Consider the following 237,530-nt stretch of genomic DNA (forward strand, 5'->3'; position numbering starts at 1 on the left):
AAAACAAACCTGGCGTCTGAGAGGGCATGTGCCAGCTGGTGTGTGTTGCGATGTTTTAAAAATTTTTTTTTTACCATGACCAGTCAACACTTGCCCCCAATCTAACCGGCAAAGAACGGCGTGTGAGAGATCCGCTCTACACATGAGATAATGCAGGCCCTTATCCATCCATGAGGCTGTTAGCCACAAAGATGGTGTTGACATTTCCCTGCCCAGCCCATGTGAACACACAGTGCCATGCAGGCTGCTCTTAGGCTGTCTGTATCCATGACCGATAAAGGGGTGAGTCAGCCGGTCGTTTATCCTCGTCTCCTCCTCCTTTTCCTCCTCTGCCTGGCAATACACCCCCGTACGCCCCCGTCATCCTCGTTCGCAATGCCTTATGTGTACATTCAGCACATGGTGGATTGTATAAATAGCAGCGACCGCGTGGCTCGTCGCTGACACCTGACATTTTCATGCCCCAGCAAGCCTCTGATGCATTTGGCGCTTGGCATGCATTCTTCTCCCGGGTTTATCCATCTGTTGGTGCAGAGCCCAACCCCCTAAGCCAATACTATGTTCCTGTAACGTAACACGAGGCTCGCCTTTCCCTCTATTCATCTCAACATGCAAGCCGCATGGCACAGACTTTACCCCTCCCTCCTCCGTGTTTTCCCCCCTGCTCTCTCTCTCTCTCCCTCTTCCCAACAAATCTACCCCCACTCCGTGCAACAAACACACTTACTCTTTAGCTTCACCATTCAGCCGGCCTGGAGAGCAATAACAACAACAAGAAAAAAGCGAGATGGGAATTGTACGAAGCCGGGGTGATAGAGCTGGCAAGCGACAGAATGTGAGATTGTGTGCAGACTGAGATCTTCCTGGCCGCCTGCCAGGTTCCTCCAGCAGAAGCAGCAGCAACGGCGGCGGCACTGCAGCATGTCAATATGGCCGTTGCCAGGGAAACAGGAAGAGCACACACACCAACGCAGTCCAGAGAAAGCCACTATGAACCCTCTCGCCCTTGTATTTCCCATTTGAAAACACTCGGTTGGAACTGTAGGGCTCTCCAGATCTTCACCAAGAAACCAAAAACTGACTTCAAACCCACGAGCACGGCCATTCGTGATCTGAATTTGACGACATTCATGAAACATCTCCATTAGTTTTCAGAAGATTTTCCGAAAACTAATGGCTGCAACACGAGAAGGCTCGGCAGCACCATTACAACAAATTACTGCACATATATCAAGCTAATCTTTTAAAAGCTTATATAATCTTTGAGAGATGTAATTCTGTTTGGATTAAATATGTCCTCGTTGTTGTAAATTTGCTCTTTACACACTTTATTGAGCTGGAAACGGCTCCCTGCGGCAAATGGCTGTGAATTATTACAGGCAGGCCTGAGCTCCTCCGTCAGGCGTTGTGAAAGAATGACCTCTGGTACATCAGGCTGCACTGTGACTCCACAGCAGAGTCACAGCTTGCAACACAAATGACGTTTTCTACAGAACTGAGCCACAATGTATCACAGCAACAACCAGCCAGCCTTGTGCTGCTACAGTGGATGAAAGGCTATTTTATCAGTCTACAACTGGACACTCTTTATCAGACAAAAATAAACTGTAAATATATTTATCTCTCTTGTTTCGTTGCACTTTTTAGCTTGTGTTATTTGAACAGTCTGCTTTGTACTCTTTTTCAAAGGTATTCCTTCATGTCGAACCTTCAGCATCATGTTACAACCAAAAAATGTTAAAGTATTTTATTGCTATTGCATGTGAAACTATATATTGTTCCCACAATCATGTTGAGACGTGGTGCAAAGCTAACATTTATTACCCCCCTAAGCAAACCTTTACAACAGTAAAACAGGATGGTCACCATAAACATACAGCGATACAAGTTAACGGTTTAGATCAGAGCATTTCAATGTTTTGTAATGGGATGGAGTGGAACTGGCTGGCAAGACTTCAATGCTCACTGCCTAAAATAACTGAGCTTGAGCTCTTTTGAAGAGGAAAGGGGAAAACATTTTGGGCTCTTGACGTGCAAAGCTAGTAGAGACATTCTCCAAATGTCTTGCAGCCATAATTACAGCAAAGGGGGATTCTTAAATCACTTAAGGGTGCATCCACACCAGCCATGTTCACTTTAGTCAAACTCCAGTTCATTTGCCTAGAAAGTCCGGTTTGTTTGGGGGGGTGTGAATGTGCAATCGACCAAAAAAGCAAACTCTGGTCCATCTGGTGACTCTGGTTCGGTTTGAAAGCATACGTGGATGCAAGCAGACCAGAGACCATTCCAGAAGTAGGAAGTGGACTATTCTGTGTAAATACAACCAAAACAAACATGAGAGTTATGCGCTAGTGGGAGAAATGACTTGAAGTTTTTTACTAAAGGCAATGAAGAAATCCTACAACTGCAAAAATCTGATGCTACTCCATTTTGGTTTACATTTTGTGAAGAAGGAAGTTGCGCTCATGTCTTCTTCAGAGGTTTGTGTGTCACAGGTTCTTGGTGCAGTGCCATCACAGGCGAGGAGGGTGAACAGGTTTTTGAAAGTGTTTGGCTCAGTTGACACAGAACAGTGTTGAAAATGTAACAAATGTTGCAATCTTGATCCTCAATTGAGCCAAGTCTGCTGGACTATCAGCTGTGAAAACACTGAAATCTGTGGTTTTAACGACGTTGTACAGTGTGCACAGCTCAATTTTTCTTCTCTTTACATCCATTATTTCCAAAAAATTGATAAAATATCTTTCATATTTGTCTAATTCTTTAAAAATACAACATATTTGATTTTGCACTCTTCCTTTTTCCATTCAGGCGGGGCTTTTTGTTCTGAAGGACAACTGAAGGACAGCTCTGTCAGTCAGCCACACCTAGCTGGCACTCTTATCCAAGTTTGGCTCCGTCTGTGCTCGTCTCACTGGAGGGGGAAGGGGTTGTGCCAACTATAGCGCCTCAGTTCTTTTCAGAAGTCTATCTGCGCCTGTGAGAGGTCTAACAGCTGCTGCTGCAGTGTCTGAGCTTGCTCGGGGATGCAGATGAAAGTGCTGATGTGTCCTGTTATTTTAGGTTGCGTGGTGCCCTCGGGGGGCGAGGGGGCCGAGGAATTTTTTTTTTGGAGGAGACTGGGCAAGATTGTTTTTGAGGGTGGGATGAGGGTGTGGGGGAGGAGGAGGGTGCATGTTTGCCCACAGGGGATCTTAGCAGAGAGCTTCTCCCAAAATGCAACGCGACACTCGTTGGCACATGGTGCGTTGGGAATCCTGAAGGACGAGGGAAAGAGGGAGGGAGGGAAGGAGAGAAGGAGGGGTGGAGTTGCTGACAGGGCCACGCTGAGCGACGGGCACAGACACGAGCGCAAAGATGAGACGGTCTCTGATGGTTGGCAGTATTTTTGGCTGCAGAGGGGGGCTGCTGACGGCCTGTCATCCTTAAAGTGCTGCTCAACGATCCACCCTTCACTTTATCTTGAGTTTCAAAGCTCATTCTTGATTCTGAAACCAAATCCAGCCGGCTCGTATCGTTTGTTTAGCACATTGTCTTCATCAATAGATAGGGTTTGAACTTTAAAGCTGATGTTTTCTGCAGCCATGCAGCCTTCAGAAATCCATGATAGCTCCATTTGTATTGGTACAGTAACAGAAGGAAAACTTAAATTCAGTTCAATTATATTGTTAAGCTTTTTAAGATGGTTTTGCAGTGCTAATTATTGAATTAGTTGTTGTTATTGATTAAAACAAAAAAGTAAATATGATGTTGTTTTCTGAGTCGGTTAGATGCTTTTTTGTAACTACTAGATGTTTTATGTAAGTTATTCAAAACTATCTGAAAAATCTTACTTATTCTTCTTCCTTATAGAATACAAGTTAAAAATAACACTAATGCATTTCTAGAATACAGAAAATCTCCACTACTAAAAGCTAGAATCCATAAATCCTAGAGTCCCTTTCTAAAAACGTGTCTAACTATTCATTTTAATAGTTCAGATGCCAAATGTACCTTAATATGTGTTAATACACACACTGAAAATTGTCAACCACAGAAACTAATACCTTTTGAAATTGTGCTTCACCATAACTCCTTGACCGAAGCAAAGCCATGTTTTACTGTTTTTGTCTTCCCCATTGCTAAACATGAAGATTTTTTTCTTCCTGCTTTCTTCTTTAACCAAAAAGTGACCTCAACTTCCATTCTTCCACTGACTTGTTCCTCCGGTTTAAAAACATGATGAAAAACAAAGAAAAAAAAAAGAAATAGACTCATTACCTCACAGTATAGTACTGACTTTCAGCACTGTGCATGTGTCAGCAGCACTGCTGCATATCAGCAGCTGTTCTGTGCTTGTAATGGTCATGTCAGCAATCACATTACCATTAACTCTGCTGGCTGCAAATGCTACCATGGATCTCAGAACAGATGCAACACTTTCATTCCCATTCAGCTCACTGGTGGCTGTAATGTTACAGCCACCTGTTTTGCAAGGTGTATTAGAGAAATGTGCTAAGTCATTTTCTTAATTGCAAATACGTTGGAAACTGCTTGATATTTCTTAGATTGAATGCATTTTTAGATAACCTGACTGAATACAGAAAGCAGTTTTGTAGCAATTGTGAAAGGAAGTATAAAAATGGGTTATACTTCCTTTGGCAAAAGGAAACGACATCGATCGTCTGTGATAATTGTTCCACTCTTCTTAGCAGAATGCAAAATAAAAGCACTTCCTGTTTGACTTGCACAAAAATTTGACCTCAATTTATTAAATTCTATATTCTCTAAAAAGTTAAAAAGGTTTTAGATGATTAAATTAAGGGGTAATGATTTGTGTTTTTTAAAAAAATCATTAATACACTGTTATAGGCAGAAAATTAGCAGTGGACAGAGAGCTGTGTGTTGTTGGCAGCTCTACTTCTGAGTTCTGCATCTTGTTTTATTTTACTCGTCTAAGTGAGAGGAAAAGAGACGGTGGATTCTCACTGATACACCTGCTGTCCACAAAAAGGTAACAATCACCATGGCAACCACGGAGCCTGCATCTCCTGAAATGGGACTTCTACAGTAAAGCGTAAGGATGCTCTTCAAAATAAGAGTCATTTAAGTGACGTAAATAAATAATAAAACAATTCCAATATTTAAAGTGGTTTTTCAAAAATAAAGTTTATAGAGACTTTCATTAGATCTGTTATTTTGACAGATCAACATTTACATTTATTAAATGTTGATCTGTCAAAAATAAAGCATAAAGACACTCAAAATAAAAACCTCAATATTTTAAAGAACAGAGTAGTGTACAAGCAGGTTTCAGATTGCGGTGGAGCTAACCCAGTGAAGGAAATGGAATATGTTAAGCTTTCAAAGTAAAGTTTATTCCTGCTCTTCAAAATAAAAATCCTCCTGTTCTGAAAAATAGTTGTAAATATAAAGAAGGATCTAAATTACTAATTAGCTTGAACACCAAGGAAGAAAATGAATCAATGTGTCTTCCAAAATAAAATGTGTAAAAAATACTTTTCAGGATACCAGTTGGATCATAACTTTTAAAGACAGGCTTCAAAATAAAAGCCTCAGTATAACGGTTTCCACATGTCGTTTGATAAATGGGAAAAGAAAACAGTGATGAAAATGATTTAATAATTTTATGTTCAAAGTTATGCTCTTTAAAATAGAAGCATACAATTTTTATACTTTAGACTATTTAAAGTATAAACAATTTTCAGATTTAAAATAAAAAAGGCACAGTTTTTTAAAAATAAAAATATCAGTACGGCAGATTATTGCAAATAGTCTACATAGATGTCAGCCGGATATAAAGTAATTCTGTTTATCTTTCAAAAAAATCCTCTTACACACTTCAAAGTAATAAAAGTTATATTTTTTATGTTTCAGAAAACCTTTTTCATGATTCTGAGAAACACATGTCAAATGGCATCACCGTTAAGCTCACATTACTTTCATTTCTCATAGTTTTGGCTGGAGCCACATAAGTTTGTGAATAACATGTTTGTTGAGTCAGATGACAAAGCGTGCGATGCCGCATTTATCCTCACAATATTAATCCTTATTTTAATGCATTAAAAATGGCTTAGTTTAGGAGATCTGAATCGCATGACTGTGTGTAAACAAAGAGCCAAATCAGAGCACTTTGTTATTTTAGCCGCTCATGTGATCAGTGCTGCACACCAAAGGTCCGCTGACCGCCTCCCCCGCCCCCATTCGTCGGCAGACTGACAGAGATAGTCTGTTAGCAGAGAAACAAAGGTCAGATTTCCAGCTCAAAGGACGAATCTTAACCACAGGGAAAAAAATAGGGCTGGAAACAAGCATGCTTTGTTTTCATTTTAACAATCCAGCACTTGTTGTACTGTGAACTGTGATGTCATCATCATGCTTCAACCTCTCTGCGAACCCTGGGGCAACAACTCAGAAATAGTTCTCAGCAGAAGGTGTGCAGTAATTAAAGCGCAGATTTTGATTTTTCGTTGTCACACCCACGCAAGTGTCGCTCGCTAAGACGCAGACATATGTGCAAGAAAAACAGAGGTTACTGTTCGCCGGGCTGGTTTTCCCAGAGGGAAGCTACTGGAGCTCCACAAATCCGCACCATAAGCGTTGTGCTTCCAGAGCATCTGCATGCTTTAAGGCAGCGCCTGAGAGACAAACAGCAAGAAAAGACATAAACGACCCACAGTTAAGTCTGGAAATCAGTGCAGCCTTGAAAGCTGCAATGATTCATTCTCACCAGAAACCGTGAACACCTAATGTGACGGATCTTTGATGGTGTAAGTGATGTAATGCTCATGATAAATGCGTCAGGCTTTGGCCTTAGGCTGCTCTGAATGCTCTAGTCCCTGAAGGCTTCATAGGCCAAACGGTCCAGAGCAACCCCATCAATACTCGACCGAGCAAAGCTCCAGATCACCTCAACTGCAGTAATTAATCTTAGTCTCTGAAGCAGGTGACAAGCCTTTATCCAAACAACAAACAATGACACTCATAGGTGGGGGGCAGATGGTTATTTGGCTTCGCCTCTCTCCGTCTTTACCTGAGATTAAAAATTCAAACAAGCGGGGATCAAAGTGGAATTACCTCGCTAAGCCTGTTGTAACAAAAGAAGAGGTGGGAGATGAAAAGTGGAAAAATTATCTATCTTCTCCCCCTTTGGCAATGCTCGTTAATGTGATTTACACAGAAAAACATGTTGTTTTGGTGACCTTGTTACCATGCGAGTCAGTTTTAATTTACATCACATTTATGGTGGAAGCTGAGGAAAGATGCTGGCAACATCACACGCTCGGTATGAAACTGCAACATCTCCCTGCAGAAGGATTAGCGAAATTATTTTGGGAAACATGATTACTTCCTTCAAAGAAGATGGATGAGAAGATCCAGATTCTCCTGTCCCTTTGTTGCAGTGAAGCTACTGCTGAAAAATGACTAACGTCCTATTGCATGTGAAGCAACCTCAGAAACCTTTGGAAACCTTAATCTGTGATCCAGAAACCAGTGGTGATTGAATTTTTCCAGAACCAGTCTCAAAAGCAAAGGTGTCGGCCATTTTGAATTTCACCCGCTTTTAATTTTAGTTGAACAGGGGATCTTGATTATTTTATTTTATTTACCAAAATAAAGGTAAATAAGATACCTTATTTTGGTAAGCAATTAAGCAATATTTTTACTTTAATTACTGTAAAGGACTTTGGGATTGTAGGCCTGATTATAGTGCTGAAGTGGGACTTTGAGAGAGCAACGCAGAAAAGAATGAGGTCAAATAGCAATAAGCGGAATCAATGCTGTAGCAGACAGTGGATCTAAGTCTCTCTGCACTAATGTGAGAGACTCATAAGTTTTTGTTTAAAACGACTGTTTCCACTCATCGCTGCAAAAGGCGACTCCACAAGTTGCTGAATCATGGGATGTCCTTAAATTTTCCACACAAAGCTTTTCCATTTTGGCTCCATTTTTGCATGATAAATAAAAAACAGAACAGAATCAGATGATTTCTGAACCTTTTATTATCCCAATACATAAAAATACGCCTGTTTTTGATGTTATTGAGTAATTTGTGTCATTAGGCTATTATGTATGATGTAATTATGTTCTCATTAAGCAGCTTTTTGCCTCATGTTTGAATTGATACACGCATAATTATTGTACTTTAACCATCAGCTGAAATGCATTAAGCGGAGCACTTCTTTTCTTTCTGAAAAAGCATGAATATGATTTAAAATGAGGTGCACTGATGACTTTTCCTGCTCCTGATACATTCAAGTACCAAATCTGAGCTGTGTCATGTCAAACGAAGAATGATGTGACTTTGAAAAGCTGCATATCAAGGTAGGCTCTGGGATTTGGAGCTTTATGTGAACTGAATTATGTCCTGGGATGAGTAGCCGCCTGACCGGAGGACACCCATAACCCTCTCTGAATAAAAGTGCAGTGGAGCAGAGGTGAAGAATTGCATAACCCGGCGCTGTTTTCTAGATTCTTACCATTTGACCCCATTAAAATGTGATTTGCCGCAACGCATGCAGTGTCTGGAGAAAAATCGTTGCAGTGCAGAGTTTCATAAGCTCTGCTTTTCATGAGACTTCTCTGCTCTTACCTCATTCTCTTTTGTGTTTACATAAGCCTGATGCGCAACACTGAATCAGCAAACGGTGAAAGGAATTAGCCGGAGGCAGAGGTCAGATTGTGCAAAAACAATGACTGAAAGAGTCATCTCCTGACTGTGTCCTGATAACTCCTTCCTGAACAAGTTCCAGTAAGCTTTATCATGACCAAAACTTTTAATTGGCTCCGTCGGCAGCAGCTTTGATCTATCGTCACAAGGGATACGGTTGATTTACTACGTTTGACCACGGCCGCTGTTGATGAACTTTTAACAGACAGGAAACTGTGGCTGTAATGAAAACACTCCTTCATCACTATCAGATGACTGTTTCCCTGCCACTATAAATGGGTTTGTTCCTTATAAAATCTCAAAACTATGCAGCACTGATTCTATTTGCGCCAGATGAAGTAACTCAAACCAAGAGAAGACAAAACCACAGTGTACTTCTGCACTTTAAAGCTCCTGCAATAAAACACGGCATTAAAGACAAGTTGTAAATAAAAATCTGAAAAGTGTGGCATGCTGTTGTATTCCTCCAGTATGATACAGTGTTGTATAGTAACGAAGTAAAAATACTTCACTACTTTACTTAAGTACATTTTGGAGTACTTCATACTTTCCTGGAGTATGAAAATGTTTGATGACTTTCACTTTTACTTCACTATATTTCCGAACTCAATTGCGTACTTTTACTCCGATACATTTTCAATGTGTGGTTTAGTTACTCGTTACAAAAAAGCGAGAGAGAGAAACGAAGTGTTTTGACCCCACCTACTGATTAGCAAGCAGGCTACCGAACAAAGTCGTAGCCTGCTTGCCTGGCTTGTTCATCACCTCCAATAGGATACACCTGTTTCGCTTCTCCCATTGTTGGGGAAATCAGAAATCGGAACACCTTGCATCGGGTGGGAGGGGGGGTCGAACAGAGAAGAGTGCTGCCCGCACTGACGCGGCTCAGGGATTACGTGACACGCAGCGCCGTGCCCTATAATCCACTGTAAGCTATGTAATGTGTTTTGAGGCAATTGACCAAAATCCCGGACAATTTTTAAATTCCCCCCGGACATCTTTTTAGGTCTGAAAAGTAGGACATGTCCGGGAAAAAGAGGACGTCTGGTCACCCTAGTTCAATGGGGGACAGAAGCCATAGCGATAGCAATTTAGACTAAATTTAACGAATATAGGAAAGGCATGCAAGTTCAAAACCACAAACCATTAACATGTGCTACTCTTTAAAACTGGAACAATTTATTAGCAGGTTTCATTTTGCCTGCACTTGGTTGGGTACATTATTTTAAGTTTATTTGACAAGTTTACCAAGATATAAGAAATGTCATTCAAACTTGCCTTGTTTTACTTTTTACTTGTACTTTTCATTACATTACTTGAGTACATCCATTTTTACAGTAATTTCCATACTTAAGTACAAGAAGTTTCAGATACTTTAAGACTTTTACTCAAGTAACATTTCAGTCAGTGACTTCGACTTTTACCAAAGTCGTATTTTGGAGAGGTACTTGTACTTTTACTTGACTCTGAGATTCCAGTACTTTATACAACACTGGTATGATATATCTGAATAAACTCCAGAACAAGTAATTGCATTCAGAAGTAATCTAAGCGGGTGTTATTCATTGTTGGCATGAGTGCAACTGTTTTGTCACTATTAGTCATGTTAACCTTTGCCACTGGCCATGCAAACAGATGGAGGTGATAAGATGACAGGAAAATGCAACATTTATCCTTCACTGGAAAACACTTTTGCTGGAAAGCAAAGCACCATGCTTTGGGGACCCTTTTCTTCCACAAGATCAGGGAATATGGTTTGAAAAACTTTATTTATTTATTTTTTTGCTTTGAAGAAACAAATAAAGGCCTAATCACAAAGCAGTGGTGCAAACGTTTACACACAACCAGAAAAAAAACAACTGTTTCCATCTTTGATGTGCATTTCTACCAAAAATGCTAACATATCTATCAAAGGGAAGTCTGTTTAACTAATACTTTTTTCACGCTTCCTTTGACTTTTTTTTAAATTTTTTTATTTCCTGTAGACAGAAAGCTGCCTTTTTTCAACCCTCCTTTCTAATCCAAAGATATAATAAAGAAGACATAACTAGTACTGAACACTGCAGTTCTCAGGGCTAATGCTGCTCTAATGGTGGCCTCTCACAAAGGTTTCTGCCATGTCTGCATTAGTTTTGAAAAATATTACAATGTATAGAAAACAGATTTTTTGGTACCCTTATCCTGACGTTTGTATAATGACATCCTTAAGTTGCCCATCATCCTTAAGCTCTCTCAAAATATTTTGCCAAAGTTTGCAAATAAGCAAATGCTATTGAAATCCTAATAAAACAGCTGAACATTAGGCTAAATTTTATTTACTATAACCCATATAGGTGTGTAGCTTAGTGGGGTAAATGCAGAATTCTTTTTACAGAATTTTAACAGGTTTGTAGTGTTTTGAGTGTCACCAAATCCTACAAACCTGGTATTAGGAAACAACTGAAATGTTATGTTTTTAACCTGCCTTTAAAATCTGAAAAATCCTTTGAACCAGCAACAAAATCTGTAAGATTTTTGTCTCAGAAAACCAAATTTTTATGATCTCAAATCACAGCAGGGACGTCCAGGACACAGTGAAAGATATCGTCCTTGGAAGGTGTCATAACAACCAGGGGATGGAGCTACAGGGGGGCCGCAGACACACTATCTTTCTACCATGAACATGACAAAATACTGTTATGTCAGCGCTCAGAGAAAATAGCAGTATAGCGGGAAATAGAGAGGTGAAACACTGTGTGTGGGTGTGTGTGTGTGGGAAGGGGGATTCTGAGATTCTGGCTGCACCTGAGGCATGAAGGAGAATATCATTATTCAGAGCACCACTTTGATGTTGAAGCTGGGTGGATCTCAGGGAGCAGGCAATAAGCAGATTTAATTAAAACGGCAACAATTCAGCTCAAGTTGCCCCACAGAAAACAAGAGCTCTGAAGAGCCAGTGAATGCCCCATTTAGAGCCGACTGTCCGGAGATAACACCAGATATAATATGCAAGAGCACACTCCGGCCTCTGTCGCAATTTGTGTATTTTTGAAGTGTGTGAGTGTGCACCATGAGGTCTCTGTGTCCTACTTTCCGGGCTCCGTGGTGTCACTGTGGGCTGGACAGGAGTGACAGATAGAGATGCTCAGAGGCCGGACAAAGACAGGAAAGCCTTGGGGGATCTTATGACAGGTAGACAGAGGAGAGACAAAACTTCATTACAGCTGCAGCAGAAAAAAAGTGCTCTAAATCTAAAATTAGCACCACAAATCGGCACATCAAACAACGTGTGCTTTTATGTTTTTGCTCTACAGCATGTCCGCTGTTACAGAGAAATAATACAAAGAAGCACCTTGATTTTTTTTATTTCTGCCTTGTCCGTCAAGCACGTTTGTGCCTGTTCCCGTATCTACTAAAAGGCAGGAGCGAGGCTCAGAGAGAGACAGAGAGAGGAGTGATTCTCTAAGACAGTAGCAGTTCAAAGAGACTGTCTGCATAGAGAGAAGCTTCTAATTTTAACTCTGAGACAGAGAGGCTCATGAAACAGCTCTCTGCCTGGCTACAGCTCAATTATTCATCAACACAAGTCTCTCAGCTAAAAAGCCCTCCACGTTATTCATTTTTCCCTACCACTTCTCACATGCTATTTCATTCAGACACAAAGCCAGCCACCTTCGCACAAACCCAACCTATAGTCTATTTAACCTTGAGTTGAGCCGTTCCGTGCTTTTCAGAAATCCATTAGTGGTCTGGTGAAGATGTGTCGGAAATAAACGTAATGTGTTGCGAATGAGGATCAGGACTTTTAGAAAATAGTCTGAAGGCAGAAGTTCATGATTGTGAATTTTTATTTTGAAACTACTTCATGAAAACGCCTCCTCACTCCTACTTCCAAAGGAAAAATAAAACGTTAAGTGCACTGCCTTGAAAAAGTATTGAACTTCGTATAATTTTGTCACATTGCAACAACAATCAAAGGCTAATTTACTTTGATAATGGTAAATAAAATTCAGTACACCCAACTAAATTCAGAAGTAAATAATCTAGCTGTTCTGTGAAAAAATCTCAGGGGTTTGTTAGAGAACATCTATTTTATTTACTCCTCCCATTAACTATTTCTTACGTAGATTTAAGTTAATGTTGAATGTTGTAAGCTATTGAAATAAATGTTTCTTTGTTCTACGTGCTGTTTTTTGTAAGTTAGCTTTAAGCTAATGACAATGTTAATTAGCTGACATTGTGCTAATGTCAGCTAATTAACGCAATCCTAGATCTTGTTTATTGCACAGTAGAGTTTAATGCTGACATTTAACATGTCTGTACTGTAAAGCGTTTAAGGGGTAAACTATGTGATTTATAATTTCTTGTTTAAATCAAGCATAAGAGGTGATAAATATGCAAATACCAGATCATGAATAGGCAGGGGTTCACCGTAAAACTATAAATACTTTTGCAAGAGGTATGTTTGAATGCTGTTTAGTTGACAACTTCAAATAAATTGTTTTCACAGTCTCTCAGGACAGACATCCACACTTCCAGATTAGGACTTTCGTCTATTTGTCCATAGCACTCAATTTGTGATTTGATCAAGCTGCAGGAGTCATCTCAAACAGACCCATGTGACCCGAGCTGACTCCACTGTACAAGTTTCACAATGATATATAGTGCAGCAACACTTGGGAGGATACAGCTGATCAGCATTTTCTGGACTTAGTGACAGGAAGTCAGCAGATATACCACAAAATATTTCATTATCACAATTTTTCAAGCTCAGAAAGCAGCTACGCTTCAAATGTAATTTTCCCTTGCTTTCCTGTTAACTTGACTCAAGCCATGAAGAAACGATAAAGCTAATTCTAATTATCTAACACAACTCACATGGCGGTGACACTCAGAGCAGATGAACAGTGACAGATTCCCGGTCATTAATCTTGATGCACCATCCTTTGAGTGATGTCTTGATGCAACTCTGGGAAACTTTACAACTTTATAGCTTTGAAAGTCACTGGAAGAATTAACTAAGGACTCAACAGCAGGGATTCAAGAGGATGATTGTTCCTGTAATGACACCACTTTAAAACTCACCCAGACAGCCTCGCAAACTGATGCTGAGCTTGCGTTTTCTTCTTGTTGATTAGAGGCTAGAGAGTGAACACGGATGTACCTGTACCTGCCTGTCTGCTGGACAGTGACGGTGAAGTGAATTTGGAGGAAGTTTCACTGAGACTTTGCTTGAATGCCTTTCATGCTCACCCTGCCAGGAGCCTTTCATTTGTTTTAGCAACAGACAACAAATCAAAGAAAGGGGGTGCATAAATCTGCAGGATCAATAGAGAAAATACAATAACACATCCTCAGTGTTATTGCTCTGCATTAGCCACTTCCCTGAGCATTTGTCATTATGAAAAGTAAGATTTATTATCGATTTTCCTGCCAGAAAAGACGCTGCAGCTGAACTTTGTGTTGCGCTTGCTTCAGCGTCGACATCCTGGTCAGATGTAGTCAGGGCTTTGTCTATCTGTGACAGACAGCGGGGGCTGTATATCACGTATAAAGGGAGATAGCGCTGACTAAAGTCAGCCAGGTGTGGTGCTGTTTGTAGATAAGGCTAAAGAGGATAACTATAGCATCTGCCACGCTGTATGCAGAGATGGAAGTGATTCCCAAAGTCCATCCTGACTGGATATATGTCGGATTTAGACATGAAATAAAACAGACAAACATCAGGCTATTTTCTGAAAGTCTGCTTTAAACAGTGTTTGTCACAGCTTATCAGCTTAACAGCTGTTGGCTGTAACCCTGTCAAGATTTTGGTATCTTAATTTGCTAAGAACCGTAACATCCAAATGTGTAAGAAACTGATAAAATACTAGATGTAAGTAAATAGTCTGGTTTTATTTCATATACATGGAAACAACCATGACCATGCTGAATTATTTCAATACTTTTTAAAAATATAATCTTAAAGGAAGAGTAAAAACAAAATGTGAAACAACTTGATTACATAAGAGTCCATATCCTTAAATTTGTACATTGTTTGAGCAGTGTACCATTAAATTCCAGCATTTTATCAGAGCTTATCAACATGACATGACTAGGTAATACTGTATTTGCAAAAGTTCTTCAGATCTGTTAGATTCTGAGAACATTTCTTGTCCGGATGTGACTCTACAGGTCAGATTTAATTGTAAATTCCAAATATTTTCTTGTCTTCAAGTCATTATTCTGCAGATTTGGATGGATGTTTAGACTCACGATGATGCTAGAAATTAAATTTGTCCTCATTTTCAGCTTTTGACCAAACAGCTCAAGTATTTTGGCAAAACTGACTACGATGGAGAACAATTCATAATTTCATCTACCTTAACACAAAGTCTTTTTCATTTTGAAGAAAATTTATTTTGGGTATGCTGTTCTTTTGGTGATGTGCTGTGATTTTTCTGTGCCAAACTTTGAATTGTCAGACCAAGACACGCTCTCCCTCACGTTTTCGTGATTTTTTTTCAAGATCTGAATGTTTTCTTTGTAAGGTTTCTGTTTTTCAATCCTTCTTTTAGGCTCAACTTTGGCAAAGTATAAGTTTGTTGTTGCATTTGGAACATAACCAGTCCTTGTTGAAAATTTCTGGAAATTTGTTGAAAACATAACATGTTTTCCTCAAGACCTCAGTCAGGAAGTTAAAGACTGGTTGCAAATGAGTCTTCAAATGGACAGTGATCCTAATCTTACAGCCAAATTAGTTGCAAAGTGTCTTAAGTACAAGAAAGTCAATGTTACCATCCGACTGAGAAGTTATAGTGAGAACTGAATAGGTGTGTGAGTTTGATGCGGCCTACAAACTCACTCAATCACATCAGTTCAATCAGGAGGATTGGGCCACAATTCCAGCAAACTGTTGTGAGAAGCTTGTGAAGGGATACCCAAAACATTTGACCCAAGCCATACAATTTAAAAAGCAATTCTAGCAATTACCTTTTATGCAAGCACTACTTATATAAAAAGTGTCACGAAGGTGCCTTGGAAATGGCTTCTTAACCTTTTTCTGAACAAGATATTGTACACACTTCTCATCTGCCTATAATTTTCTTTGCAGTGACATGATATGTTATGCTTTGAGAACTTTCAGCCTATGTTTTGTTCTTGTCTGATGGATGATCAATGCCTGAATCAAAGCATGTTAATCAAATCTAGTTTAAGATTTAACAAGGGGAGTTGTTGCGTTTTCACACAGGGCCAACTTGTTTTTGAAAAGCTAAACTATCGGTTGAAAACTGCATCTGTATTTCCTCTAATTATCTCTGCATTTGTGGTTTATGATTAGGAACATTTAAGTGAGAAAAAAATATGAAATTTGTAAGAAGGCAAGTGTTTTTTCACAGCATTATACATATTTAATTATGGTAAAATATGTTTTTGCTTGCATTTTGATGAAGATTCTAAATAAATTTTAAAGAACCAGCTTATAGCTGTAACATTTCCACCGTCAAACAGGATGTGGTGATGGGGGTGCAGTAAGATGGTGTCTGTGAACAGGGCCCTTTTTTTCCACAGTAGGAGTAGACTGCAGGACAAAGACAGGGACAGACCACAGGACTGCTTCTCTGGCTGCACGGAAACAAACATGGTTCCCCCGCTTTTCTCAGCTCTTAGCTGTTATCCGCAGTCGTTGGTCTCAAAGTGCTCTGCCAACACCCTTCAGATTCACACATCCATGTCCACCCACTAATTTCTGTTCTCTGACAAGAATATGTAATCTCTCAGACCGCTGACATCATTCGGGCTTGCAGACATCGATGTGTTTTCATGCCTCTCCCTGTTTGCAGTGTTTTAGTTGCTTATCTTGAGTTCTTAAACCTGCATGAATAAGTTTTTTCCTGTAATTCAATGTGAGGGTTTGACAGACACAAAGAAAAGATATCCGAGCAGTGCATCATCCCTTCAGCAGAAGAACGCAGTTTCTGGCAAATTAAGTGTTTGGCTGCAGGCGATGGGGGCAAGAAAACTTCTTTTCTAAAGCCCAAAGACAGTATTAATTATTCACCCTTCTTTGCGCTTGTCTGACATGCTGATCATGACTGGAGGTGTTTACGGAGTGTCTGTAGGGCTGCAGAGTAGGCATGACAGGGTTTTTAAAGTCTAATATGTTTGCTGCCAAGAAATGCAAGCCAGCGTGATGCATAAGCTGCCCCCAGGGCTTCCCAACAAATGGGAATAACTCATCTGAAGAAAATGCTCTCTATATATTCAACCACTCCCATGTGAGGAAAGACAAGGAGATTATCAGGTTCTCTGAAATGGCATCAATGAACATGTCCTCTTAAAATAGGCAGTCCGTACTTGGTATTAGGTAACATTTGAAATGGGTAACAGACAAAGTGTCTTAAACTGAAACCTGTAAAGAGGGTGTTGGCTGTTTTCCTTTGATTACAGGTGGCTCTCTGCCAAAAAAAGCAACCTGAAACTCCCTAGGGCAAGACTTTGAGAGCTCAGTGACTCTGTTGCAATTCCAGTGAAGTGGATTTTAGGCCAACTCAAAACAGTCTTCTTTGTTTTGGCGGTGCGTAACCTAGAATACCATTGTTTGGTCTTAGCATTAGTAGCGCTTACAACAGCTGTTTGTCAGTGAGTAATGGAGTAAATGATGATTTCATCTACTTGAAAGCACCCATGTCCTTCCTGTTCAGCAGGCCTTTCTGTGGAGTTGAAGTCGAGTCTCAGTGTCAGTGGTCTTGGCGACCAGACGCAGGGAGGGGCGCATCGTGAAAACTGGCATCTTGGCGCTTTCCGTACTATTTGATTCTAATTATTCCACAGTGAAAAACATGATTTACAAGTAGGAAACATTTAGCAATGTCGCCAATTAGTACAATAAAAGATGCCTCCAAAAATATGCCCAGTGGTCAAACTGTGCAATCGTCAGAAAAATAGCCAATAGCTTCAAAACATTTACTTGCATGATTGTTTCATAACCACAAGATATAGATACGTTGAAGTCATTAAGCTGATCATGAATTCTTTTGTATACCAACCGCATCACCTAAAACTATTGGAATAGATGACATTACATTAAATAATGTGAAAATGCAATGAATGCCAAAGTTGAAAAATGTGTCTCAGTAACACCCCTATTGATGCCTACATGTGGTTCAGAGGTGGTTGAGGTTAATAGTCTTGGCTAACCAAGACTGACTTTTAAAGTGTTTGTTTGGGTCAAATTTGGAACTTTAAGCCAAATTCAAGCTATTTTGGTGGGTTAATTAAAGACAAATACTGGACAGCCTTATAAACCCATAACATATATAACCAGATGACCAGCAAATGTACAACAGAATATTTCTAATAGGAAGAAATGAAACTGTTGCAATGACCCTGTCAAAGCTCACACCTCAACCTCTCTGAACTGCTGTGGTGGGACTTTGAGAGAGATAGATAAAAACAAATCTCTGAAAGCCTCAACGAACGGAAGTAGTAATGTTACTTCAACGGGTCTCTGAAAGTCTTCCACAACAATATGAAAGATTGATAAAGTTGAACAAAACATGACTACTAAGAGTTAGGACGGGACAATAAATCAATAACATTATACAGTATATCATGATGGACATGTGATCAATATCAATAAATAATATGTCTGATTGAATATTTAATCATTTCACTGAACTCTAATCCAGAACTGAATAGCATTCTGGGAGATGTATGCAGAGGAAAGGCTTTAGTTGCTCAACTTCTCTGACCAGCATGGTTGGTGGCATTAACTCACTCACTCACTCTTTGGTTACCTAGCAACAACCTGTTGAGTAACTTATGGATCCACAGTTTCAGGTTTCGTGTCATAACTGCTTAAAAATAAACAGTGGCGTGCAGTGAAAACTGTGGATAAAACAAGAAGGGTGACGCCACCATTTTGGTAGTATTTCAAATATTTAAATCAAGAACTAATCAATACTTATCGATATTGACCAGTATAAATTGCTTATATCACCATGCGTGTTTCAGCCATGTTGACCAGCTCACCTCAGAGTTACTGCTAATAAAAATGGTTCCACACGCTACTAAATCATGGGGTGTACTAAGTTTTTCCCATGACTTGCAGCCCAGGCTGATGTGGCAGTATTAGTGGTTCAACATTTGTCATGTTGTGGTTGCCTAACTTTCCCCCTCCTGCTCCACTGTCTTCTAACGGTCTCTGAAGCTGTCAAGAAAGCACCACACGGCGTGCTGCACACAGCACATGGTGTCAGTTACAACCAGACAGCACTATCGTTTTCAGCTAACCCGGCTTCTTCTGGGCCAAATCATCAGCATAATGAGAGGGGGGGAAAGCATGCAAAAATGTTGTTGAATTTTATAGCCGTGTTGCAGGGAGTCACATGTTTGCAGATTCTGTGTGATTCTAGGTGCTGCTTATGCACATGTGACAGTGGCTGTGTGAGTCAGAGGAAGTGGTTAAAACGTGAGAGCTTGTGCCACAGGCTTTAATTACAACACTTTAAGTATTTCTAGAGTTCAGTTTGTTGGTAAGATACCAGCTAAATGAAAACAAAACTAATGGAAACGTGCGGTAATTTCATGCTACAGCACATACTGTATCTAAGACACAGCACAGTGGATTTCATGAGACGTTGTGCAATTTCTTACAAACATATTCAAATTTTTTGACAATGCAACAAAATTAAATGTATTTTATTTGAATTTTAAGTGAAACACAAATACAAAGTGGCAGATAATTGTTATTAAACGATAAGATACATTGTGTTTTGAAGAAGAAATTTGATTAGCATCATGCAAATAATTCACAAATCTATCATCACACACCTTTACGTCCTTTGAAAATCTTGTTTCACTTTGTCAGTTGGACTTGGCTCTGGGTTTAGAATGGGTTGCTCAAAATGCTTTGACCTGAAGCATTTAGAATTGTATATCCTGTTATCGCTGCTCACACTGAAGAACAGCCTCCGCACAGCATGATGCGGTTACCGCCGTGTTTCATTCAGCCTGATGAGCATTTCTTGTTTTTGCATTCTGCACATAAGTCAAAATGTCCAATTGTGGGTTAATGTGACCAAAGCATCCCTAAATGACTTGTTATTCTGTCAACAATGACTTTCTTTAGATTCTTTCAGATTTATCTAATACATGATTGATAGTAATCCATCCACCCGAGCTACAGATCTCCGTTTTCTAACAAACTTTGTATTTATTTTGGGCTGCCATTACAGATTACACTACAGATATTTTGTGGAAAATGTGAAAAGCCACAATCTGTCATATGAGATCCAAACAGAAAACATTGAAGTTTGTGGTTGTAACAAAATGTGGAAGTATTTAAGGGTTGTAAATACTTTGTAAGAAGCTGAGGTGAGTTTCGTGAGCTCATCTAAGGACAAGGAACGAATGAAAGAAATTTTTTTGACTCTTGCTAACTATAAACTCCAGAGATGAGAGTTTGGCGCACACACAGGGCCTTATTGCAATCAGGACTTGAAAGGCAGGCGCTCAGAGGCGACTGCTGAATACATGATGCGTTGCGTGCGTAAATCAAAGCTAGAAAAAAATGCATAATGCATAGTTTGGATAAGATGGACATCATTTGTCTGTGTTCATTTTAAGTCCAAGCACTCAGGGCAATTTAAGCGCTGTGTTTCTCTTCAAAGGAGATCCATTACTTATTGGCAGAAAAGCTCAGAGCCAATAAAACGCACTGATGTCCACCTTTATATCCTATTTCCTGTCTAGGCCTCTTTCATGGTTTATACTCTCCTATTACATTTCAGATCATATTTCCACGCAAGGAACCTCTTCTGTGGAGGTTTGGGGGTACCTTTAAAAAAAATCATTAACATGATTTGGGGCTATAGCAAGAATGTTGTGTTGCTTTTAGAGGATAAAAAAAATAAAATAATAGTAACTTGATGTGTCACCTTGGAGATGGCAGCTGACAGCTGTTCCCTGCACAAGCCGCGTTTAATTGGCGGGGAAATTAGCCTGACCTTGTCTGCAGCGGCGCGGCGGACGAGCTGCCGCTCTCTGCCACTTCAAATGACATTGTTGTAATTTTCGACAGCAGCAAGCAAACACTCCGAGCATTAATTATATGCTGGAATGTGCTGTGGTGCAGCAGACGAGCACACGCGGTGAATACTTATGTAAGCTGTCGCTCCAGTCTCCATGGCAACGGTGCCTCTTCCGATCTGCCTGGCTCTGAAGTGGGCTGTTTCCATGGAAACGGGGCAGCTGCCTCAGATGACGGCTCTCCTGAAATGACACCCGCTGATAGTAGCGATGGCTCCTCGGAGAGGGAATATGGATGGATGGATGGATGGATGGATGGATGGATGGATGGATGGATGGATGGATTGATTAGCAGACCAACAGATCACAGGTGTCAAATTCCAGTCCTTGAGGGCCGCTGTCCTGCAACTTTTAGATGTGCCTCTGCTGCACCACACCTGAATAAAATAATTAGGCCATTAAGGCTCTGGAGAACTGATCTACACAAGAAGGAGGTAATTAAGCCATTTCATTCCAGTGTTTTGTACCTTTGGTACATCTAAAAACTGCAGGACAGCGGCCCTCGAGGACTGGAGTTTGACACCCCTGCAATAAATGGATGAATGGGTGTATGGACAAAAAAAATGACAAATTAATGGGTGAGTTAAATTGACAAGTAGACCAATGGATGGATGGATGGATGGATGGATGGTTGGATGGAAAAAGTAGAAGCTAAGTCAACGGCGCAGTTGCCCTGCGGCTGCAGTGGTTTCCCAGCACCATGTTGGGAACATTTTGGACCTGATGGGGCGTAGCTCCCCCAGCTCTGAGCCACATCAGTGCTGCAATGATTCATCCGCCTCATGTTGATTCATGTGTCCTAAAAAAAACACACTGTGACTGTGCTTTCCATCCACCACCATCTGCTGCAGCCCTTTCATTAAAGAAAAATAAAAACGACAAGTCAGAGCGACATTGATTCCTGCTTTTGTTTACATAATCATTTAGCGAAGGAATATTTTTCTTTCTAACTCTGCAGCCTATTTGCCCTCCTTTTATTTTAGCACACCTATAATCTCTCAGATCCTGTTGCTAAAGCAGCAAACAGTTTTGCGGTTACAAGTGGCTGTTATTCATCATTGTTGTGCAACATCTTCGTTTAACCAGATACCCTTCTTGGCGGTCCTAACTGACATTGGCTCGAACCGCGCTTCCCATAAGCAGTAAAACGGTACCTTTTTCGGGTTTCGTGGGCGCAGTCTGGAAGTTAGAGAGCGGTTTTAACCCCACCGAGTGTCTCCTGTCTGTAGGCTAACGCAGCCTGCACACAGATTTGCTGGTCGGAGAAAATAGCTCTGGCAGTGGCAAGCAGATCAAAGTGATCAGACGAGTAATCCCCTGTGAGTCAGATGAGAACCAGCTGGGGGTGGGGCGAGGCGAGACGTCCCTGCGTGTGCGTACGGGGAAGGCCGGAGCATTTATACACATAATATTTTTCCTTTTTGTGCATAATCACAGTTTAGAAGTGTATGATCTTATGATTGTGTTTGTGAGTGTTCAGACAGACAAAATCCTCCTCCAGTGGTTCAATTTCAGCTTCCTGTAAGGTAACTTTGAAGTTAAAGAGTATGTTTTGCTTTGACTGAATCAGAAAATTACCCATTGAGGACTGTAATTTCCCCTCAGCAAGGAGTGCCAGCTGTTGCATATTTAGCAGCCACACATTTGCCTCAGACACATTACTAATTGCTGGATGGCCTTATGTTTTTGAAACTGTAGCTTTATCACTCTCACAAGTAGAGTTATCAAACCGCCTTGACACAGACGTTACTGGTTTGTGGTAATGTGTCATGATGTGGAGTCCCAGGGCTTGGAACGAAAATAAAAAAGAAACAAAAAGTACAAAACCAACAGAAACAAAACATGTGCTTCAAGTATGAATTTCTGTTCATAGCGGCTTTCCATATTTTGCCAACCCCAAAGATAAACATTTTTTATTTGGATTTTATATTGTAGACCAGCAAAGTGGTGCATAATTACGAAACAAAAGGAAATAGTTGACATAGTTTACTTTTTATTTCACAAATCAACATGCTGCCACCACCATGTTGTCCAGAGTGATGAGCTTCTTGCATATGTAGGTAAAGTTGCGAATGTAGGACAAATGTCATTTTAGAATCATCTAACCAGAGCATCTTCTTCCACATTTGTTGTCATGACAACGTGATGATGACTCCATGATGGCTGTTGTTTTATTATGGCCTGTTTTAAGTTAATTTTAGAATTAATGTTATGTTTGACATTTTATCTTGCTATGTTGTTTTATTGTTAATTATTGTCTTTTAAATTGTTTTATATTGTTAAAGGCCCATTTGGGAATGTGGACTGCAAACTAGCTTAGGTTATAAATGTTGTTTCGTTGAGTACTTGTTTATACTTAACACGTGTCCCCATGCAACAAGAAAAAAAGTAAAACATTTCCAGGATGAACTGACTCATTTGCCATCGTAAAATGTGGGAAGACAATCCATTTGTCCCCCTGGGTTAATTAAATATAAATCTATTGTTAAAGTTAGGTGGTGCGTATTTCTACCGGTCCACAATCAGAGGTCTCACTTTTGTAAATCAAATAATATTTATCAAACAACACTGAAACACAACTAAAAAACCATCACCACTAAAGGTACCTGTGCATAAATGTGTTTTTAAAAGATAATAATGACATTCACAGGCATCCCGATCTAAATAATTTAGAACGAATCATCTTCTATAAATGCTAAATTTGTAGAGCACATAATATCTGAGACTAAATTAGACACAGAGGGATTCTATTTATCAAGTAGGTAACACCTAAAAGCAATGCAGTGGATTTTATTTAGAGGTATCGAGGTTAAAAGGGCCTAAATACAAGTGCATGATCCACAAATTTTTTTTACCATTTTCTTGGTGTTAACTGTGAAAAGTTCAAAGGGTGTACATACGTTTGCACGGCATTACTGCATGCATTCTGGGGCTTTACATGTTACAGAAATAGTTTTGCTATTTTAAAGTTAACAGTAACACAGATATTGTAATTTCTCAAGCCTTTGTTCTTTGGTTTGTTGGTAATGCAGAAATGTCATCAGACTTTCAACTCACTGGAAATTTCACCCAGTGTGCGTGTGTGTGAATGTTTGACCTCAGCTCTGAGCATTTTGAGGGAAATGTTTTGGTATGACTCACATTTCCCTCAGTATATTGCGCTCCGTGGGTGTATTTGCCTGCACTCAGCAAATGCTTGTCAGACACCGAGGGCGTTTTAAAGCACAGGTGCAAGTGAAAGTATTATCCATCCATGCAGCAGCGGTAGAACCGGTCTGAGTAGGATGAGGTGGTTTTTTCTTCTCCGGGGCTTTCTGCCAAAGAGGAAGTTTTTGTTTTTTTCTGCCCTCAGAGGCGTAGCTGTAAAAATACAGTACAGTTGCACAGATGGCCATGATGAGTCACGTCACGAGGCTTCCTCCTTTTCTGCTGGATAATCCTCATCAATTAGCTCCATTGTCAGCTGGCTTTTCACACTCATAAAAATTATGCCTGAATGCTCTGCGGCGGTGAATCTAAGCCTGGCTCTTTTGAGTAGCAACTCAGTCATCGGGGAAAGAAAAGTAGAGGGGTTTTTTTTTGGCATCGCTTTTTACTCCTCAGCGACTTTGGATGATTTATTTACGAAGCTTGGAGGCATTCGAAGCCGTACCCTCCCACCGTGTGCTGTCATGAATAAAGACGCAGTTGCATCATAGTGGTTTTCAGTTCTCTCCAAAGACACACCCAAAAAAGGAGCGTGGGAAAAAAAAAAAACTGTGCAAGTGGGAAAGGCGGCGAGCAGGCTCTTACCTGTCCTCGTCCTCTTCATCGAAAAACTTTAAGTATTTCAATGAGGTTTTGTGATCTCTGCTGCTGTTTTCATGGTATCAGTGACAGGAACTGGATACAGCCTCATGAGATTTTCTGAGGCGCATTTGCAGGAAACACCATCCCACGCTTGAACAAATACAGACACACGAACTATTAACATGAAAAAAGAAATGTCCGAGTTCAGTGAAGAATAACCGAGCCGTGACAGTTTATCGGTTCCTGTATTAAACTTGACCTTTGAGCCTTTTGTGTGCAGAGTGATGTCAAGCACAGCAACGGAACAGCAGCAGTAGAAAGCTCTGTGAATCTAGTTCAGCTTTAGGAGAAAGTCGACTATATTTGAACCAAATATAAATTGGCTTGGATGAAAAATTATGGTTTCAAGTGAAAATGGATAAAGACAGGATTTATGGCTCTTTGAAGACATCTTGTGTGTGGATCAAAGGGCTGGTTTTCATATTTTTTTCTGCTGTGTGTTGGGTATGCATGTGAAGACACTGTGGACAACTCTGATGATATTTTGGTACGTTGGCATAACAAATGAGAAATACACACATAAAATTTCAAAATTCCCAACAGTGTTTTAAAGAATCTGTTCAGTATTGTGTAATCCACGTCACAACTCTAAATATTTTAAGTGTTAAATTACGGATAATCAAATGAAGTCCAGATTCCATTAAATGGGAATAAGTGAATCAGATTCCAACTCCAGACTGATCTCCCTAGTCTGAAGTGTGTGTTTGGATTTCATTTCACGGATACCTTTTTCTCGGGGTGCTCCTGCCACCCTCTCTCAGAATTGTGCCCTGGGCACGAACCATGTCAAGAACCAGCTCTGCAAACACTCCAAGTCAGGTCAAAATAAGTTTCAGTGCTGATACGACTAAAACTTTGTTGACTTTTGAATTCGTCTCAACTTCTCTGAGGTAGCTGGAATAAAGTTTAAGAAGCTGAGGCCAAATACCAAAAGAACAAGCCTACAGCAGTTTCTTTTCTCTTAGCTCCTACTTAGAGCTCAGAGTATTAGTGAGTCTTGTTGGAGGGAGGGAGTGCGTAATGCAGTGTGACTTATAGTCTGTCTCGATGTGACGTTGCAGTGGAATCTGTGAATGGTGTGAGCGCATGTGTTGTTGTGGTATGATTAACACTTACATCATGAGGTAAGTGTGTGACAGAGAAACGCTTCGCTCGACAAGAAATGAGGACACTGCTTCTGTTTGCTACTGAAAGTGGGGCTGCTTCAAAAAACTTACCACATAAGTAAAGGGGGGGTGGATGAACGACATGTTTTTGTCTATTCCTCCTCTAGCATTAAACAAGATTTCAATTTAAAGAAACTTCTCGATTGCTGCTGCACTTTCTAAAACAGGCCTTGAAAATAATTTGCAGAACAGTGGCACCGTAGCAGAAATTTTGAGGGCTGTTTCTGTTGATTCAGGGGAAAATCCATTTTACAAGACGCGCAGCCAGCCAAGTGCTCAATTAGTGCTGTAAAAAGAGGGGGGAAAAATCTTGTTGAAGCAGAGTTGAAATTAAATTTTGTGAATCCTGCCAACTTCTGACACAAGGCAATCAATGACTTCACCGACATATCAAGCTGTGTCATAAATTAAAGTGTTTCGTTACCTACAACCTTGATCCGCCAGAGTGAGGCAATTTCCCCGTCTTTGCTGTTACAGACGAGCTGTGACGCTCCAGCTGTACTCCTGCGGATATTCAAATAATTGCCCTCTGTGCGGCGTGAGAGAATAAATTTGAATAATGTATTGCGACGGGAGTAAGGCCACTGAGGTCGTAAATTCTGCTGCTAAATCAGCTCAGCCCAGGGAGAGAAGGGAGGCACACAGGGTTGTTTATAAAATGCCCTTGGAAAAATGAGTCTAATCCCCAGCCAAACCGTAAGCCATGGGGAGAGCATTAGATAACCCGCAAGCTGCAGAGTAATGGGAGTAATGAGAGAGATGGAGAAGCAGCGCCAAGACAGAGAGAATGCATCCATTTGTTGGCTGGATGCTCTGATTGCTCAGACCATTTGAGACAAACTGGAGCCTGACACAGTGCTGGAGTCCATTTCGTCTGATCAGCAGCAATAAGCACTTTCCACAGCCAGTGAGTGCTCCAGACTGCCCATAGCCATACATTATGCACATGGTGTAAACACTTAAATTATCTCTGCTTGTCTGGCATCAAAATTAGGAACCAGAAATACTACATTTTAAGATCCAACGCAATCACAAAGGGGACCTATTGTGTAAAATTCACACAAATATTCATACGTTTTTGTATTTCCATTTGGGTCTCTGTTGATTCCAAAACACAGCCCGATTGAAAGGTATTTTTTGGCAATAAGTTCATGTCTTTGGTGTCTGGAAAATGAGATGTTTCAAAAACCTCGGGAACTGCTCCGTTACCTAGTAACCCCAGTCAAACCTAGCAACCCAAGCTGAACTCCAGCACATTTGGTCAGTTGGTTTAACTGCTGTATGTGCTGTACAATGGCCGCTGGAAAAGACAAGTGTTTTGTTGATGGCTTACCATTTATAAACCACTTGTTGCACTTTTACTGGTTCCGCTTCTGCATTTCAAAGATGTATGGTTGTATAATTGCGCGTGTGTTTGCAGCCATTTTTACGTGTGAGTGTAAACATTGAGTTGGGGGGCGTGGCCAACAGGAGCTTATTTGGATTTAAAGTGACAAGAGAAGACTAAAACCATTCATTCTGAAAGGAGATGAAAATAGGCAGCACAGACTAGACTAAAATCTCATTATCTAAGAATGATTTTGTGCAAAAATGTAATGAACATAGACCTACTTTAACCTGTTCAGGGAAGAATGATATGTCACCTTTAAATCTACTGTTCTGAACCAATGTTAAAGAAAAAAAATCTAAAATGTCTATAATCCAGGAAGAATGATTACTGACTGCATGGTTCAGGACAAAGACGCTCCACCCTTGTTTTCACACTGCAACCAGCGTTAACACCTCAGTGAGTGTCAGCAGTGATGTGGATGATTAATATCTTACACATCTAACTGTGTGGGAATGTGACTGAGGGTGGAGATGAATCCAGGTTTGGCTGCCGTCACTGTTTTGGTTGAAATTAAGTATTTCTTTCTGCTTTTATGCAACACAAATGCACTGGCTCCTCCAACACAAGACGGTGCATGCCGTCTCTTCAAACAGACAAACACACTGGTCTAGCAGGCTTAGGGCTCAGATTCCCCAGCTTCCCTTGATGTCTCATTAGCAGCAAAAACAGGCTTCCTCCTGTTAAGCCAGAAAAATGAGATGGGTTGGGGGTGTACGTGTGTGTGAGTGCTTTGTTAGGGTGGAGGTGGGGTTTCCTTAAGGGTACTTTAGCAGAGCGCAGGTGAGCCATGGAGCATGCTGTCTAGCATGCTGGCTTGGTGACCGCAGTGTTATTGCCTCCAGAAGTGTTCCTGTAAATGAGGGCTGCCTGCCTGCATTCCCCTCAGCCTTCCTCTGGCAGCCCATCCCATAAAGCTTGGGTGACAGAGCAGGTAATAAACGGATTGAACACAATGAGTCAGCACTTTAGCCTCCATTTAATTTCATCTGAATGCAGCGCTGACCCACTCCTCCCACTCGTCTTATCCCTTAAAGGGATAGGTCAGGATTTTTGTCGTGAGGTATACGTTAGAAGGTTCCAAGGAGTTAATATCTTACTTGTAGGAGCTAATGCTCCTAGACCAGGGGTCTCAAACTCCAGTCCTCAAGGGCCGCTGTCCTGTAGTTTTTAGGTATGCCACAGGTACAAAACACTGGAATGAAATGGCTTAATTACCTCCTCCTTGTGTAGATCAGTTCTCCAGAGCCTTAATGACCTAATTATTCTATTCAGGTGTGGTGCAGCAGAGGTACATCTAAAAGTTGCAGGACCTTGAGGACTGGAGTTTGACACCCCTGTCCTAGAGGCTGAAGTTAAGGGCAGGTGTTGGAGGGGCAAATACCAAATCAGACTTTTACCACAGTGAAACATTATATTAACGTTTAACATTGTATCACAGCTTCTTTATGTGGTTATTTATAAAGACAACGATGATTTGGAGGCTGTGCAGCACCTCTATTCTTCCCATGTGAAACACTGACTAGTAACCAAATATGTAAAACCTCAAAAAAGAACTATTCAAAACCTAAGAGATTACAACAGATAAGAGTTCACTTTGACTGTTGCAACATTTTTTTTACAACCAAGGTAATCCAGATTAATTGGTACTGAAATCCAAAACTAACAACTTATACAAAAGGGTTTGAGACCAAGGTGGATTTTTACCATCTTGAAACAACTCCAGTCAACAAAACAACTTGACTGCAAATGTTTATGCAAACATTGATGTCAGAACTTTTAACCCATCGCCCCATTTGCCTTGTTTGGTTATTTAAACAGAAATGCTTGATTAATCATGCAGGTAATGGAGGTTGGAGGCAGGACATAAATGTCATTTATGACATTTATGTCATTTGTTTGACATAAATGATGTTATGTCAAACATAATTTATGTTTGACATAAGTGATCTATGTCAAACACATCCAAAAATGTGTTTGAAACATTAAAAATGTGTTTGAATCATCAGCCTCAATCCACATACTGGCCAATTAAAATCTAAAGTTGTAAGAAAATCAACACTTCAAAATTGGTTAAGGCTGGAAAATAAACTATTATGCATGTTGATTTTGAAAAACAAACAACTTTTTTTTCTCAAATCTTCATTGTGGTAAAAATATGTTCGTTTTTCTTAATTCCAAGAAAACTCATCATTATGTAAGGCCATACTGGCCAATTGAAACATAAAGTCTTTCAGAAAGTCAACACTTCAAATTCTCAAAAGGCTTTTGATTAAACCGTTATGCATATTGATTTTGAAAAACATTAGAATATGAGTACTTTTCTCAAATCCTCACATTTCCTTATCCCCACCCAGTTTTTAATTAATTTAACTGAGACAATCAAGATTTGATGACTTGAGGGCAATTTAAGTCTCCGTTGATCCTTGAACATTGCAAAAATAATAAAACTACAGAGTAAAGCTACACATACAATGGCAAACACCTCAAAATGGCTGCATATTCAAAGCAAGACACAAATGCCAGAGCTGTGAAAACACCTAAAATGCATTACCGTTCATACATTTTCTTTCATAAGTGAAGGCACATGGCAAGAAAAGAAAAGTATGACAGCAGCTAAAATAATTATTGACTTCCTTCCAATGTTTTTGAGACTGGAGTTGTCTTAAGGTGGGAGTGCCATTGCCTTCTGAGACAAGCCAGTAACTTCAACCTATCCTGGATTCGCACTAAATAAAGACACAAAAAGAGTCATCTACTGCAAGTAATATATTAGGTTTAAGAATATAACAGAACCTCACTTCAAATTTACAGAACTATCCCTTTAAGCCTCCTCATTCCACCACTTTTCCCCATCCTTGCAGCAGACTAAACCTCTTTCCATCCCCTGAGTCAGAACGGGAGATTTTAAATCTGCGGAGATAAGTCTGCGTCACACCCATGCACAGCCAGTGTCTCCAGCTGGAAGTGAGCGGTAAATCAAAAGTGTGTGCTTCCACCGTATCCTTCCTTTATTATTTTTGGTGTGCAGCCTCCTAAACTTGGTCCTGCTGACAGTGAGTGTTGGTGTTGGAGAGGACAGGAGGAGGAGGAGGAGGAGGCGGGGGCTAAAGTGGGAATGTAGGCCACACATTCCTTTCCTAGGAGCTGTCTCAACACAAGCAAACATTGCTTGTGCCCAACCACACCGAGATTCCACGTAGTTTCTTTTGAGTTTTCTTCTTGCTTCACACAAATTTCCGGCTGTGCATGACTTGCTCCAAACACATATTTCTGAAACCGATTTGTTTCCTTCCGTTAAACAAACCCATATTTTCTCTTTGTGCTACATCAGAATAATGATATTTTTTCTATTTCTGTCATCCAGTAAAGTACATACTTAGATACAGGGGTTTACAATGTGTTATAACTCTACATAGCATAAGATTCTTTGTCATCTGTTGCCTCAAAATGGGTTATCCCTGCATACTTCCTCTTTCTTCTGTACTCTGTATGTGCAATGTCCTCCAAAGGACTTATGACAATATCCAGACCTTTTCTTTCCTTCATCTCATTCTGCTTTTCTCTCTCCTTCAATCGCCTTTCTCTCTCTCTCTCTCTTTCCTCTTTCTTCTTATTTTTATCTCCCTGCCTTTGTTTCTTATGCAGCTGCAGTACAATAACAGTGTTTGAGTGCAATATTCCAGACAGGACTTTGGTTTAAATAAGCACCCCCGAAGCCATGTAATAACCCAACAACCCCCTCCGTCCCGGTCTCCTTGTCAGTCCCTCAGCACTCAGGCCCGGTCCACAACACGATCCTCCTCGCACACGCACGCCCCCACGCACACCACCAGCCGCTCATTGAGCCAACCAGCCAGGCAGCCAAACCACCATAGGAAAAATACAGAGCATGGAACTGTGATTCACAGTCCTGATATAGAATATCACCTCCTCCCTTTTCCTTGCTCCAACAGCTGGTTTCCTGGAAGCTAGTTTTTGTGGTGTGAGTTCAGCGAGGGGAAAGGCGGGGGTAATCAAGGAGGCCCTGCCTCTGCTCCTTCACAAGCCTTTTTCTACCTCCCCAAAATGTCTGCTCCAGTCTTTACTGGCAGCTTTTGTTTATGTAAATGCAAGAACAAGAACGGTTGCTAAACATGGCTTGACATAATTTAGGTTATCTTCTAACGACATCAGTCAGGGTCATGGTTTTCACATGCCGAAGGTCCCCTCGTGTTTGGGGGGTGAAAAGGTTGAAGCGGGGGAGGGACTGCTTCTTCCCACTGCTGTCAAAGTTAGATTAAAGATTCCCTGGAGAAAGAACTAAACCTGCAGATGACTTTACAGTTGATGACTGAAGAGACTCTACTAAAAATGACCTAACCATAACACTAATCTTTACAAATAAAAACAGAATTAGACTGCTTTGCAGAGGAAATCATAACACTTCAAAATTTACCACATTCTGTCACGATATAGCAACAAACTTTAAAGTCTTTTGCTGGGATTCAGTGTAGTGGACCAAAACAAATTAGTGTATGCTGTAGATCATCAGACAAATGTTACAAGTTTTTTTAAATACTCCAACTTGTGTTAAGTCTCTTTTACTGTGATGCCTTTTACTGAAATAAAATCCAGTGCAACAATGTCTATTAGTAAGTGATGTTCAACTGGGTGAAGTTTAATCTCAGCCTTAATAAAGTTGGTCTGTAAAGGCCTCTGAGATTTGTTAGAAAACACTGGTGGAAAAACAGCATCATGAAGACCAAAATACACGAAAATGGGCCAGAAGCAGACAGAAAGCCCATGTTTACTCTGGAGGAGCTATAGAAAACCACATCTCAGTTCTCCTAACAGGCCAACTAATAACTGTGTACTGCACAAGGCTGTTTTTTGTGGAAAAGTGGCAAGAAGAAAGCAGTTCCCACAAGCCAGGATGGGCAGAAGATGCTCTGGTCAGTCGAGACCAAAGCTGAACTTATTGGCCTTTATGGAAAGCATAAACCAAGACTGCTCATCGCCCTCAGCTCTCTGTGGTTATGGTTTTGGTGTGTGTTCCTTCCATAGGGTTAGGGAAACTGGTCAGAGCTGGTGCTTAGATGGCTGTAACAAACTGGGAATTCAGGAAGAAAAGCTGTGAAAGACTTAAAAGGCCAGTATTATGAACTTCCCAGGAACAAAGTGCCATTTTATAGCACAATTAAGTAACTATTTTACCTTCAGTTGTTAGAAAAATGCTGTGTATATCAAACATGACTTAAAGTAATTTGGCTTTGTAAATCAACATCTTCAAATTGGGCCTCTGTCTCTTTAAGAAGCTCCTGCTCTTTCCGACACTCTGCCTTCAGGAAGTCATCACAACAATATGTCTCCATTAAACTGTTTACATCATTAGTAGGAGTGTTGCACTTAGAAGTAGTTTTCATAATGAGCTCAGCAGATACGCAGTTCTACCAGGCGTTTTCTAATTGCTGCTGTTGCTGGTCTGAAGGAGCCGAGGTTCTCCCTCCACCAATAAAAATAGAGCCAGAGTTACAACGGAAAAACATACTAATAGATCAGAATAGCCCAGTTTTCCATTTAATCTCACTGAGCTTGAGCTAGTTTTGCAAAGAAGACTTGCAGCTATATTGGTTGGTTCTACAAAGTAGTGACTCAGCGACAGAAATACTTTTAAAACCATGCATCACTTCCCAGTTGTCGACTACTTTGCTTTAGTCTATCATATGCAATCTCCATAATACACATTTAGGTTTGTGGCTCTGAAGTGAAGAAATGCAAAAAGGTTCAAGTTATTTGTAATACTTTTGCAACTCATTGTATCCACGGCATTACAAAATCACTTCTCCTCCTATGGCACAGTAAGAAAAAGCGTTTTCTCAGTTGCAAGTGGAGTGCCCTTAACCTACTTTGGAGAGCATATCAAGTCATATGTCTCCGTGGCCTTTCCTGTCTACACAATGACCCCAGAGTAGAAGAGAAGAATAGGAGCGGCGCTTACTTCCCTCCTGTGCATGAACAGCCTAATTTAGGAAAGCGTGTCAGTGTGAACCTTTGTCACATTGCTGGGCTCAGAATACCCATTGTTCCCTTGATAGAGTCATTCCACTTTGAAAAGGCTTTCAAGCGAGCAGAGAATATCCTGCATCCTGCACCCGTATGGACACATCTGCATTTGTATGCACATACTTCTCAATTCAGCACTCGCTTGCTCGCGCCTCCACACATATGCACAACATCGGGAAATTAAGAATGGAAGTGGGCTTAGATGAGATCATGAGTTCTTTGCGTCATTGTGTACATTTGATATGGTCTGCCTGAAAAGCCATCTGTTCCAGGTGGATGGTGCCAGGTACAGTCATCAGAAACAGAAAGCTTCCATACATTACCGTCATGGTGAAAATAATAAAAAAAGAGAGAGAGCGCTATGTAGATTTATCAGCTTGTAGAGCCACCTTTAACAGCAATAACTCGAAGTAGTTGCTTTCTCTCTGACTGTATCAGTTTCTCACGTCATTGTGGAGGAATATTCGCCAGATTGTCTTTATAAAATATTGCTTCAGCTCGCTGGGGTCTGGATCGGTTAGACTGGGCCAAACCAATTCAACGTGATTCTTTTCATTTTCTGTTCATTAGCTGATGTGTTTGAGATCATTGACCCATGGCTTCAGCTATTGGTCAGATACCCTAGAATGCATCTATATTTTGGCTTCGTCTGTCCAAAAGATGTTGGGGCAGAAGCTTGTTAGTTTCAGTTATAACTTTACAAATTGAGTTATGCTACTTTATGGTTTTTAGCCAACAAAAGCATCACAAACCTACTTTTTGTGATGCCATAACCTTTGACATTAAACATCCTAACTCAACCTTGTGATATGTTTTTCTGTGAATTATTACATTTTCTAAATTTCTACCATTGATAGAAAATGTTTTCTCTGGCACTATAGTAGGTGTTATTTTTTAGCAAATCAGACAGGAAATGGGCAAAGAGAGAAGGAGGGAAGACATGCAGCAAAGATCCCAGAGTTGGGAATTGAACCCTGGATGGTCGAGTACTAATAGCCTCCATATTTGGTTCAATCACTCTACCTCTACCCCACACCCTCCCTGATAGGACATTTACTAAGATTGATAGCTTTTAACACCTTTAGCACTCATCAAACAACTTCCAATACTGATATAATCTTTAAACCAAGTGACAGAACATTTTATACCCTTAATAAACTTTTTGGGCATAGATAGAACCTTTCCTGATGTTAATAAAACCTTTGCTAAAAGTGACCGAACCTTTTGTCAAATCGAAAGAAAGTGATGATATAACCATAGAACATCCTCTATCAACCTGTATAATGAAAAAACCTTTTTCAACATTCATAGAGCCCTTTCTACATGTTAATAGAACATTTGATAAACCACTTTTGGCATTTATAGAACCTTTCCTGGCGTTAAAAAAAAAAACATTTCCGAGCATAATAGAACTTTTTCTTGCATTGATGGAACCTTTTCTGACATTATTAGAGCCTTTAACCATAGAATATTTTCTATTGTTGATAGGATTAATATTGAAACCAACATTATAGAACCTTAGACAGAACCTTTTCCAGGGTTGATTCAACATTTTCTAACATTAATAATATTTTTTCTGAAGTTAATAAAGCTTTTCTTAAAACTCAACGACCGTTTTGTGACAGTGATAGAACATTTTCTAATGTAAATAAAACATTTTTAAGGAGTTACTGAACATTTTCTGACATTGATAAAAACATTTATATATTATAGAATCTTTCATTACTGTGATATACTTTTTTGTAACCATAGAAACAATATTTTCTGTCGTTTTAACGCTGATAGAACGTTTTCTGATGTTGATGGCTATTGTCAAGGCCAGATCATTTCAAACCGGAAGCTTAAGGTGATTTAGCTTTTGCTAAACTATGATGACTGTATGGGGACAAGAAAAGGTCAAATTTCTAACCTTAAAAGACGTTCACCTTACAAAGCCCCTCAAGTCATTGTTTATGTAATACATCGCTTATATGTTAAAGAATTTTTCAGTAAACACGAACATGGCCAGAATATTAGTTGGAGCACACCAGGCACTGTTGAATATCTGTAGGTCTGTTGTCCAGCTTTGCGTGCGTTTGACTCTGCAGCTGGATATGTGAGCTCTTACAGTTGAGTCTGCAGAGACAGAAAAGCCCCTGTGCCTGTCTGCGGTTGCAGCAGCCCCCACTCTTTCTTTTGTCTCAGGCTGGACAGGTTCGGTCGGGGGGATTAACTTTCCATTTCTCTGATCCACTTTTCCACTGAGTGAATTTGTTACGCAGGTCTAGAAATGTGTGTTATGAAGCTGTGTGAGACAAAAAGTTAAGGCCAGGTAGGGATCATTTGGAACCTCGTTTCCAAAGGTTGATGTGTTTGCGGGCCTATTTCTCTGTCTCCCAACATTTCTTCAATATAAATTATACTTCTGGATGTAATTTAAAATGGGGAAAAGTTTATTTTTGCATTGCTAATACAGGCATGTGATACATTTACAGGGTTTGAGCTGTTTCTATATAATTTTTTCCACACTGTTCAGAGCTCTGGTTCTTCTTTTTACCTCACCGTTTACGTTTTCCTCTAGATTTAGGTCTTTGTACCTTGAAGGCAGTTTAAGAAGGCTGATTTCCTGCCTGATAACATATGCATCGATTGCATCAGAAGATTTAGATCATTATTCATTATTATTTTTGAAGGCCATAAAAATTACCCATTTTCAATTTTCTGACCAGATTTTTATTTGAAAATGTCCTGAAATTTCAAACATTCACAATCCCACGCAATCCATGTTTCATGCCAGTACCACCTGGACTTTTTGCTCCAGAAAGCTCAAGACGAGTCTCAATTTACCAAAACAAGTAGTTCTAGAAAAACCATTTTAATGGCATCAGTAAAAAAAAAAAAAAAAACGTATACTTTTTAGATGTATACAGTACAGAACCTTAAAATGATCCAGAATTGCAGCAATTCTGGATAATGGAAAAAAAGAAACTGGTTATTTTCAGATTTTACTCCTTAATAATGATCTAAAATAAGCATTTTCTGAAAAACAAAAAGCTTTTATCTTGATATTTCTTTAGATAATGGCCAGTTTGTACAATTCTCTGTACCAACTCATGGATTTTTTTGGGCTTTAAGTTACAGACAGAACCTACAGATAAATTCATGCAACTTTTACTAAAAAAAACTAGCAAAAAAGGCCCACATTCATTCAGGATTTCAAAAGATTACTATACATTTTTGTGTACCAGTGTAAGTTTGTCCAAATACCAGAAAAAAGAAGTGAAATAGTCCTTTACCACACTACTAAATCCAAAGCCAACTTCTGAATTGTGTTGTTTTTTTGATCTGTACATAAAGATGAATAAATCAAAGTGTTTTATACTCTAATGTCAACAGTTGTGGGGAGAAATTGTAGAAAGTTAAACCTGGAAAAATATGAGACTTTGAAATGGAAACTTTATGGCAACCCTGTGTTTATTTCCTTTTCCTTTCAAATTCTCGTCATTTCAAATCACGGTAATTGTTTCCTCCTGCTCTTTTTATGCGCGCCGAGGTCATGCTCTGCAGCCGGACAATGTTTTGTTAATGGACGCAGGTTTAAGTGCACTACAGTTTAGTGCTGCGGTATATCTCTGATTTGCACGAGTTCAGCACAGCGTCATTCAAACCGCAGGGCAGCCATGCAAAATAGGTGAATCCTTCAGGAGACGGTGTTAAAAGCCTCCATCAAGGCAGCTGGAGAGGAGAGAGCTGAGGTATTCCTTTGATGTGGGTGGCTCAGATATTAAATAATTGAGTTTTAGGAGATTAAAGTTTCAGAAGCTAATTTGGTCCCCTCCACGGCCTGTCACTCTGGGGCTTGAAGAGTCTGCAGCCTGCAGACGGCTGGTGAATAAGTGTGACTCACTTCCTGCATGTGGCTCGGCTGGAGAAACCCTATATCTGAAACAGGAAGTTCAACCAGGGCACACTACATCTCTGACTCAGAGTGAGGGGTGACGCCATTTTTTTTTTCTTTTTTGTTGTTGTTGTACAAGTTTTCAGGAATTCAATCCTCTGCGAGTTCGAGCAACAAAGAGGCACACAGTGCAGCTTCGCTTCCCCTCCTGTTTCGCTCCATAAACATTAGCCACGGTTTGCTGACAGCTCCGCTGTTATATGGAAAGAAGTTCATCTGCTGATGCAAGAAGAATGCGTTGCTTGTGCAAGCCTGGATTTCAGAGCTATTAAATGGGAGGAGATTCAGGTTGAGCTGCTGCATCGTGACAGCGGAGGGGGGGAGGCTGAACAGCCCGGAGGTGAAAGCTGGGTTATTTTCGTCTGGAATGTGTCTCTCTGCTGACATTGAAACCTAATTTTCAGGCACCTTGAGGATGACACAAACCAAGTTGCAAGTAATTGATATGTATGAGGGCATATAAACGCAAGAAGACTGTCCTTCAGGACAAACAACAGGCTGTTTGAAGGCGATGTGAGGACACGGTGGTGAATTACATGTCCTGCCGTCTTCTCTGTCTCTTTGGGACCTATTCTGATGCAGCAACTCTGAATGTCTTCAGCAATGACTCAAAGTCCTGACACAGTAATGGGGAAATAATGGATTCTATCTTTCAAAAGGCTTCAGATTTGCTCGATAAGGCCTGCAGACTTGTTTGTCTCAGTCTTCCCCCTTGCTGTTGCCCCTATGAGGCTCAAACTGTCCCTGGAGCTTTGAAATTTTAAACTCAAACGTCTGGTTCAGCTGCTCTCCGTCAGCGAACCTAAACTAGCACCCAGAGCACTTTTGGTTAAGATTCCTCTCTGGAAAATTTGCCTTCGATGAGGCAAATGTGTGGCCCATGCTTATGATTATGTATTCAAATCTCCTCCAGTGACATCATGTTGATTTAGCAGCCAGAGTGACCCACCCCAGGTGTGTTCATCATGCCCAATGCAAAGCTGTTGTCACCTTGGCCAGCAGTGTGTTTTGACTGTCAAGAGTCAGGAGTTCGCTGAGGGCAGTGTTGCTATGTTGCAGGGGAAAACAGGACGCCTGTTGTCATGCGGGCCAGAGGGCTGCTGGGATGGTGAGCCAAAGCCCCGCGGTGAAATCAGTTTCTGGAGGAGGACTATGCTGAAGAACGGGCCCCTGTGGGCCGTTTACAGCGTGCTGAACCAGCATTTCTCTCATCTTGCCGGAGGAAAAACAAACACAAACTGAACAAAAACACACCCCTCTGCTGTTTCAATACTAATTTCTGTCTGTTGCATCACATAAAAAACAAGTTAGCAATGTTAGACAGCAAAGTATGCTTCAGAATGATAGCTTTGAACTTCTACGATGTTCTTTATTTGCTTGTGGATTGCAACACTTCAGCTCAGCCTACTGGAAAACAATCTCAAGAGCTAATATCATGCCTTGTAAAATATTCTGACATTATTTTTTCCCCACACATTTTGCGACCAATTTCAAAGTATTCTTTTGGTATTTATTATAACAGCTATTACATTGACCAGCACAAGTTTTGCATAAATGTGAAGTGAAAGGAAAATATGGAACAGCCTGCATAAGTCTAAACTTCATAAAAACCATATTTTGTTGCAGTTACATCTGCAGGTCAGTATGTCTAGAGACTGAAATATTTTCCCATTTTCCAGCTTTGATTTGACAGCATCTGCAAAAGTAACACATGGAAATGCTTTGATCTAAACTCTTAAAGGTTTTCTCTGGCGCACATGGCGTTTTGCATGAAGGCCAACAATTTAAACTTTGGCGTCATCTGACCAGAGCACCTTCTCTTATGTCCTCCACACGGCTTGTTGCAAACTTTGCACAGAACTTCTCAGGCTCTCTTTTTGCCACTCTTCCATAAAGGCTGGATCTGTGGAGAGCATGACTAATCGTTGTTCCATTAACAGATTTTCCCATCTGCAGTTCCTCTGAATCTGATTAATGCTCTCCTTATCCAGCCTGTCAGTTTAGGTGGGCTGCCAATATCTTGTTAAGTTCACTCTTTCCATTTTCATATGAAGGTTTCAACAGTGTGGTGTGATATGATGAAGGCCTGGGATATTTTTTTGCAACGTAACCTTGGTTTAGACTTCTCCAATATGTTCTCCCTGACTGGTCTCCTGTGTTTATTCTTTGATTCTCTTCTAGAAACCATTAAGGATTTTACAGAGCTGCTGGATTTCTACTGAGATTAAATTACACACATTAATTACCTATTTAAAGACTTCTAAAGTTGTGCTGGAGTTTCTTCAGGTGTGTCAGGGTAAAGAGGGGAGAATGCAAATGCATGTGTCCTTAAAAAGTCTCAAATTCTTGTATCTAAATTAAGGGCTTGAAAAGTCTTAAATTAACTATAAGTTAGCCCTCAATATGCTAATTTTATTTGACATTTTGTTTAGGCAGGACCATTTAATCTTGTATATTTTTTCACGCTGGACTTTTATGTCAACAAAAAGTTTAAGTTGCACTCGGATATCTTCGTTTCACCTATTTTAATTATAATCTGAAAAGAATAGGAAAGCATCCTACATGAATTTGTGTACGTGGTTGATCTAATCACGTTTTAACATTTTGAGATTTTTGTAAATTCAGAAGTTTGTGGTTTCCGTTCTGGTTCACACTCCGCTTCAGAAAGTGGTGTTACTGCACATTAAAAGCTCTTTGCCGGTAAAACCAAAGAAGAAGACTCAAGACCGTTGATGCTACCGCTAACTAGCTGTCTACATACCTTGCTAGCTAGCATTTTTGCTGTCATGGGTAAGTTCAGATTTATTTCTGTGGAGATATCGGTTTAAAATTTCATGGTCTTAAAGAAGTCTTAAATTTACGTTAATGAAACTTGCAGAAATCCTGTTTTTAATTAAGAAAATGTGAAAACCATGTGTCACTTTTTTTTATACGTAATTATCTATAAATCTATGTGGATAAAATCCCAATCCCTTGTTTGTGATAAAGAACTATTTCCAGAAAATGTATTCTACATCTTCTACATTTCATATTTTTGTCTCATAATATAATAAAACAACCAAAAATATTTGTCATTCATGTATTTCTTTTGTCAGAGACCTTTTAATATCCACTAAGAGCCTTCATGTCATATATCCATTAATACTGCAAAGTGTGTGGAATACAGATGTTTTCCGTTTTAATACTGTAGAATAAAATAGGATGAAATGACACACAGACACTAAATCTTACTAATTTATTCATAATATCAGACGAGCCACGGCACAGAGCATTTTAATAACAGTCACCAAGGGAATGTCATCATCATCTCCAGGTAAATACACAATATAATCATTAAAACAACAATCACAACAACTAGTACGGGGGTGTTCGTCAGCGAGTAGCCAGAGCTCCTCGGCTGAACCCCCTTTTTGTACACCATGCTCCAACCTCGAAAAGGTTCAGCTCTGTCGTTTTTACCTCTCCACTGAGTTAATGTCTTGGCTGCCTCGAGGAATGGTCTCCGGGCTGCACCCTACAGATGAAAGAAACCACTGATGACAGGTGGGGGGGAAAAGGAGAGCAAACACAACCTTGCGAGGCGCGTTTTTTTAGTGGTGGCAGCTACACAAAAGACCCACAGCTCCGTTGATCCCTCCCTCCCAGGATATGGTGGCCAGGCATGCTGGAGCTCTGTCTGCATCTGTGCTCCTGTGCAGACTAGCTCCACTTTAGCTGCAGGCTAGGGGGGGAGGAACCGCGGGCAGGGTGTGTCTGTTTCACCATGGAAGCAGGTGGGCAGATTGCTCTCAGAGGTAGGAGGGAAAGGAGATGGAGCAGGTGTTGTGGTGGCGCTGGCTCTCCCTCCCCGGCAACCATGGAGCTCTGCCAGTCACCTTTTATGTGGCAGACACAAAGGAAAGCCATGTAAATGCAAAAAACAGAGTAGCAGTTACTTTTATCACCGTGAACATCCATTTTACTGTGGGCTTTTCCTTTCAGTCGCTCCATATATTTTAACAAATCCTTCAGGTCATATGAGTTTACATAGACCAAACCAGGCAAACTGGATTAAACCGTTTCTGCAGATGTTAGCAGATGAGGCTGTTATGCTAAGCCTACTTGTACTTAACTGGCACAGTTCTGGCAGCTAACCGGAAACTAAATCTTGATGGAGAAGGTTTAAAAAAAAAAACAAAGAACAAAAAAAAATCATTTCATAGGAGACATTTTTCTTTTTTTTCCTCGTGCAACTAATGAGACAAGAAATAAGTAGAGGGAAAGTACAGGAGTACAGCAAAAAGTTTGAATCCTAGCCTAGGGTCTTTCTGCGTGCAGTTTGCTGTGTAGATTTTCTCCAGGCAGCCCAGCTTCCTCCCACAGTCTAAAAACATGACCCACAGTGTTATTGTTTGCTCTAGATTGCCTTTAGGTATGAGTGTGTGTGTGTGTATGAGTGCATGGTTGTCACGTTACAACCTCCTACCTCATTGTCTCACTGTGTTTATTTGAGGATTAAAAAAACACATCTTTCCAAGTACTTTTGGTCCAGTTTCTAGTCCAAATCTCTTAGTACATTTGAAATAAGACAAAACTAAGACATCAGAGCTTCTTTGAAGTCAATAATTCCTTAATATTGATTAAAAAAAAGGACTAGATCCAGAGTTTTTAAAACTTAAACGAGACATTTTCCACTTATTTTAAGTGAAATGATCTTCCTGTAGAACTAGTACTTTTTAAAAATCAATATTAAGGAATTATAAACTTAAAACAAGCTCCTATATCTTTCAGAAAATTTTTTTGTAAGATAATTTTGTCTTTTTTCAAGTGTGCTAAAATATTTAAAATATTCTGCTTAAAATAATATATTATTTTAAGCAGAAAGTATGTAAAATACATGGCAATATTTTGTTGTTTTACATTGAAAAACAATATGCCAAGTTTTGAACTTAAACTCTCCTTGATCACTGTTCAGTGCATCAGCTGAAAGGGGAAGGAGTGTGGAACAAATGCTAGACACCTATTATTTTTATGCTCCATAAATCTAACCTTTGTTGAAAATATAATGGAAGGTATGCATGGCAATGGTTTTATTTGCAGTTTACAACAAGTAGTTTGGTCAGATGAGACCAAAAATAAAATTTGTGGCCAATATGCGAAAAACCATTACCCTGAACACACCATCCACACACAGCTGACACATGGTGGTGGCTGCGTCATGCTGTGGGGACACTTTTATTCAACATGGACAAAGAAGCTGGCCAGAGTTGATAGAAAACCTCCAAGAGGCTGAAATAGACTGTATATAATACCATTGTTCAGATCAACACATATGCTCCCTGTCTCTATCCCTAGTTAAAGTTCAGACCAAAATATATTTAGAAAACTGCACCAAGATTTGAAAATTAATATTCACAGATACTCCAGATCCAATTGGACTGAGATTGATGTTTCACAAAGATGAATTGCAAAATTTCTATCTTTAAAGACGCAAAGCTGTTAGAGACGTTCCCCGAAAGATTTGAAGCTTAAAGAGCTTCGGACGGATACAAATGCAAATCAACAACACACTGTGGATTTTTATTTAATAGTTTTGTAAATCGTTATTTTTCTTCCACCTCACAAATATGCACTACTTTGTGTTTGTGTATCACATAAACACTGAAAACTTTTGCCAGGCACTTTAGATGAAAACAAGTTTATGTTATTTACAGCTGAGCTTTATATTCTGGTTTGAAGGTCATGTGTTACTGAAGAGGGCCTAAGACATAAAACTACAAATAATCAACCAAGTATGAGCCGGGAAAGCAGACAGGAAGAGTGTAGCCCGGTTTATTCTTTACACATTTATGAGCTCACACTCTGTTTCTGTAGTAAACCATTAAGAAAATATCTTGAAATTGAGGCTATAAATAGCGCCTGCGCAAATGTGCTTAGTTAATTGTAAGACTGAATGTACATGCGTGAGGTAGGGCTTGGCTTTTGGTCACTTTCACCAGACAGCAGAGCTTTTTTTTTTTTTTTTTTGCTTCTTTTTTTCGGCGGTTGTCCCAGATATCCGACAATGTTTAATCTAGGCCAGCTCCACAGCAGGGTAGCCAAGGGGAAACTAAGGAGCCAAGTTAACTAGTTCATGTCACTCATCAACTTATTTTAACAGATGTGGGATGCCTTTAGTGAGACGAAAATAAAGGCAGAAGCTCCCACGAAGCGTTTCCACTTTCAGATACTTTTGACCTGCTTATGGCTGCACGTTCCCATCCCTGGATAACTCCTCCGACTCTAAGCAGCTTACTTTTTTTTTTTTTTCATTTACATTCACTTCTCCATTGCAATGAAGGAAGAAAAAAAGGTGGTGGGGGTGATACTCAGGCTTGGGCTAAACAAAGCAGCTGCTGTCATAAGCTATCAGATTTTAATAAGGCATAACCTAGTCCTGGGTGGGCGAGGGAAGCCGCTGTTTTTCTATTTCCTTTTATAGACTGCACCAACATGCCCCCTGGGAGACTGCACGCCATGACTCATGTCTCCAGTGTTTCTGGTCCAGACTCCAACCCACACCCCCCCTCCCTGCTTCTATCCCTGAACATCACCGCTTTTCCTCCCCCGACTCTCTTTAAGTGGCTTCGTGTTTACCATTCCCCTCGATGCATTCGCTGTTCGCATTTATCTGCATATTATAATTTCATTCATGGACCTAAAGTTGTGTCTGATAGCATGCAAGAGATTGGAGGGTTTCAATGAGGCGAGGGATATCTGGTGATGAGTGTGATAAGCGAGCTGAATCAGTTCCATGTAAACAGTAGCTACAGTACAGACGGCGGCCATTTCCCAGAACTGTTGTGGTGAAACGGCAGCGTCAATATGGGGGGATGTCTTTCTCTCTCTCTGTTTCTCTCTCTCTTTTTCTATCTGTCTGCCTTTCCCAGCACAGCAGCCTGCAGGCTTTTCGCCGTCACGTGGTCGGCTTGTCCTTTCCCTTCCCCTTCCTGCCTCTCTGTTTGGTTATATTCCAGTCACGGCACCCCAGCCCAACCCAGCCCGCCCCTCGTTGCTCTGTTAGGTCACCCGCCTTGTTTGCTCAGATGGAACAGAAGAGGAAATGAAAGCTCTGAGTGCACCGTTAACCCATCCCTTACTCTCTGCTCCATTATTGTGTGCATGCCTTCTAATTTTCCCTGGGCTCTTTCATTGTTTTGATGAGGATTTGCTTCTATGGCAGGATGCTGTTTGTCCTTTTGAAGTGTGCTGCCAAGGAATAATACATTAAAAGGCTTGGCATAACATAAAGCAGCAATTCCAAATAGGATGGAGACAATTTTGTGTCTTGCAAAATTAATTATTACCCATTGAAGGTTTTCACGTTTGCCCTTTATGCAGCGTAAATGCATTTTAAGTGGATTTTGTGATAGATTATCCACGAAAGTAGTGCATAATTGTAAAACTGAAGGAAAATTCTACTTTCGTTGCTACTTTTTTTCCAAATAAAAAAATTAGAATAGCGTTGCACAGTTAATCACCTTTCTTCAGAAATGACTTAAATAGTGAAAATAATTTATGTCGCAATTAAAAGAAAAGAAAACATGAGTTAATATAATAATTGATGATTTAATTTATTAAGGGAAGCAAAACTACGCAAATCAACTTCATTAAAGTTTTGTGATAACTGGCACTAAGTCTTTAACATCCCTATAAAGGGATTTAGACCCACACTATGCCGTGTTGTTTAAATTCAGCCAGAGGATCCTTCAGCATGAACAGCCTGTTTAAGGTCACACCACACACACCAGGTTTAAGTTCACAGTTTAACGAGGCCACAATCATTTTACTCCCACATAATGTTCTTGAGCAAAAGGACAATTTCTCCTTCAAGTTTTTGAAATGGCTAATTTTCCAGAGACTTATAAACATTAACTTATTGACAAGAAGCAGTGGATTGTTTTTTTAAAGCAATTGTTTAGAAGCAGTAAAGACTGAAATGGAAGAACAAAAAAGTGCTAAAAGTAAACCTTGCATACTATGTCCAACTTTATGACTGAGGCAGAAAGTGTTGTTTTTTGAAGTCTTGTAGCCTACTTCGTTTTGTCAAACAGGTTACATTTAAATGATTTCTTGACTTTACTTCCCAAGTAGTAATTACCCCTCGGTGTCACCAGGGAAATTTAACTGCATCGTTGGATGGCTATTCCTGCTCTTGATCTTTTATTGGCATCGTCTTTTATTTTATTCCAGTTCTATCTTGTCAGGATAATTAGATGATTTTTCTAGTCTAAGTCAAATTTCTAGCTCTAGACTTGCAAAACTGAAAGAGACTTGCAACCTCTAAGTGAAATATAGATTTAAAAGGCTTCAACTCAGGGGAGGGTTAAATATAAATCCAAACCACACGTTGTATTTTTCCAGAGGTTTGTGGTTGTAATGTGAGGTAATGTGGCAAAATTAATGGGGTATGAAAACTTTTGCAGGGCAATAATGTATGACTTCAACACAAAAGTGCAGCGTCAGTGTTGAAATAACAGCTTTCCCCAAACATGTGACTGGCTTTGTGTTTGCACACTATCTAAACAACGTGTGCATGTGTGGGCGCACATGTTAGCTTTTTGCTCGTGCTTATCCTCGACTTGGCCAATCTCTTGGTTTCTACGCAACGAGGTCAGAACAACACGGACACCACAGTAGCTGAATGGCCATTTTGGGTAAAAGCTCTCCACAATAATAAACAGCTTCTGGCACGGAGAAGTTGTTTCCCAGCTGCAGCTCGGAGCCAAAGCACAGAATTAACTCCAATACCGCTGTGGAAAAACATCGCCCATCCAAACCCACATACCTTCTCAGAGGCTTTGAGCAGCTTGTAATCCTTCAGCGGCAAGAGGACTCTCAGAAACACACCAGCTCATGGCTGCCAGGCGAATTACTGCACAGTTAGTGTGTGGAATATACAGTTCTGTCTGCTCACCCAAATGGGTGAGGAGAAGCTTTTATTGGGGGGGACAGAATAAATATTTCCCTGATTTCCAATCTGCTGCTTTTTGCCTCCGCTTGGCCACAGCTGGTTGCTGTGTTTGCTGGAAGCTCAGAGATGCCTTTACAAGGGAAGATAAGCCTTGAAAGCACAAAACAGCTGCCTTGAATTTTTCCAGTGCTCCATGCTTATTTTGAAGGAGCTCCAAAAATATTTTGAGCGGTTTAAGAGGGGGGATAATGTGAACTTTATCCTCTCTCTGAGGAAGGGAAGGAAAACAAATATTCCACAATCTGCAAGGTCTGCATATGTGTTGGTTAAACAGTGAAGAAATGCACTAACGTCCTGTGAGTCACTCATTAATTCAAGTCTTTCATCTTGATCACGCAGTGTCGTTATCTCCAATCAGTCCGCACACATGTGAGGACGGCTTGTGCAAACTGTCAAGGCTGCAGTTTGTGCTGAGTTGTGACTACAAGAGCTGCGCTGTGTTAGCCTTGCACTGACATGTCATCATGCTGGCCTCGGTGACCAAATACACTCCGATTCGTGGAATAAACGAGAACACGGGCCACTTTAAACAAATCACTCACAGAGTCTGTTTTGTAATCGAGTCAAATAAACAGGATAAGCCGGATGGTAAACAGTGGGAGGAGGGCAGGGCGGCACTCAGGCCACTCAGGTGCTGCTCAGAGGGGTGGTGTTGGACGGCCACCCTGCTGTTGGAAACTTTCCAGCTCTCTAAGTTGGTGAGGAGGAAGGTGAAGGTGGACGACCCAAATGTAGAAAAACAAGCTGGGATGAAGCAAACAAGGAGGAAATGTTAACTTAAAGTGGATGAAGTATGCAAAATTCACATTTTGTACATTTTTGTACTTTCATTTGTGTTCTAAAAACAGCCCAGGCGCTTAAATAGGCTAATGTTTTTTGGTGTCTGGAAAATTAGTCGTTTCAAAAATCTTCAGCAGGCACTGCCCCTCACCTAGCAACCCCAGCAGAGCTCCAACTGTCACCTAGCAACTCAAGCTGAGCTCCAGCACGTTTGGTGAGATGCTTTTACTTCTGTATGTTCTGTACAATGGCTGCCGGAAAGGACAGGTGTTTTGTTGTTGACTTGCCATCCAGAAACCACTTGCTGCATTCTTGTTGGTTGTGCAGGAGGCTCCACTTCTGTTTTTCAAAGATGTACGTTTGTATGATTGCGCATCTGTTTGCATCCATCTTTATATACGAGTGGAAACGTTGAGTTTATGTGGCGTGGCCAGCAGCAGCTTATTTGGATTTAAAGTGACAACAGGCCCTAAAACAACTCATTCTGATATTAGCGTGACCAAACTGAAATCTCATTATCTAAGAATGATTTTGTGCAAAAAATGTAATGAGCAAGATTTCTATTGTCCATAAGCCTGTCCTGGTCAAGGAAGCATAATAGGTCACTTTTAAAAATGAAAAACGCAAGAGTGCACCGCATGTTGCTAGGTTTCAGTTATCGTGACAATAAAGTAATCTTGACAAATGTATTAAATTATGTGAAGCATCACAATTTTAATCACTCAGAAAGGGTTCGTGCCCTTTTTTAATAACTGCATCAGTGCTCTATATGATCAGTACAACAACACTAATTGTAAACATTCTATGAAGTATTTCCTGTTTGGCTCTCGTCCTCTTTATTCAACAGCAGCTGGAACAGAGGAAGGGCAGAGAGAGAAGAGAAAAACATGCAGCCAAGGGCCAGGAATCGATTCGAGGATGACGCCGTTGAGGACCGCAGCCTATGGAGCGCCTGCTCTACCACTGAGCCATGCGACGCCCTCCTTTCCTATTTGTTGTAATATGTGGCATCCTGTTGCATTCTGCTTTCTCTGCACTTCATGCAGGACATATTAATTTTTAACGTTTACTTGTGGATTTTAGAAGGATTATTTCCAATATGGTTTTGAGTCAGAAAGGCGCTGCTCCAAACCGAGGAGTTGAAGTCTCTTGAGGTTTTGTTCGAGAGGAGAAAAATACTTACACTTGATATTTTTTGTGAATTGGCTGTATTCACTACAGCCAACACTAAGCTGTATAGAAACTGAAATGAAACTGAATTGAACTTAAAAATCTAACTCGACTAAATCAAGCAACCTGTTTTAGAAGTCAAGAGAACTCAGAGGTGACTCAGATTGGTGGTCTTGATACAACATTTGGACACATATTTATTTTGCTGTCTTCTGGGTCGTATCTAGGGCGGTCTTCACTCTGCAGTCCTCTCACCCACTTTGTGATCAGTAGGCTGCTGTGACCCGACCAGTTTTACAGATAGACCATCTAGAAAGTGAAGGCTGAAAGCCAGGCTCTGAGAGAGCAGGGCCAGGCCTGGAATGACACAGGCCCCGGTAAACAGAGAGCGCTGTGGAGAGAGAGCCACGGCCCCCAGGGCCCCTTGGCCCCTCCTGCCCCTCCGAGCACTTCCTGCGTCTGTCATTCTACCAGCATATCCAATCCCTGATCAAAGGCCACGGAGAAAAAAGTGGGGAAAGAAGAGACAGTGAAGTGAAAAGGGCGCGGGAGGCTGACGTGTATGTTGGAGGGGAGAGGAGAGAAAACAACAAGCTGCTCTTTATCTGACGGAGAGGCAGCTGCTTGGGCCAGGGCACCTGTGTGCCTGCTGCCTCCCAGAACAGCGCCAAGCTCCGCCTCTGAACTCGCCGGTGCCAGAGCCATAAAACGTTGCCAAGGCAACACCCCCTATCCCGACGTCTGAAATAAACAATCTTTCGCCCTCGTCTGAGCAGAGCAACCTGTAGATGATCTGTGAGCAGGCCGAGGTTGGGTTGGCACCACCAACATGACTAATTAAAACCTCCTCCAGGTGGTGCAGCATGTTACTGTAAAAATTCTTCAAAGTGGATGTAAGCAGAAAAATCTGCATGGTCACCTGCCATGTTGTATGTTTTTCATATTTTCCATTAGGACGATGGCAATTTTTCAATATGGCTGACATTTTTGAACCTTTTAAGCCAATTATTTCCATAAGATGTTACACATTTTTATGACTTGGATGAACTTTATGTCAAATCATATGCTTTCACCAACTATACCCATCCTATTCATACAACTTTAAAGTAATATATGGAAAAATCAGATGTTTGTGAGTCTCACACCAGTCAGAGATGAAGATCTGTCTGACAGTCGTCTTAATGGGTAGCAATAGCTTCCACTAACAGCTCAGCATTAGTGGGGCTAAGATTGATAAGCAAATTAAAACCTAACTTTTCAGTTATCTTTGCACAAAACTGGCAGTAACTGCTGTCCTTTTTAGTGCAAGCATCCATTACTCCATTACAACCATGGCGGCCAGTTTGGAAAATGTCCACCAGAAAAAAAAACACAAAAAATGAAGAAAATATATCTGATATTTGATTCAAAATATGTAGACTATAATTTGACCTCAAAGACGTTTATCTAATTGGTAGTTTTAGTGCAAAGAATGTTTTCAGTGACAAAAAAAAATCAGTAAGTATGGGTTCTATGGGTCCAGTTATGTATGATTTGACACCAATAATATTGGTCTGCAAAAATACATTTTCCTTGATGACCAAAAAAGGTGGCCATGTCTAATTTTTCCATGGCTACTGTTTTTCTAAAAAAAAAAAAACCATCAAACCCCCCTGGGAACATCTGTGCTAAGTTAGGTTCTTCTATCCGGATGTGAAAAATCTTGCTGAAATATTTAACTATCTGCTCCACTGAGTTCTCATTTTTCAAATTGTTCTGTTTATGTAAGCCATGGGAGCAAATGCGACTGTTCGATCATTTGCCTGAGGCTCCACAAAGTTCTGCAGGACTCAGGAGGTACAACTGTTTCAGTGCTATTTCCCAGGCCGGATTGATAAAAAATACTATCACTGAACACATGCTCTGACTCCATGTCCCAGCAAGGAGGGGGAAACCTATTGCATTTCAGCAGGCGAGGTGAGGACTGCGAGAGCCTTTTCTTGGGATTGGATGTGTCCTTTCTGTTTAGACGCTGCACACTTACAGAGGGAATAACACAGCCTCACCGGCAGAGAGGACAAGCCTTGTGCTTTTAAGCAGAAGTGACATCCCATTCATTTAAGCAGGTCAGGGTCTGATGTCCCCCCCCACCATCTTATCTTACAAGGCTTAGCTCTGTGAAATGACATTGGCCCAAGTCCAGCACAGACCAAAGCCGAGGCAAGCTGGCCTGCTCTGCACCAAAACCACGTACTCAAATACTTTTAGCTGAAAGTGGTATTTCTGATTCACCCTTCAATATTATGCAATGTGGAAAAACAGCACTTGCAACTTTAATATATGTTCCTTGGAATTTGCTTAATTGACACGGTTTTCAACTTGTACAAAGTAAAATAAAATAAAAATCAAATACTTTTGGGATATATGTAATATTTTTTTCCTAATTTTCAAAAAGTTAGGTCTGGCCTTTGGCAAATAAATTCTCTCTATATGGCATCTGTCTTATAACTAATAACATAAATGAGACCAAGATTAAATCTATGTGGCAAAGATAAAAAAAAAATATAAGTAATAAAAAACAAAATTACAACTAAAACAAATACGATTCCATTCTAAACCAATACCAGTCTTCTTCCACTGGTTTTCCTCAGGGGGATCAGATTAAAAAAGATGGAAAATGTACATCACATATTTAAGATTTCTATCTAAAATAACAAAAACAAATATCAATTTCTTTCCACTTCTATTTTTTTTACTAGTCATGCACTCCTTTGTGTTTTTACTGCTTCCAGTCAAAGACATAGATGTTTGTGGCTTTAATATGACAAAAAGCAGGAGAGATATGAATACTTTCGCAAGTCACTGTAGAGCCAACGATGACGACGAGCGAACCCAGCACGTTTTTCTACAAACACAAATCCAATTTCCTTTCGACACATTCTCTTTGTTTTCTCAGCTTTTGTTGTTGGCAAGCAGTGATGCAGCAGGAAGAGGAGACGGTTGCCATGGCAATCACAGCCATAGGACTAAATATCCTTGGAGGGAAAGACTTGTAGCAGAGCTGCTCCAGTCAGTTTAATTGTTGGCATCAACGTGCCAATAAAAGCAGACAAAAGCACATGTGTAGAAAGCGTGCAAATGGCAAAGTAGATGAGTAGTGGGTATATGTGAACGGCAGAACATGACACAGTAGGAACAAATGACGCTGTGACAACATGTTGTGGGTTCAGTTGTCGCCGGCATCACTCTCTGCTGCCTGATGGGAGGCTACAAATTAAACCCTGTCAGCACAGCTGTATTCTTAGACCGCTATCCATGTCAGAAGTGTCATCTGTCCGGCTTGTCCGCGTCGCTCCCGTTTGAAGGCTTTACTCTTTCATACCCTCTCGTTTAATCTCGCCCCTGTTCCTGGGTTTTTCCGTGCAGAGCGGGTTCACAGGGATGAGTGCGGTGTGGGAGTGAGGATGATTGATACGGGAGAACATGTGGCAGGATGGAGCAGTGAGGACAAGGAAGAGCGAGGAGATGTAGGCGGCATGTGATGAATGGGTATGGGATGAAATAAGACTTTTGAAAAAGTAAACGCAATCTACCTTGAGGCTCAATTATTTGCTCATACGAATATTTTATATTTTTGCAGTAGAAGCCATGACAGATGTTGAACTGGAATGTTTCTAGTTCGAACACTGCTTGCAGCAGCGTTGGTCTTATTTGTGCTTTGCTTCATGATGACTAAAAAAAAATTAAAAATCTGCCCGGCCGAAGCTTGTGCTTCGCTCTGCGTAGTCCATTAATATTCTAGTCATCTCCTGCTTCAGATAAAGGGGAGAGACAGACTTCTTTTGCTCTCTAAAAACACCAGCTGTGCAGAGCCGTGAGACATCCACACATGCACATGAAGCTGTAAACACACCACTGCAGACGCAATAAGATTCGTGCACACAGGCAAACTTATATAATTGAAGAGTTTGCAAGCAGCTCCATCAATATTGCATGGTGTTCGTCCTGCATGATTTATCACACACACAGACTTATTTCTCAGAACTATTCGCCAGTTTCACATCGAACCACCTGGACACCATCAGAGAGGGGAGAAAAGTGGGGGAGGAAGTGAACTCCCGCATGAGCAGATATCACCTATTGTGCAGTCAGGTGGGTTCTGATATGCCGCTGGCGCACCAAACAGTCCTCCCTTTCATGTCCCACTCATCTTCCCTCACCCTGCCTGCCAAGTCTTCATCTCTGAGAGTCTCTCTGTCACTCATGAACCTCACTATCCCTCTGCCGCCAGCCGTTTCTGAAGATCACGTTGAACGAGCGGTTTTATCCACGACAGGGCCATGCAAAAGAATTCATGTCCCTTCAAATTTTCTGTATTTTACATGATAGACCAATAGGAAGTAGTGCATGATCAGAGAATGGTTAGGAAATAACAAACTCCCTTAGCGCATTGTAAAGAATATCCACACATCAACAAGATTCTGGAATAGTTCCGTCCAGGTGAGTTTCAGAGCAAAATTACTCCACTCAAATTGTTTGTTTTCTTGGTTTAACACTAGGACTACCAGGATTTTGAGAAATTCCTATCTCTACCAAGAGGGGCCAGATTGGGTATCTTCCTAGAGCTACCGAGAGGGGCCAAACTGGGTTATTAGCATCCAAATGTGGCCAAGCTGACGACTCTGAATGGTCTAATTAGCATCCCTGTAGATGAGCAGGGGGGAGGAGAGCCAAACTCACTACATCAACTTTCACGCTCAAAACACAGCAGTTAAAGTCACCTTCTCCCCACTCCCCAATTCAACATTTAGGCGTATGCTCACATTTTATACATATAAAAATGGCTGCAAACAGACGTGCAATTGCACTGTCTCTCTTAATTTTAAAAAATTTCAGTGGATAATTATGTAAATGGAATAGAAGATAATTTATTTTTAAGATTTTTTACTCAATTTTTACCATTTGCATGTGAAAAAGGCAGAATTTTGTGTTTCATAGACTCAAGTGTGCTCACCAAAGTGTTTAATGTAAACATTTTCATCAAATCCAAGGTTCTTTATTGCATTTACATTTTTATCAACCCTGATGGAATTGAGTTACAGAGACCAATACCTTTACCCAAGCAATTCAGAAATGTTCTTCTGACATTTTTACTGTACCAGCTTACATCTTATTCAGGCCCAAAAACTGGATACAGTTATCTGTCGATGATAGGCAGAATGTATCTAAAGGAGAATTTAAAGTTCAACACAGGGCTAACACAGAAACACACCAAGATGGCTACTTAGATGTACTAAATCAAGGTATTTTGAATATTATTAATATTTATGCTTTAGCACTGCTAGAGGAAGTCCAAACACTAGGGCACGAGAGAACGCAAACTCTACAGAATAAATCCAAGGCTACGATTCAAACTGGAGATCTTTTTTTCCAAGGAGACATTGGTAATTACCACACCGCTGTGCTGCTTCTGTGTAACTTTGTATTTATTGATATTGTACATGAAAAATGTTTGAAATGTATCTTTGTTCAATGCATTTGTGATTTTTTTTTCACAAGTGAATTGGATAAAATACACAGCAATCTTCAGCATAAGATAGCTCATCTTCTCCACAAGTTGAAAAAAATTGCATTTCCTTTCCCACTTATAACACATTGGCATGTGATGTACAAGATATTGAGAGTGGATTTGCACACATCTGCCACAGGTTCCCAAAATTTCAGGAGAATTGGGGTAAATTCACACCAGCCCTCTTTAGCCCACGTTAATACTCTTTTTCATTTGCCTAGAAAATTTGGTTGATTTAGGGAGGTGTGAATGTGTACTCAAACTCTAATGCGGACCAAAGAAGTGAACTCTGGTCCTCCTAAAAGCCTAGGTCTCGGTTCAGCTGAAGTGAACTGTAGTGCGGTTTGAATGTATACGTGAATGCCAAGTGGTCCCGAGACCGCTCCAAAAGCAGGAAACGCACTACAGCAGAGGGTACTTGTGTGAAAAACAACATTCTCCATAGTTTGATGCCTCATCCCCGACTCATGCTGAGCAGATTTTGTTGGATGTTTATTTTGTCTTTGGGTAAATGTGAAAAAACAAACACTGTTCAACAACAGCTAAAATCTGAGGCCACCCCACTTTTGCTTACATTTTACATTGAAAGGATGTAGATGACCTGCATGGAACAAGTACTCTTAGTTTTCCTGCTAATTACTCTCTGATTCCAACTGAACACACCTGGAAGATGGCAGCTAACATCCTTTCATCGACATCATTAAATTGACTTTTCACCATAGTGTGCTGTGAAACCCCAGTCCTCTATTGCAATTTCAGAGAAGAAATTATAGAAAAGACCATAACCATCCACCAGTCACTACAACAGCTTATTACTAAATAATTAATATAGGCTAGTGGACAGACATTTCTGCCTATAGTACACATTTAAAATCAATTAAATGGTGCAGTTGTTGTTGCTTGTTAGGTTAACAACTGACCTAACAAAACGTATGCAGTAGATCATGAACAGTTTATTAGCTGATAATTTAACCACTAAGAAAAGACATTTAATTTTGTTGTAAAGTTTGCAAAAAAAAAAAAGCCGTAAACAAAGGATGCAAAATATACAAAGTTTTAGAGCGCATCCGCTATTAAACTGGTTAACATGTTGTTTAAAAAAGAAAACTGAGAGTCAAGACAAGATACTAGAGCGACAAAACTTAGAAAACAACATCAGGATTTGTTGTAAGAATTACCATGCAAAGAGAAACTATGCATGGGACTTGAAATATACTGCATTTGGTGAGCAGGGGGGAGGAGAGCCAAACTCACTACATCAACTTTCACGCTGATTGTCCTTGGAACAGGATAGTAATGGCCGTATTTACATAACAAAGGCGCCTCTTCACACCCTCTCTTGGAGGGCCAAACTGGCCCCTCTTTGGTAGCTCTAGGGACAGGGCCAAACTGGCCCCTCTCTGGTACCTGGACGAAGATTCCCATTTTGGGAATCTTTGGTAGTTCTAGTGTTAAGCATAGTCCTCAAATTTTAATTACAAAACCAGTTTCTGATAAATGTTTGGGTTCATTGTTCTGCTGGAACATGTCTTGATGTTGGGTTGAAATGAAAGGCAAGAATGTGGAAATGGACTCCAGGTTTCATCATGGTGTGAGCCACAGCGCCAGCCGCGATGAAACCACAACCATACTTGACAATAAAGTGTTGTTTGAAACCAGCACCTTGAGCCCTTCAACTAGATCTTATCCTTGTCTCATCTGGATATTAAACTTTTCTCCAGAAGGCATTTAGATAGATTCTACATGTGCAAAGCTGGTAGAGAAATACCCGGAAATATACAGTATATAGGTCTAAATCTAGACAAGAAGCTATGCTGGCAATACTTGAACATTGATGCTCTTCAAGAAATTTCAGAGATTGGGCTATTTTACAAAGAAGAAATGTAATATTTTAGTCTCTAGATGTTGAAAGCTGGAAGAGACATACCCCAAAAGGACTGCAGCTTTGATTACAGCAAAAAGTGAATTTAAGTATTGTCTCAGCAGGATGGATACAAATACACAACTCTCTCTTCACTTTTTCCTTTCAGTTCACGTTTATGCAACTTTATGTTTGTCTGTCTCAAAGTTTTTGGACTTAGCATGACTAAATGTGGAAAAAGTTCAAGTGGTATAAAGACTTTTGCAGGGCACAGTCCCCTCTGGGTTTTGCTGGCTCCCTGTCCACCAAAGCGATTAGTCACTCAGTCATCGTGTGGACCAAGAGTCTGGAAGCTTCTGATAGAGGAGCACTCGCAGCCCAAGTGACAAGCTCAAGGACGTTTCTGTGTCGCTGCTGCCATTTGTGGTGGCTGCTGAGAGCGTCCGCCTCCTGTGGGCCGAACCGAGGCAGCGAGCCGTTGTAATTACACGCCACTTGTCGCACCGCTTTTTCTCTTTGCCCCGACCATCTTCGGCAAAAAGCTAACAGCTTGAGTGTTATCTTCGTAATGATTCACCCCTCAGTTCACATGGACGCAGCACTCCTCTTTCTCCCTGCAAACAAACACTCAGCCTCGCCGTTGCTCTGCTCCACCCACTACACACTCCTAAATTTAAATCTGTGGATTCAGCTTTGTGCTTGCAGCTCGGTGCAATGTTGAAATATCTTCTGTATTGTCCCGTTTGGTTATATTTAGGATCAGCTGTTTGGGTCTAAAAAAAAAAAGCCTCTGCACCATTAAAGTGTACATTAGTAAGGTTGCTGAGCAATACAGATGGCTACCTTGTTTCCCAGGAAACAAGAAAATTCAATTAAATAATCCCACGAACCATAGTAACATGTGGTAAACACACCATGGCAGTGCCGTGAGGTTGTTATTCAATCATCAGAAGTAAAACAAACAATTACTGAAGAATGACCCTAATGCAGGAACAAATGAGAATTTATGCATGGAGAAGCGTGGGCCGGGGATGGAAGTGATTCATCGCTGATACTCGTCGGCAAGAGGCTGCCCGAGATCCCTGTTCACAAGAATAATGATGATACTGATGAGCCAAGCATTGTGGGGAATTTATTATTTTGCTGTCTAAGTGTCTTTCATGTTTAGGACAAAGCATTTTCCAGGGGTTTTGCATTTCAAAGAGACGCGGGGGCATTGTTCTGATGAGGACTGATGCGAGAATGTTACCGATGCTAATTAACCGGTGCTAATTGTGCGCCTGAATAAATTATCACAAGGGCTGGTTTTCAGAATTGGTTAATATTTCATAAATTTTTCTTTGCTTTGTTTTGGATGTTTGCTGCGTCTTCTTAGCTGCTGACGAATTGAAGCTGCTCCAGTTACGTCTGTGGAAAGCTCAGAAGAAGTCACACATCCCCTCCTCGTATATCGCTCTCTCAATATAGATCACCAAAAAGACGGATGTGCATTCTTGTCATGTGCCGCAGTAGCGAAGAGGAGTGCATGTAAATGGGATTCATTTGTATTTCTTGTAGGACTTGCACGGAAAAGCAACAGTATGACTTAGCTGGCTTTTAAACGACTTGATGTATCACAACACGGGAACATTAACTGAATTACACCATCAAGCATAACATTACAACCGTTCACAGGTGAAGAACTCTGATTATTTATCCATCATATTTTCAGTGGCTATAGCTAACATTTAGTTTTTGAAGTTGATATGTCGGAACAAGGAAAACAAGGACACTTTTGTAGAATAGTGGTTAACAGAGTCACGGGCTCACTGGTTAACTAGAAGGAACTGGTCCATGTGGTCTGATCCAACAGATGAGCTACTGTAGCTGAAATTACTGGGTCTAAAGCACGTGTGTCAAACTGAAGGCCCGGGGGCCAAAATCTGGCCCACCATGGCTTTTTTATGTGACTCCAGACACCAAATTACATCAATCAGTCCCTCCAGTTCTTTCGTGATTCCACTTATTTTATTTTAATTTTTTTTGCACTAATGCGTAATTGTGAGTTTATTGCAAATATTCCAGGTTTAAGTGACTGCTCAGTCCACCTTCAGGTGGCCGTATTTCTTACTTGTGCTACACTGTTGCCTCAAGAGGTGATTTATCGCCATGATTAATAGGCCGACTAGCAGAAAAAGTCACGTTTAATGTCATACAAGGGTGCAAATATTTCAAAATTCCTTTCAAACATTTTTAAATTAGCGCCATAAAATCTGTGATTTTGATTGAAAAAAATATCACAAAAACAATTGCAAAATCCTGGAGGGACTGATCAAGGCGAAAAGACATTCAATATCATTTAATTTTAAGATGCGGACCTAGCTATTTCTTAATATTTCAAAAGCTTGTTAATACATTTTGGCACTTTGAGAACATTCATGATCTTGACATGGCCCAAAATGAAGAAGCTGTTTCTTTGAGAGTCACAAGTTAATTGTTGCATTTCCATTATTATTATCTCTGTTAATCAAATTCACTTTTTGAGAGCCTCTGAATGGATTAACGACACGGATGAGCCAATATTTGCTGCTCGATGCTGCATGATCATCATGTCTTGACGCCCAGCGCATATTTTCCCTTTTTGGCCGATAGCATCACCAGTGAGTTAGCAGCCAGATGGCCTGTGTACATGTACAGCTGACTCACAGTAACTGGTGGCTGAGTCTTTGCTCCTTGCTGCAGGCTGTTAATCATTCTATTCTGAGCTGCAGTCAGGCGCTTCTTCTTCTTCTTCATCTTCTTCTTCTTCTTCTTCTCCACTAATGCATTGTGTTTAGGAGCACAGCAGCAAAATGACTAAATCTTGTTGCAGAAACGTCGCGCGGAGAAAGAGATTGCCTCCTCGCCGCCCAGCTCAGGCTGGATATGATAGAGCTGTCCTTGTGATTGGGAGGCTTTCCTCCCCCTCCAACAGCACTCCCTGTCCTCTCACCCCCTATCTTGAGACTGGTGGTGGCTCGTAACCATGGCGACAGCTGGTCTTGTTACCTGCGTAGAGAGAGGGGGAGGGAAGCTCGTGACTTTGAAGCTTGGGTTACCAGCCGTGGCGGATGGAGGGAGGTCGGAGCTGGCGGAGGCGGGTGGGTGCTTCACACAAAGACCACACTGTTCTCCCTGCACATCCATTCACTGCTGGAGCGACCAGAGAAGGAAACAAGATCAATAGCATGAAGTAGTTGATTAGAGTAACTCAATATTACCAGTTAAGTTTCCAGAGATGCTTTTAGAACGACCATATCAGGCGTTCCCTGTTTCTGTCCCTCGTGGAAGCAGACAGAATAATTTGCCAAGCTCCTCGCGCCACGAATAAACTCTTAAACGTTAGTCTGACTGCATCACTCCCTGAAGTGACATATATTTACCTTAACCTCATTCTGCAATCACCGAGTTTACACTAAAAGTGAGCAGCAGAGTTTAATGGAGCCTACCCAGAGATGTGGGGCAGGTTACATTAATTGCATGGACAGAAGTGACTGCATGTCGCAGTCCTCCGACAAACTAACTTTGAACTGCGCTGAACTCCAAGTTTGTCTCATTAGCTGCTGTAATTTGTCACTCCACCTTCAGTGGATCTGCATACGCACCTTGCCCTTTACCGGTCTCACTTCAGGACTCCCCTTCGGTCTTTATTTACACAATGACTTATTATTGAGAGGCTGCTTTGCGCAGAGAAGTAATTAATTTTTGACTAATGATGTGCCAGTTGCTTGACAACAGCAATTACATCTTAATGAGTGAAAAGCTTAGTGTCAAATGATTGAGATGCAGCAGGATTGGTGCTAAATCGCTTTTAAGCCCACACAAAAGCCAAAATTACAACAACTGTGGGTTAAATACACATTTTCATTTTGAAAATTAACTTGGAGATCATGGTGTATGTGATGAGCTATGAATATTTTAGATTACCAAGAATTAGCACGGTGAAACATTTCAAAAGTGGGTTTCTAACCATGAAAAGTATGTTATTTAACTACATTTCTATTTTTCTAACTGACTCAGTTGGTTAGCATGTATTGATGATTAAGGGATAGAAACACTGACAAAGTGGACGGATATATGTTTAGACAATCTATATTGGGTCTTATCTGATGGGAAAAAGCAACAATCATCATGGGATTCCTCAAAGCTTCATTCTCGGGTCACTTTTATTCAGTATGACCCACCTTAATAAAATCATGGAGTATCTTCCACAGCCACCCGCAAATAGCTGAAATCCACAAATACTTTGAGACCGCCTCTAAAACCACTAAGAGTTGCCCATTTTATTACTTCAAGCACCGAATCTATCTTAATATGCATTGGTAGGCACAGTCTTCGAAGGACTGCAGAAGCTAACATCTAAATTATGAATGACATCCTGGAATATCCAAAATATCTATTATTTTTTATATTTTCTCTGAAATAGACAGAATATCTCTATTTCAGGGACAAATAGAGATAAAAATAGGTGAATCCATGAATACCGAACCAGAAATAGACTGGAGTCCACAGAATATCAAACAGTGGATGTTTGAATTTCCTCTAGTTTTATGCAGAACAGTCAGAAGACAGAACAACAAAAGGAATGTTAACATTAAGGAATCAAGTAGACTCAATGAGGGTAAAATCTACAGAGCATGCACGGAGCCAAGGCATCATAAAGACCAAAATATCAACATCCACATAAAATTTATAACTAAATCAGCCCATTACCTTTGAAATAAGATACAGTATACAGACAAAATAAACAAAACAGGAAAAAGTGGATTGGTTTATTGCAACAATCTCTTTACTAGTTTAGCTGCAGCTCCTACACAAACTGCTGCCGCTCCCTTCTCTGGCTCCTTGTTTCTAAAAGGAGAAACTACAAATATATTTTTACTAATAATCTGAGGCACTGAATGGCCTTCAACCTAAATCGTTTTAGAGTTGCTTGCCGGCTTGAAGCGTATTGACCCTAGGTCACTGAGTGTTGCTAAAACTGGATCTAGAAATTTTGTTTCTACATTTTCAGCTCTGGAAAAAAAAACCCCTGTAAAACAAGGATGAGCAGAAACATTCGGGTAATTTAAATCAGGACTGAAACATTACTGTTTACAGCAACCTTCAAAGAAAGGCCTATTTTTTACCAGTATTTTATCACCTTATCTAATTGCAAGTTTTTTAAATGTGTGTTTTACAGTTTGCCGTCTTTGACGCCTCGCTTCTTGTTTTTAATGTCAGCTGCTTCTTCTCAGTTCCTTTATTTCCCTGTAAAGCTCTTTGAATCGCCTCGTGTAACGGATGGTGCTCCGCAAATAAAGTTGCCCTGTTTTGTGTTTTCTGTCGGTAAAAACGACGACTGAAACCACATCCATCCTGGGAGCAGCTGAGCGAATGCTCTCCGCTCTCTCCCTCCTAGAAACGGGGCCGACGCATTCCAGAGATGCATGAATGGGATTTGTTGTTATGATGGAGAGCGGCGAGCAGGCCAGATATGGAAGGGCTGTTGCCATGGAGACCACTCCAAGAGGCCGAAAGCAGCTGTAGACAGTCAGCTGATGCCCCTTTGGGTGAACGCTTTCAAACACCATTTGCTTACTTCTTTATTTATTTATTTCACTTTCAGCACAGAAAAAGGGAAAGAGAGCGACAGAGAGAGAAAGAGCTTCCCAGGATGCAGAAAATGCCTCCGCCATTTTGTATCCAGCCACAGCATGATTGTGTAAAGCTGTGCTATCACGTTTAACCTGGCTTCATGTGTATTTCGGACACTCAAAAGAACAATGAGCCACTTTGAAGATAATAAAGCATCTATTTAGTTCAAGGATGCGTTCATTTTCAAACTAAATGATCAAATTGTTGCTTTTTGCAGCTCACTGGATTTCAGTTTTACAACACGAAACACCTTTCAATTTTATGGTATAAAATGTTGACTTAAAGATGTGATTATTTCTGAATTAAAGTGTATGTTATTAACTGATCATAATGTGAGGATCTCTATAGTATAGGACAGTTTGCTGGTCATTGCTAACACAATGCCAGGAAGGAAAGACATCAGCAATGACCTTAGTTAAGAAAGTGTTGCGGCCCATCAACATGTGAAGGGTTATAAGACTGATTTGCAAATAATTTGAAGCATTTCATTATTTTGTAAGAAACAAATCCTTCACAAGTGGAAAACTGAATGCGTCAATAATCCCAAATGCAGCAGTAAATCAGCAACGTCAAAGTACAGACGTCAACATGACACAAATATGTCAGTGGGCCTTAAAAGAACTGGATTATTGTTATAAATGTTTTAAAATCTCTCCTTTGTAATGTGAAAAACTGGTGAAGTCAGGAAAACAAAGCTTATTGCAGCAAAAGTTGGGTTCTGCAGTAATCTACCAAGCTTTGTCATACACACCTTTAATATTTCCTGAATATCTGATAGTGCAGAATCAGTTTTGTAAAATGAAAGTCAGGTTCTAATTTTAGAGTTTGGTGAGGATGAAATCTTTTTTATTTATCTTAAGGGGCATTCCGATCAGTCCGCTTTATCCAAACTCCAGTCCGTTTACCTAGAAAGTCTGGTTCGTTTGAGAAGATGTGAATGTGAGATTGAGCTCTGATGAAGACTAAAAAAACAAACTCTGGTCTGCCAACAAATCTAGGTCTTGGTTCCATTAAAGTGATATCCGGTGTGATTCAAATGCATATGTGAATGCCAAGCAGACCAGAGACTGTTCCAAAAGCAGTAAGTGGACTGTTGTGCAGGGCATTCTGGGTAAATACAACCAAAACAAATGCGCATGTCCAGCGTTTGATGGAGAAATGGCTTGTGTCTTTTATTAATAACAAAAGAGAAAACCTACTAAATCCTGCTAAAATCTGATCCCACTCTGTCTTTGTTTACTTTTCATGAAGAAGGAAGTTGAGCTCAGTGTCTTCTTCAGAAGTTTTTGTGTTGGTTCCTTCAGAAATTCTTGGTGCAGGGCCACCACTGGCGATGGGGGGAACAGATTTTTAATTGGTTTAGTTCATTTGAAAGCGAAAGCAGCTGAAAATGTAACAGATGTTGCATTTTTGGTCCCCAATCTAACCAAGTCTACTGGCCTATCAAGTGTAAAAACATCCTTAGATGCATATAATTAATATAATAATAAAAAGACTGGAGAGGTTGTACCTTTGTTTTCCCATCGTTCTTTCTGGCGTTGAACACATGTGACTGGATGTCTGTGTTGACTTTGCCTATTTTCCTCCCTTGGAAAAACCCCCTTTTCCTTCCTTCGTAATGTACAGTAACTCTCCACACTAATGTATTCAGCATGTCACCGTGTGAGTCACATGTTGCTTGTGTTAAGCGTCTATGTAGAAACAGGCCAGGGGCTGTGCAAGCAGCGGTGAATCGGACCTTTTTGGAGCAGATAATATGGCCCGTCACGTCAAAGAGGACAATGAGATCTTTTTCTGGTCCGGAAGAGAGAGCGTAACCCTATCTGTAGCTTAAATAGAGCGAGATAAAGAGTCAAGTATCAATACTGCTGCTGTCCCGCAAGAGAGACAACGATGGGCGTGGGTCGTCACTCAGTTTACAGTGGCCGTTTTGTGCAAGTCATGAATGATTTTCTTGCACCATGTGGCATGAGCTTCTGTTATTATCAGGATAAAGCATGCTGCAAGAAGCAGTGGAAGTGACATGTAGGCTGAAGTCCAGCAAAACAAGTTTTTATCTCTTAGAACATTTACATTTGCAACTGAGTGCATAAAATCGGCACAAAAGCCTGGTAACTTTAGAGGAGATATGATGTTTCAACGTCAGCAGTGAAAGGTTGGGGTGTGTGTGTGTGTGTGTGTGTGCGTGCACGACGTTATTTGTTTGTTCTGCAACTAATCCGGTTCGTCTTACCTTGCTGCAGCAGTAATCGTGGGAAAGAATGCGGCTCCTCCACTGTACTTGTTTTCTTTGTGTCGGAGGTGTGGCCAGGTCACCGTGTGAAGTGCTGCCACCGTGTCTCATGACAGATCATGCCTTCCAGGCGTCACCTTTCCAGATTGCGCTGTTTGTGTTGTAATAAGCCAAGACTCTAAACAAACTGGTACAAAGAGTGACTTCATTTGCCTCAGGAGGTTCACAGCATGCACACAGGTTTGACTTTACATTAGTCATTGTGTGCTTAAAGCACGTGAAAAAGTAAATGATAATGAATGAGATTCAAACAAAGGAAAACCTGTTGTTCTCTAAGTGTCAAATATGGAAGATCCCCATATTTTTCTGTGAAACATAACTACAAATTATTTGCATATTTTACCGTAGAGTAGGCCTAGATCTAAAATATTTGAAAGTAAATGCAGTTACTATGTCAAGGTATCTGTCTTATGTCTTTTACCAACAACTACTGTGGAATGGAACCAAGCTATTGACTGCACATTGTTACATTTTCAGTTGGTCTGGTTCTCTTTCACACTGCGCTGTGCCAAACGAACCAAACCCTTTGAAAAGATTATTTTCCCCCTCGCCTGTGGTGGTGCTGCACCAAGAACCACTGAAGGAAATGACATGAAAACCTCTGAAGGAGTGCAAACAATAAAAGAGTAGCCTCAGGTTTTAACTGTTGTATTTCTTTTTTGTCACTGGTAAAACACTGCCAGTCATGTTCTGTGTTTTTCCTGTGTATTTATTTCGAGTTTCTGTGTTTCTGAGTTTCCATGTTGTCCTGTCTTCCCCTTGATTGTCCCCAGGTGTTTCTCGTCCCCGTGATTACCTCCTGTGTATTTAGTGTCACCTGTGTGTCTGTGTCTTTGTCGAGTCCTTCGTGTTGTCCTTCGTGATACCAGTTGCTACCGAGGTTGAGCCCTGGCTTCCGCTCAGTCGTGCTGCCTGTGTTTTTGGACTGTTTTGGATTCTTATGTTCATTAAATCATCATCATTCATCTACCTGGTTCCATCTGCGTCTGCCTCACCACCTCAACAAAACCATTACATGACACTGCCAGCCATTTCTCCTTCTAGTGTTTGACTCTTGTGTTTGTTTTGGTTGAATTTCCCCAGAATGGCTTGTGCTATAGTCTGTTTCCTGCTTTTGGAGCGGTCTCCAATCCGCTTGGCATTCATATATCCAATCGAACTGAGACCTAGGTGTGTAGGCGGACCAGAGTTTGATTGTGCATTCCCTCCTCTCCAAATGAACCAGATTTTTTAGGCTAACAGACTAGATATATTTTCAAGCGGACTAAAGGCTGGTGTGAATGCACCCTAAATTACTCACAGTTGGACTATTTGCTAATTAGTGGAATAATAGGCTGTACTGAGTCTTATTTAGAGGCTGTGCATACAAATATGTGTTGTGTTGGTCTGTCAAGTTAATTATAATAAAATACATTGATGTTTGGAGTTGTAAAGTGACTAAATTGTGAAATTATGGTGTGAATACTTTTGCGAGGCGCTGCATAATCAAAACCCTTCTGAGGCTGAAGATCAAATCTGTTTTGCAGCCTTCCCCTCAGTTCTTATTTATGGAAAAATGCCCCAGAAGGGTAAAACCAGGCCACTTGGCTTAGATTCGGAGCAGCTCCGCCACATTTGGGCCCATTTAAAGCAATGTTTCCCCACCATCAGCAGCTGCTTTCCATCTACTTGCATTTTCCTTGTCCACCGCCCCCCGCCCGCCATCACCACACCCCTCAGCGCCTTCCACCACCACCACCACCGTCCTTTCTTTCTGCACGTCAAACTTGGCAGGCGAGTTTACACTCGGATTTTCAAAGCCGCCCTGTTCTCTGTCAAATGTTGCGTGGCAACATCAAACGCTCTGCCGGACAGAGCCTTCCTGGGATTCCAGCGTGGTGGGCGGATAATTGGAGGCAGGCCTCAGCGGATCTGGCAGATGTGTGATGAGTTTTTACTGGAGCGTTGTTTTTTTCTTCTTTTTTTAGAGGGGGGAGTAGTGAGTTTGTGAGAGGAGGGTGAGAAAGGGGATTTAGAGGGAAAACATAAGGGCTTTCTTTGTTGTCATCCTTGCTCCCTCTCTAAAAGCTGGCCACAGGGGCGTCATTTTGGCCAAGAGAGGGCTGATTGTGGCCGTAAACATTGCATACAGACACGATATCTGAACCCAGCATGTGGAATTTGATGCCTTAGGTCTGACTCAGAATCCTTTTCATGCCCCCCACAAAATTTTTTTTTCCACACGTCCCGTCTTTGTTTCACTTTTTTCTCCGAAAGCCATGTTTTTCTGTTTCTCTCCTGCAAGAAACACCCAGATAATTACTGGGCAGTCATCATTTGTGGTTCTGACTGCGGTTTTGGATGAAGGTCACTGCAGTTGCCGTTAAACTTATCGTTATTGCAGGGATGTGATGGAATGCCTTTCCCTCCCACCCTGGCTTCCCACTGTAAAAGCAGAAATTCAGAACTTGGGTTGTGAGTTTTCATGTCCATCCATCACTGAGCAAGCATAACAGAGAGGCCATCCAGTCCCCCCCTCCTCCCTCACCCCACTGTCTGAGACAAGGGTGGGCTCCCATTGAAAGTGCAAGAGGCCAGGGTTCTGTGGAGAGGAAAGACAGGAACAGGCGGGGGCAGAAGGGGGGTTGTGGAGCTTGGGAAATTGTTATAGAGGGATGGAAATGGACAAAGAGGGGGGGGAGAGAAAGACATGCAGACAAGTTCCAAGAAAAAAAGAATGAAACACAGTCCTCCCATGTTTTAGCAGGGTCCCCGGGGTTCATGCAGACAGTATTAGGTTTAATTTTTTTCTTTTTTATACAGGAACGCGGTGCAGATGTTCCCGAGAGCAGGCCTGCGGTTTCCCTGTTTTCCTTTTTCTGGTTCGTTCCCGGCTCTCTGCGTTGCCAAGGCGCTCCCTTACTCGGTGCTGGAGTTTTTGTTTTTCCCTGAGAGTGGGGCTCCAACAGGAGGGTCATCTCCAGGCCAGCTCCAAATGAGAAATAGTTGGACGGCTGCCCTGGCGGCCGTACAAATCCGCCCTTTTGAAAAGATTACTGTGCTGCTGCTGTTGCCGCCGCCTCCTGTGGGGCATGCCAGATCTGCTGAGGGGAGAGGAATGTGCAGGAGGGCTGGATGAGGGAAAGTGAGAGCAGACTGAGGAGACGAAGGGGTGGGGGGCAAATTTCATCCGACCTCTTTCAGAAAATTTTGCCATCTCCCTCTCCTCTTCAAACGTTTCAATTTCTGCAGCACAGCATAGGCTGTGGATTCTTCTCAAATCAAACCTGACAGCGTTTTCCACTAAGCCATGAGCTGTGCAATATACTCACCCTCCCCTGCTTGTCTTGTGACTCCCTGGATTTGTTTCTTTCTCACAAATACCCTTCAACTCGCACATCATCCCAATAATGAAACATGCCAGCAGCTGCATCATTATGCGGGGTCCTTTACTTCAGCAAAGACAGAAAATCTGCTAAAGGAGGAAGGTGCAGAATGAAAGCTGTAAAAAAAGAGCGAGCTCTAGCAGAAAGTCTTTTTTCTTCCTCTTGTCTGAAAGTGTTTCAGTTTCTGCAGTTCAGTGCAGGCCTTAAACTGCTCCCAACTAAAACCTGGATTTCACTCAGCCATCAGTTGTGTGACATACCGTCCTTCATACCCTGATTTTCTTTTGCCACCATGTTTCTAGCACACAAATATTTTTCTACACTGCAAAAATACAAAATCTTACCAAGTATTTCTGGTCTAGTTCAGGGTGCAAATGTCTTACTACACTGGAATCAACACAAAACTAACTAATTGCTTTTGCAGTCTACTCACACATATTCAGTAATGTTAGGGAATTATTGACTTAAAACAAGCTCCTATATTGTATCAGTATAAATTATAAGATGGGAAAAAATTTATTGCTCCACTTGTATTTTATTTATAAGTAGTACTTTTTAAATTAATGTTAAGGAATTACTGACCTAAAATAAGCTTGTATATTGAGATGAAAAATTACTCAAGTAAGTTTTGTCTTATCTCAAGTATAGTAAGATATTTGCATTAGAGATTAGACCAAAATACTTGGTAAGATTGCATGTTTTTGCAGTGTGTCACTCCTCACCCATACTGAAGGACGGTGGTGGCAGCACATTGGCGTGGGATGCTTATTTTGAGTAAAGACAAAAAGTATGTTCAGGGAGGAATGTGAAGGGGATTCAGGAGGGGAAAATAAAGCAGAGTAGGTTGTTTTTCAGCCTTTCAGAAAGTTTTACCTCCTTTCTCTCCTCAAACGTTACAGCAGAGTACAGGTTGTGGACTGTTCTTAGATAAAACCTGGACTTTTCAGTCTCTGTCGTGAGCTGTGACACCGCCTCCCTCCCCTGCTCTCTGTTTTTGTTTCTTAGGGACTGGTGATGAATGATCGATTGATAGCGTGAGGGCTCACTGTGGGGCTGCTGCAGGCTATCTCTGCTAAGCTGCTTTGGCCGATAGGCTGCTGACTGTGGAGACTTCAAAGCCAGAGCAATAAAAGTTGATTTGTGGGAGCATTGTGAGAAGCCCAAGACACTTAAGAAAGGTGTGCTTGTCTCCTCTAGCCTGTCACAATCAATACCACCCCACCAATGCTGGGCCTCCCCGTCCTCTCTGTGTTTACTCTTAAATAATGTATCACATTCACAGATTCTCCACCACTCACACACAGGATGGAGACCATTAGCCGAGGCTATGAGGAACAATAGAATACAGCTGTTGCATCTTGGTTTCTATCTCCTGAAAGCTTTTGCAGAGGCATCGTTTCAGAGCTGCCTGACCTGAACATCCAATCCTTTAAGGTTTGGATTACCCAGCCTCCTACTTGGAGCTCAGATTAAGCCTCTGTAAAGAACACTATAACAATTAGAGGAACAATGGCGATGAAAAGCTACGCCTGACCTAGGGTGTCTGAGCCGGGAAAATTTGCTTCCTTGTAGCAACGTTTCGGGAGGGGAGACGTGTGTAAATGGAGTCTTGCAAAAGTAGGACTCTTCTTTACGTGTTTATATTGTAAATTTTGTCACATTGCAGCCATTTTTTGTGGAACATGGTTTTAAAAAATGTACACAAGCACAATATCTGAAAAGTGTGAGATGTTTTTAGATATTTACATATTCAGTGCCCAATTCAAACCTCTGATCTAATTGCTGCAGTGCTAACAAAGCCGTGCTACCTAAATACAATTCAGTGCAATCAAATTAGTAAATCGAATCCACTTGTGTGTAGTTTAATCTGAGTATAAATAATACAGCTGTTCTCTGAAGATCTCAGAGGTTTGCTACAGGATGTTACGCTCACAGAGCAGTTTTTAATGCTCAAATATTTATTTTTTTATTTTTTTTTTGCTGAAATTTGATTTAGTTTTTGCGTGGTCGTTCATCCTACCATTTAAATGCAATCATACTTCTGTGTTAACAGTTTATGTCCCCAAAGAAGAACGTAGACGTCACACATCAGTGCACTGTTTACAGCTGTAATAATATATGTATTTTCTCTATGGATCAATCAAAAGTGATGCTAAAAGACACTTGCAATTATTTCTTTCATGCACACCCCAAAGGCTTTCAGGTTGAATCACTGACCACCAGTCAGTGGTTCAACAAACCACTGACTGATTTTTTATGGGTATCAGAGTAAAGGGCAGCAAATAAAAAAGCCCACCACACTCTTCAGATCCGTCTTTGTGAGAAATTCAGAAAATAATGCATGCATTTGCCTTCCACTTCACAGTTAAGCAATAAATTATTATGGTCTGTCACATAAAATCCCAGTAAATTAAGCTGAAGCTTGTGGTTGTCATGTGACAAAAGGATGCTTTCACAAGGAGTCGGGATCACCACAGTGGATTTAATGTTATGTCAACAAGCAGAGCAGCAAAAGGAAACACTTTACTTCTATTGTACATCTCTGTTGATCATTTTCATAATGATCATGTTACTGGAGACATGGATAAATGCTGAGTAATTACATCACTCCTCGACCAGAAGAATGTCGGAGCCTCCCCTCAGTGCTGAGCGATGAGCGCTCAGTGGGTGGTCCTTATCTCAGAGAGTTAGGAAACAGGGCCAGACCCATAAACAGCCCACTTACCACTGAGGAAGCAACCGTGTTGTGGAGACCACACCCTGGATTACTGAAAACCTTAATGTGCCTAGAATGTTTTGAAATAAAAAAAGGTTGGATTTGATTTGGGTTCTCAGAACGCCCCTGAGCGAGCGGCACAACAACCCAGCTTGGTTTGTTTTACAGAACTGGTCTGTTCCAGTAAACATCAGAGCACACGCAGGCACAGTCAGATCCCTGCTATCATTGTGTCTGCTCTGCACTGTGTGTTCCTGAGTCACATCATCTGCTTAGCAACATGCACGCTGGAGAGAACAGGACAGAGCGACGTGATTGGGGGAGACCAGGACCCTCAGGACACGGAGCGCTAATTGCAAAGCTGTTTTCCTCTGCCATTTTTAGCAGATGCAATACACCAGCCACAGAAAGAAAGGTTGCATAACTGGGTTTTACAGCAGATACCTCCGCCTCCTCAGTTTTTCTCCCCTCCATTTTCATCTTTTTATGCGCTGCCCCCACCTCCACCACCACGCTCTTCCTACCTCCATCCCTTCTTCATCCTGTCACAAAAGCTGTTCCAGATGCTATTTTAGATCACACACAGACAGAAAAAGGAACCATTCTGGTATTTTCACGTGTTTTTACTACAGTCGGGGTAGAAGCTGCTCCCTGGACTTGTGTGTATTCAGGACACAAATGGAAATCCTTTGTTGATTTGTTTGAAGGCAGTGTTGTTGATCTGATTGGGGTCTTTGGCGGTCCTGAACAAAGAGGTCAGTGTGGACAGCCTTTGTGCTGGAGAGCTGGAAGAGCAGTTTCCATATTGGGACAATATGCACCGTGACCTCTGACCCTGCTCAGAGGTAGTGGGTGGGTGAGGTGGTGGGAGCAGAGAGCGAGAGAGTGAGAGAGAGACACATCACCGAGGGATTTGCTAACCAGAAACACAAAGCATTCCAGGCTAACACACAGCTACACACACAAAAAAGAGAGGAACAGAAAACATGTTGGCACAGGCAGACGATGCACACATGCACACCAACTGTTACTTTTCGCTCATCAGACCTGCAGGCCAAAAATTACACATGCAAGCGTTTTGCTGTCTGACAGGGGTAGGGCAGACTTGGCTGAGGGGAGCTGAGAATGTTTTCAACACGCACACAGACTGGTGATCTCACCGCGTAAGAGAAGGCGGACATGAAGTATTTGTTGCTACGGGGCCAGGAGAGCAGCGGGGGAGCAGAAGGGGGAGTTAATGGGTGATGGGAGGGAATTAGACATAAGTGTTTTATGACTTTTTGTTTTTGCTCGGCACAGTTTCCACATCGGTCCCAGGGAAAACAAAGGAGAGTTACGCAAGGCTAATTTTAGTCAGACCCAATTACAGTCTTGCATGTGAACAGAGGAAAAGGGAAAGCAGCTGTGTGAGTGTGTGTTTCAGGCATGTAAACAAAATATAAAGGGCATTGGTCAGAAGCGTCTAAGGGAAAGGAATAAATACATGTCCCTTCAACGTTGAGAAAAGTGCTTTATGATGCCTCAGCCACAAACTTCAGTGTGTTCTAATTTTATAAAATACAAAACGCCGAGCTCAATTTTGAGGTGGAGGGAAAATGCCACATTTCCTGAATAATATCCACCAGCCACTCCGGCTTCCTCCCACAGTCCAAAACACGACATGCATGGATGGTTGCCTTGGATGGCTCTATGTTGCCCTGTGATGGACTGACCGATACCAGTCCATCCATTGTCTATATTTGCTTGTTCTTGCCGGGTCGCTGTGGGGTTGGTGCCTAACTTCAGCAGTCATTGGGCAAAAGGTGGTCTCTGACGTCTTTCAGATTGGATAGAGATCGTTTTACCACAGATTCTGCTACAGACCTTTGCATCCTTTCCCTTCCTCTTTGTAATTTTGCTCAACTTTGTGTTAACCCAAAGGAAGCGAACTCCAACCCTCAAGGACCACAACTTTTAGACGTGTCTCTCAGCCAAGATATACAAAAGACATAATTAGGTCATTAGCAGGAGCTAAATCAGTCCTCGGATTCAGGTGTGTTGGACTTGGGACACATCAAAAAGTCGGTCCTCGAGTACTGAAGTTTGACATCTCTGAAAAATCCCAAGGAAATAACTTTGTTTGTGGCTGTAATAGGACAGAGAGGTATTAATCCTTTTTGCAAGGCACTGTCAACAAACAACAAAAAAAGCTGCTTTGTCCTTTCTTTTCATGAGTGTTTATATCTGAGTGCATATCCCACAACAGAGGAAAGCTCACTCATATGCACTCTTCCCATGTCTGGATGAATGAATCTGCCATCTACGATCAATTTCAGAGTGACGTCCTGTGTGCCGAGCGTGTTTTGATGTGTGTGTGCTTGGCTGGCCAGGGTGATAGGAGGACATTCCAGAAATAGAAATGTTTCATGAAAACATCAGAACAGAGAATCATTTCACTGTAAAGGCTCGTTTCATAATCGCCCTGTAGGAACCCAGGCTTGTCTGTTCCATTCCGGCTCCCATTTTCTTTTTGCCCTAATTCACTTCTGCAACTCGTACGCATTTAACCCACTGTCAGCTCTGACTAGCCCTGCTCCCTTATCCCAGCCTTTTCTCCTGTCAGGTCAGGTTTGTTACAAAAGAGTAGAGTGCACTTTTCTTTTCTATATCTGGGAAGCGCTGTTAACGTAAGAGCCACGATGATGGCTGAGTTACAGTACGTGAGGAAGCAATTATCCTCTGCCCTTTAAGAGCCAGCCAGGAGAAAGGACTACAGATATGAGTAAACAAGGTGGGGCTCTGCAGAGATGCTATCCAAGGAAGTTTATTTCCCCAGTCGATCAATCACTGAGTCATTCTGTTTCTGAGGATGGTCTCAGGATTTCTGTGCAGCATTGATGGCTGCCAGATCTCAAAGACCTTTGGGAAAAATGTTAGACTTCAGTTTTTAGGAATTTTATGTAAGAGGTTGCAAATACATCCAGTATACTTATATGAACTTACTCTTATCCTGCCCTCGCTCAGTGGTTATGCTGTCAGCAGGTAAGGCTGCTGGAGGACACACTGACCACTTTTCCCTCACTCTGCTATTTTTTTCTACCGCTCTCCATTTATGCATCTTTTGCTATTTGCTGTCATTGCTATTTACTTTTTGAGTTTTTCTGTGTTTAGTCTTTCCATAGAAGATACACCTGGTTCACCAGTATTCCTCTGTTTTTCTGTGACTTTCCTTTACAAAGTCCTGGCTAGCAACTGTGTAGTCCTGGCTACACAGTTGCTAACCAGGACTTTGTTTTTTCTTTTGTCTTATAGAAAGTATTCCTGCATAAAGCTGCGACTCATCCTATTATGTAGACATAATTGAACTACTGTCGCCATTAACTCTGCTTTCTGATGTCCGTTGGGCCACAAACGTCTGTAAAGCATTACACACCCATTTATCCATCTCTGACTCCATCCTACCATCTCTTGTTCAAGACACCAAGATACTCAAATTCCTCCACGTGGCTTTACACATGACTGCAAACCACTTCAATGTGAATTGAAGTTCATTGATTGCTGATGGCAACAGAACAACTTAATTTGCATCAACCAAATTGAGACCCTGTTGTTCCTGAACCACACACTCTCATCTCTACAATTATGCCTTAACATTAGGCCAATGAAAACAAAAGCAGAATCAAAGACAATGAAAACCCTGTTGGAGTCCAACCTGCACTGGGAACAAGCTCAACTTTGTGCCAAGAATGGGACATAGCTCCTGCTTTGGGTAGAAAGGACCAACTAGTCCTTGAAAGTAATCCAAATACCTCACACTCCCACAGCACCCCACACAAAATTCCCTGAGAGACAAGGTCATGAGACTTTTCCAGATCCACAAAGCACATGAGTACCAGACCACTAAACTTCTATGATCCTCTCTGCAGTTCATTGAAGGGTGAGATCTAGTCCACTTCTCAGCAGCCAGTGTAAATGCAACACTTCTTTTTTCTGGATTTAACACATCTCAGTTTCCTTTCTTAAAACCTGAGTGGAAACATTGGGCTTTGGAGCTAGGGACATCTTGAGGGACAATGGATGTAAATTCTTAAATAAAAACTTTCCTTCCTCAATAACAATGACGCTGGTCATGGATGGGACTTTCACCATGCTATCCAGACCCTGATTCATAAAACTGTGGAAGGAGTTGAAGGTTTGACTTTGCAAGAGCATAAGAGTTTGCAAAGAGCTTCTGTGACAACCCCACAATCATTCAGGAAGACGGAAACATTTAGCTTGGGGCATTTTTTCCACTAAAGATGCAGAACAACTTGACTGGATTGAGGGAACAATGGACAATGTCATGTAGTGATGAGAACAATCATATTTCCTGAATCAGAACACTGCACTGAATTTGAGCCATGGATTGATCTTCTAAGGTGACAGTATCAAGATCCATGGTTAAAGAAGAATCACATTAGGGTCGTAAAGTGGCCTAGCCAGTCTCCTGACCTCAATCCCAAAGTAAATTTATGGAGATAGCTAGAAGCTTTCAGTTTTCAATTGGCAACAGAGAAACCTAAAGGATTTAAAAACTTTTGCAGTCAGCCAAAATCACTCTGGAAACATTTTCAAACTTGGTCTTCCCATTTTAAAATTTAATAACCCATTGGGGCACCACATAAATCAGTGGTAGCACCATCTACAGAGGCTGCAGTCCTCAGTGCAGTAGTCTACATTTCAATTCCTGGCCCCTGGCCATTTACTGCATATCTTCCCCTTCTCTCTTTGTCCTTCTTCCTGTCCAGCTACTAATGAATAAAGACCACTAGAGTCACAATAGCATTAAAGAGTCTGTTTATTTTTATACATTACCTTACAAATTCAGATCATATAGTTATTTCATGCTCTGAAAACTAATTTTGAAATAGGATAGCAATTTCCAACCTGTCTCCTCCTGTGTTTTGCCTACACAGCTTGCTCACCAAGCTCAGCTCCAGCCTGCACATCGGATCAATGTAGATCTAGATCAATGGGCTTATTAGAGGTGCAGTTGAGTGGTCGACAAAGCCGATTAGCTGTGTCTCCATGGCACGTCCCCCCAAGGTTGAAGAGAAAAACAGAAGAGGTCACCAGTCACAAGGTCCTTACAGGGAATGAGACTGACGGTTGTACATACCTTTGCGTTCTTCATCCTCCCTACGTATATGATTAATGAAGGTGGACTCTGGGAAACCACTGCTCTCTAGCTGGTCCGGCCCATGCAGGAAACCTATTGATTTTTATTCACATTTAGCTCCTCTTTGGAACAATGCTTGTCCTACTGCTGACGCAAACACTTGAGAAGCCCACTTGTATACTGTAGTTAAAAAAAACAAAGGAGCTCGCATAAACAAAAGCTTAGGAACAGGTGGTAGTCTTCCAAAAGTCAGTAAATGGAATAAAGCTTTATTTTGAGAGACTGACAAGACTGAAAACATGAAAGGAATGAAAGAGACATTCATACTTCACAATGATTTCATATTTGAGGTTTTATAACGGTTTGCACTCATGAATTTACTGGCTTCCATTGACAAACTGACCACTAAGTGCTCGAAATAAGGAAGAAATGTTAACTATATGGTTAGTGAGGTGAGAATGGAATAATTAGAAATCATAGTACTGCGTGTTTCATAACAGCATTGCACAAGTAAAAGATAGATGTGTTTATTTGGAGTAGAGCTAGCTTAGACCTTTACGTGCAATGCTCTGCAAAAATATTCATACGACTTAAACTTTTCTACATTTTGACTTGTTGAAATCACAAAATTCAATGTATTTTCTTGGTATATTATGCAAAAAAGATGTAAGGTTTTTATATTTCAAAGTCTTGTCAGAGATTCTCAATACTTTGATATGTGTTGGTCAAAACCCTTCCTTTGTAGCCTTGGTAGTCTCAAGTGTTTTACAGCTTTAAGCTACAATTACTATGCTCTAGTGAGGGCATGGTGTGGTTAGGGGGATGTCTGTTATTTTGTGCCACTCAGTCTTTTGTATGTAGATCAGAAAACTACACTTCTGTCCAGAGCAAATACTTTACTGTGTCTCCTTCATGGACTTTCTGTGGTCATCTTTTAACAGTGGCTTAATGCTCTCTTTCTATGTCCTGTCAGTTTAAGCAGATGGTCACATCTTAGTCAAGAGTAAGAAAATATATTTTTAAAATATCACCTATGTGGACAACTTACATTTATAACATGGTTGAAAACAAAGAAAACGAATTGAATATTTAAAAAGTGCTTAAGGAGAAGCACTTGAATCCATAAGTGTGCTGTGGTTGATTTGTAGAAGTGCCGTGCACTTCACAATTATGCACTACTCTCTGTTGGACTATCACGTAAAATCTTAATAAAATACATGGAGATTTGTGGTCGTAACGTGGGAGTATGTGAAAAAGTTAATGCAGCATGGGAAGCTAAAGATTAATGGACTGTTCTTTTTCCACACCTTACTCTGTGAATAGGAGCTGAGCAATATGCTCTGCATGCTGAAACTAGAAGTCGGAGTAGCACAGCTTTGACTCTCTCCACTTCCACCTCCTCCCTCCCCCAGCACCACCCAGCACAAAGGCCACCTTTGACTGGTAGGCCTGCAGTAGAGCAGGGAAATATCTGATGACTAAGAGGCTGTGAACGCTGCTGAACAAACTGTGTGATTAATGAAAGCTGCATCATCAGCTGTCGGCCTTCACCGGAGACTCGCTGGTTATTTCCTCTGCTTAGATTCACCTAAAATAGGGAAACACATTCCTCCTAATGTATAGATTGTTTCCCTTCCAGTGAAGGAAACTCTCGCTGCCGTTACTTCTTTTCTTTTTGGTCAAGTCAATGAGGTGTGCTGCGGTGTGCGTTTATTGATCTGGAGCCCTCATGCCTTGTCTGCTGGCTCAGGGTTTATTTGCAGCTGCTGTTACTGGAAATGGATCCCTGGAGCGATCTGGATTCAGCTGATCCAATTAAACGCTGTGAATAATTGATCTGACAGTGAAACTGAGCCCTGTCACATGGGAGCGGTGACATCACCATGTAAGGGGCTGAAAAAGTATTCTTGTGCAGCTGGACTGCCCCGGGTCGTTTGCTCCACAATCAGCTCCCTGTATCTGATTACCGCCTGTGAAGGACACAGAGCAGACCACGAGGACGTAGAGGGGGAGGTTACCGCAGCATTAGAACCATCAGCAAGACTCTACAAAGACTTACAGCTATAAAGTCTGGAAGCCCACGGGATTATCACACGTTACGGTCTGCAAACCTGAGCCTATACTAAGCTGTTGCAAGAAGAAGAAAAAAAAGAAGAAAAAAAGTAGTTTTCATTTCACACTGCACAATCTAAAGTTAATTGTTGGTGAAGAAAACAAATCTGTCTTTGTTTCCTTTCTCACGGTTTTCTTTTTGGCTCTGGTTTGAAGTGAGTGCGAGTTGTTTTGCATTGCATGCTATAAAGGCCATATGCACAACGTGGTTCGCTGCATGGGCCGGTTATCTTTCTGGCCATGATTTAAGGCGCAAATAGGAGCCATCTTTGTCCTTGGCCTTGAGAGAAGCTTGGATTGTGATATCTAATGAAAGGTCGGCTCCTACTGATCACCACCATTACATCTAGATCTGCATGACAAATGAGAAAAGGAGGCTGTTGAATGTCCAACATCTTGTTTAAGTTAGACTCTAACCCTGGGGCAGGAGTGAGAGGAGGAGGTGGTAGTGGGGGGGTTCTTTCTATGTCTCCCCTTGTTTTCTTATAGAAAAAAGGGAAAGGGTGTGGGTTCCTTGTTACAGCTGACTCCAGTGTAAAGATTTTGCAGTTTCAGCACTTCTGATCTAGTCACTGTGAGGTCACACAGTGAAATCATCCGCAGGGCCGCTGTCCACATGGCTACACAGTCATCATGCATCACTGTGCAATGTCCAACTAAACCGCATCATGGTTTCCTGGTTGTAGGAATCCAATCTTTATCTCTTACCTTATTTTAATCTGGTTTATTGGGGTAAACCTTGACTAGTTAATCTGATGTATATGTTCTGGAGTAAGTTTCAGAACTCCAACCCAGCTTTTAATGTAAACACACCTTATTGTTTTCCCTAAAACCTTCTAAGCAAATTCAGAACAGATTACAACTATGCAACAGAAACACTAAAGAGACAATGAATGTGACAAATATAAAAACAACTAAAATGACTTCTTTGGTCATCTTAAAAAGTATACACAACACAACATCCATATTTTAAAACAATTATGTCTGACGGAAAAGGCTCAGTAAGCATTTTAAGGCGTACTTTGACTGTCGTTTCAAAAATAACTTTTTAATCGTCTCTTATGGCATTTAAAGATGTTCAGTTCTGATTGTCACAGAAACCCAGAAAAGGAACCAGATGAGTCATTTATTGGCCTGGCCTCATCCTGTTGGAGTAGTGTTTTCATAAGCTTCTTTCCAACCACAAGTTTTCATCTGCCTGAGGACTTGAAACAAGAGCGTGAAGCCTTTGAATTCTCAAAGAGAAACTAAAAACTGTGCTTTGTGTTTGTTCTCTTCAGACTGGGTTTGGAAAAGGTTTTATTTTCTTGATGCTCATGTCTGAAGATCAACTGAAGGATTGCTGGTTTTTACATCTGAGGGCAATTATGTTTTTTCAGCTGAAAACGTTTGGAAACTGAAATTAATTCAAGGGTTTACAGACTAGTAATCATGTTTTTGCAATGCTAGGCTAGTTAACTGCTGCTCTGAGTCATGAAGTTGTTGTGTATTTGTGTTTGTGATTTCCACTCCCTGTGCTTTTACCTAACATATTGAAGTAGTCTTTAAAGCATTAACAGTTGTACAACTAATTCAACAGCTGGGATTTTATTTTCACCAAGGCAACTGAGAACACATCTTTGGGAGAAGGTCAGTAAAACCAAGTACGGCATGATCAATTTCATTTCAATTTAAATTATTTATGCAGCAAGATCCCAATAACTGTAACCGTAAGCTACTTCTAAAGAGAAAAGGGTCCAATTGCTATTCAGTCAGAGCACAAATTGTTCCAACCATACTGTAAAGTTCAGATCTGATTAGTTATTGATTCTAGGCAATTCTCTGAGTCAAGCATGTGGCAACAGTGGAGTGAAACTGCTCACTTTGAACAGGTACCTATGGGAGAACATACATTTTGTGACGGCAATAACACAACCAATGATTCTATCCAGAAACAAGATAAAACACAGAAGAAATAGATCAAGCATATTAATCAGAAAAGGTACACAAAGTTATTGGCAGTACTTTGTATTATTCACTCAATACAGGAAGAGATACAGTATGACAGAGAAGCAATGACTCAGGAGCAATAAAGTACACTGTGTCAATGGCTACCATTGCACATTCATTGTCTCACTCCAGTAAAAAAAAAACACAGCTATGCACTAAAGCAATGAGTCATGTACAGTACTTACTATGGGAAATAAAAAACAAAGACAGTACACACAATAGTAGTAAATAGAACATCCATCACCATATTTGATGCGTATTGATGATTTTGATGATGGTATTTGACAAAACATAATATTTATTGCTTCATAATTGGTGATGTTTTTATGAAGTAAAGTACTTTGAACTGCCTTGCTGCTGAAATGTGTCAATACTTAACTATTGCATCATTGTAGAAACATAATTCAAGACAACCAGAAGCCACTCATTAGTAAGGAGAATAATAAGCCTAGTAATAAGAAGTAAACAGGGTAAACAAAAAACAAAAGAAACTGGCAGCCAGTTCTATGATGCAAGTCATCGTAACTGGACACTTTGGTCAATAATGTAACCATTTCAGTTGAGTAGACTGAGACGGTGACAGGTCCATCCATCACGCTTTGTTTTTTTTTATCACCAACATCGAGCGTAGTCGGAAAAATTTCCCTCATCTGTCAAATCATGGAGCTGCAAAGACCACAAATGAGAGGACAGCTGGAGCGAAATCTTTCAATCAACACACGGACACAAGCTCAACCTCCCAGAGGAAGGTCATACAGCGTTGCCATAGCAATGGGGAACACCAGCAGTATGTCAAGAAGGTAGCCTGGAGAGGAGTCGGCAGGGCGTCTGAACCGGATCTATGGCTAAGGAATTTTAGTGGCCTGGTGCGGATGTAGGTTGAATATTAATATATTCCCTCTGAATGAAGCCAGAGTAGCTTTGCCTCTATTCATTATAGCACTCTGATGTTCTGGACCCATTAACATCTGTTAATGCTCAGTACGCACCGCGACACATCCGGCTCTCAGGACAACGAGGGTATTTTTAGACATGTGCTCATTAGTGCTGAGAGATCATTTGTAATGAAGGACGGGTGGAGAGAAAGGAGGCCAGGATCTCAGTGAAAGATGGTATCCATGCTCAAATGTCTGCGGAGCGGGTGGATTTAAACTGGGAGTGAAAAGAGCGAAGGTGAGATGTGAGGGGCATGCCGCCCGGAGGAGTCTGAGAAGGGCAGAGCTATAAAGTGGTCAGAGCAAGGGCAGGGAAATTATGCAGCACATTACACAGTATGCTTCGAGCTCTCATCCTAAAATATAGGCAACACATGTAACCTCTCACTGATTGCATATGCTAATAGCTGGACTGAATCTATTGTTCCCACTGGGATCAGCATCCAGGCAGCCATCATTCATAAAAGCTCGTCAGTTCTATTAGCAGAGCGGTCGTAATTCAGGATCATGCATGTTATCGATTAATGGACTCTCTGAGAACTGTTCCATTACTCCTCTCTGAAATGATATAAGATCCTGGAGTCAACATGGAACATTTCTCCTGTATAGGTTGCAGAGTTTTTTTTTCTTCCTTTTCCATAATGGCATTTTGATTTAATTTGTCGCAGAACAGAGAGCGCCGTCTCTTTCTCCAGGTGGAGGTTGGTATTGGATAAGAATATAGTGCTGTTGTCTTGCAAAGAGGATACAAATACAGACCGCATGGCTGACCAGCTTTTCCAGTTCCCTCCTCTTGGAGCTCAAACTGTGGTTTTTATACCCTGATGCAACAGTGCCCCCTAATGGACATGCTGAAGGTTACCAAAGTAACAAATACTGTACCTCTGGGCATCAATCCGTGCCAAAACGTAGTGAATAAATAAATACTTTAAAGATGTGTCATATTTAAAAAAAAACAAACAGCGAATTTTGTATAAACACATAAATTATTATTGAAGCATATTAGTCACTGAATTAAAAAAAAATCATACTCATTGCTGTATTCATAATTTAAAATATTATTATCTGAGCATTAATTTGTTATTTCCCATTTTATTTGCTACAGTCTACTATTATGTAACTCTTTGGTTATTTAAATAGAGCTGAACATTTGAATTGTTCACATGTAAAGTAATTCCACTTTAAAAAAAAAGAAACAAAAATTGACCCAAGACTGAAGCCCCACTCTCTGACTTTGACAGAACAGGCAAGCAAAGAAATAGAAGAAATAAAAATCTTAACATTTCAACTGAGACTTTTTTTAAGAAATAGTGAAAATTCATATCTTCTTTGTTTATTTGACTGCATAAAAATAGCTACACAAATAAAATGAAATTAATCAATTATACATTCAATATACTTATGTAATATACAATTAACCCAACATGGGTTGGATGCGTGGGGTCTCTCTGTGAACCCCAACTTTTACCCACAGTCCAAAATCATGACTGTTGGTTAATTCTTCTCCCTAACTTGCCCTTAGGTATAAGAGTGTGTGGATGTTTGTTTGTCTGGTGTGTCTCTATGTTGCCTAAGGTGCTCCCCATCTCTCGCCCCGTAAGATAAGCACATATAGCTGATGGATGAACCCAAAATTGGCACAGATGTCATGTAAAATCTGACAAAACAGATTTAAAGTCTTAATCTTCTCAGTTATTAACTACTTTGTGTTGGTTTATCATAAAAGAAAATCACGACAAAACCCATTTAAATTTGTGTTCATTATGTGTGAAAAAATGTGAAAACCGTAAAGAGTAACAATGCTTTTGTAGGTGTAACCCACATAAAATGGGGATGCCTCTTTAAGAAACGGAGGTTAGGGAAGCTAGGTGGTCTACCTAGCCAATAGGAAGTTTAGTTTCCAGTGAGTTTAAACCAATCAGAATTCGGACTGCCGCTGCAGGACCCGCCCTTCCGCAGCATTGAGTGTGTAAGCGAGAGAGATCCGGAAACGATTAAGCTGGGCAGCGTGAGAGTCTCTGTTTTAAAACAGTTATACAACTCTAAACAAACGCTTTCCCAGATCATCCGACTTCTAAGCTGGACGCGTGAAGTGAAAAAAAAAAGAAAAGGAAAGACAAGTTCACTTTTTCTGCTGAACACCGTTAGAGCTGACTCGTTAGCTCTAACGGCCAACGGCTACTGGTTTAGCTCTAACGGCTACTAGGCTAACGTTTTAAGTTCATCTTGTTCTCCGTTCAGCTGAAGGTAAAACCTAATTTACGTTATATTCTTACTTTGTTCACAATGATAGCTCATATTATCAAGGCTAAAGCATGGAAAATATGCCTTATTACACTATCTAGTGCCTCACGGGTCCGGACTGAGAGCCACCATATTGTTGTCCCTAACGTGTCGCATTGAGATCGGTGAGCATATTCTGTGCCTTTCATTTGGGTTTTTGTTCTGTTTATCACATTTTTGTTGAATAATATTGTTTATCTGAACTATTTGATTATTAAAATGTAAACTTTTACTGATTTTGGATAAAATGTAATGTTTAATATTGTTTGAAGAAATGCTTTTGTAATTTACAGTAATTGATGTCAAATATACAGAAACATGATTTAAGGATTAAAGCTAGAACAGCTTAATAAAATCCTATGATTCTGCTGGTCCTGTCTGTTGACAGGTCAGGTTTTTTGTTTATGCTGGATTGTTCCTGAGGTGGATTCCTCCTGTGACTTTGATGGCGAGCCTTCCCACCTGGACTTAGAAAGAACTGGATTCCTGGATTCCTTCTTTTCCGTTTGGAGTCCTGCTGCACCCCGCGGTGTGGTAGGCTGGTACCACTCACATCTTCACACACAGTTGGTTATGAATGAGACCCCTGACTGACATTTTTCTTTTTATTGTTTAATCCTGGAATTTCTGATCTCACCTTTTGGACTGGTTTTTATTTGGTACTTCGTAACAAACTGCTGTGTAGGAAATTCTCCTCATGTGAATGGTGTTGAGCTGAACCTAATTGGAACTGGAATTGATTGATCTGTTGCCTATTACAATTTAGAATTCAGATTACCAGGGTGCACCCAAAAGATTCAAAACTGAGAACTAGCACTTGGCCAAGTATTTGTATTATTTTTTTGTATTTTATTGTGTGTAATTTTATTTTCATAATTGTGTGTCTTGTATAACTGTTTGTTAATTTCATGGTTTATGTCACTAAAGCCAGTTGTTTTTTTTAAATTCATTTAACTGCCTTTGTGTGTCATTTAAACACCCCACTATGCTCCGATAGTCGAACCTATTGGCCCATTCATCTAATATATAAAATACCCTTCTCATCTGTGTTACAGAGGAAGCTTTGGCGAGCCAGCCAGGAGCTAGAGTGTGTGTTTAAGTGTCAGACATCTTATCCCTGTTGTTTGAACGTCCCAAGTACTTTTTCTGAAAAGAAAAATGGATGTGGTACTCCGGGAGTCCGTACAAATTTCCCATTCTGTGGTTGTTAGTGGTTTAACAGGGTCAGAGACAGATGAGGAAGTGTCCACCTTTCTCCAGAAGTATGGGTCCATTAATCGTTACATTCGCTTAGATGATCCTAAGTCAGATTTCCATAAAAACATGATTATTGAGTTTTCACATGAGACTGCCATGCAGACATTAGAGCCATTGTTGCCTCTTCAGCTTCCAAGCACGACTCAAGCAGGCATTGTGTATGAGTTAAAGGCTTTAGGAAGTGTCTACACATTAGACGCCAGAAGCAAAGCTACTAAGATGTACATGGAACAGCTCTCTGAAATTGCCAGGCTGAGTGGAAATTCATTAGGGGAAATGTTGAAGGAGGAACTTAAAAATCTGGTTTCATCTGCAGAAAGTATTTTTGCCCAATCACCTGAGACTGATCCAGAATCCTCAGCTTCACAGAGTCCAACCCCACGAAAAGACTCAACTAGCCAAAGAGATGTTTCATCTTCTGAAAACCCTCAACCAGTGACGCCTACCAAATCCACGATTTTGACACCGGCAAGTGATCCAAGTGAGCCTCATACCCCTTCCATTTCCAGTAAAAACCTGATTGATCTCAACCCCCCACAGACTTTTTCTGTTTCATCTGCATCCACTGCTATGCCCCTAATCGATGTTAACCCACCTGCAGTTCAGCGAGTGGTGGTTGAGCATGTGGTGCGCAGCAATGATAACTCACCCCAGTTTGCTTCACCCAGTAGACTCAGAGCTTTTTCAGGCAAGAGTCCACGTCCAAGCCATGAAGCAGATTATGATACATGGCGTGCAAGTGTTGAAATTCTTGTCAGAGACCCATCTGTGTCAGACTTGCATTGCACACATCGTATATTAGACAGTCTTCTTCCTCCTGCTTCTGAAATGATCAAACATTTGAGCCCACAGTCTAGTCCCTCAACTTATCTCAAGTTGCTTGACTCCGCTTACGGTACAGTTGAAGATGGCGACGAGCTTTATGCTAGGTTCATGAGCACGTTCCAGAATGATGGAGAGCTACCTTCTGTTTTCCTGCAGAGACTGCACACTGCTCTAAGCAAAACAATGAGACGTGGTGGTGTGTCCGCTCATGAGTTTGACCAACAGCTTTTAAAGCAGTTCTGTAGAGGTTGTTGGGAAAACGCTTTAATAGTCGATCTTCAGTTGGAACAAAAGAAAGAAAAACCACCTACCTTTGCAGAACTGTTGCTCCTTCTTAGGACAGAAGAAGATAAACAGGCTGCAAAAATGACTCGCATGCGACAGCATTTTGGCCATGCTAAGTCTGGCCATAACCCCAGCAGGCAGCGTGCCATGTCACAAGTACATATTGCACATGACACAGTTGATTTGATAAATAAAACCGATTTTGAGATGCTCAAGCAACAAATTGCTGACCTCAGCGTTCAGGTGAAGAGCATGGTGTCCGCAGGCCAAAAGCCAAAACAACCTAAGGAACAAAAAGCAAAGTCTGTTCCTCTAAGTGTCACACATGAAGCCCATGTGGTGAAACCAAAAACAGCCCATCAGCATCCCTCCACATTTAAAGCAAATGGCAGACCACGTCCCTGGTACTGTTTCCAATGTGGAGAGGATGGCCATGTTGTTTCAGTTTGTGATAAAGCACCAAATCCTTCCCTAGTAGCAGCTAAGAAAAAACAGCTAAAAGAAAAGCAGGCTGCTTGGGAAGCCTCTAATGCTTCTCAAAGTGAGACACATTTAAACTAGTGTCGGCTCCCATAGAGGGACGTATGGGAGCAAAGTTACAAAACTCCAGTCCCAAAACCATGAAATCTGTTGTCAAGAGTGTTGAGGTAGAAGGGTCAAAATTACCACATGGCCTTGTGGGAACTAAAACCACAGCTCAAGTATACATTGTAGGGAAAGACACAAACTGTCTCCTGGACACAGGTTCACAAGTCACAACTGTGCCCCTGTCCTTTTATGAAGAACACCTTTCTGATCTGACCATTCATTCTTTAAATGATTTGCTTGAAGTGGAGAGTGCTAATGGCCAGTTTGTTCCCTATTTAGGATATGTTGAGCTTACCATCACCTTTCCAAAAGAGTTTGTTGGCTCTGATATTAAAATTAACACTTTGGCCTTGGTTATTCCTCACCTCCGCTCTGCAGCCCATGAACAGGTGCTTATAGGCACAAACACACTTGACGTTCTTTATGCTGATTACCAGAAACGTTCATCTTTTCAGCCTTTGATGAATGGATATCAGGCTGTTCTCAAAATACTTGAGATACGACAAAGGGAGCTTAACTACAGCAGCCTTGGTTGTGCAAAACTAACGGGCAAGTTGCCTAGAGTTGTCCCTGCAAGGCAGACCGCTGTTGTTGAAGCTTTTGTTCATGTTGATCATTTGAACATTCAAAGAGATGTCATTCTTGAGCAACCATCAGCTTCTTCTCTACCGAATGGCTTACTCGTTTCAGCGATTGCAGTAACTTTACCAAGCAAACGCTCATGTCATATTCCTGTCGTACTAAGAAATGACACCAATCATGACATAGTCATTCCCCCCAAAACTATTGTGGCAGATGTTAATGCTATAGTACAGGTGTTACACAAAGAACACACTGTCAATGAACCAGACTGTTCTCAATTTCAAGCGGAGTCTTCCCCAGAACTGAGCTTTGATTTTGGAGATTCACCTTTATCCACTGAATGGAAAGGGCGAATAACAAAAATGTTAAACACCATGCCAAACGTTTTCTCTCAGAATGACCTGGATTTTGGCCATACTGATAAGGTGAAACACAGAATAAAGCTCAGTGATGAGACGCCTTTTAAGCAAAGAGCACGTCCGATACACCCCAACGATGTGGATGCTGTGAGACAACATCTACAGGAACTCCTTGATTCTGGAGTCATACGGGAATCTGAATCCCCATTCGCTTCCCCAATCGTTGTGGTTCGCAAAAAGAATGGTTCTGTTCGTCTGTGTGTGGATTACAGAAAGCTGAATATGCAGACCATTAAAGACGCCTACGCTCTTCCAAAACTGGAAGATGCTTTCACTGCACTTGCTGGTTCTAAGTGGTTCTCCGTTTTAGACCTCAAGTCAGGCTACTATCAGGTCGAAATGGAAGAAGCAGACAAGCATAAGACTGCATTTGTGTGTCCAGTTGGATTCTGGGAATTTAACAGGATGCCCCAAGGAATAACAAATGCGCCTTCAACCTTCCAAAGACTGATGGAAAAGTGTGTTGGCGATATGAACCTAAAAGAAGTTTTAGTGTTCATTGACGACCTGATTATTTTCTCATCGTCCCTGGAAGAACATGAACAGCGCTTGCAGCGTGTTCTTGGACGATTGATGACATATGGTTTGAAACTGGCACCAGAGAAGTGCAAATTCTTTCAAACATCAGTGAAATACCTTGGTCACATTGTTTCTGAGAGAGGTGTTGAAACCGACCCAGAGAAAGTTCAGGCCTTAAAGACCTGGCCAATCCCCACAAATCTTAAAGAGCTTCAATCCTTTTTAGGATTTGCTGGATACTACCGACGGTTCATTCAGGGGTACTCTACTATTGTAAAGCCCCTTAATGAACTAACTTCCGGTTATCCACCACTCAGAAAGTTGAACAAGAGACAGAAGGTAAATGCAGGTTCAGAGTATCGCGACCCAAAGGAGTCCTTTGGTCAGCGGTGGACATCCCAATGTCAGGGAGCCTTTGATGATATAATAAGAAAGCTATCATCAGCTCCAGTCTTGGGATTTGCAGACCCCCAACTTCCGTATGTCCTACATACAGATGCCAGCACTGTTGGCCTTGGGGCTGCATTATATCAGGTTCAAGATGGTCAATCTCGAGTCATAGCTTTTGCAAGTCGAGGACTTTCCAAGAGTGAGAGAAAGTACCCAGCTCATAAGCTTGAGTTCTTGGCCCTTAAGTGGGCAGTCACAGAAAAATTTTCTGATTACCTTTATGGTACAGATTTCACAGTAGTGACTGACAGCAACCCACTTACATATATTTTAACATCCGCAAAGCTTGATGCGACGGGGTACAGGTGGTTGTCCAGTCTTTCTACTTACTCATTCAGTCTTCAGTACAGATCGGGTAAGCAAAATCTAGATGCCGACGCACTCTCTCGCCGACCTCACGATCCACCAAAGGATGATTATGCATCCAAGAAGGAAAGCGAGAGAATCCGGCAGTTCACACTGTACCATCTGAGTAACCTTCAAAATCCAGAAACTGTTTCCCAGGAGGTGATCAAGGCTATTTGTGAACGTCATCTGGTCACTTCATCAGTACCTGATGTTCAAGCTACCACTCCTGGATTGACTTTGGTTGAATCCCTTACTCACCAGTCCTCAGCAATTCCCGACTGCTTCCTGCAGGAGCAAGTAGATGGGTCCCCTCTTGTCCATTCATTTTCAGAAGAAGAGTTGAGGCAAAAACAAACCTTAGATCCTGCTATCAATGCAGTCATTGTACTTTTGGAGACTGGTGAAACTCCATGTCCCAGCCTTAAGCTGGAGTTACCAGAACTACCCTTGTTACTCAGAGAGTTGTCTCGGTTGGAGATGCAGAATGGAGTGCTCTATCGTAAGCGACAGGATGGTCCAAACATTTCATATCAGCTTGTGCTTCCTGAGGAGCTAAGAGCTACAGCACTCAGGAGTCTTCATCATGATATGGGCCATCTTGGAGTCGAACGAACAGTAGATTTGGCAAGAACCAGATTTTATTGGCCAAAAATGTACATGACCATAGAGAAAACGGTTAAAGCCTGCGAGCGATGTATTCGCCGAAAAACACATCCAGAGAAAGCCGCTCCACTAATGAACATTAAGACCTGCCGACCCCTTGAACTGGTGTGCATTGACTTTTTGTCAATAGAGCCAGACTGCTCAAACACAAAAGATGTTCTTGTAATAACTGATCATTTTACAAAATATGCAGTGGCTATGCCAACTCCAAACCAGCGAGCACAGACCGTAGCAAAGTGCCTCTGGGAAAACTTCATTGTTCACTATGGTTTTCCTGAAAAGCTCCTTAGTGATCAGGGTGCTGATTTCGAATCAAAAACCATTAAAGAACTCTGTGAACTTATTGGCATGAGGAAAGTGCGCACAACCCCTTACCATCCCAGGGGAAATCCGGTTGAAAGATTCAATCGCACTCTTCTTCAGATGCTTGGAACACTTGATAAGTCAGATAAACTCCGGTGGAAAGACTTTGTCAAACCTCTGGTACATGCTTATAATTGTACAAAGAGTGACGTGACTGGATTCTCCCCGTACGAATTAATGTTCGGGAGACAACCCAGACTGCCCATTGACTTGATCTTCAGATTGCCCACCAGTGCTAGTAAGCAGACTCATTCCCAGTATGTTGGCAATCTAAAATCTCGGTTGGAAGAAAGTTACCGTATTGCTACTAATAATGCAGCAAAGAATGCAAGTCGCAATAAAGCCAGATTTGACCGGCGAGTGATTGAATCAACCTTGCAGACAGGAGACAGAGTTCTTGTACGAAATGTGAAGCTGCGTGGAAAACATAAGTTGGCAGACAAGTGGGAGGAGGATGTTTATATTGTCCTCAAGCGAGCTGGAGAAATGCCAGTTTATACTGTCAAACCTGAAAGTAAAGATGGACCAGTGCGGACTCTGCACAGAGACTTGCTTCTGCCATGTGGATTCCTGTCAGCAGCTGCAGAACCTGAAACAGTCAAACCTCGTCCAAACAAGGGACCAAGAACAAGACAATGTCCAGTCGTCGAGAGTGAAGAGGAGATCATCTCAGATTTGGATGATGTACCTGATTGGACATTCTTCCCTCGTATTATATCAAAACCTGATACAAATGTTGTAGTGCCTGAAACTCACAAGTCGAGTGAGCCTCCTTGTGCAGCCCAGAAAGCAGCAGAAACAGAGGAGTCTGTAGTTCCCCTCTCACCTGATGCTCCAGCAACTCAGTCCCTTGTAGGAGATGGAAGTACTGGAGATATTCACGGTGCATCAAGTGTCAACTCACCCGAACATGACAACTCACCTGAACAAACAGAAGTTTCACCTGAACTGAACTCAGTTAACAGATCCCCCCAGTGTTTGGATTTACAGCAGTCTGAGGAAACTCCTCCAGATAATGAAATAAGCTCAGATGCAGCATGTGATGATGGGTGTTGTGATGCAACTGCCCAGCCTGAACCCTTAAAGTTTCAGACTGATGGACTTCAAGATGGTGAAACATCCCTCCGTCGCTCTCAAAGAGTGCACACAAAGCCTAATAGATTAGAATATGTAAAACTTGGAAATCCGCTGATAATGGTGGTGAATTCTCTTTTCCAGGGTCTTAGTGAGGCATTGACTAGCTCCCTGAATGGTTTTGAGAATGTACCCCATAATTCCGTCAGGCATGTGCAAGCCGTGTGACACAGTGTCACATTGCAGATGCCCAGGGACGGGCATACCCTTCAGAGGGGAGGGTGTAACCCACATAAAATGGGGATGCCTCTTTAAGAAACGGAGGTTAGGGAAGCTAGGTGGTCTACCTAGCCAATAGGAAGTTTAGTTTCCAGTGAGTTTAAACCAATCAGAATTCGGACTGCCGCTGCAGGACCCGCCCTTCCGCAGCATTGAGTGTGTAAGCGAGAGAGATCCGGAAACGATTAAGCTGGGCAGCGTGAGAGTCTCTGTTTTAAAACAGTTATACAACTCTAAACAAACGCTTTCCCAGATCATCCGACTTCTAAGCTGGACGCGTGAAGTGAAAAAAAAAAGAAAAGGAAAGACAAGTTCACTTTTTCTGCTGAACACCGTTAGAGCTGACTCGTTAGCTCTAACGGCCAACGGCTACTGGTTTAGCTCTAACGGCTACTAGGCTAACGTTTTAAGTTCATCTTGTTCTCCGTTCAGCTGAAGGTAAAACCTAATTTACGTTATATTCTTACTTTGTTCACAATGATAGCTCATATTATCAAGGCTAAAGCATGGAAAATATGCCTTATTACACTATCTAGTGCCTCACGGGTCCGGACTGAGAGCCACCATATTGTTGTCCCTAACGTGTCGCATTGAGATCGGTGAGCATATTCTGTGCCTTTCATTTGGGTTTTTGTTCTGTTTATCACATTTTTGTTGAATAATATTGTTTATCTGAACTATTTGATTATTAAAATGTAAACTTTTACTGATTTTGGATAAAATGTAATGTTTAATATTGTTTGAAGAAATGCTTTTGTAATTTACAGTAATTGATGTCAAATATACAGAAACATGATTTAAGGATTAAAGCTAGAACAGCTTAATAAAATCCTATGATTCTGCTGGTCCTGTCTGTTGACAGGTCAGGTTTTTTGTTTATGCTGGATTGTTCCTGAGGTGGATTCCTCCTGTGACTTTGATGGCGAGCCTTCCCACCTGGACTTAGAAAGAACTGGATTCCTGGATTCCTTCTTTTCCGTTTGGAGTCCTGCTGCACCCCGCGGTGTGGTAGGCTGGTACCACTCACATCTTCACACACAGTTGGTTATGAATGAGACCCCTGACTGACATTTTTCTTTTTATTGTTTAATCCTGGAATTTCTGATCTCACCTTTTGGACTGGTTTTTATTTGGTACTTCGTAACAAACTGCTGTGTAGGAAATTCTCCTCATGTGAATGGTGTTGAGCTGAACCTAATTGGAACTGGAATTGATTGATCTGTTGCCTATTACAATTTAGAATTCAGATTACCAGGGTGCACCCAAAAGATTCAAAACTGAGAACTAGCACTTGGCCAAGTATTTGTATTATTTTTTTGTATTTTATTGTGTGTAATTTTATTTTCATAATTGTGTGTCTTGTATAACTGTTTGTTAATTTCATGGTTTATGTCACTAAAGCCAGTTGTTTTTTTTAAATTCATTTAACTGCCTTTGTGTGTCATTTAAACACCCCACTATGCTCCGATAGTCGAACCTATTGGCCCATTCATCTAATATATAAAATACCCTTCTCATCTGTGTTACATAAGGTATTATATCTAATGACTGTATGATATGCACATCAGCTCTAATTGACACTTCTCTCCATCATAAACCCCACAGACGGATGCAGCAGCAAGTTAAAGTTTGCAGAACTAGCTCTAATGTAAGTTTTCTTCCCCAGACGCTGAGCTGTTCTATTACAGTCCAAACTCTTAAATACGCTGAGTGACAGCGTTAGAAAGTTGTCCAAGGAAGTTGCTGCTTTCACAATTTCATCCCCTCGGTTGTACATCATTCACTCAGCACTTCAAGGATCCTGAGGTTTTATCAGGCACAGGGCTGTCAGAAAGCATCCTGCATGCTGATCGAAGCCGTTACAAGAACGGCCAGATGTCAGGAAATAAAAATTGGCTGCAACATCCTGCAGCAATAAAACAAGGTGCACTTCACATTGTCTCATAAGTCATGCTTGTAATGGATGAATTCAGAATTTACTTGGGAAAAATCAGTGTTTTACAACAAAATATAAATAGTAGATGCAGACAACAGGATGGCAAGTGTGATTCAGAACACGGGGTGTTGATTTCTGGGAAAAGCAGCTCCAGAGGGTGGAAGGAGGAGGACAGATGGCAACGCGGTGAACTGGTTCCCCTACGAGGATTCACACGCAACAAGAAATCCAGTTATGAAATGGCTCTCTGGGTTTAATGCCACTAATTTGGGTCTGATGAAGAACACAGGAGCTGATCACCAACAACGGGGACAAGCAGCCATCTCTAACAGGATTTCTGAGAAGCCAGATGTGCTGCAAAATAAATGTAATTCAGCGGTCTTCATCCCCATGGGGGGTTTTAAAAGGACATCTTATCATATTACGGCAAGTACTGAGGGTCCTATACTGTATGAAAGAGTTATTGTTCTGTGTCAGTGCACCAGTGGCATCAATACAAGCTTTTAAAACACTTGAACAGTGTTCTTTGAACAGAATCAAAGACTCAGATTGATCTTTCTACAACCAGCAATTCAGGAGAGATTTGCTTGAAATCAAGGATGAAAATGTGTTACATTTTGTCCACAAGTAAGAATAGTAGAAAATGTGTGATGCTTTGGGTCTGTGCTCTGGGAGTAATATCGTATCACCTGGCATCTTTTGATCATTGACATACAAGGAGAAATACTAAATAAAAATTGGTGACCTCAGCCACAAAACTGAAAAATGTGAGTCACAAAAGCAAATCATCAATGAAATAAAACAGAGATGCCTTTAAGTGATCAGATAATTAAAAAAAAGACCAAAACCTCACGCTCTACAAAAACCTTCAATAAAGTTACTGTAGAATTCAATCAACCTAAAGAGTAGTAGAAGAACAATTAGTGCAAAGGCATGGGGGTGAATTGATCATGATTTGGACTTGTCTTACAGCAAGTTGAAGTGATTTCTAACTGACTGAAATATCACACATAAGAAAGTAAAAGACACACAGAAGAAGAGTTCTGTAACACAATGGCGAGCTTTAAAACATTGCTAAAAACACATAATTGAAAATTTATCAATGCACCTCAACAAGCTCTGCAAGCAATAATAATCTTGAGGAAATAAATTTGACATTGACATTGATATGTTTTTAAGCTTAGGATATGTTTGCTTTTGAAAGTAATACCTAAGACTCCAAAAGCAACCAACCATCACCAACATACTGTATATGCAGCTTATTCAGGGTTTCCCCCAGAAAACTTGCTAAGCCCGGTGCTCGGGGTGCTGGGATAGTCATCCCGTGTTTTTGAGTTAAAAAATGTTTCAAGTTGACAGGAAATTTGAAAATATCACTTGGTAGATATGTGTTATTGGAAGACTGGAATATTAATACCTAAACACCAACTATAAAGTCTTTAAAATGGCAATAATTAAGAAAAAACTAAAATAAATAAACAATGCTAAGCCTGGCTAAACAATTATAAGACCCACCAGGCTTATAATACACTGAGGGAAAGTTTGCTTATTTGAGTTTTGAACTCAGCGCATTCTTTCTGCAAGGCAACAGGACTATAGAATAGAATAGAAATATCCTTTATTGTCCCACAACATGGACATTTCTGAAACACCATTACCTAGGATAATGCTCCTTAGTGCATTTAGGATGCAGCCGTCTGTCACTGAAGGAAATCTCCTGTTCAAATGCTCCAAAACATATTAAATATTTACAAAGAAATATTTAGAAACGTTACATTTGTCATCCCTGGATCATCATTATCACTCCAGTGATTCAAAATACACAGTGATACTTTAACTTTTCACTGTTGCTGTGTAGTTATCTGCTATAAAGACAGAATTCGTAACGTTCAGTCCTCTGCCTGTTTAAACTGTGACATACTGAATTTTCCCTCACAAAGGCTTCATCCATTTTGACTGGTATTGATTTCTGGAGGCACCAGACAGAGCAGACTCTTTTCAATAAGGATCAATACAAGTGTCTACAAGTATCATCAAATCCCCAGCTCTTGTGATGTGAAACTCTCAGTACTGAATTTTTTAGTCATGCTCCAAGTATGTCACAAATGATCACATAAGTGGCATAAATTTCTCTTCTAAGTTTGTCCTCTAAAAAATGGAGAAATCACCAAATTCAACCTTCTGTTGCTAATCCTTGAACTTCCCATCGAGTGCATCTGCTCCGAACATGCAACCATGACAATAATGTGTCAAACATAATGTGCTCTGCTGAATGTTTGATGTTTTCCCCTCCAGGCAACAACAACATAATCTAAAGAGATGGAAATGAAAAAGTAAAGTGTATTTTAAAACCATCTTTGAAACCTGAAGGGACCTTTCCCCTAAATGCGAACAAACCCACTCAGGCAGAAAAGAGGTTTAACAGCTCTCAAACAGCAGACAGGCGGGCTGATTGCAGAGAGGGAGGCAGAGTGTGTCTGCTTTTAGAGGCTCTGTTGGCTCGAGTGAAGCCAAACTGGACGCAAATCATCTGGAGCACCATCCAGAGGGGTGGGTATGTGGGTGGATGGGAAGGCAGAGCAGATAAAACGAATCCTAAAAAGCTCCTGGCAGCCGAATAAAAACAGCCCCAAAGGCTGTCTGTCATGGCGCGGTGTTCAAGCGCTGGCCCCCTCTTTCTGTTTTCTGACTTTGTTCGTGTCCTGGTTTCGCACGGCTTTCATCTCCCTGCTCGCCTGCTTTCATATGAGCCCGTGTAATCACGGCCGACACAAAGAGAAAGAGGAAGACCTGAATCTGCAAACGTTACACACGTAATCATTTCCTCTGGATTCGCTCTATCTTCCTGCTTATCTCCCTGTTTAATGAGCTTGCTTTTTTTTCTGTCCTTTTTGGCTCTCTTGTCGCATGATGGCAAGAGAGCGTGATGGCTCTCTTGCCATCATGCGACCTGAATTTACTGTTATCATTCACGCTACGCCATTAAGTCACCTCTCTTTTACCCTTGCTCCTCTGTATACCCTAATTGTTGGCTTTATGACATCCCTTTGCAGTCTTTAACAGCATTTGGAGTGGAATCCATCTCCACAAAGTCAGTCTGCAGCAGCAGACTGAAGGAGTCGACGCCTTCTCTTAAAATCAATCAAGAAGCACATAAAACTTCATAGACCTCTGGAGAAGTGCATGATGGCTCCTATTTAACTTTTATATTAATGGAATTAGAGAGGAGGATATGTAGATGCCTCTGTTATTGATTTGTAGCTGTGTTTGCATGAGATGGTGCTTCGGATAACAACTTGTACTAGTATTTGTCAGGTTACACTCACAAATTCTGTGTTTTATTTGAATTCATTATGAGACAGACACAAAGTTTTGGTGGAGGAAAAGTGATCAAAAATTTTTTGTATGGCACGCATTTGTATTCAGGCCCCTTTACTAAAAGTCACCTAATTATTAAGCTCCTGCAAACCCATCAAGTCGTCCATATCATTTAAATCGGAGCCACCAAACTCATTTTCAATTTGGGTCATTTCAAAAATCTGAATATTCTTAAAGGGCCAGTTGTGCCAGAATATATTGGTAAAACCAATTAAACTGTTAAAATATCAATAAGTAGCTGTTTCTTTCAGCATTCAATAAGTGTTTCTTAAAATTAAATAATGTTTAACATCTTTTCACACTGACCAGAATTTTGTGATTGTTTTTGTGTGTTTTTTGCAGTCACTGATTTTGTGGTGCTAATTTAGAAATATTTCTAAGGAACTTTTACTATATTTGTGCTAATTTATGACTTTAAATGTAACTCTTCAGTAATCGCGGTATCAATCACGGATTATAACTTGACATCACGTAAGGCTGAGGCAGCAGTCACATAAAGCCGATATTTTTGGCCAATTTTGAGAAACATTTTCAGTAGAAATCTGAAAAAAATGTGGGAATCTGTTAATTTTGTGTTAATTTTGTGTGAATGTTGCGGATTTGTGAAAAACTGGAGGGACTTATTAATGTAATTTGGAGTCCAGAGGGCCACATCAGAGAGAATGTGTTGACATAATCAGTACTGGTCATGCACTCCTGAAGTCTGACCTTAATGGAAAATTTGCAAAAACTTATCTGAGGTGTTTATTAAATGCCATGCAGGAGACACAACACACAGAATAATCTTCTCTGATCATAGAAACCAAAATTACTCTTTTTGAGAAACATACACAGGATTAATTAGGGAAGAAATTTATACTCCACATCACTCTTAGCACACAAATGAAACAAAGTGGTGGCAGCATCATGCAGTGGGGATGCTTCACTTCAAGGAAGATGCTGATGGTGAGATGGATAGAGTGAATTATATGGCAGCTCCTCCAGACTAGCAGCAGCAAACACCTGGTCGAACTGCGCATCTGCTGAAGTTACCATACAAACTACTCAGTCAAACGCTTCTAAGATGATGCGATGAAGGCGGAGTGTCGGAAAGGAGCTTCTTAAAGAGACAGAGGCCCAATTTCAAGGTGTTAAATTGCTAAATCAAATTTCCTTTAAGTCTTGTTTCGTACAACAATTTTATAACAACTGAAGGTAACATAGTTACATGACTGTGCTATAAAATGACAGTATGTGGCTAGAAAATGCATGATATTGCCCCTTTAAAGGGGCTGAAACACAATGCATGCCACAATGTTCATTTTTATTTTCATATTTGTATGTTTGTTGATCTAGCACATTAAATTCCAATTAATTACATTAAAGTTTATGGTCATAATGTGAAGATATTTGAAAAATGTACATTATTTTTTGCTGTAATAAATCAAGGTATAAACCCGCTACAAAAAGTTTACATAAAGCTATTTTTTGCCTTCTCGTTGCATTCACCTTCTGAATTCAGCGCTAACGCTGTGATTGCATCATCTCTCACCTATCTTTTCTGAAATCAGCACAACAGCTGGCCTGTCAGAAAGTGTCATCTTTTGCAAAAGAAAACAGAGGAGAAAGTGGTTGCAGATGATCTTCAGTCGCACCCCCGTTGCTCTGCAATGAACTGCTCAACTCCAGATGGGGCCGACTCCTTCGCCTATTAAAGATTTATAGGTGAGTCTGCCATCGCGTCCCTGACCTTCAGCGCTGTAAGCAGGGGCCTGTGCTTTTAAAACGCCAGTAAGTGGGGACTCGAGAGGGCAGGAAGTTGACAAATGACTTTGCTGGATTTGCCAGTCGACAGTTGGCAGGCTGACAGAAGCGAGAATGCAATATCATTTGCAGTAATTTTACCTGACCTCACAATATGCAGCGCGGCTCTGACAGCTGCTGCAGATGTCTAGCAGAACAAAAAACTATTAGAAAAGCACTGAAAACAATTATTTCTTTTACACACACCATTTTAGGTAACAAATAGCTTAGCCTTTCTTATAATACACTGAATTTGACTCTGTTATTCACTTTTGATATTTCTTTGTCTTTTCCAATCAGAAAAATGAGACAATCTATTGTATTATTATGTATATATTATAAATATATAATTTAATCAGTGGTTAATCAGTACTAAAACCTGTTTTGCACTTTAATGTACTAAATTCAAGTGTTTTAAAGTAGAATAACACTCACAGACATGCAACCATTCATACACAGTGGTACAGGGGTACACAATGTGCAGCAGAAAAAGGCTGGAATCAAACCTACAATTGTTTTATTAAGATATTTAATTGGGTGGAAGGTTAAGAGAAAGAAATTGAACATTGTTTGTGGCATTTTTACCTGTGTTTTCATGCCAATACTGACCAAAATAAAACATAAAACAACTGAAACAGCAGCTGTGACAGTGTGTGTATCGCTGGTAAAAAAAGCAACATCTTAGCAAAAACAGTACTGTTTTCAGTACTGATGTGTAAGATCAGTACTGACAGGCAGGGTCTCCAGAGAGAGCAAGCTGCTGTATGCGAGAGGTGAAAATGGATAAAAAGTCTCTGCAGAACATTTGACTGATGTGCAGCGATTTACAGCACATTTGATACGGGCCATTAGGGATGTCTCATGTGAGATGAGCTTTATGTAACCACAGCATAAAAGGCTGGGGGAGGATTTACTGTAGGTGTTGTAAAAGAGGATCCAATCTCTTCTTCTGAGTACAGCTCAGTCAGGTGGACAAAGAGCTCCGTGCTGCTTTTATAGCTTCAAGCTTCGCCTTTTTCTTGTTACCTGTTGATGCTGAAGTCCTGCTGCACATGCCATGAATTCTTTACGCTTTCTATAAACTGCAGGGATTTTAAAAACCAAGTTTTTGACACAACTTTGAGTTTGTTTTTATTTTATTTAATTCAAACAGATGACAAAAAGTGAAAACATAAAAAAATAAGATAAGTAGCCATCCCAATTGGCATGCAACTTTACACAAATTGTTCTAAAAGGAGCAGGTAGAAGATAAAAGATTTGATTTCTTCCCTCTCTCATACACATCAACATACAATCATTTAGGTCTCCCACACTGCATTCTCATATTCAATGATGTTTACACCTCCCATTCATTCATTGACTTGGTTTTTAGCCCTGATTTAAAGGAACTCAGTGTTTTAGCATTTTTTTTTTGCACTTTTCTGGCAGTTTGATCCAGATTTAAAAAATGCCGAAATGTTTCTAAAGTCTGTCCGCAACTACCGTACTTGTTTTCTTGCCTAGCAGCTCAATCTTTGTCTCATCTAAAACTTTTCTCTCAGAGGCATCTGGATTGTCCAGCTGACATTTCTGTTGATCCTGAAGGCATCAATTTTGGAGGTTTTTCTGTTTTGGTCAGCACCATGACCATCACTTACACTCCTTAATTTTCTCTACTGTCCACAATGACACTGGTGTTTCAAGAGTTTCCAGCTACAGACAAAAAGCCTTTGTGGGTTTTCTTGAACATTCAAACACATTTCCTTTAATCTGAGGGTGACAGATTGGGGTTTCCTCCAGGTTTTACAAATGTGTAAACCCAGCTCAATAACTTCTTCTACTGTTGTTTGAGCCAATAACGTTGGCATCCCTAGTGATTTAAAAATAGAATGTTAGAGCTGACCTTCACTGAGCTTCTTGGACCTTCCCATTTTTCTGAGTGCTGGTCTGTCCAGTCAGTGCCATCAAACAAAAACTGTTTTGATGCTGCTAAAGACAAACTACCAGCTGTGCTTTATCTGTTTATTGACCTTCGCCTCTTCAGTTCATCAGAGTGAAACTCCAAACCTAGCAGGAAGTGACGATTCAATGAACTTGAACTAAATTCTGAACGGATACAATAGTTTTCAGGGTTTTAAACATCAGATAATGAGAACTATTAACAACACACAGTTAAGTTCAACAAGTCTAAACATAAATCCAATTGAAATACTATAGGAAGACTAGACAATTAATGTTTACATATCCTTTCTGTTCTAACAAGAATTTCTGAAGAATTAAGCTTTTAGATGTGCAAAGCTGGTAGTCATGTGCAGCTGTAATTGTAGAAGTAGGTGGTTTTACAAAGTTATCAACTCAAAGTGGCCTGAATTAAAATGCATGCCACAAAATGTTTTGAAGCAATATTCCAGTATTTTATTGCACAAAATCCCCCCAAATATGCTGAAATTTGTGGTTTGCAAAATATGAAAATATTTAAGCAGTTAGTCACAGTGGGTAAAGTATCCAGAAGTTTAACTCAAGTAAGAGCAGTGATAGCAATTTTACTCCGGGAAAACCAAACAGTTCAGTGTTGTAATAATAACTTAGTACTCCTAAAAGTGCTTTTTTTTTTCAAAACGTTACTCAGGTAAATGTAACTAGTTAACTAGAAAGTTAATTGTGTATACTATGATATCAAAGTTTCTTTAGGTGCAATCAGAGAACGAGGACTCTATGCAACACATGCATCAGATGATACGAGAATAAAACCCTGAAACCCATTCAGGCGCTTTAAACAGCACTTGTCCTGTTTGCTAAGTGTTGTGGACAGTGGCAGGATGTGGCTGCAGAGAGGTGGAAAGTCCAGGGTGAAAGCCAACAGGAGCCTGGGGGCAAGACGCGTCATGTGCTCATGCTCCAGTAAGCTCCCGTTCACCAGAGGTTAAGTGGGTTTTAGCATAACAGAAATATATGAACAAGCAGTGAAGGAGGGCAGCGCTATGTGACAGCCTCTCATGAATCCTGAATTCTCATTTTGATTTTGAAGCCCGCTCCCGGGCGAGGTTGGTTCCCTAAGACACACGGAGCAAAAACAAACTCTGGTTGCCGCTTCTGAGATGAGGCTGTGCACTGAGTAATCACTCGTCGAGACCCCGGGGACCGCAGGCAGACTCTCTGACTTGTGGGTCCATTTTACCCCTGGATACATGGTTCATGCCACTGACCAGGAGCTCTGCTTCAGCGCCCACACAGCTCTCAGAGGAAGTGACCTCAATACATCCAATAACCCTGCTCACATGGAGCACGGCTGCTGCAGAGGACCGGAGACTCACCGGTTTTCTTATCTTAGAGGAGAAAGATGCTGCTCAGATGGAGCAAAATGTCAGGAGGACAAATGTTTGCACGTTTACACACCCAGAAATACAATTTATCACCACAAATATTTATCCAGTAATAAAGTGTTAAGTTCGTCAGTTGACACAAGATGTCTTTATTTCTTTTATTTGGATCCACATTAGTTGAAGTTCCCTGCATCTACTTCTCCTGAGGTTCACACATTCAACATAAACAGCTAAAAATACAAAACATACATAGATCACTTAATAAATTCAAAATTAAAACTACAAAAATAGACAAAGACAAACATAAAACAGAGGTCATATATCAAAACAAATTAATATTACTATAATGAAATGCGTAATATGTATAATTATACTGATTGTGTGTTTTTCCACATTGTCACCTTCCTAAAATAATTTGCCAGAAGTGATTTGTTTTTGCCTAAATCATTTTTTGGAAATACAAATGAGGTTATTTGTTAACAAAAATCCCTTTTGGCAAAAAAAAAAAAAAAAAAAAAGCTTAGGCCATTTTTTTAGGAAGGTGACAACAAGGAAAAAATACACAATAAATATAACAGAACATAAGATTAAGATAATTCAGAATAGTTGTTTTTCTTGTAAACACCTTCTTGAAGCTGGTTGAAATTCACTTTCCTGGTGTATCTCCAATACATTTTTCAGTTGCTTCAGATAGAGTTTAAATACACAATTATCCCTAGATTTATGGGTGAAGCAGAAGATCTGACCAAGATTTGGCAAGAAAACGATAAAAAATAGGTCTCGTTTATATAAACTGCACATATTTTTGGTTCCTCTGTGTTGTTGTGGTTGTTAAGGTAGCTCTCTGAGCTGCAGAACTGATCTGCACTGATTACCTGCGCCTCACCCGGTGTTTGCGTGATTGTGTGAGATCTGCTCTTTGGCCACTGTGACTGTTGTTTTCCACCGAGATGCTAATCATGCAGCATGTGCCGGAGGCATGATTAAATGTCACACACACACCCCGCATCCTTTTCTGCTCCCCCTCACTGTGAACAAACCTGGATCACACTCAGCGACCTGGAGTTTGCACACAGAACAGCAGAACAACAGCTCCACCTACAGGTTGAGCCATGAAAGATGCTTAGTGTGTAAACCGCCGCATCATTCCTGCTCCATCTTCCATGGACAGTGTACAAATGCATTAAAAGAGCTTTAAAAAGCTTTCTCAGATTTTGTCCGACTATAACCAAAGTAATCAGTGTATTTTATTAGGATTACATGCAAAAGACCAACAAAATTTGTGCAGCATTTAGAAAAAAACAAATAAAACTACAGAAAAAAAATATGTTGATTCTTTGAAGGGAGAATCTCTGTATATCGGTCTCTGTATATCCAGAGACTGACATTTTTGAACATTTTGGCTTTGAAAACTGTATCAAGATCAGTTAGATTAGATGTCGATCATCTGTGAACATCATTTTTCAGATATGGCCAAGGAATATTGAATGGATTTTGGTCTGGGCTTTGACTGGGCCATTTTAAGACATGATTGTGCTTTGATCTTAACCTACTGTAACTGAGGTCGAATGTTTAGGGCCGTTGCAAAAGGCTCAATCTGAAGCCTTTTGCAACCTCTCAGGTTTTCTTCTAAAATTCCCTTCTTCCTAAGAAAATACTCTCTCAGTATGTTGCCGCCATCGTTTCACTGTGGTTATCTATGGTGAATTCAGAAATGATACATTTTGGCAGGACTCAGTTTCTATGCGCCACAAATCTTTAACAAACTAAAAGAAAACTGCAAATCAACCAGAAAGGTACGGAGCCTCTTAAGGGACATGGGGAATTTTTTTTTCTTTTGAGTTACCTCGCTAAGGAATTGTGTTCCCTCGGATTACTTTTGAGTTCTCTCGAAATGATGCTGATTAGTTCATGCGGCATAATTTAATACTGTAAGCCTTTCTTACGTGGTCATCGTACTTTCTGCTATTATACAAGGCTTTCGTGAGATTTTTCCATGTATTTTAATATGTCGTTGTGAAATATCTGAAGTTTTATATATTTTTCTTTAGGACAGAAATGCACCACATACCTAAACAGAAACTTTCTGTAAGTAGGAAAGAAGAAAAATACATCCAAACTATTTGGACTATTTACTATAGCGGGGTAATAAGTCATCTGACCAGGGCCAGCCCAAAGCACAAGCAAGTAAAGGGATGTTTTCATGTGCAGTTCCGTCACAACCTTTCACAAACAGATATGCAGTGAATAAATAGATTTTCAATAATTTGTTTGCACCAAAGAGTTAAGAATAAATACTGAGGCTCTTTAAATAAATTTTAAATTGACATTTGTGACTGTATACAAAATAGACCAGCAAATATTACAGTAAGCATATTGCGAGGTAACGCAAAAGTTTTCGAGGTAACGCAAAAGAAAAATTTTCCCCCATGTCCTCTAGAGGGCTCCATAGAAATATGACCAAAGAGGCAACTTTTAAAAATATTTTTAACATTATCATGTTAACCATGTAAGCCCTAAAACTGTGAATTTTAGGGCTTACATGGATTGAAATAAATACGGTTTTAACACCTTTATTGAGACATATGAGTCGAACGTTTTACAGTCAGTGTCTAAATATGTTCTCGCTTTGCAGTTTCCCGCTTTTTCTTTTAACACCATAACTTAACGCATGACAGAGGCTCATTATGTAGAAAATTTTATATCCCCCCTAACTGTCCAGTCTATTAATATAGGAGGAGATGGATTTTAATTTCTGAGCCCATCAATATCTGCATCCCCTGTCTATTGTTCTATTGATATGAAACTTTTACCAGCAGTTTATATAATAAGTGTGATTATGCAGCAAAGGTGAAATCCCTTTTAGTTTTTTATTTCTCCAAGTTAGCAGGGGGATGCATTATTTGGCAAAGCAAATTATTAGCCTGCCAATATTTGCATGGTTGGTATACATGCAAATATTTGGGGAAAATAGTGGTATTTTCCCCAAATCTTGTCCTATTGATATGAAACTTTTACCAGTAGCTTAGAGTATAAGTGTGATTATGTAGAAAAGGTTATTCAACTCTTAGCTCTTTATTTCTCCATGTTAGCTTTGGGATGCATTTTATTTTGGCAAAGCAAATTATTAGCCTTCTAATATATGCACTCCCTATCTTTTTTCCCCCAAATATTGTCCATTTAGCTGTTAATATTTTCTCAAGATTTAATATTATACCTTGTGTATTGACTGTGGTTCTAAACCTTGCGTGGGTTTGCAGAGTTTTGTACTAAACAACAAAACTGCAAAACACTGTAGATTTTGTCTTAAATCATTAACAGAAGAAAATGGTTTATTAATGACATTTAAAACCAAAAAATTTTAACAAAATCTAAAATTTCCAAGGATTACAAATTTTTCATTGCATGCATTTTTGTACATTGTTTAAAAACAAGAGCATCCTCTGAATGATTGTTTAACTTTCTATACATCAATGTGCGTCATGTTGCTGAAGTTAATTAAGTTTCAGAGGGGTAACAGTTTAATAAAATATGCAGTTTGCTTTCTGGCAACCCAACAAGCCCACCTTTAGTTTTTCCTCCCAGTTGTCCCATAGATTATAAAGATGATCTATTTCTAGAGAAGAATAAGGAAACCAGCTGCTAAAATGACCCAAATCATGATTTTTTAGAACAAGCATGATTATTTAAGTTGTAATTATTGCAAGACACATAAATCATAATCATTTTTTTTTTCAAAGCTAAAAATTCCTCCAAAGTGCTGCATGTTGACAACTTTCTCCACAGTTCATGTAAAAATAAAGCATTTCCTCCCTCTACCCAACCAAACTCTCATTCTTTTGACATTCACACACTATGTTGGTCCAAGTGTTGGTTTGTTTCCTCCAGTTGTTCCTTCACTTGACTTGCTTCAGGTCGATCATTTGGGTTCTCAGACAGCAAAGATTTGATTATTCGATACTAAAATCAAAAATAGGATCAATGAACCTTGATTAGTATCAGGCTCCATAAAATAGTTTCTGAAATAAGTGCATTTAGTGAATAAATTGGCAGAGACTTAAAAATACAACATACCTCAAAAGGAAAAGCCTGTGAAAACTCTTTGGGAAGCTCGTTGTTTCTTGCATTTTTTAAAATCTAATAGTAACAAAGTAGTTATGACATAATAAGAGTGAATTAAATTAGTTTGTTAAGGCAATAATTCTACATCACATTTTAAAGAAAAACAGTGCAAAAGAAAACACACAGAGTGATTTATTTAATTCTAAAATCAGTCTTTTTATGAGTGACTAACCTTTGCTCTTTCGTGGCAGGTTGAGATTTTCCAAAGGAGTTCCAAAAAGATCAGACCCAGAGAAAACATGTCCACTTTACGATCATATCTATTACTTTCCTGTTAAAACAACGCCAAAAAGTTAATTTTACAATTATTTCTTATCTTAGTAATTAGCTTGTATATTAGAATTGGTTTTGTTTGTTTTTTGCACAGCAGGTAATCAGTTATGAGCAGGGGTGTGTGCAAAAAGGTACTAGGTTGTACTAGAACACCTTCTCTTTTTCGTGTGGACAAAAAAGTGCCCTTCTGAAATCGTTTAATTTATTATTTGACATTGTATAGTATGTGTTAGCAGAGACAACTCAGAATTAACATATCAGCCCAATTTGGTATTCCCTACTCTGGTTGTTCATTTCCTTTGCAATTGATTTTAAGATCTTGTTTTTAGTTTTTAAATGTCTAAGTGGTTAAACACCTTTATTTTTTATTCTCTTATACAATAAAATCAATACTTGTGTTAGCTCTAGCACATTACTTTACTTACTTGTTCAGGAGCCATGTAGATTTTGGTTCCTGGTCCTTCTGTTCTGTCGATCAAGATTTCACTTCTGTCAATAGTGACGAGACCAAAGTCCCCAATTTTCACCTTCCCATTTTTTCCAAACATTATGTTGGGAGGCTGAGAAGTGAAAAACAAATAAAGTGATTAAAGTGATTATCAAACTTCTTGGATCAAACAACTAATCATTTAAGAAAACTAAAATTACTAATCCACCAACATACTAAAACATGGGCTAATGATTATAGATGCCCCATGTATCTATGGGGCATTTATAGGACCATTTCCTGATGATTTGTGACTTAACATTCAGGAAGTTTTTGAAATGGCTCATTTTCAAGACATCAAAACACCTGAACTTATTGCCAAAAAACATCTGAATGGTTTTTAAGTACTTGGGCTGTTTTTAGAAGCAGCCCAAGCGAAAGTAATAAAAAGAAAAGTACAAAAATGGGCAAAATGTGAATTTTGCTCAACAGGTGAAGTGCCCATCATTGGATTATATGCAGTTTGCTTCAAGCCGTATGCACATTTTTAATGAAAAGAATTAAAATTAGTTTCCCAATGAAACTTTCAAGAGAGAAAATGTGGTAAGAGAAAAAAAAATGAAGGTAGAACACAAGCATGGGAGAATCCAAGGAACGAAGGAAAGAAGGAACCTACCGATCAATCAAACCAGCAGTGTAAAAGCCTGAGTCTCACCTTAAGGTCTCTGTGAATTAAGTTTTTGGAGTGAATATATTCGACTCCATTGGCTATTTGCAATGCAATAGGAAGACTGTCTGCTCCTCTCTGGGGGTGTGGCAGTTCCTCCTCGTTCCTCTCACCAATCCATTGTTTGAGGGTTGCAGATTTACATAATTCCATCTTAATAAAGAGGTACTGTCCACATGTCACACTTGCAGGTAAAAAAAAAGGCAAAATGTGATTTTTCTGTCAGTCTGTAAGATGGATTCACTTATGTGAAACTAGAGGAGAAAACTCTTACTCTTTTAGTTTCTTTTGGACTTTTGCTTGTTGCACTTTTGAATCCTCCATCCAACAGTTGTAGTATCTGACAATGTTTTCATGTTGGAGATCTGATAACGCCATCACCTCTCGCAAAGCTTTCCTAAATCAAAATAATATAAATACAACCACCCTCAGGGAAACAATTTCACTGTTTGTCCTGAACTCTTTAACCAACGTTTCTGTTTTTGTGCCCAGAGCAGCACTACATACTCACTCTGTTCCAGGAACGACCTTCACTGCATAATCCAGATCCAACAGTTTTTCCGTCACCATAAAAACGCGACCGAACCCTCCTCCGCCAAGATATTCAAGGATCTCAAAATCTGATGCGAAGCTTTAGGCATTAAACAGATTGCTTAGACACAAAGAAATGAATTGGTCTTTAATACTTATTAAAGTTTATATTTTTAGTGGAATAAAATGCTTTTCAATACCTTGACTGCACTGGTGGGTTGCTTGTATTTGTGATTTTCTGGTTGTCCACATCATTCTGGGAAAAAAAATCAATAATGTGTGTATTTTAAAAATAGAAAAGCATTAATTGAGAACATCTGAGTATTTGAACTATATAGAGAGAAACAGTGCAAATACTACAACTTCAGCCCTTGGTAGCAATGTCTCCTCTTTGATTTGAAACTGCTAATGTACTAATGATCTACAAGAGTACATAGAAGCGTCAAGGCAGATTTTAAAGGTACAGTTCAAATTTGGTATATTAACCACAGTATATACCGTTTATAGTGTGTTTATTTTGTATAAATACTGATTTGTTTTAACAGAAGGCTTAGGATGATCAAAACCTGGATTTCTATCATCCTAAAGCTGTTTCAGCCATGAAAATTTCATGCTAGTTTCTGTAAGATGCTTAAAAAGTCTGCAATGTTTATCTATAAATGTATGTTTATAGATAAAATATGAGTGTCTACATAAGCATCAAACAATGCATTGATAGTTTAACACAAAAGCAAAACCTGGTTCGAAGAATCCGCAGGATCAGATGAGCCCGTCATCTCGCTCTGCGATGGCTCAGAAGAATCTCTTTAACAAAACATTAATTAAAAATTATTGTTCTACAGCGCTCCTATTAAGGTTCTTAATAGAAACCAATCATTTGAATTTCTCTTAGACCACAACCCACTTCCTCCATTATTATTATTATTATTATTATTATTATTATTATTATAGTCACTGTTCTGATTACAGATGCTCTCAGTGAGTGCCAGCTGGAGACATCCTCGAAGGAAGCAGCATTATGAATCTTAATAGGAAGGTTATTACTACAAGCTGCTTTAATATAAGTAGGTAAGAAGTATGATCATGAATAAACAGCCATTAACTTGCAGCAGACAGCAGTCACAGCCATCTCAGTTTTGATTTCAGATATACTATATTGTTATAAGTATTTGTTCACCAAATAATTTTTGTATTGAAACATATTTGGGTAAGACTGGCCATGAAAGGCCCAGGATGAGAATCACACCTAAAGGAGGTGCGTCCCTTTCTACATGGGGCGCTTGTGCTCCACAATGGACCAGAGAGTGACCTGGAAGCCATCAGGATGGGCCGCTTGCTACTGAAGTAAGATAATGACTGCTCATTCGTACTCCACACATCCCCACTAAAACAAAACAATATGCTATGTCTTTTAAGAGGACTTACTGTGACATGGATGATGGTCCATTTCCTCCAGATCCAGTTTTTCTGGACATCTAAAATTCACAAGAGTAGATTTTTTTCTTGTTATTACCTTAAACTTCACTATTTAGTTTTTCTTGGTATGAATGTATTTTCCCAGTAACTACAGTAACTTGCAACCTTCACATTGTTTCACTTTCAGTTAATGATATTTCAATCACAAGCTTCAATATTTTCTCTGTAATTTCATGTTAGAACAACACAAAGTAGAGCATAATTATGATTCACAGCTCAGGTACGCCAACTTGTCGAGACAAGTTTTACTCCTTCACTCTTCAAAATAGGAACTACTTTTTCATGCCTAATTTTGAAATTCAAGCTTTTTACTCTGTGGCCATTTTTTCAGATATTTATACCTAGACACACTTAGTAAGTCTGTCTCAAAAAGATGACCTGGCTTTGCTTTACAATGTAAATTATTGCATAGTCTTAAGGTATCCTACAGAGAACAGACTACTGCTTTAACTATCACACTTTTTAACTATGATAGACAAACCTGGGCGTTGGAAGGGTTTGAGGAATCAGCAAATATTATTAAGTCACTTGAAGTTGTTTGCATGTTGTGTGATGATGACTCGTGTGAGTTTCTAAAAAAGAAGACAAATAGGTATGTCTACATGAGTATAGCCATAACATTCAGCTCTCCAATGTGTTCAGCTGTTTTTGTCAGGAAGTGTCTTACAGTGCATCTGATTGCGATGCTGCTGCTGCTCCATCTTCAGATGTTGTTGATCCGACAGACACCTGAAATGCCAAGGAATAGTGAAGAACATTTTAATTTGCCGTCGGCTTGAACTTGATACTAGAGAAATCTGAACTTTGTCCACCTTGCTGTCATAGTCTGACTGCTCCTGAAGAGCAGACCAGGCCAACTTTGCTGCATTATGTTGGGCTTCCTTGATCTTCTTACCCTCAGCAACAGGGTATTCCCTTGTCTCAATTTTTAATTTGCAGAAAAATCTGCATTGAAGAAAAAGGATCTATATATCTGCATGTTTACTTTAACATCAGTCAGCAATTCAGAAGCAAAGGCAAAACTGTTTCAGGTGAGAAGATTCTTACCGAGGGTTATGAGGAGGTCCACTTTTTTCTACTAGTATAAATTCAAGACTGAGGCTTTTTTTCTGACAGTAGTTGTGGATAATTGCAACAAACCGTGGCTCCGTACAGCTGTTGTCTTCTGAGTTTATACTCAGGCTTTTTGTCTTTGCACTGAAACAAACAAACACAATTTCACATATGTGAAAACATCTTAACTAAACAACAGGGGTGAGGGATAAAAAATTATTTTCAATTATTTATTGAGACATCGACATGGACGATTCAGAGTTGATTAACAAACATTCAAACTTTATTATCTGAATGTCAACTAATAACCTATAATCCGAGAAAATCAAAGTGTGGAACTTAGAATTTTAAGCACTTCCACGTTCTACTCTTTATGTTCCTATTTTGCATAATTTTATCTAAGGTATGTATTCTTCTTTATCATTTAACTAAAATCTATTGTGCATTAAATTATTAATTATGAATGGAGGTTTGTGGGAGTTGCACCATGTTGTGACAATGATAATTTATAATTGCATCGTAGTATTCTGAACTGATAGACCTAAAAAAAATCTCCACCCATAATAAATAACCTGCTGTTATTTACTCACCTGAGACGATTTAAGTTTTTATTGACCATCTGATATTGTTGAACTGGGGAATCTATGACCTTAAAGCAAAAATAAGATAATTAACAAAGAGGAATGCTTCCTGATAAGTATTAGAAAGTTATTTACGTAGAACTTATATGGCCTGTGGTTTTTTGCAAAGTATTGAAAAACACAGCCTATTATGGGTATCAGAGGAACTATGTGGTGTCCTATTACAAAATGCATCAGTTTGCATATGGGACTGTGAAATACAGTCGGGGTGCCCATGCTGGTCATAATGTTATGCTTGATTAGTGAAAAGTCAATACAAACTAGTGCAAGTGAATTGCTTGTTTCATTATAGATGCTCAGACGTCTGACTGCAAATAGATGCATACAAGGATCCACTTTGTAAAATGCACCAGCACACCTGTGGACCTAAACAGCCCCACAGTATAATGCTGCCACCACCATGCTTGATGGCTAGTACAATGAGGTCTGAAAGCCCAGGATGAATTGATGTTCCATCAACACAGTGATCTCAAACACACATCCAAACTGGATGGATAAAGCAGGCTGATATTAAGCTTTGTCCTCTCTCATTATGCTAAAGGGTATAGATTATCAGTCACGTCTGGGCCAGAAAATCGATTTTAATTATCCCAAAAACTACAAAAAGAAATGTGGTGAAATATGAAGTTAAGATTTTGACATAAGCTTGTTGATGACTACAACAACATCAACAAGCTTTTGGAAGCATTTTGGAACAAAATTAGCATTTAAACAAATATTAGAGGAGAAAATATGCAAATATTTGAGTGGATAAAAGAAAAAAATACTGTAAATTCAGAAAACAATAAACCCAATTCTTGTTTTAATGAATCTTCTTAGTGTGGCATTACCATCCCACACTAGAAAAACAACAGTTCTAATAAAGACATACACAAAACTCCCCACAAAATTTGCATGCTATGATGTTTGCATCTAAATGTCTAATAAACTGTATCACTACTTACCTCTGGAGATTGACTAGTATTTATCATGTTGTACACCAACTTAGCAGCTTCCTCCTTTGCTTCTCTCTTAGATTTTCCAGAGGCTTCTGGGTATTCAGTGTCACCCACTATAAACTTACACCATCTAATTCAACAAATGTATATTTATGAATTTCAAGTGGTTAGTTCATAGCACAGACGAAACATGCAGCAATGTGGTGGACTTACAGAGTAGCATTATTTGGTCCAGGCCGTGCCGTCACCACTGCTTTTACATTCACCCTATTTGTTTGACCGTATTGATTGAGCCAACATATGTAGTTAATGTCATTTTGCCTAGCAGGTGAAGACGTTTCTGCTGAATATTCTGCCTGTCAAGACAACAGTTATTCATCATTTAGGGACCAAAATGATTGTTTTGAATTATTGCATAGTTTTGTTTTGCACAGAAGAGGAATCTTACTGTGTCCTGTTGTTGGTCCCCACGAAGACATCGTATAGCAGTCAGGGCTGCGCTCAGCTTGGCATCCTGTTTGTTTTTTCCCACGCCACTCGGATAGGGTTTGCCATCTACGAGAAATCTCCCAGTGAATCTTAAAAAAAATAAAATAAATTAAGTCAAAATCTATTTCCATGTTATTCATTTGTACAGTACTATTTTTATCGATAAGATGACAAAATCATCTGTACAACATTTATAAGAAACAAACGTAGCACTTTTCTCAACCAGCTTTGCATGTCTAGAAGCTGAGATTTTTGTACTTTTTTCTTTACAATTAGGTCAAGCTGAATAAAATTGGATGGGCAAGTATTTGTGAAATTTGGTTATCAAGATTTGCAAAAAATAAAAAATAAAAATAATTGTATCTCTGCAACTCCTCCAGAGTTAAAATGGCCCTCCTGCCTCTGGGATGCACCTTTTATTAATGACCATATTTTGGAAGGTGTTCAGCTATGTTATATGCCTAATCTCCTGTCTCACGCTGCTTTGAACGTCTCCACAAGTTTCTCCGTGATATGTGTTCCTTGGTCTTCCTTGTTTGTCTTCTAATGCTGTCCAACAAACATCTGAGGCCGTTATAGGTCATATGGAGCTAGATTAAGATTTATTTAAATATTTGCTTTTTACTAATCAAATAATTAATTAATTCTGAAGGCAGTTGTCCAATACTTTATTTAGAAGTAATAGATTATACCAGGTTAAATACATGTAGACACCACCCTTCTCAGATTTGAAACATTTAAAACATTTTTCTTTCACTCACCCTTAGGATTTATTTTGGTACATCACATAAGATCCAAATACAATACAGCAGTTTGTGGTCATACATTCATACTTTCTCCACAGCAATGTGTACTCAAAACCTCCACTGTTTGGTTTCAACTGAATGCTCTGTCTTTGTGTGTTGGTCTTCTGCTACTTGAACTTATTACACTAACAGAACTGCACTCCATGCCTGGAGACAAGGCACCGATTTAAGTATGTATAAGGTAAGTGAAGTAACTATTTGTGTTTAATTAGGCTAATTTGATTGTTTATAAGAAATCAAACAAACAATTGCTTATTTTCTACTTTTCAGCAATTAGAGGTAGATGTAATCTAAAACTGAATATTATATAACACTGTTATAAAAGTCTACCTGGGTAGCTTACTTCCCGGGGGCGTATTATCAAACGAGGTGACAAGTTAAAATTCACATAATACATTGATAAAAACAACATTTATTACTGAATTAGTCTAACTACGACAGCAGAAGTTTGATAAATAACTATTTTAATCATTTATTATATAATGACTGATCTCAGCAGTTCTTATTGCCCAGTCCACTAAACGACAGTTATTATTACCTGTCTTAAAGTTTCTCTATCACAGTCCAAATGCGGACTAATTCCCCCTCCCAAATCCCAAAAGGAAAATATTAACACTTACTGTTTATTATGATCGGGGCCCTCGGAGTCAAGAACCTCATAAGTTAAGTTCAGACCACGTCTCTGTGCATACATGTAGAGATTAGAAATTGCGTTGCCAGTCTCTAAGAGCTCCATCATAGACAGTAAACAGCGTCCAGGCTCTGTCTGGCTGGTCTCTGCTTCAGCTTCAGCCTATGTTCAAGACTATCTTCGATGCAGCTGTTTTGTTCTTTTCTAAGTTTCGATTCTGTCCTCCAGCTGGACGAATCGAAATTAAGCATTACAACTTCCGGAAAAGGGTGGCGAAAAGCGGAAGTTCTATCAGTTCATATGGAACAATTTCGATGGTTGCAAGACGTCTAGGATTGTGAAGAAATATAAAAATGATTTGTGTTTAATGCCTCTTTTGTGAAATCTGACTACACCTAGGGCTCCTACATATTTTTAAAGTTCCCAATTTTTCTTTTGTGCAGTTTATTAATAATAATAATAATTATTATTATTATAGCTTCTGTTACTAGCACTACTTTGACATATTTTTACTCCAAAAAAACACACACACACACACATATATATATACAGTTTTCTACAGTGAATGCCTTATTCTCAGAACTATAAGGTTAATAACATAATTTTACAAAAATTGTTTTATTGCACTTCAGTCGGTGGTGGCCTGTTGTTTTATGGGAACCAGAGCAGACATTTTTAGGTAAAAAACTAGAAAATTTCGGAAGAAATTTAGCCGGGGCCTGCCAAGGCGCGCCCGTGGGGTTTGGGCCCGGCGTCGTCACGCCACAAATCGGCGTCGACGCTAAAGAACGCCGTGACGTGATCAGTGGCACGCGGAGAACCGCAAGAACGTTAAGTGAGGCGGACGTGCACCGTTCGGTACGATTTAAAATGTTGTCAAGGCTTTTATTTTGGAAGTTTTGTTAAACTTCATTTCAAAGGGCCAAACTAATCCCATGCGTAATAGTCCTTGGGTTAAAATAGTTATATAATGCTCAAAACACAAGTAGCTGATGTAAAAAAATGCAAGGCTTTTATTTTGAAATTTTCAGTATGCTTCATTTTTAAGTTCCGAACTAATACCACGTGTAAGAGTGCTTTGGATGAAAAAGTCAAAAAAAGCCAAAAAGAGCTATTACCTCATGTAAAAATATTCAAGGCTTTTATTTTGAAATTATTATTATGCTCCATTTTAAAGTTCCAAACTAATCCCATGTGTAACAGTGCTTTGGATGAAAAAGTCATATACGGCCAAAAAAAGCAATTACATGATGTAAAAATATTCAAGGCTTTTATTTTGAAATTTTCAGTATGCTTCATTTCAGAGGGCCAAACTAATACCACGTGTAACAGTGCTTTGGATGAAAAAGTCATATACGGCCAAAAAGAGCAATTACGTCATGTAAAATATTCAAGGCTTTTATTTTGAAATGTTCAGTATGCTTCATTTCAGAGGGCCAAACTAATACCACGTGTAACAGTGCTTTGGATGAAAAAGTCACATAAAGCCAAAAACAGCAATTACCTGATGTAAAAATATTCAAGGCTTTTATTTTGAAATTTTCATCAAGCTTAATCTTAAATTGCCACACTAATCACATGTGTAACAATTGCTGGGTTAAATCAGTTATATAAAGCTCAAAAGAGCAATTTCCTGATGTAAAAATATTCAAGGCTTTTATTTTGAAATTTTTGTTAAGCTTCATTTCAAAGGGCCAAACTAATACCATGTGTAACAGTGCTTTGGATGAAAAAGTCAAATAAAGCCAAAAAGAGCAATTACATGATGTAAAAATATTCAAGGCTTTTATTTTGAAATTTTCAGTATGCTTCATTTTAAAGTTTAAAACTAATCCCATGTGTAACAGTTACTGAGTTAAATCAGTTATATACAGCCGATAGCAGCAGGTAGTTCTAAAGGCCAGTTCTCAGTCCTGATCTGTTTCAACTGAGGGTAGATAGAACTACAGTGATGCGTATTCGTAGTCCTAACCAGCAGCCAATAGCCTCTTGAGTTCCGTTGCTATGGTAAATAATGGTCTCAGCAGGTGTGAGCTGTGAGCTCTGAGCTGTCAAACACACAAGTGTGTTTGAGCAAACACACTTTACTGAAAAAAAGCATTGGAAACAAATCCTTCTTGTTCGGGAACCGTAATACATATTGGAAAAGCGTTTTAAGCGTATGACAGTTCAATGTGTCTTCTGCGATAGTCCCGAGATTCATATCTGTACCTCACTCAGAACATTTACAGCGATGAGAGAAAGAAATGTTGTGCCCAGATCTGAACCGAGATCGGCTGTCACTGTAATTTGAGCAAAAATGAGAAAGTTTGGGTCGCTTAGAGGCAAATTGTGGACAAACCGTAACTGGTATCGACGAGCCGTCTTCACTTTCGAAGAGATCACAGACGTATCTACAAAATGAAATTTGAATGGCATTTCTAGGTGAATTTGTGACGACACAGCAAATCCTCAAAAATAGGGTATTTCTAGGATTTTTCCCATTGAGTTATAATGGGGTTTTTTTCGTAGTTTTTTGCGAATTATGTCGCCACGTTAAGCCCAAATCCCACCAGAAGTAATAGCTCCAATGGCGTGAATTTTCTGCACGTTTTGATACCTCATTTGTAGGTGTGCACCCAGCGGTACGAGCCACATTAACGGTTACGGAAGAAAAATAAAGATTAAAGAGACGCTTCTCTCCGACAATAGTAATAGGTTCCTGCCATTGCTTTGCATGGCAGGCCCCAATAACAGGAAATATATTTCAATACTCAGTTTTATTTTTTCTGCTTATCACAACTTGGAAAATATTTAAAATGATATATTTGACTAAGCATATTGTTTACCAGTTTTTCAGCCAATTAAGGTCTGCAACTAACATGCAGTTTTTTAGAATTATTAGAGTACTGTGGGTGGGAAACAAAACAAATTCAAGTTTTATCAAAAATTAAATGCAAGTTTTATCATATAATTAAACTTCAGATTTTGTAAGTAAAAAGTAAGCACACAGAAGCAGACAAAACTCATAAATTTCACATGGTTTTATTTTCCAGTTTGGTCTTTTATTACAATAAGAAATGTTGTGATGCAACATTATAAAACTGCCAGAAATAGTATTAAATTGATCTTAAAAAGCTGATATTTAAACCCCAAAACATGATTATTTTCTCACAATGATATTTTTGTTAAAAACCTCTCCTGATAAAACGGAATCCATTATTTTCTTCTATCAAGTAAAGTGTCAGACACAAAACACCTTATCACACAGCACATAGTCATGATTAACGGTTATAAATATTCCTCAAAATGCAAGAGCTTATTGATTTGATGTGAGAACATGTGAAAAATAGAGAATGTTTGTTTATTTGTATTACAAATGAACTAAAAGTGACAGAAAATGACAAACTGTATTTGAAACTAGACGAAAATTATTAAATGTATTGTACATTTTTCACCTACCAAAAATTTCCATAAAAATGTTCTGAATGTGAAGTCAGGCAACATGCTTAGATTGGCTTAATTACAATAAACTATCTCACATTTTATTTGTTGTTCATATGGGTATAATTTAAGAGTTGGGCCATTATCTAGAATTTTGTGTTTACATTTTCTTAACTGTTAGTGACGCTATGCAAAACAGTAAATCCTGCTACTGTGTACAGAGGTAACATTATCCGAAACACTGCCTGAAAAATGTGTGTTAAGAGCTAATTTGTATATAGAGAGGTGTGAGCAGAGCAGAGAGAGATGGGGCGCATACAATGAGGGGCATGTTGTTCATCTCATATTCAGTGGTCACTACAACTCAAAACAGCAGAAATAATTACTATTGTTTGTAAAGCATATACAATTAGTAATTTATGCTGCTTCAATTAGCTTATGACACTGCACACACAGGCTGCAGAACTAAAAATAAAACAAAACTGTAATTTTGTTTTTGTTTTGTAGCAATTACACACTGGTGAACCAGTAAAAACTAAAAAAAAAAAAAAGGCTGGTAGATTACCCCATTTTTGGTCTGACCTTAAATAGATGCAGGTTAAGTTGCTTCTTTGCAGATTTTGGCCTCTTTGCAACCAGAATTTAATGAAAACTCTCTATATACTTGGTTTAAAGACTGAAAATCTACTTATATTAAAGACAGGGCTGATAACCAACTGTGTAATCTGATTAATCGTTTTGTGTTGTATGTTAACTGACCCAAAAACAGATTAAAACCACAATGAAAATGGAAATATAACATAATTTGAAAAACAAAATAGAATAAAACTAAAGAAAATAAGAATAATCAGAATCATCACCAAGCAATATTGAAGCATTTAAAAAAGAGGACTAGCTGAAAAAGTTTGACTTTATCATGGATTGTTTCCTTTTACACAGAGAAGGTCATACGTACAGGCTCAAATATATCCATATACTCTTACAAATACTTGATTAAATGTCCCTAAGAAAGTTGCACCTTAACCATCTGGTGTTTGTAGCCATCAACAAGCTTCTGGTATAAATCTCTGAATATTTGATCTCTTTTCATATGAGAAAAGGTAGAGTTAATTTAAACTGGTTAGTTTACTGGCACAGCCCTGAATTGTAAGAGTAATTCCATCATTTTCTATAGCTATTTAGCTATTTCAAAAGGTTAACGATAGACCTTTATCTTTACCCAAACCAGTTTTCATTTGTGTTTGGGATAATTCTTCTTGTCTGGAACATCCAGCTTTGACTCCTTGTTGAATTGAAGTCAAGATATAAAAGAGGAGTCCCCAAAGCCAGTCCTCAAAAGCTACCATGCTGAAACTTTTAGATGTATCCCCTGTCCTACACACCTGAATCAAATTAATAACTGGTCACTAGATCTCTGCAAAGCTCATTGGCCTGTCTAACAGGTGCAAACACACAACAAGTGGTGAAACACGTAGCAAACACATGAGCAGTGCAAACGCCAAAACATAAAAAAATTAAAATAAAAAAATGCAACAGAAAACATTTTACAAAATGCAGCAAAAAGCAAAAACAACAGCAAGTATAAAAATGTTGCAAACTCCACAAAGCAGAAGTGCAACAGACCAGTAGGGGGAGTTGACCACCAGAAATCGTATGGGACTCGATCATCAGTAAAGACAGAATGTTATGATTTAACATTATGCCCAGAAGAAAGAAAAGGTGCATTATGCTTTGCCTTTTTCTAAATTATACAACAGTAGCATACATGTAGGTAATATTACCTACTGCAGACTCCACCTAGTGGTCTGGACCACTTCTGTTTTGTGGAGCAAGTTTGAAGTGTTTTATACAAGCTGTGGTTCTTGCTGTTTGTGGCATTTTCTCTTTTGCTTCTATGTCCTGTGGTTGCAGCATTTTTCTGTTGATTTTTTTATTTTGGTGTGTTTGTATGTTTTGGAGTTTGCATCATTCATGTGTTTGCAGGGTGTTTTGATGTTTGATGCAGCTGTGCTGGAGAAGGGATGCATCTAAAAGTTGCAGGATAGCAGCTCTTGAAGACTGTACTAGTTGGGCACCCCAAGTCCATATGGAGTTTGTCCTCCATTCTTATTATTACTGTGTATTTACACACCAATAATGTGTTTAAATACAAAATGTATTAACACTAGCAAACACAGACTCTATACTGACTCCTTCAAGGACACAGTTTGAGTCAGAGGGTTGGACCCGGCTTGACGAACATAACATGAAGACATGTTTCGAGTGAATAAAGCAGGTAAACAATAAGCTCTTGCAATGACCTTGACCATCTTTTTTATTTATTTTTTTACCCCTCCAGGGGGTCTTTTGTGGGCTCTAGTGTCCCTTATATGAAAGTAGGCTGACAGGAAAGGTGGAAGGAAAAGAGGGAAGACATGCAGCAAATATCGCCGGGTCCGGGAATCGAACCCGCGACGGCCGTGTCGAGGACTCAGGGCCTCCAAACGTGGGTCGCGCTATCCCCCACGCCACCACAGCACGCCCAGACCTTGACCATCTTAATGATTTCTAGACTTAACCAGGTCTGTGTCAACAAACTAACCAGTTTAAATTAAACTCCACTATTTCTGCAAAAATGAAGATTCAAATATCCAGACAGTTTTGCCAGAAGTTTGTCGAAGGTTACAAATACTCTGTGGTTTAGGGATAACTTTCAAAGAGACATTTGACCAAATACTGGAAGGGGTGTATGTATATATCTGAGTTTGTATGAAAGTGACTGTCTGAATAAAAGAGAATTTATCAATAAATAAAGAGTCATATCTCTAAAAACACTGAAGTTGTAGTTATATTATCAAATCATAAATATCAGAATGAAAGAGATTCATGCAGATCCAAAGTGTATGTAAACTTTTGACTTGTGCTGTATATAATGGACCAAGGACGTGTCCACATCAAAAACACAAATGCGGTTAATTATTTGCACTTCACAATCAGAAAATGTTCTAAGAGTTTAAATTTTACATAATGTGGAACATTTTCTTTCACATTCTGTTTTTAATCACTAAACATTTATTTCGCATGAATATGATTTCGTCATAAAGGCAAATACTTTAAAAACATTCAAGTTCAGATTCTTCAGGTTCTTGAGTTTCATATGTACTTAATTCGAATCAATAAGCTCAAGAATTTAGAAAGATATTTCATCTTTAAAGCAGTTTTACTGCATTAGTTAAAAAACTTATGAGTCCAACATAAATAGTCACTAAATGAATAATTCATCCTTGTCAGGGCTCCAAATGTGTCTGTGAAGTAATCAGATTACTGTCCTGCTGTCACGCTGCTTGGTTTTAAGTTCTGCAAGCAAATGTTTGTGCTGCTCTAAATCTGTTTTTATTTTACTTGCTTCTGGTCGCTCTTCTGGTTTACCACACAGCATCGATTTTATCATTTGGCTCTGAAAGAAAAACACATCAAGAACAAGCCGGTATTAGGATTTATTTAATAACTTAATTAAAAGTCTGTTGTAAAACTTTTATGGTCCTGGTTTATCTTAAACATTATGATCCTTCAAGGCTTCATGAATAAGTTTCTAAAGTGATTACTTGTTTATTAATTCATATTATAACTGAATTAATAGTTTGGACCAAATGAGGAGGCTTTAGTCCTCAATACATTAGTCCCAGGTTCAATTCCTGACCACTGGTCACTTGCTGTATAACTTCCCCCTCTTTGCCGTCTTCCCTGTCAGACTACTAATGAATAAAAGTCACTAGTGTCTCAAAATCTAAAATTAATAACAATATTTGGGAATGTTTTTTTATATTGGTCACTTAATGTATTTTTTAATATTGCTGATAATTTGTCTTATACTATGTGCCAATAGAATAAAAAATAAAAATATATTTTTTGTAATCTACCAAATATCATCAATGTGAAAATTAAGACGGTCCATAGATTGAGAGAGTAGTCGAGTACCTCTTGAGAAAAATGATACAGAAATAGTTGAGGAGGCTTCTGGTTTCTTACATCAGTCCACATCTGGAAATCAAGTAGCAATAAAAGAGAAGAAAACTGTTTAGTCTAGTTGAAATAAACAAAGAAGGATCAGCAAAACACTTTTCAAATAACAAAAAAACTCCCTATAAAATGATGCTTCCACTACCGCCATAGTTAACAGTAATTACAGCCCTCTTTGAGTGATAAACATCTAATGTTTTCCTGGTAAAGCTTGCAGTAAAGACACTGTTGTTTTTTCTTAAATAGGATCCAAAAGTTTACACTGATGTGAACTGGCTTGATCAATTTATGTTTCACAGTAAAACAAAAAAAAAATTATTTAATGTTACAAATATCCAATGTTAAAAATATTTTATTTTTTACATTGATAAGAGTAACTAGAACCTTTTAATTTGTAATGAAAGGTTTTCTGTTTCCCTGAGGTTTAAATATAATGCGACACTGAGGGCTTGTCTCTCCTAAAAAGATCCTGAGAACCTTGTTCATCGACATGGCATGCTGAAATATTTGAACATTTTTAATGAAAAGCTGATGGACTCTGCCAGACACCTGGAAAAGGGTCATCATCATCCAACCCACAGCTCCAACCTAACAAAGAAATGACTGACGAGACACAAAAACAACCTTACTTTTTCTTTCTCGTGGATAGTGGGTATGTTCCAAAGGAGTTCAAAAAATATAAGACCCAAAGCAAATATGTCGACCTTCCGGTTATAAAGCCTCTGTTCCTTCTGTTATAAAATGACACAGAATTAGCAAAAGCCACACAAACCCATTGACAGTTCATGAAATATTTAAGAGACATTCCTACAGCTGCTCTAACCTGCTCAGGTGCCATGTAAGATGGAGTTCCTTTGTAGCCTCTTCTCTCCTTCTGGTTCTCTGCATCATCTTCAATCTCAGATGTGACGAGACCAAAGTCTCCGATCTTCACTGTGCCGTTCCGGCTGAACATGATGTTAGCGGGCTAACACGCAGATTCATGAGGCACAGAAAGACATAGTTCAGAATTTGCCCGAATGCACTTATGTAAATTTGATTCCTTGGTTTTCTATTTTTTTTAAACTTGCAAAAATCTCATCCTTTTTCCTCCACCTTTTCAAATGAGGTATTTGTGTGTAGAATTTTGAGAAAAGAGATTGATTTAATACAATTTGGAATAATGCTGTAATATAAAAAAATATGAAAAAGAGAATTGCTGTGAATACTTTTCAGATGCACTGAACTACAAAAAAAGAAAACAAAATGAAACCAATAATTTACCAAGACTGGAATAGACTGCTTACCCTACAGTGGCTACTTCTGCCTACTATTTAGAGTTTTATGTGTAAAATCTCTGAAAAACCATACATAATTTCCCCCTATTTTATAACTAATCAGCAATTTGTGTTGGTCTAGTTCGGTGGTTTATAATTTTTTTTGTCACATGAGCCAAAAATATCAAGAAATATCAAGTACTAGAGGGCCAAAAGAAAATATTTCTTTAGAATGCAACTACAACAATACATACTGCATTTTTGCCTGCTCAACAATGAGCAGATCATGCAATATTTTAATCAAACATTTAAGATTGTCAGACTTTTTTTTAAAGGAGATGAAGAGCAAAATCAAAAAGAAGGTTTTGTAAAAAAGTTTTATGAAGAGAAAGACATCCAGTTTGCAAATTCTTTTGAGATCAATTGAAAAGAATAGAAGTACATCTAGTCTATTCGTACCAATAAGAACAGGATTTGGATCACTCTTTCTTTGAAAATGCTGGCTGTATTTAGCCAAGAATAAACTATTTAAAAGCAGAATTCGGTGCAGCAAAGTCAGCTGGGTATTTTATAATAAATATAAAAACAACACACAAAAAACTGTGATTATCAAGACATAATTTGTGTTTTCCGTAATACTTTCAATTGCTAAAAGATTTTGTTAGTAATAATCGGCTAATCGATTGTTGAATTGCAGTTGGCCATAAAGTCAAAACCGTTGTCTAGCTCACAAAATCCCAATAGAATCAACTTAAGTTTTTGCCATTTTGCAAAGCTCTGTGTCACTGTTTATTTTTTTAGTTTCAGGTGAAACCGACCAGCTGCCTCACCTTCAGGTCTCTGTGGATGAGCATATTGGAGTGAATGTGCTCGACTCCGCTGACCATTTGCACCATAATATCCACACTCTCTTCTCTTCGCCTGGAGTCTCTGAGGGATTTTTTAGGATTCTGGATGTTTTTCTCATCTATCCAAACCCGCAGTGTTTTAATCTCACACAACTCCATCTGAATGTAGAGATACTTCATAGACAGGTCAATGGAAGATCTGTAGAGTAAACAAAGATGAAATAAACACCAGGTTTGATGAGTGAGACCTCCAGAGAGCAGAGGACTCACTGTGAAGCGCTGCTGCTGTCAGTAGAAGTGTCCCAGGAGTAGGCCGTGTCCTCCAGCCAGCAGGAGTGGTACCGAACGATGTTACAGTGATTCAGCTTCGACAAAACCTTCACCTCCTCCAGAGTTTTTCTAATCCAAATAAGTACAACAAATAGATTACATTCAGAAAACATTACACGTTGATTTGTGTTTTTAAAGCATATGTCTTGGGAATTTACCCCCCCAAAAACCCACTGTTAAAGAAAAAAATTCTTGACTCACTCTTTGTAGCGCACAATCTTTACAGCGTAATATTTTCCCTCCAGTTTATGTTTCGCCTTAAAAACGCGACCAAAAGCTCCTTTATCAAGTTGATGTATGGATTCGTAGTCTGTTTCAAATCTACTGAAACTAAAACACATTAAAAGTTATGAGCTATATGATAGCATGTCTTATTTACTCTTATATCTTCTAAGAAAAGCAATCTCTCTCTTTGTTTCTTGTGCCAATTAAATTTCCATACCTTGAAACTGTCTGAGTTGGTGACTTTACACTCTGAAGATTTCCTCTCTGATTGGTTTTGAAATTTATCATATCCTTAATAAAAGCCACAATGAGGATGTGAGCATTTTGAGAAAGAACCATAGATACAAATGGTCATGGTCACTACCTTCATTCTTTACCTCTTTACTGTTGTCTTTGGCATTTGGAAAAATTGCAGCAATTCTGGTAAGAAAAAAAAAGAATTAACCATTAACATTTGATGAAAGAAAGTACAGCTTTACAGTAGGGATGATGGCTTACTTTATTTTAGGCTTCACAACTGGACTTATCACCTTTGGAGAAAGCAGAGAAACAATCATTTTACTAAATATGCAAACTTTCAAAATCCATTTCAAAATCCATCTTGATGTTTTACACGCTGGCCAAAATGGTTCAACAATACACAAAAGCTGCAACTAAACATTACAAGTCAAAATGGCTTAATTTTACTTATAGTGGAAATCAAAAATAATAGATCGTATATTAACTTACAATGGAAGTTGTTGCCAGTTGGAAGTCATGCTAAAGTGGAAGTTTTGTTCATGTCTAATATTAAGCCAAAAACATAAGTATATGAGAAACCACAGCGTTTGGGGCCTCATCATTAGACTAACAACACCAGCCCCAAAATCTGACAACCAAAAGGGTATCAGATCTTTGTGCTGCAGCTTTTGTTACTGTGCTCCGTCTTGTGTTGTGACTTCAGTATTTTGTTGAACCATCTGGGCCACTGCAGGTTTTAAGAGCTCAAAACACAAAGCAAAAATATGAGTTGGCTAAAAACTTTAATGGATAAACCCGTTGCAACATGTTCTGCAAAGGAAAAACAGGAGCAAGAGAAATAAATAACAGACCTGATCTTTGGGTGGGTTTGATGGATCCATAAAAACAATTGATTCGCTTGTGGCTGATATCACCAGGCCTGATTTTGTGTGACCAGAGTCCCTAAGGATTGGAAGAGATGCACAATTGGTGACGTGTTCAACTATAAGTGTAACCATCTGCTGTATGGCTCAGTCAGAACAGCATAACACTTTCATTATAAAGCATTTTCATATTTGAATTGTTTAAGTATTGTTCCAACATCTGAAGTAATGAAAAGAAATCATAAAAAGAAAGACAGCAGTTTGTGTTTGTTGGTAAAAATATGCAAGAATGCAGAATAAAGGCTTTTTTGAAGCATAAATTTGACTTTTGAAGTTTTCTTGAAAGTAATATTAAAATCTTGTCCCGTCTTCTTCTCGCTAGCTCAATTTTGTGTCTCATCTTGTGAGTGTTGGGTATGGTTGCAACACTAATAAAATCGCGTAACAATGCAGAGTTTTAAACCCAAACTGAATCTCCACTTACACTAAGCTTATCAGGATTAAATTTAATAAAGTGCAAATTTTTTCTAGTATCTTTGACAAAAGCTGGTAGCTGCCTTACAGTGTGCTTGTTGGAGGGGACTGCTTGGCTTGTGTGCAATCATCAGACCCAACTACCTGAAAACACAGAACCAAAATGTTACTTTTTCACATAATATGAGCAAACCACTAAAACAAAGATTTAAAAAAAAAAAAAAGAAATGTTGGCCAACTTCAATGTATTTCCATAAAATGTGTAGTAAATGCTTGTTTTGGGCTCCTTTTGCATCAATTACTGTGTCAGTGAAGCATGGATGAGATCAGCTTGTGGATCTGGTGAGGTATTAAGCAACCCCAGATTGCTTTAAAAGCAGCCTTCAATTCATCTGTAATGTTGGCTATGTTATCTCTCCTATTCCTTTTGATGATACCACATAGATTCTCTATTGAGGTTAGATCAGATAGGTTTGCCAGCCCCTAATCTCCCAAATGGACATTCCTTCACAGTCTTCTCAAAGCTATGGCTGTCCCTATTCCTTACGCACATTTGTCTACTAATTGTTTTGCTGCCATTAAACGTTCTGTGAATATTCTTGCATGCAGCATTGTGTGCTTATTTAGAAATGACCTTTTTAGAGCTATAGTGATTAAAATGAACTGAAATAAATACCTTAAATATATTACTCTGTGTGTAATATAACTGTGTAAAAGATGAATAAACTTTTCAGTGATATTTTAATTCATTTAAATGCACCAGAACTAGATCTCACATTAAAAAAGCTTAAGTATCGGTACCTTGCTGTCCCAGTCTGACCGCTCCTTCAGTGCAGACAAGGCCAATCGAGCTGCATTCTGTTTGGCATCCTTGACGCTCTTGCCCTCACCAACGGAGTACTGCACGTTGTTAATCAATAACTTGTAGAAAAATCTGTAATGCCCAAAAGGAAGAAATTAATAAGCAAAGAGTTTATTAGTCTGGTGCTATGTATTCAGCTTAAAGAAGTTCACTTATGCTCACATTGGGTTATGAGAGGGGCCACTTCTATTCTCTTCTACAAACGCACAGGTGCTCCTTGTTTTCTGACAGTAATAATTGACCAGTCCAATGAAGTTTGTTTCTGTGAGAATGCTGTCTTCAGACTGTAGGCTCAACCGCTTGGCACGATTACTGAAAGACAAAATATTATAACTAATAAAACATTTTACAGTCCCTCCAGGAAGTTGAAATATTAACTAGTAGGAAGGCTATTAACTCATCAACTGTATATTCTGACTTACAATTTTCACCAGTCATCTCAACTTTCCTGCAGATATGACTGCAGGAAAGTTTACGTTTTATGTATTTCCTTCTTTTCTGACCAATCACAGCAACCCGGCTGAATTTTGACCAATCCCCTTAGCCATCTTGAAATTGAACTTCCCCACGACATAAATGTATTTGTATCAAGGGTGCCATTTCAGAAAAGTACTTGACAATATTATTTGCATTTCACTTATTAACCATGTTAAAATCTTATCTTTTTGGTGAAGAAAAGATTTGTAAGATCATGGCATGGTGTAAATAAAGCGTTAAAAAATTTGAAACTTTTTGAAAAAGGTGTTGCATAATCGGTAATTTTAGGCTGCAGCAAAGCAAACAAAAAAACCCTGCATCATCCTGGAGGGGCTGCTTTTAGAACCAACACAGGGAAAAGCATCAGGCTCACCTGATATCTGAGACAACTTCCTCATAAGGCAGACTTGATGTGCCGCTGTCCCGATCATCTCCAGTCTGCCAAACAAACAAAAACATACAATCAGAAACAAACATTTAAATTGAATCCAGGAATCTGATATTTTAGGATAAGATGATAATAAACTTATGTATCTCAGTACTTACATCTAAGGTTTCATTGCCTAATATCTCATGATGCACCAGCCTGGCAGCTTCCTCCCTGGCTTCCTTCTTGGTTTTCCCAAAAGCAGCTGGAAACTCCTTGTCTCCCACCACAAACCTACAATATCTGACGCCGTCATGAGAAGAATACTTTTATATAACTTGTACTACTGAATTCACACCTGTAAAAGTAACTGGTTGATGTAAGGAGACTTACTGAGATAAATTATTGGGTCCAGGTGTGATTTTCTCCACAGCCCTTATCATGAGCCTATTACTTTGCCCATATTCATTCAGCCAACACATGTAGTTAGTTTTCACCTGAACCCGAGGAGAAGAAACTTCTGCAACACTTCCTGTCTGTCAGGATAAAAAAAAACAACATGTTAGTATTTCACATCAATGCAAAAAGTGAAATGTGCATTAATTCAATAATTCTTACAGAAACTGAAGTTTCATCTAACAAGCATGTCAAAGCATTTTTAGCAGCGCTCTGTTTGGCTTCTTTCTTGTTCTTCCCCACACCTTCAGGATATGGCTTTCCATTCACAACAGCTATTAAGGTAAACCTGCAAAAGATTCAGAAGAGCTGCATTAGTTGCTTTAAGAATGTGACTGAATGGTTTGACAAGAAGAACTTAGCTATTTTTTTCACATTTTGGGAGATTTAATGTGACAGTGTAGGTAAGTCTGAATTCAATACCTTTTCTTAGAGGTACGGCTCTAGCAGCTTTGCGGAACAAAAATGGATAAAATGTTTACTGCTGGTGTTATCTAACCAGAGCTTAGTCCCCAATGTTTTCTTTCTGTGTTCTCTGTGTGATTGTCTGATTACTCTCCAAGTACTCCGACTGCCACCCATAGCACAGAAGCATGACTGACAGACTAATCGGTCTTTCTAAATTGCTCTTAGGTGTGCGTGTGTGTATGTGCATGGTTGTTTGTAATGTGTGTCTCTGTGTTGCTAAACTTTTACAGAAATTGTATGGATATGGATGGATCAACAAATTAGCAAATGCTAATTTCTGTGATTTGTGATTTTCTTTCAATAGTCTCTTTCTTCTTGCACACTCTTCAATGAATACTGATAGTTATCCTTCAGACACATTCTCCCACTTGAGCTGTGGATCTCGGCAGCTCCTCCAGAGTTTCCATAGGGTCTCTTAGATGCTACTCTGATTGAAAACCATGTCTTTGTAAGGCTGCATCTGTTCCAACCTCTTACTATTCTCAGAACAGAGCTGTTGAATCAATTAAAACTTGGGAATATTGTTCTATAATTTAACCCACATATTTCTCCTTGATCTGACTGCTGTGTTCCTTGGTCTTCGTGATGTTGTTTCTTCACTGACGTTACTGTACAGCATGCATATGTTTTCATAAAGATGAGTGTTTTACTAAAATGATACAATAGACATTGAGACGCAGATAGAAGAAAACTTCCAGAATGAGGCAAAAATAAAAAAATGCCACCAACTCACGTTCTAATGTGGTCAGGTCCAACACATCCAACTTCCTCATACCGCAGCTCCAGTCGCTCTTTTTGTGCGTATTCGTTCAGCCTCGCTACGTAGTTTACAGAATCCATTTTGAATAAGATTAGCTTCTGAAGTGCAATAAAATATGAGAAAACACAGTTCTAACCCGGTAACACTCTTCTGGTTTCATGTCAGCGCTGCTTCCACGGCAGAGACGTAAGTTTCGATTTCATCAGAAACGTCACCCGTGGCGCCTTCAAGTCCAGTCTGAAATATCAACTCCTGTGGAATTTAATGCATTCACTGTTTTAATTAAAAATGTAACTTTTAAAGCCAGCTTTACATTTCCAATAATTGAAATATTTAAAAAGCGACCGAAGAGTTTGCAAAAGAATGAAAATAAATTAATGTATTAAACAATTTGGCCACGTGGAAGATATTTATTGGCCTCTTCATTTGTATCACCTTTGTAAAAATATGTTTATAGCTTTTGCAAATTATGAATGCGGACACCACGCAGCTCAAAGTTGGTAAATAAATATAAATCCAGTAGGGATTCACAACGGTTCCAGTTAATGGGACATGTAGTTCAAAACGCCAAAGGAATACATAGGGTAATAAAAATGCACAAAAAACAGTCATGAAAGGAAGGAAATAATAATGATTTACAGACGCACCCAGTATAATGATATTTCGGGGGAAGAAATACTAAAAGCAGAGATAATCATGTATTTTTTAAAAATGTCAACAATATGACCTCTTTCTAAGTAACTCAAATTCAACAACAATTTTTGAACATGACAAAAGCCAAATTTCATCAACACAAGATTTCTAAAAAATAAATTTTTGCTTTTGAAACATATGAAGGAGATTCCTCCATCATTTAAAAAAAAATTGTAAATGCAACTCTGTCACATTTTTGAAGAAAAAAACAGACATAAAAACTGACAGTAGATTTCAACAATATATGAACGTTTCACAAATTACCACTAATATTATCAAATACAGTTGCTCTAAAGTCTGTTGATCCCGATTTGCACTGTAACATTATCTTTATTACGTCAAAGGTATTTTAAGAAACAAATATATGTTGCTGTTTTTTCAAGAAGGAAGCTACTAAATGTCTTTTATTCAGGATCATTCGTGATCTGCTGCTGTATCTCCTGGACAATTAGAAGCCAGGTCCTCCTCATCTGCAGAAAGTTAACATATGCATGAGCAAAAGAGCATAAAATAGACAGAAATCTTATGATGGTTTCACCCTTACCATTATATGTGGTTCCACACCATAAGCAGTAAAAATGGACTCCTCGTAAATAGGATGTAATAATTTCCAATTTATCCAAGGGCTGTAAGAGAGACCGAAACAGCTGAAGGTAATATAATGGTAAATTTAACAGCAAACACATTAATGACATTGGTATGGAGCATATATTTCATATGGTAACACTGGGATTTTATCCTAAAATAAATACCAACATTTAGCTCTGGAATTTCTTCCTCTTCGTCCTCCTCTTCAACAGGATCTTCCTCATCATCACCATCATCTTTGGGCCAATACCAGGGTTCTCTGGGAGCAGTTATGCCCTGAGACAAAAACATACCTCGTGTGTAAGAAGAAAACCTACACAATAATGAAGAGTTACTTTAAGAGTTAGTCAAAATGATAATGAGATTTTTCTTCAAAAAGTATATTCCCCTTCTTCTTTTTTTTATGTATTCTCATCTAAAATGAGGGCTGACAAAGGCAAGCATTAATCAGAGAAACAACCAAGAGGAGCTGCAAAGATCCACGGCTCAGGTGGAAACAGTTGTCAAAAGTACCATCTGCAAATCTGACCTTTGTGGCAAAGTGGAAACTTGCGTTTAAAAAGAGTTGTAAGAATTTTCATTAGAAGTTTGCCGGAAAAGACTAAATTTCAACCTTTTGACCTACAGTACAGGCCAAATGTTTGTAATGTTTTAATTCAATGAGTTTCCTTTATTTTCATGACTATTGACACTGTAGATTCACACTGAAGGCATCAAAACTATGAATAACACATGTGGAAATATGCACTAAACAAAAAAGTGTGAAACAACTGTAAATACCCCTTATATTCTAGTTTCTTCAAAGTAGCAACCTTTTGCTGTGATTACTGCTTAGCATACACTCTGCATTTTCTTGATGAGCTTCAAGAGGTAGTCACCTGAAATGGTTTTCACTTCATAGGTGTGCCCTGTCAGGTTAATAAGTGGGATTTCTTACCTTATAAATAGTCATGAAAATAAAGAAAACCCATTGAATTAGAAGGTGTGTCCAAACTTTTGGTCTGTACTGTACATACAGCATGATATTACAACTAGACTGTCATCACACCATTGTGATCAATGGTGTGATCACCATTGATTCATTCCATAATGGAGGAAGCATTATGCTGTGAAAAATGCTGCTTTTCAACAGGGAAATATATTTGTCTGAATTATTTATCTGATGGTTGAAGCTAAATAAAGGAAGAAAGCCTTTTTAGAGGCTGCAAAACACTTGAAACTGGGGTGGAGATTTAACTTCCTGTATGACAACAACCCTCAAGATGCAGGAAGAGATATAATTACATGATTAGGTAAAAGCATAAGCATATCATTTGCTGTAATGTGACAAAATGTTAAATGACTTATTTGCAAGGAACTTTATACTCAAATTTCTTCTAACCTTCTGATTGTCAAGCTGCTCGCAAGACCGCTGACTCCTCCTCAGGTCTCCTTCAATCTTCCGCTCTTCTCTCTCTGTTCTGACTCTTGACCTGAAGTGCGTTGCAAACACAGAAAATAAAACAGCTCTACTGTAAGTAGGGAGGCTCCTCAGGGACATCTCAAATGCTCTTGCAAGCTTCACCTAAAATCCTCCAGAGACTTGGCCTCGGTCTGCTGTTTGGCTCGAACTTTCTGCCGATAATGGTGGAGTTCCTCCTCAGCTTTTCTTTTTTTCATCTCTTCAAGACCAATACCCCCTCTGTCTGATGGATCAGTAATAGAAACCTCAATAAATAACAAATTGTACTCATCAGCACAGTGTGATATAAAAAATGAACAGCTTACCTGCTTTAATACTTAGAGGAATCGGATCAACCCTTCCTGCTCCTGAAGACACATAAGACGGAGGCATTACATTTGATTCAAGAGCCTAATCTTGATTAAAGACAAAAGTATTAGGAAAGATTATACTTACCCTCTTTTCCAAGGCCTTGGCCAGCTTTGTAACCCATCTTTTGAAGAAGTGCAAAGCCCTTGTTCTGATTGCTGATGGAGCTCTGTAAAGCTGCTTCTCGGCTTTCCTTCTCCTGCTCCTTGTAGCTCTTCTGACGGTTCTGGATATTCTTCTCCTTTTGTTTTTCATCCTTTCTGATGGCTTCCTTCACCCTCCTCACCATGTTGACTCCTGGCTTCACATCCTGACTATAAACAGAAAAAACACGGAGAACAGAAACGTTTTGAAGATAATTTCTCTATTAATATTTTAAATGAGCATGAGGGGTGCTTACTTTCACTAGGCTGGTAGCAAAAGAAGAGAATACAAAATATTTTTGTACTTACAGGAGCCAGAAATGTTTACCCAAGAGAGATGTTACTTCAAAATAATATTACTCAAATAAAAGTAAAAAGTATGGTACAAACTACTAATAAAATATTTTTTCCACAAGCTACTTATGTAAATAGTTACTTGATCTGGGGTAATAACACAGAGGTCCTTCTTTTCCCTACACAGAGCCCTTTCTCCAACAGAATTACTCAACAAAGATGCTGATTTTAGCATTATATTCAGCACCTAACAAACTGGCAGATTTTTCTACATTCAGCTAAAATTCCTGGGATGATAAATTTATATATTATTTTATATATTTATTCTTTTAGCTACAACCGTTTTGTTGAAACCTGTTGAGTTTACTTTTGTAAATGAAGGTAATTAATTAAATTCAATAAAGAAATACTTCTTTAATTCTATATTTATCAGTTGTATACTGCTGAAAATTGCTATCATTACATAATTTACAATATCTTGCTAGGTAGCTACATATCTTCGTTATTTCGATAGAAATATAAACTGCTTACATTTTACTGAGGAATGCATCCGACATATAATCTTCTTCCTCGTCCGACATTGCGAATTGCAGAAAAAATGTAGTACAATTAAAACTAAAGAGAGAATCAGCTTAAACAAATGCCCGCTGGTTAATTTTGTTGCTGCCCCTGTGTTTGGTTCGTTCGTAGAAAATTTCCGACCAGCTACAAGGAACCCACGTGTCAATAGTTCCACCGTTTAAAACACATAATTATAGAAAATGTATTAATACACACCATATATAATTAAAGTTTAATACAAAGCAAAAGTTGTAAAACTTTCTTTTGTCAATTGCACGAATATTTATCAGTTATGTTGGTTTTTTGCATAGTTCCCCACCGGAAGTACTTGTTTGCAACGCCGCTGATATTTTGTCGTCATTCATCCTGGATCATCGAAACACAGGTAGTATTTGTATTTTATCGATATTTAGCTTACATTTTAGCATGCTGTTGTTGATGTCGTGTTTTATTGGATATCTGGGAGTTGTGATAGACTTCAGAAAACATCTTAAAGCCCCGGTTAACGCCGTGTTACCGGAGTTCAGCTTGTTCCTCATAGGAATCAGCTAGCTAGCTGAGGTTGCTTCAAACAGCTAAAAACTGTCAGCGACTGTCAAAGCACAAAACAACCCAAAAAGTAATGTGTTACTGCTTCTAAGCTTTACTTTTATGAAACACAGACGCCATGTAAATGAAGCTAAGTGTCCGAGAAATGATAGACATTTTGAGCTCATTTAACCGGTTTATTTATAGCTTGTTCAGATTAGTTTATATGACGCCAAATCAAAGTAAATCTCAAGGTTTAACAAGACAAAAAAATTAGTTTAGGACATACATGAGCAAATTTAATTAAATTCAATCCAATTCATTACAACATGATGCAGTCACATCAAGAATCATATGGAATTACAAAATTTAACTAGTTATAATGCAGTTCAAAGTCAGGAGATCATAAAACACCAATTTGTAAAAAATCATCAAAGGAAGCCCAGTAGATTGCATTGAGTCACTTATTTCATAGAAATCCCTCATCTTAAGCAATGCATGTGGCAACAGAGGAGAGAAACCACTCCCATTTAACAGGAACCCCCCAGTAGAACCAGATTCAACCTGAGCTGTTGCAAGCAGCTAGATGTTGAAAGAGCCAGAAGCAGACATAGGAGAAAAACAGAGTAGCGCTGGGTCAGGAGTTCTCTTTATGGAAAAAGAAACACAGTAAGGCTGCAGTACATCAGCAAAACATACAATATGGAAAAACGTTGAATGTTGCGATGATGATGTGACATTATACTGGAGTGTTGACATGGGCCAGTATGAGAACTACCACAGCTTTATGATATTACTGTATTTACACCAACGTCTCTAACTAAAAAAGTGCAAAAATAATCTAATTGCTTTTGTTTAAAAAAAGAAAAGCTGCAACTATTCCTAAAACACTGACCCAGTCGCTCCCATTGATGCAGACCGGTTGGCAACTTGGTGCTAAAGGCCTTTGCTAGGGGCACATTGACTGTTGTAAGAAGAAACAAATGACTTTCTGATTGCAAGACAACTACTCTACTCAATGTTCCACAGTCAACCCAGTTTTTACCATTATAATAATTTTATTTAGAACATTTTTGGTCATTTCAATGTAGTAATAAGGTAGAATCAACACTTTCTGCTGCTAAACAGACATGATGCTCAAATTTGACTAACTGTAGTTTAAAACCAGTTATCTTACAAAGAGAGTTGACTGGCTTCCCTGCAGCATGATGCTGCCACTACCATATTTTATTGTTCATTTTCACACTATGACCATCAATGTTTGTTTTTGAACTGGAAAAAAATTATTGTGTTGTAAAATATAGGAGCCCTCCTTTCACAGTAATAAGTGGGAGGAGAGCAGTGCTGCTTTACGCTTTCCTCCATAAAACAGGAGGAAACTCCAGTCACTCTGGGCTTTTCTCTGACATTTCATTGAGAGGACTTTAAACTCTTTCATCATTTTGGTGGTTTTGGAACATTAACTTGCTAAGACGCCTGTTTACCTTGGTATCTGTAATGCCTTTATATGCAAGACTTAACAGGGTAGCAATTAAAAGAAGCTGGAAGTTTCATAATTTGACTTTTCCATTTTGTTTCATTTTATTTTCTGAGATTCTAGCTAATTACCAAATAATCAGAAAATTGGCATTTTATGCTGACAATGTACACTTTCTAGCAGACGAGGGTGAACAGTGCTGATCCTCACCATGGAGCTGGCTCACAGTCTGCTGCTCAATGAGGATGCTCTGGCTCAGATCACTGAAGCAAAGAGACCAGTCTTCATCTTCGAATGGCTTCGATTCCTGGATAAAGTGCTTGTGGCAGCAAATAAGGTGATTTGTCATTGTTAGTGTTGCTTTTTTTAAGTAATTGCCTTTGCAGGCCTCCGGTGACTTTAATTATGTGCTTGAATGGCAGGTGGATGTGAAGGAGAAGCAGAAGAAGCTGGTGGAACAGTTAACAGGACTGATCAGCAGCGCCCCTGGACCACCAACTAGAAAACTGCTGGCTAAAAACCTTGCTACTCTCTACAGCATTGGCGATACCTTCACCGTGTTCCAGACTCTGGATAAATGCAATGAGATCATTAAAAGCAAGGATGACACACCTGCATACTTACCAACAAAACTGTAAGATACAGCATTTCGGAATATTTACAGTTTATTAATAGCTTCTTGACATTTACAAGGACCTCTTATTTTTTTCATTACTGCTTTCAAAATTCAAGCACATACAACTGACCCCTCTCAAAGGGTATTAGCAGTTAAGCCATGCATTAGTCTGCGGTATAATAATTTGTGTTTAAAAGGGAGGATTAAGTTAGAAGGAAGAGGTGTTATGTTTTTCTTTCTCGCATTAATGGAAAATTAATCCTACATTAGGATTTAATGGTGCAGTTTATTTTAATCCTGTGTTTTATTTACATGATGTTTATTTTCCACATTTAGCCCAATATCTCCACAAATCTTAGTCTTTTGTATTGGGATTTTAAGTGATGGACATATACAAAGCAGTGCAGCTTGTAAAGTGGAAGAAAAATTTAACTAACCCTGATAAGAAAGTTTGTCTTTATCATATCTTTTTTTCTAATCATTCTGAGTTTTTGTAATGATTTTTGCTTGCGTATAGCAATGTTTTGGTTGGTATTTGTCTCACAGTGCTGCAGTGGCGTGTGTTGGAGCATTTTATGAAAAGATGGGCCGGATGTTGGGAAGCTCATTTCCAGACACCATTAATAATCTCCTGAAAGCTCTAAAGAGTGCAGAGGTAACTGAGATGTTTTGTTTTTGACATAACTTAGTTCTTTACTAGAGGGCCATTGTGTAATATCTGTATTATTTATTTTAATGAATTCTGTAGTCCCAAGGCAGAGGAGAGATCCTGCTCAGCCTGCAGAAGGTGCTGAGTGGACTGGGTGGAGCTGCAGCTTCATGTCACAGAGACATCTACAAGAATGCTCGCTCCCTGCTCACAGACAGATCCATGGCCGTCCGCTGTGCGGTAGCCAAGGTTAGTATCTGGAAAACACTTCAAAGAATTGATTAAAAAAACAATTAATAGCTATATTCTAACTGAATAATTTAAAACCACAATTATATGAGAATTCTAACATTAATCTAACATTTAAGTTCTTGCTACAAAAACGGCCTAATAGTGTAACTTGTTTAAAAGACCCAGTAATTTCTTGAAATCTTTCATATTAACTGTACATCCCATAAACCAACATCACTCTTAAACAGTCTATCATGTATGACATCTGGTCTCGTTTATCAACAAACTGCTAAATGCTAAATACAGAAATGAGAGTTATTGGGATCTTTCCTCTTGGCAGCTGTTAGACTATATAACCAGCAGCCAACAAACTATAAAATACCAAACCTAAGCTGTACTATTTCACTTGATGTGCAATATTTGTGTACGTACACTTACTACATAAATTTAAAATTTTTGCAGCAGCTTTCTTAGCCTTGATTCTTGTATAAAGCCATTTTTTTACACAGAAATAAAATGCATTGTCTTAAAAAGCTGAATGAACATGCCTATGTTTTCAGTTTTAAACACCTTTCTTAAGATTAAATAAGCAAACTTTGAGTCTTCTTCTCTCTGTAGCAACTTTCAAATTGAATAGTGGTGTAAGTCGTAAGGGCTCTTAAGTATGTTGGTGTCTTCACTGTTCATAATTAAAATCAGATTAAGGAGTTTCTGAATGACTAGTCAAGCTGAAAACTTATTTATTTACAAAATCTCACATCTTTCTTTTTGCCCGATCAGTGCCTGCTGGAGCTGCAGAATGAGGCGGTGTTCATGTGGACGACAGAACTGGAGAACGTGGCCACTTTGTGTTTTAAAGCCTTGGAAGGCTCCAACTATGGTGTTCGGGTGGCAGTGGCCAAACTGCTGGGAACCGTCATGGCAACGGCTCTTTTGCCCAAACAAGCTGCAGGTACCTGAGCTGGGTCAACAGGACTCTCTATACAGACTCGTTGTTTCCAACCTGTTTTTTTGTGACTCCCAGTGATGCGTCAGAACGTGAAGCGGGCCACACTGGACGAGGTTCTAGAGCTGATGGCCACCGGGTTCCTAAGGGGAGGATCTGGCTTCCTGAAGAGTGGAGGGGAGATGCTGAAGGGTGGGGCGTCGGTCAGCAGGGAGGTTCGAGTCGGGGTCACACAGGTAGGAGGGATTTTTTAGAGGGGAAAGAATTTAAGACGGTTCCAATAAATCCGTCCATTCATGCTCACTCATGGACGGACAAATGTTTCCAATTAAAACCTAACTACTGCAGAACTGTCTTCCATAGATTAATAATGAATGTTTGTATTTATGCTTTTGAAAATAGCTAAAGGGTTAGAAGAAAAAATTTACATGCAAATGTGAGAATCTGGTTTTTGTCCAACTTACCGGTCGTTCTCTTCTCTGTCCTCAGGCTTACGTTGTCTTTGTGACCACACTGGGTGGTCAGTGGCTGGAGCGCAATTTTGCCACATTTCTGTCCCACGTTCTGGACCTCGTGTCTCACCCGCGGGCCACCCAGACACACGTGGAAGCTGTGTACTCGCGGCGCTGTGTGTCTTTCATGCTGCGTGCCACCTTGGGGGGGTTACTGGGAGAAAAAGCTCAGATTGCCGCCGGCAAAGAAATCTGCCAAGCCATCAGCAAACAAATGAGGGCTGTGGGTAAGGAGGATGGGGGGGAAATATCACGGTTCAGAGCATTACAGAGTAAGTACTCATCCATTGTTATCATATTTAATTCTTTCTGCATTCACTTTCCAGAATCATTGCATGTTTTGCTTTTGGGTGGACAGAGTTTGCCCTACATGCCTCTCCTTTTTCTAGTTTGGCTTTCTGTCTTTTCTTCTCTAGGGTGGCCCTCTTCCTTCTTCTTTCCATCTCTTTTTAACCACAAGCAGCATCATAATGTCAATACTATCATCCATCAGCTACACAGCTCATCTACTATTCATTCTTCCATTATTTCATAGTCATCATGGCTTTTTGTCTGCCAGTTTATGCTCTGCTATTGCTTTATAATCCCTAAGGAGCAAATAACATCTTCCAACTGTAAACATCTGGCTTAGATCAGCAAAAAAACTGCATGTGCCTCCAAATTTACAGCAAGGCATAATTAGGTTTGCAAGTACACCACTAGATAGTTCCCATTCTCCCTTACACAGCATCACATCAGTGTCTTTTTAAATCACCATTATCTCATTCAAAAGGATGATTCTTACTCTGATTTGCTGTGCAACCTCTTATAGGACATCATGCTGTTGTTGATAACACAACTTAAAAAAAATTTACTTCACTGTTAGTTTTTCTCCAGATGTTATTCTGGGCTCTTTGTTGTTCACTTTATACTTGCGGCTCAAGCTTTTCCAGTCAGTTTGATCTGTGAAACTCCTTAAAACAAAAAAACTGTAAAAAATGTTTGTGGCTAATTGGAAATAAAACAATGAGATCTGAAGCCTGGTGGATTTCTTCCACAGATCAAGAAGCGGCTTTAAATTTGATCCTTGAGACTATTTTTAATCTTTGTGTGATTTCTCCTGACTGTTGTCTGTCTGGAGCTCAGATGATTTCTACATATTTAAAATGACTAGTGTGCTTTTATTTGTATATTTGATGGCACAAGAGTTTTTATATATATTTCATATTTCTGTAACAGAAATCCTCAGAACTCCAAACTGTAACACAGTCAGATTTATAATATTTGGACAATGACACCACAGTTGGTTTAATGTACAAATAAAGCATGTTATAATAAAATAAAATATAATTTAAAGATAACTGAATAATAATAATGACTAAATGATCAAACAATTGTAATATGACGTGGTTTTCTTGTGAGCATTCATAACCTGTTTAGAGATCATTAAACTTTCATCCAAGATAGTTACACCAATAAACAATAAGATTATTGCTAGTAAAAAAAACTTTCTCTATCTTTATTCTATATTGATAGTGTCTATAATACATCAGAATCTTAAGGTGTAGTTAATGTCACTATTAGAATAATAACAAATATTAACAGACCGAGATAATAAGCAATTTTATATAGCCTATGTCGACTTTCTTGAAAAGATAAAATTATAAATACTTCTGGTAGATTTAGATTTGTTATATTTACATTTGTTCATTCAAAGAAGTTTTTCAGATTTTTTTCTTTCCTCCTTTAAATCTGTATTTCCTACACCCTCTATTGTTTATATGATTATTTTAAATTAAGACCAACATTCTGATTTATTTGGCTCTTTTCTTCAACTTGAATATTTTTTATGTTGCTTGAATACATTTTAATCTTATTAACTTTAAATGTATCTGACGATAAAATGTGTCAGTGTCCAAATATTTCTGTGTTCAATGGTTCAACCACATGATTTAAGAGCCTAATTGATGAATGTGTGACAGCAGTGTGTAGTGGTCCATTAAAACTTTTAAGGAGTTTTTTTCCAGTTATGATATAATGATTATGATTATCTTTAATAAATCAAAAACTTTCAAATTGTTGTTGATTTTAAGCCACCACATCCATCAATGCTGCACACATTCTAAAGAAAATGATCTTTTTATGAATTTTTAACAGTTAAGAGTAAGCAACAAGCTTGAATTGCTTGTTTGTTTTTGTTTCCTGCTACGTTCTTTCAGAGGCGGTAGTGAACGACATCAGTGGGGAGAACAAGGCAGGGGCAGCGGACGTCTCTGCCAGTCAGCATGTCATGGTGTGCGCCCTGAAAGAGCTAGGCAGTTTAGTCCAGAGCTTGAGTGCCACGGCTTCTCCGCTCATCCAGGAGCCTTCGATTGGTAAGACGCATACATCAACATGAAATCCAACTTTTGTTCTGTAATTTCGGAGTGAGGATTTATGCTAAATATTTACATTCAAGGGCTTCTGGAAACTGTAACCTCGGTGCTGCTGCACCCGAGCATGGCAGCGCGCCTGGCGGCTGCGTGGTGTCTGCGCTGTGTGGCTGTGGCTCTGCCCTATCAGCTGTCTCCGCTGCTGGACCGCTGCGCTGAGAGAATCAACAACCTGAAGAGTTCTCCAGAGGCCGTGAGCGGCTACAGCTTCGCAATGGCCGCTCTACTGGGAGGTGTACACCAGTGTCCACTGGGTATTCCTCACTCCAAGGGCAAGGTGTGAAAAGTTTAATTTCTCTCACTTTTAACCGCCTCAAGTGTCTTTAAATACAAAGCTAAATTATTGCTCGATCTGTAGCTGGTGGTGAGCATAGCCGAGGACCTCCTGCGTACTGCGGCTCAGAACAGCCGGCTGTCCCTGCAGCGCACGCAGGCTGGATGGCTCCTGCTCGGGGCCCTCATGACTTTAGGTGAGTCTCATAAAAAAAGCTTTGAGCTGTTTGCCTGTAGTTTCTTCTCCCAACTACCTTTGATCTGTGTTTAAATACATTTACAGGTTCCTCACTCGTCCGTTACCACCTTCCCAAAATGCTGCTGCTGTGGAGGAATGTGTTTCCACGCTCCCAGAAGGAGCTGGAGGCTGAAAAGGCCAAAGGAGACTCCTTCACCTGGCAGGTCACTTTGGAGGGCCGAGCCGGAGCGCTGTGTGGTAAAAACCTCTCCTCTGTAGACTTTCAGCCTTCTCCATTAACTCAGCTTTCTTAGGGTTTATTCACACCAGCCATGTTTAGTCCACTTTAATCCTGCTCCAGTTCATTTGTGTGGAAAGTCTGGTTTGTTTGGGGAGATGTAAATGCACGATCAAACTCTGATGTTGACCAAAAAGAAAACTCTGGTCCACCTAAAAACCTTTGTGTGATTAACCTTCTCAGTTTGGTAGAAGTGAACTCTAATGTTCAAATTCATATTTGGAAAACTGGAAGCAAACTGTAGCGCAGGGCATTCTGGGTAAATACAATGAAAGCAAACACAAGTGTCTATTGCTAGCAAGAGAAATGGCTTGTGGTGTTTTACCAGAGACAAAAGAGAAATCTTACAACTGCTAAAATATGACACCACCCATTTTTGTTTATATTTTGTGACGAAGGAAGTTGTGCTCATGTTGTCTTCTTAAGAAGTTTCCGTGTAGTTTCCGTCAGTGGTTGTTGGTGTAGTGCCACCACAGTTCACAGGTTTTCTAAAGGGTTTGGCTTGTTTGACCCAACGCAACGTGAAGGCGAACCAGCTGAAAATGTAACAAATGTTGCAATTTTGGTCCCCTTTGAGATATAGTCTACCAGACTATTGGGTATTAAAACATCCTTATCTTTGACTTGTTTGTTTCTCTTTTCTGCAGCCATGCGTAGCTTTGTGGCGCACTGTCCCGAGCTTCTCACTGAAGACGTAATCCGTAGACTCATGACTCCCATTGAATGTGCAATGACCATGATGTCACAGTGAGTGTGAAATTTCTTCACCAGTTGAAGATGTTAAAGGCAGAGACACGTGATGACGATTATTTGTTGCTTTTCAGGGTCCCTGCCATCACTAAAGTCCATGGTGCTCACTTAAAAGCAAGTGCAGCAATGGTGAGACTCAGGTTGTATGACATCTTGGCCCTCCTGCCTCCTAAGACGTATGAAGGTAAAACTGTTGCTTTTAAATGATTCTGTGCAAATGTTGCAGATGTTTTTTTAAGGAACTGTTTTAAACATTGTAATCTTTTTGCAGGCAGCTTCAATGCTCTTCTGAGGGAACTGGTGGCAGAGTTCACTTTGACTGACAACTCTGCCAACACCACCACGTCACTGTTGCGCTCTTTGTGTCACTATGACGACAGTGTGCTCATGGGCTCCTGGCTGCAGGAAACTGACCACAAGTCCATCGAGGATCAAGTTAGTTCAGATTACCTCTGACATTCCTCCAAAATCCCTCATTTATTGACTTGGAAAAGTACGAATACACTTTTTCTAGGGCTGGGCGATATAGCTTAAAAATAAAATAGCTGATTTTTCATACCAAATTTGATTTCTGATTTTAATATATATATTTTTTCTTTTTGCAATTCTGAAAAAAAAGATTACAAATAAAAAATATTTTCAAAAAAGTAGGTCTTGTGCATGCTGATTTTGCTCTGAACTATGAAAACCCAACAAGTGTTTTGGGGAAAAAAGAAATCCAGATTTTCTTAAAATTAAACCTTCAAAAACTAAAATTTGATTAATTGATAAAATTGATTTATCGCCCAGCCTTATCTTTTTACGCATTTAATCTCACTAAAACCATCAACTTCAAGGGGTTTTATGTAAGTAGTGTTAATGTATTTGGAAACACATATTTTTTTTTTTTTTACAAATAAAAATGTGAAACTTGTGACTTGCTGATACATTTATCATTTTTTAATCTGATGCCCCAAAATAAAATCCAGTGCAGTAATTTCCCTTTAAAAGTTACAAAATTAGCAAATATCATCTTTGTTCACCTGTTTTATTTAATTATTTTACTAATGCAGTTGTTCTGCAACAGCCTCAGAAATGTGTCAGAGAGTGTTAGTAAAGAAACGGCATCATGATTGGACAAACAAAACCAGAATTGAGCTTTTTGGCCTACATGCAAAAAAAATGGTGAGATGAGAAACTAAACAAAGAGCAAACTGGAAAAACTTTGTCCAAGTCAAAGTCCAGAGGAAAATATGGATAAAAATTATGTTTAAAGACACTCACATTCCAATCAGAGAAGAATTTAGCCATTTTACAATAAAAAATAACAAAAATGTGAGCCTTCAGGTGTGCCAAGCTTAAAGAGGAAAAACTCCTAGGACTTACAAGAGGAAGAACGTTGTTCTTCAAAGTCAGAAGGACTAAAAACATACATGCCTGTCACACTTTTCAGATTTTATTTGTATAAATTTTGAAAACCAAAATGAGTTTCTTTGCACTATAGAATATTGAGCCTGTAGTGTTGTTTTTTTAACGCTATTGTAACTCTGTTTGTCTGTAGCTGCAGCCCAACAGCGCCTCTGGCAGTGGCGCTCTGGAGCATGACCCCTCGTCTATTTACCTGCGTGTTCCCGTCGGTGAGGCCATTCCTGGGCCTCTGCCTCTGGGCGTGTCTGTCATTGACGCTTCCGTTGCTCTGTTTGGCGTGGTTTTCCCTCACGTCTCCTTCAAACACAGGTGAGTAGTAAAGCTGTCATATTATACATTTGTAAATTGGTTATAATAGGAAAACTGTATGGAGGGCTCTTGGTGTTGACTCTCTTACTATTTAACTTTTTCTTGTTGATGTTTTTATTGGTTTAATTCAGGCTGCAGATGCTAGACCACTTTGCAGAGTGCATAAAGCAGGCCAAAGGAGTTCGACAGCAGGCGGTCCAGCTGAACATCTTTACTGCAGTCCTTAGTGCTCTGAAGGTAAAGAAACAGCCCATATGTCCTCTTAAAACATGACCATTGACACTGTCGTTAATATCTGGTACTGATTGAAGGGTTTGGCTGAGAACAAGAGCACTTTGGGCCCAGAGGAGGTGCGCAAGTCAGCTCTGGCCCTGGTGATGGGAGCTTTGGACAATCCTAATCCCATTTTGCGTTGTGCTGCTGGAGAGGCTTTGGGCAGGATGGCTCAGGTGGTAGGAGAGGCCACATTCATCGCCAGAATGGCACAGACCAGCTTTGACAAGTAAGAATATTGTGGAATTTTTTAATATTAAATAGATATGCAAGAAATTAATCAACTAATGATTAATTGTTAATTAATGGTTGAAAAGATTAAAATTAGCTCAAACTGATTAACTAATAACTTCCGCTTAAACCTTCTGTCAGTGTTGTAGTGTAGTACCACTGGTCATCCTTAAGAAGAGCCAGTTGATACGGAAACAAAGATGGTGGGTCCATACCAGAACAGGAAAGAGAAACAATCCAAACATAGTCCGGTTTGGGATGCAAAATGCATTTTATTTGGTTCTGTTATACATATATACTTGAGTATATATGTATATACTCAAGTATATACATATATACTTGACATATATCCTTAAGTATCACCTTAATGGCGCTCAGTTGAGCATAGCATGAAGAATGGCAGAAGAATGTCAACCTCTCATTCAAAAATTACTGATGTGTTACGAAGGAGAGTTTGTGATGACAGAAAAGCAGAGGGATAACTGAGAAAGTTGTAATATGATGGAAATAAACATGTTGAAGGTTGATCTTGAGTTAATGCACTTCATGCAGCAAAGCTTTTACATTCCTTCAAGAGCAACCAGACAGTATGAACATATCACATATTTTCTATTTTTATTTTTCTACCTGAGATGTTCCTGTTTTTAAAATGTAATATTTTTTTTAGATTAACTATATTTACTAATGATGAACTCAGTAATTAATAACTTGGCTAGAAATCAGTTGATGAGAAAAAATAATTTTGTTCTTGTCTTTTCATTGTGACTGAAGGCTGAAGTCGGCTCGTGATGTGGTGTCAAGAACGGGCCATTCATTGGCTCTTGGCTGTCTTCATCGATACGTCGGAGGGATCGGCTCTGGGCAGCACTTGAAGACCAGTGTCAGCATCCTGTTGGCTCTTGCTCAGGATGGATCTTCTCATGAAGTTCAGGTATTACACAGGAAGAGAGGATTTTAAAATCAGCATATAAAATGTTTGTTTTCAAAAATTTGGTTTGTTTCCTCTTCTTTCATCAGACTTGGTCTCTGCACTCTCTGGCTCTTATCGTGGATTCTAGCGGGCCAATGTATCGAGGTTACGTGGAGCCCACGCTCTCCTTGGTGCTCACGCTGCTCCTTACGGTGCCGCCTTCTCACACAGAGGTCCACCAGTGTTTGGGTCGCTGCTTGGGAGCTCTGATCACCACTGTTGGACCAGAATTACAAGGTAAGTCTGGTTAATTATGCCATATTTCCTGTGTTAGAACAGTTTTCTTTTACACTGCCAAAACACAACATCTTGCCAAGTATTTTTGGTCTAGGTTCTAGTGCAAATATCTTAGTCTACTTGAAATAAAACAAAACTAACTTACAAGTAACTTTTTAGCAAGATATAAGAGCTTGTTTTAAGTAATTAATTCCTTAATGTTGGTGAAAAAGTACTTGTTCCACTGGCAGTTTATTTCTCTTAAAACAACACATTTTCCTCTTGTTATAAATGAAATAATCTGCCAGTGGAACAAGAGATTTTTCCCATAAGTTATAATATGGGAAAATGTGATAGCTTTAGATTATTTTACTTACAACTAGTACTTTTGTCATCAATATCAAGATGTAGGAACAAGCTCCAACATCTTGCTGAAAAATTTGTTTTGTTTTAATTCAAGTGTACGAAGAAACAAAACCAAAATACTTGTTAAGTTTTTGGGGTTTTGCAGTGTATATTTTGGTCAAAAGCTATATTTTGCCAGCAGGTGGCAGTAACAAAAATTTTAAACCTAGTATTCCAGTATTCTAAACTCACCTTTTAAAAATGAATATCTTTTAATGGGTATTTTTGCTCACTTCTCTTTTACCTCCTTTATCTGCATAAACAATATTGTTAGATCAAGGACTGATGCGGAGAGAGTTTCTAAGGTCTGCTGCATGGCAAAGAAAAGCTGATCCACTTCAGAGTAGATAAAGATTTGAGTCTGTTATGTTAAGCCATGGTTTTAATTAAAAGTGTGCCAGTTATCATAAAAAATAAACATTTTAACTTCAATAAATGTGACTGATTTAAGAGTTTGTAGAATGATTATGGCGCAATTTGCCCCTTTCTCCTCTTTGTACCCTCCTATTATGCCCCTGTGTTTCCAATTCTTCCCCTTGGTGCCTTTAAATCCATACCCATGTGCTTTTGCCATTGTATATTAGTTAATTGTATCTTATATTGTTCTGTGTAGTTTCATTTTTTTATTAGTTGTAGTCAGAAATAGTCATAAAAATGATCAAACTATATATAATTTAATTGCATAAACTTCTCTTAAAAACTATATGAAATATAACAGACTATTACCTCTGATTAATCCAGAAAAACTCAATGTGATTCTCTTTTGGTTGTTATTTATTTGAGTCATAAAAATGTTTCTTTCTAACATTAGCAAATGTGCAGAACACACATTTTTTTATTAACTCTTAGTTAATAAAAGAGGTTCACAACGCCCCCAGGTGGGATCAAACTGACCCACTCAGGTATTCATCAACATAAAAAATGAACTAATCCAGGGAACTTTGATTGAACTAAGATATAAAGATTTTTATTAGTCCTTCTGCCATCATCTCCAGTTGTCTGCGTCATTTGATTGTTAAAAACAGCTTCCTTCTGGTTTTCTAATTAATTTGTTTCTCCAGGAAATGGAGCAACTATTTCCACCATCCGCTCGTCCTGCCTGGTCGGTTGTGCCATCATGCAGGATCACTCTGACTCCCTGGTCCAGGCAGCTGCCATCTCTTGTTTGCAGCAGCTGCACATGTTCGCTCCTCGACACGTGAACCTGTCCAGCCTGGTGCCCTGCCTCTGTGTAAGATGCACGTTTCACACCGCAAAAGAGTACAGACTGCGCTGATTTAATTTGGGATTTCTGACTGTGCTCTGGGATTCCTGTAGGTGCACTTGTGCAGTTCTCATTTATTATTGCGTCGTGCTGCCGTAGCATGCCTTAGACAGCTCGCACAGCGGGAGGCCGCAGAGGTGTGTGAGTACGCCATGAGTCTGGCAAAGAAAGCAGGAGATGGCAAGGACAATGCAACCATCAGTGAGTTGGATAAGGCCAATCTAATGGAAAAACACAAAATCTTGCCATGTACTTTTGCTATAGTTTCTAGTACAAATATCTTACTACATTTGAAATAAGACACAACTAAGTTACAAGTAACTTTTCAGTAGGATGTAGAAGCTCATTTTAAATCAATATTTCCTTATTATTGATGATAACATATTAGTACCACTGGCAGACTATTGCACTTATAACTAGTCTTTTTCATCATTATTGAGTTAAACAAGGTTTTTTCTTGCTGAAAAGCTATTTGAAAGTTAGTTTTGTCTTATTTCTGGTGCACTAAGATATTTGCACTAGAGAGTAGACCAGAAATACTTGGTAAGATTTTGTGTTTTTGCAGTATCCTGTTTGGTAATATTGGCTCACTGAGATGCTAACTCTTATGGTGTTGTCCTGGTGTGTGGTTCAGATCTAAATATAACTGAAACCGGGTTGGAAGGCGTTCTGTTTGGCATGCTGGATCGAGAGACGGACAGGAAGTTGTGTTCTGACATCCATGACACACTGGGGCACATGCTGTCATCTCTCGCTGTGGAGAAGCTTTCTCATTGGCTCAAACTCTGCAAAGATGTCCTCGCGGCAACAACGGGCAAGTTCTCAGATTAATAAGAAAAACCTAATGTGTGTCTTTAAAATTATTGTGTCATAAAACGCCCTTCTCCTCTTTCAGACGTGGGGGGAGCCGTGGCATTTGAGGTGGAAAAGGATGAGGAGGACTCTGAGAAAAAAGACGAGATGGACGACGACACCATGTTCACAGGCCTGGGTGACGATGACAAGTCCAAGCCCTCTGTGGCGCCTCGCTGGGTGACGCGGGTGTTTGCTGCCGACTGCTTGTGCCGCATCATCCTGCTCTGTGAGAATGCAGACAAGGCGCACTTCGACCTGGCAACTGCTCGCTCTGCTCAAGCAAAGAACCCCAAAGGTACCATTCTACCACCCTGCTGATTTATGCTACGAGTTTTTTGTTGTTGTTTTGCCTGAATATCTACAGTAAAAGGTCTTGCCTCTGGGGAGATCTAGGTTGCGGAAAATAGTTTGTCCATGTTTGTTGTGAGTAAAGACTGAACATGGCAGGAGATGAGTAAGCAGAACTGGGAGAGTTTTTCCACTGTAATAGATGGAGGAGCCTGTATTTATGTTAGCTACTCTAAAACAAGCAAGATACGTAGATAATGGATGGATAAAGACTTGGAAAAGTTATTCATACCCTGTATTTTCCTCATGTTTTGCCTTGTTACAGTCACTAATGTCTTTGTGTTTTGGTGAGACAGACCAAACCAAAGGGATGCATAATCCCTAGAAGAAAAATTATGTATAATTTTAAAACAATCTAAAAAATATGGCATGCATTTGTATGGAAATACTTTGTAGAATCATCTTTCCTTACTACTACAGCTGTGAGACTTTTGGTTGATGTCTCACCTTAAATATCTTGACACAGACTAGAGTCTTTAGGGTGCTAGAAGGTGAAAGCACAGATATGACAGGAGTCAGGACATACCAGCTGTAATACTAAATTCTTGTAAAGCACATGAACGCAGAAATAACAGTAGATAGATTCCTGCTCTCTTCTGGCATCACAAGAACCCAGAGGACATCTGCTGCCTCAGAGGCACTCAGATAATTAATTTAAGTAATTTATTTTTTTTTAGATTGTTACCTACATGTGCCAGGAAAGTCTGCTCTACAAAAAGGATATCTCAGGATGGTTTCCCTTCTGCCTGATTGATTTGATTAAATCAAGAATGCATCTGGCTGTTTCATGTGCAGAATACAAATGCACACCATTCTTAGATTTTTCTTTGTAAACCAGCTACTATTTTCCTTCCAGCTAATAATGAGTGGGTTGCTCTAATAAAACACATTAAAATTTGTAGTTTAAATTTGAGAATATGTGTAAAATTTAACATTTTTGCAAGCTACTGTAATTGTATGAAAAAGGCACCTCTGTTGGAGCAAACATTATTTTTTTGTCTTAAAATCAATATTTGGTGTTTTTTAGTCCTGAGTCCACACTCTAAAATTTTGAAAGTGGATCTTTTCTTATGTGTTCAAAAGCAGAAGATCAAAACACTGATTATAAAATCAGACACAGAGTTGACAGTGAAGAAAATTAAAGCTAATAACATGTCATGATATTTATTTTTCTTTGTTGATAGTGACAGCTCACTTCCCCCTGCATTGATCATTTATGAATTGGTTTTTATTATTCACAAAGGTTGTTGTTCCTTCCTGCATCTCTGTCCATTCAGGAGATCTGTTGGTGCTCCATCTGTCTGACCTGATCCGTATGGCCTTCATGGCAGCCACCGACCACAGCAACCAGCTGAGGATGGCTGGTCTGCAGGCCCTGGAAGACATAATTAAAAAGTTTGCGTCCGTACCAGAGCCTGAGTTTCCAGGTCATGTTATTTTGGAGCAGTACCAGGCCAATGTGAGTTCTCAGTTAGTAAAGTTAGAGAAAAAAGAGAAATGACAAAAACGTGACTTTGTATGCAAATTATGTGCACTTAGGTTGGTGCTGCCCTGAGACCTGCTTTTTCTCCTGATACACCATCTGATATAACAGCAAAGGCATGCCAGGTAAGACACAATATTTATTTTTTGTATTCAGTTTTAATACTTTGCGCTGTAAACACACCCTAACAGGGAGACTTTTAGAGATCTATTTGACCCCAGTGTTTGTCTACAGGTATGCAGTACGTGGATTGGTAGTGGTGTAGTCAGCGACCTCAATGACCTGCGGCGAGTCCACAATCTGCTGGTCTCCTCGCTGGACAAGGTGCAGTCTGGGAAGAGCTCCTCCAGTCAACTGTACAGTGAGAGTGCCACCACCATGGAAAAGCTGGCCGTGCTAAAGGCTTGGGCCGAGGTGAGCTTCAAAATGACAGAATGTCTCTTTTTTCCACAGAACTCAATCTGATCGTGCTCGCTGCTCTGTCTTGGTCAGGTGTACGTAATGGCAATGAAAATCAAGAAGGAGGCAGAGGCTAAACCTGCCAAGCCGGTTAGAAGGGGAGATGAGGATGAAGACGAGGATGACCTGGGTGCAGATGTGCTTCCTCCAGACAGCCTCATTACCTTAGTGCAGCCGGAGCTGCCTTCACTGAGCCGACTCTGGCTGGCCATGCTGCGAGACTACGCCCTGCTCACTCTGCCTGCTGAGTTCTCAAGTCAGCTCCCACCTGATGGTACACAACTGATTATTTACCACAAAAATTAATCTGAAATGTTCAATGTTATACTTCAACTGGGGAGATTTTGTTTAATTAGCTAATAATTAGGTTTTATTGTTCCATTTAAACTTGTGTTTATTTAATTTTAAGATTTTTCAAACCAGATTTCGACTATTTCTATGCGAAGAACCTTGAAATATTGTCAACTTTGCATTTTTGATTTAATTTTTTTGTTCTTATGTTTTTGTTCATTTGATTAGGACCGACTTATATTTAGTGTTACAAATTAACCATCACTTTTTAACCAAGTCCACAGCTAGGCTTGTCAATGTAAAATATTTCTCTACAAAAGAGAAACCTCCATTTAGGTACAAAAGATTAAAGAAGACATATTACTGTCACAGCTGGACAAAATGCACTAACTGTGTTGGTTTTGTGATAAATTTAGTTGTCCAAACACATAATTTCCATTGGATGTGTGTATCTTCATAGGCGGAGCGTTTTATACCCCAGAGACAATAGATACAGCGAGACTCCACTACCGCAGCTCTTGGGCCCCTGTGCTGCACGCTGTGGCCCTCTGGTTGAACAGCAACGGGTTTGAAGTTAATGATAATCAAGAGGATCTCTCATCAACTCCTTCCAAAGTTCCCAATGCTCTTCAGGGAAGCTCTTCCTCAGCAAAGATGCTGGAGGACTTGGTTAAAGACAGAATGCATCTTATGCTGGGTAAGAAGTCACTTCCAGCCGGATTCTTCTGTTTTTCACATTCAGCTTGAAGATGTTAGGAAAAAATAGTGAACAGAACTATGAACTGTTAGTGGAAGATGTCCATGTTCTGTCACTCAGGTGTCAGCATAGAGTTCCTGTGCTTCCCGCGGCCCGAGGAGCCCATCGAACACGTCATGTCCTGCTTGCAGGCTCTGTTTACTCTGCTAGAAACTCCTTGTGCTAAGACACATATGGCAGAGGACCAGGTACGGAAAAATTATATATATTAATGTGTTGAAATAAAATCAGAGGCGTTGCATATAGTCTATTTAGCTAAGGCATAATATTTTTTATTTGACTAAAATTTAATTATTTTTTTTCTTTTTAAATTCAAAAGAACATTTTTGGAGTAGCTATATAAATACATATATGAGACCACAAACTTCTCTGTATTTTTCAGAGATTTTAAATAGACCAAAATTGAGTAGTGCTTAATTGTGAGGTGGAAGGAAAATGGGGAAATTGACTGTAAAGTTTTTAGAAATAAAAATCTGAAAAAATTGTGGCATGCATTTATGTCAACAAACCCATCTGAGAAAACACATTTAAAAACCACCTTTCACTGCACCTCCAGCTGCAAGTATTTTGGGGTTTGTACAAGTATAGGGTAGAGTCTGTCCTTGTTTGCAGCATAACTTGAATGGGGAGAATATGTCGTCATCAATCAAAATCAACTTTAATGGCCAAGTTTGTGGAAAATGGCAACGACTTTTGACTTGTGCCACGTCTTCTTAGTATACAGATGGGCCTTGAGTTTGACATATGCTCCAGATCCTCCAGCTTTACTGTTGTTGGCCTGGATTCTATTTTTGGGTATCACAGGCTGTATACAAATTTATGGTTTTAGTAGCTCTTTATGAAGCTCAGTGGAAAGAGTAAGTCAGATGAAGTAATTTTCTTTTTTTTGCATTTCACACGGCATTTCTGATGAACTGTTCCATCACCTCTAATGTAGCTGCTGGCAGTGGAGCTCCTGAATGTGCTGCACAGACTGCTGCTGACGCGGGATCCTCCTGCAGTCCAGCTTCAGGTCACAGCGGTGGTGCAGGAGACCATCAGAGCTGCAGTGGACCACCTACAACAACAAAGGGCCAACAGAGGTCAGGAGTACTGTGCTAAAGCCAAGCCAAATATTTCTGGGATTTAATTTTTGTAACTGATTTTTTTAATTTTTTGGTCAGGCAAAGAAGATGAAGGTGAAAAAGATTCTCTGACCGGCATAGGAGAAGGCGGGGACACGGGAGAGCTCGTACCTGGCAAGTCTCTGGTTTATGCAGCCATGGAGCTGCTTGTGTTCATCCTGGTTCGCCACATACCGCAGCTTAATTCCCGAGTGAAGGAGTCACCTAGCCATGCCCCTCTGAGGCCTCAGAGACTACCAGACGAAAGCGCACGGCTGGTGGCAAACACGGTCTCCATCCTGGCCGAGTTGCCTTCGCTGTGCTCTCCTACTGGTGAGATCTGAAGACAACAGGCACAAATGCATCCAGGAAGTTCATTCTAACTTATTGGTATTTTTGCCTTGACAGGAGCAACAACCATTCTTCCTACAGTGCTTTTCCTAATCACGGGGGTCCTTAAGGAAACTGCAATTAAAGCTGCTGACAACTCTGTGCCTGTACCTGTATCAGCGGCTCTGCAGGGCATTAAGACCATCATCACCTCACCATTGGCCCGGGAGGAGAGCATTCAGACTCAGTGGACCACCCTGGTCAGGAGCAGCCTGGCGTCTGTGCTTGAATACTCTCATCCAGGTAAAGCAAACACATAAATGTACTAGGGATGCAAGTTATTGATTGAATTAACTAGATCAAGTTGATTGTTAGTTGATCTTATCAATCAAATAACAATTTGCTCATAAGGAGTCATGTACTTAAAAACCAAATTTTCTCTTGTATCAAGAGTGCTGACTGTCTTTCTACGACATAAAAAGCTAAATTTTTCATAATAAACTGAATTTTCAAAAAACTTTTACATTTTAGCATTATTTTGTGCCAGCTATATTAAATGTATACTATTATAAAATTATGGTTTTCATGCATGATTAAACTTAAACATATTTATTAAACATAACAAAACAGGAACATATTAGGTTGCTTAATAGAAAAATAAAAGATGAGAAGAGCAAATATGTGAAACACTTACAGAGAGCTATTCATACAGAAGTGCCCTCTGTGGTTTCTCTTGAAGGAATGTTAAAACTTCACTCCATGAATTGCAGCTTAACTCACAACAGCCCTCAAAATCAACCTTGCTTATTGGGATCATGTTACAATTTTTCTCTGTTATGCTTTCCATTTCTAGCACCTCATTCATTTTTAAATGAGAAGTTGGCACTGCTCTGTTTGACTGCTATTTAGGTGATAACTTAATTAGTTTGTCAAGTATCTATTTCAAAACAGAATCACATAAAGTACAATTTGCTTTCCACACCTGACTGTTTGGACCATTTCTTTTTTCTGTTCTGGAATGGCCTCGCCATCTTTATTTCTGCATTAACTGGCTAAGGGATGACCAGCAGCTTCCTCTGCTGTATGGCGGCCAAACTACAACACTAACAGGTCTAAGCAGATACTATTAGTTGATTGGCTGGAGCTAATTTTAATCCAATAAACCATTAATCGACAATTAATTCTAAGTTGATTAATTGTTGGCATGTAAATTTTAAAATGTAAGTTTTCTGACCATGAGACAACGTGAACTCTAATTATTGTGAAAATTTTACCTTGTGGTTTTATCTTTATAGATGAGTCCAGACCTGACATGGATGAAGTCAGTATGTTGACAGCAATAACTCTCTTCCTGCTGTCAGCCAGTAGTGAGCTGGTGGGAGTCATCGTCCTGCAGAAAGGCTGCATGGACCGCTTCCGAAATGCCCTCAACTCTAGTGATCCCTGGGTAAGCAACGAAATGCACATAAACTATGTCTTGCATTTTGACACAGTACAAACACAAATTTGAGCTTTTAAGGGAGTTATAAATAAAAATAAAATCTAGAAAGTATGGAGGATGTATTGAAAAGTGCATTTTGAGATCTTCATATCGTGGAACACTGTTTTATTACCTAACCTTGTTTTAAACTTTTCCATAACTTCATTCCTGACATGTTTTCTATGCTCAATGGAACTTATCAGGCTGGTGGTTTGCATGTTCTAAACAGATGTATTTAGATAAATTACACACAGGTGGACTCTATTTACTTATCACTTGACTTCTGAAGAAATTTAGTTGCACTTTATTAGATTAAACAACTAAAAGGGAATAAATGAAAAAATATATATCACACTTTTTGGATTTTTATTTGTAAAAAAAAAAAAAACATGTTCCTTCTATTCTCCAATTATTCACACTATTATTTTTGTCTGTCATGTAAAATTACAATAAAACACATGAATTGTGTCTCTATTGTAGCAAAACGTGAATTTTCGGAAAAAATCGTATTAGTTATTGGTGAAAAAATTAACTCTGGTTGCCACAGGTTCAGGCCCGGTGTTACCAGCTGCTTCTGTCAGTGTTTCAACACTCCAACCGAGCTTTGTCCACTCCTTACATCCACGCCTTAGCTCCACTCATGGTGGAGAAGCTAAAGGCGGTGGAACGCAGTCGGCCGGGAACTGCTGCTGAGCTGCAGGCTGTGCAGGAGGGAATCAGGGTCCTAGAGAATCTGGTCAGCATGGGTGAAGAGAAGAACAGTAAGTATAACTTTACTTAATGAACCTCTCAAGTACCCTATGTAGCATGTACATATTTTTTTATGAAATCATGTAGCCTACAGTATGTCTGCTAACGAACTAAGCCCAGTGCTTCTGACTGTGTGCTCTAGAGCATTAACGCATTAGATTAAATTTAGAATCAAAGCACCGGTTCACTGTCAGTTTTATTATTGATTTTGATATAACATTCATCATACTGTACAATCAGTTCTCAAAGTTATTTATCTATTGTTATTATTATGAACATTTCGTTTTCTTCCAGCAAATGAAATGGCTTTTTGGAGGTCTAACAATTCAAAAACTCACCAAATATTTTACAGTGCTCAGTCATGTGTAAAATTTACATAATTTACATTTTACAAAAGTTGCAAGAGAAATATCTCAAAAGTGACACCTGACAACTTCTAAAACACTTTCCACATTTATCTTACAGAGCTATGAAATATGGTACAATTGTAGAACTTCCCAAGGCCCACAGAAAACTTTTGTGCTTTTGTTGCTTTACAACAAATAGTGTGTCTGGCATACTGAATAGAAATTGCAATTTTGACCGATTTTGATCCAGTTGGATTTTGATCGATCAGCTTGATATTGGTGAGTTTGCTCATAAGGCACAGAGGATGTAAAGTTTAAAAAATCCTGACTTTTTGTGCGTGTTGAAGGGGTTGTTGCCTGACCTCAAACTTACACTACACATCAAAAAATAAACATTTTTATTACTCCTAGAAGGAAAATCACAGAAGCACAAAACATGTTTTGATTGGTCCTTAGTATGTTCCTAACAAAACTTAATAGTCAAATGCTACATGATCCAAGCCCCGCCCCCTGACAGCCTGAAATTTGATATATAAATGTAATGTTTCAAGACCTGCAATAAGTGTTTTGGAGTCATAGTCCAAACTCCACAGGAAGTCGGCCATTTTGGTCCAAACCTGCCATTTTGTGCCTTTTACATGGAAATTTGAACAAACGCCTCCTACAGCTTTTGATTTACAGACTTCAAAATGGGCCGTTACAATCTTTAGATGTTGGAGATCAAACATTATTCATTAAAGACAAAGTTGTTGTAACTTCCACACACAAGCTGGGAGCTGTACCAAATTTTCTGTCTCATCACAGACCGGCACTGAACACATTCATATGGTCATTTACTGACATCACTTCAGCCCCACACCCTGATAACAGGAAGTGTCCTCCTTTTACATTCAGACTTACATTTCAATTTGTTACTGATGACAATTTGCAAGTTGATGTTGAATCATACCCTGAACAGTGAGTGTGGGAAATTTTAAACAATAAGAAGACAAGATACCATGCCCATATCTGCCATCAGAGCATATCATGTCACATGGTAAGAGGAAGTGAGAAAAAAATCTGAACACCTGAAAAATGTAAAAATTTGCAAACCAAAATAATTATCAATGAACACAGAATACATACTTGGGCCAATGTGATAGTCTAGGTTTGCGTACTTTGCGCCATATTAAATGGGTTTTCTCGAAGTCTGAATTCTAAATCATCTGTGCTTATTGTTGTTAATGTTTGATGCATGTGTCTGCTTGTTTAACAGGAGTGCAGCTGTTGGCTCTTCTTGTTCCTACTCTCATCTCTTACCTTTTGGATGAGAATGCGATCTCCTCCGCACCTCAAGTCTCTAAAAACCTGCACGATTTTGCCCTTCAAAACCTAATGCGAATTGGGCCTCTGTATCCAGCTGCCTTCAAGACCGTAATCGGTGCAGCACCTGAGCTTAAAACGCGTCTTGAGTCTGCTATTCGAGCTAACCAGGCGAGCAGCAAAGCCAAAGCAGCAGCAAGGCAAGCTCAGCCAACTGTGCAGGCTGCGCCGACTATTAAACTCAAGACGAGCTTCTTCTGAACACATCAATGTACTCTACCCTCTCAAAAGAGTTTATGCTGTCTGTCTTTTTATTTTCCCTGATGACAATGTACTACTTACCGTATCTGCTATTCATTACAGTTTGTTAAATGTATTTATTTATTCTTCATCTCAACTTTGTATTACAGTATCCTTAGTCTAAATGGTAATTTGTAAATAGCATCAAAGAAACCTTTGAATGTTCACTTTAGAAAACTTACTTTAACATCTCAAGTTTTTATTTAATGAATGTATCACATCCAGACTTGACTTTTTCCCCTGTGATTAATATCATTTAAAGGCTTAGGTTCAGCCATGTTGTTTCTCTTTAGCGATTTTCTCCACCATTTGATAGTTATGTTTTCTCACAGATGTAATTTTATGTATTTGATAAATTTGTGCAGTATGTCACATTCAGGTCTGCTGATTTCCATCAGTTGTTTTAGCTTTTATTTTTTACTCTTAGTTGTGGAATCCAGAAAACGATAGAATAAAATGAGAATAAATATATATATATATATATATATATATATATATATATATATATATATATATATATATTTATATATATATATATACTGTATATCACTTTATTGAGCCAGATTTGAGATTTTGCAGAATTTCTTCAAATGCTGTATTTCTTTTGCTAATAATAGGTGTTGGGGATATTTTGACATTTAATGTTTTTGTTTCAGATTGCATTAACTGCTATGCCTATGAAGGAATTTTAACCCTCTTTATTATTTACTGCTAGTAATCATGTAAACATTAATTGCTTACTTTATCATTTTTGGGAAGTTTGAATAAAGTTTCTTTCACTCATTTCTGTTTCTAAAATTTGATCGACTTCACATTATTATTATTATTAGTCCAGAAAATAATTAACTGAATTGTAAAGAAATATAATAAAAAATATACTAGAGTAAGGAGGAAGAATGAAGAGGCACGGAATTCATGTTAGTTAAGGTGAAGCATGACGTTTCCACAGCAGGTGAGAAAGCCATGTCATCTGCTGATGTTGCTCCACTGTGTTTTATTAAGTCCAAAGTCAACACAGCCTTCTACCAAAAAAAATTAAGAGCATTTCATGCTTCCTTCTGCTAACAAGATATACAAAGAGGATGATTTACATAAAACAAACTGGGCTTTGTAAACATGACAGCAGAGCCACTGGCTGATTACCTAAATCCCACGCCACACAAAATTCTGAGTGCTTCTCAGTAGGCTTGGATTTCAGTATTACAATTTTTTTTTTTCTCTTCATCTTATGCAATAATCTGATTTTCTGGAAAAATACTTTTGAAATGTTTAACTAGCTGGAAGTCATAATCGTGTAAACTTAACAGAAAACTTGTCACACGTGTGATTTCACCTTTGAAGACTGAAAAGATTTTAGATATTCAAATTTGAGAGGCGCCTTTATATTTAATATTAACAAATTAATTTCCATTTTAATTATTCATTTCTATATATCTATGCTTATTTATTAAATTGTGGTACATTTGACCCTCAATAAATTACGCCGTTGAAATAGATTTAGCTACTTCCTGTGAGTGTGATATCCGGATAATCCGGTGAACGAATCGAACGTCCCTATCAGTCTGTGGGCGTGGTCTGCTGCTGTCGTCACTGGATGACAGCTAGCTGTCAGAAAAGTGAGTTCATTCCCCGAGTCGAGTAGACGGAGCGTTGTCGATAGTTTTTATTTTTCTTTTCTTTTGCTATTCCTATTGACATCTAAGTACATCGAATCGGCAAGAACTGATCAACCTCTTCACCGAGCCCGGCCATGGACGAACAGGCAGGGCCCGGCGTGTTCTTCAACAACAATAACAACTCTGTTTTAGCCGGCGGTGGGAAAGGACCGCTGCCCGATGGCGACACTGGGGAGGCGGCCAGAGCGCAGTACAGCATCCCGGGGATCTTGCACTTCCTGCAGCACGAATGGGCCCGTTTCGAAGTAGAGAGGGCACAATGGGAGGTGGAGCGGGCCGAGTTGCAGGTGAAAAACGCAACAGCTTCAGCACACGTCACGTAGTTTTGTCACTGATGATCGTTTGGCTGATTTGTGTGTTTTATATCCCGCTGAGTTTCTCTGTTTGATTGTTCTGGTGACCAAGCTAGCTCGTTAGCTTTAGCTCAGTTAGCTGGAGGAGCTGCAGCGCCCTCTAACCCCCGTTCCAGCTGCACGACGGCTGTTTCCGACCTCTTTACGCTCTTAAACATCTAAACCTGCCAGATATTTAGTAGACGTGCTTTAGAAATTACTAATATTAAAGAAATGTCACTACGAAAACCGTAATGACAGCTAATTGCGGTCAGACTAGATATTGTATAGCAAGGTAAGACGGATTCCCTTCCTTTATATATTATACTTAAACGTGTTGGACGACGCCTAAATGCATTTTATGTGTTAATTATTAGCAAAAATCATAGAATAAACAAAAATAACACACTTTTACGGTGTTCGGATTTATTTGGGAGCCGTCTTTTACTGTTCTTAACAGTGCGTGGATCAGGAGTTAGGATTGTTTATAAAGCTAGCTTCCATGCTACTGCCACTCCTGAAGAGAGGATACTGTCCTGGTGGTCTTTTGTACAAGTTTTCTTCCATTTCATCCCTGCATAAATGCAGCATACTGTGTATTTACACTAAGGCTAACAGATGCTTTATCACGTTTTTCTTCCTTTTAACGAAATGGTGTAAACTAGTAGTTTTTGTATAATAAATTAGATTGACCTGAGTGGTCGTAGTTTGGGAAGCCTGGTTTGGACAGAGGTGGGTAGTAACTCGTTATTACATTTACTTGTGCTTTTAGGAGTAATTTTATTACACCATACTTTTTACTTTTACTTGAGTAATATTATTAAGCATTGTTGTTCTAAGCATCTGTTTGTTCTTCATTAAATTAAGAACAATGTCTTGTTTTATACACAAGCTTTATTGTTCTGTTGTTTTCTATCTGCTGAGCCATTTGTTCCATTTGGAGATCAGTACACAGTACAGTAAACACTATATAATGCCTTTACCCTGTTCTAACATTATCTACTGTGAGTATTGGTTTTCTAAGTTTTACATTGAACATTTTTTAATTAGAAAACATTTTTTCCTGCCTAAATTCATTTTATGATTATTTGTTTGTGGGTTTTCTCGCCGGAATGTGAGAACAAATTATGTTCTTCTTTCTGAAGACATCATCTGTTACTCTGTGCTTACATAGTCCTATGCCAAAAATATTTTCTTATTCTTTTTATAATAATATCTTGGATGACTACTTTTTACTTCAGTAAAAATAGACTGGAGTAGTGCTATTTTTATTTGAATGTAATCAAATTTTTTCTATTGCAAATATTTATTGAAATAAAAGGGACAAAAAAAAAGAAGTGTATAAAGTATCCTGCAGTTAGAATCCAAGCGACAAAAGTCCGAAGTTTCTCACCAACTCGGATGGCAAAACCCCACATGGCTGCAACATATTCAAAGTATACCTGCAATAACAAACTCTTTATTTGTCTGTCATGAACGTCTGCTAGTGGTTGTGTTGCTGTGGTGTTTCAGATGCTGAAAAATAAACTGTTATTGTCCCGGTTGTTTAGTACAGGGGTTAGGAAATATATTATTTCCAGACCAGAATTTTACTCTTCAAGAACATTGATTTTATTTGGGATAATAAATAATTTGTGATAATATTTGCAATCCTCAAAAACTGACAGCATGGTTGGGATTGTTGTACTTTGAACTGACTAATGGAAGTCAGTTCATTTGAAAACATCATTGAATGCAATTACTATCTGCTCTTTGATGGAACAGCTGCACCAATTAATGTAGCTTGTGTAATGAAGTAGCTTATTTGATAATGGGTATGTTTAATGTCGTACGATAGCCGAATAGTAGCGATGACTGAATATTTACGTATTTTGTGTCAAAAAGAGCCTTATCACCTGTCCCTACTTGTTCTTGGCTCATTGTTAATAACTTTACAGCTGTGTTTAGAAAAGTCTGGAAGACCATAGAGTTCTTACACATTCATTATATGTGATTAGTTTTTTGTTTTTTTTTTACAAATGAAAAAACAAATCACAGATCACAAAACTGTGATAAATAATCTTTATGTGCCATAGATTCATATGGTCCAAATGTGATAAATATAAATGTTATAGATATTGTAATGGAGTCAATCTAAAGTAGAATGTATGTGAAAAACATAAATACTTTTGGAAAATTCAAACCCAGACTAGCAAATAACAGGCTAATAAATGACAGAAATGAAGTGATAAAACAATTGTTGACTTTTATGCTGAAGCTGTAGTTAACAGTATTTGTTTTTAAAAAAATAACTTTTAACACCATACTACTTACATAATTGAATAAAAATAAAAGCATTTACCAGTTTTTCTGTGTCCAATTTGATATGAAACTCTTTATTCAAATGTCCTAAATGTTATGAAGGCTTCTGATGAAAAAGATACAGAAATATTCAGCTGGAAATGTATGAAATTTTAACATTACTGGAACTTTGCCTTTAAAACACCATCGAATAGAAAGCCATGTTTAGGTTCAACCTGTTGTGTGATGTGTGGAGCATCAGATGGTAATGCCCTACTAATGTTCAAGCAGGTGCAAAGAAAATGCTTTGCACTAATGGTGTCAATCATAGCCTAAAAAAAAGAAATGTCTAGAAAATGAAAATGAAGTTGGGGAAACTCTGGAGTTTCTTCCTGATGAAGCAAAAACAATCTATATAATAAATCATGTTCTTACAGAACCTTTAACAGCTAAAAATTACAAAGCGCTTCATAACAACAGAGCATAGAAATTAATTCATACAGATCATTAAAAACATATTTAATGAGACAGGAAGGTTCTCATGTCTTTTTTTTTCCTGTTAGTTCTCACTAAGATTAATGGCGTTACAGATAATTAGCACCAACATTCTTCTCAACACCACTTCATCAGCTCTCGTGCTACTGGTGGAACCTGTCCCGCAATTTGAGAACCGTGGCATCCTTTGTCAGGGTTCAGCTTTATTCCAATATATTATTTAAAACCTTGATTTCTCTTTTGTTTTTTCTTTCGACTTTTGACCCAGTTGTAATTGTGCCTTTTCTGAATCCCAGACGACAGAACACATCACCCGGCAGCGAGGGAGACGCTGCATTGTTTGTACATTGATGACGTATGCCACGTTTTGACTCAGCCTCATGCAGCACTTTCAGGCTGGCTGCTGTAACTCTGCTTCCTGTCTGCTGTCATGAAATGAGCTTATCAGCAGAGTAGTCGCTGCAGCAGCGGCACGGCTTGGGGAAGGCTGCTACTCGGCTTTGCGGGTAGTTTGTTTGTGGCGGCAAAATGGGGCGCGCTCAGTTTAAATTCTTGCTTTTGTCGCACTAAACCCTGACCGTAATTGACTGACTGTAGACCGTTACCAGCGGTTGGCTTTCTCATTATTGCTCTGTAATCCCTCTAACTCTCCTACTGATCCCAGAAGGGACACGTCTTTTGTCTATTATGGAAATTGGTCTTAGTCACCATTTCCTATCTTTATTTAGCACTTCCTCACAACTGTAGAGCAGGAGCAATGAAGACGGTAAAGCTTCCTTATGGGCAGTAACCTCGGGCTGCCCTTGAGGAATGCTTACATATACTGCACGTCTGTATAGAAGACGTTGGTGGATTAACATTTAGTGATGAATAATGGATGGCTGCATTGGACACCGTAATGGACGATGCCAAGCACCATTGTAGTTTTTTTTATTTTTTTTTGCTCACTACTTCCTGCAGTCACATCCGATGCCCTCCTACTTTGCTACGTTAGAGTCTGAGCTGATGTGTTGTGCTTGTTAAAAGCTGCTTTTCTTTTAAAATTAGTGCTTGTATTGTCAAACAGCTAAAGGTGTCTCAAAGCAGCTCGCTTGTAGAAATGTTGCTCAACCAGCCTGTTAACTGGAGCTGCGGGGGGGGGGCCACTCCTCTTTACCAGGGAGGGCACAGAAACCTGTCGCCTTGCCATTTCTCAGTAACTCATTCATGATTAAACTCCATAGGTGGGATCTTTTCCTATCAGCTCACAGGCAAGAGCTGTAACTTGTAGTTGCAACTTTGTCCTGGTGATCAAAATAACCAACTTTGCTGAATATTATTGTTTTCTCTGATACTGAATTGTTTTTTTTCTTGAATAAATAAGCATAATCAGTGGTTCTGATGGTGCCTGGTCCTTGAGGCTCACTGCCCTGCATGTTTTAGGTGGAACATGCACACCTGCACCTACAGCATACCTGATTTCAATTGATTTTTGATTAACATTGGTCTAGCTACACTACTTGCAAAAATTAGACACCATATTGACATATTTAATGGAGATAATCCAGTTCAGAGGCCTGGATAAGACAGACAAACCGATGTCGGCCCAGCGGAAGAGGGACGCCTTGAATCGAATCTGTTGGTGGTGTGTGGTCAAGTTTCTTTGCTCCTTAAGGGGATAAAGAAGGGAAACAACAACTCGGTCGAAACAAAAGCTCCCTCTGTTGTTACAGCTCTGTTAATGTTCAAACCTTGGAAATTAACATTTGATTGCTGCATCTCTACTGCTCTACTACAGTAGAGCAGTAGAGATGCAGCCGTTACTAGCTGCATCTCTAATTAAATTAGAGATGCAGCAATCAGAGATTTGTGGCCTCTTTCTTCTCTCTGGGTTTTGTAAGCTTTGACCTGTTTTGAAGAAGTTACAAGAACGACATTCAATGTGTTCTTTCCCCAGTCTTGCTGTTGCCAAAAAAGCAGTTACTTTAAAACTGGATTTTCTTTTTAAACGTAGAACTTCACATCTTAAACTGTCATTAGTGTCTCGTTTTAGTTCTTAGCACAGCTAGGATGCATTATCATGAGGATCGTTTGCACAGTTATAGATTGAAGCAGAAATCATTATGAATAATTGTTGTGACTTAAAAATCAAAAATCGGGATTTTCAATAAAATCCTAACACAGTACAACAAAACAGTGCAATGAAAATCCAGCATTTGCTGTTTTACTGATTAGTCCCAAGATCTTTTCCAGCCCTGGGTCAGATTACGTCCCGTGAAGGCCATCCATCCAGTGTACCTCCTCAGTTCTTTTAGCTTTGGGGAAACCCTTTGCTCCATGGGGGTATCTCCTTGCTCGAGGCGCCCATAATCAGACACCAAGAGAAGGTTGAAGGTGACTCAGAGTGCGAGGTGTGGATTTGTCCTTTGCAGTTTGATTCTCCCTCTTAGCTCTGCAGAAAGCTGCATGGAGCTCTTTCCCATCATAGTTGTATTTACTTTTTACAAATAGCAAAGCCTGAAGCATAATTATCCCAGTGGTTCAATTGCGTGCATCAAACCGTGCACATATGCACACTGTGGCATTCAGAATGGTAGAGAAGGGAGTCACCGTCATTCCTCGGTTGATACCGTGTCCACCCGCACGCTGTGGGTTATTTTTTGCTCTATAGCATGCACCTACTGCCTGGCAAAGCTTAAAAAAGGCTCTCGTTTCCTGATTTAAAAATAGCATGGTGGAAGTGCTGGTTTGTCACTATATCCTTGTCCTCAGATAAGAAGTTACTCCAGCTCATCTAAAATACTCCGGGGACGATAGTGAGTAGTTTTTAAAGGGGTTTTCTTGTACGATGGCCCTCTGGGAGCTGTGTTGCTAACTAAAGCATCTTCCTCCGAGCTTTGCACCAGAACTGACACTAGAGCCTTTTCACTCTGCTGCCGAGATGCCTCGCTGTCAGCTCGTTAATTCCCCTCTCCTTCCTCCATTCACACTTAACAGCCTTCATCTGGTTAAGCGGGCATGCCAGTGAGTCGCCTGCCCACTCCGGTTTTAAGCTGATGCTCTTGTAAGCTAAAATAGTCGTCCTAGATCTATTTTTGATTGAATGTTTTCCCCTTTTTTTTTCAGGAAATAATGAATTTTTCATTAATTTTCTTTTAAAAGTTTCACAATAATGTACCAGTCGGTTTAGGTTGGTACTCATTGTGATTTCTTTTTAAAGATGGCTGCACAAGTTTAAATGCATGTACAAAAAACATTTTTGAAGAAGTTTGTTAGAGTCAGCAGCATCTTTGGCATGCATATGTTTATATTTTTGTATGAAAGTGAATATTGTTAAAACATAAGATGCTACTCTGAGCTATCTTCATTTATAAGCCAAAAGAAATTTTAATTGCTCTTTAATTTGTACTAAGTCATCTTGGCTTATCTTCTAGTTTAGGGTCTCATTAATTTCTGTAGAAGCTGCTGTATACCTTGGGTTGAATGATGCCGGGTATTTATAAAAAAAAAAAATCAGTCGTATGTTTCTCTTTGCCTACAGGTGGGTTGCATAATTTTTTGTTGCCCTGAAAGCTCTTACATCACGCCTTTACTTGCACACACAGTGAGGAAACGCGCTCAGGAGCAAAATGAACTTTGAGTGAAAAGAAAATCCATGATTGAATGAGTGGAAATCTGTTTGTGGAAGGCAGAACGACGCAGTTCTGAGCTGTTTCTGTCTAAGGATTTTCTCTGGTTCGTTTTCAGTGTTCTGGATTGCTGAGAAGAAATCAAAACCCGAGTGAGAGCAGCTCACCGTGTCAGCCTGTCTGTCTGAAATCCATTACTTGTGGACGTGAGCAGGATCGAATTTCAGCATTTGAAGGCATCTTGCCCTGTAATCTATTTTGTGGGAGACATACTTTGAACACTGGATTAGATAAGTGATTCCAGAATATGCCTAAATGACAAAAATAATGAGTCCCAGACCAAATTATAACATGCTTAAGTCTTGCATGTAATTTATTTAAATGTTATTACATAGTGGACCTCTGCCTGGTTCAGTATTTCCCGTTTCAGATATTTTTCTGTGGAACGCAACTCCAAATTTCTTCTGTAAAATTAATCTTTTTCTGGATTTTTTTTTTGTGGAGCATTTAAAAGAAAATGGTCTGCCATCACTTCAAAGCAAAGAGCCATCTTTACCCTCCGTTCAACTACATTAAATTTGTTAAAGACATAATTATTACACAAACTTTTCAACAAATAAAAACTATAATTTTAGATAAGTGTTACTATATAAGAGGAAATTTGTTGTCTTTGAAGAACCACCATTTAGTTTAAAATTTCAAGTATAAAAATAATGAAAACATCAAACTTGACAAAAGGAGGAATTACATTTTTTTCTCTGGATTGCTTATATTTGTGGCAAATTATGTAAAAAAAAAAAAAAGTAAAAAAAAATTAAACTGAAAAAGTTTCTAACCTGATGACAAAAATAAGTAAAATATTACTGGTACTTTTGGTGTCAATCTGCTGTAGAAGTTTATGACAACTATTCCATAAAAATAACTACAGAAACTTGCACCTTTTTTTTTTTTTACACTTTATCCATATTTAAAAATAATTATTATAAGTTAAACCTATTGATAGCTGTTATATAAGGTCCAAATATCTACGTCCAGTTCCAGAGTTTAATTCTGCTTGGTACACTGTTGTCTGTTTCTCCCAAGTACAAAAATAATGAAGATTGTAGATATTAGCATCTATAGTAGTGCCGAGACTTTTTTTCCTACTGGATTTATTAATGCATATTTAGGTTATTTTGGGTTTATGCATGAGAGAGTTGCTGCAGCAAAATTATCACTGGATGCAGATATCATCCAAAATTTTCAAATGTGTGCATTCCTACTACAGATGTACCAATGTACCAGTGCTCACCACAGGGCTGTATAATGACACAATAGATAAAAATAGGGTGATGTGACTTTAGAAAAATAAAATCTAGTATGATTAGCCTACACTTTGTTTTCTTTCTTTACTATTACTCAATATTCCCACCACTCCTTGAGCGTTAGCATCTTAACTGAACAAACACTGTATTGATTTACTAAGGATCCAAGCACCCAGGATTATAGCATCCTACCAACTATTGCACCCAAGCAGGTTTTTGCAGTTTTGCAACCAATGAAATTGTGACCATGATGATGATGCTTGTCATTCAGTATATTCTAATATTAAAAATGTGTAAAACTGTACTGGATAATAAAAAAAAAACATGCATAAAAACACAAGAGCTTTCTATGTATTTGGAGCAGTGGGATCTTCCTTTTGGATATTAAAAGCATCTAGTGGTTGAGACTTAAACACAAAAATATTCAAAATGCTTGTGAAGACTTTTCACAATTAAAAGTTACAAATCTGAGTTAAAAGTCATTTAATGTAAAGTTCCATGATCTCTCATTACAAAATGTTAATGTTTAAGCTCAGAACCTCCTATCTGCTGGATTTTTCCTCATTTGCAGATGTCACATCAGATGAGAACCAGGAAGGCTGCTCATATCCAGTCTGTCAGCATAGAAAAAAAAAATATCACGCCCTTCCTTGTAATAGAAAGAAAAACCCTCCAGTCAGGTTCACTGGGAACACGCTGAAACACACATCCACCATTTCATTTTCTCAGATTCATTCTACTCTTTGGCCATGACTGTATGGTTGTAATTTGAAGTTATAAGAGAAAAGAACATGACTGTAACCAGATCACAGCAGTCTCCTGCCTCGCCTTGTTTTGCAGCTTTCTTCTCTCTGCTGCTACTAGTGTAAAGGCATGCGTGGAATGCACTTGGCTGGTTATCAGGTCAGTCATCGTGTTGCTTGGTCCTCTGTGAGCGTAAAGCGGCGGTAACTGAACGGCGCTTCGTTTGCATTGTAAATATGGGATTTGCACCAACACCCTCCTTTCCTTCTCCCAGTTTGCGGCCAGTGGGGGCCAGCATGTGTGACCATTTTGTTTGTGTGGATTTCCCACAGTTGTGAACTTTCTTTTCTGAATGAAGGAAGCACTCTGTCCAGATTAAATGGACTCATTGTGTCGGAGCAGACGTCTGGATGATGCCGGATATATCTGGTTGTTGGGGAAATTTCGGACTTTGAATTAGTGGTTTTATATAAACTTAGCATTTACATTCTTAGTTCTTGTTCTTGTTTCTTGTCTTCCAGTTGCATTAAATAAATGGCTAAACTCAGAAGAGAAACATAAGTTTCTAGCAACAGGCAGCTTTTTCTTTAAAAGGTTTTATTATAGTAAAAAAAAAAAAGATTCATAATTTTACTACTTTGCACTAAATCTGTTTCTTCTGGCTGCTTTTCCTCCCAGAGTAGCGCTGGGTCAATGCATCAGAGGGGCCCTTATCCAGCAGAGCAATAATGCAGTCAGTGTGAGGCAGGGAATTAAATGCTTCCTGTGTCTCTTTATGTCCAGAGTTGACTCATTACATTCTTCCCGAGGTTAATGTTTGATAGAAGCGAGAAACCGAGCCAGAGACTCACAGACCCACACTCTTCTTCTTTATCTCTGACACGGCAGTACGCCAAATGGTTCCCGGTCCAACGCTTCATGTGGACGAGGAAGTGGACGATCAGCTCGCCGTCTCCATCGATGCAGACTCAATTTCATCTACAGCTAAAAAAGCTTTCTTATGTGTAGTTTTGATAATCATATCGATAAAATGTTTCATTGTTTTGTTTTTCCTACTTTTGATTTCAGACTTGTCTCTGTGCACATTATGACAGAAGAAGCTGGGTGTGAGGTTTATAGCAAGTTGTTTGGTTGCCTGGAAAATTACTTCCTGGGTTTATGCTGTGTTACATTTGCCTTTAAAAGCTGGAACTCATTCGTTTGGAATGATGTCAAAGGCGAGTCGACTGCGGCGCGAGCAGGAGATGAGATTCTCGATGCAGGATAACCTGTATAAATATCACGGTGCCACAGGAGGAAACCTACAGTTTAAAACCAAATTGTGATCTAATTGCTCTAGTTGAAAACGCCTTCAACTAACAGTGCACATCAGTATTTGGATTACTCTGTGCTGCACAGAGCTGAAGAAAACTCCAGTCACTCCGGCAATTTCTCAAGATGAGAAGTTAAGGTTACTGCTATATGCACCAAGAAGTGTTGTGGATAAAATAAATAAAATAGGAATAGTCAATTTCTGTAAAAAAAAAAAAAAAAAGAAAAGATTATTTTTACAAGAAAAAATGTCAGTGTCTGATGTCAAAAAGTCATATATTTAAGTCAAGAAGGAAAATTTATATGATTTAAACTAAAAACAAGGTATTCTGACATTATAAACTTGGACATTTGAGACAAAAACATCAGAAGTTTTCTAAGTTTTACGTGTTCAATTATTCAGATGCACAGCTGGATATTTTCCAAAGTGTAAGGAGCGCTTTCCATATCATAACATCTCACAGACCACAAGGTTTTGCCTTTGGTCATGCTAATTTTTTGCTAATTTAATACAGGTTTATTCTTGTATCTATGTGAAATTAATGTAGAAATTTCTAAATTTTTTTGGGAGGGAAATTTACTCCAAAAAAAAAAAAAAATTACATTTGTTTTTGTTTTCCTCACAATGGCCCTAATAAATGCTCCATTCTAATTGTAACAGTAAGCTGTCTAACATCAACTAATACCGCAGAAACGTGTCCACTGATAATAGATAAAAGATTGAATGGTTCTGATTTGATGTAGAGCTGCTACAAAATATAACAGGGACTCATCACTGTTACTATTACAATTGACTGACAAATATTGAATCGAAGCAAAGTTACTTAATTTTCCATTCATTTATGAAGTGACTACTTGTAATATGCTGCTCTTGGTCTCCATGTCTGTAGATATTTGTGAGCTACATGCTGAAGCTCATTGAGAATGAAGAAAAATAAAAGATAACATACAAAATATTCAGCAATATCACAGGCTAATTACCTTGATATATCTATGCTATAATTTCATAGCATTTCTTACAGTAAATGTCAGAGGTTATATTTTAGTTTGCCTTGCTCCATGTTTTTGAGAGGAAAGTCATAAATCTGAGTGGCTTTCTGCTGCAGTTCTGTTTTTTTTGTTTTTGTTTGGTGTTTTGTTTTATTACTTTTATGATGGTACAAAATCAGAATTTCCAACCCAGTACCAACCGTGTAGAAAACAGGAGTACAATAATGTAGATGCAGCGTGGCCTACACTTTCAAACGTTAATGGCTTGCTGAATGAAATACCTTTGAACCTAACATGGACAGGTATTTGGTTATTTTCAGCTGGGTTTTTACTCAAATACAACCAAGAAGGCACAAAAAAAATAAATAAACATCCCAGGTTTGTTAAACAAAAAAATAACCCAACAATTATCCTAATGAGGTTGCTGTTAGGACCACTTTGAGCTTTGAGCTTTCTCCTCCCTCTGATAATTGGATTTCAGCCTTTTTAGTCAGAGTGATTTATTTGCAGGGACTCTCAAAGTCCAATGAAAACAGTGAGAAATTTCCATGGAGTGGAACAGTTTGATCTGTTCAGGCCTAGTTTCCTATTGCCTTATTGTTGTTCCCTTCCCTCACTTTTTAAAGGTGATGTAACAACGTAATCAATCCCCTGACTTTATTTAACATCCTTTCAACCATTGTATCTAACTTAATAAATATAACCGGTGCCTCTTGATGACATTTATCTGATTTAAGCTCTTTTTATGTTGGCATTGGTTGGTAAGAGGTTGTATTAGGTTTTTAATGCTGCTTATTTGAACCACATTATAATAAACCCAGAGTAAATCCTCATAAACTGGATTGAATAAAGAACTTCAGGTTGTAGAAATGTGGTGGGTGAAGTGGTGAAAGATCCACTCTGCCTCTCTGCATGTGATCGGTGCCAAATACTCCACTGTTTACTCTGTCAAACTGAGTGCCAGCAGTTATAATAATCCCGGTTGAACTGGAGCTGTTTCAGGAAGGTTGTTCTGAGGGCAGTCCTGTTCACTGAATTGTGACGGTGTTGTGAAGATGCCCATAGTCGTTGGAGGCAGACTGAGCTGCCGTGACTCATTTCTGCAGGCGGCAACTGTTACTTGCGAGTGCTGTGAAAGTGTGATGCAGCCTACTCATGCTGGCACCTTCTGCGTTTTGAAGCAAGCTGAAGGAAATTTGTCTGTTTATTCTCCCTTTAGACAAAGTTTGATTCTCATGTTGACCTTAGACAGAAGCTTGTCTCAATGTGCTTGTTGGTGATCTTGTCAGATGGATTTTAAAGGAAGGATTTTGATGGAGAACAACAGCATACGCTCTTCTTTTTTTCTTTGGCAGCTTTTTGGCTCAATAATGCATGATAATTTTTGCATGTTAACTGATATTTTTGTATGTTTTTTTACTTCTTAAAATCTAAAATTTCCTAAAAATAGTTCTCGTATCCTTAAATCTTTACACCTTACAACCTCAAACGTGAATATGTATTTTGGGGATTTTCCCTGGAGGAAAATTGTGCATCTTTTTCTCTTTTTTTTCCACTAACAAAAATCTTAAGCTCGCATTATCAATATATTTCCTGGTATCCAAGTCAATGCTTTCTAGAAACATATTTCACTCAACTATGTCCAGATGTGTGCTTTCTCCAATGCAGCTGATTCAAATTAGTTAATTACTTTCTCAGCATGCCAACAGATTCTGCAGAGCTATTAATGTGACTCAGGAGCTGAGAAACGTCTTAAGATCAGCAGAACATTGCTACACCTTGTGGCTTCAAGGCTTCTACACCTTGAAGCCTGTCTGCTACACAGTCTTACGTTAGCTAAACAGATCAATATGCAATGTGTACTGTATCTGACATACACTAAAGATTTTATTTTAGCAGAAAAGGCTTTGGACTAAACTGTTACTCGTGTTAGCCACTCTAGCACCAAGTACAGTGTATCAGGCCTAGGCACACTCAAACATTTGCCAACAAACCACAGGAATCACCCACTGATTTCAAAAGTAACCAACAAAACGACGAATGCCCGACTTACCCAGAACAATAGGCATCAGTGATCTTGTCCACAGCTATATTGATGTAGAGGGTGTGTGGATCTGCCGTTTTCCTCATCGAGCGAAAGCGAAAGTGACGTGCACAATGTTGGAGGCATCGCGTGGCTCAAACACCTTGATCTCATCCAAAAAAGATGACATGAACTTCTTAGTTCCTCTGTCCATTGTAGTAGCTGATAAATTGTGAAAATCTGGTAGAAAGCAATATAATTACACTATATATTTAGCCAAAAAAACTGTATATAAAACATTGTTATTGATTTATTAGGCTTTTATATTTTTGACACAGACTAGGATAGGAAGTAAAAAAATAAGAAAGAGTAAAAAAATCATTGTATCAAAGTGAAATTGGATGCATATTAGACATAATGGATTATTCTCTCCATTTGCTGACATGCAAACCTTCTAGTGATTTATGATGGTAATTTTTAAAATCCCTGTGATTCTGCTTTTTGGTAGCTTTCTGCAGCAGCTTGTGTGAAGAGTGCTGGACTGTGCTTTGGAGCTCGCCCCACTATCGATCTAAGTGACCATGCTTCTGTGTGTCCAAGTGTGTGTGGTACCCGGTAATGTAATGTAATGCTGACTCAGACTGAGTTCGCCGACAGCTGCTGCCTCTTACTGAAGAGAGACGGGGATTTGAGGAGGGAGAGGGACGACTGGTGTGTGGGAGGGTGTGAGGAGGTAGATTTAAATAGAATAGCACTGATAGGCTTTTTATTTCCCATCATGCCACACATTTTTATCTGAGACTATTCTATTTCAATCTTGACACAAGAGGGTGTTTTTTAGATGTTCCCTGATGAAGGTTTTCTTTTTAGTAAAGGCTTTTAATGAAGCTGACTCTTAATTAAAGTGCAAAAACTTGCTTCTATTATTAGAAAATATCCACTGGAAATATTTTAGTGCTGTAGTGTAAGTTGACAATCTTTTTATTTTGTGTTTTCAGGCGCAGATCGCCTTCCTGCAGGGGGAGAGGAAAGGCCAGGAGAACCTAAAGAAAGACCTCGTTCGGAGGATCAAAATGCTGGAGTACGCACTGAAGCAAGAGAGGTGAGTGAACCATTAAATATCTGAGCTAGTCTGCTTCAGCTGCGGTGCTTGTGTGTTCTTTAAATAACCCACTATCACCATCAAAGAAATCTGTAAAGAGATACTAGGCCATTAGTCAACAAATCAGTATCTGCTTCTGAGACCACAACTCCTGTAGCAGTGCATCCCCGCTACAAGGAGTGAAGGCTGCATGTGAGTGACTTTATTCATCCATTATATTTGTATAGAAAGTAGTGAAAAAGATTTATACCATCTCAATAATCAAAGTAGAAATCATAATTGACATCCAGTTTTTTTTTTTGTTGTTGCAAATATTGTGGAATGTTGTAGCAAAAACTGTAAAGTTCCACTTGTGAAGGTAAATCTGTTAGGCTTCTTTTTTACAATTCTACTGGTTTAAAAAAAAAGAAAAAGAAATGTTTTGTCAAATTAAAAGATCATTTCAAACCTAAATATGCCAGTGATATGAATAATTTCAGGCTTAGCTGTACCTGGGTGTTTGTTTATTTGTTGCAGTTTGGGTCATGATTGAGGCTTTCACCAACCTTATAACATACTGCATGTTGTCCTGAAATGGTGAAGCCCTGGTTTGACATACTGATGTTGTTGTTTTCAAATTCACTGTACAGAACAGTCAATCAAGGAGATCTCCCTGACACACCTGACATGAAGTCAACATGTTAGATTGATTGTAGAAATCAGAACAAAAACATTGAGTACAGGTGGGGTGTTCGACAGACAAACAGAAAAAAAGATGGGGAGAACTTGTACTTCAAATATGAGTTCTTGGCTACTAAAATAATTCAGACAGAGTGACTGCATCAACATTACAGTTTCTTTTTGAAAGAGTGTGATTTAAGGCCGTGTTTTTCTCTCCAGTCTTAACTGCTCCCTCACTCAACTACATAGGATGTTCATGACTTCTTTGTGGGTGATGTTAGAGGTCTGAGACTGTAAATGACATCCTTCATGAGGAATCCTACGAATGCAAAGCGTTGCTGACGCAGGCGTAGCCAGGCATGTCAGATAAGGCAGTATCAAACTCCAAACCTGGAGTAGGGAGTAAATGTAACGTGTTACATTTACTTTACATCATGTGTTTTTGTGAGATCTTGCAGCAGGGAGGTTAAACAAATAAAATCCTCAACACAACCGTGTCAACTGAGTTTCAGGATGGCTTTTTTTGCTCCGTCATTCCCCCGAGTCAGCTCCAGTTTTAGTTAATGTTTGGCTCCGAGGCACGTCGTCATGGGTTGTTCAGCGTACAATCGTCCTCCGTCTGTTAACAGCCTATTTTTATCTACTTAGCCTCAGTGAGATGACTGCAGGCCTTCCCTCAGGAGGAACCCTTAACCCAGAAATACTACCACTTCTCCTGGTTGCTAAGCAACAGGTCACGTCTCCGAGGGTGTCTTGAAAGCAATTTCAGAAATGGCTTTTTTGAGTGTGGGATGTGCCCTGTTTGAAATGGCTTTAATTTTAATGAGGTCGCTTCCTCTAGATCGTCACAGTGCTGGATGGAGGGGGCTGCTAAGCTAAAATGTTTTCTTCCGTTGTCAGTCGACCTCAGCTGGGAAAAACGTAACACTTCCTGCTGATGATATAATATAGCTGTGTTTGTCGTGCTGTATAAACTTGAAAACTGACTCCAGCAAAATAACATTTGCAGAAATGTCTGTTTGCTTTTAAACTATGTAGATGCCAAAGAAGCGTTGAAGTAAATATATTATGAGACATAGTTTAATAATTATTCATCAGATTTATCAAGTAACAGAAAACAGGGTTCAAAGTACAGATGATTATTAATATTTTCCTGATTTTATTACCAGTCCCAAGTTTTCACCCTTTGCTTTTTTTTCTGCTTTCAGAGCAAAGTACCACAAATTAAAATACGGGACGGAGCTAAATCAGGGCGACATGAAACCTCCAAGCTTCGACTCTGGTAAGTCGACAGAACCTCGAAGTCACTGTGGTTGCTGAGCTCATACATACCTGGGGTGACAGCATTGGCACACGTAAAAGGCTGCATTCATGTTGGATCTTGTTCGTTTTGGTGCATTGCTTCACAGCGTACTTAACCTTGGAATTACGAAAGAGCAATTGTTGCAGATGTAGAAGAGGAAAAAAAATGCCTGAGAAATGAGAGTTTCAAGCAGTCACGACAAATTGCAAAAGATTTGCTCACCTGAATTAAACTTTTCAGATTTTACTCATCTCTGACACTATGCAGCTTTTCAACTATTTAGTTATTCCTTTTTTCTACACTTTGTTTTTGCTCCAAGCACTGAAATGATTATATCTGATTATATCCTGAGAAAAATTGAAAACACTCCACTGGAAGCTTGTCTTTGTTATTCTTTAATCCATCGAGCTGTCGGCAATGTTACAACATTTATAAGTAGAAAACAGCTTTCATGAAAGGGTTCACAGTTTGCTTTGTGGATTATTTGTGGAGTATTGAGGACATTATTTTTAGAGCTTAAAATTATTTATTTTCTGTACTGTAATTGAACTGAAACAATAGGTTTAATAAACAAAATGAATACTGATCCATGGTATATTTTTAGTTGATGAACAATAGAAACATGATCACTATGAGCGCAACACCTACTTCTTATTTTATTCTGGTTTTATTGGCTCCTCGTGTTCAAACCATCAGTCAGGATAGCGATGCTTCCTCTCTTCTCTGCTCATCTCTATTCATGAGGAATGTTCAAAGCGCAGAACCCTTGAAGTGTTGATGATTTGGAGAAGGTGAAGAAGAGAGGTGTTGGATGAAAGAGGGGGAGAAAAGAGAGAGAGCTGGGAGGCGTTACTGGTTTGGTGGCTCGTCTGCCAGCCCATCACCCGCTGCGTTAATTCTGACACAGTTTTTGAGACGTCTTCACCTCCGCCTGCCTCTCAACACTTGCTCTCAGGTCATCTTCTACAATGTAGAATAAAAAGTTCTGTTTTTGAAGATTTATTTTTTTTGGAAGATTGGGATTTTTTTTTCACCATTACGCTCCTTGGGTTTCCATAGTTCAGAGTGATGTTAGCCCACCCAAGAACTACCTTTTTTTTCTTCCCACAAGCGTGTCTACCGCGTGTATTTATTTCGACTTTGATTTCAGGTCAACTCACAGAAGCAGTTATTTAAATAAAAGCCAGTTTCTTTTAGATATTTTCTGTCATTTGTATTGTTTCTTCTAAGAAAAAAAACAAATTGAGTTTGGCATAAAAACATCAGAGTTTAATTTTAATTCATATGGCACAGCCATGCTACAATATGAATCTCATAAGCTACAATTATTTTCTTGGGATTTTATGTGATAGAACAACAAAATGAAGCATAATACGTAGTTTAAGGGCAATAATATGTGGCTTTGCAAAGGTTAAAGATTAGAATATTTGTCAGCTGCATTTACTCTTATATTGTTACCGAAAATCCAAAATACCTTCAGAAATAAACTCCACCTTCATCTAATTTAATTTTAGTGTAGGTGCAGCTGTTCAGTAAAGTCCCAAGAGGTTTGTAGAGAACAAGAAGACCGGAAGCCCTAATATCCTGCAACGTTTAGATGCATCCCATCTCCAACACAGCTGAATCAAACGGCTCATTAACCGGCCTCTGCAGAGATGAATAATGTGTTAATAAGGGGACTCAGGTGTTTACAGGATAGTACCTTTTGAGGATTGGACTTGGTCAACCTCGATGAAGACAAAAAAACACACCAGGTAACTCAGAGATAAAACTGCAGAAATCCACAAATGAAGAAAGCAATAAAAAGTGCTTCACTATTTGCCACAACACAGAAAACTTGCGGAAGAACGTGCTTTGTCAGAAACCAATAAAGACTCGAGACTGGGCCCGATGTTTGCCTTCCAGCAGGAGAGTGACCCTAAACATACAGCCAGAGATAGTTAAATGGTTTAGAAAATACAGGGTTCTTGCAGGTGCTTGGAGTCTTTCAAAATGCTTGAATGTCAATTAGGTGTTTTCAGGTTTTGAAAAGTGCTTCTGTATAAAAGTTTTTAAACTGCACAGTTTTGTAATAAAATGCAATCTGACTAAACTCTAGTTTTGCACAGGAGGGTGGGCAAAAATGTCCGTTTCCAGATGTTCGAACCTGCAGTAGACCTGCAGCTGTAATTCCAGCTAAAGGTGGTTCTGCAAAGTATTGACTCAGGGCGTCTTGATAGAAGTAAACACACTTTAGAGTTTATGGTTCTAACAAGGCAATATGTGGAGATCAGGTGTTAATATGCTTTTGCAAGACAGTCCGTGTTATTTATGATTATTTGCTCCTCGCTCGAGGGCTGACCATCTTTTATTTGCACCAGCATTTCCTTCTTGATGAAGACAAAGCTTGTGTTTCGTTGCTACTGACATCACTCGTCTTTCTAGTGTTTCATGGTAATCGAGTGGAGCACAGATTAGTCATCTGAGTTTTGACATTACAAGATGTCAGATGCTTTGTTTTACTTCAAGCTGTTTCAACGGTTTCTGCTGCCTTTGTCACACAACAGTTCATGTGTTGGGATAAAAATATTTTCGATTATGTAAATTTGAAACGATGTTAGGGTTTGGAGTCCCAGCTTTTACAGATTGAAGAGAAAAATGTTTCCTGTTCAACTGGATTTGACATTTGGTTTTATAAAGTTGGTAAAGAATGTGTGTCGTCTCCAGAGTGCAGCGATGCAGGAATGCTCTCGCTGTTTGCCAAGTGGAAATAATGTCAGAGGCTTGTTCGTCTTTGTTGTTTGTGAAGCTCTGATTTGTGCCTCTCTTCTCTCCTTCAGATGAGGCCAACGAGAACGATTCTTCTGGATCACTTAACAATCAGCTGTCCTGGAAACATGGCCGGCAGCTCCTCAGACAGTACGTACACAAGCTCTTCCAGCCCAAAACAAACCGAATGTGTTTAAATGAAATGAAAAGCCTGAGATTACGGGGCTAAGAAGCCGCTCTTTTCAGGCAAGCAGGTTTTGTGACATTTGTTGCTGGGCCAGCTGTGGCCAAACAGAAGGAAAACGATGGTGAACAGCGCCCTCACATGGACAACTGCAGTCATCACTAAATCTGTGTTTTCTTTAGACGTTCCCTGTTTGTTTAGAGGGTAGTTATTACATTGCTCTATAAAGTCTGTGAGTTTTGACATCATCCCTGCAGCTTTACTCCTCATCTGCCCCAACATGCCGGCTAATGAAAGGAGCCATTTTACTCAGCAGTCTGTGTGAACCGACGGATCAATAATGTGCCAAAACACCCTGCCCTCTTACCCCTCCATTCCCTTTCTATTAGTCACTCACTCACTCACTCACTCAGATTGTGAGGGCTTATCCTCCTTCGCTGCGGGGTTGGTGTAATATTTGATGAGAAGCTTGTTTTGCTGCAAGAGAACTGACAGCATGAACTAAACCGCTGAGAGATGAACAGACTATGAAGAGTAACATGTTTTTCACATCTTTTTAGTAAACTCGGGTACAAAAAACATTTAATTTAAAGCAACAGTATGTAACATTTTACAAATTTATTAAAACTGTCACCATGTCCTGACAGACCTCCACCTCCTCCCTGACCTCGTGTAGTCGCTGCTAAAAGTGCTAATGGCGAAGAAACGACGTACCGTTACAGGAAAACTGTTTATCTGCTGTCATTGGTGGCCATGCTAACTGTAATTAGGTGTCATCCCCCAGCACTCATGGCAGTGACTAGAGAGACACAAGTCTTTATACCCTAATTAATCAAAAAGTCATGGATGACCAATCAGAAATTACCAGGAGGGGCAATAAATGTGTTCTGCACTGTAAAGAAGGGTTGGCAATGTGGTGGTCACTGTTTCTAATGAGCACTGGAGCAGGAAGAGCCCTCACAGCAGTGCCATCTATCTGCAAGGAGGCACCGTTTCAGGCTGGAGGCCAGAGTAAATTTTACTGTGGGCTGCAGATGAAGAGAAGAGTTCCGTTTTTTTCTGGGGTTGCTTATTTCCTCTGTTTTCTAAACTCCCTTTCTACCTTGTTTGCAGGTACCTGCAGGAGGTGGGTTACACAGACACCATCTTGGATGTAAAGTCACAGAGGGTCCGAGCCCTGCTGGGTCTCGCCGGCGATGGAGCCGGCAAGACTGGAGAACGGATGAGCACGGAGCCTTCGGTCAACGGGCCGAACTCAACACCAAAGGGGACCAGAGGGTGAGTATACGCCAGTAATCCTGCATCTGTTGAGGACATGCTGTGAGATAATCAGTTTTAAGGAATCTGAGTGCAGAATTGATCCTTAGACACATCTAGATAAACAAACACTTTAGCCTATCTATAGATCTGTTTGTTCTGGGACAGAGCAGAGCTGGACCGTCCCATCCAATTGGCTGCAGACAGATGATTAGCTCCTCGCTGCGGAGCTGCAAATGCACTTTATTCTGCTGTATTGTTTCAGTTTCATTATTTGCTCCAAGCTGCAAACATTTAGTTTAGAACAGGTCTTCCCAAGAAGTATCCCCCCATGTCTTTCATGCTTTTCTTTCAGTTTCTTTTTATGTGATCCAACATATTACAAAACATCTCAGGAAACTTTGATCTCTGCGGTTTATGTTGCCAACATCTTCCAGATAATCAGTGTTTTGCTCTTCGTGCCGCCTGACGTTCCCAGTTGGGGCTGGATTAGTGACTCTATATTTATTTTGATTATTTAGTAATGTCTTTCTAATTGTCCTTGTTAACATGAATACATGGTATAATGTTTATATTAGTTTGTTATTTAAATCTTGCCTGCTCTAACAGCTCCTTCCTCGCACTAAGCAACAATTGTAAATAAGAAATTGTTCTTAATCTGTCCTGCATGATTTAATAAAGGTTAAATAAAGATGTAGCTGATGAGTGTCTTAATAATAATTGACAGACAACAGAAATGCCAAACTGCCAAGAGGTTCATTACTTTTACTGTCTTGTTGAAATAGCATAACTGGATGTTTCTTGTTAATTATTATTTAGTATTTCAACAGATCATGGCATATACGGTTTGTTTTGCAAACTTAAATCAGAATGATGCTGTTACTTTATCCACTATCAGCTCCACCATCCTGGGGCAATATTTGTCTAAATAATATCAAAATATCAGGATAAAACCAAATGATATAAATATGGCTCACCAGCTCAGATGGTTGAATCAGATGGAGTCTTTATTTGCAATCAGAGAAAAATAAAAACTGACAAATGTCCTTTAAGGGTAAAATGTTTTAAACACAATGTATTTGTCTTTAATAAACAGACTTGCATTTTCTTTCATTTCTTAGTAAGAATAATCATATCTATCCAGCCACTTAAACACAGAAGATGTTTGTTCTTCCAGATCTGCTTTTAGTGAATTTATTGAACTTAGCTAAACACAGCAGGCGTTTTTAAAGAAGGCGTGACCCAAATCTTGCTCTTATTGTGAGAAAACACAAAAATGTGTCAATTTTTTTTAATTGAACTAAAATCAATTTGCAAAAAGAGAAATGAGCAAAATTTCTTTGTATCAGATTCACAATGATACACACATCTCTGCCCTACTAATAACATCTGTTAACCTTATATATTTAATTAAAATACTGCAGGCTTTGATTATTTATATATGTTTCTTGAAATAGTTTTTTTTTGTACATGTGGGTTTGTTTTGGCCCATGTGACAAAATGTTTGGACACCACTGTCTTTATGATTCATGAAGGTATTACATTTAAATCTTAAAGATTTTTAGAAGTCTTAAACACAAAGAAATCCTGGTTGTCATTATTACTATTTTTATTTATATATTTTTACGTAAGGTTCTGATTTTAAAAATTAGATCCTGATAGCTGCTAAAGGGAAAAGTTTGAAAATTAGATTTTGACATTCTGATTAATTTTGTCCTTGCGTTATCATAGAATGTTATAGAGTACGGATATCAAGGTTCAAGCTTCCCCATCGTTATAACTCAGGTTTTTCTAACTTGGACTTTTTCGTTTGACTAGCACCATTTTCAAAACATGGAAATATGTTTTTTTTTCTAATTTTAAGCATAAAATCAGTCGTGCTTGTTATTGTAGAGGCTAAATCGATAAATGAAACTGATTCATTTATTGCTCGACCATGTTGATGTGTTGGTATAAATAAAAAGCCCTGGGGTCGTGTAAATCAAATCCATGAGCGCTATGTGGTTTTGGGAACTGTTTTGATAAAAGTATTTTTTGTCTGTGCAGAAAAGCTGAGCTTTCTGACACAAGCGCTGTGCTGGAGGCCTTCAAATTCATCGAGAATGCAGACTTCAGTGATGAAGATGAGGAGGAAGACAGCGACGGGAAAGACAGGACTAATGTGGAATCCAGGACTGTAAGGAACCTGTCTACCTTGTTACGTCAAAACAGTTTAGCTTGGTCCAAGATGTTCATGGAGAGTAAAGAAAATAAACTCTTCCTCAGATTGTGCGAAAAAAGCCCTCGTCGTCGTCGTCATCATCTCCAGCCAGTATGGACACCAGTGAGGATCCCGACACAGAGGAGGCCCTGAAGGGCTTCGACTTCCTGTCGAATCCTGACGAGATGGACACGTCATCAGAGTCCCGGGGGACCGGAGACGGCACCGACTGGGGTGAGTCTGAGACATCAGAAACGGTCACAGAGTCAACAACATGAAAAACTGATGAGAACACATCACTTATTGTTTGATGCAGTTATCTTAAAATGTTTCTAACAGTTTGGTGATGTTTCTGGAGTCTTCATTCATAAATCACGCTGTGGTCATGAACCATGACTGCCTCTGTTTAACCCACAGTTTGTCTCCCACTGTGTTCCCATAGCCAGCCCACTCTGTGTCTTCCACTCGTTTCCACCCAGATCAGTATCAGCCTTAAAAAAAATACATAATAGCTCCCAAAAGTATTCGCAACCCAAAAATAATTTTTTTTCTCGTTACAACCATAAACTTCAGTGTGCTTTATTGGGATTTTATATGATAAACCAGCAAAAGTAATGCATAATTAATGTCTTTCAAACATTTTTCTTTACAATTACATAGGTCTGAAATGATTAATCAGATTAATCGTGATAACTCAATTATTGAAATAATGATCAATTAATTTATTAATCTAGTAATTGTGAACTGTATTATAATAACCTTCAAAAAGTTTCATGTTTCTACTTACAAAAATAAACTGAAAATCATTTTATTTCCACTTGAGTTGTGCACTAATGTGTTTTGTTCTGTGACATAAATGCCCATTAAGTTACATGGAAGTTTCTGGTTGTAACGTGACAAACTGCAAACAAATTCAATATGTTAGGAAAGAACTGTGTGGAAAAAAAATCTTTTTTAATGCTTAAAAATCTGACTGTTCCTGAATTCGATTAATTCTTCACCTAACAGTAGTTCTTAACAGAACACAATTCTAGTAAAGAAAAAAATATGAGGAGATTCTGGAGAATCCTATTAGTCTAGTTGTTTAAAACCCACCAACTCAGTAAAACCTCTGGGCCTGAGAGAGGCCTGCATCTCCAGCTCAGCCTCTCGTCGGCCATGCAGCTCCTCAACAGCCTCTTGGTCTGGTTTTTGTTCCCCTGTGTAGACAAGGACGAGCAGGGTCCCGTTTCTGAGGCCTGGGATGTGGACCCGGGAGTGATAAACAAACTCAAGGAGCAGTACAAAAAGGAGCGCAAGGGGAAAAAGGGGGTGAAGAGTAAGTGCCGATAGACATTGCTGCCTCCTTCAGTCTCTTCTCTCTGCAGAGCCTAACTTTCCTGAGCTCGATCAAAACGCCTCCGATCAAAAGAGAGCATCTTTTTTCATCTCCTCCTCTAGCCGCTCCTTCCTTTGTCTCTCTTTGTTCTTTGTCTTCCAGTTAGTGCTTGCAAATGCCATTAAATCCCCTCCCATATGAAGTGCAATGCTTGATGCATGTCTTGTCTGTTGCATTTGTTTGTTTCCCTTCATTTCATCTTCACACCATCATCTCGTCTTTGTTAAATTTTAGCAACTAAGTAACACTTTGTGTCAGTTAGGCATTCCGTCTCCCTTCTGGGCTTTTAGCCATCTCTGCAGACATCTGTTTCTCTGTCTTTGTAGCCATAACAACATAATGATCTTCATTGATGTCCTTGTCCATCTGCCATGTTGATACTCCAGTAGCAAATAATATAGCTGCCGATATAGATTAACAGCCAATAGAAGCTTTTTTGAGAAGTGACTTAGCTGAGTAATAAGATTGCTCTCAGATTAAAAACTCACTTAAACCTTGTTTACCAACTGAGAGCTCTTACATGTTCCATGCAGACGTTTCCTTCTTTGATTGATCATGAGATCAACAACATACTTCAACTCCTTTTTTTTTTCTCAAACTTTTTTCGCTTTCATTTCTCCTGTTATGATCTAACAGAAATCCTAAGATTTTTCTTCACTCTTTTGGTGCTTTATCACTTTGGTGTTCATGTGGAGAGACTTTCTAGCCGAAAGTGGAGTTAAAATATCAAAGACCACTGACTGACAAGCACAAGGCTGCCTTTTACTAAGCTAAGATTTATTTTTAAAGGCTTGTTGGGACATGTAGTTGGATTTCATGAGTTAAGTCATTAAGTCTCATTTCCAGCAGGTGAATGAAGCTAAATAGATAATAGATGCAATAGAAACAGCCTTTATTGTTCTATAAAGGACAATTCATACGCAACGGTAGGCACAGACATAAAAGTTCACACAAAAATTTCTTCAAGAAGTGTACAGAATCCAAAAGTGCATTTGCTGAAAGAATAACATATAGAGCAGCAATTAAGCCAGAACTCTAAAAAGAATATACATTTTGCATTTAAGGTAAAATAAATAAAATTAAAAAGAAACCTGATTTGTCTTTAAATATGTTCTACTCAGACCTCAAGTGGCATAGTTTTAAATTCACCAGGTTCAACTACTGTGAAAAAATAATAATAAACATTTTTTTCCCCATTATAAGCACCTTTTGCTTTTCAGCAGCTTAGCCATATTAGCTCTTGATGTCAAGTTGCAGAGAAAGGCCTACATTTTTCACATCAAGATATTTTTTAGCTGCATACACTAAATGAAAATATGTTATTGCATTTTAGGCAATAAAATGTTTATTATTTAAAAAGGAATTTATTATTTGTTTATGTGCATATTTGAATGTATTTCTGATGTACAAAAATGCTTCAGTGGTTAAAATCTGCAGAATGTGCCACTTCTTATTTAACTAATCAATAGAATAATTGATTACTAAAATAATCATTGTTTGCGGCCCTAATATTTTTCACTGTTTGTGGATCAGAGAATAACAATAAATTCAAAGCACTGCTCTGTTTTTTGGGGGGGGGTTTCACAGCACATTTCTCCAAATTGGAGATAAAAAAGTTCTGTTTAAAGAATCTGAAGGGGAAAATGTGCTCCTAATTGTTGTTTTTAGAATTTATTTCAAGTTTAATGTTATGTAACTGAAAAATAAATATACAAAGACCAAAATTTGTTTTACCTGCAAGCCAATGACTGTTGCTCTCCACAGTTCACCGTTAAAGATAAATGTGCCTCAACTTCTTCTCTACCTTTGCAGGACTCTGCTACTGGCCTCCCATCGTCCTCTGTTTTTACTGATTTTTCTTTTTTCATTGCTTCCTTCTATATTCATTTTTTCTCTGTTGCTTCAGCATATACCCACCGCTTTCTGGTTATTTTTTTTTTTCTTCTTCCACTCCATCCAAACATGTCGGTTGTTTGAACGTTGAACCTAACTCGTTAACAGGGCCCAACCGGTCTAAGCTGCAAGACATGCTGGCTAACCTGAGAGACACGGAGGACCTGTCTCACATGCAGCCTCAGCCGACCCCGCAGTCCCGGCCCAACGTGCCGCGCTTCAGCGAACACGAGGGGAACAGGACAGAAGAAGGTGACTCACTAAATACAAAACACATTTCCTGTCCCTTCTGCCAGTTCTTCACCGATTGACAGATGTTTTTTATTTGGCCTTTCCGCAGTTGAAGCGCTCACTTTCCCACCCACACCAGGAAAGTCGTTCATTATGGCCACAGAGGAGGACATGGAGAACGTTCTGGGCCTGGGGGAACTGGCTGGACTCACTGTGGCCAACGAGGCCGACAGCATGGTGTATGATGTGAGTGGCATGGGGCAAAATGATATCATTTACCTGTGTTTGAAATGTCAAATTCAAAGGGTGTTTTATATACATATTTTTTTTAAAGTGAGATATACTCTTGCAGAACACAAACATCATTATTCCCTAAACTAACCGTACAGATTTACTTTAAGCACCATGAAAATCAACTATTTAATTCTGCTGGAAACATTCTTAGTGATATTTATTTGTACAATTGTCCTTACACTTTTATAATTTTTTTGTTGTTTTCTCTCAGATTGGCAACAATAAAGATGCCATGAGAAAAACGTGGAACCCCAAATTCACCCTGCGGAGTCATTTTGACGGGATTCGCGCTCTGACCTTTCACCCTGTGGAGCCGGTCCTGATCACTGCTTCTGAGGATCACACGCTCAAAATGTGGAACCTGCAGAAAACCGCTCCAGCCAAGAAGTAAGAAAGCTTCAGCTCTCTATTAACTCACCTTCATATGACGGTTTTTACTTTTCCTACCAAATATGAGCAAAACAAATCCTGTAGCTGCAGCTTTTTTGTGTGTTTATTTGACACTCTTCTGCAGAAGGACGTAACCCAGCAGCTCTAAGACTAGAAAAGATGAAATGAGTTTTTTATTTTATTTTTTTTTATCTCAGCATTGTACTTATGCTGCATGACTGAAACTAATTACAGAAAACAAGCAGCTAAAAAATATCTTGGTCTGTAAAATGTAGCTTAAAAAAAAATTAAGGAAAATAAAACAAAGAGATAACTCTAGTGTAACTTGTTTCAAGTAGAAATTACAATGAAATATTTATTGTCTTGTCACAAAAAAATGTAAATGACCCAGAAATGGTGCTTAAAATTGGGCACAATTAGAGCCGCTGAATGTTAAAAATAAATGGTCCTATTTTATGAATAAAAATGTTGTTTTTTGTGCATTAAAAATACATTTACCTTGTGTGAAATTGTGAAGGGATTCTAAAACCAATCAATGGAAAAATTTGTAAAAATTTATATCTAGCATTTTTTAAAAAGATTAAAAGGCTTGTGGAAAAAGACATGAAAAATTAGAGTTTTTACCAAAATTTGGCCACTTTTTATTCCACTTGCATCAGAAACAAATGGAACAAAACAAAATAAAAATAAAAATATTAAGTCAGAAGCATGTTAGTACAATATTTAAGATATAAAGATTATTTTATTTATGTTCAATTTCTTACCTAGCAGTGATTTTATTCAGCCTTTTCTGCATGATTTCAGTCTCAGTCCTATTTGAGGCTCATGTTTGTCGCAGCAAATATGAGCCATATTAAACCATATAAAACTATATTTTTGTCCCACAGTGGTAAATCAATGGGAGGCTTAATTTTGCTTCAGATTTCAAATATTTGTTTTTATTTATTTTTTTATTAAATTAATCAACATTTTGTCAGCAGGAGTACATCTTTAGACGTGGAGCCTATCTACACTTTCAGAGCCCACAGGTAAAATACGGCACTTTTGTCGATTCTTTTTTTTTTTCAGCTTGTGATACAGATTACTTAATGTTTGCTATTTTATTATGTAAAACACAACAGGGGCGCTGTACTGAGTGTGGTGATGAGCAGTACAGGGGAACAGTGTTTCAGCGGAGGGGTCGACGGCACCATCCAGTGCTGGAACACGCCCAACCCGAACATCGACCCCTACGACTCCTACGGTAACCTCAGCGTGTGTTTCGATTGAACCAGGAGTGATTTTTAACGGCAAAGCATGAAAGGTGACCTTGGTCCCCGTGTTTTCAGACCCGTCAGTGCTGCGCGGGGAGCTGAGTGGACACACCGACTCGGTGTGGGGTCTGGTGTACAGCAGCGCACACCAGCGCCTCCTCTCCTGCTCCGCCGACGGAACCGTCAGGCTGTGGGACGCCAACACCACCTCCCCTTCGCTCGCAGTATTCAACGAAAACAAAAGTAACAACCGGATTCAAATACATTAAGTTTACCTTTTTATTGTCTTTATTAAAAATTGAGAAATTAAAACTTGCACTTGTTTAACCCTCTGCTAGAGATGGGAGTGTCGTCCTCTGTGGACCTGGTGTGCAGTGAACCAGCTCATCTGGTCACATCCTTCACAAACGGCCAGATCGGCCTCTTCAACATGGAGACCCGCCAGCTGGTGCTCAGTATGGAATCTAATCTGGAACCAGGTAAGTTTAGGGACGAGCTGCACAAGGCATAAACCGAGGTGGGCTGAAAATGTAGAACAAATTGTTCATGTTGCACCTTGAACAAACATTGACTCACTGTTTAAATGACTAAATTACTGGGCAATTACATCCATTTGTGTGCAGCCATTTTCCTCTTCACTTCCCAGTGATTCGGATCTAACAAAGTTTAATTTTATGAGGAAACCGAATCATTTAAAGTCGATCATGCACTATTAAACTTTTCTTGCTCTTCAAAAAACATGAAATCGTAGAGTATTTTTTGTCTAGTTCTGGTGTAAACATCTTACTACACTTAAGATAAGACAAAACTAAAAAGTAACTTTCAGTTAGACAAAGGAGGTTGTTTTTAGTAAATAATTGTTTAATATTGATTGAAAACGTACCAGTTTCACTGACAAATTATTAAAACAAGACAGTGATCCCATGTTATAAGTGAAATAATATGCCAGTGGAACTCATGCTTCTTTTATCAATATTAAGGAATTATTGACTTAAAACAAGCTCCAATTTCTTGCTGAAAAGTTGCTTGTAAGTTAGTTTTGTCTTATTTCAAGTGTTCTTGCTTACTAAGCTATTGTTCTTGCAGTGTGCAGTCTCATTTCAAAATGTTGAAAATTATGCATCAAACACCTTAAAAGGACTTTCTTGCAAAAGTTTTTACAATGGAAATTACTAAGCATGTTTTCATTTATTATGCAATTAATAGATTTATTGATTGTTGTGACAGGCCTATTTGTGAATATCTTTGCAAGACGCTCCCTTTATATAGTAACTTGTGTTGACCATTGAATCTGTGTTGACTAACACTTTCTCCGGTTGTCACATCTTTGTTTGGAGTCAGATATTTCTGTGTTTTTCATCGTTAAATCTTTTTTTTTTCCTTTAACCAGGAACCCCCTGTCAGATCAACAAGGTCCTCAGCCACCCAACTCTTCCAATCACCATCACAGCGCAGGAGGACAGACACATCAAATTCTTTGATAATAACAGCGGGAAGCTGATTCACTCCATGGTGGCCCATCTGGACGCCGTCACCAGCTTAGCTGTGGATCCAAACGGACTTTATCTCATGTCAGGCAGTGAGTATCTAACATTCTCTTCTGCTTTCTTCTTCTGTGGCTTGAATGGTTGACTCAAACCCAGTCTAAAATAACTGGCAGTATTTAGAAAATGTGAATTATGCCGAACAAGGATTTTAAATTATATTTATTTACCACACCTCCCTCAACATTAATTAACACCACTGGTAAAGATGTGCGGAAAGCCTTAAAGTATTATTTAGCCTTACGTTTCCTTGCAGGATCTCAAATTGCAGAAGTAGCTAAGCTTTAACTTGACTGCATGCACTCAGAGGGGAAAAAGTAAATATTAAATTGCTTTATTTGTTTGCTTTTTAATATTTTCTAGAAAAATAATAAGTTTTATTTTGGTCAATGTGTCTAGTGCAGGAGGCTACACTTCTGCTTTTCAAAGATGTAGGGTTGTATAATTGCACATCTATTTGCAGCCATTTTCACGCACGAGTGTAAACGTTTAGTTGGGGGGTCAGGAGCAGCTAATTTGGATTTAAAGTGACAAGAGGCCCTAAAACAGCTGAAAGGAGCTTGAAATAGGACTCAGCATACAGAAATCTCATTATCTAAGAATGATTTTGTATAAAAAAGGCAATGAACATGTTTTGTATCTCCTGTAAACCTATTCTAACCTGTTCAAGGAAGCATAACATTGCTCCTAATTCATGCAAAATATTAAATTTCTTCAGGGCTAAAAGCCATATCAAACCTCTAAGCAACTTCCTGCATGTTTTGTCCTCAGGTCACGACTGCTCCATCCGTCTGTGGAACCTGGAGAGTAAAACCTGCATCCAAGAGTTCACGGCTCACAGAAAGAAATTCGAGGAATCGATCCACGACGTGGCGTTCCATCCGTCTAAATGCTACATCGCCAGTGCCGGGGCGGACGCTCTCGCCAAGGTGTTCGTATGACACGGAGCAACACGTCCCTCCCCCACCACAGCCTCGCTCTCTGACTCAGTCTCCTACGATCAGGGACCAATAGAGACACAGCAGGGGAAGGACAGTCAGGCAGCGAGTCTGGTCCCACCTCAAACTAGCCACTGGTCTCCTGTCGGACTCGCAGACTATGTAGCCAATAGCCTCAAATAGGTTGTGAGGAGGAGGAGGAGGAAGAGGAACTGCTCTCTGGTCCCGACCTCCTTCACTCCCCACCATCCAGGCAGGCCTGGGTGTGACTGGCCACAGCGCCCCCTGCAGACAGACTCAAACTTCACCTCCACAGAAAGGAGAGAGGCTCAGGACAAGTGGCAGTGAGGAGCGGAGATATGAGGTCCCATCTTCCTTCGCGCTCATCCCAGATCCTCCTCGGCTAAACCAAGTTTTTCTCCGTGTTGCGTTTCTGAGACAGAAGCCTCCCAGCTCCTCTCCTCAGCTTCCCCAGACTGACTCTGCTAGCTTGACCTGCCTTTATTTTCCTTTTTAAAAACCTATATTGACGAATGTGCCTTTGCTTTAAAAAGGTCTTTAAAAAATTTTATTTTAACAAGCTTGTTTTTCGGGGGCGGGGGGAAGCTGGTTGTCGCAATGTTGTCGGTTTTAACATTGGATGTAAAATTACAAATACTTATAATAAACAAAAATATATATTCAGTCTTAAAAATTTACAGTGCAGCGTGAGTTTGAGTTTTTGTTTTTGATAAGTGTGGTTGGGATGTCAGTTCTGTGTGTTTGGAGGCAGCGCTGGTAGAGCGATACAGACCATTAATTTCATGCCTGTTTCTTAGATTGAAGCCACTGTACACTTCTGAAGATTACACGCTTATGTGTCCAAAGTAAACCATTTTGGTTATATAATTAAAATTAAACAGACTTGATTCTAGATGTCAACTTTTAGGAATATCTAACACATTTTGGCCAGTTTGCTCTTGTTTGAATTGAATGCTGTGTACTGTAAATAGTTTTTTTTTTTTTTTCCTCCCCCGCCTCAGCTGTGTGGACATGCTTGACTACGATGTGATGTATCATGTCCAGGTATTTACAGTAGTCCAGTGTTTAGCAGGAGATTAGTGCAGTACTTTTAGGACTATTTGAAATGATGATTTAACCAAGAGAAATGTCCTGCAGTTCCAGTTTACTGTAAATCCATGAGGTTTGAAAGCAAGCAAAGATTAAAAAAGGCAAACAGGATGTTGTACGTGGAGAGTACAGCTTTACATGAGCCATTTTCTCAGTCACTGGTTTGTATATGAGAGTATGTTCGAAATAAAATCTGCTGTAAAATGTTAATTGGGCTCAGATGTTGGTTATTTTGAATGCTGTTTTTGATTGACCCAATCGCGTGAATTGAATTATGCTCAATGTTATATCAACTTTTTTTTTAGCTTTATGTTATAATGTCATTCTCTCATCAAAAACACACCTGAAATGTTGCTTTGATTCCTACATATACATTTGAGAAACCCTATATAAATAACAATAACTGGAAAGTTATAGTAGATTCATCTGATCTACTTTTTAACATGATTAATATCACTACTGATTTGGTCTAATCCACTGAGTTAAATTTTTGAGTTGCTAAATTCACTAAATCACCTTAGATAATCTCAATTTTAGGACTTAAATGGTTTTTATTTTGACCAGATTTTCCTCATTAGGTCTTAAATGGGTACTTTGGATTTTCTGGTGAGTTTCTGTGAAGTCATGCTGCATTCAATTTGTAGTCAAAAGTCAGAAATTCAAACTTCCGAATCAAAAATATCAACTTGAACGCCGCTCCTGAAATCAGACTTCCGTCTTGGACTGTAGACTTTTTCCAACACCAACTTCGAGATCCAATATGGCCGCTCTTCACATACGCCATAACCTGAGGTGGAGACGTTTATTTCACAAGACATGCGTGTACAGATGCGTCTAAATCAATGTTGCCTGTTCTGAACTGAACAGATTAAAAGTGGTGTTTGGATGTGGAAAGAAAAGCTTAAATTTCATAAGAGTTACTGCAAATAATTACTACTCAATGCAATCAGCCACCTGAATTGCATTGAAAAACAAAATAAATGTCTTCTACTGGTGCTAGAAAGCTTTGTAATTTCTTTTCGGAGTGTGAATCTTAACAACCCATTACATCACTCACTTTGTACTTGTGTTCTTCCTCATTTCTTTTTTTTTCTTTTGCTTTGTTCCCAGAGTATGCTTCGATATGTAAAGGCACAAGGAATATTCTCTTTGTTGCAATTTTCTTATACTTTGCTACTTCATTCAAAAGCAAAGATCTAAGTTGAATACATTTGAAAAGATAATTTCTCATGTTTGGACACACTGATATATTTGCTGCATGTATTGTGCAAATGCTGGGTTATTTTTTGTTGACATTTCCTTTTTGTCCCTCCTTTTTTCTCCCAACAATTCAATGTTTTTAGACTTTATTGGCAATAGAAATATAAAAATATATACATTTATTTTCATATTTCCAATCACTTGAAAAAAAAAATATGCGGAGAAAAAACCCCATAAAAACATCATGTTCTGTTCATTTGTTTTATTAAAAACAAAAAATTACCAATTATGTGAACATGACAAGCAAGGTATTTTAATAAGCATATGTACAAACAGGAAAACAAAGGCAAAAAAAAAAAATCATAAATACTCTTAAAACTTCAAAATGCTTGGTATATTAGGAGCCGCTCGCTACAGAAATACAGAAAGGGATGAAATAAACTGCATAATCCAACCCCACTTTTCACAGAAGTCCACATCCATGCTGGTGGTTTGCTTTTACACCCACATAAAAATTAGATAAACAGCACCATAGTCTCTGACTTGAACTCAGATTACATCTCCTGTTAGGAAGATCAAAATACCTCAGCTGTGAAAGAGGGGATCCTCTTCACAGGTAATCACATGAAAGCACCATGTTAACAAGTTTATGAAGTATACGAAGCCATTAAAGGAAATGTTAGGAATGTGTTAAACCTACACATGTCCGCAAAGTTTATTATGCTGGAATCGCTTTCTAGTAATGCACAAAAAGAGTTGCATTTTGACTGCCATATATCATTGTAGCTTTCTGTTTTATTTCAGTTTCTTTTGATAAACTTGTTAAGTAATTACCTAAATTTTGTGTGAGGGAAATCACACAAACTGGCCACCAAAGAGTTGACAGTGTTGTGGCACCAACAAAAGGTGCAATGCTAATGTTTTTCATGAGAATTTACTGTGTTGATACATTTTAAAATTGATCTTCAAATCCATGATGAAATACAGTTACAAGAAAAGTTTACAAAAACTCATCATTAGAATGAACGTGGTATTATTTTGTGCCTTTAAAGATGTGTTTGAATCGTTCTCACAACAAAGAATGTCAAGGAATTTCAAGAACAAGAGTTAGGTTATAAAACTTGTTTTGATCCTAGAAAGGCTCATAAGGGTTAACATGTTTTATATACATACCGCCTCAAATAATTTTTTTAGAGAATTGAACCTTGGCCACTCGTACGATTGCTTTTTAAACCATAATTAGGCTTCTGGCTTAATTCTGACTGGATATTTCACAACTAATTATTCTAAATGAGTTGGTTTCCTGATACATGCCAAGCTTTTGAGCTTAGTCCACAAATTTTTCAATACAGTTGAGGTTTTGGCTTTGGAAAAGCCAGTCCAGAGGCCTCAGTTTCTCCATTTCAAAAGCATTTCTGATGCGTTCTTGAAAAACATTCTTGTTTTAACGACATTAAAAAGAAACTTGTCATAAAAAGTAATCTCCTTAAAACCAAAATTTATTCTCTTTTAAATACAAAAGGTCATATTAGTAAAACAGCAATCTGTCTTGGGATTTTTGGATGTTGTCTAAAAGAAACAGAGTGAAGAGTCATGGTGAGGTTTAACAAGCCGCAGTCTGTCAGGGGACCGTATTCTTCATGTTAGCACAACATGTAAAACTCATGAGAAATTTTGCCATAATAATGAGATATAAAATTTCTCTCATTATAATGTCAAAGTTTCTTGTTTTGATGAGCTTTGCATGTTGTAATAACAGGAATATTTTCTAGTTTTATCACGAAATTTCCCAGTTAAAATGAGAAACTGGTACTGAATTTATGTTCAAGCTTAAGTGGCACATTAAAACTGGTTTGGAAATAATTAAATCACTGAGTGTCTGGACTAGCTCCAGCCTCACCACAACTTTGATGAAAACCAGAAAACCATTCAAATTAAATTAACTCTACCAATTCTGCAAATATACAGCCACAATTTCTATGGAAGCTTATTTTTGGCTATAACAAGCATGTGGCTGTCATGCAGCTATCAAATGTTGTTGGAAGTATACGTATTTGTATTTTTGTGCATAATTTTGATGACCATGACTAGAATGGAAAAAATTAAACACAAAATTCAAACACGTGCATTCAATTCTTACGTTCGAAATTCACTGATGTTACTTCATGTAAAATCAGTTCCTTGTGAAACTGGCTCATTTAAACTCATTAAAAGACCCCAAATTTGATGTGACTTTCATACCGGTGATGAGTGTCTGTAAGCTTTTTACTGGAAGTGTAAATTCTAGCCTCTACATCTGTGTGTGCCTGCAGCCCACCTAGAGACGCCATCTGTGGGGCCGCAGGGTGGGAGCGTTTGCGGTCAGCCTTCTGATAAAGACGGCCCTGATCCAACATGCTCCTCCCCCTCCGTCGCACTGATGCCCTCAGTTCCTGGGCTGAGAGTTGAACTCCTGGCAGATGTTGTGGATGATCTTGGGGACGTATTTGTAGAGGTTGTCGAATTCGTCCACGAAGAAGGAGTGCTCTTTGTCGGGGTCAGTGGCGATGTACTCCAACTCATCCTGGGCGGCCCAGGCGATACCGATGGAGTAGGCGATCACACCTGGATCAGGGGAGGAAAACACAGGTTATCAATAAAGAACTGCATGTGCATCTCTGAAGGCTAATGTGACATTAAAGCCATTTTGCTTTATGAAATGAAGGTTATTGTCACATGCTTTTTAGTTTTTTAAATGAAGATGCAGCTTGCTTTACAGAAGTATTTGTACTCTCCAAATTTCTTTACATTTCAAAGGTTGCAACTTCAACCTATTTTATGTGATAGACCAACACAAAGTTTTTCATAGCTGAAAATCTGTTAGGGTGTGTCAAACAGTTTTGCTCATCTAGAAACTAGGGTTGTCAAAATTGTCAATATTAATCAATACAAAATCGAAATAAACAAGCCTGGTGTCACATTTTCCCGCTACAATCTCAGAGAAACTCTGCCTCTCCCCTCTCAGTTGCTCATCTGACCAAAACAATGAGCTGCTGCTAGAAAGTTTAAACTCTAATAAGAGTGGTACATACAGAAAAAAGCAACTCTCTTTTTAACCAACAAGGTAGAGTATTCCTTCCATTACGCCTAACAAGAGTTATAAAAATGCAGGTTATGGTGGGAAAAGACAATTAGAGCAGATACCCTGCTGATGTAGTTGTTCATTAAAGAAAAGATTCAGAAAAAATGCCCGGCAGACAGAAATTGTACATAGTTGCTGCTGAATACATATACTGTTTTACCAAACTGGGAAGCAAAACTTTAAAATACATCTTTAAAATACATCTTTCTCTTATTTTGTTATTAACGGGGAAAAAAACCCTGTGCCTTCAAAAAACATTTACTGCAGTATAGAGTGTTTTTTTTTAGTATTGAGTTTGACATTTTTTGTATCGTAACAACCCTGGCAGAAAATAAAATCTTTAAATTTTGAGTAGAAAATTTATAAAGTTTTGTTTTTTAAATGCAAAATGTATACATGTTTTGTACAGTTCTAGCTCAATGAAAGCTCTCTGTATGTTCTTTTTTCATCAAATTGCCTTTTTTGAGTCTGTATACTCTAGCTAATGATTAATCGATAACTAACTTAGTCGATTATTTCAATACACGATTCATCACGATTAATCGTTTCTGTCCCATATTACAGATTTAAAGGCTACGGTGTACATTGAAAATATTGGTTCTTCTACTGTAACACAACATTAGAAGGTTAAACAATGCGAAACACTGTGAAGGCAAATGTCATATTTATCTCTTATTTTCCGAGGTCTCACCTTGGCGATGGACAGCCAGCGCAGGCGCCCTGACGTCATCGTACGAGCGTCCATCTGTAATGACGATCATGATCTTGCGTTTGTTGGGTTTGGATTTGCTGAAGAGCTGCTCTGCCGCGAAGGTGATGGCGGCCCCGGTGCTGGTCCCGCCGCTCCAGTAGTTGATGCGTTTTATGGCGTTCAGCAGCTCGGCCTTGTTGTTGTACTGTCCGAAGGCGAACTCCAGCCTCTGCTCGTAGGTGTACTGCACAGCTCCCACCCTCGTGTCCGTGTCCGAAATCTCAAACTCCCGCGTGACGTTGGCCACGAACTGGAGCACCGTGCGGAAGTTGCCAGTCCCCACGCTGCTGGAGCCGTCGATCACGAAGGCGATGTCGTTGGCGTTGATGCAGGTCTTGCTGCACACCAGGCGGTCCGTGTCGCACACCCGCTTCACCAGCGGCTGCACAGCCTTTCTCAAGGCGAACCAGCTGTTCACGGGAAGGGAGAAGAAGCCATTTGTCCGGCACACAGCCTGGGGAGTGAAATAGGAAACAGTGTTACAGACTGTTTTTATGGGACACACCGGTAAACCTGTGCAACTGAACACCACCTTGTCAACAAAGTTGGCCTCAACCAGATTTTGTTTCTCATTCTCATCAGGGCCCTCGATGGTGACGAAGAAAATGTTAATGCCGGATTCTCGGGCGAGTCGAGAAGCCTCCTCCACCTTGTCTGTAGGCCAGCCATCCACAAGCACCACCGCTACGTTGGGAGCCCCTCCGCGATTCCCATTTGCATCACTGAAGTACTGTTTGTTGATGTAGGAGAGGGCCTTTCCTGTTTGAACACCAGAGGGTGACAGGGAGACAAATAACTGATGCTGCTGTGCCTTAGAAAAGCATAATGCCCGCGGAACATTTTCACATTTTGTCATGTCACAACCTCTAACCTCACTGTGTTTTGTGGGGATTTTATGTGATAGACAGGGTTGCCAGACGTGACTGACAGCAAACACAACATAAAACTCACCCAACTCCCAAAAAAATCTTGTGCCACATACATCATCTGCTGCATTTATAGACCTGTGACATTTAAATTGGGACTGAAAATGATTTTAAATTAAATCTTTTGCAGTCCCAGGTCTTATTGGGACAAATGACTTGACACTTTGAACACAATGAGACTTGAGTTTTTTGCAGCGGTATGTCTCTTTAAGTCAAGATGTTGTCCTGGGATTTCTGTTGTACAACTCTACTACATAGAAACCCTTGATTAACCAATGACTAATCATTGATGATGACACATTCAGCAGATTCCAGAGAGCTCAGAATAAATTAACTAATACGAAAAGTGTAATAACATTGAATTTTATTAAAGGTTTTGTGCTTTCCTGCCACACAATGATCGCTATTTCGAATATTCTTATTCGAATATTATATTCTTCTGAAAACCTTCTAATAATCCACCAAATGTTCTGAAACTGTGCAGCTGAAACTTTAACAACCCCCACAAAGCCACCCAAGTGACAGTTTTAACCCCACAGGCTGCGATAATCGGGCCAAGACAGTGTTGAATATGCCCGATTTTAGATCGGGCATATTCAACACACCACCACGTAACACACCACACACTGCAGGATGTAAGATTGGTAAAGGGAAAATCGGGGCAAAAAAAAAAAAGGCTTTAGCGGGAATAAAAAGGTTGGGGACCATTGGGCTAAAGGAAAGAGTATTCTGCACTGAGATATCTCTGTACTGGGATAAAATATATTTAGTTTATCAGTTGATCGTTGGTGGTCTTTACAATAACAGGAGAGGCTCTGATCAAGATTATAGAACCTTTTACATTCACACACACTGTTGTACGATTGTGGTTACACCCAACAAACTGTCAGCAAGCTAAATTTAGCAAACCCTAAAAAACAAAATCCAGCTATCAGTTCCAAAATCTGCAGCTGATGAATGCCAAAAAAAAGCAACAAACAGCCCTTGCTTTTTGAGAGCTGACCCCTGCAGGCTTGTAAAAAGCAAATGCGTTCTGGTCGCAGAAGAAAAACACGCCTTACTAGAAAGAGAACTGTAATTTAGCTCGCTGGTCTCCCGGCAAATTTAGATTTAATTCTATCCCTGCATGTGAAAATGTGCCAGCATAGTAAAAACCATGCGATAATTGTAACCCTTTCGCTTTCACACTTGAGTTTGTGAGTTTTTGTCGCAGTTGGCAGCAACCAGCGGGGTCACTCACCCACGTTGGACATGCCGCCCTTCTGCACAATCTTATCTATGGCCGACTTCACGTCCTTGGAGCTGGAGTGGGCCCTCAGACTGATCTCCGTCACAGGCTCATCACTTCAAACAAAACAATAAACAGTTTATATCTTCTTTTTCCAAACTGGGACAAAATTACAGAAAGCATAGACAGAGTTTACCCATATTGGATGATGCCCATCATTGGTCCAGCCATGCCTACGTTGATGACCTGAGCCACCTCAGCCAGAAAGTCTTTCTGGATCTTAAAACGCCGCTTCCCAATGCTCCAGCTGCCATCCATCAGGAAGGCAAGATCAACCTTACAATCTGAGGGGAAAAAAAAGGAACACACCATGCGGCTACACCACACTGCACTGAGGTGGATTGTTGTTTTTTTAATGTTCCTATATGAATAAGACTTTCAAACTTATGATAAAGGAAACCAAATATTGATTTTTTTAAAACTCTTACACATATTTGATTACATGTTTTTGTTTTTAAATTCAACTGAGCTTTTAAATTTGCTAATAATTTAGTCACTCAATAAAGAAAGCTGCTCTGGCCCAAATCCAGTAATCTAGATTGCTCTAGTCCATCCGCAAGACATTATTCAGAGAAGCTTCTGTTTTATTTTGTCTTTAAAGCCAGACAGTAATATTCTTTATGAGTAGCATTGGTTTTGTTCTTGCAGCAGCAACAGCTGCAAACACACCATTGGTACTCAGAGTTTGTCAGATGGTAGACTCATAGTAGGAGAATCTAATTTCTAAGGATATTATAGCCTTACTTCTTGGACTGTTACCCTACTCTTAAAGTTTTACTGAATTTCTTTAACTTTCAACAAAATACATCTTACTGTGACTATGCAGAGTCCAAATGTGTTTTTTTTCCATTTTTTTTTTCTCCGAAGAGTTTTTGCGGCGCTAGTGGCTCGTATTTTTTGTACAGTAGGCAGACAGGAAGGAGGGTGAGGAGAGGGGGTTAGACATGCGGTAAAGGTCGTCGGGACCGGGAGTCGAACCCGCGACGTCCACGTCGAGGACTAAGGCCTCCAAACGTGGGGCGTGCTAAACCCCTGCGCCACCACAGCACGCCCCCCAAATGTTTTACAGACTGCTTCAGCCTTGTGTTTCAGTGGCGAGTAATTTCAAGTATATAATGAACCTACATCAGCTTTCTATGCATTTGATAGTCTTTACAAGCTATATTATGAGAAAGATATAGAAAAGAAATACAGCGGGCTAAAACTGTGAAATTTCTGGGAGGTTTTTGGCTCTTGGCAGCAACTTTGCATTTCTCATATGGCACATGGCTCTCTAGCTAGCTAGCAAACAAGTATTAGCAGCTTGTTACCTGTAGCCTTTACCACCTTGAGACATAGAATGCAGTGAATGAAAATGGCTACACATAACTCAAACTTTTACCAGATAAAAAAGTTCCACAAGAAAAACCTACATAGGACATGAGACTATATAGTCCTGCTAACGTATTTAAGGCCTGCTTACATCTTTAATGACTTAAGACATTTTAAGGCCTTAATTTTAGATAAATCAATTTAAGATTTTTTTTAAGGATTTGCAAACATCCTGACAGTGAATAGGATAATGCACTGTCATCCCCAGAAGGTCAGGGACCATCAAGTAAAATGGGACTGTGATGGCACAAATAAAGTAACTTACATTTGCTTATGGAAATAAAATGTGTCAGGAATTTGAGGTTAATCTTATTTTAAACATCTCACTATTATTTTGAACACAACTCTACATCTACAAAGCTTATAAAAGCAGAAGGTCAGAATAAGCCAGAAATGATAAGATTTACAATTAAAACAGACACTTATTTAGTTCTATACATGTTACAATTTCTCAACTAGCAGAATAATCTGCACCTGATCCCAGCAGGGACCACCAGGATAAAAAGAACCTGGTTTGAAAGTGCAGGCGCACGAAAATCCTCTGAATAGGCAATCAGTCTCAGGTATGCATACTTAAAAGTATTATCTGCTTTAATAGGACTGAAGCTAGATGTATACCTGGGTGCTTGCCACAGATGAATAACATTCACATATTCATAGGTGCAAGAACATCCACATACTTGGGTCTCCTTGTGATGCAGGGGGTTCAGGTGCTCTGGGTAGCGCCTCTGGTTCTCTCAAGCTAAAACCTAGAAAACAACAAAACAGAGAAATGCTTAAAAGTCAAGATGTTTCTGGATTAATTAGCTGTTTTAATTAGCTGACAGAATCCTTGATCTTTTTCCTTTTTATCTTGGTCGTCTTCATGTGGGACAACTGAAGGGAAAATAATCAGCTTAACCTTTCATCATCCAGGAAAATGCAGTTGGGTGTTTACCAAGAAAATAAAACACTCAACTAACTAACAACAAAGACAGCTCAAACGACTACTTTTAGGAAATTACATTGAAAGTTTGAAGGCGTCCTCTTTTTAGTGACCCCAAATGTTTCCAGTCACAAACATCATGCCCCGAGCCACCATGCCATTTGGCTTTTGTCCCAATTCCCTTCAATTACAGGCCGAGCCAAAACCCAGAGTCTTAACCTCGGATAGCTTTGGTTTGAATCGCACTTATTGCAAAGCTGCAAACTAGCAGCAGTGCAAGCAAATTTACCTGATTCATAGGGGTTTGCATCTTGTTTCCAGGCATCTACTGGTTCCACTGCATGAATGACATTATACAAGCTGAGCATTAGGAAAGCAGCAAGTTATAAGTTCAGAAGCATTTACTTACAGTGCTGTGAAAAAGTTTCACCATTTCAGATTTCTGGATTTTGCTTTTTAGGTGACATTTAAATGTTTCAGAGCATTAATCAAATCAGATCAGGAAAGCTCTAGTAAGTAAAAAAAGTAGTTTTCAAATGATTATTTAACTTAAAAAGGTAAAAATATCTAAAACAACCTTGCAAAAAACAGCAACTTCCCTTGTTAAGTCTTTAAATACTAATTTATCAATTTTAAAAGTAAAAGAAAACACTCATTGACATTTCTGCCAGCAAAATGTTAATTGAAAACCATTACAAGGCGTCGTGTGGTGCCGTGGCTAGAGCAGGCGCCCCGTATAAAAATGGCCGCCATAAAAGATTTTCAAGGCCAAAATAACGGATGATCAACACTACACAGGCCCATCTCACATTTCCCTAACAAAACATCTTTATGATCCCCAAGATGTTTGGAAACATATTCTATGAACTGATGGAGCTTTTTAGAAGGTGTGCGTCCTGTTAACATCTGGTGTAAGACTAAAAGCTCAATACGCTATTTTATGGTGCGGCAGATTCAGCCGCCAGCTGATCTCTCACTGAGAAGGCGGAGTTAAACCCAAACCCACAACATTGCATCATACTAGTGCAATGGCAAACATGACAAACCAGTAAGTCTCAAGTCGTGAGGTTTTTCTGTCCTCCAATCAATGGACCGTGTCCTTTAGACCAGGAATGGTGCGGTATGAGTCGCTTTTACAATGGAAACAGACAAAAACGTACTGAACCCGTGTGGAACAATCAGTGGCAATGAGGCATAAATGAAGCATTTGTAGTGACTTAGTCACAGAACGGCACTAAATCCTATTAAGATGATGTGACCTTTTGTTGAGTTCGTGCTCAAAAGTCCTCCATGTAGCTGAATTAAAACAAGAGTGGGCCAAAAATCCTCCACAGGGATGCAAGATGCTACATTTCAAGTTAACATTTGATGAGAGTTGTTCAAAAGAATACAAGCAACTTTTACTTTGAAAATGATTTCAGTACTGCAGTACCATTGCCATTTTCAAGTTATTTTCAAAATACTTTGACAATATGCTTTAATTGTATTTAAACATGTTGTGCATTTGTATCCAGAGCCCTGAGTCAGGTTATCTTTGTCTTATATTAAAACTAGTTTATTGATCTGAAACATTTATGTGTAACTAAATAGCAAAAATTGAAGAAATCAGTGAAGTGACAAATACTTTTTCACAATTGTGTTTCAACAGCATTCTGTGCAAAAGCTGCGTAATAATCTTCAAGGCTTCCCTGGATGTTCATTATGGCTGCTCACCGTTGCCATGGGGTAAGTGCAGGGGCATTTTGTGGCTGCCATCTATGTCAGTGGAGCGAGGGGCTAAAAATAAAGACATTATCAAATATGAATAAAACTGCAACCAAAGAAAACACTAATGCTGTGGCATAACAGCCAGCACACCGCTCTGTTTAAATGTTTAGGTTGGCTAGATTTCTGGTTGTATTTTTATGGTGGATGCTCCAAATGGTTTCCAGACCTCAGATTTGAATGCCAACCTGTGCCTCTAAAAAAGAAGAAAGCCCAATGTTTGAAATATGAGATTTAGTGCTTTCTGCTGGGCTTTGTGTCTCGTCAGCAAGTCGTACTGCAAGCGAGTTATATTGTTTAATGTGAAGGCATGCAAGTATAAGACAAATAAAATGTGGTTTCCTTTCATGGAGCAGTAAAGGTATTTTAGGTTCTTTCATGTGCAGTCAGACGGAAATTGACCCAACTGTAATATCTGTGTATTGTGAAAAAACTAGAGAAGAAACAGGGCAGCAGCCAGCCTGCTTGTGTTTATACTGTGAATTAAATACAAAAGTACCAGAAGCTGAACCTGGATAAAAGAAAACAAACAGTTTTTTTATCTGCTTACAAAGGTATTCATACTTCTTGAATCTTTCCATGTTTTGTCACATCACAACCACAAACTTTATGTGATAGACCAACACAAAGCAGCGGATAATTGCAAAGTAGAAAAAAGGGTTACATGTTATATTTTTAGAAATAAAAGTCTGTAAAATGTTGTGTGCATTCTTTTATCCCCATTTACCCATTTAATGGCCTGAAATAAAAATCAAGGGTTGCAGCATTTATACTGATGTTAAATCACACATAAGTGGGCGCTATTATTCTGAAAACTAGCCTAACACGAGTTTGCCTAGATACAAATGTGCGGTATAGGTTTTGCATAAAATAAAAAAAAACACTTTAAAAATATGCATTAGTTGAATTTAAATGTGTCATGCATTTGTATCCAGACCCCTGACTCAGTAGGTTTTAGAATCACATTTGCTATATTACCACTGCAGGCTTTACCAATGAATGTCTTGTTCATTTTAGTGTCTATCAGAGTAAAATCATCCATGTTCCAATCAGTTTTTCTGTCTACATATGAAAATCATCCTCACAGCATCACATTGCCTCCACCATATTCTATATGGTGTGTTCAGGGTGAAATGCAGTGCTAGTTTTCTTTCACACGATATCTGTGACTTGTTCAGTATGTTTTTATGACACTTTATTTTTAAAGTAGACTCCAGACTATTGTGCTTTTTCTATGGAATGTAACTAAAAACTATTTGCAGAAAATCTGTCTTTTTGTAGAGTATATTAAAAAAATGTATTAAAAAATGCAGCCTTGGTGCAATGGGTCTGGTGTTTGCAAAAAAATCATTTCAAGAGTGCAATTGGTTTTCCTTGGTACTGATCAGCTGTTCAACCTAGAGTGGAGATAATGAAAACTGTAGACGTTAGTTTCTGTAGCACACTGCGTAGTAATACATACTCAGGTATATTTGGTATTTGAATTACTAAAATGGGAAGCTATAAGTATTTTTAGAGAGGGTCTAAGTATTCTGGTGTGGTTGTGGTTCCAAACACTAATGTTCTCTAACATGTCTTCACAGAACAACTGTGCTTTTATTGATAAATTACACACAGACTGAATCTATTTGCAAATGATCACTTCTGACTGCTATTGGTTGCAATAATTTCATTTCTGGTGTAACAAAGTAATGGTGGCTGATGTAAAATCCTAATAAAATACATTGAAGTTTGGAGGTGTAATGTGACAAAACGCAAAAAAGTCCAAGGGGTTGAATACTTTAGCAAGGTAATCCCAACCCATTTATTGACACTCTACAACCTGGAGATTTGTTAGTAACCCCAACAAATAGAAATTCATGAACACTTACGGTATGGTCCAAAGCTATAAAGCCAGCGTTCATACTCTGAGATATCAGGCCTCAGATCCCGAGCTAGAGGAGGACGTTACGAAACCCGTTAGTGTGGAGGAAACGTCAGAGGGAGAAGCACATGTTTCCATGGTTACGATTGGTCAGAAATCCTTCACGACCAGTCCCAGACCAGTGAAAACAATGACTTTTTTTTTCACAATTATCACCTCAGAGTACATCACTTTCACATGCATCAATATCCTGCCCCATTCTGCTTTTCTGCACTTCAAAGAAGCCCTCATATGGCAGGCAGATGGCATGTAAACAGAGATTCCCTTGCATGTACGTACTTACACATGGAGTCAATTCAGCGCATACATGATCAGCAGATACCGAACTGTACCAGATGCACGAGCGTGCAGCACAGCCGAATACGAGGTGTGCAGCAAAGGTTGCGATACGCACCCAAAGCTGCAGCACTCTGTCAGAGAGGAGGTGCATTTACTTACCTGGAATCTCAGGTGTTTCTGTCTCACTCCATGCATATCCTGAGTCTGGAACTGCATAGCTAACATCTGAGCAGAGAACATTGATGTGTCAGCAACATCCGGAAAGATTAATTCACTCTGGATATTTTTTTGAGCCCGTTTGTCCTTCATCTGATTAAAAACCAACATTTATTTCAGTCTTTGCTGAGGGATTACTGTTTGCTACCTGTTGGTCGTCGAGCTCCTGGGAACCAGTCAGGGCGAGAATAAGAAGAGGGTGGCCAGTCTCTCCTGGGGAAAGCTGTGCACGGGAGAATTGGAAAGCCATTTTCAGGACAGGCATGAAGGAGGAACATACTTGTGATCACCACTAAAGTGGGATTTATTAGTGGAGAACGCACAAAATGTTCAGAACGACACTAAAACTGTAGACACTCAGACGCTTGAGGACTGAGTTGCCGCTTGAGAAAACTTGCTCTTTTCTTTCAACTTTTTGGTTAGAAAGGTAAAAAAAAAGCTTAATATGAATTTGGGTTTTGTTTTATAGTGGACATACAGGAAAAAAAATAGATTTGAAAGAACTGGCAAACATCCCTCAAAATGCTCTTACTTCACGCTTAGGTTTAGCCAAAACAACCTCTTACTCCACCTCCACAGTTCAAAATATTTACGCCTTTATGACTGAACTGTTATTCTCAGGGAGTCATGTCTGAATGTTTGTGAATATATGTCAAACTATCTGACCATCGGGGATGATTTAGAAATTAAGGAAAGCCTTTTAAAAACAAACCAGTTAGTTAACTTTACATAGTGATTAATGCGTCTTTATTCAACTTTATACATAAGTTTGGATGTAAAACAGCTTCCAGGAATGAAATGGTATTTTGTCTACATTAATAATATATTTAGGGCTGCATGTTGGGGGCAGTTGTTGTTAGTGATAGTTTATTAATTTGGTGCTACTTACTGCTTTATTAACTCATTAGGATTTAATATGAATAATGAGGTTAAAAATAAATGTTTTTTGATTATATGTAAATAATTTGGTAGATGTCATAAATTGAAACCTGAAAAATGTAAAGACTCTGTTTCTTTAATCTAGAAAGAATGATTTATTCCTTATGTTTAAGATAGCTTTTTAGGCTGATTATGATATTATTTACATAGATTAAAATACTTCAGCTTACCCTATGTACCTTCTTAGAAGTTGGTCACATGAATGCAAACTTTAACGAGCAAAAAGCAAACTGTCTGGATAGTTAATTTTATTGATAAGTTGAGGTAAAAACCAGACTGGCAAAGCTCCCTCTGCAACAACAGACTGAACCATGACTGCACACTTCAGTGAAATCCACTCTGAGGACAGGCAGCTTGCACAAACACACAGCGTTCGACTTTGAGGTTCCCATACAGGGGCAGCTGGTGAGAAGGGTCTCTGTTTGCAAAGGCGGCCTGAGAGAGCGCAGCCAGCAGCCCACTGAAGCGCGGAGGTATTATTATAGACCCAATGTCAAACCAGGAACAGTTCAGATAGGAGGCAGAGATAAAGCCAATCTGCTGCTGTTGACTGTTTTTTTTTACTATTATTAAAAACTGCCTTAAAGGATCGAGTTCAACTTCCTTAATCATAACCAATTCAGTGATTGCAGAGGTCAATAGCGGAGGATCCTCCTCTTGGATCGGAGCTTATTTCATATCAGAATGAGCATTGTGTTGTGACACTTGCTCGCACAAAAGACAACTCTGCTAAAAGACATAATCCAAAACATTTACAGCAGCTCCAAAACTTACTTACTTTTCCACAGTTTGTTAAGTTACAACTACAGACTTAAATGTTTTTCTTTGGGTTTTAATGCGAGAGAATCACATTATGGTGCATAACTGAGAGGTGGAACGAAACAGCAAAAAGGCATCAGTTTTAAACCATGGAATATTTTTGCAAATAATTATCTGAAAAGTGTGGTGTACATTTGTGTTCACGTCTGCAAACTTTGGGTATATCTCCAGCCTTGCACATCTTAACACTGAAACTTCAAACTCTCCTTTCAAAATGTCTCTCAAGTTCAGTCAGATTGAACGAAGACCATCTAGGAGATTCACTTTTCAAGTCATGCCATAAATTCTCAATTGAATATAAATCTGTGCTTTGATTGCAAGACTTTGATATACTCTGATCTAAACAATTCTTTTACAGCTTTTGCTGTAAGTTTACAGTAGCTTTTCAGCTTGTTGTTTCAACATGAGGGCGGGGTAGTCAGATCTATATGCAGTGATTTTTTTCACCAATTTTCATGTTGGACAAAGAAATTTGTAATTTTGGTCCTATCTGAGAGCACCTTCATCCTCGTGTTTGCTGTTTATGCCCCAATCCATGCTAGTTTGTGCTTGTTTGTAAGATCCAATTGAAAATAATTGAGGTTTGTAGTTGTAGCCTGACCAAAATTGGAAAGCTTCAGTGGATATAAATGCCTTTCTAAGTGGTACAGCGTGATTTAAATATTTTCATGCATCTTTTTGGCTGTTAGACTGACATGTTTCATTTTAGACGCCAGACTAGCATCACAACTTAAAGCAATAACACCCAACATCTGTTTTAAGCCGCTAGGTGCCAAAGCTACATAGGAAAAGAATTTTTTGTACTCATAAATCAAAAACTAAAGAGCCAAAGTCAAAAGAAGCATCCATCTTGGAAACTCCGGAGGCACTGCTTGACTTCACCTTTAAACTCTGACTTCCATCTTAAGGAGCAGCCTAAAGGAATCAGTATTTTCTTTTGTAAATCACACGGTTATCCCTTGATCTGAATAGCCGCTTCCTGCACGGATCAAGAGCTAAGCAGCAAACGTTTTGTGGAAGAGTTTACACTGCCTTTTATAAATCAGATCCTACAATCAGCTGTCATTTAAACAGATATAGCCCTGTCTAATTTTAGGGGATTCATGGCTTTGCATTCCGCAGAAGGAAAAACAGAAGCACATTCCTCAGAGGGCCACACCTTGGCTGGTTTGGGGAGCTTTTCAGAGATTGGACCCATATGCTGCAATGGTTACAGACTTGGACGCATAACTGGGTCACTTGGCGCTGCTCGTTTCAACTCTCTGAACCTTCACTGCCAAAACTCACAACTGTCGCGACTACCAGCTACTTTAAATGACAAACATATTTACTCCTGCTGGTCTCATTTAAAAAAAAAAAAAATTCTAAATCGGTTTCACCTTTGCAGGGAGTTACAGTTGTGATTAAAAAGATTTCTGATATTTATGATGAAAATGTTTTGAGAGAATTTACATTAATAATTTATTTGCCAGAGATTGAAGAATTCAAATACCTATTTAATTTACCTCATTGCCAATGAGGTAAAGAAAATAAAACAAAGAATCCTTATTAACCAATAACCAAATCAAACACTGGACAAAAAGACAAAGTGTAAAAAATTTACTTATTGCCAATTTATGCCAGAAATCCTTGTTTTTATGCCAGAAACTTAGGGTTTCTGGCATAAATTTCCACTCTGAAATGTGTTTGATTTTTTTCCACCCTGGTAAGTGAAATTAAAGGGCAGCGAGAATTAATGACCCAACAAACCCCGGAAAACGGTCCCTGTCATGAAAATGTGCTTTAGATTGAACTAGTTATCCACAATTTTTTCTCTCAGGCGACAGTGAATTTCACTGATGTAGGTCTTTATTGAAGACATTTTCCTTTTTAACAAAAAAACCTCCAAACTTTTTGAAAAAGAACTTTTCTGCACATTCAAGGTATTTTAAATGCATATCCTGGATAAATACACTGGATAAATGCAGTTTTACATTCAGATTATTGAAAATAAAAATTCAGTTTCAAACCTTCCAGATTTTATTTCTTTTCAAAAAATGAAGCGAGATGGTTAACTTTCCCGATTTATTTTGAATTAGCTCTTATTTTAGTCCAGTGCAGCTGCAGATTTAAGAAGTTTTGGCTGAACTAAGAGTTCATTTTTGAATTCTGCTTGCTGGCTGAACTGGGCAGGAGAGCAAAGAGTATTTGGGAATGAAAGAAACCAAAAGTTGTGTTCAGACAACAGAGGCGTTAAGATGTTATTTTAGAGCATGGAGCAGGATTATCATCAACGTAATCAAGATGAATCTGAGAGACTGATTGTTTCATCTCTTAGGTGAATAGACGCATTCAGATTTTTCTGTCGAAATCTGAGCATCTGCTTGGATTTGGGCGCATCGTCGGCGTACCACAGACTGTAAACATTTCACTCAGCGCTTTTACAATCGTCTTTACTCTACTGTTTGATCTGACCCGTCTGCGTCAGCGTGGTCGAGGACTCCTGCTCAGAGAAACTCACCAGAATTCGACTGGCTCGTTGTCGGGGTCCGCTCGGGTGGAGCCCTGTTAAAAGCTGCTTGCAAGCGACGAGAAAAGCGCAGATAGGAGAAGAGAAGAGGGAAAAAAAGCGAAGAGGAAGGAGGGTAAAGCAGAGTTTCAGTTCTGGGCTTCCATCCTCAAATGTAGTCCAGCTGTTTTGCTTTGATGGAAGCTAAAGGCTTTTTTTTCTTTCTTCACAGCGTGCTATCAAAAACAAAAGCATGTAAGATGGGCGTATTTACAAGCACTACCTCTGTTTCATTTGACTCTTTTCATCTCGTAAAATGAAAATATGACTGGTAGGATGCTCCTGATGACAGAAAACAGCGGTTATGCAGCGAGGAATGTTAGCTGGGAAGCTCAGAGGATGGTATTAGTGGTGACCCTGAGGGTGAAGATATCAGAGGCCCATGACTGTAAACAGTGGGGTTAGACTTACAGTAGTCTGCTGACGGTGACCTGCATGCTACCTGTACCCGTTTTTGTTTTAATCATGGGTGTAAGTGCGCTAATGAGGAGGCTGACCTGGGCCGACTGGAGAGGATGGTTGCCTCCTGATGGCTGAGCCCGCCTCTGGCCGGCGCAAACCTTGGACCAAGATTAGAAGGAAGAAGTTTTTTCAAAATAGCGAAACATTGCAGAGTTAATCTGTGCTGATACTTCAATAAAGTATACATTTTATTGCTTAAATGTTAAATGTTTGTGTTAATTTGCATCCCTTCCGGTAGAGAGTTCAGTTTTTTCACTGAAATTAGCAGATTGCACCAATGTCTAAATATCAGCACAGATTGAAAATACAGAATCTCCCTCACGTATCACCACCTCTGGTAAGGATGTGTAAACGTTCTTAGAATAAATTCACATTTTATCGAGTGACACTCTTTTCTTCAGCTTCAGCTCAATGGTTGAACAACCATTTCTGTTTATTTAGTCATGTTTTGTATCATTATACTATTGAGAGACCCACTAACAACCCATTTTTATTTTTTTCTACTGGATTTTTATTCAAAATGCTCAGTTTTTCATGAGTCCATGCCGCCATGAACTTCTACAAAGTCCTGAGGGCTCACAGCATCACAGATCCTCCATCATATTCTGTATGAACAGCAGTGTTTACACATAGACATTTTTGTGTTTCATACTAGACCCACTAGGAATCTTTGCAGAAACACTTAATCTTAATCCTAACTACTTGTCAAATTCTACATGTTTATGTTTTGATAGCAGAGCAGAAAATACTTTTTCCAGGCATGCTTCTCAAATAAGACTTCTAATAGTTGTCATCTAGGCAGATCGTTGCTACTCGCTACAGCCAGCTCCTTTTTGTGCCTGCTGGCAAATGAATAAGGAAACTCCTAATTTAACTCAATTACAGTTGTTGCTTTCTGATTATTGCCCTGACTGGATATGATTAAGTTTAAATAAGTACCTATTTCCTTTTAGACAATTAATTACATATAAAAGTCAACAGACATTTGCGTTTCCTGATTGGCATGTTCTCTTGCCTTTCATGTTTTAAAAGTAACTAACATAATGTCACCTTCTAAATAATGGACAAAATCACTTTTGGCAAAAGTCATTTTTCTTTTACCTAAATAAAAAAAGAGGTGGTGATTTTAAAAAAAATTATGTAGACCATTATTTTAGGAAGGTAACAATAAATGTTGGTATCAAACTGTTGCTCTGTAGAGTGGAGATCGTTATAGTGATTACAGCTTATGAAACATTTATATATTTAAATGTGTTGCAAATTAGCAACATTAGGCGTATTAGGGATGAATACACACCTGAAACCAGAAAAGGTACTACTATGTTTAGCTACTCATGCTAAACACGGCTTTGAAGTTTGGTTACAACGTAAGTTTCTGTGTAATCCACTCTGGTTGGATTCTTAAGGGCATCATTATGCTATTGCAATGAAAGGTGAATTTATTTTAAGTCCTTAGATTCATCTTTACCAGGGGTTCCAATATTTGTGAAAGTTGGAACATGACCGACAGAGATGAAGATTACACCATAAGCACCATTTCTGATTTGCAACTAATACAAGTCAAGTAGCTTGGTAGATACTGAACAGAGACGGCATGCAGAGCTTATGTGCACAGGTTAAAAAAAGAAAAGTGTCTGAGTGTCAGTGTAAAAGGAACAATTATGTTTTTAAAAAGCAGAGGTTAGCAGGTTGGATTTTTGAGTTGATTTACCTGCACTGGCACGCTGTGGATACCTGTTTGGGTAGGAGCTACCTCTGAACACTGAAGAGATGGTTTGATGGTTTAGTCAGACTGGAAATGCTTTGTGTGTGATAATTTTTCAATAGCTGGAACTTCTTGAAGTGTATTTACCCACCTTGGCTTGGACTCTTTCCTTGGGCACTCTGTGACTGTCCTACACCAATCACACAGTTCATTCACAAAACATTTAGATAAAAATGTATATTACAAACTGTAATGATTTTACTGCTTGGTATATATATTTTTTACATAAAGCTACTTGTTGATAAATATGGAAGATACCACGACCTTCCAAACAAAACAGGTGATATTTCCAAAAGCAGACCACTGTCATGCCATGTAATGCCTTGTGCACCACATTTGTCATCGCACTAGTATAACTTGTGCAAACAGAAAAACAACTTGTGCGAACAGAAAAACAGACTTTTTTTTCTGTTCCCCAGTTAATGGACTGAGTTGTGTGATGTCAGTAACTCCACACTAGCCGTACCATTGTCTTATGGACCAACAACTGAAGGGGGCCCAAGAATGATGAGGTACAGGTCGGCTGTATAGGCCGGTCCAATTGAAACAGACAAAAAATGTATACCAACCCGTAGCGTATTGCTCGGTGGAAACAAGTCACTAGGCACATTTAGCAGATTACTCCACATCAAAATTATGCACTGCTTTATGTTGGTTTACCACTTAAAACCCCAATAAAATACATTAATGTTTGTGGTTGTTGGGTGAAGAAGTTATTTTTGTGAGGCTCTGTGTAACCCAGAATATACTATCACCACTGTAGCACCTCCTGCTATCCCTCCTATATACAATTATTCGCTGCTTTGCTTCACTTACTTGAACTTGCGGCAGCCACATGGGCAAGGTACGGGTGACTGCTGCCTGGATGGAAGAAAGACAAATGGTGTGCCGGTGTGGAGAGAAGGAAGATAATGTTACAGAAAATGAAAGAGAGAGGGAACGCTCGGCAGCCTATTTGGCCCTCTGCCCGTCTCATTTGAATGCATACCTTAAGATACGGTGGCACTGTCTACACACCGTACCTGCACCGCCATCCAGTATGACGCAGAGTCTCAGTGATTGTGTTTTTATTTAATCAGTGATGAAAGCTACAGTTAAAACAGTCTACACTGCATTAACTTCATCACAGAGGAGCGGTAATTGCTCCATAATTACAGTTGTAATTGGCACTCATCATCGCTCATTGCAGAAAAGAAGGCTTGTTGCGGCAAGCTGCAAGCTCTGATTATAAGCTGCTAATGCTGTAAGTTAGACTAGACGAGGCAGGCTGCTCGTTTACCTTTTAAAACGTTTTTATCTGCTTGTTTTATTCACCTGCGTCCCTGATTTTATGAACTGCGGCCCGGGCTTTGGTGGTCGTGGGTGGTGGCGGAGGCATAGTGGTTGTGGCGGTGGTAGTGGGAGCAGCTGTGGTTGTCGGTTCAGGGGTTGTTGTGGTGGCTTCAGGTGCTGTTGTTGGCGGCAGCGTCGTGAACGCAGATAATCTGGTGTCTTTTGGACCTGGAAAAAGAGAAGAAATGAAGGCGGTCACAAACGAGGAGGATGGATGAGAGCGTCTACAGTGTAACCTCTGTTTTGTAATGCATTCTTGTCATTCTTAGCAGACTGCAGCAATCCAAATCCAGGTTCAGCATGCCAGAGTCAAGTGTGCGGATGTTTTTTCTGTCACCTTTTGACCTCGAAATATACCAGACAAAACAGGTGGTCCTAACAGGTTCAAAACAAATAGATGGAAAGAGCATACTGCCTTTAACATTTAATATATTAATGATTAATTGATTGCTAAATTATCCATCCATCCATTTTCTGAGACATTTCGGGCAAAAACTAAATATAATGCATTAAAACTGTGTGGTAATAGTGTGAAGATGCTTTTCCTACCTGTCTTCACATAGGTTGGCCTTGAAGGAGCATAGTCCAGAGTGGATGGGTAGATGACACCTTTCTTTGGTTTCCCAACTGTGACACAACAAATTCAGCTTTTATTCAACAAATTTCTTCTAAACAACTGATTTTCAAAAATATTTAATTCTGCATAAGTACCTGAGACCACAAATGACTCCCTCCACTTGGGTAGAGACAGTGACCGCACCCCGTTAGCGTTGCTGCCTTTGTAGACGTTCTGCCCGGCCATCTTCCTCACAATTACTTTACCCCCTGCGTTTGTGATGACTCCACTGTGCAGACAACATGTTTGTCAAATAAAACCATCATGAGACTCTTTTGGCGATATTCATTTCCCAGTCCAAACACCTATGGATGGCTGCATTGCAGATGCTGGAGATTGAGGCAAAGACGCCTGTCCCGTAGACCTGCTGCTTGGTTTCTTTACAGTGTGCTGGACACTTGGCAATGAACTCTGGGAGGTTAATCTTCCCCGCCCGGACGTCACACTCTATATCCGGAACAACTGGACAGTGGACAACAAAATACCAGAAAGATACAAAAAGAAAATCACATCACTTTACAATAAAGTAGACATTTCTAGGGAAATGTGGTATATTTTGCTACATTTTAGTATCACTACCAACACAGAATCTACAGAATCTACTCTGGTTTATAGAGATTTAAAGAGGAGCAGCAAAAGCAAATGATGTGGATTAGCAGTAATTGGCAACAATTGATGGTGTCATCCAGGATGTGTTACTGTGAATATAGTCTCTGTTGCCTCGATATTGACTTGTTAGCATGTCATGACAGTCATGAGATGGTCATACAATAGTCTTCAGTCAGAGGCCTCTTGAGATTTGTTACAAGACTTACTGCTACTGGATATTCTTCCTGCCCACAGCATCACCATCCACAACTCTTTCAATACACCAGGATAATGATTTGAGTTATGACATTTAATTTCCCTTTGGAATAAATGAAGTATTTTTGAATTGAAAAGAGTGTTTATTTGCATTTCATTATTTTACCTTAAAAGTATTTGCAGCAATTCTATTGCCAGTAAGTACCAGATTTTCTTTTAACGCTTCCAGTGGACTTTAATCACACTCAGATGGAGCTATTACTGCAACCTTCACCTTCCTGTGAACCTCAGTTAGCACAGAAAATTGGAGCACATAATAAAACTGAAAGGATTGAAGATCATAGGCTACTGATGAAGATGATCACCTTGCTTTGGTTTCTTGTTCTTTGATCCATTAGGCTTGGCCCAGCATGTCCAAGACAAGAGGAACACTATGGGTGAAGAAGAGGGTGTTTGACATATTAGCAGGCACAGAAACATAATCATCAGCATTTTTGTCTGCCCACAGAATCTCTTAAAGAGAAAAGATGCTGCTGCTCGATGGTGTAAATTTACTGCTATCTGATTTTTATGGCAATATGAGACACTGTAAACAAGACTGAAACAATTTAAAATGGGGATATTAGTGTAATGGAATAGACAGACTGCTTTCTCACCGTAGAAGACGACAGTAATGGATCTGATCATGATGAATGATGTTCTGGTTCAGCAGCTCAGCCAGGTGTTCTTGAATTACCGCTCCACCTTACAGAGAAGGGGAACGGGGTAAATGTTTACTTTTGTCTTCTGAGCTCATATTTTCTTTGGTAGTGTAATGTAAAGAAAAAACTCAACAAACTTTCTAGAAAAAGAAAAGCATCATATCTGGAGATGCAATGATAAATCTGCTGCAGCTTAAAGTTTCTGCTTGACAGTAAAAATACATTAGTTTTATTCTGATCAGTGCACCACCATATATATGCAAGTGGTACCAGGTAATGCTGACCTCAACACTCTCTGGTGTGGAAGTCATTACTGTGGGAACAATGGCCAAAGTTGGTTGCTTTTAGTATAAAGTGTAGTCAGTGGAAGAACAGGCATACAAGAACCCATTTAAAAAGAAAATATATTTCACAGGTTTGGTGTTAATTCAGGCTCTAGAAGTTACTTGTCACATTTAAATCCTTCTCCATTTATACTTTTTCAGTTTTGATCATTTCATACTCTCTTGTGCTCTCTTCTGTTCCTTTTGAAGGCTGATCTCGGGTATATTAGGCTTCAGCATCTTCGCGTAAGAGGATAAACATCCCCCTGGGGAGTATTGAGTGATGTATGGTCTGTACAGAACATCCCAAGGTAGACAGGATGGTTTTGTGTTGGGCATGAAAAGGCAGAAACTGCAACTGTATTACATGGAGAAGGAGACAAAATCATTGGCGCCTGCAGCAGAGGCAGCGTTAAATAAACAAAGACGACAGAGTTGGTTTGTTTATGTGGGAAGGGTTTGGTTTTAAAGACTCAGGCTTGGACCAACAAAACATGACATGCAAGATGGTGCCAGGTTACAGACAGTTTTTAAAAAAAATCTTAAATGCAAAATGTATATATTTTATACAGTTTTGGCTTAATCACAGCTATGGCAGCATATAGCCTTTTCTGAGTATGGTTATTATTCTTAAAAGGTACTTTTAATAGACATCTAAACACACATTCTAATTTATTGAATATGACTAAATAATATTCAAAATGGCATTTTTAAAATAAAATGTAAATAAAAATGTATTTTATTATTTTTTTAAATTCTTTTTTCATAGTTTTATCATCTTTTGAGAGATCTCTATCTCATTTCCTATCAGAAATAAACTTTTTAGTTGTGCAAGAAATACTTTAAATCTAAATCTGAGCATATGAATGATTTTGAGCTCAGTTGTAACTGTACAATCTTCCAGAAGCTCAGTGTACCTAAATGTGAGCAATTTTATTTTAAGTTTAGACTTCTTTATTATTGTTCATGAGACTAATGGTGCTTTTATTTACTTGTTTATTTATTTAATGTACTTATTTTATTTCAATATTTTATAATTTTGTTTTTTCATGGTGAAATTGTTGTGATTATAGTGTTATTTACTTATTTTTAATTTATTGCATAATTAAACATTCAAAATCAATAATACAAGACTCTAAATAAAAACATGTCACCTCGGAACTATTTTTATCTGAGCTTAGAACTTGTTTTACAGGAACTGCTTTCTCACACGCAAGAGATGTTGCTTCTGATCATGATAAAAATAAAGAACGATTCCTCAATGCATGAAGACTTAAAATAACAATTTTTTTTTTTTATCATAGCAGATTATAGTTCTACAAAAATTGTAGATTAGGTATACATCTTCGATCAATGCATCTTCAGTTATTCTGCAGGAAACAAGACCAAACAAAGACCTTCCGCAGCCTGAAACCACCCTGAGAGCCGAGTTGTACTCAGAATGACCTGTTTAGCATTTGTCTTATTATAAGTCATGTTGTTACACTTCAAAGGTCAGTCATTTGAGGTAAAGACAGTATTTTAGCCAATCGCAATCTCACCTTCAAACATATGAGATAAACAGCCTAAAGAAATCCACCCACTAACATCCATGCAATCAACTTTATTAGAGAGCACACAGACATAATCTAATGAGGAAGGAATGGAGAACTGCCCTCAGATGGTTTATGCGCTTGAGGGTGACAGCCACATAAAGCTGGATCCTGCTTAGAAATACAATCTGTTTGTGGCCAGGAGAAAACCTCCCTCAGCATCTGTCATTCAGAAGTCACACACATGTAAGAACATTAAGCACGCTTGTAGAACCATGTTTCATGTTAGGAAGAGAGTGGCTGAGGCTTTGCTCCATGCACCGTAATGTGTCATTATAGTTCTATTACTGCACAGCAAATCATGAACACTGACATACAGCAAGAAAATGGTTCACCACACAGAGTCTGACAGTGAGAGCACCTCGTAAAAGCCTGGCTTCATGTGTGTCCCCCATCAGCATGTTCAGGTGATGTTTGCTTCACGCAGAAGTGTGATATGGACACTGATGCTTGATTTGTTACAGCTGTTCATAGCACCATGAGACAACTATAAAAACATTCTCTTAAGGGCTTTACTGTTCAGTTGCTCCTGCTGGCAACTAGGGCTCAAATGATTAATCGGATTAATGACCAATTAATCATTAACTGGAGCATACAGACTAAAAAAAGATATTTGCTGAAAGAACAATATGTTCAAAGCAGCAAAACTGTATAAATAATATACACATTTTGCATTTAAGATAAAAAAAAACAGCCTTCGTCTGTAAATATGTTCTATCCAGAACTCCTCTATCCAGAACTCATAAAGTGGCATAATTGCATCGAGTCATTGGCTTGCAGCATTCACTCCTGAATGAGGATGAAGCAACAGAAGAAAGTCAATTGCATTGCGTCATTGATTCGACACTGACTCTGGAAAAACCTCCAACTGAATCTGACTCAGTATGAGCGACCTGGGGGGTGAACCAAAGCCAGGCCTTATTTCTGGGGTTGAGTCCAGAAACCTCCAATGTTTTGGTCATGATTCACATCTCATGGCCTTAGTTCACCTCTCAAGTTGACAACCATGGCCTTAAACTTGGAGAAGCTGACCTTCATCCTGGCTGCTTGCTTCACACTTAAGTAAAAACCTTAACTGTTCTCTAAAGATGATGGTTTAAAGACACCAGCACAACTACATAACTCAGAAAACGGTCAAGACAAAAGATCAGATAATGAGGTTTCTGAACCAGACACCCTCATATTCATGATTATGCCTAAAGGTCCTTGAATGCCACAAACAGGATCGCTGACATGTCCAACCACACTTGGAACAATTTTGTGCTGTGAATGTGCAGCTTTAACCTTCATTTCACTGCAAGACCTTGATAGCATCACTGCTGTAACCAATATTCCACCACCTCTCCAGAATGCATTGAGGAAAATAGTTATAAGTTTCCTGCTGCTCTACAAAGCACATCAAGAGTGAATAACTAAACTCCCATGAGTCTCTTAGCAACTTTCCAAGGCTACTGGCCTGGCCAGGTGTTAAACAAGCTGGAGGTAAAACACACTGCTCCTCCTGAATCTGACGTTTGACTGAGTAAGCTTTTCCAGGAAGGCTGAGAACTGGGATCTCTCAGGAGTTCAAACATAGTATACAAGTGAATCAACCACAAAAAAACTCACAAAACCCATTAACTGCAACTTCATTAACTGCAGACCAGATGCAGCTTCTATACAAAACAAAGAAAACATAAAGTTAAAAGTTGAAATTGTGACAAATAATGCAAAACTGGAGAGTAGTAAGAGAAGGCAGCAGAAAAAGGAGAGGCCTAAGCCTATGGCAGCATAACTAATAAGGTCACTCAGGATAACTTAACTTAAGCTAAATGTGAGACATATAACAATTAAACAGTGTAAAAGTAATTTATTACAGTGATGAATGGCAAGTTTAACAAGCACCCAATAAGCTGTACTGAACTTGTGTCTGGTTTGAATTAATTTGTTGAATGCTTGGGTGCATGTAAGGTTGCATTTGCTGTGTGAAGCTTCAGGATCTGCTCTCCTCAGATCCTGCAGGAAACTCCCGGGTTGTTCAAAGAAAACATCATTTTCTCTTTGTGTAATTACTCAGAGCAACCGCTCTTTTGACACATAAATTAAGTAGTCTGAAATTATTGTTATTTTGTTACTGTGATGTCATCCTTCTCAGCAAAGGTGCAGCTCGGCCAAATTAATGCTTCCTTAGAAGCAATTACTGAAGGTGGGTCTACATTTAAGAAACCGTAGGTTTCCTGTGAGGCAGCTGGGTGTTCAGGAGCACAGGTCTGCTGCGCTCCTGTCTCGTATTGCCGGCTCTCTAGATGCACATATCTGTTCCAGCATGTTCACAGTCTGCTGCTATCCACTGTGAGGACAAATTGCAGTCCTTTTTTTTTCTGTAGCAGTCATCTGCATACCTGTCAAAGATAGGTGCAGTGGAAAAAAACACGTCAGTTTTCACAAATGTTGTAGCAGGTCATGTTTATAGTTTCCGACAATCACTTCATACACACCAATAAAAGTTGGGAATTGCTTAGGTTTTCTTTATTTTGGATTGGGGGCGGACCAGCAGAGATTTCAGGGAGTTTCATTATGCATGCACTGCACCACAAGGTGACTCATTGCATAGATGATAAGCTAATTGTTTTCTTCTTTTTTAAATTATAATGTTAAATTGCTGCAGGTTATAAAACGTATTTAGCATTAAAACCCAATAACAGCATCTATTCCAACATGTATCAGGGGAGAAAAAAATGTTTTTGAGCACATAGCACTTTTAAAAGCCAGTGATAACATTGATGTTCAACTCAATAAATACTAATAATTTGAAAAGTTGATGTATTTTATTACTTTAATTCAAAAAATTAAAGTAGGGCGTGCCGTGGTGGCGTAGGGGTTAGCACGGCCCACATTTGGAGGCCTCAAGTCCTCGACGCGGCTGTCGCGGGTTCGATTCCCGGACCCGGCGACGTTTACCGCATGTCTTCCCCCCTCTCCTTCCCCCTTTCCTGTCAGCCTACTTCATGAAAAGGGACTCTAGAGCCCACAAAAAGACCCCCTGGAGGGGTTAAAAAAAAAAAAAAAAAAAAAAAAAATTAAAGTAAAGTGAATGCTTGGGTGCATGTAAGGTTGCATTTGCTGTGTGAACCCTCAGGACACCTTCATGGAGGGAGCCATCAGCTGAGCTGCTGCCAACAACTCAACGTTTTCCTCTTCTAGGTGATACACTTGACCCTATATTTAACCCTGTCTCTCTCTCCTATTAGCTAAGCTTTTACTGTGCTGTCTTTCATCCTGTGGTGAATCCTCCAGTTCTGCTGGAGGTTTCTTTCTGTTAAAGTCAAGTTTTTACTCTCCACTGTCACTACATGCATGCTCACTATGAGGGATTGCTGCAAAGTCAATGACAAAATTACAATTCCAGGAGATGTGAATGCTACAAATCAATGACTCAATGTTATTTGCTGGATTTCCTTAGATGGAGCACTGATCATTCCAGAGGTTGGTAATTTATGACCTGGACTGTCTTCTGCAGTGGCTTGCTAATGACCCATTTGTTTAAGTCAGGTGTTTTAAGCAGGGAAGCATTGAAACCCCAGAGGAAAAATGTAATGTGTGATGAAAACTAACAATGCATATCAGGCTAAACACACACTATCAACAATGAAACACAGTAGTGGCAGGGTTATACTGTTGAGATTATTTTCATCAACAAGGAATGTGGTCAGCGCTGATGGGAAGATGGGTGGAATTAAATACACATGAATCCCACAAGAAAACGTCTTGCAGAGGTTCACCTTCCAATGGAAATGACATTACAGTGGACACTACCCTCCTATTTGCACCACAACCTTAAATGGTTTCACAAAGCTCAGATTTTTCTGTAAAAATGCCAGCTTTTTAGGAAAACTCAGAAGCTTCGATGTTGTACCTAGCCACAGAAATAAAAGAAAGCAGAACCCACATCAGGCAGGTGTTCCCAAGGAAGCTCCACTGCAAACAGGATGTCGACAATATGGGCTGGGAGACCACACATGTCTTACAAAGTGGTTGTTCATGATGAGCTCTAAAAACACACTGTGGGCAATTAAAATTGCATGTTTCAACGCATTAGTGTAATCTTTGCATGCAGCCTAACTCTAAAAGTGAGGAGTTGTGTTCCCCGCTTGGCATAAACATTAATTTTCTGAAGTGGTCAGTGCAGATGCATTAAGGGTTAGTAGCTGGAAGGGATTGGGACTTGTTTCAGAACTTCGTAAGACCCTGTTCTTGGGTGGAAGCAAGCCTGAAGCCAGACTCCTTACACACATTACCATGGAGTGGTTAAAATCCACCATTCACAGGATTCAGTGCTGTGCTCCAAACATTTTTAATGGACCAAAAAGCTGCAACAAGCAGAAAAAAAGTCAAACTCCAGCATGTCTCTGCAGGGTCACTCCTGCTGCTGCTTCTGATACACGATTTGTTTATTGAGTTCCTCACAGGCTGAATTATTTTAACTCTTGGCAATCAGCTCAATGCAAGTTACAGCTTGTTGCTGGACATGTTATACTGAGGCCACCTGCGCTTAATCATCCTGCTTCAAAACAAGAAGAATCAGGAGAATCTATATCAAGATGTCAAACTTAGTTAAAGATGAAAAGTTTCCTCTCTGTTACAAGTGGAAATAACTTAAAATAAAGCTTCAGGTGAATTAATAGGGAAAATAATTTATTTTTTAAAATTTGTTATAAGTGAAAGTATGTAGTGCATATTGCAGATTGATGTCATGGTGAACCAAAACCAAGGCAGCTGTAAGTTTATGTAAGCAGTATGTATATCTGAGCATAGATTTCACAATACATGATTTACTAAAAATGGGAAAACATCCAGTCTTGCTGATAAAAAATCCCCAAGAACTCGCATCATTTAGCAATTGCAAATCGATTCTTTGACAAATGAACTAATTATGCATCATTTAGCAAGTTAATAATTCACTCAAGCCACGCAAATGCCACAGAAACCAACATGCTGGAGTTGCTTCTCTCAGCTCCCTGTTCAAAACCGCCTCCCCGGAGAGCAATGAAGGAGCCTTTACCTGAGGAGGTAATATAATCCCGTCCGCGTTAAAAACGTAATCCCATGCGGAATCCTTTCCTGGTATTCCTCCTCTGGATGAACCGAGGAGCAGCGATCCTTCCACCTGGAGTTTCACTTCAAACTGGATGGCTGTGCTGATTAGAAGCGGAGAGCAGGATGGGTGCAGAGTTGTTCCCCCCCCTCCTATGGTTTGCCCGTCCCACTTTCGGGTTTTTCACCCCGCCACAAATCAGCGCGGCTGTGAGAAGACAGAGGTAGCATGCAAAGGTATTCATGTCCTCTCACGTTTTGTCACGTTAAAACTGCAACATCAAGGGATTTTATTTGATAGTCTAACACTAAGTAGGGATTCATTACAAAATGGAAAATCTGAAACGTGTGACAGTTATCTGCATTCCAGACCTCATGTTTTACTGTTCAACTGTCAGACTCATTATAAATCCAGCTGTTATGTGAAGGCTTCAAAGGTTTGTTAGAACATTAGTGTACAAACAGTTTCGATCTTTCTACACCTCCCTTTTCATTCAGAGTGCCCCAAGTTCCATGTTAGGTCCAATTCTGTTTTTATTATATGTTTTTGCTACTAGGGTTGATATATACATATAGAAAACACACACATGGCTTTTCATTGCTATGCAGATGATCTTCAGATATATCTACCACTTAGTCCAGACGCTAATGCCTGGTTTCCACTCCATGTGTTGGTGCAGTTGGGTTAATCTAGGTTGAACATGTATCTTTTTATTTATGTACTTTTACGTATTTAGAGATTCTGAATTTTATGCTGAACTCCCTTTTTTGTATGTCTATCACTCAGTCTGATCTTTCTGCTCCTCATACTGTCTGTTTTGTTCATAAACACTGTCAACTTATTCATTACTGATGCTCGATAAATAAACTTTAACTGACTTGACTTGATCAAGACCAAGGAACACAGCAGACAGGTAAGGGGTGTAGTTGTGGACAAGTTTACATTAGGTTAATAAACAATATTCTAAACTTTTAATATCTCACAGAGCTCTGTTCTGTCCACCATCTGAAAATTAAGAGCATAACAAACACAAACCCACTAAATATGACCAGCAAGGCAATGGGAGCAAGTATCAAAGAAACAGCCACCGCAACTCTGGAGGAGCTGCAGCTCAGATGCGGGTTCTCTCTGCATCACTAGTTGCTTTGAATTCCAAAAATGTGTCCCTTATTGGAGAGATTTTAGGAAAAGTTGTTGAAAGAATGCCAGAAGACACTGCAAATGTGCGCAAACTGAATTCTTTGGCCGTTATGCACCAGAAGACTAAGAGAGACCATCCCTTCACTGAAATATAGTGTTGATACCATCATAATGTGGGGATACTTTCCTGTAGCTGAAGCTGGTTATTTATTTACTATGATGGATCTGTTTATCTACAAGGCAGTTGTTAAAGTCTGGACCAAAATCCAACTAAGATTTTGTGAGAAAACTCATCTCATACTAAAAGGTCATTTTCAAGCCCAAGCTTCCTTTTTCTCTTTCAATACATGTACTTACTGTATGTAGCAATGTCCCTGTGTTCATTGAAAGTTAAAATCACACTTTCTTATGATCAGTCAGAAATTAGGTTTTGTGTTGCAGTCCTGACCAAAAACTCAGAAAAAAGCAAAAATGTAGTTTTTATTGCAGTAAATTGTATTATGATCAGTCAATGCTTTTGGTAACCATGATTATCTCCAAGTAAGCAAGTAGTGCCCTCTTCCCTTTACATTAAAAGGCAAAGTCATGCTGCTAGTCATCATTTATCAATCTTCCATGAACTTCAACGAGAGAATTTGCATTGTTGTGAAAAAATCTTCAAAGTATCCAAGAGAGTTCAGAAGGCGTCGGGACCGTCTCATGATGATGATTCAGAAAAAGGATTGAGTTGCCACCCATGCAGAGCTTGATAAGGAATGGCAGCAGTCAGGTGCAAATGTCAAGAAAGGGATTAAAGAAGCCACTTTAAGTCAGACTAACATTCTGCACAAAGTACAATGATTGAACAGCAGGGGATGTGGTCAGGATACTTCCCAGACAATAAGGTGAATGGTACCCTGAGAACTGTGTCATGCAGAGAAAGAAGCATCTTGAGATAATTCATGGAGTTGTTCCCCATCCACTAGTTTTGCCTAAAAACATAGCTAGAAAGAAAACAAGATATAAAACGTCTCCCAACAGCACCTTTGCAAAACCTATCAGTTGTAAAATAGGGCATGACAAAAGGCATAAGTACGAGGCAAAGGGACAACTAAGTGGTTCAGAGATTTAAACTTTGAAACTTCTCAGATCCTAATCCTAAAGAGGATTGAGGCTTTCTATAAATGGTATTGCCCAATGAAAGCTTGTGAAATTAGTAATTTCTGTTCAAAGTGCAACTTACAAAATGATTTTTTTAAAGTTTCACTTTACAAAATTTAAGTGCAATTTTAATTTGCATTTTACAGTCGCACTTTAAATCCATTGGAAAGAAAGAAAACATGATCTAAAACATCTCCCAACAGGACCTTTGCCAAACTTTTCAACAGTAGAATAGAGCATGAGAAAGGGCATAAGTACAAGGCAAAGGGACAACTAGGTGGTTAAGAGATTTAAACTTAGAAACTTCTCAGATCCTAATCCTAAAGGGGAATGAGACTTTCTATAAACTGTATTCCCCAATGAAAGCTTGTGAAACTTGTAATTTCTTTTTAAAATGCAGCAACAAAGGAAGGATAGAAGAAATCTGTACAGAGGCAACTACTAAAAGCTATTACTGGTTACACATTCTAGTCTAGTTCCACCATACAGGAGAATTAATAGTTGTTTTGCGAACACATCATATCCATGGTCACTTTGGTGTTATTGACCTTTTGTCCAGCTATTGTAGCAAACCCTACCTTTCCTAACACCTGATACTCGGTATCAGCCTTACATGACTTCCAAATCCTGAGCTATAGTTGGTTTATGCAGACTGTTGGCGCATAGGGTGTTGTGGATGCTTCCCTGCCATTTGAAGCTACAAGTCTGAAGTACTGCTGTAAAAGAGCTCATTGTGTGTGCTATTACAGTCTCTGCAGGAGCCACTGGGGAGCTTTATTCAAGATTAGATCCCTCTGCCCCAGGTAGACCAAGAGGGCAGACTGAGTTTCAGGGTTACTCATTTCTCTTACACCCCTGCCATCCTCTTGACAGGTTGTAAACATAGAAAATTTGTAACTCACAGCTCTCTGGACTGGATTTCCTATGAAAACATAACCCCTCTGCTTCTGATTGTAGCTGGCCAACAGAGTGACGATGAGACTAATGCAGATGTGAAACTGCTCGTCTTTTTGGACACTGTGTTAACTGCAGCGTATGTGAGATTAGCCTGTGAGTGCCCTCGAGGGTGCACTGCATAATACCATCAGATATTTCAGTCAAGTCAAGGATGGTTCAGTGGTTCCAGATGATACAACAGATCTCATGTCTCAGCACTTTACTGCTTCCACATTTCATGGATTGTTCCAAGAAGGATTTAGGCGGGCCGGTTATGCCTTCCTGGAAAGATCGTGGCTTTTAGTGCTACTTACTAGAAGTTTCTAGTATAATTTATTTACAAGGTGAAAGCCAGACTAATTAACTGCAAAGTAGTTCTAATTAGTACCAGGAAAGCCGTCCAAGTCTGTTCGTCTTTGGGTCTTAAAAACTTTGCAGAGAAGTGCATAGGAAACTGCCAGTTCTGAACTGGCAGAAACATAAATAAGCAATATAATTTGAGCCTTCAAAACATTGTTTATTAGCGGACGTACTGATGGCAAACATGGGTACATCTGTTTATGAAGATGGGTAAGATGAAGAAAATACAAAAAGCAGTCAATCCCACCCTTGTATTCTGGTTTAAAACAGTCTTAGAGTCTGTCACAACAATACTCTGACGTTTCAATGTGTGAGGGCACATCGATGTGGAAGATCTCAGGAGGAGTCTCAGGAGGACTGTTGACCCCTGAGTCGCTGTCAGGGTTGGACCTGTTTGGCTCTCCTGCCAAATATTTCACCTCAGGTCTTTGGGCAGGAAGCGATGTGTCTTGGAGCAAGTTCTCAGCTTTTGGTTTGATGTTTCTGAAGTGTTGCAGATGCACCACTTCCCTGCTCTCTGGAATGCACGGAAACAGCAGTGAGACCTCCTTGCGAAATCTGGAGCTCATGCCGAAGTATATGAGTGGGTTGTAAAAGCTGGCAGACTTGGAGAAGAGGCGGGTGACGATGCTAGTGGTGCTGGGTACGTGGAAACCCCAGGCTGACCACATGGAGACCACTGCATACGGTGACCAGGCCATAATGAAAGCAGTGCAGATTACAATAGAAATCTAGTGGGGGGTATAAAAAAAATCACTGTAGTTTCCTTTTAAATTCTGCAACCAAATATTTCATGATTCTACTTTAGACTTACCCTCGTGACATCTCTTTCCATCTTCCTTTGTCGCGCAGAGAGAAAACCATCAGCGGACATTGCATTTGTGCATTTTACAGTCTTTATAATAGAGATGTAGGAGAAGAGCATGATGATCACGGGGATAAAAAAGCAGAAGATGAGGATAGATATTATGTAAGACTTGTAGATGGTGGAATAATTGGCTTTGGACCAGTCCACCTCACAGGTGCCATAACCCCGATCTGCAAAAAACAAGATGCAGACAATCAGGGTGTAGTTCAGTAATTATTACAGATGAACTGATATCCTTTTTTGATGTTGTTGTTATTGTAGTTTGGTTTGAATATGGACCATGCAGGAACTGGTTATTATGACCTCTGGACATTTTGTGCTTTCTGTTTTGTTCTTTCATACCAGCCATACTTTAGTTCCTTCCTACTGTGGTAATGTTTCATACCTGGTTTAGTACTTTAAAGTGCTCATAATCCTCACTGAGAAAATGTGTTTATATGTCTCCAGTTAATTTGATCTAGCTTTAGGAAATCATTCATAGTTTGTTTTTTTGTTTTTTTATCAAGGATCCTAATTTGTCATATTTCTTATGTCATATTTCATATTTAGAATATGTTTGTCACTTTTGGCCTTTAGTGAAAAGTCATTTGACAAAAAAGAGGATGGAGAGAGAATGGACAGACATGCAGTGTATGGCCTGATACCATGAATTGAACGCAGAAAAACCACATCAAGAATTATATCCTCTGTAAATGCTACCAACTGAGCTACCCAATGCCCAAAAGTCATATTTTGTAGAAGGGGAGATGAGCCAAACAAAAATCAAAGGAAAAGAAAGGGGAAAAAATCCCAATTAAATAAAATTATAAGTGAGACTCAAACATTTTTAGTTTTATTTGTCCCTAAAATACCCAACTACCAAGAAAAACTAAAAAGGAATGGCTAAGTATGTTGGTAGAAAACAGTTTTGTACAAAATGGATGCAATTGGGAACAAAAAAAAAAACATTACATTTTGGTGAAGTTTCAAACTGGAACAGACCTGTGTAGCTGCCCCATCCCAGCAGCGGCGCCACTGACCAGAACAGTGCTCCGGTCCAAATGAAAATTAGGGATATTGCAATGGTGTTGATGCTGATGCAGTGTGCTGCAAAAATACACAAAATAAAGAAAAGGCAATGTCAAAACAATAAACAGTTTATGAGTTAGATTTTTAGTTCATAAAGATTAAATGTTTTTGGGAAACAGTGAGAGGCTTTGACAAATGGAAAATTATTGTTACTTGTTATGAATGTCAGCACTCTCATTGACATTTGTTGAACAATGAAGTCTTTTATTGACAGCCTTTACCAAACATTTGTGTCTGAAAAGGACATCTGTTGGAATGATAGTGCACACATTTTTGCTATCAGAGGAAACTATGAAAAGGTCAGCCTTTTCTTTGCAGCTGTAAAACATACTTCAGAGCTATGCTACAAGGAATTGCAAAAGTGTTCATATACATTTGACATTTCAATATTTTGTCACAAACTTTATTTTATCAATTTTAACACAAATCTATGCTTAACTGTTAATAGAAAGTAAGGTTCCCCATGTTGTTTAACATTGTAAAGTTATAAAAAGAGTCTATTTTTATTTGTGGAGTCAATACTTTGAGGGAACACCTTTAACCCAATCAGAGCTAGAAATGTTTTCCTGCGTCTCTCAAACAGATTTGCAAATGTAAAGACTGAACTTTTTGCCAATTCTTTTTGCAAAATGTTTGAAGTAAGACAGAGAGGATCTCTGAACAACAGTTTTAAAGTCTTCCTACAGATTCTCAATCAGATTTAGTGCTCGAAGCTTTTCTTACAGGATTTACCTTTGTCCATCCTGCAATTAACTGAATGAGGGAGGCTGTTCTTAACAGCATGATGTTGTACTGTGGAAATGCTGTGTTTTTCACCCTACACAGTGTTTTGTGTGCTTTAGTTTGGTCTCATTTGACCACATGTTTGTGGCTTAGGACAAAGAAATACATTAGTTTTTTACTCTGCAAATCTGGCCTTTATGGAAGAGTGGCAAAAAGAAAACCATTTTTGAAAGAAAGTCAAGAATTTCTGTTTGCCATTACCTGTCCTGCCAGCTTAGATGGACAGCTATATTCTTTCTATGGTATGTTTTAAAGGCTGAGATGTTATTTTGTAGTCTAAACCTGCATTAAACTTAACCACAAATACATTAATGATCTATCTGGTAAATTATTGGACAATATTTGCTACTTTGTGTTGTGTTGACCTCTCATAAAATCCAAATGGCTTATAGTTGAAGTTCAAGAGATATAAATACTTCTGTAAAACTGTAAGTACAGAAACTCAGAGCTTTTTGTAGCGTTCACACCAACTCACCTCACATACCTGGTGGTTAATTTGCTCCTTAGATTGTTTAAATTGCTCTGTTCAGACCTTGCTTAGTCATTTTCAATGGCTATATTATGGCATATAATGCAACTGGTGATATCCCACACTCGCCACTAATGGGCACAGTTTACAGTCACAGCATTTTAAAAACAACCGCCAACTACGTAAAATCAGATACAGTTTTTCACCCTCATTTCTATGTAATTAGGACATTCTTTGACATTCGGATGTAGTCTCAAAAATAGAAAATGTCACCTCAAATTGTCTTAATAACATACTGGAGAAATATAAATGGAATGGCTGGAGACAAATAGTAGTTATTTTCCCAGCTGAAAACAGAAACAGACTTTTCTCTCAGAGAAGGTCGGTGGAATGAGGAGGGCAGCCATGATGGCATGAAGCCCTCTTTGTGTTTTCACACTTGCACTCTGAGAAGTTTGTTCTGACCTTTTTGCGGGTGGCATCCCTTGATGTATCTGGTGACGCTGATGACTGTTAAGGTGTTGATGCTCACAAGGCCAAAGAGCAGCGTGAGGAAGCCGTCTACCTGCAAGAAGATGGACACGGGATTTATTGCATGACATCTTTACAGCGTCTTCACCAGACTAAAGATGGGGCCAATCTGATCCTTCCAGACCCAATATTCTTCAATCAGATGCTACTGTAAGTCATAATTTGGTTGATTATTCTCCCAAAGGTATGTCGCAGTGCAGGTGCTTTTGCTATATTTTATAATCTTTTTATATTTTATACTTTATATTGTTTAGCTACTTTTTGTTCCAATGCATTATCTTTCAGTTTAACAGTTAAATATTTTGATTGTTACATGTGAAATGTTTTGAGTCTGTGTTTTTTGTATTGCTGTTGCTGTCTGTTTTGGACAGAACACTTTGCAAAAGAGATCTTTGATATCATTAAGTACTCTCCTAGCTAAATAGAAGTTAATAAATAAAAAAAAGCTAAAGATCACAGCCAATCAGCTCCAGCATATTTACGGTAATAAAATACACAGTTGTACTTTAAATTGTATGTAAACATATCTGTCCATGCATCAATGTCCGAAAAGAAGAAGAACAATTTTTCACTTTCACCAGTGAAGCATTATGGCTTTCGCTATAATAAGTGGACTGAGGCTCCTTTCATTGTCTCACTATGTTTCTTCTTGACGACACGTAAGCATCCTGCAAGGTTTTGCTGTTTTACTGTTATGACCTTTCTCTTTTAAACATGAACATATTTTGGTTTAATGGCATATAAGTCTCGCTAAAACAAGAATTTTTTTTAAGTTTTAATGAGATTCTACTATAGTCCTGCTCTGGTAGATAAATGCGTCAAAATATGACCTAATCAAAAACGATAACAGCAACCGAGGTCACGATCATCCACAAAACATATTTTCTCACTCTAAGAAAATTTTCTCACTCTAAGAAAATTTCTCACTCTCACTTAAATAACACATTGTTATTTAAAGTAAGCAAGTTTAATGACCAGGAAGAAATCATTCTCATATTCCTTTGACCTACATGTTGATAACATGTTGATGGCTAAAAGAAACATGAGGAAATATCTTTGTCAAGCTATGCTGATATTTTGGTATAGTATATCTACTTTATTGACGCTGTATTGCTCCTAAAATTAGCTTTTTAAAATGTTTTACTTTCTTGTAAAGTCTGCTGTACATCCCTCATTTAAGTTAAATATTCAGGTTGTTTAACTGAGATAAACAGAAAATGTGAACCGAATTGGATGATAGATAACAGAATTATTGTGATGTATCACACAAACTGCACTCATCATCTTTTCCTGTCAATAGTGTTGATGTAAACTTTGGTTTATATATTGTTTATGTATATATCTCAGAATTACAAACCTTCTTGAAAGGTGTTACGGTGTTTCCATTTCTCTCCGAGTGTGCAACACTCGGCTCCCTGCTGGGTCACTTCCAGGTAACGCACCTCATTTGAGGTCATTTGCTAATTACTATCTTGATCTTCCTTTGTACTAATCCAGTCACATGCACTCATCACAATTTTCTCACTCACTCTGATTCCTGGGGTTTTAATTCAAAGCTATTTTCTTGCACATGTAGGAAGAATCAAAAGAGAAATAAATGATGACTGTAATGTTTAATGCTGTATGCTTGCCTCTGTGAAGCCCAGTTCGGCTTCCAAATACACCGAACTGACTGGGGTTTGTTCTGGTCACATCACGTTTCGTGCAGTAATCTGCTTCTCACATGCTTGTTCACATGCTCTTTCCCTTTCTAAAGTGTTACTTTTAGAGTATACCCTTATTTTTAATTTGGACTACCACTCCCATCTCAGCTCACCTCTCAGGGGAAGGTAAGATAAGAGTGGCATGCTACAGCTTTTCAACACCTTGTTTTTCTATGATTTTTTCAGGGAGTTTACCCTGACGTTCCTGCACGGATCCCAACTTTCTACCAGAGCTAGCCTTAAGCAAGAAAAATAGCCTGCTTGAATTCCAGGCAAAAGAATGACAACAATTTAATTTTGAGCTGTGGCTGCGAGCGGATAAGAAAACACATGGGTGAACGGTGCACTTCACTGCTTACACACATAAAACTTCTTTTTAAAATTAAGTTTTTAAATGGAAATTGCAATTGTGTTGAAAAATTAGAGCAAATGATTAAAATATGCTAAAAAATTCAATGGAAAAGCTCCTAATAGTTCTCCATTTGGTTGTTGAACTGTTACAAGGAGAGTTTTGCTCGTTTAAAGGTCTCCAACATGCTAATCTTATTACAGATTTAACCTCTAGCCTAGCGAGTACCAAAATCCCCTGCATATGCACTCGCACACACTCACACCCATGCTCTATTCATGGTAAAACCTCTGCTGTTCTGTAATGTAATGCATTAACTAGAAAAGATAGACAATGCACATAATGTTGTTTACAACTCAGAACATTGTATGATAACATTTTACCTTTTTAATTGTTATTAAACATCATTGCTATAGCACAGCTTGAGATCTAGCAGAAAAAAAAAATCCTGAATACAAGGAATTGTTTGGATTATTTAGCGTTTGTTTTCACATTTCGTTTACCTGGCAAGTCCAGATCCATGTGATCAGATACCCATCATCTTTCAGGATGTTAAAGATTTCCAGAATTCCTCGAGAGTAGCCAAACACCGAGATGCTGGCATCAGAAATGGCGAGGTTTAAGGTGAAGAAATCTGTTGGTTGGAGTAAGGCCCGCTGGCGGTACAGGACAAATATCACCAGACTGTTTCCAAACCATGAAAGCCATCCTGCAAAGAAGCCATATCAGAAATATTTTCAGGACTATCTTATCTGAAAGTGCAGGTAAAACTAGATTGGTAAAATATATTCAAATATAGATGATGCTCAATAGAAAAGCTATGCATTGTCTAATGTTTTAAAATGCAAAATATAATCATTTGTTGGTGTAGTAGTTGACTAGCAACAAACCACATCATGATTAGCTGTACTTGCATAATTTATACAACATAAATTACATTTGTGTACATTTTACCATGAGCATATTTATGCTGTGGGTTTTACAGTCAGATGATGTTACGGTAGTATACCCAAACTGATAAATTTGTCATTTCACATACAAAACCTGCTTGGCTGGACTTTAAGATTTTGATCAGATAAAACACTGTCTAGAGTTCCCTTTGAATAATAACTGGAACATTAATATGTATAATTGTATATTTCCTTGAAGATTTTGATGGCATTTGACAAAATGTAATGTTTATTGCTTGTTTCATAATTGGTTACTGTATGATGTTTTATGGTTATAAGCACTTTGAATTTTACTTGTCAATAAGTCGATATGTTATATCAAAATATTTCTTATATTTATTGTCTCATTTTAACATTTTGGGAATTTTGAAATTTCTTTATAATTTTTTTAATCATGATTAGTCATAACTTTAAAAATTGGTAAATATGGGAATTTGTACAAACTTGCATTGTTGTATTACATATTTGAGACCTTATTTGATTCTATTGATAAGATGTAAATAATTTGAAGTTCATTGACATATTTTGTCTCTCTCAAGTTGTAGGAATTTTTTTTGGAAGAAGTTCCTGCAAATGTTTTTTAGGCACATCATCTAGTCCAAATCCAGAGATAGGAGGCTATGCATGTCCAAAACCCAGTAACAGAAGAAACCAGTAATGCTTGGTGTAATGAGTGATGGGACCAATGTAAGCAGAAAAGCTGACTATTGTTCCTAAACAGCTACTTCTGACCAGTTATAGGTGCTTATTTTAAGTGAGAGACTTAAATTTGTTTAAATTTGTTACAATATTTTGAATGTTCAATCCTTTTTTTTTCAGGAAATTTCCCCTCTCAAATGTAGAAGTAGCTGAAGAGTAGATGTAGTTTTGTATCTTTATGTGATCTTTTCCCTAAAGTAAATGATTTATGTTACACCTTAGTGTGATTAATAATAAATCAGTTCTTGATTACATTAAATACTAGTTCCCATTGTTCATACAAATAAGCAAATATCCATATTTTTGATTGATGCTAAACAAATCTTAGACTAAAATGCATAAATATCCACCTGCTTGTTTAAATGTTTGTTAGAATTTTTTCAATGAAAAGGAAATGGTTCATCTTTCAATACATGAATACCTGCAGAATAGGAACCTGTCACTAAGGTTAGACAGTCTTTGACTTACCCAGCACTAACAGATAGACTCCAACGATGGTTTCTCCTTGTTCAGAGAGAGGAGCCTCTGTATGCAGAGTGCTGAGGTTATTATTCCTCCATGGAATATTCACCACCTTTAGTGGAAAACCCTTCAGCGTTATCTCCATGGTCTGAACTTTGATGCCTTGGCATGAATCCTTTCTTCTCCTCGACGACGGCTTTGCTCTCCACTGCTTCCTGCAGATATTGTCGTCGTTTACCAGTAGGGATGACTGGCCAGTTGGTTTTAAATCCAGCTTAGACACAGTCACTAATACCTGCCTACTCGCTTGCTCCAATGTCTGGACTGGTAATCCTATCTATTTCTTACAACTAAGAAGATAGGGATTTTGGGTGGAAATCCTTGTCAATAGCAATGTATCCAGTAAGCCTTGCAGAGTCACTTGATTTAGTTTTAATTAGGTAAAGAACCAGGATTAATCAGAGGCAATCAAAGGACATCGGTAAAGTCTAAACAGATAGAAATTTTGAGCTGTTGATCAAATCCCAACCTGCCTTTGTTTTTAATCTGGTGGGTTTTTTTCATTTCAACCTCATCATTTGAAAAATGAATCCACTCCAACCTCCCTAGAAATATAATATCTCAACAGTTTTCTCATTTGCTTTCTGTTAACTTCTTTATCAAAATTATTTTGATCTGGTTAAGCTTCTTTATAAACTCTTGGACTACATAGTATGCTTTCAACTCATTGCAATATCCTAAATTTAGAAAAGAGAAAGTAGAAATTTACCTTTTTTACTTTAAAAAGCATAAATGGGAGGGTGATAGCTGCATAATAAACCAGGTGGAGTACCTAGACGCATTACCACGAATGATCAGGTGTGAAAGTAAATTTAATTTGACTCAACAGCACTTGCTCTTGGTGCAGAAGGACTCATTTTAGAGCAAGACGTTTACTTATCAAATGTTCTTAAAATGCAAAAAATCTTAGGTGCAGCCCAAAGTATTTACATTCTTTTTTTAACATTTGCTTTAATTTTAATTTCATAGTAAATAGGAGCACAAACATGGAGTATTGCAAGAATATTTGCAAGGCAGACTAAGTCAATCTCTGGGATGCTGAACTACCAAAGAAGACTGAATGCTGAAATTAAAACATGCTGCAACCGTTTAAGGATGTACACACTTAAGCAAGCAGGATATATGTAACATTAAAGGTAGAAAAAGTTTTAAAAAAAAGTGATTTATCATGATCTTTACGTCACATAAATTTTATATTTTAACGGGGGTTAAATGATCGTTTTATACATCAAAATGAAGATTGACCCTCATAATTGGACCTATAATAAATGAAGCAATACGGTGACGAACATGAACAGTATATAAGCTTTTGGAGCTTTAAATCACTCAGAGCAAAATGTCTCTGTACTTCAGGAATACGTCCTGTGAAGCTGCATGGACCCTCTGCGCCGTCTCTCTAGACATATATTTCACTTCTACTAATCGATTCCATTTATATGATGCAATGGAGGCGGCGACTGTACTTCAACTTTGACGGAGCTTTGATGTGTCACATGATGAGGATTAGCCATGCTGTGCCAAGTTCAATGTGCACTGATGTCACTGCTGGAGCATCTGGGACTTCAAGGATGCAGTATGTGGGGCAATACCACATGATGTAGATAACTACACTGAAAAAGATAAAATTCAGCTCATTTTATCCAAATGAGGCTAGACATTTGTTATTGATTAAAATACTCTTACAGTTGCAACACATTTCCCCTCCTCCACTCTCCTCTTTACAGTGAGCTTCTCTGTGGTGGAGCATCTATCGAAGTGGGAACCTGAGCCACCGCCCTCCATGTGCGTGTAGCTTACAGTGTACACCTTGTCTTCCTGATCGCCCTGCCACAGAGCAGCTCTGCTGGCCCTCAGGATGTGGAGGGAAGGGCTGCTGCCAGATGCCTCAATGCTTCCGAGTCCTCCTCATGAAACCCTTTTAGTCTCTGAAAGCCAGACGTAGCCAAGAGGAAAGCAGGGCTCTGACCCTAATTGTCACCTGTCCAGCAGCTAACAAGGAACCCAGTCTCTGCTCATTTAAAGGAGAGGATTCTTCATGACACAGCTTAACCTCTGCAGCCTACAGAAACAAAATTACATTCAAGATTTTCTTTGTTTTTAGGTTAAAGTGGACAACGTGGTGATGTTTATGCAAAAACCTCCTGCCTGACATGGCTGGGTGCTAAATTGTGGCACCTGCTGTAGTGAAACCTAATCAAGAGGTTAGACAGTTTGGCGACAAGTAAGAGGTGAATTTCATGTTAAGGACAGCTTCTACTCGGCTTATGCTGCGACTAAGTGATGAGGTCAAAGGTTGAGGAAAACCCTGTGTTCAGCAGGTGCTAAGTATAACAAAACATCTGTCAACAATTCACTCAAAACGAGAGTGAGAAGGGAGGGTGTTGCAGTCCTTATGTTCGCTGGAAAAATAGCATGCCTTATTTGACAAGAGAGGTTTTCAAAACTTAGCACAAAGGAGTGACATCTGCAGAGCTTTGCAAAAGTTTTCTCATTTTATTACATTTCACCCACAAGTTTGGGTGTTTTTATTGGGGGAAGGTAGTTAATGTATCTAAAGCGGAAGGAAAAGGGTTCATGGTTGTTAAATATTTTTTACAATAAAAAATTTGAAGTGTATTCAGCCTCTATGTTCATCAATTTTCAGGTTTTGCCAAGATATAAGACCTAACTTTTATTATGTGTGATATTTACAACAAAATAAAATGCACAGTTTGAAATAAAATGTTTGTCATTGGCCTCCGATGTAGCATATATTAGTTTAATAAATAAATATTAGTGATGTAAAGTTGACATTTTACAGAAACTCTCATAAGTCCTTAAAAACAAAACACCAAGGACACTGTGGACATTGAAGCACTCGTTAGATTTCAAGGTTTTGTTTACATGAGACTGCTGTCTGGAAACTGCTAGTATTTTTCAGATTTTGATTGGGGAAAAGTTCCACATGTAAAGTTTCTACATGGTTGGACAAAAGTGACAAAATCGGTTCTCATTGCTGGAATTGCATGAAGAAAATCACTTAATTTTGTTATCATCCCCATGTTGTTCGCCCCTTCTTGTCACGACCCCAATAGCAAACTTACCCCCACCCATGCCAGGACACAATATGTATAAAAATCACCATACTGTGATTTTAGCACATTGTCGAAACCTCCACCACATCCTGAAGCCAGGCCTTCTGTGCATGTGCGCTTTTACACCTGTGGAGTACTTCACACCTCGACAGGGATTGTTCCCGAAAAGTTCCACTCTGTTTTCAAAAGGTGCCACAGATTCCGATCAATGGAAAAGGGTAAAGGAGCAGCTAGAACACAACAACAATGTCACCGTTTCAAGCTCAGTGTAAACTGGGCCTCAGTTAACTTAGGTCAGACTGAACATAAACTAAATCTTTCAAATACAAGTTTTTTCAATTGTAGCTCTGACTGTTAGGGTCACTATTGGGTAAACTATAAAATTCAAATTTAACAATTAAGAACTACTTTGTGTTGGTCTATTACACAATTAACCCTCAATAAACTATACGTTTTTGGTGTGATAAATCTGGAAAAGTTTATTGGGTATTACTACTTTTGCAAGACGCCATATAATAGTCTAACCCTGTCCTGTGTATTTTGGCATCCTCAGTGTTCACAGTAGGCCACTGTATTATCAGGCTCATGATGATTGCTGTCTCAACCAAACTCTCAAGGAAAGCCTGCTGTTTTCTAGATTGAAAGTCATAGACACATGTATTTTTGTAAAAGTGTGTGTTATAGGCCACGGGTCTGTCTGAGGGCAACAAAGTCTCTCTTCACAGAGGACATGGACCAGGTCAAAAGACCAATACAGGATCTGCTTTTAGAAACACGTCCACACGCTCTCTCTTTCCTTGTCACTAATTAAGAGGCACAGCTACTGCTTGTCTGAAAGGTGCATAGAGTATTGAGCTAAATGGCCTGCTTGTCATTTTTGAGGTCAGGTTGCAATACTGCTAGCTATGGGAGTTCACCACCATAGTCCTGAGCTCCACCAGAGAGAGTCTGAGAAAAATGTTTGTTCAAAATGGAATGCCAACATCTAGCGTTTTCATTATATCTCTATTGACTTTGTTGCCAGTATTCTAAAGACATTTTATTCAACATAGATGCTCAACCTGCAGACTTTCTGGGACTTTATTCTAGGGACTGGACCCATGGAAGAAAGTTGATTTTGCACCCATGAACAATTTCTCTTTTTATTTGGCAACATATGTGTGTTTCATTATTCTGCTAAAAAAGAGAAACTGGCCCATCACTTCACAGATCCTCCACCATGCTTAACAGTGGGAGTTTGTTTTGTTATTTTTCATTCAAGACCCACTTGGATTTTATGTTTACATTTTTAAGATGGTGGGACAGAAAAGGCTTTTGTTCTGGCGTCACTCCCAAATAACAGACTAGGATGTAGCTAATGTCTATTTGTACGTATTAAATCCTGGAGTTGCAAAGTTGAGACTCATTGTTGTAGTTGCCTACATTAGATGTCACACAAGTTCGCTGCTGTTCAACTGTGACATCTGCTGCACTCCTCCTGAGCATTGCACCAAAACAACAGGAGGGTTAAAAGCACAAGTTACTTAGGACTAAACTTGAAGTGTGTGTTATTTGTGATGCTCTCCCATTTTGTGTTGGTCATGTGTCCTGGGATAAAAGGTGTACAATTCAAAGTTTTCTGCGTATCCATGAAAGAGCACATTACTTTTGCTGTGATGTCACCATCTTATTTTGCTTTATATTAAGGACCAGATGGCCTTGCAACATCATGATGGTCATCTGGATTAAGCAAAAGCAAGTCATGCCATTACTGAGTCTTCAGTTTCAAGAGTCCAGCACCCTGAGGTGAGTGACTCAGCAAAGACACAAGATTATGTAACATTATTAATAGGTAATTGCTGTAATATTGATGTGAAGGTCTTTCTGCAGAACGTTTCATGCTCAGAATGAGTTACAAAACTTATCCCATCTTCCTACACTCTGAAAAGGAAGAAGCACAATACTGTATTTTGCTTGTTGCTTTTAATTATTGTTATGTTAAAAATCAGCTTAGAGACTCTATTATTTACCAATTTCCTGGCTCAAAAAAGTAACCAACATCTATATTATTTGAGTGTCAAGTTTTCTTATATTCCCTATTTTGAAAAGTGATTTTGGCCTTTTTGGCATTAATTCACTAAAAAGTTACTATAAAGTCTGAAGATACCCTGACCAATTTAAGAAAACCAAAGTACTGCTTAAAAGTATTTCTTTTTTTAAAATAAAATAAATAAGACATAATAATTTTGTTCAAAATTAAAGATTGTTGATGTCACCAATTTTTGCAGAACATTTTTACTTAAATTATAATTAAATTTTATTAATTTTATTAATAATTTTATTAACAAAATGATACAATTTTATTAATTATAATAAATCTTTATTAGGTCTGTAGGGAAATTTTTGTTATCTTAGTCATGATAATTTTTCAAAAGGTTTGGCCTATGAGAATAAAGTTCTTTTTTATCAAAAAGAAGTGAATGTTTCATTGTTCATAAGGAAAATCTAACCTTTCGTGTCAACTGGAATATTTGTGGATAAATTTATACATCTTGTTCGTTAGAGATAGGCACCAGCTGCCGTATGACCATTCATGGAAAAGTAGGTATGGACGATGGAAGGAAGTTCCTTCTCTATTCTACTCATTTGATTTATATTTGACAAGATATATAAATGGTTGCTTTACGGGTGAGGGGAAGAAAAATTCATGGACTTGTGGAACAAAGGTAGACCTTTCTTTTATGTTGTGAAAAGTGCAGAAGCTTTGCTGTTTCTATTTCCCTTTCACTATTATAACTCTGTTGTTCAGTATGTTTGCTTAACTGCAAGATATTAAAGTTTTGGTTCTGTCATCAAGGAGATCTTAACAATAAAGCAGTAGCTAATATTTCATAAGAAAAGTCCTGGAATCTTGTTCAAAACAGCTTATAATGACCTCTGAATGCTGTAGTATGCATACAAAATCAAGGGGAAACCAAAAGGTAATGTAGCTTGGTTCTGCGGCTCACAATCTCTGGCTCTGAACCACATGCAAACATTTATTTGGGCTCTCTGACCTGTTTGCTGTTTCTGCTGCTCATTCTGTTTGTCTAAGCGGTGACTTACGCAAGCATATTACACTGAGGGAATAGTATTAGACTTTACCAGACTTTACCCAGCCATCCAGGTATCAACAGATAATATTACACTAAAATATGGTTGGAGACATCTGAAAAACCTGTATTTCTTTATTATAGCAATAGTTTTGAAGCAGCAGTAATTGGAACTTTTGAGATTTTGAATCAGGCTACATTTTCTGTGTTTCTGAGTGTTTGCACTAAAAACTGTGGTGCCTGCAGCACAGCTGAGAGAGTAAGAGGAGCTCTGTGCATTAACTTCCATTTGCCGATTGAATTCTTTGTGCTCTGACACGGTAGCTTTCCTGAGGGCTTATGGGGATCAACAGGTTTAATGACCCTGCACTTCTTAGGAGCTGCAGCTGCAGATCTGTCTGAACATCTTAAGGGAAGCAAAGCTGTTCATCGACATGATGTGGTGTGATGTATGGATGTCTTTGTAAAGGACCAAAAGATATGAACAAACTTAAAAATGTCACATGGTAGGTCAGTGGGATGCCTCATTCTCCTCTCCTCCAATAAAAAACCTGTTAACCTTCAGGATCATAGTATGTCTATATATAATGGTCCTTGACACAAACTGGTTTGGGTTTCATTAAGAAGAAACAAACATCTGACAGAGACCTGTTGACTAGTTTCAGAAGGTCCTTAAAAATCCAATTTAGGTCTCTCTATTTCCTAAATGTCAAACATGGTTCTGAATTCTGCTATTTCTGCTGTGTTGAAATATTGCTATAATTTTAACATAACAGAAAAGATCCATTTGACCACAATAAATCTTGTCTTTGAGTGATTCTTGGATCTGTTTGTAGTTTCTGCTTCATCTCATTCAGAGTCATAGAGCAGGGTGGCATGACAGAGTA

General features: G+C 39.1%; 7 protein-coding genes and 2 long non-coding RNA genes across 21 annotated transcripts; 3 read left to right on the plus strand and 6 right to left on the minus strand.

Moving 5' to 3' along the window:
- Positions 1–40,327: 40,327 nt before the first annotated feature.
- On the minus strand, positions 40,328–46,216 carry LOC116712702 (uncharacterized). Its single transcript, XR_004337633.1, has 2 exons — positions 45,913–46,216; positions 40,328–40,981 (listed from the first exon to the last, which is right to left on the minus strand). It is a non-coding gene; the product is annotated as an uncharacterized LOC116712702 (long non-coding RNA).
- Positions 46,217–103,291: 57,075 nt separating this feature from the next.
- LOC116713793 (interferon-induced, double-stranded RNA-activated protein kinase-like) lies at positions 103,292–112,357 on the minus strand. Of its 2 annotated transcripts, XM_032554057.1 has the most exons (19): positions 112,096–112,357; positions 110,629–110,758; positions 110,394–110,536; positions 110,187–110,310; positions 109,192–109,250; positions 108,596–108,745; positions 108,361–108,493; positions 108,216–108,277; positions 108,030–108,120; positions 107,498–107,547; positions 106,810–106,876; positions 106,273–106,328; positions 106,053–106,172; positions 105,816–105,938; positions 105,530–105,725; positions 104,813–104,947; positions 104,287–104,385; positions 104,067–104,129; positions 103,292–103,952 (listed from the first exon to the last, which is right to left on the minus strand). In XM_032554057.1, exons 1-19 carry the CDS (start codon positions 112,212–112,214, stop codon positions 103,839–103,841), a joined length of 2,034 nt encoding a protein of 677 aa, XP_032409948.1. In that variant the 5' UTR covers positions 112,215–112,357; the 3' UTR covers positions 103,292–103,838. The 2 variants fall into 2 exon arrangements, with proteins under 2 accessions (XP_032409948.1, XP_032409949.1); XM_032554058.1 differs by lacking the exon at positions 108,030–108,120 and having other exon boundaries at positions 107,498–107,518; positions 108,228–108,277.
- Positions 112,358–118,824: 6,467 nt separating this feature from the next.
- Positions 118,825–127,234, minus strand: LOC116713488 (interferon-induced, double-stranded RNA-activated protein kinase-like). The gene is made up of 19 exons (XM_032553666.1): positions 127,128–127,234; positions 126,089–126,215; positions 125,864–126,006; positions 125,650–125,773; positions 125,477–125,541; positions 124,789–124,938; positions 124,566–124,698; positions 123,853–123,908; positions 123,279–123,369; positions 122,686–122,717; positions 122,565–122,607; positions 122,405–122,478; positions 122,164–122,292; positions 121,903–122,031; positions 121,615–121,831; positions 120,352–120,495; positions 120,158–120,259; positions 119,487–119,549; positions 118,825–118,965 (listed from the first exon to the last, which is right to left on the minus strand). The coding sequence occupies exons 1-19, from the start codon at positions 127,232–127,234 to the stop codon at positions 118,825–118,827; spliced, it is 2,070 nt and encodes a 689-aa protein (XP_032409557.1).
- Positions 127,235–127,544: 310 nt separating this feature from the next.
- On the minus strand, positions 127,545–131,376 carry gpatch11 (G patch domain containing 11). Its single transcript, XM_032553667.1, has 8 exons — positions 131,214–131,376; positions 130,333–130,559; positions 130,203–130,244; positions 130,000–130,120; positions 129,817–129,907; positions 128,604–128,711; positions 128,392–128,473; positions 127,545–128,317 (listed from the first exon to the last, which is right to left on the minus strand). Exons 1-8 carry the CDS (start codon positions 131,261–131,263, stop codon positions 128,262–128,264), a joined length of 777 nt encoding a protein of 258 aa, XP_032409558.1. The 5' UTR covers positions 131,264–131,376; the 3' UTR covers positions 127,545–128,261.
- Positions 131,377–131,557: 181 nt separating this feature from the next.
- heatr5b (HEAT repeat containing 5B) lies at positions 131,558–155,479 on the plus strand. Of its 3 annotated transcripts, none has more exons than XM_032553413.1 (36): positions 131,558–131,628; positions 133,429–133,585; positions 133,671–133,882; positions 134,411–134,519; positions 134,613–134,762; positions 135,525–135,696; positions 135,769–135,926; positions 136,180–136,474; positions 138,401–138,556; positions 138,640–138,890; positions 138,972–139,083; positions 139,170–139,322; positions 140,010–140,109; positions 140,187–140,296; positions 140,384–140,547; positions 141,653–141,828; positions 141,960–142,065; positions 142,140–142,330; positions 143,104–143,263; positions 143,350–143,539; positions 144,985–145,154; positions 145,241–145,388; positions 145,822–146,001; positions 146,083–146,337; positions 147,668–147,849; positions 147,930–147,998; positions 148,108–148,287; positions 148,366–148,606; positions 149,084–149,320; positions 149,441–149,568; positions 150,318–150,462; positions 150,544–150,816; positions 150,892–151,116; positions 152,109–152,260; positions 152,841–153,054; positions 154,646–155,479. In XM_032553413.1, the coding sequence occupies exons 2-36, from the start codon at positions 133,460–133,462 to the stop codon at positions 154,951–154,953; spliced, it is 6,198 nt and encodes a 2,065-aa protein (XP_032409304.1). In that variant the 5' UTR covers positions 131,558–131,628; positions 133,429–133,459; the 3' UTR covers positions 154,954–155,479. The 3 variants fall into 3 exon arrangements, with proteins under 3 accessions (XP_032409304.1, XP_032409306.1, XP_032409305.1); XM_032553415.1 differs by having other exon boundaries at positions 136,180–136,429; XM_032553414.1 differs by having other exon boundaries at positions 131,574–131,628; positions 133,432–133,585.
- A 1,112-nt stretch (positions 155,480–156,591) lies between these two features.
- On the plus strand, positions 156,592–188,450 carry LOC116713796 (striatin). 4 transcript variants are annotated; one of them, XM_032554066.1, is made up of 17 exons: positions 156,592–156,955; positions 170,754–170,857; positions 172,726–172,799; positions 175,640–175,718; positions 176,866–177,030; positions 179,056–179,185; positions 179,275–179,443; positions 180,417–180,527; positions 182,589–182,732; positions 182,821–182,957; positions 183,217–183,392; positions 184,373–184,423; positions 184,517–184,638; positions 184,724–184,891; positions 184,987–185,127; positions 186,039–186,227; positions 186,964–188,450. In XM_032554066.1, the coding sequence occupies exons 1-17, from the start codon at positions 156,743–156,745 to the stop codon at positions 187,131–187,133; spliced, it is 2,343 nt and encodes a 780-aa protein (XP_032409957.1). In that variant the 5' UTR covers positions 156,592–156,742; the 3' UTR covers positions 187,134–188,450. The 4 variants fall into 4 exon arrangements, with proteins under 4 accessions (XP_032409957.1, XP_032409958.1, XP_032409959.1 ...); XM_032554067.1 differs by having other exon boundaries at positions 184,376–184,423; XM_032554068.1 differs by lacking the exon at positions 180,417–180,527.
- On the plus strand, positions 166,101–170,747 carry LOC116713797 (uncharacterized). Its single transcript, XR_004337920.1, has 3 exons — positions 166,101–166,110; positions 168,617–168,618; positions 169,939–170,747. It is a non-coding gene; the product is annotated as an uncharacterized LOC116713797 (long non-coding RNA).
- A 1,237-nt stretch (positions 188,451–189,687) lies between the features above and the next one.
- On the minus strand, positions 189,688–219,098 carry vit (vitrin). 7 transcript variants are annotated; one of them, XM_032554059.1, is made up of 23 exons: positions 218,948–219,098; positions 211,947–212,034; positions 211,656–211,721; positions 210,792–210,948; positions 210,582–210,715; positions 210,420–210,497; positions 209,853–210,038; positions 209,355–209,399; positions 208,630–208,668; positions 208,485–208,535; positions 206,809–206,871; positions 206,264–206,317; positions 202,154–202,228; positions 201,949–202,014; positions 201,458–201,520; positions 199,536–199,598; positions 198,112–198,159; positions 197,578–197,646; positions 195,663–195,810; positions 195,479–195,582; positions 193,845–194,071; positions 193,253–193,766; positions 189,688–192,044 (listed from the first exon to the last, which is right to left on the minus strand). In XM_032554059.1, the coding sequence occupies exons 2-23, from the start codon at positions 211,975–211,977 to the stop codon at positions 191,866–191,868; spliced, it is 2,460 nt and encodes an 819-aa protein (XP_032409950.1). In that variant the 5' UTR covers positions 211,978–212,034; positions 218,948–219,098; the 3' UTR covers positions 189,688–191,865. The 7 variants fall into 7 exon arrangements, with proteins under 7 accessions (XP_032409950.1, XP_032409951.1, XP_032409952.1 ...); XM_032554060.1 differs by lacking the exon at positions 206,264–206,317; XM_032554061.1 differs by lacking the exon at positions 201,458–201,520.
- A 3,594-nt stretch (positions 219,099–222,692) lies between these two features.
- On the minus strand, positions 222,693–230,639 carry LOC116713572 (visual pigment-like receptor peropsin). Its single transcript, XM_032553769.1, has 6 exons — positions 230,445–230,639; positions 228,831–229,036; positions 226,210–226,309; positions 224,406–224,510; positions 223,371–223,594; positions 222,693–223,287 (listed from the first exon to the last, which is right to left on the minus strand). Exons 1-6 carry the CDS (start codon positions 230,581–230,583, stop codon positions 222,829–222,831), a joined length of 1,233 nt encoding a protein of 410 aa, XP_032409660.1. The 5' UTR covers positions 230,584–230,639; the 3' UTR covers positions 222,693–222,828.
- Between the last annotated feature and the right edge of the window lie 6,891 nt (positions 230,640–237,530).

Source organism: Xiphophorus hellerii, chromosome 22 (assembly GCF_003331165.1).
Source record: "Xiphophorus hellerii strain 12219 chromosome 22, Xiphophorus_hellerii-4.1, whole genome shotgun sequence".
Taxonomy (NCBI): Eukaryota; Metazoa; Chordata; class Actinopteri; order Cyprinodontiformes; family Poeciliidae; genus Xiphophorus; species Xiphophorus hellerii.

What these genes read in the sequence shown, in the direction of transcription:
- LOC116713572 (XM_032553769.1), bottom strand. Translation starts at nt 230,583, where the DNA reads ATGGAGATAACGCTGAAGGGTTTTCCACTAAAGGTGGTGAATATTCCA. An exon ending in AGTCTATCTGTTAGTGCTGG is followed by an intron (nt 229,037 to 230,444) that starts GTAAGTCAAAGA and finishes GCTTCTTTGCAG; the next exon opens with GATGGCTTTCATGGTTTGGA. An exon ending in CATGGATCTGGACTTGCCAG is followed by an intron (nt 226,310 to 228,830) that starts GTAAACGAAATG and finishes ATCTTCTTGCAG; the next exon opens with GTAGACGGCTTCCTCACGCT.
- vit (XM_032554059.1), bottom strand. Translation starts at nt 211,977, where the DNA reads ATGATCAGATCCATTACTGTCGTCTTCTACG. An exon ending in AGGAAAGAGTCCAAGCCAAG is followed by an intron (nt 208,536 to 208,629) that starts GTGGGTAAATAC and finishes CCATCTCTTCAG; the next exon opens with TGTTCAGAGGTAGCTCCTAC. An exon ending in AACGAGCCAGTCGAATTCTG is followed by an intron (nt 202,229 to 206,263) that starts GTGAGTTTCTCT and finishes TCCCGTGCACAG; the next exon opens with CTTTCCCCAGGAGAGACTGG.
- heatr5b (XM_032553413.1), top strand. Translation starts at nt 133,460, where the DNA reads ATGGAGCTGGCTCACAGTCTGCTGCTCAATGAGGATGCTCTGGCTCAG. An exon ending in GCCTCCTAAGACGTATGAAG is followed by an intron (nt 140,297 to 140,383) that starts GTAAAACTGTTG and finishes ATCTTTTTGCAG; the next exon opens with GCAGCTTCAATGCTCTTCTG. An exon ending in TCAACTCTAGTGATCCCTGG is followed by an intron (nt 152,261 to 152,840) that starts GTAAGCAACGAA and finishes TGGTTGCCACAG; the next exon opens with GTTCAGGCCCGGTGTTACCA.
- LOC116713488 (XM_032553666.1), bottom strand. Translation starts at nt 127,234, where the DNA reads ATGGATTCTGTAAACTACGTAGCGAGGCTGAACGAATACGCACAAAAA. An exon ending in GGTCAGACTGGGACAGCAAG is followed by an intron (nt 123,909 to 124,565) that starts GTACCGATACTT and finishes CTGTGTTTTCAG; the next exon opens with GTAGTTGGGTCTGATGATTG. An exon ending in TCCCCTCCAACAAGCACACT is followed by an intron (nt 123,370 to 123,852) that starts GTAAGGCAGCTA and finishes TCCAATCCTTAG; the next exon opens with GGACTCTGGTCACACAAAAT.
- gpatch11 (XM_032553667.1), bottom strand. Translation starts at nt 131,263, where the DNA reads ATGTCGGACGAGGAAGAAGATTATATGTCGGATGCATTCCTCAGTAAA. An exon ending in GATGCATTCCTCAGTAAAAT is followed by an intron (nt 130,560 to 131,213) that starts GTAAGCAGTTTA and finishes TTCTGTTTATAG; the next exon opens with TCAGGATGTGAAGCCAGGAG. An exon ending in AGCAGCTTGACAATCAGAAG is followed by an intron (nt 128,712 to 129,816) that starts GTTAGAAGAAAT and finishes TTTTTGTCTCAG; the next exon opens with GGCATAACTGCTCCCAGAGA.
- LOC116713793 (XM_032554057.1), bottom strand. Translation starts at nt 112,214, where the DNA reads ATGATGGAGCTCTTAGAGACTGGCAACGCAATTTCTAATCTCTACATG. An exon ending in GGACCATCATCCATGTCACA is followed by an intron (nt 106,877 to 107,497) that starts GTAAGTCCTCTT and finishes GTTTTGTTAAAG; the next exon opens with AGATTCTTCTGAGCCATCGC. An exon ending in AACCCACCAGTGCAGTCAAG is followed by an intron (nt 106,173 to 106,272) that starts GTATTGAAAAGC and finishes TAATGCCTAAAG; the next exon opens with CTTCGCATCAGATTTTGAGA.
- LOC116713796 (XM_032554066.1), top strand. Translation starts at nt 156,743, where the DNA reads ATGGACGAACAGGCAGGGCCCGGCGTGTTCTTCAACAACAATAACAAC. An exon ending in CGGAGACGGCACCGACTGGG is followed by an intron (nt 179,444 to 180,416) that starts GTGAGTCTGAGA and finishes TCCCCTGTGTAG; the next exon opens with ACAAGGACGAGCAGGGTCCC. An exon ending in CCGACAGCATGGTGTATGAT is followed by an intron (nt 182,958 to 183,216) that starts GTGAGTGGCATG and finishes GTTTTCTCTCAG; the next exon opens with ATTGGCAACAATAAAGATGC.